The following is a 275545-nucleotide window of genomic DNA, read 5'->3' on the forward strand; positions in this document are numbered from 1 at the left end:
ATCCCTATTCCCTGAGCGACATGCGGGATATGTGAAAAGATTTCAGCCAACTTCCAGGCGAGCACATTGTCACCTGGCCGCTCCAGTGCTGAGATAACGGGGCCAGCAGGCTGGAATTAGAGGGTAGGGAAGCCAGGCAGCTGGGATCCCTGTCTAGGGAAGGAGGCATTGACAAAGTGATTGGGAAAAAGACAGAAGCCCTCAGCTTCTGGAGGCGACTCCTGTTACACGTGAGGGAAAGGTACCCCTTCAGTGAGGATGTTGTATGTCACCCAAGCAAGTGGACCACCACGGAAACAGGTATCCAGTACCTGAGAGAATGAGCCATGTGGGAGATGATTTATTATGACTTGGACAATGCAGACTTACCCACAGACCCCGATGAGGTGCAATGCACAAGGCCCATGTGGTGGAAGTTTGTACGAAGCGCACCATCATCATATGCCAACTCACTGGCAGGAATAGAATGGAAAGGCAAAGAGGGACAAACAGTGGATGAGGTGTCTGGCCGGCTCTGGCAATATGAAGAAAGTCTCTCTTCCCCCCTTGTCTCAGCTGTGGAGAAACTGTCCCAGAAGGTCCAGCAACTTGAAGAGCATGTGTCCTACTCCCCACCTGTATGGGCCAGCATCTCAGCTATTACAGCAGGTGTTTCCCCACTCAAGAGAGAGACTACAGAGGGTACACACCACAAAGCACCCTGGGTTCTACCTGCGTGACCACAGAGAGGACATGAGGGAGTGGGATGGACATCCTGCTTCGATCCTGCAGGCACAGGTACAGCAGCTGCAAAGGAGAACAACAACAAAAGGGGATCCCTCCAGGAAAAGTGCCACCACAGTTTCCAGCGGGCAGTTCCCCCAGCAGAGTAGAAGGCCTGATCTTACTTCTGATCCTCTTGAAGGAACTTCCAAGTCATTTCTGCAAGAAGTGAGTAATGGATACTATGACCAGGATTAGAGGGGCCCTGCCTCTGGCCAGGTGGGGGAAAGGGACAACTTGGTTTATTGGACGGTGTGGATTCAATGGCCTGGCACATCAGATCCACAGGAGTATAAGGCTCTCGTGGACACAGGTGCACAGTGTACCCTAATACCATTAAGCTACAGAGGGGCAGAACCCATTTTTCTGGAGTGACAGGGTCATCCCAAGAGTTGACTGTACTGGAGGCGGAAGTGAACCTAACTGGGAATGAGTGGCAAAAGCATCCCATTGTGACTGGCCTAGAGGCTCCATGCATCCTTGGTATAGATTACCTCAGGAGAGGGTATTTTAAAGACCCAAAAGGGTACCAGTGGGCTTTTGGCATAGCTGCCTTGAAGATGGAGCAAGTTAAACAGTTGTCTACCTTGCCTGGTCTCTCAGAGGACCCTTCTGTTGTGGGGTTGTTGAGGGTCGAAGAACAACAGGTGCCGATTGCTACCTTGCTACCACAACGGTGCATCAGCAGCAATATCACACTAACTGAAACTCTGATTCCCATCCATAAACTGGTGCATTAACTAGAAGTTCAAGGAGTGATCAGCAAGACTCGCTCACCCTTTAACAGTCCTATACGGCCGGTGCAAAAATCTATTGGTGAGTGGAGGCTAACTGTAGACTATCATGGCCTGAATGAAGTCACGCCACCGCTGAGTGTTGCCATGCTGGACATGCTAGAACTCCAGTACGAACTGGAGTGAAAGGCAGCCAAGTAGTATGCCACAACTGATACAGCTAATGCATTCTTCTCAATCTCTTTGGTGGCAGAGTGCAGGCCACAGTTTGCTTTCACTTGGAAGGGTATCCAGTGCACCTGGCATTGAGCACCCCAGGGGTGGAAACACAGCCCCACCATTTGCCATGGACCAATCCAAGCTGCACTGGAAGAGGGTGAAGCTCCGGAACATCTGCTAAACATTGATGACATCATTCTGTGGGGCAACACAGCAGAAGAAGTTTTTGAGAAAGGGAATAAAATAGTTCAAATTCTTCTGAAAGCTGGCTTTGCCATAAAACAAAGTAAGGTCAAGGGACCTGCGCAGGAGATCCAGTTTTTAGGAATAAAATGTCAAGATGGATGCTGTCAGATCCCAATGATGTGATCAATAAAATAGCAGCTATGTTTCCACCAACCAGTAAAAAGGAAACACAAGCTTTCTTAGGCACTGTGGATTTTTGGAGGATGCATATCCCAGATTACAGTCTAATTGTAAGCCCTCTATATCAAGTGACCCAGAAGGAGAATGATTTTAAATGGGTTCCTGAGCAACGACAAACTTTTGAACAAATCAAACAAGAATAGTCCATGCAGTGGCCCTGGGGCCAGTCCGGGCAGGACAAGATGTTAAAAATGTGCTCTACACCACAGCTGGGGAGAACAGCCCTGCTTGGAGCCTCTGGCAGAAAGCACCAGGGGAGACTTGAGGTCAACCCCTAGGGTTTTGGAGTCGGGGATACAGAGGATCTGAAGCCCGCTACACTCCAACAGAAAAAGAGATATTGGCAGCATATGAAGGGGTTCGAGCTGCTTCGGAAGCGGTTGGTACAGAAGCACAGCTCCTCTTAGCACCTCGACTGCTGGTGCTGGGCTGGATGTTCAAAGACAGGGTCCCCACCACACATCATGCAACTGATGGTACACGGAGTAAGTGGATTGCACTGATCACACAGTGAACTCGAATGGGAAACCCCAGTCGCCCAGGAATTCTGGAATTGATCATGGACTAGCCAGAAGGCAAGGATTTCGGAATGTCACCAGAGGAGGAGGTGACGTGCACGGAAGAGGCCCCACCATATAATAAACTACCAGAGAAATGGGAACAAATATGCCCTGTTCACTGATGGGTCCTGCCGGATTGTAGGAAAGTTTTGAAAGTGGAAGGCTGTTGTGTGGAGTCCTACACGACAAGTTGCAGAAGCCAGTGAAGGACAAGGTGAATTAAGCCAGTTTGCAGAGGTGAAAGCCATTCAGCTGGCCTTGGACACTGCCGAGTGAGAAAAATGGACAGTACTTTATACTGATTTGTGGATGGTGGCAAATGCTCTGTTGGGGTGCTACAGCAGTGGAAGCAGGGCAACTGGCAGCGCAGAGGCAAACCCATCTATGGCAAAATATTGCTGCCCAGATAGAGAATCTGGTTGTGAAAGTACGTCACGTAGATGCCCAGGTACCTAAGAGTCGGGCCACTGAGGAACATCAGAACAACCGGCAGGTAGATCAGGCTGCTAAGACTGAAGTGACTCAGGTGGATCTGGACTGGCAACATAAGGGTGAACTATTCATAGCTCGACAGGCCCATGACACCTCAGGCCATCAAGGAAGAGATGTGACATATAGATGGGCTCGTGACCGAGGGGTGGACTTGACCACGGACACTATTGCGCAGGTCATCCATGAATGTGAGATATGTGCTGCAATCAAGCAAGCCAAGCGGTTAAAGCCTCTTTGGTATGGAGGGCGATGGCTGAAATATAAATATCAGGAGGCCTGGCAGATTGGTTATATCACACTGCCACAAACCTGTCAAGATGTGCTCACAATGGTGGAAGCAACCACCGGATGGCTGGAAACATACCCTGTGCCCCATGCTACTGCCCAGAACACTATCCTGGGCCTTGAAAAACAAGTCCTGTGGCAACATGGCACCCCAGAGAGAAATGAGTCAGACAACGGGACCCATTTCCTAAACAGCCTCATAGACACCTGGGCCAAAGAGCATGGTATCGAGTGGGTATATCACATCCCCTATCACGCACCAGCCTCTGGGAAGATAGAACGATACAATGGACTGTTAAAAACTACACTGAGAGCAATGGGTGGTGGGACTTTAAAACATTGGGATACACATTTATCAAAAGCTACCTGGCTAGTTAACACCAGGGGATCTATCAATCGAGCTGGCCCTGCCCAATCAAAACTTCCATTCCCATGTGTGGGGGAGCTCGAGAGAGCAGCCACGTGGTTCTTTGTTGCTGTCTGAGGCTAAACCACAACACCATGTTAACCAACAGATGAGTCCAAGATAACAAATCCAAAGTCTTAGCATGGCTTATTAGCTTGAGGGCAGTACAATGCTAAACCCAGCTTTGCAGCTCTTGTTTCAGAACTGGTTTGCATCCTACCAGAATGCAGGCGGTGTGAATTTGTGCCTGTCTACACAACTGTGTAGACCAACCCAAGCAGAAGAGACTATCCATGCATTTTATAAACTGAAAGAAATAACTGCAGTAGTAATAATACTAATGTGTAGGAAACAGGGAGAGAACATGACTGTAGTGAACAACTGGTAGTTTTGTTAGTTTCACAATTTGGATTTTAATAATGGTTAGAAGAGATGAGGGGTGGCAGGAATAGGAAACCAGTGCAAGTAAAAAGATAGAAAGGAAAGGGAAAAAGATATTCCAACTGACCATGAAGCTTCAAGGCAGAAGTGAATCATAATGTGGAATCTGAAGCAACATAAATTAGAAGCTGTATGTATGGTAGGAGATTGATTCTTCCCATTGAAATATGGCCAAATGGTAAAATCCCCATGTATGTTTCTGAAATAAGTTGACTAGTAGTCCATAAAAACTGAAAAACTGTTTGGTAACTGCCTGGGGTTGATTTGAAAATATAGAATCATAAAATCATAGAATGATTCAGGTTAGAAGGGACCTTAAAGATCATCTAGTTCGAATCCCCTGCCATGGGCAGGGACACCTCCCAGTAGACCAGGCTGCTCAAAGCCCCATCCAGCCTGGTCTTGAGCACCTCCAGGGATGGGGCATCCACAACTTCCCTGGGCCACCTGTTCCAGTGCCTCACCACCCTCACAGTAAAGAATTTCTTCTTGATATCCAATCTAAATCTACCCTCCTTCAGTTTGAAACCGTTACCCCTCGTCCTATCATTACACTCCCTGATAAAGAGTCCCTCCCCACCTCTCCTGTAGGCCCCCTTTAGGTACTGGAACGCTGCTATAAGGTCTCCCTGGAGTCTTCTCTTCTCCAGGCTGAACAGGCCCAACTCTCTCACTCTGTCCTCATAGCAGAGGTGCTCCAACCCTCACATCATCTTCATGGCCCTCCTCTGGACCCGTTCCAACAGGTCCATGTCCTTCTTGTGCTGAGGGCTCCAGAGCTGCATGCAGTACTCCAGGTGGGGTCTCACCAGAGCACAGTAGAGGAGTAGAATCACCTCCCTGGACCTGCTGGACATACTTCTTTTGATGCAGCCCAGGATCCGGTTGGCTTTCTGGGCTGCAAGCGCGCATTGCCGCTCATTTTGAGCTTCTCCTCAACCAACACCCCCAAGTCCTTCTCCTCAGGGCTGCTCTCAAGCCATTCTCCACCCAACCTGTATTTGTGCCCTGGATTGCCCCGACCCAGGTGCAGGACCTTGCACTTGGCCTGGTTGAACTTCATGAGGTTCACACGGGCCCACGTCTCTAGCTTGTCCAGGTCCCTCTGGATGGCATCCCTTCCCTCCAGTATGTTGACTGCACCACACAGCTCAGTGTCATCGGCAAACTTGCTGAGGGTGCACTCAGTCCCACTGTCCGTGTCTCCGACAAAGATGTTAAACAGCACTGAGGAACGCCTGAGGAACACCACTTGTCACTGGCCTCCACTTGGACATTGAGCCAATCAATCAAGTAATCAAATTATCTATATAGGATGAAAAGCAGTCATCATCCACCTGGCATAGGGTTGGAGAAAAACCCAATGGATGGGTTAGAAATTAGGATAGTAGGGTCAGGAGAAACCGCTAAAGGAGGACATTAGGGGATTCAGAGCTTGGGAAACCAAGATGTCATGAACCCTGTTCTATGTGCTGTTCTGAAACGGGCAGGGCTTCAGGGTAAGAGCAGAATCTTAATCTGAGGAAAGACTCATGAGACTGCCATAAAAAACCTCAGTCTTCCAAAAATCTCTCCGGTCCCCATGATCGCTTTGGTGATCAGGAAAATCTCAATCTCTTTAATAGCAGGTAAATAGTGACAATGGGGCATTATCCATGTCCAGTTGAGATAAGACATAACAGCTGTGTGGGTATGGGAGTACATCAACTACAATGAGAATCTTAGCTTAACTTCCAAAGTTTACAGTAAAGTCTTATTAAGCATATTAAAAATGCTTCATTTTTTTCAGAGGCTTACCAATTTGCCAAATTTTAAGAGGGACAGGAAAAGTAACACCCTTGACTTTGTGACAAATTCCACAAATATATGTACAAAGCTTCAAATCTCTGCTGCAAAGGCCCGAGGCACAAATGCTACAACTACACACCTGAAGGATCTTTCTCACTAGAGTAAACCAGTGCATTTTCAGTAATCTAATTTTCTGGCATTTTAACTGAATTGGTTTTAGATCAGATTTTCTAAACGCTCATGGCCGAGTCAGACACCTGCTGTGTAAAACATTGGTCAAAGGTATTTAGGTTTTAGGCTTGTCGTATATTATTAACAGAAGGGAAGTACGAGGTGACCATTCTCCATTTAGATACCTACACCTGCTGTTCAGAAAAGTAATGAGTTAGTACTTAAAGCAGAGCATATAAATCCAGCACGTTTTGAACACAAACACCAATTACTTTTACATGGTGCGTGAAGCCCAAATGTGAGGGCTGAAGAGAGAAAGTATTAGCTGCTAAGAAAAACACGGGGGAAAAAATGTTGTCTTAATGGAGTCTTAACATAAGGCCAGAAAATAAATTACAACTATGTCAAATTGACATTGGTTAAAAATGATGTGTACATGAATGAATGGACTAAAAAAGTAAATAAGATCTAGCCTTACCGTACAGATCGATCATCACTGCCTGTGACTGCTAAAGGCTTCTTTGGATGGACTGCCAGGGCCCAGAGTTCCCCTTCACAATGACCCTGCATAATCAGCATGGGTTTATCTCTCTCTCTTACTAGCACCTCAAATATTTCACTGTCCTGTGTCCCAGCTAAAAGTCTGTCTGCTTTCCAACAGACACTTCGGATGGATAAACCTGACAGGGGACAAAATAATCTTAGATTAATAGCAACGAAAAGATAAAGTGATAGTCAGTACAGTGAAGACCATTAAGACTTCAAGAGTTAATTTTTAACAACTTTTAAGCTTTGACAGTGAAGTTTAATAATACATCACAGCCGATTAAATCTCAAAACAGTTCTATTAAATTATCTCCATTTGTCAGAAAAACAGAAGGCTCAAGCCTGGGAAAATGCTGAGTATCTAACATTTTTGCTGCCAGTTTCTCAAGAGATCAAGCTCTTATTCTTTGAGTAGACCTTGGGAATTTACTTAGAAAAAAAACAATTCAATTTCACATGATTTGAAGATCTAAATTTTCAATTAGGCAAGGTTCCGGTGACTGAAGATGGTTTTATTCCTCTTTTCAGTACTTCACTTTTTTGCACATTTAAATAAAATGTTGAATGAAATTTTCATGGTTTGAGCCCATGTTATCACAATTCTCTACTTTTGTCCCAATTGGTAGATAAGAGAGATGGTAGAAATAATGGCATCAAGTTTGAATCACTCCGTAGCAGGTAGTCTAATGAGAATTCACCTTCAATAAGCCCTTCCTTGATTTAACTTCCACGCAGACCAAAATCTCTTCTTTGTCAGCCTGTAGAAGGATAGCTAGGTGCTTTCTACAAACAATGTGCTAGAAGAAGATACCCTGATGAATATTACAGCTCTGGAATGTAAGTTATAATTCTGAAGTAATAATTTTCCACAGCAGATAACTACAGTCAATTAAAAGTAACTGAAGTCAGAGAAAGTCTGTTTTGCATTGAGCGTGGACACATCCCAGGCAGCAATAAGAGCAAAATAATGGCTTCTATTCTGGTTTCACAAAATATGTGGGATAAAGCTCCCTCCCAGAATCACTTTCCAAAGAACCAAGGAGGTTGAAGATGCTTGTTTCATGTGTAAGTCCTGCTTTCTCTGTGCCGCCCTTCATAGATGTTATTCTGACTTTTATGAGGAATGGCCTGCCTGCAAGACTGGTATTAGCCAGACTGATCTGTCTAACCCACATGTACAGGCTTATTTCTCCACAATTTTTAGAAAGTCTTTCTAAATTGATCAGAACTGCTGTAAATGGTCATAAGGTCATTGTTTTCTAGAAATGAATGCTAAACATTATGATTCTGGCGGCAAAAACCTACATAAAGCCGGAACTACAGAGCAAAGGGACTACAGGTTGGGTGTATTTGACAACTTTTTTGAGGGCTAAATTCCATGAGCTGACACTACAGTAAGGCACACTGGTGGAGAGCAGTGTTCATCTAAGCCTGCTGGCAGCTTGCTTGTTGGATAAGCCTAGATACTGCAAACCTATGCATTTTACAAGTATTAGAACCATCAGCTGATCTGGTTTAATTAAGATGAAAAATAAACAGAACGAGCTTGTTACCAGAACACATGCCAAAATAACCATAATTGCGAAAGAAAATTTTATCCTTCTTAGGTGCCTCTTGACTATTCCAGTGGTAATTTTAATATGAAAACTAGGTCTAAAAACATAAGCTAAAAAGCAGGGGAAGTTAACACTAACCATTACAAAGTTGGCTGCCAGAAGGGTATAAAACCTACTTCAAACCAGCAAACGGACTGCACGTTTCTCTCAATTCAAAGGGATGCGTAGAATTCCCAGAAGACTAAGATCTTGATATATATATAGCATGCGTTATGATCTATGGAGATTATAAGCGCCCTGAGACTCTAATCATAAAATAAAGGGATGACGAAGCTCATAGGAAGCATGATTAGATTAAGCAAATATGATGGTCAAGAATTTGATAGCATTCTCTCTATTAAATATGCCAAGCGCTACCATTCCAAACGAACATAATGGAGTGCTCAGGTTCTCAGCATCTTTGAATATCAGGTTCCGGAAATCTCAATTAATTAAATGAATTGCAAGTAATTAATTAAGTTAAAGATTGGCTAACTTAATTCTCTTATTTTTTTTGTTTAATTAGTTTTTCCTTATTTTCTTGTATTTGCATGGTGGGGAGCAGAAACTATAAGCACTCCTCTGTTTATACTACGAAACATGGAAATCTCTTCAGGCTACATCATTGTCAGAGAAAAAAGGGAATACAGTCATTAAGAAAAAAAACAACAACGGTACATTTGTTGTTGTTAAACAGGAGAGACATTTATGCTTCAAATTAAATTGTGTCATAATGCATTATCTAGATGGATAATGTGAAAAAACATTAAAGTAATAGCTCATTACCTTTGTATCCTTGTTCAGTCTCCCTTAGGTCAATTTTAGTAATTGGTTTGAAATCAGTGTCCCATAACCGAATGCAACCATCTCTCCCTCCAGTGGCAAAACCTTCCTCACAAGCATACATACTAAAAATTCCAGCCTGTTAATCAATAGTATAACAAGTTTTAAAGTTCTTTACAATTGATTTAAACACACAAAGGAAATGGTTTTGAACAGACTCTTGTTAAAGGCTAGAAACTGCTAGGCAGTAAAACGTTGTCCATCCAGAAAGCAAACCAGCAAGCACAGGGGGATACTTTTATTTCAAGTGCTCCCACTTTAGTGATTTATGAAATTTTTGTACGAATAGCAGTGACACAGCCTATTTGCAGAACTTTAAATTTGGGTTAGTTAATATTATTATGAGGATTATTAAAAAAAATAATAGAACACTTAAAATAAATAGTTACCCAGAATAAACAAAAACAAGCAAACAAGCAATACAAATAATCTTACAGGTGTGGAGATGATTGAGACATTCTTTCATGAATTCAGTTCAGACATCATTTGGAATCTGACAGGAACTGAAAGAGTGTCAATTCATTCTCTTTGTTGAAAGACAAGTTTCTACTACAGTTTGAATTTCTTCTTCTATTTTTGAAAACGCCTCATTATTGACGACTGTGCTGTACTACCTTGGAACAGCTCATGGAATGCCTGCTGATTCAGTGTTTTATTAGGAGAACCTCTCAATTAAGAGACAAGTTGAACTGCATGGAAATCAATACAATGAAGAGAGGACCTCTTAAAAGTGGCCTTGTTCAATGTCTTAATAAATTAATATTTCTAATAATTAATTACATAAAGATTAGAAACTGGTCAAAAGAACACAGATTAGCCATGGCAAACCCCATAATTGATGAGGATGAAACAGAACACATTATATAGAAAGAGATTGTATTTAATCATTCTAATGAATCTAAATAAAACTCTGCAAACAAAACTCTGCAAATACACTACAGGGTTTTATTGTTTGCCAAAGATATTTCCATGTTATTGCAGCTGCATATAACCACAACCTGGCAATTACACGGTAGTTCTGCAGGGACGATGTCCCGCTGACTTCAGTCTGACTGTTTCATAAATTAGGGATTACTTCTATAAATAACGATTACTCTCTTGAACACTTAGATCTAATCTGAAAAGCTACTATGAATCTTGATGGACTAGCAACATAACTAACACTGTTAGGTTTGCATTGCTCTTTCTAGAAAGCTGCCAGAAGAAAACTATAGTGACGACTGTTAGATTTCATATCACTCTTCTAAGAAAAATACTTGTTTCCTTCTGTTCAAAAAACCCATGCTAGAATGCCATTAGCCACAATCATATTCAAAAGAGGGGCAGTTCTCAAATACATTAGAAACAAGACATGAAAATTCTACTGTGCCTTTACTGCAGGAACATGAGAGACATAAATTTATATTAGACTGGTTAGAAATCTAACATGATCCTATACATCGCCTTTCTCTCTGTAATTAGAAGTCCTCCAAAGTAGGGGGGTTGTTATGAAGCCAACTGGAGTAAACTGTCTTCGGAATATGGTCAGAGTGCAATTCACAGATTAAACAGCCTTACTGCACTTGGAAGCTTTGATGAAGAGTCGGTCTACAGTGCTGGGAATTATAGCAGTAAAACTCTATGTGAAACAAGATCATTTGGTTACGAACCATTTTTAGGTAAACTGATCATAACTGAAGCTACTCAATCTGTGAAACTTTAGATTTAGAAACTTCACTTTAGATTTATTCTTGGTTAAACCAATGCTATAAATATCAGTAGTTCTGTCAATATCAGTTCAGCAGCTACCATCTGCTGACAATTTATAAACAAAGTATAAGATTACATGTAAATTCTTAACTGATGAACAGTCTTAGACAATCTTCTAACCTGAAACAGAAGAAAATCTTCATATATAAGCCTTCAAGAAGTTTTTCAATTCAATGAACAACTCATTTCAGAAACCGACGTTAAAAACACAACTTACACTATGTGCTCCTTGAATTGTGCGGACTAAGTTTAGCCCTTTCCAAACATAGATGTCTCCATTTAAAGCACCAGAGTACGTGATATCTTCTTTTGCACATGCTAAACAAAGGATAGTTTGGAGATCTCCTGTTTTACCAAATATTCCTCTCTTTGCTGTCAGCGCGTTTCCACACAACGTCCAAAACTGTGAAATGTAAATGGCGTATTAGGAAAAATTTCTGCAGCATTTCTGTTTTTTTCATATTACTGTGCAGATCTCACAGATGTACATCCTTACAGAACACTGTCTGGACAGACACTTAAATGATTCCTGTTCTCCTATCAGAATGCCCATGACTCCAAAAACTGCCCACTTACCAAGGAAATCCCCAGGCAAATGCTGTTCAGTCTAAAAACAAAACAAAATGATCAAACTGTTTGAGAAAGTGAGGCACAATTCTGATTCACTATTGCTACACTACCCTTTCTCATTATTTCACTGTCTTTTATCATGTTGTGCTGGGTGACATCTGTCAATGTGAATGAACACTTTTTAAAGGCAGGAACGTCCCATTTTTTCTTGTCTGCAAAACTTAAAACACACCTGTGGTTCTGAAGTAATAAAATACCTGATCTTAAAGAAATTATGTGCCCGGAGTAGACATTTCTGCCCTTTTCCAGTGCACTGAAAGAGATATGCCCCTCAAATATAGATACATTTACTGAGAAACCATCTGCTGGACGGAGACTGCACATGCTTGTACATGAAACAACTCTCTGACTATGATAGTGGTAGGTTCTCTAAGCGTGGAACGGTGACTTTCTTGACTTCTACACAGACATAGTAACATTCTGCAAAAAACAACGCAAGACCGACTGGGGAAAAGAGTCAAGAGAACATGAAGTTTGTCTTAGAAGGGTGTCTTTAGTGGCTGGCTATAAATAACATATTCTTTCTTTTTGAATCAGAGTGCTTTTTTTTTTTTTTTTTCTAAATAAACAGAATTTTATCAAGCAGAGAGGATAGTCAGTGCATTCAGTTTCCCCTGAAGGATCAGACCTTCCAGGGTAGGCGGACTAAAGAGAATTTCAATTAGATGCGTAAGAGAAGTGTTGAAATATCCAGGCGTGCCAGCACTAGAAGTTCTGGACACGTGTGGAAACAGAACACTGAATCATAGTCCTGAATGGATTTGCCAACTCAGGTCTTTATTAGCTGAGGTGTCTACGTTCTGTGGTCCATTGCACACTGAAAAGAGACTTTCAGAGACTGGACAGGAACATTGAAGTGTTTGACATAGATGCATAATGTCTATCTCATTCCCACTTTACGTGCTTACATCTCTTCATGGCTCTAAGCTGAATTTTTAGGTCTTTCTCTTTGTACTCACTCCTATGAAATTCCTCTAAAGCTGAATTCCAGAGAATCCTTGGATCAAGGATTTTTATTGCAGATCCTTCTCTATTTCTAATTCGATTAAATTTTCCCATTGCCTCTTAACATGAGCCAATTTACAAGAAGGCAGCAGGAACACTTCCCCCAGGGCTTTGATGCTGTGAGTAAAACGTATACTCTCCTTACTTCTGGTTCACTGTAGAAAGGCAAGAAAACTGGTAGCAGTGTTAGGAAACGGGTGGAGGGAGGATCCTAAGCTCAGTGAGAGATTCCTTAGCACCTAGGCTTTACCGCCTCTTCTAATATCTGCTCAGCCAAATGAGCCAAATAGAACCGAAACACTAAAGGAAGAGATGGCACTATTCCCAAGCATTCGTCTCGATTCTCAAAGTGATACAATTACTTTAGAGCTGTTCTTTCCCTTTGTTTCAAGTTAAAGTAATTATCACATTCCCACAGCCTTATAATGAATGGCAAGTATACAGACTGCTGTTTGAGCATCACTGTATGGAAATATCTAACCATCACACACACTCCCCTTTTTTTTATGTGCCTGTATCGATATCTATTTACTTTGCCTGGTATTATGCATGTTCAGGGTAATTACAACCATTTTAAACAGAATACAGGTGCCAAACAAAGACAGGTTTTGGAAAACAGCTCACAGAATACAACAGATGGTACCACTTCTGCCAAAACCACCCACAGTTTGAAAGCAGTGGTGGTTTTAAGGGCACAAGCTTCTCAGTAACCAGAACTAGAGATATTAACTGGTTTCCTAAACTTCTAGTTAAAGCTCTTCCCACTCCAGTCATGTGAAATAATTGCCATCTGTTAGGAATGCTTTTGATAAGACAGGAGAAAAATAGAAACCCGCAGGGAATATTGGCAAGCAGGATTTCTTTCTAAGCTTTTTACAAGCACGAGAATGTTTTGTCCTAAACTTACAGTATGTATCTAGGTTCATATGTAAATCACCTCCAGAAAAGAGAGCAAATAGTGAGGCCCTAGAGTTTTCATCTGTTCATCTCTGCAGGTCTTGCAAACCTTCCCTGCAGTGTTCCTACCAATGCTGGTAGCGTGAAAGAACCTGGTCTCGTGGGAGGTGTCCCTGCCCACGGCAGGAGGGTTGGAACTAGATGATCTTTAGGGTCCCTTCCAACCCAAACCATTCCATGATAGGCCAAACAGCAGGTCATTCAATTCATGCTTTTAACTTAGTTCATCCTTAGTTCAGTGACCCTTTGTGATGCTTGATGAGAGAAATCACTAAAGGCTGAGACAATTTTCAAACAATTGGGGTGGAATGGAGAAGGCAGAGAACCCCAAAATTACAAGTGCATAATGATGAAAATTACACCAAATGATCTTCCCACTTTGTTTGTTAAGTGGGTCTGCCCCTCAGTCGCTGCTGAATGGCTAAATTGGCTTCAAACTAAAAGTTTTGCTAAAATGTTCACAGAGAAAAGAGAAAAATATAAACTGCCTTATATTTAAAGCTCTCATCACATAAGAGGAAAAATTTTTTTGTGACATTTATTTACTTTTTATCAAGTAAACAATAAAAGCTATTTACCTTTATGTGTTTTACTCCACAGCTGACGATTCTATTTGCTTGATACTGATCCCAGGAAATATCGAATATCTGTTAAGAAATACAGTAAGCTGATATTTAAAATTATACAGTAATCGCATTCAGGCTCAGTTTGCTTTTACTAATTTTTAGGCATCATTTCTATTGCAACACGCTATTAAAAATGAAAGAATGCTATTTAGGTAAATTTGGTCCTCTCTGTAAACAAAGATGAAGGCAAATAAGCAGGCTTCCTCATATAGTTCTGTCAACGCACCTCGTTCCTGCCTTCACACTATCAATCTGTTCTAGCTCCAAGATATTACTGAATAATCAATATTTACTGTTTCAAATAAAATGGGAATTATGGTGTAAGCTAATGTTCCTTAGTTTAGGAAAGAAAGAGCGGTACATTCCTCTTTATTCGTTATTTTAGGTAAAAGGTACAGTACCTAATTTAACCTGATTACCAAAAGACCTCGGTGACAAAATTGGCGAATATCATTCATCTGACCTAATCTACAAAGTTAAAATTGATTTTTTCATTTTGACCAAACTTACAGTGTATTCTATGACTACATGAATATGTCAAATGGAAAATATTGTATAAAGTTTGGAAGCAAAAAGCTTGTATTTTGGCCCAGATTTTCAACAATATGTTATTTTTAGATTTTTCACCTCTGGCATTCAGCTTTTCAGTGCCCAAGCTGAGAACCAACGAAGTTACCACAATCATCAGTTACTTCAGCAAACGTATGTCTGTAGACAAAGACAATGAGACTTTTTGCTGCTTTTAGATCTTTAGCTGTTAAGTATAAATCACAAGAGAATTTCAGTCAGTTTACAGGAACATATTATCTTAAGCCTACCCATAATTCATTTTATATGAAAGGAAGCACTGCCTTCCTACAAAATATTTATCTTCTTTATAAACACCAGGACTTACAGTAGTTCAAGTACTATTTTATTTAAGTGTTGCTAAAACGCACAAGATGTTTCACCTTCAGAAATGCTTTATGACTCCTGCACATTAAATCATCAGAATTTGCGGTCTAATTAGATATGCATTCTTTCCCACTCCCTCTTCAGTGCCAAATCTCCTTTTTCTGGTTGTGAAAGCCTACTTAGGCTAAGATTTTAGTACTTCCTGCTTGTCCTGGAGTCTTCTGCTAATTCAGAACCTGATCTTGTACCTACTGAGGTCAGTAGCAAAACATCCACTGACGTAACTGGAAAGTGAATCAGTTCTGAGAAAGAAATTCAAATAAGGACTAAGATTCTGTTGTGTTGGGAATATGGTAAGTAAAAATGAAGTACCAGATTTATTCAGATGACACACAATCTATCTATGCAGATAGACTGTATGTACACACAAACTGTAAAGAAGGGTTTAGTCTGCTGCTTTGCAGATATAAATACTCCATCATGTGTAGTAAAACATTATAATACCTCAAAATTATAACATTCTAACATGTTATAATATCATACTATGGATAAGAGAAAAGTTGTCAGAATGTGTCCATAATTTATTTTAATGTATGCATCCTTGTGCTTATATATCTTGGGGAGATATTTTGCTTATGCTAAATCTGCTTGAACATTTCCTATCCCGAATAATATTCTAAACTCAGACTTTTTCTTTTATATAGATATAAAAGGGATATTTATTCTAAGTATATTTCTCCTACAGGTAACTGTCTTAAGCAAAAATGAAAGGGAGATTATTAAACTTTCCTTCAGAATAAATTGTCTTTTCGACATGTTCAGACAGAACATTATCTTTGTCCACTGGGCTGGCTTTTCACATCTTATATAAAGAGCTATAAATCACCCCAATCAGTGCGTAATTAGAAAGTATTTTCTCCCTAGGCTTCCTAGACAGTCAGCTCAAGAATCCATCATGTGCCTCATTTATTAACACAGTGCTTTATGCTATGTCTGGCACAAAGATAAGAAATAAATACCTTGTTCAGTGTTTTAAAAGCCAGGCAGAATGAACAAAATTATCTTTGAATTAACCTAGCATAAACAAAAATTATTTTTAATAGACTTTTGTAACTCCCAGACAAAATTCAGTAAACCCTTCATATGATTACCCTGTCTGAATGTCCTGTAGCTGTTGCCAGTAGTTTTCCTCTCTTCCAGTCCCAAATACACACTGTATTTTTGGCATCCAGTCCCACTGAAGCTAAACGCTAAGGAAAAACAATAGTAATCCAGTTAACAGAAAATAAACTCAAAAATCAGTTTACTGTAGTTCAGATTATTGTGTGTACAAATGGATTTTCCCATATGTGACTTGTGTTTGAATTACGTTACTAAAGGTACCATCAAGATATTCACATATCATTTACTCACTGGAGAAAACACTGAAACGTCTCATCTTTTCCAAAAAGTCAGGTTATTAATTTCAGGTGACCAATGTCTCAAGAACAATTCTTATCATGAAAGATTTGAGGTGCTTGTTTCAGGTGCACACCATTCGATCATTTTGATCTATTAGCCTGATAATAAAAGCAAATGGGAAATAAAAGCTCTATTTCCAAATAAAATTTTGTTCATTATGTTCATTTTGTTGAGCTTTAGAATCAGAATTGGATATATTTTTAATAATTGCCTTTTACATAGCTTAGTATATCAAATAACCAATTACAACAACTAATAATTTTAATACATTTAAATCTCAATAATGCAAGAAAGAAAAAGAACAATGTAAAATGGAAGGGAAAAATCTTCCTGTCCATCTTGAATTTATTGATAGCAAAAAGTTCAGGTAGGCCTGAATCTCAGTTTCTTTGCACCCTGGTATTGACAATGACTATTTGAATAATTAGGGAAGCGGGGAGAGAAGGTGGATCACACACATCTGCAACATATCCAGAAGATCAGTGGTTCTTGTGGAGGTTGTAGGTTTTTTCCCTTCCAGTGATTTTGCTAATTATGTCCAACTTGATGTGAATGCCGTCAGAGTTTCTCTCAAGTGAATAATGCTCTATCTAGTGAATAACGCATAGCTCAACCAATATCCTACCAAGAAATGTACTAAGCGATATGGTATTGATGAATCACCACCACCACCCCAAAAAAACCCAAAACAACCCATCTAAAACCACCAAAAAACTATTTACAGACTTATACTACAAGTGCCTCTGAGCCCAGGCTACTTTTCTATTGTCTTTCAATTAAATAAAAATACCTGGGGTCTTGTTAATCAAACTGTGAAAGAACCTACTGCAGGAACTTGCAAGACACCAAGTAGTCAGAAGACTTGATTATGATATATTACGTGAAAATCTGTTTGAAAACTCTCCATATATGAGTCTTTGAAATGGCAGATAAAGGTAGGTTCAAAATTTGGGGTTCTGTTGCTAGATGTGATAGAAAAGATTTGGGGTTCAATCTCAGATGTGCACTGAATATCTGCATTTAACCTAGGACAACATGCTTGATTATTAGATATATGGTAATGAAGGAAAAAGAAAATCAAATATGGGAAAGAACAAACATGCTCCTGCCAGTTACCATCATAAAAATATTTATTTTGAGAAAGGACTATTATTGTAGCAAAAATAAGTTTTATTTGTCCTTGAGCAAACTACACCTACCCAGGGATTTGAATGTACTGGTCAAAACACAAGATATTTTTCATGGACCCTTCACTGATTTCCAACTTTTTCTCACCTCTTTTATAGTCTTCTCTTCACCATGGAAACCATGGCAGTACTTATGGTATCTTTTAGATTCATGATGTAAACAGCATCAGACCTGAACTGTAACTACCAGCCAGGAAATTACCATTAGTGGGGTAGATGGACAGTGAAAGTACTAGGGAAAATTAAGAAATATTTTATATTTTCTTTTGACATAGGTCTACTGAGGAAGGTCTCCTGCTGGCAGAAAAGTAAAGTGACAAATGCTGAATTTCCTTTTTAGTTGAAACACTAACACTTTTAGTCCTCCTCCTTCTGGAAGAGAATTTGATGGAATTCTGTTCAGAGAATGCACAGAACTACCAGAAGAAAATATCTGTCAAGGAGTTTATGCACATAATTAAACTATTTTTAAATCTACACAGATTTAGAAGATCTGGCTAAAGAAGCCTACTGCTACCGAATGCCAAATTTAGAAATGTATGTATGTATTATGGCAGTGCCCTCCCCACTCCATTAAAAAAAAATAATAATAATTTTTTAGAAAGCACACAAAAAGGGTTCATCTAAAATAACTCAGAACAGAAATTGAACTGTAGGGTATTGTTGAAATACTTCACTTCAGTATAAAAGACATCAGCTTGGTAGGTAATTCTATGGAGGGTAGATGTTAGTACTTTTAAGGAGAAACTGCAGTTAATTCCTTATTCAAGAAAAGACATTTTTAATTATAGGCAAAGTGACAGCTCTTCATTAAACATTTGAACAAAGTGCAGCTTCCCTCCCATCAAATGTCATCTCCTGGTCATACAGAAAAAGCCCAAACTAAAATATGTATTTTTAAATAGCAACAGTTCTGCAAGATACTCGGCTCCCATAAGTACTTTTAAAATACAGTATTAATTACGGATAATGTACAAAATAGGAAATTTACTCAAAATATATTTGTCTCCAAATTGAAAGCTATATTGAAGGTACATAAAATAAAGAAAGCATATAAGCTATCCTCTGATTTAAGTTGCATAATGATCTTCTCCGTATATTATGAAAGATAACAAATCCTGTTTATTCTCCATTACCGAGTTTGTGGTAAAGTATGAGAGGGAAGCACTGCAGAGACAACGGAGCTGTCTCCATGCAGTGTCAGCTGAAGTCCAGCAGGACGTAATGTTTCACAACTAGTTCATTTGAATGCCTGAGACAGACACCCCAGAGTTTCTGGTCCAAGAAGAGCTAATTAACTTGGCTAAAATATAGATACACGGCGTCAATATTTTGGGAGCGCAGTAAATCCACGTACTGGAGCTGTGCAGCTCTCAACACAGCGGCTATGCTTGGAACCAGCAGCTGTGCACAGCAGAGCGGGAGGAAGCCAAGCCGATTTTATGGGGATCCAGCTCAGGTAGAGAAGCAGAATTATCTGGGCTTTTCCCCAGTCTACTTTTATTTAGAAAGTGGACAGCTGACAGAGGTAGCAGAGAAAATAATACATTGCTTATTGCGTCTATACCTTATGCGACTCTGAATTTATTGGTGTTTTGGGGCTAAAATACAAATCTTTTTTGGATATTAATAGACATTCAATATAAAAGAATGAAAGGTATGCACTAGAAGGAAAGCTGCAAGCAATGTATGTGAAGTCTGTTTTGTCCCATCACAAGATGCCAGCTCCCTTGGGTGTGCTGACTAAATAACCTGGAACTGCTAGAAGCTCTGAATTCCAAATACTCAAAGTCTTTCTAACACGCCCTTTAGTTTTGGCTCACCACAGCAGCTTCTTCTGCAAAGGCAGAAAGAGCAGCAAAAAGCCAAGATACATTATCCATATTTATGTCTTCCAGCATTGGTCCTTCTCCAGACATAACAGCGTTCTGTGCGCATTTTTATTTCCAGAATAAACTGCAGCTTCTCCAGCACCTCCAGAAAAAGAACGTTACTGTTCTGCAAGGTCATCACAGCAGGAAATTCAGTTTTTAATTACAGGAAGACACCCAGCAGGATTTTCAGAGAAGCCTCCACCTTTAACTCATACTGACCGGGCTCTTTGGTGAGTCTTTATTCCCATCAGGTGCTTAAATAGATTTTTTTAAATGTTTATCCACCAGTCTTACGAGGTTAAAAATAAGAAAAAAATTAAGAAGAGGTATTTCTGAATTAACAATATCTTAAAAAATTTTATAGCATTAGAAGTTTTGTTCTGTTGACTTGAGGGTTTTCTCAAGTGATTTTTTTATTCCACAATTCCCATGAACACTTTTTTCTTCAATTAGAATTGGCACAGGAGATTTCAGAGAAAATGGCTTTACTTTAAGAAGACTGGAGGAAGATGGTTGAAAACTAGGCTTAAAATAGAAAGCTAGTTCCAAATTTTAAGGAGGAAATATAATCCATAGTGCTGTTTAGTAATTCAAGTTACTCAATGCTTTTTAGTTAGTGTTCTTCATTTCAGACTAACCTTTAAACTGAATATACACAAGATAATGCACAATAAAAACTACTTTTGCTTCATGTGAGAATACATCTTATGCATTGTATGGCCAGTGCTGAGTAATAAAAAGAGTAATAAAAGCACTGTGTGGACAGTGGCAGAGTAGCTAGGCATATGATGATAAAGCACTTCTCAACAGACAGCTAGCCATCTAGTACGTGATTTTAAGAAAATTATCTAAAGGCAGTTCTGCCCTATTAGTATGCAAGTCTGAGGTACAGAAGCAAATACAAAAACCAACTCGGATCTGTGCAAGAAGCCAGGTATCGGCTTATCTAAGCATTCCTAAAAATATTTTAGCAACCAACTATAAAGTATGACGACAGTCATACATATATTTTAACCAGAAAACTCACGTGGACATCAATAATGATAAAATTGCACAGATAGATATTTATAAAATTATGAATGTGAAATATTTATCAGGTTTACGCAAATCATAGATCTATTTTCATCCTACTTCATTCACAACCGAATGTTTTTAACAGTTCACCTCCAGGGGAAAAAAAAATAAATCAATGAGTTTAGCTGTGAATAGCCCACATTTACTTATAATTTAAATTTTGTCTCAAGATATCATATAATCATATAATCTAATAACATTGCACAAAGCCACACACTGTGTCCTAACCCCATTATTCAATTAAATTGACTGTGCACTGCAGCCAATAAGACTCTCCTAACAGTGACGTTACTGAAGTTCCTCTGACAAAAAAGCTGCAGGATTGTGAGGACTCTGCCAGGAACTGATCTCTTTGAACAGCAGGTGACAAGTATGCGGTGAAGCTATTACATCTGAGCCACAGAAGGCCATTTCTTCTACGGATATTTGTCCAACACGCAACGCCTCTGCTTAACTTGAATGCTAGGCTGTGATTTTCGTCTCAAAACCATCTTCTTTGAAAGACCTGTATTTGCAGTCCTTGCATTCAAAATTTAATTGCAATAAGAGTTTCAGTACTACAGCCGTATATCTAAAGATGTAAAATACTTTAACATGTATATCTTCCAGAATCAGAAATCAAACTAAATTCAAAACACAGAGAAAGAAGACATACAAACCTGGCCATCTGAATCAAAAGCTAAGCAGGCAACTCCATGTGTATGTGCATCCTTAAGAACAGACACAGTCTGTACACGGTAGGAATCCCAGATGCAGATGTAAGGGTCCTTCCCAACCTGCCCTGTAGCTACTAAAGTTTTATCCGGGTGAACTGCAAGGCTGAAATAGAACACAGTTTAAGTTACAATACACTTTTTGAATCAGTAAAATACTACTAAAAATGTTAAATATACTACTACTATAGTTAAAATACTACTAAAAATGTAAAATACTACTAAAATTCACTTTATGTTTTTTTTTTTTAGTTCTCAGAAACTTCAGCTCCTTTTGCTTTATTGGAAGGGTTATATCAAGTGTTTTCAAAACTCAGTCTATCCCATTATTTGCTGCTGTCTTAAAATAACATTTAACCGAGACTCACATGGATAATGCAGAATACAATTTATCATATTTTAACTGGAAAATTCAAGGAAAACATAACCAGAGAATTTTTGAATACTTTTGATTGATAAGCTGAATCCTCTCATCTTTACGTGTTTAAAGATGGCAGCCTCAGAACAGAGAAATCAATTGTTTCTCCTATATTTGCAGAACAATGATATATGTATTTTAAGATCTACTTTTAGTTACTGCTGCCTAAGGAGAGGTAAAATTTACTGTATTAATTTACCTCATTTTCTCTAACAGCCAATTAGAAATAGTACTTTGCACAAAAACTGACGCATCAAGCAGTATTTCTACTACTTAATTCCAAGAAAGGTGCCAACGTTCCGAAAACTCTTTCCTGGTTTTCAGTGATTAACTCCAGCGGTGTTCAGAAGACTTGCTTTGGCCAAGTCTTTCTTATATATTTATTAAACATAGACCACTCAACTTTTTTACCCGCTAGTATTTGTACAGAGGTATGTTATCACAACCTGCATTCTAATGCAGGCTCTGTTAGCAGAATCAAGCTATATTTCTGTTCACAGTCCTTCAGAGAGGAAGATCTCCACAGCATCCTTCTCTCTCACCCCTGCCCAAGTGTGAACATTAACATGTACTTTCATTTTGTCGTTTTGGGAGCACTTCTCTTAGATGTCAAACGTTTTCTGGACCCAAACAGTAGCATCATTAAAATAAAAGAAAAACATTCCTGATTGCACATAACAGATTTTCGTTGTAACACAAAAGACAAAAGGCTGCCATTTAGCAAACTTCATCCCACATTAACAAGAGGAATGCAGGCTATCAGTAGTGACACAGTACTAGAAGCTGCTCTTTGCCATCAATCTGAGCTATTGTCAAGCTATCGTTCAACCCTTGAGGTATTCTCTTTGACAAAACCCAGAGGACCTAGTTTTAAAACCTAGCTTGGGGATGTTAATAATAAAAAACCCTCCCTAAAGTAATATGACTACAAAGACAGTTTTACACTGTTATCCAGGAAACAAATTTGAACAATGACTGAGCACATAAGCTACAGACGGAATAAGGAAAAATATCCTATTAATAAACTGACATTCAAGAGATGGCTTAGGGCAGCTCAATGTTTCTTCTATCCCAGGAGTAGGTAATACTAATTTTTAAGAAGAATTCATCAAAAAACTTAAGGAAGTTTCAAAAACTGACGTATTCATTTTTTTTCACTTTAAAGAACAATTGACACAAAAAGAACAATTTTAGCACAATGCTCAGTAAAACTGTTTTATCTGCTCCTGCTTCTTCCTCCTTTCCTTCATAGACTTGGATTCTACATGATACTGTGTGTCACCTAGTTCACCTCAATATTAATCCTAGAAGGGGAATAAGGGATGACTCCACCATACTTAAGCTGTGATACCTATAATTAAGTTAGAATGCTATTTCTTCAATGATAAAAACCAGATGGAAAGGATGTAATTGGGCTAAATCTATCTCACTGCTAGAACAGAACTGCAGCTTGATTACATCTACCACTGTTTTGTACCGTTCGGTTTTCACATAGTAGAACTTCCTATTTACATTGTGTATTTTACATTTTGTACTTCTGGATATAAGGTTAAGAACAAGAACACATTTCCTACAACCTAAATATGTCTGTACTGAATGTATCGGTTATTTGTTTTATCCTTTTTGACGCATGAAGCCAACGAGTGAAGGAACTAAAATTAGGAACTAATATAATTTTTTGGCACCTAAATAAGTAGTCTGATTTTTGAGACCCGCTAAGGACATTCAACCCCCGTTAACAGCCTTTACAATGCACTATAGCTGCCTACGTTCAGTCTGGCTGTTAGATAACTATGTGTCTATTTTGGGCAGAGAGAACAGTGGGTTACAGAGTAAGGAAATGGAGTCCAATTTCAAGAACAAATCTTAGCAATGGATAACTGTATATATGATCTATATGTTTGTTGTGAATTAAAATATAAGAATTGTATGCGCAACTGTAAAATATATATGCAGTATGAATCTGTCATGGTTTTGGTTGGGATGGAGTTAACTTTCTTGCTAGCAGCTGGTGTAGCGCTACGTTTTGGATCTGGGATGAGAAATACTGTTGATAGCGCACTAATGTTTTTGGCTGTTGCTAACTACTCGAGGCCTTTTCCGCTCCTCACATCACCCCGCTGGCAAGTGGAGTGGGTGCGCACAAAAAAGGTGGGAGGCGACACATCTTGAACAGCTGACCCTGACTAAAGGGACGTCCATGCCATACGATGTCATGCTCAGTACAGAAGGCTGGGAAGGAAGAAGTACAGAAGGGCAGGGAAGTTCAGAGTTATGGCATTTGTCTTCCAAAATAACCATTATGTGTGATGGAGCCCTGCTTTCCTGGAGACGACCGAACACCTGCCTGCTGACTGGAAGCAGTGAATTAACTCCTTGTTTTGCTCTGCCTGCGTGTGCAGCTTTTGCTCTACCTATTAAACTGTCTTTAACTCAACCCAGGGGTTTCTTTCCTCACTTTTACTCTTCTGATTCTCTCCCCCGTTGCAACTGTGGCCAGTAAGTGCGAGTGGCTGTGTGGTCCTAGCTGACAGCCGGAGTTAAACCATGAAGGGTCACTCCCTGTCTTCAGATTGTAAGATTTCCTGGTGGCACGGGTTCTGTGTCCTTTCCCTGCCTTTTAAAATGAGCGTAAACTTCATTGCTTGTGTTTTGAACAATTAGGTGCATTTCTTCAACCTTTCTAAGCAAACACCCTAATCTGTATCTAAAGCACTTACAAAGATACCACATTACCGTTTGCACCACTGTGAAATACTGAAATACTGTGATAATCAGTGCAATATAAAAATATGATTAGAATAGATTAGGCATTCAAACAACAGCAATTTATGGTATAGAAAAATTACATTAGGGAACTACTTCCTATTCCTTCCAACAGGAAGAACATCTAGAAATACAAGTGTCTTTATTATGCAATCAGGCAATTTTCTGCAAGTCCCAGGCAACAGGTCCGCAGAGAGCTGTCTGAGATTCATTAGGGTATGTCAGAGATGTTCGACTAAAGCGAATGGTTGGATCACTGAAGATTTAACACCTCTAAGCAAGTCATGAATTTCTTCACTCCCGCACTTTCTGCCACATGACTTTACGTCCCTAAGCTTGTGCTCCCTTGCTCTGCTCATCCACCAGAGTTTGCACGCTCTTACCAGTGGACATCCATTTGCACACCTACTCTCAGGATTGAGACTACGTAACAGTTCCAGTACCTAATAACAAAAATAAATAAACTGTGAAAACAAAATCAAGATTTATCTCTTAAATTGATGAACATTTCTCTTAAATGCAATTCAGGTAATTCCCATGCTTTTCTCGTCAGCACGATGCGCAAATTATACTAGCAAAGGCTTTACCATCAATGATCAGTGAGAACGGGGTTCTTCCATGAGGAGGGATGATCAGGGAAGCAAGGGCAGCTGTGGCACGTGCAATGCTGACCAGGGTGTAGTTCCCACAAGATCTAAGCATCTGGGCAGAAGAAATTTCACAAGAAAATTTCTCCCTGCTTTCCAGGCTTGGGGGAAAAGGAACTGGACGCTCCCTTGCTAAAGAGTTGGGGTGGAAACGGAAAGGATAAAAGCAGCAGCAATTGCTGCTGGTACTGCTTGCTGGTAGTGGCAGTCACTTCCCCATATGCCTCGACCTTCTCTCTGTGGGAACAGTAACAGGAGCAGGTACACGTGTAGGGTAAGAGGCAGAGATCAACTGCTTTGGAAGTGCACATTCACTTCCTTCCAGGGAAGGCAAAGCAAGCAAGGGGATTCCTGTCAGTCTGCTCTTGTGAGCAGCTGAATGCTTTTGTGTATGAATAAAGCTGTGAATTCCAAAAGCACTCTGATGTGTTTGCAAAAAAAAAAATATCGTTAATGAAAGTGCCTTAACATTACACCTTATTAATAAAAAGGTCTATTAGGAAGAACAGATTTCAGGGAACATTTCCCTTTGCCTCCCTCCCAAGATCAACAATTCTGAATCTAGCATCCAAGGCTGGAACCCTGTTCATTTAGGATAATTAAAGATGCCAGTCATGTGTTCCCGCAGGGTCTGATGAAATGCTTTATAAAAGTCATTAGTGGATCCATCTGGTCTGGGGGCCTTGCCAGATGGTAAACTCTTACTACCTCTGCAATTTCTGTTGCAATAATATCCCACTCCAAGATTTTCTTTTTTCTTGTAGAACTACATCAGAATTTTAAGGGACTGAAAGTATTTGTTTCTTGTCTATATTGTATTTTTTTGGTTTTCTGTACTAGGTTCCATACACTTATATACACATAATACAGAACTCAAGTTTAAAACCAAGATGGAACTAAGTAGAAAAGTTTAGATATGGAATGCAAACTACTTCAAGTAATTGAATTGAATGTTAAATTGTTTAATTGAGTATTACATTGTAATTTATGGATTTAAATTGTCCCCAAACTGTGGATAAAACACTTTTTTCTTTGCAAAGGACGCAGTCAAGGAACTAGAGAATTACAGGTGGTAGAAAGAATGGATGACTGGGAAGAACAGAAAGGGGTGAGGAAATTGATGAAGGTTGAGGAAGAGAAGTTTCAAGGAGAGAAGAGACGGCTCAGGGTGGGTTTAATGACACATCCCGAACATCAAAAGCAGTTATAGAGAAGGTGGAAGTACTCTTTTCACAAGGATGTGCAGGGAGGGGACAAAAGCCAAGAGATACAAGCTGCTTCATGGGAAATTCTGTCTGGATACAAGAAAAACATTCTTCACCATAAGAAGAATTAAAGATTGGGATAAGTTGCCTAGAGAAGTGGTAGAATTGCCCTCGCTGGAAATGATTCAAGACTTACTTGGCTTGACAGGACCCTGGATAACCTAATCTAAGGCCATGCTCTCAAAAGAAAGTTGGACTCGATGATCTCTGGAGGGCCAAAACTGGACTTTTCTATTATTCCAAATACAGAAATACATCAAGAAAGCCTAAAGGAATCAAAGTAAAAATGCATTTTGGCTCACAGTGGTTCACTTGCATTAGATAATTGCTCCTTGATCCTGCAAAAAGAAAGCAACTCCTGTTATCTTTAATACATAACACACAGAATTGATAGGTTTGTTGAGATCTTGAAATTGGTGAATTAGATAAGAGATAGGAGATTAACACTCACTATTCTGGGTCTTTTGAATATATCACTACACTATCCTATTTATCAGGTAGTCAAAACACTTTCACTGCAGCAGCCAAAGGCTAAACATTTGCTTTTATAGTTTTGAGCATATAATTGTTCAAGGTATGTTTTCTATTTATGAATGCCATGTTAAATTGAATGTTTTTATAACCATCCTCTTAAATATTCTTTGATTAACATGAATCAAGCAAATACATTCTTCATACAAACTAAAACTAGTTTCCAGAACATCCCACCTGACAAACAAGAACTGATTTTTGAAAGAGGAAGTAAACATCTACAGTTCTGAATGAAGTCAATGCAGACTGTGATTGAAAATCACTGTGTTAGATGGACTTGTCATCCATCTCTTGACAAAACAATTCATTATCAGTGCTAGGGGCATTCTGCACCTTAAAGCAGCATTCAAATTTGATGCTACCCTAAAATAACTCTAGACAGTTAGACACTGATAAAATATTCCCTACTTCAAATCCATCCTGCTTTAAATTTGGAATAACTTCCATTTTTAGACAAACCTTTACAGAATTATGCAGTTGTATGTAACACAATGCTATACGAGGATTATGAAGGCTTGGGGAGAAACATGAGGTACATTTAAAATCAAATTCCATAGCAATGCAGATACTTTCTGTATATGTTTAATTCTTTTCAGAAATAAATGAAAGAATTTATGCTTTCTTGCTCAAAATCTGTGACAAACCCTACAGTTTAACAGCACAGAGAGCACAGCAGGTCTTTCCTCAGAATTTAGGTCAAACTTGTTGCCAAGTACTTAAGGCACTGATAAATAACACAGCTACTTTTTTTTTCTTAAGCCTTCTTCTCCGTAGCAAAAAATATCTCTGAAGAAAAAAAATATTTCCAAGAAGCTCCAAGCCTGCCCTGAAACATGCCATTACGTGCCAGTAGGTATTTTCTTCCCGATTGCCTCCTTCTGCTCTGCACTGTTAGTTAGTCCGGAAAGAAGGCACACTTTCAAGATCCCTACAGGCCAGCAGGCATGTCTGAAGACCAGGGATCTTTTTTCAGCTACATTTTACTACTCACACAGTGCTGAGGACAGAACTGTCCTCACATGTCAGTGAAAAATGCAAACGCTCTTTCAGGAATTCTTCATTTCACAGAACGAAAGGAGTTCCTATCCTCAGTTGTGGGGTCAAAAGTGAAAACTATAACTCACTATATAGACCAGAAAAATATGATTAGAAAAACAAGGCGAGATGCAGCCTGATCCTATTTCTGAATATAACACAAAACATAACCAAGCCTAATTAAAAGGAGCAATGGAAAAAAAGACCAGCAGTTAAGCGGAAGCAAATACAGGGACCTGCAGGAGGAAGGGAAAAACAGGAAGGAAAGTGGAGCTAGGAAAAAGGAAGGGGAAAAAGGAAAGACCAAAACAACATGCACAAAACCCACTAGATCATGCTGTAAAAATGGAGAGGAATTTTAGGAGCAATACTCCAGGAATATGACAGGCTAATTCTGTGTATAATCTCCTCCCAGATAACTTCTGAAACACAAACACCACAACTATCACTTGAGGAAAGTCAATCTCTTGATAACGAAGGAGATTACCATCTCCAATCAAAGAGATTGCCTCACTCAACTGAAGGAGGTTGGGATACACAGCTCCCAACCTTTTGCTCTGCCAGTGCACGCTTGTGACGCCCACAAGCAGGGAAGAACTGGCAGGCAGATCACTCACCGGGATGACCAATGTTGTTTGGCATGTACCACAGTGCGGGTGGCGGAGGCTATAGGAATGCACTGCAGGCATACGAAACAAGTCTCACGGGGAGAATCAAGCCAACAGCTCCGACGCTTGCAGACCCTCTGTGTGTGCACATACATACACATGTATAATACAATTAATGCACACATGCAGACAACTGAATTACTTTTTATACGTGAACATCTAGCTGTAATAATACTTTTAAATACACAAAATATTGCCACCCACTCGTTGCAAACAACTCGAGTACAGAGCGTATTTGCCCTGAAAAAATAAGAGTATAAATGGTGATGGAAACACCACTGGGTAAGGGCAACGACAAAATTTTAATTTACTGGCTTGCTTTTTATATGGTAATATCTTGCTTATTCATAGTACAGAACAGTACTGGTATATAGACCTTTTGACAATAAGGCATTTTTTATGTCTAAGTTCTAACTAACTATTCTACCGCTTGCTTTCCCCTTCCATATTCCATGTCTAGGAAGAAGAGCGATGCAGTTAGAGGTTCTAGCATGTATTCATCATTCTGCACTAGCTTCCTACCTAGAACAAGTCATTGCAGGCTAACTTTCTCAGCAGCAATTTCTGAATTTGGTGGCCTGTCTCAGACAGCTACCACCTGGTTGTCAGAGGAAGCAAACACCTACAGTTCTGAATGAAGTCATTGCAGACCGTGACTGAAAATCACTGTGTTTGGCTTGGCACTCATAACTGGTCCTGGCCGCAAACTGAGTCTAAGTTTAATCATTTATGAAGTGGATGTGCAGCTCAGCTGTGCTTAATAAAGGTCTTTGAAGCACACACATTAATAGCCGTTGTTACGCTAAACTATACTTAAAGTGTCCTGGGAACGTGAGGGGCATTTTGACAAGGATTTTATTTCTGACGATTTTCCAGAACTCATGTCAGGGTAGAATGGTGGCAGAAGCATGCTAAGTTATAACCATACCTGCCACTCTCAAATTACTTCTCTTCGTCCTTGAGAAATTACTGCTGACCTACTCCCTGTGCCAGTGTTTGTTATTCAAACCTATGGAGTTATTCCACCACATTTCAATAAAGCTTGTTCGGCTGCTCAGCGCTTATTACAAGTCTTGATAGATCAGGCCCACAAGGCTGTGTAAATAACATAGCAAAACATGGAATTTATGGTTGCACCACAGAGCTACAGAGGTTTCACGGAGCAAGGCCAGATGTAAAGACTGAATTGCATTTGATCAAGTGATTAAAATTTCCCCAATAACAGAAGGGAAAGAAGTAAGAGGAAAAAACCCTCTTGAAACATAATGTTTTGAGCAAAAATGTTCTGCACTCTAATTAAAGCCAGCTCTGATTTACGCTCGTATCTATTTGTACAGAGAAAAATTTGGCAGATTTAATAAAAAAAAAAAAATAAAGGCACTGCAGCACAGTCCTACAGCACCGTGGTTCCTTACCACACATGGCTGCAGAAATACAAATGTCACACAGCTCTCTAACGATGTATTTTTCTCATGCATATTTATTTCATATCTATCTCATGGATATTTTGCAACTCTGAGCTTCTGCCAGTGAAAAGAAGTCCTAGGAGATTTTATCCAAAGCCCATTGAATGACATTGAAAGATGACTATAAACAACTGTTGATGTCCTCATCATGTTTTTTGAGCAACAAGTGATCAAGGAAAAATATGCAGCATTTGTCATTAGCTTCACTACACTGAACAGACCCTACTGTGTAATTCTGAAATTAAACTACCATATACCAATTTTCCCCTTCAGCTTTCACGTGTACGCAGAGTTTCCACCTGAGTCTAATTATATTTGCATTCACGATGACGGTTGCAGTGTGCTGGAACATCTGAAAGTAACCCCCAAAATGACACAACTATGAAATTTTCAGGACTTTTCATATGTAGCATGATATGATGATTTTTTTCCAAGAAAGACCTAAAGATATATTGGAAAGAGAGGGCCTTGACCCATGCCAAGAGAAGTACAGAGATGCTGTTAATCAAACATGAGCTCAATAAAGTTGTGTTGATGTCTGAGGTTTAGACAAAACAGCTATAGTATTTTTTCTGGTCTGAAATAAAACTTACTTCTTTTTTTTTTTTTTTTTGAAACAGAGCGGCAAGCTACCAAAGGTATAAATTAGAAAAGAGAGGGAACAGGCCTTACAGATACCTGAAGGATTTCTGGATAACCTCTTGCTGCGTCGCTTCATTCTTTGCCCTGCTTGAAAATTATAGGTATGCAAGTCTGAAAATCATAGCAACCACTAAAAAAATGAGAGGTAATGAGACTGTAAAGATTTTGCCTAAAAGACCTGTAAATAAATACCCAGAACAGATACAGCTGGCACTGCTTGATTTAAGCATTGTGATTTGACAAAATCAGTAAGATGGAGCTGAATCAATCAGTTGTAAAGAAAAACGTAGAATTGGAGATTAAAAACAAAGGGTCAGGAAAAGCTATATTTAGTTCAGCATTATATTTGCCTCATAACCTATTCTATTCTATATTTATGATAGTTAAATGGACAGTGTAAAATGTTTTGAAGTAAAACACACGGTCAAGAAGGTACTTGGTCTATGATGTTGAGATAAAAACAGTAACATAAATAATATCAGGTTAACTCAATGATTTTTCAATACATGGAAAACTGATTATACACTGCTGTAAATTTAGCATTGCTCAACAGAAATTAGCAAAACTTTCATGTTCATCTGGTATAAAGAATAGTGTGGTTGAAAATACAATTTATGCATCAGATAAAAATCTGTAAGTTAAGAAATCATGCCCACTGTCACATGCTGTAGTCTCCTTTATTTCCTGTGTTCACCCTATTTCCATCTGACTCCGTTGAAATACCAGATTCAAAGTACAGTCAAAACAGATGACACCAACCGTGCAGTGCTGCTAGTAATCAAACTGTTTATTTTTCTGATTTCATCACGCTCTAGGGCTGAAGCAGCTAAAAATGGACTGGATGTAGCTGTGCCTTTTCTCCCAAAGCAGAGACGTGATCATAATTCAGGCAAAGATTAAGGCCAACGGTTCTAAAACTTCTGGTCACAACGAACAGCAAATATCTGTGCACTAATTAATTGCCTACAGCATGAAGATGTCGATCAAGTTGTACTAGTGTTGCTGCAGATGGGTCCTATGCTTGATAGCACTGCTGAAGGTATTCTTTCCCAAGGCTGATCCAGTAATTAACTGCTTTAGGATTTCCTGGATCTGCTCTACCTTTTGTATAGCTAACAGTCATCAGTGAATATAGCTATAACTACGCAGATAACTCAAAACACAACCCAAGTCAAAACATTTGCAGAAACACTTGAGAAAAAGGAGAGACGAAATGGGAGGAAAATCCGGGAAATGGGCCAGACAATATATATAGCAAAGAAAAAGAGGACTCAAGAGAGAGCTACAAAATGCATAAAGCGTAGAAGACATGATAAAAATAACCAAAAAGCCCAGAGAAGAACAGTCAAAGAGAAATGTGAAATACTGTAGAGAACAAGTTAAAAAACCCCAGCCACTGTCATAACTTTTCTGGATCACTCCCGCTTTAATTTTTAGTTTAAGAGATTTGATCTCATCCTGTTGAAAATCCCTGGGTATATTCACATGCAGGACAAGTTGTATGATCTGACAAAACTTCTTGTTAAAACATTCACACTGGGATAATAATACTGTTTGCATAGGTTCGCTTTCAACTGATTAGGGAAACAGTTCTTACTTCAAGTGCAATGAAATGCGTGGTGTTACAGCTGTGTCCTACTCAGGAGTTCTTCTCATGATAATCCTGTCACACAACATTTTGAGTTTAAGCACTTTAATGGAAAGAGGTAGGGAACAGCATGAGCTTGATTCAATAACGTATCAAATGAACGCATGCCAAGCTGCCCTTGATCAGTCAGAAGCCGACGATGACTCTTTTTACTCAGAAAGTCTACAGATGTCTACAGAAATGATAAATGTGGCAATACTAAATGGGGCTAGAGAAAAACATTAATTTTTAGATGCCCTAGACGATGGGGAGTTTTCAGTGCTACTAAGAATGCTTTTTGCTCCTTTGAACGCTGCCAGCTGACATTTCTCATTATGTCACAGAAATGCAAAGCCAAGACCAGCAATCCTGTTACTTTTCAAAAACATGGTATTGTACATCAGATGATCATGGGATCATCCTGAGGGAGATAAAAGAATTTTCCTGCGGTGAAGAAGGGATTAGATTTAAGTTTACTTTTGTACTTTCTGAATGACAACAGCCCATATTCTGTGGCCACTTATACCTACAGAAGCCAGCAGACTTCTAGGCATAGCGATGGGCAGAATCTTGCACAGTGCATAGGAACTGGAAGTATCTACATTAGCCAACTGCTGCAAAAAACAGTTAATCTTTGTTGGCCATGCTGTAGTAGAAGACACGTAACATAGTGAAGCATTGGCTACATATATGGGTATAGTCCAGTTTTAGAACTTCTACTAGGCAGCAATAAAATTTCATCAAACTTCTAAGTCGGTGTAGTTAAGTGCATGAGATCAGCTATGCTCTGTTGTAATTACAAGTTGTACTTCTACTTCGCCTAAACCGAGACACCTTGCTCTCTAAGAACTGCAAAGAAGACAGAGTTGTTAATGGCGTTTTGTAGCAGTCAGTGGAAAGCTCATGTTTGCTTTGGTTCTCAGCGAAACCATCTTTCCCTGTACTTTAGAGCTTGAAAAATAGCAGAAACACGAAAGCAACTCTTGTAGGACCGTATAGAAATCCTGCTCCCTGTTTGGCGTGCTGAAGTGAGTAACTACAAAGATTATATTGGAGCAGAAAACATTGCAGAGTACACGGAAACCATATTTAACATTAAAACAGGTCTATACTCTAAGTTTCTAGTTACAGTGCACCACTGGCAAGGTCACGAATATCAGTTTTATGAGGACTCTTGCCAGGCTTCTGAAATTCTGTTTCACCAGCTGTGTAGAATACAAATACAAACACTATTCCTAAAAATTCAACAATCACTTTTAATAAGTACATATTATAAATCCATTTTCCCTTTTTCTAGCAATTAAAAACCCCACAAGTTTCTATACAATAATCCATGAAATAATTTTATTTTTTCAGATGTGCACTTACAAAAATAAATATGACAGTTTTTAGTTTGCTTTGTATTCTCTGTCACAACCTGAAGATTATCTTTAAATTGGTCTCTAAATTGGAAAGGCATGGATTTGACAGATGGACCACTTGGTGGATAAGGAACTGGCTAGACGGCCGCACTCAAAGGGTTGGGGTCAATGGCTCAATGTCCAAGTGGAGACAAGTGACAAGTGCGTTCCTCAGGGGTCAGTACTGGGACAGTGCTGTTTAACATCTTTGTCGGAGACACGGACAGTGGGATTGAGCGCACCCTCAGCAAGTTTGCCGATGACACCAAGCTGTGTGGTGCGGTCGACACACTGGAGGGAAGGGATGCCATCCAGAGGAACCTGGACAGGCTGGAGAGGTGGGCCCATGTGAACCTCATGAAGTTCAACCAGGCCAAGTGCAAGGTCCTGCACCTGGGTTGGGGCAATCCCAGGCACAAATACAGGTTGGGCAGGGAATGGCTTGAGAGCAGCCCCGAGGAGAAGGACTTGGGGGTGTTGGTTGAGGAAAAGCTCAACATGAGCCGGCAATGCACACTTGCAGCCCAGAAGGCCAACCGCATCCTGGGCTGCATCACAAGAAGTATGGCCTGGCCAGCAGGTCCAGGGAGGTGATTCTGCCCCTCTACTCCACTCTGGTGAAACCCCCACCTGGAATACTGTGTCCAGTCCTGGAGCCCCCAACATAAGAAGGACATGGACATGTTGGAACAGGTCCAGCAGAGGGCCGTGAAGATGATCAGAGGGCTGAGAGAGTTGGGGTTGTTCAGCCTGGAGAAGAGAAGGTTTCGGGGAGACCTCATAGCACCCTCCCAGTACCTAAAGGGGGCCTACAGGAAAGATGGGGAGGGACTCTTTGTCAGGGAGTGGAGCGATAGGACAAGTGGTAACAATTTTAAACTGAAAGAGGGTCGATTTAGATTAGATATCAGGAAGAAATTTTTTACTGTGAGGGTGGTGAGACACTGGAACAGGTTGCCCAGAGAAGCTGTGGCTGCCCCATACCTGGAGGTGTTCAAGACCAGGCTGGATGGGGCTTTGAGCAGCCTGGTCTAGTGGGAGGTGTCCCTGCCCATGGCAGGGGGTTGGAACTAGATGATCTTTAAGGTCCCTTCTAACCTGAACCATTCTACGATTCTATGATAATAAGTATCCAGTGTCTCTTTTGTACGCAATAGATTATAGAAAGATTCTACATCTTGGTTTCCAATTACCATGATAAGATGCTGCTTACAGGACATCTAGCAGAGAACTCACATGCTAAACTTCTTACATAACCGAATTTATCTAGTTTCCCATAGCCTATTCTAGCTGCCATATACAAAAGGCATGTCACCCAGCTACAGCCTATTATTTAACAAAAAGCAGCTAAGTATAATTATTTTTTAAAAACAAAATCGAAAATAATTAAGGATTATTAGAAACCAAGAAAGCCTTGGTTTCAGCGTACTCTGCTATACTTGTCATGATGAAGTTATGCAGCATCATGATAAAACCAACAAATTGGTTCACCAATAACATGTCAATATTCTGCACATAAAATCCAGAAAGGTAAGCAGTAAAAACTCACTTAGAAATTAATGCTGATCGGAGTTTTCCACTACTTCACCTGCGGTAGAAAGGAGAAAAGGCTAAAAGGTTTCTCAGTCATCAGCTGATTTCAGCTACTGCTAATTTGAAACTTAGTAGAATGTTGCTTTTGACCACAAGTTAACCATGCTAAATTTGAACCACTAGGTAGGAAAATATTTTAATTTAAATGTAAAAAATACTAAAGGATTTGAGGAATTATTTTTCAATTTCTTCATCAAATGAAACTGGAAAATATTTTAAGGTTTAGGTTATTGTTTGGAAAAGCATAAATAAGTGCTTATCAAGTCTTCTGAGCAGCTTCTGTAAATCCAGTTAAACAACTGAATTCTGCATCTAACCCACAACTGTTTTCCCCTCCCTCTTCCAGCTGATCCACATTTGTTACAAATTGACAACTCTGGCAAGTCCAGGTGCAGATGTTTTAATTGTCCATTGCTATTTGCAACTTCTGACTTCTATTTTTTCCAAGTTCAGCAGATTAAGTAGAGGTGAAAAGCTCACCTGAGAAAAATGTGTGCTTAACTGGTGTTAGACCACAGAAAATCCTCACAGGACAGAGCTGGTTTTTGATCCGAAAAAGACAAAATTCAAGTCCACATAAATTTGATATCACAGAATTCATTCTAAGGTGTTTTTCCCAGTGGAATCTCTAGTGCCTAAACCACAGACATTACACTAAACATCTCACGTAGTTAAGGCGTTCAGTTTGCCAAGTGGAAGTTTTCCAATGTCTAGGAAAAGAAAGCTCATTTCGAAGACTATTACTGAAATAAAATCCTTGTTAAACAAAAGTAATCAAAGGACACAATTTTAATGGAAATACGGCTTATGACACTGCCTGTAGTTACTTAAAATATTTCCAAAACTCCATTGCTCAAGCTGAAGGACGGTTATGTATATTGCTCCACTTGTGAAAACGTGCCTAAATATGGCCAACACATGTGTCAGAGAAAATCAGCATTGAGACACACCTATTTGCTAGTGGAATCCTCTCAAGATCCTGAATGCAAGCATCAGGACTTCAGCTACAATTGCTCCACCTCCAACTGTTACACGGGGTGCAGGAACTGGGAACAGGGCCACTGGAAGTGAAAACGTCTAAAGACGTTAGAGTTCCTGAATCTAGCAGGAACAGAAATCTATGGGACTACCAAGATCCGTTTCTTCTCAGAAACTGGAAGTGAACTCATCTCCAGCTCCACATTACTGCTACAAACTAGATGGAAGCTTACTAGCAAAAGATTGGTCTCACCTCCTTCTAGCTGTTATTCACACAGAGGCACCGTGAAGGTTAAAGGGCTGTAAAAGCCTATGTAAAAGATAGCCAAAGTATGGTTAGCTTAGCACCTCCCTCTTCATCACGATAATAAAGGAAGCACCCTTTTTTCTTGAAGGCAGTACGTATAACTATATCCACTACAAACAAGGGTAGATACCAAATATATCTGGGAAAGGAAATCTAAAGATATTTCTTCACAAACTGTAGGTGACTACATCTAGGCTACATAACCTGTGGCCTTTGTCAATTTGAAAATCATTAACTCAAAGTATTTCAATAAACTGTCATTTTCCCAAATTTATTTAAGAGTAAAATTCTGCCAAGTTTTCTAACAGTTATATTTTAGGATACTGTCTAACATGAGACACCTACCTTTCCTATTAAAACTACTAACAATACTGTACGAACTAGATAAATGCATTAAAAGACCTTAAAAATGCTCCTTGGCTCAACACATACAAATATTGTTGAGTTTATCTATACAGAAATCAATAAAAGAGTATGAAAATATTACCCTTTACCATACACGCATAAAACCCCAAAACTATGTGAATTAAACAAGTTTCTCTCACCTATATCTGGTGAAAGAGAGAAATTAACTTTGGTCAGTTTTAGAACTTAACTGTGTATAGAAATCACAATCAGAAAAAGGTTTATTTTATTTTTTTTATATCTTTCCTGGTTCATTGATCATTTTTATGTGTTAGAATAATTCTATGATGCTTAATATTCAAATAAATTTTGTATAGTCACTCAAAAAGTGTTTTATTTTTTCCACTTTTAATTTCTTTTTAACCCTTGCTATTTCCCTGTGATATTGAATATTTCCTCTGTCACTTATGCCATGTTATGTATGTAATTTTTATGCTTTCCTTAAAAAAACAAAAAAAGAAAAACATGAAATTAGAAATCAAGGAGAAAAAAAAGTAAATGGCTTTATTGGTTCCTCAGTACATCAAGCTCACCCTAGTGCAGTGCTCCATACAAAAGCAAAGCAGACTGCCTGAGGAGTTACAAAGTCCATTAGAAAGTCGATTATATTATTCCATCGATGCACTGTCTAACCAAGTAAAACAAAGAAGCAGCTTCAAATGTAAACGTTAGTACTAATTACACAAGCCAAAGTACAATCTTTCCTTGCTTTTGCCTTTTCGAATCTCACAGAAGACTCTATAAGCTCTAAAAATGTATTTTTTCAGGCTAATGTGGGTATGAGCAGTGCTTTCAGATGAGAAACTGTAGTTCATCAGGACCAAAAAATCAAAATACCTCTTAGACTTCTATGATATAAAATCTTAATTCTTGAGAGAATAATTCCAAGAACCAGGAGTTAATACCAACCTAGTATTTTTATGATATTTAGGAAGAATACACAGACTTCCTTGAATCTTTGTGTAATTGTTTGAAAGCATATTAAGGCTATATATATGTGCAAAATAATGTATATACAACATAAAGAGTATGCACATTCAAGCCAGTAGAGAGTCTATATCTAAGAAAGCCCATGGTATGTATACAGGGTGCTGTATAAAACACAAGATGCAGGTGCGTCAGACACCCTGTGTCTCTGCCAGCAAGATTCACCCGCTCCTCTGCTGCCTGCGACAGCAGAATCTACTTCTCCCAAATGTCTCTCTCCTACAAAGGGAGGCATCGTAAATTAGTATTGCTCAATGCAACAGAAATGATAAGGTTCAGAGGCTCAAGTTGTCTACCTTAATTGCAGTTAACGTTCTGTAAATTCTTAGGTCATACTTTACCAGAACAAGTCAAACAGCAGCATGAGGGTGCCCAGTGCGTCTTCTCAATAAGCAAGCCAAACATATTATTTCCCGCTACATTCATAAATGTGAAATTCCATAATGGAGAAAGCCACACAACAAAGTTGTCTTACTTAATATGTTCCAAGTTTTGGCTGCAACGCTAGAAGAACTATATACAGATTTAATTCTTCATTAGTTTCAGAACAGAAGTGTATGACAGCAAATACAACCACTAGAAGTGAAATAAATCAAATGCTGGTTTCCCAATAATTATTTACACAATCACAATGTTTTAAGCACACATTAAAATGTAACTTAAGATCTGAATACAACAAAAACGCCTAATTCAAATCACAGCATCTACAGGGTCTATGGAACATACCATATATACAGCATACTCAGGGTATAGCTTTTAAAAATCTGTGTTGCAAAACAGCTTTAGAGCTCATTTGGGTATTCCTATCTTGTTTTGTGCTCTCAGTACAGGCAAATGGATAAAACGGGAAACAGACATATTTTAACTAAGAGAGCACTGGAGGAATTCCCAGATTTGCCACAGAAGGAATATTAAAGTAAGGATAATTTTGCCCTTTTTGAGTTCCATGCTAGCGTTACCTAAGCTAGCTGTTTTAAAATATCTCCAGGAACACCATAGTCTGCAGTACGAATAGAATTGCAGCTCAGACAACAATACAGCCGTTAATATTTTCTGATTACACTTGCATTTTTGAAAGCAAAAGATTAATACATCCAACTGATGCATGACACATTATCCACATTCTTCTTCTCTCTCTTGCAAAAATACCCGACTAGTTGAGAAACAACTAGAATTTTAATATATGTTAATTTGTGCAATGCATTTTGCATAAATTTGCTTTTATTGTTGTATTATAAAGGCAGCTGGAATAAGTAAAAAAAGATCTTTAATCATCTCAGAATTAAAAAAAATTGAAAGTGTTATTCCATAGTCATGATTTAAATATTAAAATAGTAAAATTATATATTTTGGCTTTTATGATCTTATAACAAAGTCATAAATTTAGAAAATTTAGAAAATTTAGAAATGTTTGTACTTTTACTTTGGAAGCAAGCTTCATAACCTGCCTGCAACACACCTTAAAAAAAACAAAACAAACTGTTTTATTTTCACATGGCATTAGATAATCATATCTTTTTTATTTAATTGGAAAATGACTGAAATGACTGCATTTGAATTTAATACTATTCATGTTATCTTAGCTGAAAATATGGCTTATGGACCTTTTTTTTTTAAAAAAAAATTTTTTTAAACTATATGTGATGGCCTATCAACATTAAAGCAAGTCGGTGCTCCACATTTAAGAAAGATTAGAAACTGAGATTAACGAAATGAAAAGCATGTAACAGACTAGTGGTAGCAATACGTATCAAATGCTAATACAGGTCATTCTGCCAAGAAGATCCCTGAAAAGGGCAAATTCTGCTCTCCTGAAATTAGGGTCTGTGATCTTGTTTAATTGACTTGCTGCCATCTCTCAGGATCCTGAATTCCACCACCTCACGGTTGCTGCAGCCAAGTCTGCTCCCAACCTTAACATCCCTGACCAGTACTTGTTTGTAAATACAAGGTCCAACAGGATGTCACCCCTTGTTGGTTTCTTGAACACAACAGAATAAATCACAGAATGGTTTAAATTCGAAGGGACTTTAAAGATTATCTAGTTCCAACCCCCCTGCCATGGGCGGGGACACCTCCCACTAGACCAGGCTGCTCAAAGCCCCATCCAGCCTGGTCTTGAACACCTCCAGGGATGGGGCATCCACAGCTTCTCTGGGCAACCTGTTCCAGTGTCTCACCACCCTCACAGTAAAAAATTTCTTCCTGATATCTAATCTAAATCGACCCTCTTTCAGTTTAAAATTGTTACCACTCGTCCTATCACTCCACTCCCTAATAAAGAGTCCCTCCCTGTCTCTCCTGTAGGGCCCCCTTTAGGTACTGGGAAGGTGCTATGAGGTCTCCCCAAAACCTTCTCTTCTCCAGGCTGAACAACCCCAACTCTCTCAGCCTGTCCTCAGCCCTCTGATCATCTTCACGGCCCTCCGCTGGACCTGTTCCAACATGTCCATGTCCTTCTTATGTTGGGGGCTCCAGGACTGGACACAGTATTGCAGGTGGGGTCTCACCAGAGCGCAGCAGAGGGGCAGAATCACCTCCCTGGACCTGCTGGCCATACTTCTTGTGATGCAGCCCAGGATGCGGTTGGCTTTCTGGGCTGCAAGCGCGCATTGCTGGCTCATGTTGAGCTTCTCATCCACCAACACCCCCAAGTCCTTCTCCTCAGGGCTGCTCTCAAGCCATTCCCTGCCCAACCTGTATTTGTGCCTGGGATTGCCCCAACCCAGGTGCAGGACCTTGCACTTGGCCTGGTTGAACTTCATGAGGTTCACATGGGCCCACCTCTCCAGCCTGTCCAGGTTCCTCTGGATGGCATCCCTTCCCTTCAGTGTGTCGACTGCACCACACAGCTTGGTGTCACCGGCAAACTTGCTGGGGGTGCGCTCAGTCTCACTGTCCATATTGTTGACAAAGACAAAAACGGTGCCAGTCCCAATACTGACCCCGGAGGAACGTCGCTTGTCACTGGTCTCCACTAGGACATTAAGCTGTCGACTGCAACTCCCTGAGTGTGACAATCCAGCCAATTCCTTTTCACTGAGTGGTCCCATCCATCAAATCCATGTCTCTCCAATTCAGAGATAAGGGTATCGTGCAAGACAGCGTCAAATGCTTTGCACAAGTTCAGGCAGACGATATCAGTTACTCTTCCCTTACCCACCAACACTGTAACCCCATCATAGAAGGCCATCAAATTTGTCAGACACGAATTGCCCTTAGAGAAGCCATACTGGCTGTAACTGATCACCTCCTTATTTACTATATATTTGCTATCTATATATTCAGCTATTTTATACACATTGGGAACAAACCTAAATACCCCTTCAGACACAGTTCAACAGTGTTAAACAAAAAAAGAAAAACTGAAGATTGCCATACATTTTTCCAGCGATTCCTCATTTTAAAACCACCATCATATCTATATGGTAAGACTTGGAAAAGGATCCTTTGTACCATTGCATTTAATCTCTTTACAGCTAATACGCACATTTGAGTCACAGTTCCTCCCAGCCAGATGGAAATAGCTTATTACTTAGGTTTCAGTTTAGTATTTTGGAAACAATTCCCCAAAAAAACAAAGTGCCTCCTTCAGGAGTGTTGTGGTTTAGCCTCAGAGGCAACCAAGAACCACGCGGCCGCTCTCTCAAACCACCCCAAACCCCCTAACCCCCCCCACCACAGCCGTGGGGGGAGAATCGGAAGAAAAAGGCAAAACCCATGGGTTGAGACAAAGGCAGTTTAACAGAACAGCGAAGGGAACACTAAGACAACAACACTGACACTGACAGAGGAAGGTACAAACACGATTATGGTACCACAGCTCACCGACCCCAAGCAGGGCCTTCCTGACCCCTCCCCCAGCAGCTCCCAGCTGCAGGCTGAGCGTGGCTCTCATGGGATGGAATACCTGCGTCCTTGCCAGAGCACGGGGAAAATCAACCCTATCCCTGCCAGAACCAGGACATGGAGAAACACTTCTATTGATGAACAAGGTAAACGTTTCACTAGCTTCTGATACACAACTGAATTTAAGCTACACTGAAACTGCAAAAGACTGTGGACACGTATAGAAAATAAAAATATTAACAAATGGAGAAGATGTTCCATTATTTCTTTGTGTTTTATACTAGTCTGGGCAGTTTGGACAAAACAGTTCAGCCACCAAAGTGTGGGAGTGATTAATGACAATAGTTGCTGCCATGCTTCAGGAAAGCCATCTTTCCTGGAAGTCTGCATAATAGTACTGCATGCAAACAACTTTCAAAGGAAATTATTTTCAGAGATACTTACATTAAGTTTGTATGAGAGCAGAGATGATGAGAAAGGGAAATTATTACATTCTGATGGGCTTTATTTTACGTACTTCTACAGATGTGAAGATATTGAGACGCATAGCACGATCCTAAGAGCTTCTACAGTGACAGAGTTCTGGAGTGGCTGATAGTCCTGTATCCGTCTCGGCTTGTCGCACCTCCAGGACCTCTAGTAGTGTGGCCTGACATGAATCTACCGTCACGCCAGCATTCCTTCAAGAGAAGGTCTGCAAATTCTCAGATACATTTGTTAGCAATTTCCTGATTGGCTTTTGTTACTTAGAGTTGGATATTTAATTGTCAAGCCCTCGGCACCAACTGTGCCAATAGATATGTCTATACTAGCAAATTAACCACTGCCAGAACATGGACTCAACACTGACCCACTATCATCTATGCTCTTTAAATAGTAGCAGTATTGGCCTGTGGTATTTATTCTCAGACAATGCCTGGACAAGGTTTGTAAGAAAAAAAAACCACGGCACGGACATTTCCTATGTCCTGGACACTGTCACCCTCTTTTGAGGAAGAAAACCAGACAAGCGTATGAATGCAAGTTGTACCATGCTATTTGTTCTCAAGGCTGGAGAACCAAATGCCTTCACTGTTTTATTTAGAAGTAAAGTAGTAATCAGTTGTCCCATAGCCCAATGTTACTCCTGGCGTTGAAAGGTTACAAACAACTGAACCTCAGTTTAGAGATATAAATACTCTTGGCTATGTAAATCAGCATCTAACTCTCACAGATTTGGTGAAACGATGTAGATTCATAACAAATTATTGTTTTACCTAAGGGGTATCATCTTGTGTTGACTGAAAGGAACTAAAACATAAATATCTAGATTAACACAGACGAGTGAAAATAGAACAAGCAAACAAAACGAAAGAAAAAAAAACAACAACAAAAAAGGATGCACACTGAACAAAATTAAGAGGAAATAAGACAGCAAGGAAACTTTCCACATATTAGTCAAAGAATGTCTCTGAGTTGGTTTAGAGAAGAGAGACCTTTAGCCAGACTTTAGGGAGGTGACTATTGGGTCATCAGTCAAAGCAGATTGTTGCAGCTGCGTGGGAGTTTGATTGATAACTATGAAGTCATCTCCCTGAAGACTAGCCAAAAGCACTCATTTTTATGCACTGTCTCAGCTGAGCTTTCTTTTTACAACAATGTAAGAGGTATACATTTGAGAAAAAAAAAATTTAATCAAGAAGTATACTTTAATATAAATGAAGATTCTCATTAAGAAAAATAAAGATTAAATGCCTTACAACAAAATGATGTTCAAAACTTAAGATATGCTGCCAACTTTTTCTATGAACTAAATACCTCAGGGTTTTTTTACTGTTTCCTGAAACAGCTGATCAAAGACATATGGTAAAATTTTCAAAATATAGTAGGTAAAATATGTTGGCAGACTGCATGAACAATTGAGTCTCAGAAGTCCCATATCAGTGAGCAATCCAAGAACAAAATAGGAGAGAGACAAATATACTTTAGTGTCAGTTCCATCAAAGCTATTCCATTTGGGGTGGTGGATGCCAAAGGTAACAGGAAACTAGTTCTAGCTAACCGACTCAAGGCAGCCCAAAGAAAAACAGAAATATAACATGTTAGAAAGAATATGCTAACATTCCCACAGGAATAACCAGCACAGAAGATAACTCGAAATGACATGTGATCTTCTTCAGAAAGAAATGAAGAGCTAAAAATCACCATGATCCTCTGAGCAGAATGTAAAGTCTTATGCTCATGCCTTAAATTTATGTTGAAATATAGCAAAGCTCTTCTGTTTTTGATTTAGAGAGGATGTATGCTATTGCCAATAAACTAAATTTGGACATGTTGTTACAAGCCAGTAGATCACACCACAAAGAACAAATCATGGTTGTGACTATCACTTTTTTTTTGGTGATTATAACTTTTTTCTCTTTTTTTTTTTTTTTTAATTTCTATCATATACCAGCACCAAAAAATACCCTCCTGTCACAATGCAAGAGCTTATTTTTTTTTTTTACTGGTAAGGTTTTCTAAGAGCCTAAAATTATGACACAATTCAGAAAAATCTGATTTGCCAATATTGAACTCCAGCTGCTTAGCAATTCCAGGTTTAAGTCCAGTACATTCGTAAACTGAATGAATGACAGCATCACTCTTCACTACTACCACAGTGACAGAAGGGAAAGTGTCCAGAAGTTAAAGGAGTAATCCAGGGGTGGCCACAATCAGTGTAAGTTCATTGTCAAGAGTTCTAATACTATTGAACTGAAATTATGGTGAAAAAGACTTTTTGGAAAGCTGAAGGGAGGCTCGTTTCCAAATTTGTTGCTGTACGAACACACATCTTTCTGGGAAAGACATATTCCTATGTATCTAGAGATAACTCACAATTGCATAGACTGTGGCTGTAATCAGCTCAATCATCCGTAAATTCAAAGCACGCAAGATGCTGTAACATGAAATAGAGGTGTGGGGCTTTTTTAATATTGAACATTTATGTTAAACATTTAGTCAACAATTCATTTGATGGCAAAATATATATCTTATTATATGTGTATATATTATATAATTATATAATAATTTTATATACCTACACACACATATATGTGTGTGTGTCTGTGTGTGTGTATAAAAAAAATACATTAAAAAAAATAACAACACTATCCTCACAAATCAATGAGATGGATCACTACACAGACACTACAGCTCAACTGGTAGTAACCTGTGACAGCTGCAGAAAATGCTCAATTTCGAGGGAGTTAGGCTGATTAAATAGTTAGATCCGATATGGAGGAAGAAAGCAGGAAAAAAAACAACCGTGCAGTGCACTTAACTGTCATCATGCATAAAGTAACTCATACCAAACTAAATGACAAGGTAAAAGAACATTTACCTCTGGGCAGTAGGGAGTTGCATAGATTCAAAATGAAAAATAACGGATACCTCAGGGAAAACGTGAAATGCAATACACTGGGTACAGAGCACATTCAGAATAATTCCATCAAATAACTATTTAATAGAGCAAGAAACGGTGCATTCTACAGAGCTGTCTTACCTAACAGCAGGGTATTCATACTTAATTTAATCTCTCCTCTGTTGAAAAACAAAACACTATGGTTATTCCGAATTTAAACTATTTTATGACCCATCACCAGGTCTAATAGTTAACTGAAATATAACTGTAAAACCATACTGATGTAGACACAAACTGCAAAACATTCCTTGCTCAGATAAACAGACACTGCTCTCTCAGCTCTCTTACAGAAAAATCATATTATATCTCACATTATGTCAACTCGCAGAGAAAAATACTATCTATTCTGGTTTAAAATAGCTTACACCCATCTTCTATGTAGATCTAAGATTTCTTCACACGATTAGTCACAATCCTGTATTCACCAGATTTTGGAAAGTGAATCTCTCCTAGCATGCTGATTTACAGAACTTGGAAGTCTGTTTCACTTGTTTTGAACTCGGTCTAACCAGCCCACTCTAAGAACAGCACAAGTCACACGCAAATAGAGTCGGTGCTATCATTGCTAGCAAACACATGAAGAGCTATATAACATAAAGATAGTTAGAACAGGAGTCTTTACGTATACCAGGATTCCTAGCATCTCTCACAATTGTTATGTTCATGACTGACACAGTCTAATTTGAATGACATTTCAGGATGAAGATTTAAAGGAGAGAAGCTTCGTCATCAATATTAAAATCATGCCAGTCAGAGCCAGGTTCAATGTCCACTGAATCACAGAAATCTGCACAAAAATTTCAGCAGTTACATTAGTAAACTGTAAAAATTTTGGGAAAGCGTAAAGATTTTAGATTTCTTGTGTTAGTATTTTACAGTTAAAAGATATACATCCTCGTTCCCATCATAGTATGCAAATAAGCCCTGGAAATTCAAGTATCTTCTAAAAATTTTAGACATCAAAGATTAATTTACTTCCAAACTTTTAAAATGGTCCATCTGTGTTAATAGAACAATTCATATGTTAGCACATAAGGTAATGCCCACAGAGCCATCATGATAGCTGAAAAGCAAATTAGGACTGTGGTAACTCTACAGAAAGATAAGAGAAATAGCAAAAAACGAAGACAGAGTTTGGAAATTTAGCATGTCCTTTGAATCAGACAACTTCTCTTGTGTGCTGGCTACAAAATGGATAGTTGGAAAAAACTTATGAAGGGAAATCATTCAGTATCTCTATTCAAGATTATTGTAGGCAAGAAACTTGGTAGAGGTTTGAATTGCCTGCCTGGGAACGGTTCTCCTTTGACAACCAAATAAACTTAGGCTCCTAACTTTAGTTTCTCAGGTAGCACTTAAGCTAGATAACTGAAAGAAACTACGTAAATAGTTGCCACAGTGTTCAAAGCCCACAGGCTAAATGCACAATCTGACAAGTTAAGTAATGTTGTCAGGATTGCTTTTCGGTTGCTTAAAAATTGTTATAAAATGTAAATGTAGTAATCTTCAAATAAAAAGTAAAGCCATGTAATTAAATTAATATTTTACATGAGCAACAGTAGATTAAATTTTCAGTATTAAATTTCTGAGGAACCAGAGTGTCATTGGAAGGGTTCCTTAATCTTCATATTCTAGGGAATGACTGATCGTGTATTTTGAAAAGATAGTAATAAACTGCTTCAGCTTATTTTTTTCTTCAGTAGAACTGGCTGCACTGGGCACCCTCCTAATACAGGACCCCCTCTATTATTCAAAACACATGTATCTCTTTATGCGATGCACAGTTATTAATTATCCACAGTTATTAATTTTACCTGTGTTTTAGCAGATGTGCAGCCAGTCACAGACACAAATAGGAAAGAGCAGGTGTTGTAAAGTTATCACATTATCAAAATCCATCAACTACTGTATTTGAGAGAGTTTACAGTTATCCAAAGAATGCCTTTTAAACTCTTTTTTTTATACCAATACCAGGAGTTACATAAACAAACACAGAATTATGACTTTTTATGTGAGCATTATGACTTGTTCTCTTGCCTATTACTATTTCTCTTTTTCTCTTGATTTCTTAGCAAACTATTCAAAGTGGAGATTCCGAACCTGGAGTTCTGTGAAATCTCAGACAGCAGGTCTCATTGGAGACCTTTTTGCTGTATTTTTGGTTCAGTCCTGCAATGGAGACTTCGGAGTTTTGATGCAATTACATAACGGCCCGGCAGCGTGTCGTTCAGCAGTTATAATCTGGTCTACTGCTTGTCATTTTCTAATACTCCGTTTTTTTCTAGCTTATGGATCCTTGATGTTATAGGGCTTTTGCCTTCTACATCACAGTAGGAGAGAAAGCAGGCTTCATACCACAACTGCCAGGTTCATCTGAAGAACGAAATACATCTTCCTCTTCATACCATCTTTCCACTTCTGCCTCAGTAGACAAAGCATTACGCTCCCCCCGTACACAGAGAACGTGGATTTTGCTAATAGCATAAACTCAATTTAAGATTAGGGGAGTACTGTTTCAATAAAATGAGCTAATCAACTGCATTCCGTTTGGTTTTGCGGACTTCCAGATTTAACCATATGATGTCAGACAGCCAGGAGCGTGAAACAGAATCACAGAATGGTTCGGGTTGGAAGGGACCTTAAAGATCATCTATTTCCAACCCCCCTGCCCTGGGCAGGGACACCTCCGACTAGACTAGGCTGCTGAAAACCTCCAGGGATGGGGCATCCACAGCCTCCCTGGGCAACCTGTTATAGTGTCTCATCACACTCACAGTAAAGAATTTCTTCCTAATATCTAATCTAAATCTATCCTCCTTCAGTTTGCAACTGTTACCCCTTGTCCTATCACAGGTTTCCTCAGCAAAACATCCTCTCTCCATGAAAGAATTTTGAGAATGAAACTGCATCCATGCTAGACATTTATTAAAAAAAAAAATGTACCATGCCTAATTCTTCAGTATAAACCTAAGCTAAAAAATACAATGGACAAGCTCTCCAAAAACATATCCCATTCCTGGCATTTATTGTTAATGCAAGCCATAGATTTTCTGTACAATGCATAATATTATTATTTATAATTTCTCTGGTAATTCATTAATCTATACTGCAATAAAAATTGTTAAAATGTACACTGACATTTACATTTATCCAGTTTGGCGCAAGAATCAAAAACTGTAGGCACTGGTATATGTGCTTTTGAAGATTTATTATTCTAGAATTCTTGTCTATATCTACAGAGCAGACAATAAAACAATAGCTCATATTCTGCTATGAGCCTCGAGAGAGTACCAGCATTTATCAACTTATGGATTTTCTTATACATGAAGAGAGGAATTATTTTCCCTACATTCTACTATAACAATATTGCTGGCTGCTTATAACGACTCTTTATTGCCTCCTTCCTAGCTTTGTAATACAGCAGCGATGCCTCGGAGGTGAGTAACCAAAAATCAGTATGAGACCTCCAGTAGCACAGTTAGTCGCAGGCGCTCCACTCGCTCTGCAAACAAAACTAAAACAATATGATATGCTTTCATACTGTATTTTATTTCTCTCTCCGACAAATTCATCTTAAAAGGAGAAAAACAACAAAATTTTCTAAATCTGAAAATGTGATAGAAACCCAGAGAAAAGTAAATATGAAAACGAAACAAACAAAAAATGCAACTGAATTTATGAAAGGTAATTTTTAAAAGGATATAAGGATAACTTAAAAGGATAAAGTAATAATTTTTAAAAGGCAGTAAGTCATTTTAGGCTGCCATACGGACTGGGACATTAATCATAAAATAAATATTTTAGTATCAAGTGATTTTGTTACCAGTTCATCTTCAGCTAAAATACCATTAATGGAAGCAGCGTTGTACAAGAGCAGCTAAGTAGCGTGCAATCTATAAGCAACAGGAATATCAGAATAGTCCAAAAACTGTATACCAGTGATATAAATTTGTGATATGAAGTGCATGGGGATATAAATTTGCTGCTCAATTAAACAGAATGCAACTGTGATAATTCAGTGCCTCTATACTCCTTCCAGTAATTAAAATGTACCTTGTAGTTGGCTACGTAAAATTGCAGATACAGGCCAATACATTTTGCTCACAGCAAAAAACGAAAGTTTTGATCCTATTCTATCTTGAAAAGCAAGTTTCATTAAAACGTCAGTATCTGGAGTTCATTATATCAAAAATCTTTAGCACCTCAGTTTTTCTTAAAACAATATTTACTCATTGTGTGTGTGTGCGTGCGCGTGCTTTATTACTGTCTTTTAATTTTGTCCTTTGCATTACAGGGATTTATGATGGAGGTCACTGAACATTTTCTTGTCTTAGTTCCATTTCTGAATTAATAATTTCACTCAAACAGAAATATTAGCATGTACGGCAATAAAAAAAACCACAAACCAAAACAAAAACATTTAGCTAAACAAATTTAGCATCACAATCCTTAGTTCGTAAAGGTGTATGTAAGTTTTAAAGACCTACTGAAATCTACTTTAGCAAGGAATAAAGTACCTCCGCCAATCCATTGTGTAAGTTTAAACTAGAGGCTATGGAGGATACTTGCATGGATTAATCTAGTTATCAAAATCCAATGGCTATAGTTATACAGTGTGGATTAAACTAGGCTACCTTTTTTCATCTGTTTCTCAAAATACATTTTATAACAGAAATGTAAAAGCCTTCACGCTTTTAGCTGGATTCCAAGTAATGATTTGCTACCGCCAATAATAAATGCACGCATCTGATACACGAGTCATCCTGCCTAGTCTCAAATTACAAAATAGTGTATTTTTAAATATGGCAATTACAGCTACCTCAGCTTTTCCAGACCTCTGTTGTCAAAAGAGGTGTACTCTTTAACATACTTTGCAACTACTGCCACTTTGTCAAAAACCAGCGTTCACTGTCAGTCTTGACTGCACCAACCTCACACCAAGTCAAAAAGAGACGTTAACGTTTAGAAGACCAAAATTGTAAATATCAAACCCATTTACACAGATCTATAGTATGACCTACCCGCTTGCTCTGAAGTTTCCAGCCTGAAATAAAGTATTTAGCACCTGCACAGCTGCTTCTTAGGAGAACTCTTCTGAACTGCTAACAATGCACCAGCAAAAATTTTGTTATTGAGTAGATTAAGTAGGTTTCACTTGGAACAAAGCGATAGCTGTTTAATATTCCTAAATTGAGAAAAAATCATGTGATCAGCGTGCTGTCCAGAAGGTAACAAAATACAGAAACTAATGGCTAACACGTAAGCCTTATTCCAAAATCACTTTGTTGTTCTTCACCTTAATCATCAAAACATTTTATGAATGCAGAAGGCTATCAGTGGCAAATTGGCTACTGGGCCAATTTAACAATATCCAGAGGTAAAGTTTACGCGTTGATGCATAGGAAATAGATACAAACTGCTTGATAGCCTCTTCATTACTGGTCTATCCGCTTAAGAATCTTAACTATCCTCGTCAGGGCTCCCAGCCCATTTTCCGTTTATCCCGAGGTCACTTATATAGTGGTCATATCTCAAACGATACATCATACAGGCTCCAGCAACGTTCACAAAGGCCAGCTTTAGTCTAGCAAGCTTCACCATCTCCCAGCTTCTCTCTGGCAGAGAGAAGGAAGCTCCTCTGAAGTGGGTGGAAGAGAGATGAGCCTAACACAGATGTGCACATTTCTGAAAAAGCTGTTTTCCCTCCACCTAATAGAAGGGAAATAAAGAGAATTAGCTCTCCTGATTGAAACTGATTCTTTGTTAAATTTTTCTGTCTCGATATGAAATGGCAAATTTTCATTTGAAATTAATTTGAAATCTTCATAGAATAAACAACTTTAAAAAAAAAAAGAGGGAAATATTACACTGTATCCTGAATTCTTCAGAAGTTCAGCTCATATTGCGTGAAACTGTTATAAACACCCTTATTTTGCAATTAATATTTGCAAGTAATAAGTTACTACTAAAGACAGCGTAAGAGTATATGACACTTGCAGTGTTTATCTCTGCATAGGGAAGACAATTTCTGAAGATGACAAAGCTGATAAATACATGCCCAATTTTGATGTGGATGCATCAATATTAGAATGACTATATATAAACTCTATTACTAGTCAGCAACTCTCATGTAGGATTATCCCTTAAACATTCAGGTCTGTTGAAAATAACAGTGTCACTCAAAATTCCCAATAAAAAAAATCAGTAAAACCTTTTGTAACAAGGAGTGTTAGGCAACCAAAATAAAAGGGTTGCTATCTCTCTCTCAGAGTATAGTTTATTCCGTATTCTATTTTTATTACCATAGTTTCAGTGTATTACAATCCATCTGTCACAAAAGAAAGAACGGACTTAACGCCAGCATCAACAGAAATTACATCAGTAAGATACAATGTACCAAAGTTCATTATACTGTTAGACTGTTTAAAGAAACTTGATGTATTTTATATTAAAACTGCATTAGTACTCGCAAAACACCTCAGCAGTAATTCTAAAATCCGAATGTGTACAGCGACGCAACACATTTATTGAAATTTGGAATCAACGAGTCCGCGTGTGACTGCTGAGCTGATTCACTATGCTGTTAGTCCTGTCTGGTAAGCGCAAAAAAACTCAAGCGGTTGCAAAAGCAAACGTACAACATCATCTCCACTATGCAAAGTCACACAAATAGCAATGCCCCTTTGTTTCGGTTGACTAATGCCTCGTTATTAAGCTGTTCTTAACAACTCTCACAATTTTGTTCAGAATGTAAGATGGAAACGATGTGAAAACTAAAGCAGTAACTTTTATTTCCAGTATATACGCATAACATATTACAGCCCTTTCCCTGCAATACCACTGCGATGTTCCTCCCTGGATGCATCCAATGCTACCGTCCCTGAAGATGCAGCAGGGTTGAATGAGATGTTTCCTTCAGAGATCTCCTGGGTTGGTTCATTGTGTCAGTCTTCAAGACAGACATAAACATATGGTCTATACTTGGCCTGAAGTTCAGGCTTACCTAAAGCTTTGGAGGTCTCATTCCAAGCCTTTTATAAATACTACCTCTAAAGAAGAATTTAAATTCAAAATGTCTGTTAGGCAGAAACTCCAGACATGTTTCTACCCCAAGAACATTTAGTTATCTCATGAAAAACAAGCTGCTATTCCAAAGAAGTCTTTAAGTGGGGAAAATATGCATTTTTGCTGTTCACCAAAGCTCCTTAAAAAACTGAGCAGTAGGCAAGCGAGCAGAATACTGTTTTAAAGACCTTAAAATCCCTCATACTTTTCCAGAGAAGCATTCAAATACTTGGAGACATAGAAAGCATATGGATAAACTAGATTTGAAGGGGGGTGGGGACGGTACTGGGCTTGCTGGTGAGGTGCCAGGCCGTAGTTGCTGAGCACTTGTGGGGGAGTGTGCCAGTATTTCTGAGAGCCAGAAGGCACACCACATCTCAAGGGTCAAAACTACACACACAACTCCCTCTCTGAAATGCTTATACACCAATGCACGCAGCATGTGGAATAAGCAGGAAGAGCTGGAGATCTGTGTGCGGTTGCAGGGCCACAATCTTATTGCAATGACTGAAACGTGGTGGGACAGCTCGCATGACTGCAATGCTGTCATGGATGGCTACGTCCTTTTCAGGAAAGACAGACCAGCGAGGTGAGGTGGTGGAATTGCACTCTATGTGAGAGAGCATTTGGAATGCATCGAGCTCTCACTGGGGGCGGATGAAGAGAGGGTCGAGAGCTTATGGGTAAGGATTAAGGGGCAGGCAAATATGAGGGACACTGTTGTGGGTGTTTACTACAGGCCACCTGATCAGGATGGGGAAGCTGATGAGGCTTTCTACAGACAGCTGAAGGTAGCCTCGCACTCGCAGGCCCTGGTTCTCATGGGGGACTTCAGTCACCCTGATATCTGCTGGGAAGACCACACAGCCAGGCACGCACAGTCCAGGAGGCTCCTCCAGTGCATTGATGATAACTTTTTGACACAGGTGGTGCAGGAGCCAACAAGGAGAGAAGCACTCCTGGACCTGGTACTGACAAACACAGAGGGACTGGTGGAGGACATTAAGGTTGGGGGCACCCTAGGTTGTAGTGATCATGAAATGATAGAGTTCAGGATCATGGGTACTACGCACAAAAACCCAAGAAGTAAAATTACAACCTTGGATTTCAGGAGGGCTAACTTCGACCTCTTCAAGAAACTGCTTGGAGAGATCCTGTGGGCTGGGGCTGTGGAAGGCAAAGGGGTTCAAGAAAGCTGGTTGGTATTCAAAGACCACTTCCTCCAAGCTCAGGATCGGTGCATCCCTAAGAGCAAGAAATCGGCTAAGGGACACAGGAGACCTGCATGGTTGAGCAGGGAGCTTCCGAAAAAGCTCAAGTGGAAGAAGGAAGTCTACAATAAGTGGAAGAAGGGACTGACCCCTTGGGAGGATTACAAGGATGCCTCCAGAGAGCGCACGGATGAAACAAGGAAAGCCAAGGCCGCCTTGGAATTAAACCTGGCTAGGGACGTCAAGCTCAACAGGAAGGGCTTCTACAAGTATACTGGAAGCAAAAGGAAGACGAGAGAAGTTGTGGGCCCACTGTTGAATGAAACAGGAGCCATGGTGACGGAGGATACAGAGAAGGTGGAGTTACTGAATGCCTTCTTTGCGTTGGCCTTTACTGCTCAGCCCAGCCCTCAGGAGTCCCAGGCATCGGTGGAAGTAACAGGGAAAGACGACCACTTCCCTTGGGTTGAGGAGGATTGAGTGAGGGATCAATTAAATATTCACAAGCCCATGGGGCCTGATGGGATGCATCTGAGAGTGCTGAGGGAGCTGGCAGAAGTCATTGCTGGGCCACTCTCCATCATCTTTGAAAGGTCCTGGAGAACAGGCGAGGTGCCTGAGGACTGGAGGAAAGCCAACGTCACTCCAGTCTTCAAAAAGGGCAAGAAGGAGGAGTCGGGGAACTACAGGCCAGTCAGCCTCACCTCCATCCCTGGAAAGATGATGGAACAGCTCATTCTGGGCGTCATCTCAAGGCATGTGGAGGAAAAGAAAGCTATCGGAAGTACTCAACATGGATTCACCAAGGGGAAATCATGCCTGACTAATCTGATAGCCTTCTATGATGGCATGACTGGATGGATAGATGAGGGGAGGGCAGTAGATGTGGTCTACCTTGACTTAAGCAAGGCATTCGACATGGTCTCCCACAGCATCCTCATAGGGAAGCTCAGGAAGAGTGGGCTTGATGAATGGACAGTAAGGTGGACAGATAACTGGTTGAAAGACAGAGCTCAGAGGGTCGTGATTAGGGGCACAGAGTCTAGTTGGAGGTCAGTGACGAGTGGTGTTCTCCAGGGGTCAGTACTGGGTCCAGTCCTCTTCAACATTCATCAATGACCTGGATGGGGGGATAGAGTGCACCCTCAGCAAGCTTGCCATTGTCACAAAGCTGGGGGGGAGGTGGCTGACACACCGGAAGGCTGTGCCGCCATACAGAGAGACCCGGACAGGCTGGAGATCTGGGCAGAGAGATTCTATATGAATGACTAAAGTCATTGAGAATATTTCCTAGAAGTATTTACAGTACCTGAAAACTGTTCCAGCAGTTTATCCTTCTACAGAGATATATCAGAAGTATTGCTACAAATATTGCTGCACAGAATCACAGAATGGTAGGGTTGGAAGGGACCTCTGGAGACCATCTAGTTCAACCCCCCTGCCATGGGCAGGGTCATGTTAGAGCAGGTTGCACAGGAACACGTCCAGGAGGGTTTTGAATGTCTCCAGAGTTGGAGACTCCACCACCTCTCTGGGCAGCCTGTGCCAGTGTTCTGACACCCTCAAAGTAAAGAAGTTCCTCCTCATGTTTAGGTGGAACTTCCTATGCTCAAGTTCGTGCCCATTATCTCTTGTCCTGTTCCCGGGCACCACTGAAAAGAGCCTGGCCCCATCCTCCTGACACCCACCCTTGAAGTATTTACAAGTGTTGATAAGGTCCCCCCTCAGCCGTCTTTTTTCCAGACTGGAGACCCAAATCCCTCAGCCTTTCTTCATAAGAGAGGTGTTCCAGTCCCCTCATCATCTTGGTAGCCCTTTGCTGCACCCTCTCCAGCAGTTCCCTGTCCTTCTTGAACCGGGGAGCCCAGAACTGGACACAGTACTCCAGGTGCGGCCTCACCAAGGCAGAGTAGAGGGGGAGGATGACCTCCCTCGACCTGCTGGCCACACTCTTCTTGATGCACCCCAGGATGCCACTGGCCTTCTTGGCCACGAGGGCACATTGCTGGCTCATGGTCATCCTGTTGTCTACCAGGACTCCCAGGTCTCTTTCCACCAAGCTGCTCTTCAGCAGGTCAGCCCCCAACCTGGACTGGTGCATGGGGTTATTCCTCCCCAGCTGCAGCACCCTACACTTGCCCTTGTTGAATTTCATAAGGTTTCTTCTCTCCGCCCAACTCTCCAGCCTGTCCAGGTCTCTCTGTATGGCGGCACGGCCTTCCAGTGTGTCAGCCACCACCCCCAGCTTTGTGTCATCAGCAAACTTCATCAGCTGTATCAGCAAACTATCATCAGCTGCAGTTCCTTCTCACCTAAGACTTTTTTTTTTTAAATAAATAGTAATCTCCATCAAACTGAAAACCCTATTTCTGCTATAGTATCTGTTTTGGAGTAGAGGAGCTTTCTTCTGCAATGCATTACAAAACCAGTAAACTCCCTTTTCCATTTTTACCAAAGGAAGTGCAGCCGTTGCATCCTTGAGGAAAAACCAAAGCACGGACTACAGCAACTTACACCTCCTCATCTGAAAAATCTCAGTTGCCAGTCTGCATGATGAAAATGCTGGAAGGACATTTGTAACCCCTACCAGACAAAGTTTTTTCTTGAGATACTCAGTTACAAACAAGTTAGCATGGGCAAAAGTATGAATTTTTAATACTAATTGCTGAAATAGATACTATTATTTTTCTATTAAGTGTTAAAGATGCAATTCTTTCAGCAAAAGCCTAATCAAGACTTAGAAGAAAGACAATAAGTAGCTGGAAATTGCCTAGATAAAACTATCTGGCATCCATTTAGTCAGTAAGAAATATAGTTATAATAGTTCACAGAGGTTGATCTCTTCTGTCCTACAAGATGCAGTTTATAAACTTCTGTAAAAATTAGAATTTGTTTACTTTTGCAGGAAGTTTTATAGTAGAAAATGGTAATACAAAACTGTCACATAAGTTTCCCCCCATTCTTCGAACTAAAAAGACAAACTGAAATTAAGGTTGTTCATATCAAAACATTTTCTATGAGTTTTCATCCTGTTAAACAGTGATTACGCACCACTAGCTGATGATTCCTAGTCATATTAAAATCAAACTGAAATAAAACAAAACAAGTAAAAGAGTTGCAGAGTTAATGCAGAGCAAATGCAAAAAAAAAAAGTTAAGCTTAGTTTATTTTTTTTAATATACTGTAAGCAGTGGGGAAAAAAGGTAAAATAACTCAACAGAGAAATCTCTAACTGCAAAATTCCAATATAGGACTAATGCATACCAAAAGCTTGATATTTAATACGCTGGATACTCAGTTCTCTGTGATGAGTTGCTTCACATAAATCCAATTAAAAATGTCATATATTACCTGATACAGACTTAAACATTTGACTTTTTTTCAGCTGTGAAAAGACAAAAACATAATAAAGATCCAGACATTTTCTACAGAGTGCTTCCCATTTTGTTGGACATGTTTTATTTCTTTTCCATTTTGACAATGAGTTAAATCAATCTGATGATTTAAACACTCAAAACTCCACTTGTGATTTTTAGTAATAAAAAAGTCTTTTCACTTGTCCAAATAAGCAAGCGCGCTGTGACTGGACAAGCAATAAATCTTACTTATTGTTCTGCTACCATACCTGACACATCACTGGGATTTATATGGACTGGTCTGTTTAAATACTGTAGTTAAATGATAGCAGTTCTCAGACATATTGCCACAAATGCCTATTGAGTTTCTCTGCATTTTAAACTGATCTGTGTATTTTTAAAATCACATTCAATAAGATACTGTAACTATATATTCCAACATGTCTGATGCATTAATATGGATATTTAAGAAACAAATATTAATAGCAGCTCATGCCCCAGTAAAGACTTAAAATCTCAATGCAGCACAGCAATCAAGCAGAGCAAAAAGAGTGGCCACCAGAACTTCATGAAATAAATGGCATTTCCCCCTGGGTTTTTTTGAGATTGAAAGCAAAAGAAACAATAAGCTGATTAGATGAGTTTTTATGGGGGATTAATTTCTTTAATATGAAACTTCTTTAAGAACCTGTAGTCTCAAAACAGATCCCAAGGCATACTAAGATACACAGATCTCAGATTCTGCTTCACCCTAGCTGTTCCAAAGTCATGTCTTTGAAGTTTTAATGGCTCTGCATAGGAACTTGCATAGCATTTGCATAAGAAACAGGTCTGTAATTTCTGTTGCTGAAAATTTCGGATGGTTTCATTGCTATTTTGCTGTCTTTTAGGTCACTACATTTCAGCCGTCCTGCATGTGCACCTTCTGTGACTAAAGTCAAGTTTACCACAAGCTACAGACAGTACAGTCTTCTATGCACTTATGATAAGAAATAACCACAATAACTTGAACATCATTCTATAGCAAATAGGTACTGTCACTTACCATCCAAATGGTGGCAACTAAACATAAAATTGAAGTATTTTATATGCCTTCAAATAAGCACCACCCTATACATTTAAATAAAAATATTAAAGTACAATGTAGATATTCTAAATCTGGGGTTTTGATTTGCATACCTTTGCCACCAATTTACTTATTCCAAAATTACATTTACTACAGTCAACAATATATGACGTTGCTTCAAGCATCATATTTCTTTTTTCCCAACTGCAGAAAGATGAGAAAATGTGCAGTCATGTTCCAATACGCATCCTGTCTCCTGAAATAATCACTTTAAAGAACAAACCAGGCCTCTAGTCACTCTCACAGCCTAGTAAATCTCACCACCACTGGCACATCCACATTTTTAATCTCAATCTGTCAGCACAGTGGAACACACACACCAGCATACTTACAGCAATATTCTGATAAATCCGACATTGCTATTGCATTGTAAGCAGCCTTACATAAACGACATGCTTTGGTATCTATAGATAATAGGCTGGCTTTCCAGGCAACATGCCCAGGCAGCAAATACCGCAGAGAGACCTGAGAAAGGGAGCAGTCTCTTGTGGCACTCTGCCTCACAAATGACATGCTTGAAGGCAGGTGGAATGCAAAATGTGCTTTTGTAAATGCATAATACTACAACATATCAGATACAACAGGAAACTAGGATATATAAAAAGTGGAGGTGAAGCCTTCAATATGCTGTCAAAGGTGTTCTCTCAGTTAATTTTGACATATTCAGGAAAACTTCAGTACTGCAGAAATTCTTTGAAATGCAAGAACAGGGAGACATAACAACTTTATTACTACACCATCAGAAAAATTTCTCAAAGTTAAAAACCTCTGCTTACAAATGAATTCCGTAAAAACAAACAAAATCAACTGTATTTTAAATTACAATGAGAAGTATCTCAACCGATTATATTTTTATTTTCGCTGTTTTCTGTGGCAAGCTTTTTTGGCTTTCACATGCATAAATTGCAGAAAAAAAATATAGGAAAGAACTGCCTCCAACATTCCATCAAGAAAAAAAAAAAAGAGTGATCTAATTGCTTGCTGTTATACAAGTAATGCACAATACAAAAGTAAGAAAACCTTCTGTTCTTTTGAAAGTGTTCAATTACTGTCAAAACTAATGATCCAGTCTTGCAAGTGGTTACACTAAACATAAATCCTACACTTGTATGAATTTCACTGAAGGCAGTGATGCTGCAAGATTCTCATTAATACATTAACTAGCAGCCATTACAATTAGCTACTGCAAAAACTCACTTTTAAATTACTCACGAAGGAAAACAATCCCCATATGTTAATATTACAGCTCCTGAAACCTAATCCTGCACAGTACAAATAACTGAATTCAGCGAAAATCAGTTATGTGTGTAATGATATATCTACACAACTCTTTCTACATTAAAATGTTGCAAAAGCTGCAACATTTTAATGTAGAAAGAGTTGCGGTAATAGCTATTACACGTTATCTGTGATGCTTCAGCTAGTTCACACTTCAAGAACAATCAAACGTAGAGCTACCATGCAAGACATTTCATGATCGCTTCATGGTGTGTAACACAGACCTTAGGGCAAACCACAGGGCTGACAGCTCAGAGAAAGGATGAGTATTCTGACCTTCACCACCCCTGAGCTGCTAGGCTGTATTCAATAATCGAAGGTTTCATTTTTTTTTAAAAAAGACAGGGGGAGAAGAATAGGGTCTATTTCATGCTCTTTGATTATAAAGTAAACTTCATAAATGACGTGTCTTTTTAGTCTCCAAACAAAACGCATCGGTAGTTTTCAGAGACCAGAACCAACGCTATTCATTTCAACCACGTGTTGATTCTCTTTTATAATGACAGTACTTGTTAATCCATAGTATTAACTGTTCCACAGCTAAAGAACACGGCAGAAGAACCGCATTGTACAACTGGTCGTAACAAAAGAATCACAGAATACTTCAGTTTAGGAGGAGAGCTCTGGAGGTCACCCCATTCAATCCCTCCACAAAGCGGGGCTCACTTCAAAATTACATCAGGTAGTTCAGGACCTCGTCTCATCGTGAATTTAAAAGGAGGAAGAGCTTGGAAGCACAGCACCTTGTAGCGGCTTTGCACAGCAAACAGAACACTTCAGAGCTCACTTGTTCATACTCTGAACATCTGCCTTATTAGCCAAGTGCAGTATGTTAAGTTTCTTACACAAACAGAACTTATTTTTCAAATATGAATCTTGGAAAAAATGGCGTATCTCCACTAATCCGATAGAGTCTGGTGTACTTTAGCTCAAACTAAATTCTGTCCAACTGCATTATCTTGATAGAAAACAAGAGGCAGAACTATTAAACTTACGAAAACACATTAAACATACACTTTTAAGCATCTAACCTTTTCACCAAGGACAAATACCCACTTTCATATACCTTTCACTTCAAGGTAATTTCAACCCTCTGAATCACGGGTTTATCAATATTTTTTTTCCACAAAATAGTATTCACTGAAACCTTCCAACACAGAAGGAGCTAACAGCAATCCTCAGAAGCTGATGATCTTCCCACTCCAAGGTCTTCCAGTCTTAGTGATTTTGCAGTATTTTCCAAAATCTGCAAGTTTTCTTTTTTTATTATTGTGTTTCCAATCTCTTCAGAAATTACAACCTGTTGGACTACAAATGTATGCCCTGCTGTTTAGAAGGTGATCTCAGGCAAGTAAACACTAACAAAACCAGAAAAACTGGGTAAGTACATTTATCCCATTCATCTCAATTGGATGACAGTTGTGAAGCCTAAAATGTGAGAATGTAAATTCCTGCATTTATTAGCCATATCAGTGACAACCACACAAGGAACCAAAAGCACTTACAGGGATGGGATATTACATCAATAAGGACTGCAAAGTGCCTCAAAAGCAAAGGAGGCAACTATTACTAGGTGCAACCAGAAGCATTTTGGAGATTCTCTGCTTATTTAAACCCCATGTGACAGCAACATTTCTCAGCCACTAGAAGCTGAAATTAACTGTTATTTGGATCCTGCTCATGCTTTCTGGACCCAAATGTTTCATCTTTTGTTCAGACTACATTTGTCCTACAGAATTCTGATTTTGTTGCAGATCAGAAACAAAACTCATCTTTCCAAAACTTTAGTCGGACATATAGTGAGTCCCTCAAAATACCTGCTAATTTGAACAGGTGGTCGCTAGTTTTCTTTAAAGAGCAGAACAGACATAGGCAGTGTCAAAATACCAATATCAGAGACTCAGAATCTTTCTATTCCCATTGTACATTCTAAATACGATGCTGACAAAAGCAGTCTCCTAACATGAGATGCCTTAAAACAAAGGGCACAGAAGCTGTGCAATACAGTTGGTTTTGGGAGGGAGGTTTTGTCAAGTATAATAAACAGGACAGTTTTTCCTCATCTGATGGAATATTAAGAAAAAAAAAGAGAACCAAAGCATCACTGTCCAACCAAATACCAGTGGATATATGTAGTTGTGTCTTGACAAATTATATTTCTAGTATTTAATGAGAATTCAAATATAAACTCAGAAATATAGAACTCTGTACATGGATTACACTTCATACTTCATAGAGTATCAAAATTTTTGTCCATACAATAAGGAAAACTTCAGTTTCATGACACTCCACATGCATCTAAAATACTCATTCTTTTCTGAAGGATCTGAGCAGCAAAACGTCTATTTAAACAGCCTTTTGGAACTGATAATACCTTTGAAACCAGGATAAACTTTTATGCAGACCCACTGTAATTCATGAAATGCTACTGCTTTAACACATTATAAAGGAGAGGAGAAGAACGCTTATAGGGTATACAGCAGCCAAAAGCTCTCACTGGGAAAAACGGATGGTTTTCTGTAAACAAGGCTCCAGAACGGTTACATGACAATTATGTGATTTTGCTACTGAGTGTCAAAACTCTAACTTCAGCAAATGTTTCCACAGTACTACCACACCACCAGTCCCCCTGGACTATTCTGATTTCACATCATCAAGAAAATGCTTCATTCATGCTGAATTAGGTGAAGGGGGAGGGCAGCAGTTAGCTGTGCTCAGAAGTATGTCATTACCATGCAACATCCTTTATAAGGATATTCTAGGTTCAGATTTTTGTCATGAAGTAGTAGAGACAACATTAATTTTCTGTTTTACTGATGTAAATTTCTGTATTTTTGACAGATTTTTTTTTAAAAGGCTACCTTGAACTCCATAACCACATTTTTATTCTGTTATTTTGTGAGGCACGGGAAAATTAATATTTCTGTAGGACAACATCATCAATTAAACCCACTTCTTAAGCAGTATTTGAAAGAAAGAGACAAAAATATTGGTCAGACAAGGCGCAAGACCTATGCTTCTGTAGCCATCTTGCACCAGCACACTTGGGATTTTTTTGGCTGCAGTACAAAATTTTGAGTGAAATTTTTCAGATGATATTAAAAAAAAAACCCAAAACCAAAAACAGTTTAACCTATACGCAAGAGTTATGGCACTCGTGTACTGGGATGTAGTGAATGTAAAGAAAGCTACACCTGCCTTCTAGAAGACATGAGAATTGGTGAGCGAGGGTCCCAGCTCTGGAAAGATCAAGGTGCTGGATCCACAATTTTGCAGCACTGTTGCACTAAAATATTCCCAGTGGGTTTCTGTACTGAAAGGAAGTGCTTTGCTTTTGCTGCAGTGCAATAGAAAACTTGCCTTCTCTCTTATTATTGCAACATTTTGAAGCTTTGCTACAAAAATAATAATAATCAACACTATGTAGAAACCCAGCCTTCACCCAGACTGCTGGTAACAAATCTGAGCTGCTTTAAAACGACAGGTACAAGCTGAGCTGTAAGAAGCAAGGAGGGGGGTATTCTGCCAGCCCTACATTCTCCTCCCTTCCCTCGAAACCCCACCCCACCCCACCACCAGAAAAGTCAGCTCCCTTACCTGATAATATCATCGTTGTGCCCGAGGAAGAATTTCTGGCTGTGCTCTCTGGTGTTATAAATCACGCCGACTCCAGCCACAAAGTAAACCACCTCTTTGCCTGCCGTGTAGTACAGGTTGTTGCGGCACTGGTGACCCCTGTACCCGTAAACCCACTCAAGACGGAGCTGGCATGCAGGAGCCGTCCGATCCGCCATGATAACCAATCCCCTCTCCCCACAAGCACACACAAAACCGAGCGCTGCCCCTCCTCCCCTTAACTCCTTCCCCTTGCAGGGTTTTCCCCTTTAAAACGTTAGTGATCCCTGCCCAGCTGCTGAAGCTTCAGGTGGCACTTTCAAGCGACGATCTTAAATGGAAAACGCATTCGCGGATCAGGTCTGCTGCCGCTCTTACCGCTGCGCTGCCACCATAATCTGCTGCTGTTGCTTCCCAGGACGAGCAGCTGCCGCTTCCCTACTGCTGCGTGACCCAGGCAACTTCTTGGGGGGTATCACCAAAAACACACCTACGTAAGCTGCAGAGAGGGCTTTTTCTTTCCGAAGGCAAAATAGCTCCCAAGCATCAACACCGCCACTTGCCAAGGGCTCCCTGCAGCATCTCCTGTATTGCACCTTCTTGGCTTCCTGCAGAATGCTTCCTGGGTGCTCTTCTTTTTAAGATATATATCTTTGGGTCAAAACTGAAGGAGAGAAAAAAATAAAAACCCTGGTTTTGAATTGCATGGGTATTTAAAATGCAAAGGGACTACTTTTCTTGGGGGGGAGCACTGTTTGGACCCATGCTGTGGCTGTTCTAAGTGGTCTAGGGTCTTCTAAGCCTTTTCAGCAGGATCCAATGCTCGGAGTCTTTATGCGAGATACTGTTGAAAGAGAGGACTTGTATACAACATCCAGCATAAATACGGTAATATTACCCCATCTTTCCTTATCCCCAGCAACCCCAAACTTCCTCCTTTTGGAGTCTACGGCAACTATGCAATTAAAACAATTTTACCACCCCAATTAGCCGGGGGGGGAGGGGAGCCTTGTGTTTTTGCTTTCTTTAATGTCATTCTTTAGAACGATATTCCCAAGGAACACACTTCCTTGCTTCTCTTCTGCTTTTTCTAAGGCAAGATTTGTATTGCCGTTTTCAGCCGAGCGTGGTTGCTGCATGTTGTTTGTGATAAGACATCCACCACTCTACAGGATCACTGAACAAGAGCCCAAACCCAGCCCCCCAGAAACTCGGCCACCACCGCAGCAAAGAGAACGCCGAAATCAGAGGAGCAAACCCAAAGACTCATTTAGTGGGCACAGTGCCAGATGGAAGGGAAGAATAAACTACCCGCTACCCTTTACCTTTCCCCACACAACACACCTTACATTCACTATCTGCCCAAACTGAAGAGCAGCGCGTTGACACCGGCTTACACAAACGGTTAAGCGCCGGTAGTGCTCCCCGGGACACAGGCAGTAGAACCCGCAAGCGATACGAACCGCCCTCAATGCATTGCGCTCCACGCTTGAAGCAAACCTTAGGGTAAAACCTGGCATCACACCCAAAGCAACAGCCTCCAGAGGGAGTATCGTCTCTCACGGCCCCCAGTCCCTATGGCGGTCTGCCTGGCGCTGCCCCGCAGGCGGGCTCGCCGGCGGCCGGAGCAACCTCCCCGCCGGGGCGGGTGGGGCGGGAGGCCTCCCGTGGAGGGCGGCCCTGCCTCCCCCGGGGCCGGGCACAGCCCTCTCTCCCCCCGGCACCCTGAGCGTGTGCGAGGGGCGGGGGCACGTCCCTCCCTCAGCGAGGTGGAGCCGGGGGCGGGGCGGGGGGCGCGTAGCGGAGGCTCGGCTGGAGCAGCGGCTCCCTTGGCACACAACAGCAGCCCCTTTCCCCGTCCGCACCGGAGGAGGGAGACAGCGAAAGGGACAGCACTCTCCCCGTACCTCTGAAGACCGGCCTCGGTTGGCGGTGGCTGCGCTCCGCCGTCCCGCCCCCGCCCCGACCCCCGCGGCGCCTCATGGGGACGCGAGTTCTAGCGGGCCGGCGCCCGCCGCGCGGTGAAGGCGGCAGCGGGCGGGAGGAGAACTACAATTCCCAGCGTGCCCTGCGGCGACGGGCCGACTCGCCGTGCGGTTGCCGTGGCGACGGCCCTGCGCCGGGGGGGGCGGGGCGCTGGTGCAACGGTCGCGGCGCGAGCGGGGCCGGCGGCCGCTCTTCCCGCCTTTCTGAGAGGGCTCTGAGGCGGCCCTCACGCGAGGGGCTGCCCGGCTTTCGAGGCGCAGCTCGCTGTGTGTCGTGAAGGGAGGTACCTCGGTTTCCATTTATGATCACAGTGTGGGTTACCTCATTCACGCATTTCCATCAGCGATCTGAAAAAAGAGCGTGAAACGTTGAATAAAAGTTCACCCAAGTCTTTCCCTGTAACGTCATGGCTTGCCACACAAGCCGTCTGGAAATTTACACAATAAAACCCATCTTTCTGCTTTTCTCATTCACAGCTGTATCCACAAGTCTCACGATAACTTAGAAAAACGAAGAAACAACAAAATTAGCCCACCGTTTCTTCACAGGTTTTTACTGCATTTGATTGTTGTTTTTTTTCCAGCAGTTAACCTGGCAAATCTTATTAGCAGTCACAGACCAAAATACACATCTCGTTTTGTCCAGACGTATACAGCCATTAAAGAGACTGTGTCCTTACCAAGCACAAAATCCATTACTACAAAAGCCCTTTTCAAAAGCAATGATAACTCAACGTAGAAAGCAGCAAATATATTTACACCTGTGCGTGGATCTCTGTGGTTTAAAATCTGCTGGGACGAGTCCTCTGCCTTGAATTAATTTCCCTTTGGTAACACATCAGGTCTACAGGACAGAATGCGCGGTACACCTGAGTAAAAATACCTTCTCTTCCAGTGGTCTTTGAGGAATGCAGTTGCAAAGACTTTCACCGCTGTTATTTACTCATGTTAAAGTCAGTTCTGCATGTAATTGGAATGCTTGTAAAAGCTATTTAAAATGTTCCAAATTCATAGATGGTGTAGCACTTTCATGAGTGCCTTTGTGACTATCTCCCACTCATTTAGATAAATAAACTTAGGGACTTGGAAATGTAATTGTTAAATCAACCCTCTCTCCTGACTCCTTTTAGGTAACTGTTTAGAAAATATGTTTAAAGTACTGAAAATATTTTTAACTTTTATCATAAAGAAGCTCTTAAGCGTTCCAAGATACTTAATTTTCTTATATTTTCTTATATTATGGTGTTACAAAATTTATTCTTGGAAGAACCTTGTGATGCCCCTGAATAAACAAGTTAATGTTTCTTTTCTTAGGAACAAATAGCTCTTTAATATTGAGCATAAGTTTCTCTTCAATAAGGCTTGGCTTGAAAGATTTCTGGGATCAACAGCATTAATAATAAGGTGATGTATTATCTTTGAATGTCAAACTGCTAAGCTACACTGTAATTAGGAAAAAATATTTGCAGTCTGAGCATTAATTCAAGAAAACGGAGTTGCGACATAAATACACTATTTTGTCACCCGTGGCATTGTCCACTACGTATGCTATGGTAGTGTTTTAGTTATCCAGCATATGGGTAATTATTGACACTATTCTCTTAGTGTTGCTTTCCTTCCAGCACCAAAAACCCGCTAATAAAATACAGCTAGCCTTTTGTTGACTTTTAATCTGCTCACCTCTCTCCCTTGGGTCACATAACGGACTTGGGTGGTCCCACTGATGATGCTGCCACAGTGATCTACACGTAGGCAGGAGCTTTTTCTCCTAGAAGAGAAACTTGATACAACCTCTCACGTTCTTGGATATTCATACTCTTCACATAGCCTCAAAAGGACAGGAGCAAGGATAGTTTTAAAGCAGCTGTGTGTTGCATTACCCTCTGCCACACAAATCCACTTGTGCTGGAAACCTGGGTGAAGTATCTTCATGTAGCTATGGAACAATTTCAACCTCATGATTTTATTTCTGTCTGCACTGAAATACCAGAATGCGGAAAATTGTTTTGTCAACTAGCGGATGTGGGTATCTAATAAGACTTCCAATGAATTACGAATTCTTCATCCTTTCTCATTTCAGTACTACCCAATGGATAAAATCCCACGCAATCTTATCTTTCTATGATTTTTTTTGTTACATTATATAATTCTCATAAAAAAATTAATACATTGGCTCTTCCCCTGCTCAGCAAGGACAAACACATAAACTAATTTCAAGTCTCTGCTTGTACAGCTGTCACCTTTCTGTGAGCAACAACAGCCTAGTTGAATTTTGTATTCCATCCTTCAGTAAAACCTTGGCATATTCTTTTTTATTTGTGATTTTTAGTATGGTCAAACTGTGAAGGTGTTAAACAATAATGCATTGTTGTACTACAAATATATCCTCAGTTTTAGAAAAAATGATTTGTTATAAATCATTATCGTTATTGTAGCAATGAAGTATACTTGCCATGAACCAACACCCCAAAAAACCTTAAAGGAAAACCTTAAAACTAAACATGTGGAACTACAAGTTCAGTTTCGCTTATTTTCCTATAATCTGTACTCTCAAGGATTTTGTGATTATTTTTTTTTTTGATTGAATTACCTTTCATGGTGAGTTTTTTACATATTTTTTTTCCAATTTAAAAAAAACCCAACCCAAAAGCATTATCGCTTTCGTATTAGGAGCTGTCACGTTGCTAAATCTGTTCCTCGATACTGCAACCTCCTGTTCATTGTCGGTACAACAGAAACATCAGTGATACTTTCACGTTTTCTTTTTAGTCTCGATACTGGGTATAAATCTAACAGAACGCAATTCTTGAGACAGAGGCCTAATAACATAAGCTTTACTTCAGATTAGCTGCTGTAAAAAGTACACAGGGAGCCCTGGAGACTTCAGTATCACGAATATGAGGAAGGCTGGGAGGCAGCAACACAAACCAAGACAGAGCACGAACCTCAGTAAAAAAGGGCATTTACGTTCAAAAGAGAGTAGTCCGAATGTATTTCAAATTTAACGTAGCTCTTGTAAAAATAAATACTTTAAAATATATTTAAGAACATAATGAAAAGATAACATAAAAATTTGCAATAGCACCGTCATTTTTCCTCCTCACTGTGGCAAGGAGCCTGTCAGCCCAGCCTAGAACACATATCCCGTGACATTTACTCCTTCCTTTATTTTAAACGTAAACCCAAACTAATATAGCACCTTGTATGAGTAGCACCTGAATGACAGTTATCACACTCTCTGCTGAAGGGACCCCAGACTGCTGCTAGGGTTTTTGAGGGGTTTGGATTTTTTTGTGTGTGTTTTGTTGTCATTGTTTTGTTTCCTCGTTTGTTTTAAAGCATGCCTTGTATAGAAGATGCCAAAAAGCACCACATCTCAAACTACCTCCAATCCTCTGTTATGTATCCTGCCCGCTCTATAGATATCTAAGAGCTGTGATTAACAACAAACACAGAGACTTCTCCCTCCCAGAAACATCCGTGTTATGTCCCAGATCTTTGCTACACAAAATACCATTTATAACTCGTATTTTTATGGATGAGAATGTATGGCAGATGCAATGAGATGTCATATTATTGAGATTTCAAAATAGGTACCTCTTATTTGAGCTGAAAATATTTTTAAAAACTATATAAAATCTGCAAGAACTTGGGGGGAGGGATCAGAAGCAGGACCTGTCATCTAGTTCTGTTTGTTTGTTGCCTGGCATTACATTAATCCAATCCTGATTGATGCCTCTCAGCGATTTTACAATTTAACTACAAAATAATAACAGGGGAATTGGCTCTAAGCTTTTATTCCTTGTGGGAGGAAATACTGATTTGCAGTGATGAAATGCTAGGACCTGGCCGGAAATAGCATTAGGAAAACAAGGGAAAAGAAAAAATAAGAGTCTTTTCCATCCTCAAATGCAAAGCAAGCCCATTTCTGAATGATCAGACATACCTTATCCTTTCAAGTCCTAGCCTGGAGAGAAAGTCCTTCTGACCAACCGTAATACATTTGTTTCGCTGAATGTCTAAGCACAGTCCAGGACTGCCATGGACAGCAGGAGATTGATAAAAACCATCTGTCTTAGTCCACTGTGCTCACTCCTGCTCAGAGCCCAGAGGTACAGAGTAAACAGCACGGTCCGCAGAGATCCAGCCTGGTTGAGCGCATGGTGCAGCTGTGGGACCTTGGCATTGCCAACACAGTGCAATTCACTGCTGCGCCTCCTGCCCGAAGGGTCTCCCAGACCTAACCTCTAACGGGTTACTGCCAGCCTTTACCCAGACATGCATGTGGGGCTGTCCTTCTGTATATCTTCCACGGGATCTCAGTGATCAATTTAAAATCATCGTCACCATTGCAGAGAACTTGATCTTCCCACAGAAACATCTCTCATTTTTTCTGCCACAGCAAGGATGGTGGCGTTCCTCGCCTTTCAGCTAAGTGTCTTGGCTGCCATACTTGACTCAGCTTCCTTCCTATGGTGATTCATCTGAGACACGTCTAAATCTTACCACGAGTTTACATATTCTTTTAAAATCTGACTTTTCCAAGTTAAGAGAACTTTCATCCAAGCTCTTAATTCCCGAGTGCACAAATAATACTTGATTGTTCCGTTGGTAGCGGATGTATTGTAGCTAAGCATCTCTCTGGACAGAGTGACCTCTCATGGATAATGCCGGTACTCTTGCGAAGGAGGGAAATTTTTTCTCAGCGAGGTGTGAGAGTAAAAGAATAGCAGTATTAATAAGAAACTAGTAACAATGTTAGGCCCAAATAATGTCTACCGTTATAACACAACGAACAACCACAGCACCTCCTTTAACAGTTGAAGATTATTATGTGAAACTCATTACTATGAAAAGTAAACAGTACTTCAAACATAGAACGACACGTGTAATTAAATTGCATTGTAGATCTGATGTTCACTGTCACCAGGCTAATCCGCACGCTGAGCTTAGGAAGCAAGGGAGGATTCATTGTGAAATATATACTTATGCACAAAATCCTTCATTTCATACTTTACAGAATAAATTGGCATGTTATTGCAAAGTAGACCATTTCAGGTCTCCTGATCCCCTGCTCTCGGACTCTCCTGCAGGTGTGACGACTAGGCTCTCCCCCTCGGCTGCTCTGTGCTCTGGTTGCGCGCTGCATATGCTGCATTATGACACAATGCAGATGTGACCACATGGGCTTGCTGAGCGACTCTGCTGCCTCGGCTACACGCAGTGACTCAGACGGCAGGTGATGGCACACGCAAGTCATCTAGATTTGCTTCAACAGCATCAGCACATGTTGTAAGACATCCCAGCCTGCTAGGCTGTCGCTAGAATGCAGAGCAACAAAGGCTACAAGCTGAATTAGAAGCCAAATCTTTAACTCGTGCTTTTTGCATTTAATCGCTGTAGGTTTTAATATATTTCTCTTTATTCTCACTATTCGCCCTGCCTACTGCAGTATTTACAGTACTGCATTGTGGGTTTGGTTTCTGCCTTACCTTAATCTTGTTTAAAATCCTCTGAAACAAAACCCAATAATCCACCAGAACCAGAATATTCATTGAATTGCTGTCACAAGTCTAGAGAAAAATGCTTGACAACAGGGGATAAATTACACTCATCATTAAGGAAGAAAACAGATTAAGGTCTCAAGCGCTGAATACTGACTCCTCAACTAGGTGGCCATGGGGACAACTCAAATCCTGATGCATCGAGAACACAGGGCATTATTACCCGAGTTTTGTTCTGCTTGACCTCAAAGCATACCTTCTTGAGACCGGGACACACAAAAGCAAGCTGAATCCTTCTTCCACTTTTGCTGGCTGACAGCTCCCATTCCTCCTGTTGTCAGGACGTAGCCTCGATTGTCCAGTACACAGGTAGAGCTGTAGTGTCAGAGAGCTGAATTTGGCTTTTTCCAGTAATTTAACTCTTAACGTTACGTCAGGCATTTAGTACAGCCTGATTTTCTAAGGTTGAGTTTTGTTTAGTGTTTGGGTTTTTTTCCAACTCGTTATGATTTAAGTTTCTATATTTATTCAGCCATGTGTGATTAGCCAAGGTAGAAAAAAACCCAAAATATCCACAAAAAAAAAAAAAGAAAGCAAAACTGTATTATACCTGCAAATTATTTATTACAAAAATATATTCTTAAAGACCCTCCACATTTAAAGTCCATTCTCTGTGAACTCTATAGAAGAGAGCATGGTGAAGTGAAAAACTCTCTAAAACAGTGTTTCACAGGAACAGAGATTAATCATACATTTCTTTTACTTCACCATTAATCTTCCTTGCACAGAGTACAACCCTACAATAGAACATATTCTCTATGCAGAACAGATGGGTTAACAGATAATTTGCATCCATCTAAAAGAAAACCCTCCCACCCAACACATGCTTCATTCCCGTAGCTAATGAGTTTTGGGTTTTTTTACCCTCGTTGTACTTAATTCTTCAGGATATGGAAAGGACCCTTCAGATGCAGCTCTCCGATACCTCCTCTCAGCTTAGTGTGCAATATGAGGCTCCCACCAAACAGAAAAAGGACGGCAGACTGACCTGACTAGAGGGCGATTTCTCTTCTTCATAACAACAATAGTAATGTACCTGAAAAGTGGTTGGCTTTAATTAATTTCCTTTGAAAATTTTAAGGTTCAAGTTCTGTATTACTTTTACAACATTATCTCCGGAAGAAACAAACTTAAATATGGATTAGCCTACAAAACCTGCTAACAAAGGAAACTGCAATACAGTGTTAAACTGCACTATAAATCCTCATTCTTCAGTGCGGTAACCAGAAGAAATATAATGTTCCGTCTATCGAGGGGTCTAACCGCGTTTAGTGGTGCAATTCGGAAAGTAACACAGCCATTTCTGCAACGGTTAACACCGGTGCCAGGGACAACCCGCTCCAATTTCAGTCCCATTTTCATCATCCGCACTCAGTCTTTTTTCTTCCTCTGATATTTTCCAGCAGTCTTCACATAACCCAAGAGAAATTCCCCCATTCTCTCTCCCTTCTGAAACTAGCACACCAACCTGACTTTTCTGACCTGGCTTTGTCCGAGGAGGCTCTTTCTGCCCCACTAATTCCCTCTGCGAGGAAACTGCACCCTTACAGTCCAAAGGGGAAAACAGGCAAGGCTTAGTATTAACTCTTGTTTCTCAGCAGCTTAAAACCAGTTCCTAAGCAGAAAGGATTTTTATTCAAGTAGTTTTCAGAAACAACTTGGAGTAAGAGGCAGGAGAAACCAAGAAAAACAATTCTGAAGGCACGTTCAACCAAGACACTACAGGGTTACACACAACCGGTAGTCACGATCAGTCTGTTAAATTACTCATCATGATAGCTTAACTCAAGTGATAAATACGGTAAGGCAGCAACATTTTTGTGTACTTTAATCAACTAAGACGAATGTTTCATATTCTCTTCTCATGGTACAACTCAGCTTTTTATATCGTATTGAATTTTACATTTACAAGACTAGTGGCGTTATCCTACATTTTACTAATAATTAGACTGGAACAATGTCATATTACAGGAGTAAAAACTCAGGTGCATGAATATTCAATTGTTTAATAACCCAAAACTTTAGAAACAAGAAAAACCCAGAAAACACTGTATACTCCATGATAGTAATTAAGACATTGTATTGGGCACATGTTCAGGAAATTGTGACTTGGAAATACATCCGTTTGCAGTTTATCTGCTTTCTAAAATTTTATTTCAGTGTACTTCAATAATCACAAAAAATTAAAAAACAGCTTCCCTACATTTTGTTGATTTTAAAATTTCTAATGCCTGTTAGGGTTTCTTGGAGCTACTCCTTTCACCTGGTTCCCTAGACGGCATCCAATTTAAAGAAAATTCTGCAAAGATGCTAAATCTTTGAAACGCTGACAAGGTCAAAGAAACAATGAGCTCTGGAATCACCTTAGTTGCATTAAATGTGTGTCCTCACAGAAGTGCAATGGTGGCTGTACTTAAGAGAGGTACGTTTCAAAAAATTGACACAAAAAACCCCAGTGAAATTAAACTGAGCAGGACAACAAGTCCTCGGTACGCTATAAAGTTCAATTATGGCCCAATTTACCAAGGACTTAAGCACTGAGCAAAGGGTAGGTAGAAAGTTGGAGAACTAGGATTACTTAAAACAATGTTCTTTTCCTGCAAGCCAGTACATGGGTATTTACCTCAATCAGACACGATGTTCAGGTACCTTGTTCAATTGCCCTAGCCGACGTCTATGCTTACTTCCATTGATTCTGCTGGATTTATTTCTCAACAAAAATTTCTATGCCAAAATATTTTAAAAAACGATGATTTCATTCCTTCCTTCATCTTTCTTGTTTTTTTCCTTTGGCACTTAATTTGAGGAGCAGGGCGAAAGGGAGGGGAGGTGGGAAGTGAAGGGAAAAGGAAGGTAAAGAGAGGTGGAAAGAGAGACAACGGCTATTTCAGTATGAACTTTCGCACAGAAAAACGGAATTACATTTTAAGGCATTAGTTTCAGTGCACAGGAGAGATGGCATTTTAAAATAACTTTATTTTTGATCCTCTTTCAAAATTATGATTTGACATTGTCAGAAATGAAATAAGAAACTTAATCAGCATGTTTAGTTTTAAAAGCATTTAATGACATAGCATATATTTAACAGATAGGGTAAAAGTCTAGAGGTACAGTTCAATACAACTGAAAGCCAGTTCCAGTACTACTCTTGACTACAGGCCCAGTTATTGAAAGTTCATTCCTATTAAATGTAATTTTTGATTGTGCAGTAAGATGAAATCTTTTCATTACAATAGTTACAGTGACAGAGAAATGCACACTATGTATCAAATAGCAAGGTAACGTAGCAAAATTATAACACACAGTGCTGCAGCTGACAAGCAAGTAACCATTTGAGTAACATTACTTTTCCAGTAAATGCTTCAGTTCCACTTTTACACTTATCGATGATTTTAAAGGGTTTATTATACATCTAGTCTTATTATACTTTGTACTAGAATTATCTGAAACATACAATATAATGTATTTCAGCAAAAAAAAAAAAATTGAAATTACAGATTATTTAAAACTGTTTCAGCCTGCTAATCCACCTTGTACACCAACATTCTTATCTGTCGTACTTGATGCAGAAAAGCTTCAGATTGTGTTAATAACCAATGCCAGGATATAAATGGTCTGTCTGTAAGTAATGCATACCTGCACTCTGTTACAGCAAAGATAATACACTATCATTTTAATAAATGTTAGAATTGTAATGGGAGGCTCCACTAGTCAAGACTCAGCATAACAACCTTAAATGGAAGTGAACGTTTCTGAAAATTTGTACATTGGTTTTTGATGTGCACAGTAGATTCGAAAGCACCGCTGCCTTGCATACCAATAGTACTAGGAGTGGGTTATTTTCCAAGACAGCCTCACAAAATTGAGGAACAGTTTAAATATTAAGATCTAATCTACATTAACTTCATTTAAAAAAAACCAAAAACAAACTCCCAAAACCTGGTCCTCCCTCTCCTACAGAAGCTGCTCAATGCACCTCATACATTTGTAACTTTAGGTTCTTTTTTTGTTGGCTTTTTATTTTAAAACGCTCTATAAATAAAAAATGTCAATCACATTGAGGAACATGAGGCACAGAGAGTAACGTATTGGTTCTGAGCTCGCATGCTGGAATTCCACTGGAACGGTCAGAGAAGTGCAGTATGTGGAGATGGAGTTCACTTCTTTTTACCAAAAAGGCTGAATCTTTTCTCTTTGTCTTTCTCTTTGTCTTTCTCCCGCTTGCCAGGGCTGGACTCACTGGTTATTGTGACGCTGGCAGGCAGGGTCTGGGCACGGCTGGAGGCTGGAGTGCTCTGGGTGGTCGGGGACACTTCGATTTTATCAGAAGAGATAGCTGACGTGATGGCCTGAATCCACGTGTTCATCTCCTCCTTCAAGAAGCCCCAAAGGCAGAAAGCTGTTACAATCCGCGTGTCACACGCCCTCTCTAATTCACTCAATATTGTGGAAGGGGAATGGGTAGAAGTGGGAAATGAAAGGAAACACGGTGCTAACTCATCAGCTGGCGCTCCTCTGGTTATGTACCTGCAGAAGATGTCCACTAGAAGCTGTATCTGAAAAGCCCTACTGCCCTGGTGGCGCCAGCGGGAGCTCCTGAATCTACACATCACGCACACATATGCACAAAACTGCAGACCAGGAAATTAAAAAGCATCCCTGAGCTCTTAGCAGCTATTTTTTTCCTGTTGTACAACAGCACAGATATCACATCAGTAATAAACGATAAGAAAAACAAACTTACATCGTCTTTGGCTTGGAAGAGGTATTCGTTGCCATCAGTCAATCTGTAAAGAAAACAACCATCACAAATTTAGCTTAGTAGTAGCCACACTGCTTCAACTCCTGCTTGTTTAGCGACAGTACGTAATCACACCGAGACATACATATGGGACTGTTTTGGTATCTCGTACTGTCACGCAGAGGCAGCCACACACACTGCACGTTCTGGTCTCTAGCCACGTTTACGATAGTGGACTTGTTCGAGTACGTCAGGACGCACTGCAGAGCTTGCCGTCTTCAGCAGCTGATGATGGCTGCTTCAGTATACTTGCTCTTTCAGGCAGGTCTTTTCTCTTTTGCAAAAGACAGTATAAAAGTTTACAATACTTTGAAAAGACAAAAGTCACAGGCAACACCCAGAGTTTTCATGGCTTTTGTAGACACCTAGCAAAATTCTGCAGCTGCTCCGCTGCCGTAACTACTGTGGAGTTGACTCAAGATACTGTACGGGGTATTATTTTTGAGTATTCTCATGAGTGTTATGAGCCTCTTCTCACACTGAAGGCCGGAGTCTCCCTCCTGTTTTATTTCTGTGCTGATTTTACTCAGGTGGTTTAACTGGGATACATTTAACAACCTCTGTGAAGATATATCTTAATTAAAAACAAGACTGAGTAACACCAGATCAGGCATCTGAACAAGTAGGAGGCAGGGTCAGTAGGGCTGCGTTGCACACTTCCTGATCTTTTCCCACAATAAGGAAACTTTTAAAAATCCCTTCATGAAGTGAAATTAAGTATTAAACAGTAAAATAACAGTGAAGACAGACAGACACTTGGAACAATGTAATTATGCCTTGCTTTCTTCTTTAAAGAACTAAGAAAAATAGTTCCAGTGTACTCTCCATAGATCACAACTAGACCTTTCTGCGAGAAATCCACCTGCATGTGACATCTGTAGAGACCGCAGCCTCTCAGACGTTCAACACCACACCCCTTCTCAGCTTGGAGAGACAGATTTGACATGAGCTGGTGAACTCTCTGGGGACTCTCCTCACGAGAATGAGCAAAGAAAATATGCTATATGCAATTACCCGAGAGCCCTGTGCAGGTGACAGGGTACTGTGAAAAAAAGGGCAAGAGCATTTTCTGCATAACTGTGTATTTGGAACAACATCTCCTTACATTATCAATTCAGAGACGTTTAAAATAGTACAAAGGATGAATCACAGAGCTGCAGGCCTGTCTTCAAGAAAGGTAAAATTCCCTAAACATTTGCTATGTATTTCCCTATATATTTGCTATAAAGTAAATTTCCCTGGGTATGGATTCTGTCATCTTTAGAGGATTCTTGGATCAATATAAAATTAAAAAAAAAAAAAAAAAGAAAAAAGTTCTATCTTGGAATATATGAACTGATCAGTTCATAATGTGAGTCTCCTTTGACAGAAGCACCTAACTGCTGTGTAATGTTAAAATATTTTTTCACTGTTGGCACTAAAAGATCGATCAGTAAAACAGAAACACAGTTTTGGAAGGAAAAGCCTCATTTTTTTTAACCTTTGAACAGCAAGTACTTCACATACTTCAAAATTAAATGGTCTGTAACTACCTGTTCTAGACCTGAAAATGTGATAAATGTCTTCAGTAATCTCCTAAATCCATGCTGAAAAAATGAAACAAGAGGCCCGATTTTGCAAAGAGCAGAACCATGAACATTCAGCTCTTTTCAATTAATTCCAGAGGGAGCAGCTGAAAAGACCAGTATTTTTAAATGCAGGCTCCTAACTTTAGTCAGACGCATCTAGTCTTGCCCAGGTGTAAATAAAGCGCACAGATTATTTTGATACCGTTTTGCACGTGCTACCTTTGATAAATACACCATGTTTCAGTGACAGGAAGAGCCTGTTCAGAAAAGTAGATGCTGCAGTTAAGAATTACGATTAGTTCCTAGGTTGGATCCTCCCACAAATTCACCCAGTGAAACATACCCAGCGCAACTGAAACTAATGGCAAGACGCTTCAACAGGTTTACCTTAGCTTGAACACATGCTTTTTCTTTTTATAATCGACCGCTATCTCACAGACTGCTTCTTTCAAGCTGACAGGAATCTCATTGTGGTAGGGGATGCCAGAAGCAGCAGCCTTCGAATCCTTGTAGAAGCCCATCTCTTGGTTGTTTATGACACAATACACGTTATGCCATGATCTTTAAGACATGGAAAACAACAAAAGTATTTATAAATCTAATGCTCTTACCTGCAGAACTGGAGAAACCAAACACAGTTATTTCTATAAGATAACAGAGACTAGTTCAGTCTGAGGATGCGAATACAGCATACGCTTGTCTTGTAAACTGCAGGCAGCAAATTCTCTTATAAAAGCATGGCTTCAAGACGGAAGTACTGACTTTGAGCCAAATGGAATACAGATTTCGAGAGCTCTCTTTGATAGCACGTAAGCATATACTAACAGTAGGAGGACTGTCTGGCAGACTAGGCAGTTTGCAGATTGTCTGGCAGACTTGGGAGAGAAAGTGACTGACCTTTTAATGACTATGCTTTATTGCGGAAGGAATTCTCATTGTGTTGCAAACTAACGAATGGATTGCATACGAAACCCTTGATTCTTACAATTACTCAGTGGCATCGCGCACCTCATTCTCTAATACAGCTATAAAAATCAATGATTACGAAAAGTACGAGTCCCTAATTAGTACTGGTGACTGTCACTGCCTCCAAGTAGCTCTTCAGTGCGAACAACTGTAGCTGAACAAAAATTATGGTAGTACTACACTCATTTGTGATGTGCACTCAGCTCTGCTGAGTACTTCAGCTCCTACCAGATCCCTCCAATGTTGGTGGAGCTCATCACTTGGCTAGTGGTGACTTGTCAGCCAAGTCATAAATCTGGTTTCAAGAGCTCTTTCAGGTCACGAAGGACCCCAGTCTGCTTTTCTAGTGCAGACAGAAATCTCAGAAGTTTTGCCTGTTTGCGAACTACAGGATCAGGACCTTAGGAATGGAATCAACTAAGGCACAAAAAATCATCTACACCCACTTTTCTCTTCTGAACAGATTACAGAGTAGGTGGAAAGTGCTAATGTGCAAACAGAAAATGTCAGAAGAATATGGACATTTCTATTCTCACACCTACGTGATTTTCTTTTCTTGTAGCAACATGCAATTGAGAGATCTGGAATCAAATCCCTCTACTGCCACAAATTCATCCTTTGAAGTGGGAAAGCCATGGTATCTTTATGCTTCAGTTTCCCACTTTCCAGATATGGCTAACGCTGCATTTTCTACCACCTTTAGGTTGCAACTTCCTCAAATATACTGCTCAACCATGCATACGGAGTTTCTACCACAACAGGGGCGTAAGCCTGAAAGGTCTTTAGGAGCCGTGAGAAGACAACAGCAGCAGCGATAACATGTACTGTCTAACGTCTTGGCGAGTTCAGATGCAATTAGCCGCATTGCGCATCGAGTACTTTACCTGCTCGAGGCTTTCTTGCTGTGTGTCTCCCATTCGTGTTTGCGATGTAAGAAGCCCTCCATCTGAGCTGAAGGAATCTCTTGTGTTTTGGCTGGTAGGGTAGCAGCAGTCTGTGCCTGAATGGCGGTCTTGGCTTTGCGGTCTGACGTTGGAGAAGGAACAGGACTAGACTCTTTTGAACTTGTCCTCTGTTCTGCAGCTCCATTGACCATTTCGTTTGTTTCTGCAGTTTCTGCCACCTAGGAACAGCGGAAAAGAAGTTCAGCTAGAAGCCTCACAACACCGCGGTATCTTGCAGTTAATCTGTTTCCCTGCACAACGTGGCTGTGTATAAACTTTGCCTGGGGAATGACACAGGCCAATAATATCTTTCTCACACTCCATGGAGACACAGAAGGCCAAGGAAATTAGAAGGTATGAATGGATTAGTACCCATTTTATAGGTAGAGAGACGGGAAAATAAGAGCAGCTAAACATCAGTGTGAATTTTACTGTGCTTTGCTCTGCTGGTCAATTCATATTCCTTTATATATTGTTATTCCTAAAATTAGAGCATTCAATTCTGTTGCTAAATACTCAAATGTTTGGAACAGTAACAATCACACTTTCTACACACCTAGAGGAACAGTAGAAGTTATACACATCAGCCACCTTAAATACATTTATGGGTATTTAAAGTCTATAAAATATATTAAAGTCTATAAAATATATTAACTATAAGTCAACAGAAAAATATGTCAAAATTGTCCAGGAGCATTTACAAAAATTTGCATCATTTATTTGTTTCTGTAAAAGCTCCTTTCCCGCTTTCCCCATTCCCCTAAGTGACACAACAAAATCAAAACATGCAGGAATTAGAAAGATTACACCATGCATTTCATCTCCACCATCCCAGTTAGGATATTGGATCTTAAAGACAAGGGAAATGAGGTCACGTGTCAATTTATCAAGGTCTTTTTCAGACTTGCGTTATTAGGTGGATTGGATTTTTGTTAAAGGAACTGAAAACCACCACAGTCACACAACATCACACAGCTATTTACCCCCAAAGAAAGACAGAACCAAGGCCTTGCCCATCACTTGCTTTGTTGATCGCGTTGCCTGTCGCACTGTGATCGAGATAGCCTAGAGAGCAGCCATGTTTCCAGCAGCTCTGACTGGTCAAGCTGTCGACGTCTTCAGGAGCCATTCATCCAAAAATCATTTAAATTGGAATCCTAATGGCTATACGCTTTTGAAATGCAGCTTGGTCCCAGTTTTTTTTTTTCTCGTACCATTACTTTGACATGTAGAGCCATTGGTAGCAGCTCAGGAGTTACACAACCAATGTGTATTATTATTATTATTAGCAAGCTACTGAAGCTTAGTGCTGCTAACGCTCTAGTAGATTACAAACATTCTGGACTGTTTTTATGCAGACAAGCAGGTATTTGTGAATGGCACAATAATTAGACATTCCCACTTCTGCACATGGCCCGGACAATTCAAAAGCAGCCGAATTATTATGCAACAAACTGAATTTTGCCACCATTTGCTAAAACTTCTTATACCTGCCAAGTACACGTTATTGTACCTCACACCTTTGTACCTCATATATTGACCTAGGAAGATCTAAGTGCCAACTCGCCATGAATATGGGAAGGATTGGTTAACTGCCTTTAAGCAATCTAAATCTCCAGAGTACAGACACTACATCACTGAAACAGGGAAAGAATCACAGCTCACATTCCACTTCAGTCATATCTATTTTACTCTGTCCCTAAAGACATGTAGCCTTACAGCCTAGTTTCCCAGAGGAAGCATCTACCCTGCACTGTTATCCAGTGGAACTAAAAATCAATGACACGGGTTCTTCACAATTAGGATAAGTCTGAGCCATCAAACCTCACTATTTGTATCCAAATCTCAAAATATAACAAAAATGTTGCATTGAAGGGGGGAGAGGGTAAGTAAATAGATGAGGCTGAAGATTACCCAAACGCAGCTTGAAGGTTACCCAAGCCAGCACAGCTACTATAACACAGGTGGTGAAAGGAGCAACCAGGGATTCACCAAGGAAAGCTCAATCCATCAGTTGTCACCTGCGCTGATCACAAATGCATTCAAGAAAAAGGACAGCCCTTTGCAAATGTTTTTGATCAGTGACAGTTACTGAACTTCAAACTCTCTGCTTTCCAACCGGCTGGATCCCTGGCCCAAGATACATGAAGCCTTTGTGACCAGCAATAACGAGTTACACAGACCACAGTAACTTATCTCAACAACTTACATAAACTACCCAAACCTACCTGTTACCTAAGCCGATGCTGAAAGTAGCATGTTTTCTGTAGCGATACCGGCAAGATGTGAAAGTATTACTGATTTTGGGGTACCTATTGCCACTAATCTGAAGTAAAACAGACCAGTTTCAAACCAGCAGCCACTGCACTGCTACTTAATGTATTTTTATGGGAAATAACATGTAACTCAGTGCTGCAATCTGCAACCCTGTGGTTTTAAGAGATAACTGCCAACTTTAGGCACACAATCAGACCTGTAACTTCTACTTAAAAGATCGTAAAAGGGCTATGAAATGCTTGTCTGATGCTCTTTCAGGTTTTATTTCCTTTTCACGTGTTATCTACAATTAACAGAAAACAAGCAAAATAAATCTGAATCATAAACAGCTAAGCGAAGAATGTGTCATGAAAATAGAGAAAAATCAGGAGCTAAACAAACTTTAACGGAAACATGCATCGGGCATGCAGAGACAATGCAACAGAGGACAAACATTAATAGCAAACTGTACTGTTACAACAAAACAGTTAGCACGTACATGAATACGGTTTTCTTAATCGTGACTGAGCGGTTAGTTGCAAGTGCTTTAGTGACTACAGGCTGCTCTTGAGGTATTGAAACCAAGACTGTAACATGCAACAAGACAGCTGGTGACAACAACTGGAGACGTCCCTTTCATTTTCATAGTGCTTGAAGCAACATTATATTCGGTTCATCAACTTAAGTCTCTGCACCACAGCTTAAATAATAGAGACGTATTTGCCTTCTTCAGATGCAAATAGATGACAGCCTATACATTGTTCTGGCATAAGTACCATTTTAATGTTTTAGGCCAGTACCATAGGCTATAATAAAGAGGTGAAATCTTACGCTTCTAGTGCCTAAAACGATGACCTTAATTGATGACTTAATTCTTTTTTTCTTCATCATAAAAGTCTGATTATCATATCTAAGTGTACTAATACAAGTAAAAAAGTGTATCTATATAAATTACTTTTACATACTACGTTTTAGCCGGAATACATATGAAGGCTTCCCAGATGCTGGAGTCTGACGCTACAGCTATACTGCTCTGAGAACCGCCATACTCTTACAGGCACAGAGAGCTGGTGTAGGTAGTCACCAGATCATTTGCCTAAGCTTATATGGAATTTTTAAAAGCAGTAAGAAATTATATGTTGTTATCCTGACAAAAGAAAAAAAAACATGCATCATGAAGTGGAAAGACAAGTTACAGCAAAAAGTACAATTACTGAAGCACATCCTTTCAATCACCTTTCTCACTTTACAAGCTCAGCCAATACAGAACAATTCAGCTGCACTGCTCAGCTAATTGTCAGAAGTCAAAATTCTGATCAACAGCCTCCAATCAGAAATAATACAGCTGTGTACATCTGACGTACTGCAACACAAGATTGAACGAAGCGAGCTAAAAAGCTCTCGTGAAAGACTGAAGTGCAGATGGCGAAGATTAACATGGAAATGCACTAAGTATCACAAAATAAAAAAAGAGAAGCAAACAGGTGATGTATAAGGTTGTGGTAACCAACAAGATGATGATGATGATCTGGGATGCGCTTGCAGGCCACCTCACATTCCTTGCCACAACTATATATAATTTCATAAACATTAGAACGTACAACAGACAGCTCACTTCATAGTTTCATATTAAAGACGAACCTAAAGGCTTTATTTAAATAAAGAAAAAGGTAGAACTGCTTAGTATTCTAGAGCATTGTCAGAGTCTGCGTGCAGACCCAAAAGTACCTGGGATGGGCTATTTGAAAGATAAACTTATGCTGAAAGGCATTTCCTCCCAGAGTCCTAGACCCGGACCAGCATTTCCTTTGCGGTACTGGTAAGAGCTCTAATATCCACTGATCTGAGCCAGGCGGGAGCTTTTCCTGCGCTTCATACAACCTCAGAGAGTGAGGTTCATAAACACAAAGGAAAGGAAGTGTCATTTTCCTCACCACTCAAAGCATTAATTGAAACAAACAGGCTTTGCAAGAAGGTAATGGAGAGGTAAGCCAGTTTTCAACTACTGTGCTGCGTTAACTATATATACATATTTACTAGTAATTTTTTTATGGCTGCACATTGGGATTATTGGCATGCATCCTGACTCCCTTGGGACATCCCCTAGCAAGAAGGAATGAATAAAACACGGACCGTTCAACCTGCATCTATATAAAATAAAGAGCTGGGATCTTAGACCAATGTATTTTATTTAGTCTTAAAGGAAAAGCATCACAACCTCTCCATAAGGGTCCGCACCCTACTCTCATTTATACCACCGTCTCTCAAGTGTCAGTAAATTGAATTGCTGTAGTGTAAATTGGACAGGACCAAGGCAAAATGAGGTCCCAAAATAGCTATTCAGCAAAATCACAACTCTTCATGAGGACTAAACACCAAGATAAATCTAGATACTAGTTCTTAATGGTTTATTTCATGTTTATTTTTATCTGCAGTCGATGAGTCCATTCTGCGTGGAATGTTGTACAACTAAGCTAAGGCTTTTATTTGTCGATAGTTACAACTCTTCCCTCCCTCCCAGCCTTTAATGCCAAGATCACTTGCATGTATTATCTTTGGCCTTATAAATAACTCACTTGCTAATGCAGCTGATTTAATAATGTTGCCGTGCTGAAACCTGTTAGTATAACTCGATGCGTCATACCTGTCAGATTCTAGTTCTCTTCTTCGTTATGATGTAATCTCATTAAATCTCAATTACTCATATAAAGGACGATTTAGCTGGAAAATCTTAATACTATTAGCGACATGAAAAACTCACAATAAATAGCATGAAATAAATGTGTCACCTTAAAACAACTGAGTGTCAGTGGGGATATTCAAATAAGCAAGACTTAAAGTGAAGCAAATATTTCTTCAAGGGGCTGCTAATTAAGTAAAAGTCAACTGATGGGAAGAAAGAGAAAAGCAGCAGGGAAATTGAAGCCAAAAGATTCAATCAGTACCAGTAACCCGTACTGAAAAAAGGTGTCTTTTGCTGCAAATGATTCTGTATGTCACAGTCCAGACCACGATCGGTCATTGGCTGTCCGTCTGCTAATAAAGTTTTTGTAGTTTTGGTAGGTTTGGGAGCGGTAACTAACCCGTGGAGATTCCTGGTCTGATGGCAAACCGTTTTGGGAAACCTGTTCTCCTTTTGTCCCATCCCTGTGGGGAGAGAGGAAAAGGAAAAGAAATTGTATTAATTTCTTGAAAGTCGCACGTCTTTTTCACCAAAATGAGATTTTCCTACTGAGTATTGCATACCTCAGATATTCAAGGAAATTCTTAAAATCCTCAGGCCCAAATGAATAAATCCAATGTTAAGAGAGATAAAACTAAGCTTTCCTGACAGACAGCTTACAGATAAGCCTACTCGTATCATAATTAATGATTTAATTAATTTTAATTCATTTTATAGATGTTAATGTTCCATGGACGTGGCTTGAAATCTACCTGCAGCTGATGCTCATCAAAGAAGAAAGCCAAGATTGTTCTGAAATTTTAATTCATAACACAGGGTGTGTAAAAACAGCATTTTGACTTTAGGGCCAGATACACCTCAGCAGCTGTAACACTGCGTCATGATGGAAAATTGGACCATTCAACTTAGCAGGGAATTCAGATGTCTGGGAAAGGTCCTGTCCCCATAAACTACATCCACCAAGTCTTCTAAAAGGGGTCACGTTACAAAACGGTAAAGACCTCCAGACTCTCCCTTTGTAATGCATCTTCAGCCCTATAACTCTGCCTGAAGAAACCGCGTGAAGTACGCAATTCAGCTTCCCACACCCTGGGCTTACCATTGCTGCTGGGAGTCGGCATCCTCTGCAACCTTTGGGCTTGGCTCTGGAGTGGGCGGCTGTCTCTTCCTCTCCTCTTCCTCTTGCTGTCGACGTACTTCCAGCAGTTCCAACTGAGAAATGAAACAGTTTTGTACTTTGCGCGTTTTTCAGGGGCATTTCTAGAAACTAAAAATAACGCTGTAGGTTTTTCCGAAACATTACTGAAATTAAAGTTTACTGGAATAAAATTTTAAGCACCTGTCTTTAGAAGTATTAATCATGCAAAGTTAGTGCACTGAATTTATCAGTAAAGTCATACGGTATCAGACCCTTTAGCATCAAGTGGACTGTCTGGGCAGCAGCTTGCCACTGTAAGTGTTTGGTTTTTTTCTAATTCGTTCTGTTAGAACAAAAACCAGACAAACAAGAAAGCAGTCCAAGCTATTAAAATATTGAAAAGTGACATCCTCTTGTCTGCTTGCCATACATGAAGTGTTGCACATCAAATACCTGAAATTAACCATCTAAATAAAACCAGCATGATTTCTGAAGATGCTGAGAAACCTCAATTCATTTTGTCTGCAGCTGCGACACTCAGTGCGTGTGAAAAATGAAGCCACTTCAATTTTAGTGGCTACAGTAAAATTATTCTCCGAAGATGGTAATGTGCTCTCCAAGCATTAATTACTGACATTGTCGCTGTGCTCCAAATGTGCTTTTTTCTCTTTTTTCTTTGCCTTACTATGTCTTTCTAGGGGACTGGAGCAATCAAAACAAAAGTTTTTGTCTTTAACCAAAAATAACGTTAGGTGTTCTGGGTTGTCTTCACTCAGAATCGCCCTTCCCTTTTAGCAGTACAATCTGTACGGCAGAGGGCTGGGGCAAACTGCTCAGCTCTTGAGTTTGCTTCTGGGTCTGAGACAACTCTTGCTGACTACCAAGATCATTTATCACTTAAGCTTTCCTTGCAAATTGTTGAGTTCAAATGAACCTGAGAGAGTTTTAGTATAGTTGGGAACCTGAGACTTCAGGCCCCGGGTGATTGGCCAAGGTTAATCAACAAATGGATCGACAAATGGAGAAGAGGTTGGTGATGCTGGGAGTTATTCCAAACAATCAGGTGGCACCAAAATGAAGGGGAATGGCCAAGAGAGGTTATTCTTGCCTATAGCACTCACCGTGGTCAGTCTCTCCAGTGCTGCAAATCTCTCATCCCAAGTAGCTGCGGATTTTTCAAATGCTTCATGCCGCTTAATTAATTTTTCCACTTCGTCAACACTTTGACCTATTTCACGACTGGACAGGTAGGGCTCCTGTCCCAGCAGCCAGGCCTCCGCGACACTTGCATCTCTTGAAAACTGGTGTACCTCCAAAACTGAGCAAAGAATGTACAGAGATCAGCACTGTTAAAAGAGCATCATGAAGTCATCGAGCATCTTCTGATACATACTTAAACACAGCTCAGGGAAAAAAGTAAATGTATTTGGCTAAGCATTTTCCTTAACTAAGCCCACTGAAATGGACTCATCTAAAAGACAGAAATTTATCCTCTTGGCTTTCCTTTGAGGAAAAATAAAAGTTAAGGCCTACTTTCACTTCCCCTACAGACTATTTCATTTTGCAATTTCAGTGCCTCCTTTTTGTTCTCATCTGCTGTAACCTACTAACTTCAGAGTAGGAAGTCTGCTACCTGCTGGTTCTCCTCCTCAGGCTGGCCTGTCTGCAGAGCAGCTAGACCGTAGGCTGTAGCTCCCTTCAGCAAGCAGTATGTCATGCCTCTCTACACTGCTACAGTTCCAGGTTTCCTTCCTTCTGACTTCACAGTTGAAAGAAAAGCCTTCACAGCCTTTGTGAATGGAATCCCGCAATTTTGATGATTAATGCAAACACCCAAACTGAGGGGCAATCACCCATGCTACCGTATTTCTGAAAGCTGCTAAGGCTCAGAAACAAGGACGGAAGTCTACACAGCAGCCCAGAACCCCACAAAATTACTACACCGCACTGTACGTTTTGAGATCCTGGACAGCTGTCTGCTGCAAAGGCTTCAGTCCGTCTATGAGTTATGGATCACCTCATTACAGTATCAGAACTGTTGCTGTTGTAGAACTTGCAAAATGCTGCAATGTTTAAAACTACACCTTTTGTCGGCAAACTGCTCGTCAACATGCTGGCCTCTCAGATAACGCAGGCACGTTACCTGTGTAAGGCAGCAGGGCTTTACGTCTCCCCATTTTTTAGTGGTGCATCCTTTGTAGAAACACAGTAGAAATGTGACACCCGCAAAATACGGTAGATCTGTTTCACCTAGCTCCAAGTTTCATCGTATAGATTAAGACCTTTGGCGCAGGTTTCTTGGTTTCAAATTTGCAGTTATTTTACAATCAACACACGTGAATCTTACAGATTTACAGTACAAACACGCTTTCAAGCACCGCTACTAAAAAAGTAAGGAGCTGCAGGTTTTTTTCAACTGCTCAGAAAGACTCAATGAAGAGAGAGTTAGATTTGGCCCTGCCCGAAAGAAATCCAAGGACGTCCTTACTCAGTCTCAGCCACTCCCATCTGTCTTCCCATTTGTCAATCATTTCTTTTCTCTTTTCTGTCAGCTGCAGCAGCTTCTCCTTGATCTGTATTGAAGAGGAGAAGGCAGGACTGTTACACAAGCACCAGGCAGGCAGCAGGCTCACCTCACCACACCACGTAAGCCATAACCACCAGCGAAAGGCACTGACGAAACACATTGTGCGAGATGGTTAGGAAGTGGCTTAAGCATGAAGAGGGACACAGCTGGATTTTGACATTTGCATTAAAATATCACATTTTCATAAGCGTACAGTATCTGTTGAAACTACAGCACCAAGATGACTTGATAAAAAGAGTGTAACAGACAAACAAATCTAGGAAGTGCAACCATGTATTTTATCTTCTGACCTTTTTCTAGCAAATAATGCAAAATGCGCTGCCCATGACTTATAAAAAGCCTGCAGCTACCTGCACTAACAACACTGACGTGCCAGTGTAAGCCCTGTGTTATTCTCGGGGTCAATAATGGCTAACAAAACCTCCCAGGGCCTGAGCAAATGTTTCTCTGAGGATACTCCACAGCACTCGTGTCACGCAGACACACAAACTATCACCTCCCTGAGTGGACAGTATCTTACATTTGGCCATCCTCTCTCCATCAAAGGGAGGCAGGAAGAAACACAGATTAAGCCTCTATCCTCTGCCCTAGACAATCAGAAAATAAATCAAGGCCTTAAGCAGTTGGATACATTTTTCTTTTCTCTCTCCCTGGATTTACTGCCTGTGAGACAAACTTTTTCCTGCTCCTTCCCTTAGCGGGCCTCCTCATAGCATTCCCTGTACAAAATTCTTGCTGTCTCATGGTTATCTCTGCTCTTGTCACCTTTCCCAACACAGCCATCCCAGAGTGCTCTCGCTGCAGAACTGAATGCAACAGCTTCTTTGCATTTTCTGGACCGAAAATGATCATTTAAATTTAGGTGCCATCTCCGCCACCCAACATAAATTCACCGAGTTAAATTATACACTGATTTCACAATAGCAAGTAAGCGGAACAGCCCCTGAAGTAATGCATGGCATTATATAAATATGCAGCTTATTGATCTGTCGACTACACGACGCAGGTTTCCCCAGCTTAAAGCAAAATCCATAGGCCAGCTGCACTATGGCAGTTACACGTTCAGCGAGCACAGTACCTCCTCTGATGCATAGTGTTTTCTTGCCAGAAGAGATTTGCCAAGCTCAATGCAGGTAGTAAAGCTGTCGTTTCGGGCATCGATTTCTGCTTTGATACCCTGGTGATTGTTCATTAGTAGTTCAACAGACGAAACATCCCTAAAATGATCGATCCATGCGTCAGAAACACGTATTCCAGATTTAACAGCTGTTACACTTTCCAACAAGTAAACTAACCCAGAACTGTACGATAAAAAAAATTCAATTCCTAGTTTGTCTTTGTAGCTTGGGAAGGAAGATGGCTAGCAGCATTTCCTTAGGAACAGCACCATTCTGGTCTGAATCAGAGATCAAATAAACAAGACTGTGAGACTTAATCTCTTTGAACACAATTTTACATTGCAATTACTTCAGTAGCCCCCAGCCTCTGCTGGGCAGCAAACACACACTACACCACCATCAGATTTTGACAGATTTTGAATTCTCTCTGAATTTCTGGCTCAGCAACACTGAATTTTTTCCTCAACTGACCTGCAGCCTTATCTTGTGATTGAGAAGAGATACTTCACATTACCTTGGCTTTTCTTGGGCTTCTATCTGTCGGATAACATCTTCCATCCAAAGCATGAGATCACGAACCATGCTGAAGAAACGGAATTTGTCTCCTGTATCCACCAGTCTCACCCTGCGTCCCTCGCAGGCATCCAACAGTGCCTTCCATGCTTCTAGGACCTCGTTTTCCCTTTTCTGGATGTCATCGGCTTTGTCTCCGGCATAGGCAGCCTGAAGGCGCGCGGCATCCTCCTGCAGCTGTCTCACCTGGTGTGTTTTTGTGAGAGAAACGCATCAGCGCTCGGATACTTCTGAGTCACAACTATGGGGAAATTTTAGCTCCTAATTCATCATTTGAATGGCTTTCTAAAGGCACCGCAAATGTATTTGGCCTGTCGATACTAAGAAAGTTTGTTCTGTTATTAAGACAGTATACCCCTCTGAGAATATTTCTTCGAGAAGACTGCCGGGTCAAGGGGCCCCCAAAATAACAAAGATTTGCTGCTGCCTAAACCTCCCATAAGACTACGTGCCAATACAAAGTGACTGTTAAACGTCATGGCAAATGGGGACCATTTTCATCAACAAATTTTCAATGCCACTCAGGAACTCCTGTAACAAAACCACTACTCTAAGAGTCTGTCAGACTATTAAAAAAATGTATTTTAATGACCGAAAGGTTTTTCCAAAAAGGTAGATAATGACTTCAAACAGAATAAAATTTGGAAACTCAAAGACCATTCTACTATTAGAAATCTCTTTTCCTTTCAAACACTGTTTTGGGACATCAAATGCTATTTCTTGACTGTTGCACATATTTTCAAGCCAGGAATCATTCTATTATCTCATTTCTAATAATTTTCTCTTTTCTAACAACAACAACAACAACGTTCGAACACCAAGTTAAACAGCATTCTAGCTACGTACACAGAGATCAGGCCACTGTCATAACGATCCACCTCGGCGCTCTAGCTGCTTCACCTGAAAACTATCCTAAGCACGTTCACCACAGCTCGGTGCTATGATTACATATTCCTTCATTTAGGCACTTGATTATAATTACCTTTTTGAGAGACTGTGATTGGTGTTTTGTGAATGTCTCCCATTTTATGCGTAAATCTACAGCTCCTGAACATAAAACACTTGGAAAATCAAATGGTTGCTATATCCCCTTTATTCTAGTGTAAACCACTATGTAAATTGCAACATAATCAAGAATTGGCAGGCAGCTTGGCCGTAAAAGCTATCTTTTCCGACCTACTGGGATAAATACAGTCAGTCATAATTCCTCCATTCCTTAAGCAACTTGTTCTCTTCCGAAATTCTCATTTTGGCAGCCGAACATTGTTTTTTGGTTTAGAATCCCCTGTGTGCTGTACGAACAGCTGCTGCCTTCTATTTAACATACCTTGGCTTCAAAAGGTTCAGAATTAGATCGAGTTTGGCTGCTTTTAAAAATGTTAGCCTGGATTATATACTTTACATCTCTTCAGACTGCTGTTTGGAAGCATCATAAAAAGCAATATTTAAGTCAGAATGCCCAGATTCATAAACAAGTCAGAAAGTCTCTAACGTAGGTCTACAGATCTCCTTTCAGAAAGGAAAATAAAAAGTGCCCAGCAGAAGAGGGTTTGGCTGGGGCTCTTTCGTGAACAAGCCACTGGGCTTACACATCCCTTCGTATTTGCCTCCGTCCTCCAAGTATCCTTTGGAATATCAATTCTTCAATGGGACGGGACAGCTGCGTCTTGCGTTCACTGAGGCGAACGTGGCATAAGGAGCAGGCAAATCTAAGGTGGCTTCCAGCACAATTAATATAACACCCAAGAGCAACGTTAAGGACAGAAAAATCTGAAACCTGTACTTTGTATTACCTCTGATACATTAAAAATTCTTTACAGATTTAGTATCTGTTTAATGTCTTTCAGAAACTGACTAAAGAGACACTATGTTAAGTCAAATTAATCTTTTTTTTCTTCAAATGTAAGCTATTTTCCAATCATATCAGCCATACAGCATACTGCTGGTGCTGCTCCTTGAGGCAATCAGAAAAAGGTCCTCTGAGGAGCTAAAGTGTGTTACCCTCACGCCTCTCCATCCGCTCTCTATTCCTACGGACACAGCAGGCTGAAACTGTCAGGAGCCACCATACTTTAAATCAATGTAGGCAGAAGTTCTCTGCCTTTATGATTTCTTCTTCAGCCAAGGACAGGAAATAGAATAATGTTAAACAATTACCTACATATTCAGAAATCTGTGTACTCAGGGATTTCTATTTTAGATAAACTAATTAACCTAATGCAATGACAGAGAAGCAGGAAGACAGATAAGAAAATGACGCAAGTGAAGTTCTTCCCATAGAAATACACTTGGAAAGCAGCTGGCAGCGCTGTGTCTCCCAGCCACAGAGGAGCCAAGAGCAGCAGCAGAACTCTGCAGCTCAGGTTCCTATACCCACAGACAGCACCTTTCGATTGCTACACACCTGGGTGCCAAGCGCCTGGATATCATGCTCAAACGTTGTGTGCATTCTCTGTAGTGTTTCCACTGTGTTTTGGTCTCTACCAAGCTCTTCAGGTAGTTTCTTATGTTTGTCTTGAATACGTCCCAAGATCTCCTTGGCATCGTGGTAAAATTTGTGCAGTTCATAAGAGGCTGCTAGAATTTGTGTTCTCGTGTCAATGAGCTCTAGGAGATCAGCCCAGGCCTCATTGAGTCCATCCTTCCACTCTGCAATTGTTGCAGCATCTGAATGTCCAGAGTTGATGAGTTCATCTGCCATGTGGTTAACAGTATCAACACGCTCCTGTCCGATGTTTCCAGTGTCTCGGGCAAATTCTCGGAATCGCTCCTGTAGCATCTGAAACACAGAGAAACAGACTCATGCAGCACTGTAGTTACAAACTGATCTGAGCAAACCATCAAGCCAGCCACCCGTTCATATTAACCATCTACTGTGGGCAGCATCCAGAAAAGGAAGGTCAACGTGCAGCCACGTCCACGGAACTTACTGTTACATGTTCGTAATCCTGTCCCAGCTCGTGGGATCCTGCCACCACCTCCCTTTCAGCAATCCATTGCTCCAGATCATCCACCTCGCGGTTAAGCTGGAACAGCCTGTGTCTCTCATCCAGCTTGCCCCGCCTCTCTTCAGCAAGATCCTTCAGGCCTGCATACAGCTTATCCACTTTGGACTGGCGCATGCTGATACGCTCGCTGGGACACAAAAAAAAAAAAGACAGCGTAGAGTCCACATCATCTTTTAAAAATAATAAAAGGTTAAGTGGGGAAAAAAGAAACACTACACGGAATAAAAAAATCGCTCTTGGAGTATTTAATCCACAGAACGCACATCCGCTGCATGCACGGATTTGACTCGGACACACTGGGCCAACCCTCTGCTGGCACAGTTGGCTGCACTAGCTGGACATATAACCCCCCTGGTTTTAGAGAGTTAAGCTGGGAACCAAGCTTCCCATTTGTTTGACCACAGATTAAATCAGAGTCTTCTCCCCAAATTACAGGCGGGATCTGAATTGTTGAGGCAAGTAGTATTTAATTTTCATTTAAATTCTGCTTCGAAGTTCAGAAGTACCCATGTGTTCCTTACTCCCTAAAACTCAGCATTTCCAAAAGTGATTAATATTCCTACTTGCCATATCTTCTGCCTATATTTTGTCTGACCTGTATAGCCCTGTCAAACTGCCTCCCCTCTGCCTTGCAAAGATGATTATGTCATTCCAGTATTCAGTCAGCTGAGTCAGGAAATCCACTCTCATCAGAAATTATCATGACCACGAGAGAGTGCTTTTGAGTTAAATAACAATCTTCCACCAGAGGCAGAGAGCGTCTTTCCTAAGACAGTCCTATCTTCCCATACATGAAGCGGAGCAGTTAAATACATCACCCTCATAGTCAAATCAGCCTTGCAGTCAAAGCCAATGGAGAATTCTGTTTGCTTAGCTGCAGCTCTTACAGCAAAACAGTTCTTAAGCTTCCCGAATTCTCCCATAGGGAAAGCCATTTATGAGATTTGAGATAAATTTACCAAAACCAAGATCTTAATGTGCCCATGTTTAGAGCATCAGATTTCAGCCTCTGATTCTACTGGAATCTCAAAGAGTGGACGCAGATCTTGGCGAGCACTGCCCTATAGGCAGAAGGATAAATGACTATGACCCCAGGGGCTGGACGTAAAAGTTGGCTGAGAGAGTCAGTTGTCCCTCAGGATTGCTGTACCTCTGTAAGGTTCAGCAGTGCTGGCGGACCCGATACCATTAGCCAGTATAAAGTAGGCAACAGATATTTACTGAAGGTGTCCAGTACTATCCAGAAATCAGCAGCTGCAAATATTGACCCTGACCTCTGGCCAAATCAGTGATCTAACGTGCACCTTTAACTGAATGAAGCTGAACTCCTCTTCTTCTGTACATTCTTCTGAGGTACTGACTCTTTGCTGTAGTCTTTTGTGTGTCAGAACAACTTAATGAAGTGACTGAACTACTAAAAGAACACATAATCCAATTAAAAATGGCAGTTAATACCTTTCTGGGTGATTATCTGCCACTAAAGTTCTGCTGGTCTTTGAAAGCTGATGCACAGTTTCAGCATAGTCTTCTACAGCTTGTTCCAAAATCTGGTGTTTCTTCAGCATGGACACTGCACTCTGTTCATCCTGTAACAGTGACAGAAAACGACAGTCAAGTCCCCCACTCCAGAGGAAGAAACCATACAGCAAGTTCAACTTGGTGTGCAAGCGCTATGTGGTAGCCAGAAGGAGATTTATAAAGGACTGCTCCCAAGTGCAGTTGTTCTGACAGTGGTATATTAATAGTTGAGTTCACAGCAAATGGTACCCACAGAAAGCAAAATAACAAGCGAAGAGTGAATGCAACAACCCCTCTGTGATGCAGAACACGATTACATCAGCTGTACATGAAGCATGTTGAATTTCCTCTTCTATGAAGCTCTTTGTGTGTTTACACAACACTGGTGATTGCGCAGGGCTCAGAAAAATGGAATAGTTTTCAGCATGTCACTTGTCAGGCTTTTCAATGATAGCCTGGGTAAAAGAAAAGAAATCCTTTGGAGCCCGTGCCAAAGGATTCTCCACCGAAGTGCCTGGAGAAATTCCAATCAAAACTTTCTATGCATTGTAATGATTAAGAAAAACAACTCCCAGCTCTCAGTGTTTACTGGTATTGTCAATAAGTCTTTTCATTAAAATATTTTTCATTATGTAATATTAATATATTACATGATTAATATTCGTTTTTATTTCCATTGCTTAGGTATAAAAAAGAAAACAAGTCCTTTTTAACTGAAGACTGAACACCCATGGAATGTGTTCTACTGATACAAAGCCGAGTTTTATTTTATCAGGGCAATGAACGCAGTATATTTATGTAAATAAGATACAGCACTCTAACACCTCCTCGAAAAATACAAGATCCCCTACTCTTTGGCATGGTCTGATGCTGTTCTGATTTCACTTCAGTGGGAGTAAAAGCTGACGACTACTGGCATCAACTGAACGACCATCAGGCCTGTTTCACAGAGAGGCGCATCATGCTGTTCCCAGTGATTTGAAACTAATAGAAAACTTGACCTAACTGGACTGTATTGGTAACTCTGATCTTACAGCAAAGGAGGGCACGCAGTTGCCATTCCCAGTCTGAGGATGCTTCAGACTCAGTACGGCAAGGCCTGTCCTCCACACTATCAAAGACGTGATAATAACTTGAGGTTTCATAGGGGAATTAAATTTGTTTATGTTACCATTACATTAGGGACATATTAAGTTATGTCACCCGCCCCCCTCTTGCTAAGCAATTAGAACCAAATTAGTGTCACTGTGTTGCTGCTCACCTTGGCTTTCTCTTCTGACATCATGTAGAGCTCTTGCTCGCTCATCCATGCCTCAGCCTCGGCAGCATCAAAGTAATACTGCTGTGCTCTGTGAGACTCCTCTAGGCGCTTGTGGCGTTTCTCTGTCTCCTCGATTAGGAGATTCCACAGCTGCTGCAAGTCTGCAAGTCTCTGCTGAATTGCTTCAGCATTAGGGCTACTCTCTGTGATAATGTTTTTGCTCCTCTCAAAAATGTCATCGATACGAGGCTGATGTCCCTGGATTTCTTTCTGAAGGGTCTAGACGGGAGAAAAGCAGACTGATGAGACACTGCACCAAACAAAAAAGAAATGCCAGTCAGAGGTCCTAACTCTAGAGGGGCAGCAAAACACATGCCATCAGCTCATGTGGACAAATTGACGCTGGGCCCCTCCCTGAGCATGCCACCACCCAGTGGTCACACCACCCCCCCGATAGCACATCGCCACCGAAACACCCATCATTTTACCCCACACCCTTCCTTCCTTAAATTAGTCAGCACCAAGGAGAAATAACAGGTACGGAGTTCTAACAGCACCTAGTTACCTGATTTTTCTTTATCAGTAGCTGCACAGTCTGGAGGTTGTGTCCATGATCAGTAGATGTAGCTATAGGCATCCTTTCTCCGACCCACAACTGAAAGGTAAGAGAAGAACACGTCTGATTCTGAGCAACCCCAGGTACAGCTAGGGCAGCTGGTGCACACAAGATGCAAAAAGCAGCATTACTCAAACATGCTACTGAGAGACACAAGCGAAAGGTTTCTTCCTGTGATAGCTCTGTAACAGGTGTGACATTTTCCTAGCGTCTGGGGAACAGGATTTGTTTTATACTCACAATTTCATCTTCCACATCCCGATTGAACTGGTGGATCTCTTTGGAGGCCAGCAGGTTCGCCTTTCTTTCATTCAAAGGTTCCAATAATTCCAAAAATTTCTTTTCTACAATAAGGCGTTTGCCATCTACTTCATCTGTACTCTTCCCTTCTTGACTTAAAGCCCTTGCCTGGCTTTGCAGCTCCTCTATCTCCTTCTTACGAACATCCATTTGATTCTCTAGCATCTAAACAGAAACATAGCAAAAAGCTCCTGAAAACTGGGGTAAAAGCAGTTGGTACGACTAGGGTATGTCAAAAGCTTCATAAGTAGGAAGAACAGATGCTGGTCAGTAAGGATTTACCAGATAAATAATTATTGTAGCATTCATATTGCAAGGAACAAGGCTTAAACACAGATTCACAACTGTGTCCACCTGCTGATATCCCTCAGTTACGCCTGCTCGTGCAAATGGTGAATTTGGCCAACGACACAGCTGAATCTCTTCTATCAGCCATTCACAAGTCGCCCTGAACAACTCTGGAGCACAGCTAATTGCACGCAAGAGCTTCATTGCTCTCTGCTGCCCTTGCTACTCCTTGCTGCCTTTCAGCAGGGAATCAGCGACCGACCAGCTTTGGACAAGTTTGAATCACAGGCAGGCAGCCACGTACAGAGAGGGAACGACGAGTGACTGGAGGACTACAGCAGGAGACAGAATAGAGACATTAATGTGGGGAAGGAAGGCAGTATAAGGTAGAGATTGCATCAAGAAATTTACAGCTGATTTGTTTCTGGGTGTATTTCTGCTTCTTCTTAAAGATACATGACACAACAGGAAGAAATAAGAGCAAATCAATTCTTTTCTAAACTGAAAGGATCCCCTGTCTGTTCCTTTGAGTGCAAATATCTGCTGTCTCCCCACCCTGCAACCTGCGCTCCGTTTACCTGCTGCTTCTTCAACAGGATGTTGACGCTGGTGAGATCTTTTCCGTAGTCATCCGACTGAATTTGACTCTCCAAACCATTCAGCCACTTATCCAAATCAGCACAGCTCTGGGTAAAAAGCTCCGCCTTGTTTGCATCAAAGAGACGCTGAGCTTTGGTCTGGGTAGTGGATTCAAGCTCTTCCCACATTTGATGGAGACCTGTCAGCTTTTCTTTCACTACACCTTCAGTCTCCGGTTTCTCTGCAATGAGCTGCATTCCCTCCTGCAAAGCAAAGTGCAACAGAGTGGTACCTCCTCAGGAGCACTCACAGACAGACCGTTAGTTAAATTATTCTGATTAGTAAGCACTCAGAATTCCTCATCTGCTGGCAGCATCAACCACTCATTTTCTATCTCCAATTATCCAGTGACTCCTTCCAGAACATCAGCTCCCAGGCCCTTCTGTTGCCAGGAAGAGGGTTTCTTGGCAAGGCAACGCCTCCTTTCTCTTCCCCCCTACACATGTTCCTTTGTGGGAGCTCCTGGGGACACTGCTCCAACAGGAGTGGAGCAGGCTGCCCCATGCCGCTTGAGTGACAGCGGAGGAGGGGGCTCCAGCTGAACAAGCTGCGCGTCCAGCTTCTGTGGGCCATTTCACCACGAGAGCAAAGAAGACCCAGTGTAATGCTGGGAGAGGGAGCTTATGGCACCAAAACTAAGCTGTGTGACTGAAGATGGAGATGTCAATGGGCCATAGCAATTACCACAGGTCTATGCTAGTCCCAGAGAGGAACAATCTTCCTTGGGAGGCAGGAACTCTGTACCCAGTACCAGCAGAGCACTTGGACTTAAGATATCTTTTTGCCTTTACAAAGATTGTATTAGTTTTGGAAATATTTTATTTACTTCTAATTATGCTTCTACTTCTGCACCTGGGTGGTGCTGACTATGGAAAAACCTTTTCAGATGTGAACTCTATTCACACCCCAGGACAATTTAATAGCTGTGACCACTGGAAACGTTAATATAGTGATTGTCAGCTGTGGCTCCATACACAACTTCGGTACTTTGCTGCAATCTGATTTTTCAGAGGCAAAGGGTGAGGATGTATTAGCATCACTAAAAAAGTACTTCCAGTACTAAGAGCAGCCTTCTAATTACCCCGTTAAACGGTACTGTTATTTGCAGACCACAGAAAAACCTCTAATGGGATACAGAGTGCCAAAGTGGGAGAGGAAATGAGCAATTAAGTTAACTTAGACTGAACAGAAACCCACTGTCAGAGCTAAAGACCACACCTCCTTAATGCTCCAGAGCTGCACACGAGAAACAGGAAAAAAAGTACAGCTCATCACAGCGTATTAAAGCCTCAAAGTAACTTGATACAGAGCTGTGAATCTTAATTAATGACAAAACTGGCTGTACTTTACCTCACGCACTAATTTTGCATGGAGAAAGACAGCCTGATTATAGTCCTGAATGAATGAAAACCAGTACGGCACCATGGGAATCTAAATTCTGTTATTCACCTACATTCAGTTATTTCCCACAAAGTACTTTTACTTATTAGCTCAAATCACAACATTTGTCCCTTTTACGCTTTGGGTATGAAAACTAGGTTATGCCTTCCTCCTGATAGATAAGAAAGACTAGACAAATTTAAACTGGCAACTTAACCAATGACTATTCTTGAGAATGTCTTGGATAAAAAACACCTAACATCAATGAGGAATAAAATGGGTTAGGCGGAGACACAATGTGACAGCCACTTATTCTACAGTAATGAAATTTCCTTTTGCCTTAGCTGGAGAGATGATTCAAGAACCAATTCTGCAGAGGAACAGATCCCATCTCTGTGCGTAACCATCTTCAACAAAGATAAGGGCATTTTTGGACGTTCTTTAGTTACCTTTTCAATCTTCTCTAGCCATTCTTTGTTGGATGCAAGTTCTGCCATAAATGCCTGATGCTTCAGCCACTTGCTATGCAGGTTCCTTGCCTCATCATAGGACATATCCTGGGCTGTGAGCATCTTTTCATTGATCCAGAGCGAGAGCTGAAAAGGAAAATACACACGTGTTTGTGAAAACATTTGTAGTGTGAAATAATGCAGAGTATCAAAATACCTCCAGATCAAGGATAAAGAGATGCCTCTACAGAAGAGTTGCGTGAGATTCAGAGACTGCTTTTACTCAGGGTTCAGACAAGGATCCACCTCTTCAAGAGTTAAATTTAAACATCCATCTCCATTATATAAATAACCCATGACTCAAGCAGAAAGGAATCAACTCCATGATGAGCAAAATCAAACACACAGGTCTCACCCAGTTCAACAGCAAGAGGAACAGGGACATTGTGGGGGATGTGAAGGTTGGAGGCTGTCTTGGGAACAGTGACCATGAAATGATAGAGTTTTCAATTCTGCGAGAAGCAAGGAGAGGGGTCAGCAGAACTGCTACCTTGGACTTCCGGAGGGCGGACTTTGGGCTTTTCAGGAGCCTGGTTGACAAAGTCCCCTGGGAGGCAGTCCTCCAGGGCAAAGGAGCCCAGGAAGCCTGGATGATTTTCAAGAAGGAAGTCTTAAAGGCGCAGGAGCAGGCTGTCCCCATGTGCCAGAAGACAAGCCGTCGGGGAAAAAGGCCGGCCTGGCTAAACAGGGAGCTAGTGTTGCAACTTAGGGAAAAAAAGAGGATCTATGGCCTCTGGAAGGAAGGGTAGGCCACTCAAGACGACTACAAAGAGGTAGTTAAGCTATGTAGGGAAAAAATCAGGAGGGCCAAAGCCCAGCTGGAGCTAAACCTGGCTTCTGTTGTCAAGGACAACAAAAAAAGCTTCTATAAATATATTAGCAATAGGAGGAGGACTAAGGATTATCTCTGTCCTCTAGTAGATGGGGCCGGCAACATAGTGACCAAGGATGAGGAAAAGGCTGAGGTACTCAATGAAGTCTTTGCCTCAGTCTTCAGCAGTAGGACCAGTTGTTCCCTGAGCACCCAGACCCCTGAACTAGAAGACAGGGATGGGGAGCAGAATGAAGCCCCTCTAATCCAAAGGGAAATGGTGAGGGACCTGCTTCAGCACCTGGAGGTGCACAAATCTATGGGGCCGGATGGGATCCACCCAAGGGTATTGAAAGAGCTGGCGGAGGTGCTCGCCAGGCCACTTGGTATCATTTATGAGCAGTCCTGGACAACCGGGGAGGTCCCAGCTGACTGGAGGTTAGCAAATGTGACACCCATCCACAAGAAGGGCCGGAAGGAGGATCCGGGGAACTACAGGCCAGTCAGTCTGACCTCGGTGCCTGGGAAGGTCATGGAACAGATCCTCCTCAGTGCCATTACACGGCACATGCAGGAGAACAGGGTGATCAGGCCCAGTCAGCATGGGTTTGTGAAGGGCAGGTCATGCCTATCAAACCTAATATCCTTCTATGATAAGGTGACCCACTTAGTGGATGAGGGAAAAGCTGTGGATGTTGTCTACTTGGATTTTTGCAAAGCTTTTGACACTGTTTCCCACAGTATTCTCCTGGAGAAACTGGCTGCTCATGGCCTGGACAGGTGTACTCTTCGCTGGGTAAAAAACTGGCTGGATGGCCGTGCCCAGAGAGTGGTGGTAAATGGAGTTAAATCCAGTTGGTGTCCAGTCACAAGTGGTGTCCCCCAGGGCTCGGTGCTGGGGCCGGTTCTCTTTAATATCTTTATCAATGATCTGGATGAAGGGATTGAATGCACCCTCAGTAAGTTCGCAGATGACACTAAGCTGGGCGGGCGTGTTGATCTGCTTGAGGGTAGGTTGGCTCTGCAGAGGGATCTGGACAGGCTGGACCGATGGGCTGAGACCAATGGTATGAGGTTCAACAAGGCCAAGTGCCGGGTCCTGCACTTGGGTCACAACAACCCCATGCAGTGCTACAGGATTGGGGCTGAGTGGCTGGAAAGCAGCTCGACAGAAAAGGACTTGGGAGTGTTGGTTGACAGCCGGCTGAATATGAGCCAGCAGTGTGCCCAGGTGGCCAAGAAGGCCAACAGCATCCTAGCCTGTATCAGGAATAGTGTGGTGAGCCGGACTAGGGAAGTGATCATCCCCCTGTACTCGGCACTGGTGAGGCCCCACCTCGAGTACTGCGTTCAGTTTTGGGCCCCTCGCTACAAGAGGGACATTGAGGTGTTGGAGCGTGTCCAGAGAAGGGCTACAAAGCTGGTGAGGGGCCTGGAGGACAAACCTTATGAAGAACGACTGAGGGAGCTGGGGTTGTTTAGCCTGGAGAAGAGGAGGCTGAGGGGAGACCTTATCACCCTCTACAACTACCTGAAAGGAGGTTGTAGAGAGATGGGGGCTGACCTCTTCTCCCTGGTGACAAGTGATAGGACGAGGGGAAACGGGTTCAAGTTACGTCAGGGGAGGTTTAGATTAGATATTAGGAGACATTTTTTCACTGAAAGGGTTATTAAACATTGGAATAGGCTGCCCAGGGAGGTGGTGGATTCACCATCCCTGGAGGTGTTTAAAAAAACGGTAGATGGGGCACTGAGGGACATGGTTTAGAAGTGGCTCTTGTCAGGGTAGGCTAAAGGTTGGACTTGATGATCTTAAAGGTCCCTTCCAACCTCAACGATTCTATGATTCTATGATTCTATGTGTCCTACTTAATGGTCACAGTGGGTTTTCGTAATGCTTTTCCCTTGCAACATTACTCAACGTGCTGCTCAGGACCAGGACTTGAATGTCATCACCCTGTGGAGCCTTACTGACTTCCTGAGGACACTGCAGAAGTACACCCCAGTGAAATGGCATGCAAAAGGCAGTCTCCAGAATGAAACAGAGCCCCAAGGTAAATTTTTCAGGGAAACTCCGCATCAGAAATTCTGTATTTCTACTCATATCAAAAGTCTTAAGAACAGAGATGGTACCTTTCCCCCATCGTTTTTTCTCTATATAGTTTTACATAGCTAAATTTATTTGTCCAATCTCCAGTAGTGTTTTGGGACTCAAGACTTTCCTTTTCCCATTATATAAAATCCAAGACTGATTTAATTTCGATTTTCTGCAAATACAAAGACATTGAGAACAATTTCCAGACCAACACTAGAGAAAAATCAATCCTTCAGAAGACAGCTTATTTGCCAAGGGCAAACAGAATATGAAAATGATCATAGCAGCAAACTTCACATTTCCTCTTAGGGTGACTCTGACTGCTTTATCTGTCCCTCAGGTGTGGATAAAAAACACATTCACAGGAATGTTAATAGATCTGGAAAAAGATCCATTTTCTGTATATTTAGAGTCGCCTACCCAAGTGGAAAACGTCAAGACAAATCTAAGTGTTGTTTCTAGAATGCCACTTCAGCGACACATGCTGTCCTGCTGAGGAAGCACCCTGACAAGAAGAGTAACAGATCATGGGTGAGACTTGCCAATTCTCCGCTACGTACTTGGAATACAGGACAGCAGATGCATTTAGCATTCTCAAGCCTTTTTTAAATTCTCCCTTAAAGGCACTGTTAAGCTCCACAAAAAGGGAAAACTTATCACGGCAATCAAAGAAACTCCTCAACTGATCTTGCTATTAAGCCTAAACGGAAAAATGCTCATGTTCATGAAGATCTCTGTAGGCAGCGAAGTTTACAGTTGTAACAGGCTACTGTGCTACTTAACAACCAAAGGCTACATTAAGGACTACTATATAACCCAATATTCACAGCGGTTTTATTCCTGCCTTTCTGGGTAGGAGACGGCTGCTATACTCTGCAAATTGCACTGCTTGTCTTTCATTGTTTGCTTTTACTCAGCCACAACATTAAGTCTTCTGAGAATTTAAAAGTGCCTCCCAAGGAAAGGTAGCATCGTCTGTATTAACAGATGGGGTGAAGCGAGACACAGACAACATGAGGTACACAGGCAGCGGCTGTCAGGATAAAACCCCCATTCCCAACTCTCACAATGTTGTTACGTTCCTTCTGATAACACAGAAGTGCAAATAAAGAATTTAAGGGGCGACTATTAAAACTGGTTTTTGCAACCACTATAGTCACTAGAACCTTCAGTATCTTCAGTGCAAAAGCAGATCTAAAAAATAATACAATAATTCCCTAAAACAGTGCCTCAGATTGACACTGGCTAACATTTATTTCTCCGCAAAACCTTAAGTCAGTGCAGAGCTAGCTATTAGGCTTCCTCCCATCCTTTGCCCATATACCACAAAATTTTGTTTCTGCTCTCAGCTCCTGGAGGGCTGTAACACTCCGCAATGAAAACCACGCATGAACTAAGAGAAATGCAGAGACAAAACCCCTTAAATCTGGCAGAGCATCAAGGGAAGCTGAAAGAGCACCGGGGGCTGCTGCACTTCCCAGACGCCGCAAACACCCGAGCTGACACAGCCTGTCTTGCCGTGTAATGTCTGCACCGCATGACAAAACCTGCCGGCACGCTCCGTGAACAGGTAGAAAACTTCCGATGTGCAGAGTCTTGCCAAATGCTTTCACTCTGGCGTCCCTAGAGAAATTAGCCCAGACAGTACTGGGACTTCTAAGCACTTCCAGGGAAGATCAGCTTTAATCTCGTTGAAGATGAGCTGTGAAAGAGCAGGAAGTCTGAGAAAACTAAATGGCAAAATTTATCACATCTCCTCTTCTCAGGATTTTCTGCCGTCACTCTTTATTTCATTCACTCAGCCAATTTAGTTAACACATTCATATTTATGAATGCAAGAAACAGATAAAAAAAGCAACCCCACCAGGATTAACCTGTGACAGCGCATCTGGCTACTAACAACAACAAAATCTGCTGCATTTTCCCTCACCTGTGACCGGGAAGAAAGGTTTATTACTGCTGAGCTGTTGTTAGAGCATTACCCTGCCACCTCCTCGAGCGCCGCTGACTCTGCTCACTGCCTCGCCTGTGAGTCAGAGGCAGGAAGGAGTGAGGGGCAAGAGGCCACATTTACAATAATGCTTCAGCGCGGAGCCACCAACGAGGAAAGTGGCGGCCCTGGGGAAGGAGCACACCGCGGAAAACACTCTTCCCTTCCTCAAGCTACAGACAGATGGGAAACCATCCCTAAGGAAAGCCAAAGGATCACAGCCGGGTGAAACAGAGACCGGTTCAAATCTGTTTCTAACTGTTGTCAGCTTCACGGTCAACACTCATGAAAAAGCAAAGGGTGAGGTATTCCCTTGGCTCCCTTCCACCCCGCAGGACAGCAGTGCTCCATCACACAATCCCTCCAGCCCAACGTAGGTATCAGTAGGCACTTCGTAATCACACTAATGCAAATTCTAAGTCTCATTACGGCTGTCTTCTCAGAACAACCATTCCATTACCGTCAAGGCTAATGTCATCTCAAAAAGGACTGAAGAAATTTGTAACATTTGGGTATTTTAAGTTCTGTCTTTGAACTGTACTGTCCAGACACCCATGCTTTAGTCGCTGGAGAGAAACAATTGAGAGGAAAGGCATGCAGGCAGCCAGACATTAGAGCTTTTATGTTTTCCTTTTTTTTTTTCCAATGATATATGGGGAAAAAACAGATCCTAGGGAACACAACCACATTGACGCAGAAGCCAGAAGAGTTCCAAGAGCTGAGGCGTTTTTTTGCCAGAGATGTTACAGAGGAAGGAAGAAGCTGCTGCTAATAACAGCAGAATTTTTGCTAATCTGTCATGTTTTTACTATCAAGGAAGGAACAATTTAAGCCGAGTTCATGGTTAGCTTACGCAATGCAGGAAAACAGACTGCATCTAGGCAACCAAGCAGTAAACATCATTTGCCCACTTTATGATCATCATTTTGTTTGTTTTGTACGAAATTTCAGCTGCAGGGCACTTCCATTCACACACTGAAGTGACTTCCAGTCGCTTGTAGCTGGCTAGGATGTGCAGCTAATGTACTGACTCTTGAATTTAAAAGCACAGCTTTGTCACAGTCAGGTCTCTTTGCAGGCTTCAGATAAGGACAGTTAGTTTTTAATGCACATCACAGGCAAGGTTCTTTAATATCTGTCAGTACTGCATGTAATAACCTGAAAATTACTTGATTAATTCCTCATGCTAGGAACACGATTATTCCTAACTTTAAAATGTTGCCTTCAGTGTAAACAAATCCACGTAAGTCACTAGAAAATCTGGAAGGGATTTCTTTTTTTCAATGGTATAGTACTTAACAATTTTAAACACGTGCAAGCCATCAGATAAATAACACATTAAAAATTATCCAGTTTAATCCTGCTCCCCTCTTATTCCTAACCTCCTATTCTTCTGACTAATGTTTTGCAGAAATCACTTGAAATCTCCTGCCCCCGGCCACACACGTATATACAGCTGCAGGCAAAATTCTTAATGCGTTCAGTGCTAATCCCACCAGATTCCACATGATTAATTTATACCCCAGCAGAAAATCTTCACTGCTTTTGGCAATCTTCCCTGTCTTCATCTGAGATGACAAAAGGAAATTCAGTTCATGAGAAAAAAAAAACAAACAGATTAACTTTTGCAGAGTTTTGGGCAGTGTTTTTTTGAATTGTTTACTCCACGCTAAACACTACTGGATGACTCGACTGCAAAACGCTGAGTATTACAGTCCTCATAAAATATGGGTTAAGAATGGTCTTCTGCGGGATGCAGCTTTTAGAGGTAATAGCAAAGGGATGTAAGTTACCTCTTGACAATCCTGAAGAAACTTTTGAAGATCCCGGTTATCTTTCAGTCTCATCAGAAGTTCACTGGCTGCTTCACGGTTCTTCCTATGTCTAGGAAGCAGAGAAAAAAAACAAACTTGAAATGGGCATTTCATGCAAAACTGTCATTTGTTTCTGCAACCTCTTCAGGATACACTTACTAAGTGTGTGGTGTGCGTCTTTTACTGCCTTTCAAATGAAGGACGTCTTTGAAGCTCAGATATGCATGTGTTATTTAACGGGCTTACTTAAGTTCAGCATCTATTTGTTTTTGTGACCAGTTAAATACGCAGGGAAATTCTGAAGTCAGCGGGATTTCACAAGTGTAATGTACAGAATTTGGCCCACTAATTTCAAGACCCCGGGAAAGTTCAGACTGCTTGCCAGAAAACATACGAAAACGACCTTCAAAATTGCAACGATAAGATTGCATGTTACACGGATCTTGAAAAGCGTGTACTCACTCTTTAAAATATACCTTTGCTATGGCTTAGCACCTCCTTTTCATGAACAAAGCTGGAGTGGTTTATGCAACCTTCCAAATGCTGTATCTAACAAACAATGCATGCAACACACCTATGTGTTTCTACAAATAGAAGCTTTATACACATTGGAACGTATTTTTCAGAGCATTTAAGAGCAGACAGAAGAAAAGGTTCTTCTAGAAGCCCTATTTTTAATCAATAACTGCTTGCCCCTTGAAGGATGAGTCACGCTAGCAGTCCCAAAGGTCTTGGCGGGTTCTTCAAATGGACACAGTGCCTGAAAAGCCGATTCCCAAGGTACCTCTGAACACGTTCTTAACTAATGCTTGATTTGGAGCAGTTACCACTGTCCTTTGGTACTTTCATTACTTATGAGGCAATTTAGACGGAGGAGACTAGATAAAGAAGACAATTTTTATTTATTGCTCATTGTGTTAGATTTGTCCATAATTCACTACACAGGGTCTTAAAGTGAAATATTGCTGCCCTTTGTAATAACCTAAGATAAACAGGGATAATGAGTTGGAAGTTATTTTAAAGGGTGGCAATTTGTATGATGATCTCAGCACATACTGACAACAGCTAAATAAATCCATGGTAGTGGAAATCTACGGAGACTCATAATAGTCTAGAAGACTAAATTACACGTTGATGACAACAATCAGATTAAGATACCACTTTTCCTGACCTACAGTAAGTTACCAGAGCAAGCTCTCTGGCATGAATTTAGTGACTTCAGAAACACAAGGAATACTTCTTTTTTACTATTATGTAAATTGCTTTACATAAAAGCAAAAGATCTGTAGGCAGAGGAACAGGAGAAAACCCTTTACAGGACTGCTGTAATTGCTTCTCTTTTGTCTCAACAGCTTCCTCTGAAAAACCAGGCAAGCAGCACCTATGTAGCTGTAGGTCAAGAAAACGGATTTACAGATCAGATGGCAAGGAAGACGTATGTAACCAACAAAGCAAGATACTGGAGTCCACGCTCAGGTAATCTTGAAGGTGTTATCTTTGAGGTGTTATCTGAGAGAGCACAAAGGAAAGGACACATAAATTGTGCCTTAGGAAAAATCTCAAAAACATAGCTAACGTCATTGGGTTTGATTCCACTCTTTCTCGTCTGCTTTTTATACGCCTGGGCAAACACAGTGCATTACTCAGGTTGCTAAAACGAAGCAAGGAATTTTTTGAGTGATTTTACCATGATAATTTCACAGATTTAAGGCTAGATTACATTATAGACTCATCTATTCTGGAGAGGACACAAGTTATGAAATTAAAAGGAGAATTTTCATGACGCTTCTTTGAATAGAGTTAAGACTAGGTAGAGAAGTTCTTATGTTGAGAAAACTTGAGTTTAAAAAACTAACTAAAATATCTTCCACAGAGTGTTGGAAATACTAATGTCAAGAACTTTGAAGGGAAACCATGCAGGGATGTCAAAAACAGGTGATGACATAGCTTTGTTTGGGTGGGGTGGGGTTGGTGTTTTGTTGCTGTTTTGGGGGTTTTGTGGTTTTTTTTTTTATTTCTTTGGTTGGTTGGGGTTTTTTTCTTTGTGTGGTTGGGGGGGGGTTGTTGGTTTGTTTGCTTTGGGTTTTTTTGTCCTCAGCATAATAAATATGATCCTTGGCCCTTAGAGCTATTTAACTGTAAAAGGTTGTTTGGTTGTCCAAAATGACCTGGAGTGAGACTGAAAGATGAGTATTCTCTAAAGAAGACAGGACTGAATTGTAATATGCTTTAAACTGGATACCTGGAGATGTGTTAGTAGTATTTTGAGGATGGACACTGCTGGAACAGGCAGGAATTCCTGTATTTTCATCATAAAATTGATGTTATTTTTTATGGGAATAAAGGGCCTTAAGAATTCATTTAGTCTGTTCTCCTGCCCCAGACTGGCTGTTATCTAAACATTATTAATCCCTTGTTCATGTTTCTCTAAATTCTTTAAAAGCTCCAATGACAGGGATTTTAGAGTTTTCTGTGCACAATTACCCCTACCACTAGAAAGCTTCTCCTACACTCTGCTACCAGTACATCAGAAGGGCTTTGGGTGGAATAAACGGGCACACAGACCGGAGAACAGAACCCTTCCAATTACAAATTTTTATCCAGATACTAGAAGAGCGTGGTGTTAAGGACGCTGGCTGGTCACCCTGCTTCCCTGGCTGCGTGTGCAGAGGCCCCAGCTGAGCCAGCTGGGCGCATCGGGGTGGTGGACAGGCCGGACTGCAGCTCTGCTGAAGACAACATACAAGCACTTGGCCATCACTGGAGGGCAGAGAAAAGCACAAAGCTTACTGTTCAAGTGTTGATTGAAGCCATCGCTATTAGAATCCTGCACTTCCGAGACGTGTGTGGCAGAGAAGGGCCAGAAACTCAAACCCTGCCACACCTACATTGTTAATGACTGCTTCTTGCTACTAACTTGCTGAAATAGTTTGTAGGCACAAAAAAGTTTGCTCTGCAGACGCTAATTATTTAGAACGACTTTGAATTCATCTGCTTGTTCACATAAATAATCACATGTATGACTTATAATACAGCCGTATCTACAGCTGCATTAAAAGCGGGCTTCCCTATGGATACACAGAAGAGGCAACCTCAGATCCAAATGTCCAAGCTAAGCCAGACCTACACGTCTGGTAGAGGGGATAGGGAATGTACTGTAGTCATTAAAACATGGGGACACCTTCCTTTCGTGGCAACATTATGAAGAATCTCAAACAGGAAAATGAGATCTGTTCACCCCAAGGAGGTTTCTGCCTCAAATTAATCCAAGAGCAGAGCACCAAAATTTGCCACAATGTTCCCATGCTATCTCCCCGGAGGCCCCTGAGAATGCTAACAATGCCGAAAACCGACAAAATCACTTGTGGTTTAACTGTAAGCCTGTGGGCTTCAAAGCCTGTGCAGGAATAATAAATCTTACATGTAGCGTGAAAGCAACTGCCTGCGAAGAATACTGAAATATATGCAAGCAGTTTTAGCTTCTTTAGTTCTGCCAGCAAACAAGAGGCACTCTCCTTTCTGAATGGGCAAGAACAAAACTTACTTCTGTTCTCTGCTCAGCAGAAAGCTGCACAAAGTTGATTAAAACCAAGACCAGATCACAATCTGAGTCAGATCTGCCACTGTCTTTAAACTACATCTCATTTGCAGAGTCGAGAGAGGCCATGAGTAGGCATGCAGACTAGGGCAGTCCCTTTACGCTCTTCCAACAGAAAATGGAGGAGAAAACGCTCTCCCTCCGGCTGGCAGAAACAGCAGCAGAAGTTACCAAAGCAGGGACAGCTGCGTTGGGAAGACCAGCTTCTTTCCTAGCTGGACACGCTAGCTAGTGATAGCTTTATTCAAATCCTCTTCTCCTTCCCTTACCTTTTCTCTGTGTCCTTATTTCCATTTATTCTTCCCTGTGAACTGCGTTAAAAGATTGTGCTGAAGTATTCATCTCCTATTGAACAGCTCTGCTCTGCTTCTGCTTTGTCCTCTCCTTCCTTAGTCTGATGCCTACCATGTCTATTTAGAAGGTAATCATTTTAGGGCAGGGTCTGTCTGCTGTACCAATGGACAGTGGGGTCTCCTCTGGAATAGGCTGAAAGCATGACTGTAAAAACACTATTAACAATACTAAAAACTACAAAGAGCACCATTTGGGAAGTATGGAGCCACAGCACATATTTGTACTTGTTTGTTTTGGTCCTTTGTTATACATCCAGGTGGAGCTTGGTTGGGAGAGGGATTTTTTGTAAAACTAAAGAGGTTTCCTTTGCTACCACTCCCACTACACCCAGCCCTAAGGCTTTGTTCTTGAGGCTTATCAGCCTTACAGACTCAGAGAGCAATCACACGGATTTCCTGAATAGCAGTGCACCGGATGGTTTTTGCAGTGCCCTGCATATATAGCTTTGGAATTGAGGAAATGCATTGGAAAAAAGTGGGCTTAAAAAATATGGTCTCTAGGACTTGCCTGCCATTCAGAGTAGGAATTCCAGAACAAGTCCCACAGCCAGGACAGCCCAGGTGGCCAGCTGCAGTGGCACAGGACAATAAGGACACAGAGGAGCAGCTGCACAGGGTGGGAGGGGAAACAGTCACCAGAGCACCACAGCTGGGGCAGCAGGAACCTCTCTCCAGCGCACATAGGGCAGAGGCTGAAGCTGTCTCCCACTCCAGCCACCTCAGAAAGGGCTGCCAGAAGCATCTGACCATTTGCTACTATATCCTTAGATGCTACCTTTTAATATTCCAAAAGTTGCAGAAAGACACCTGACCAGAAGGCCAGGATCAAGTCCTCCCGCTTTCATAAGTGGATGGGAAAACTTACAGCAGAGGACATTGCAAGTCAGAGAGGGTAAATGAGGAAAATTCATTTCCTAGCTTTCACCTTGATTGCTTTCGTATTTCCTCTTCCTGGCCTTTGCGGATTCTCGCTGGGATCTGAAGAGAGTCAAGCTAGTTAGAGAGAATGAGAACACGAGGTACCCCTGGGGTTAGGCTGTCAGAGGGCTCAGCGGCCCTCAGCAAGCTCTGCGAGAACAGGAACATCTGCCTTTCTTGAAGCCGCGAGCCACGGCTAAAGTCGGTGTATATGCAGTGGGCTATGTGTGCCAAAACAGGAAAGTCACAACATTGTCTGAACTACTTCAGTTCAGTTTCTGCTTGGAGAAGAAGAAACTGTGGGAGCATGCAAGTCTGGAAGAAGGGTTGTCAGTAACACTTGACATGAAATTTCTGTATGAGCTTATTGCTGTGTTCTGATACTCATGATTGAAAAGCGCCTTGAAAAACTCCACTATAGTGGAGTTTTCAAAAAGCAAAAGCAGAAAAAAATCAAATAAAAAAATCAAAAATTTCAAAAATCAAAAGCAGAAAGAACCATGAATCATAGTCATCAAAACTGAACATTTGGTTTTCAAAGAAAAAGAAACTCTTCATGTTCTATAGCATCCATGCCACAGCTAAACAGACAAAGCAAAAGACTTGTTCTAGGATGAAAGACTCGTTTGTACCAATGCTTCCTAATCTGATTTCAGAAGGGCCAGACAAGTCGGAAAAGGAGATCAAAACCGAGTGGGTGGGGTAGACATAATTCCAATTACACTCTTGAAGAGCCACATTCCTTCCTCAGAGGAAGGACAGGAATACGTTATTATTAAATCAGCAAGGAGGTAGCAGAGGAAACTAAGACTTGTGGAACCAGGTAGAGCTAACTACTACAGCTGCAACCATACTATACAGTCTGTGAATACTCCAAGAATTATACACCAACACTCATATAGCCAAATTCTGGGTTGTGAGCTCATTACCTAGTAAGTCTCTAGAAAATGGGAGAGGTCATATTTAATTAAGATTAGCCTGCTACATTTTTTAAACATTACAGTTTCTATTTTTCCACAGGACAAAGAAAACAGTCTGCAACAGGCATTTTCTAACATGTTACTTTGCCTTTGTATTCTGGTAGAAGGTCATCTCTCAGAGAACAGAATTAAAGTACGAACAGCTACATTCCACTATCATTCTGACCTTACCTGTCATCAATAGAGTCCACTTTCTCCTGGATTTTATCAGAGTTAATGTTCCCGTCGCTAACTAGCCTCCGGCCAGTCTCTACAACTGCATTGATCTTTTCTTCATTGGCATCCATTGTGGTCATGAAATCCTCCTGTTTTTTAATAGCGGCTTCTGCTCCTTCCAAGGTAGTGGGCATTTCTGTGTGTGCCAAAACATACTCCTGTGATGAAAACACAAATCAGAGAGATTAAAGTATTACACTCAGGCTATGCTGTCTGCTCCAACAACAGATTCACCAGATATGAAAAGAAATGTCTCCCAAGAACAGCTAGAAGTAAAATACCAAATCCAAATTATAGCTAAAAAAAGGGCATTTTATCTGTTTGTAGCTCTCCTGCCAAATGATCTTGTTTGTTAACTACTTGCAGTACATGATGTCAACCTGTAGAAATGAAATAAGGTGGATCTTGACCACTTGCCTGGTTATTAAGAAATGCTTCTGCTTGCTTGGTATCTCTGAGAAATAGCTGGTAGGCATGCGACTGGGAAAGGAGATTTTGCCTGTTCTCCCACATTTTGTGAAGCTCATTCCATCCAGTGTCCAAAGCCTGTAGGCGCTGGCGTAAGAACATGTACTGAGCGTCAGTTTGCCCTTGTGTCACCATCTCACCCATGTCCCTCATTTTCTGATAATCTTCCTCATAATTGTTGATTTCATTCTTAATACTCTCATGTTGAGTGAGCAGCTTCTCAGCCTCCGTCAGTGTGTTTGGCATATCTTCGGATGCAATTGCAGTCTGCGTTCTGGATAGCCAAGACTGGAAGTCATCCAGATCTCTCAGGAACTGCTGCAGTTTGCTTGCCTCTCCGAGGGACTCTTCCCGATTCTTGAGGGTGGTCTTCATTTCTTCCCATACATCGTTGATTTCTGCGAGCCGTGAAAGGATGGCTTGTGCCTGGTCAGGATGCTCTGATTCCAGCTTTTCTGCCTCTTTTTGCAGGTCGCTTAGCTTGGCTTCAATGGCTACCAGATCACGTTCCATGCCCGTCAGCTTCCTCTGCAGAGCCATCACTCCAGCTAGATCATTACCCAAATCTTGCGTGGATTCAATCACTTTGGTCTTTTCCCTGATCCAAGATTTGGTTTCATTACACTCAAGATGGTAGTTCTGGATACTCAGAGCAGAGAGCAGAGCATCCTTCTTCCTATCTACCAGTTCTCTGAACTGGCTCCATCTGAAATTTGTTGAGGAGAGAAAAGCAGAAAAATTGAGTTTTGTGTATAACAAGGGATAAGGATATGGCAACACTGCTGAGTGAGCAGCTGCTCACGTTCGCTTGGTAAGCCATGAAATAACCTAACTATTCATGGTTTTTTTCAGTCCTTCCCATATCATCAATAGTTTTAGCAAAACAACCATTAACCAAGCTAAGGGCTACAAAGATGATTAGGGGACTGGAACATTTCTCTTATGAAGAAAGGCTGAGGGATCTTCAGTCTGGAAATAAGACGGCTGAGGGGGGACCTTATCAACACTTGTAAATACTTCAAGGGTGGGTGTCAGGAGGATGGGGCCAGGCTCTTTTCAGTGGTGCCCGGGAACAGGACAAGAGGTAATGGGTGCAAACTTGAGCATAGGAAGTTCCACCTAAACATGAGGAGGAACTTCTTTACTTTGAGGGTGGCAGAGCCCTGGCACAGGCTGCCCAGAGAGGTGGTGGAGTCTCCTTCTCTGGAGATGTTCAAAACCCTCCTGGACGCGTTCCTGTGCAACCTGCTCTGGGTGACCCTGCTCTGGCAGGGGGGTTGGACTAGATGATCTCCAGAGGTTCCTTCCATCCCTATGGTTCTATGATTCTATGGTATGTATTGTAGAGTATGACAAATATTAGCAACACTGAGTCCTTAAATGTATAATTTTTCCTCAAGTAAAAAATTGCTAAGTACACCCAAATTTCACATTAAATGTACTCTCAGTTTATTTTGAAGCCAAAAAATAAGTGAGTTTACATGAAATTATATTGGTTTCTTTTTTATCATAATAGTTATTACAGTAAATTTCCAGCTCTCAAATCAATGTACTGATACACTCAAGACCTGACTAAAGTCAATACCAAAACTCCATCTGTTAATCAAATATTTGAAAGACACAGCTCTCTTTCCTTTTGAAGCTTTAAAGGCCTACACCTTGAAGATACTTCAGGTAATAGTATCAGAATATCTTAAAAAAGACATACAAGAAACATAAATAACCCCACTGTACTTGTTTCGGCCAGCGTCATGTTCATGACTATGAGGCCTTCACTTACCTTGTGTTGAGTTTATCTTGCTGTGCTTTTATCTCCTTCTCACTTGGATGGCCGCTGTGCATTAGCTGTCTAGCAATTTGGTTCACTACTGCAACACGGGATGCCTGATTGTTCATTTCTGGTTCTAAGCTTTCAAACCTGGAGGGGAGAGGGGGGGGACACAGGACGGGGAGGGGAATAAACAAAAAAAAGATCACACAGGCATTAGCAAATCTGAGCCCCAGGCAAGTTAAGAAAGGTAGCTGGTGTAAAAAACTTCCACTCAGTATTCCCCAGACTTCCCGGTAAAGACATTCTCACCTGTGCTGGATCACTTCCAGGTCCTCCAGCTTCTCTGGAATCTGCATATTATTCAGCCACTTCTCCTTTTCATCAATCCAAAGCTCACAAGCATCTGCCTCGCTGAACATCTTATAAAGAGCAAGGGTATCCTGCAAGGCCTGTTTACGCAGCCGAGTCAGCTCAGCAACCTCTTTGTATCTTTCCTCTATTCCGGACAATCTGCCTTGCACATCTGGAGATCCGGCGTGTTCCTGTGGTAGGGCCTTTGCTTGTTCATGAAGCGAGTCAATAGTTGGCCGGTAGCTTGCAATCTCTTCAGCCACGTCTTTGTGTTTCTTGACCAAGGATTGAGTGGAATATTCATCATGGCCAACATCATTGCTGGAGACAATTTTGAGGATGTCCAACATCCATGCATCAATGTCGTCAGCGTCAGCCTGGAACTGGTGAAGGAGAGAGGCTTCCTCCAGACGCTTCTTCCTAATGGCAGATAACTGTTCCAAGTTAGCCCACTGCTCCCGGATATCCTTAATTCTTTCTCTGATTTTCTCAGACCCAAAATGCTCTTCCGCAATCATGTCTTCACCTTCTTTTATTGCCTGCTGAAAGTGGCCACTACGACCACTCATTTCGTCTTCAAATGCCTTATGTTTACTCAAGAGACGTACGACACTGGTTAGGTCCTTCCCATAGTCATCAGATGACAGGATCTGTTCCTTCTCCCTGATCCAACCCTCTTCTTCAGCCATTTCCCAGAAGAATTTCCAGAGGCGCCGGGACTCCTCCAAGCGGGCCCGGCGCTCGGCTGCGAGCTGGCAGAGCTCTTGGTAACAGAACTCCATGTGAGCGACACGGTCCCTGATAACTTGCGGGTCACATGGTTTGTAACCTGTTCAGATAGAGAACATACATTACAACTTGGACTGATTAATTTTCATCTCTACAGCTGGGGCATATACAGAGTTCTTAACTCCTGTTTGTTCCATCTATGAAGTTTACATAAAAGAATTCATATTTAGTCTCCTGAAAGTGAGACACACAATGGGGAATTAACGGTGACTACAAAGTTACAGCAGCTGATGGTTAGGAGCATGACATCCCATGCAAAACACAATGCCACAATGAATTCTTGAGCAGGTACCTGGACTAATTAATCATTGACGCAGTGAGTAAAAAAGGAATGAATGAAGCTGGATTCTCTTATTCTGGTGCTGAATTTAACCTAACATGCCTTGCAAAACTAATGAGGCTTATAGATAACCTTATGCGCAATTAAGACAAAGAAGGATGTGCTGGCTGCTAATTACCTTCTCCATCGGTGGCAAACTTCTGAGCAGATGCATTGACTCCTCTCACTCTCTCAGCTTGAATAGCAATGTCAGCTTCCACCAGAGCATGTTTCTGCAACAGGTCTTCAACTCCTAACAAATGTTTGCCATAGTCTTGAGACAGCAGAAGCACCTGATCAAAAATGTAAAACATAAGTAAAATGGGCTGAAGGCCATAAACTGTTTATTTCTTAATGACTTGGGGCATTACGCTGTTCTCTGTTGTTACGCTGATTTAAGTCCAGAGGAACACCAGGCCCATGGGGAGACCTATTTCAAATGTATCGAGACATAGCTGATAAGAATTTGAGACAATATTTTTGAAATCACTGGCAACCATTAAGAACTTGACTGCTCTTTAATGCAGTTTTAAGTCTAGCATGACGAGAAGCTAAGTTAGCTCGGCACAAGCAATAAAAAGCACTCAGTCCAGGTTCTGTGAGCTGCCATTGAGCTACACACATCTTTCTTTCCTTCAACAGCTTCCAAGTTCTGCTGGCTGATGGGCAGGAATAAAGTCACGGTCCTTTACCTTCCCAGAACCCAGGAGAACAGACAGGAAGCAATTAATGCTTTTTCAAGCACAGAGGCGAAGACATGACTTGTTCCCCATGTAAATTGTGATGAAGAGAGATTATTTAATTCCCCTTCACCAAAATCGTCATCCTTACCCTAAGCACTGTGACCAAAGCCTTTGTCCGTTATGAGATGGGCATGAAGCTGAAAAGTAGCTTTTTATAGAAGTGAACTTGTTCTTTCTCCTTACTTGTTTTTAATCTTTATTTTTTAAAAATCATCATAAGGTATAAGGAATTTGTTCACTGCTCTTTACCATGGATCTTCTGCATTTGCCTATTAAACCAGAATCTTTAAAAATTTACAAAAAAAGGACATCTACACCTCTCCAGAATATTTGGCCTACGTTCTCAAATGGCTAACACCTACCTTCATCTCATCCATCCAGTCCATAATATACAGCATTTCCTGGAAAATCTTTTGCAGACCAAGATTCATCTCCAGCCGCTGTCTCCGTGCCCTGAGCAGCTCCAGGAGATACTCCCATAGGCGTATAACATTGTCCTTTCTTGCAGTAATGCGCTTGATATCATGGTAATTTTCAGTCTCAAGCTCCTTTGCAACCGCAACCACGGCCTGGACTCGTTCTTCATATGCTGCAATATCTGTTTCAATGGCCTCATGCTTCTTTGTTGCGGCCTCCACTGCTGGAAGGTCAAAGCCAAAATTATCCTGTAAAGACAGAGACACTTCTTCAGTAACAGTCGCTGAGCAGAAAAGCTCTACTGCTCAAATTCTAACATGATTTCTCCTTGTGCAGCATACACTTATTAGCAAATTTGGGATCTCAAAATGCTCTGAAAGGTCTTTTTTAATAACATCAGAGATACCCCTGATAACCAGAGAACCACTGACAAAATCAGAGATATAATTTACTACTTTTGGGAGAAGAATCATGGTGACCATTAGGATCAGGTTGGGGCCTTGGATTTTTTTAAAGTAATCTCTAATATTAAAAAATAAAATTAATTCCTGGGCTAATTCCACTGAATTGGCCAAAATATTCAGATAAAGAAAATCTTGACTGTGGGTAGATATTTCCACATCAGTACCTCCTGAGTACAGACTGACAGATTCAACGAAAGAATATCCCAAATGCATTAAAGACAGGACATGCAGTACATACACATACAAACCAAATATACATTTGCACACAAGTACAATAAATAGAAATATACATAGACTCCCTAAAATATGAGGCATAGGGGGGGAAAGATTCTCTTCGCAAGAACTGTATCCTATAATTACTCATGGAAATAATTTTAGTCACACAGACAATTTCTGAAAGCAGCACCTGAGAAACGAGACGTTGATTTTCACTCAGCCAAGTTTCTCTCATAGCTGCCTTGCGATCAAATCTGCGTGCAAGTTGTTCCAGTTTCTCTTGTCTGATGAGCTCATTTCGCAGTGCCAGTTCTCTTTCATGTTCAGCTTTTTCCAGTCTTTCCCAGGCCTGAGGACGTGGAGAAAAAACACGCATCTTCTAAACACACATTCTTCAGGATTATGAGAAATCACAACACCTTTGTATGGAATCAGGAGTGAAGTCACTACAGCGAAGTTTCACAAAACTGGCTTATTTATTTATATGCCAATAAATCTGGCTTGTATTGGCTGGCCTTACGCCTTGTCTGCTAATATAAGCGCACTAATATAAAATTAGTTCTCAGTTCATTCATAGATTTTCTGAGTAAGGGGTCTAAGACTTGTTTACCTCAGATGTATTTTCTCAAGTTCATTTGGTTTTTGCCTCCAATAAAGCCTAAGGACACAACCCGGTTCGAATGTGTAAGAGTGTATTTGTTTAATAAAAAAAAAAATAAAAAAAAAATCGTCTGAGTCCTACTCCCAAATAATTGGATTCTGTCTTTCTCCTTTAGGAAATGAGAACTAGAGGTTCATGCTGTCTCACATCCAAAATCAACATACAATTGCTGTTCTTTATTACATCCACTTCAGAAAAGAAAACAACTGCAGAATTCGGTTACTTTTGGTGCATACCAGTCCTTTTGTTCCCCAAAGCCAGAAGTAGTTCACATGCATGACATTACTATTGCAAAAAATAAAAAGTCTTAGAAGCATGTTGAAAGCCAGCTCATCACCTTTCAGATCTTCTTACAAACAACAAAAATACCCACAAGTAAACACAAACTACCCTAGATTCTTCTAAATCCTAACAGATGTGAAATTGCCTGAAACCCAAGTATTTTAGGCATTCAGAGGCACAAGGGCTTAATGCAAACAACTGTGCAGTTTACTGCTCTCTAGGATGCAGACCGAGGCCACAAACACCCACAACAGCTGCTCTGGGAATGCCAAGCATGATCAAACACAAACGAGGAAAGCTCACAGGTTTAAGTTGTTTGTTATCCTTGAGAGAGCTCGTCAGCTCCGCTGCTGCCAGCTGCACCAGCACAAAAAAACCACCTGCATAAACCCCGAGAGGGAACCCCAAGACTGGTCATGGCACTTCCTTCTCTGTCCCATGCTGCAGGCAGGGGCATTGAGATGCAAATGGGGAGGGCTACAATACCTAGATATTGTTGCTACTTTCTGTTGATTAAGTCTAATAGCCAGGACCATGGAGGAGCAAGGCAGGGCTACTAGATCCATAATGAGAATGACCAAGCATTTTTCCAGTGCAGAAGATCTTACAGATACTGAGGATACCCGGGGACTTGGTTCACATTAGAGAGTCCGACCTGTGAGAAAAGGTCACCCCATCTCTCCCCAGCCCTTATGGCTCCCCACATCAAGGCTGGAGATAGCAAAAGTGTTTCTTCCCAATATACTGACAGACTGAAAGAGAACAACAACTGAGTCACACAGGAGGAGCTTGCTCAGTTTACCTTGTTAATGTCAGAGATGAGTTTGCCCTCCCTTGGCATGTATACTTTCTGATTGTTGGCTCTCATTTTGCTTTGGATGGTAAAAAGCAGCACCTCTAGGTTTCCTTTTTCTGTAAATCTAAACAAAATTTTTCAAGAGAACTGAGTTACAATAAAGCTTTCATTGTTACTCAGGTATTATAAAGCACCTCCTTAAAATACTGACGTTATGAATGGACCATTCCGATAAACACCTTCATCTTGTGTGAAAGCTGGAAACAACTGAAATAGACCAACACATCCCCTGGAACCCACTGGTTCAAACAGCAAAAGAAACTTCACAGAAGTCAGCTGTCTGTGTGTTTAGATTTAAACCCCCTTGGGGGACAGAAGGCTGCTTCTTTTTTTTCCTTTTTTTATTCTGTTATGTGCATTGTCCTAGTTTACACTATCGACACAAGAAATGGAAGTTTTATTTAAAGTCCACTGCAGTCAATAAACTCTTCCCACTGTTTTCCTGAGTTGTACTCCTGGGAAATAAACAAACTCCGTAGGCACTAGGGACCAGTCTGCAATTTTAGAAGATGTCTGGATACTTTGTAATGTTTTGGATTGTGATTATTATCCATTAGAACTTATATTAGACAAAAATAATAAACAGATCTGATATCAGAATGCTAAAAGAAACTTTCCAGAAATAAGTTGCACAGTTTTGGTTATATCAGTTTTAGTAAGCCCAGCTATGTTTCACAAAGCCAGACACACTTCCTCTTGATTTTGGATAAGCAGTACGATTCTTTTAATAGCAGTGTATAGGTACTGTACGCTGCTAGCAAGCACGACTGTTGATATTACTACACTAAAATGGTATGCTATTACCACTCGTACTATAAGGCAAGCACCTCAGTGAAGTGACAGCTTCCAGGAACTCTGAGGTCCTGCAAGGCACAGGTCACTGAGACACACTTTTTATTATTATTGGGTTTGTTGTTGTTATTATGTGCGTATTGAATAGCACAAAGCAAACAGGCTCCGAGTAATAATGGTGAGAGCCAATTAGAAATACGGTATCTGGGTTTGTTCAGAAAAATAAATTCTTCAGCCAAGATTAAAATTACTCGGATGTGTTTGTTTTAAAAAAAAAAAAATAAATCAACGATTGACTACACAAAAACAAGACCAGTGTTTTTTTAAGCTAAGATTAAAATTACTTGGGTGGTTTCTCTACTGTGCGATAAGTGTTGAATGCCTGTAGCTGCTGTTGCACACCAACTAGCGAGTTGGCAAATTTGCGATTGTTAAGGATGATAATGGTTTGCTCGATCCACTCAAGAAGGTCAGAAGCCAGCGATTCGTATTTTTCAATCATCTTCTCCGTTTCAATGGCATTGTCAAGCACCTGCAACAAGCAGCACAACGTAACATGAGTAACAAGGGCAGCGCTCTTCAGTCATTTAAATACAAGCTAGATAAAAGAAACTGTTCAGAGATGAACAGTTATGAGTTACGAATCAGACCACTCAGCCCTGAGTGCCACAGGGGCTGGTATCTCTGAGGAATGAGGGCTTTGCATTTTCCAATGAATTCCCCCGATCCCACGGCAATAGAGGGAGAGAGGTGAGGCTTACAAAAGGATTCATGTTCAGTCTGTCAACTGTAAAGATTGGGGGCTACTTCGCCAAAGGGTGGAAAACAACTGCACATTTTTTTAAATGAGGGACTTTTCTGGGCTCCAGAAGAGACAGAGGACCCAGAGAGTGAGAAGCAGTTAATGAGAAAGGAAAAGCAGCAATGATGCAAAATTAATGAGTGAGAGTAAAACACCGACCAAATGTTTTCTAATAGGAGGCAGCTGGAAATTAACTACTCCTCACAGTCGTATGGGAATATTTAACATTTAAAACACATTCAAAAGCAAAACTAAAAACTACCATACAGTGCACTCCTAAAAAACTAATACCCAAGAGGAAAGAAAAAAAAATCAGAAAGATTTCAACTGCTTTATAACAATTTATAATGTGAACTTGCAAACCTTTCCAATACGTTTTCCTTCAACAGCTAAAGCTTTCATCTTGGAGAAGTAGTGGTAATATGTCACCACATAGGTGATGATTGACTTTTCATCAGGATGATCAACACTGATATCTGCAAACCAAACAAGAGTTGTCTTAGCAGATTGGGGGTGCATGGGTTAAAAAAACAAAGCTAACGATGCAACAAGGATGTGTTTAAGAGTCAGAGAGAGAGCTTCAGTGGCAGTTCAGCTCCTAAGATTTATGTCCTAATCAGAAATAAATTCAGCAGCGTTGGACTGGTTCTGAATTACTTGGTGTCATACAGTACTGAAGTCAGAAGTCACTGAGAAGTGCTCCTGTATCTCTTTGTCTATGTGTGGACTGTGGTTAAAGCACGGGTCTAGGGGCCTTTGGGCCTTAAGAGTCAGGTTCCAGACTTTGCCACAGCTTGTGCGCATCCGAATACCTCCTCTAGTGTCTGTGTGAGTTGACAGAACTGCTGTTAATTGACAACTTCGATGCTATATCTGCATTTGGAGAGAGGAATTCAAATGTAATAGTATGTCTGTCAAGGCAAATTTTCCCAGAGATACAGATGGAAAACAAATTATTTTCTTTCCTGCAGCAATTCTGAGGCACTGAAAAATAAGCAAGAAGGAACTCGTCCAAACACATAGTCTCTGTTTGCCCTGTGACAAGAAAGTTTCCTGTTCTAGCACTGTGAGCACACCTTCCAATATGCATGAGCATGAACACTCCCATGAAAGCACGGGCTAAAACTCAATGACAGTCTGCAAAAGCAGCTGCTCAATATTTGCTGAAAGCCACAGCATTCATCTTCCAGCTCACAGAAAGCATTCTCGGAGCAGATCAGATGGATGCCTCTAACTGGAATGATTTTATGTATACATGGCCAGTCCAGTGCTCTTGTCAGATAGGGGAAAATAAACACAGGATTAAGGCCTCTTATGGTACTGCTGCTCAGTCCTCTGCAGGAGACGTCTTGCATTCTCTCCTTCCCTCTCTGTCTGTATCAAGTGAGTCAGCAGCATCCTGCTTCTCTTTAACACAAAAAGCTATCACAAAGCTGTGCCCTTCCACAAGAAGGGGTGGGAGAAAAGAGCCGTGAAGTGCTGAAACTGCAAGGAATTCTTACCCTCAGGGTCCAGGAGCTTAGTGAGACCAAGGTGTTGCTCTGCAAGGTTAAAAGCATTCTGCAGATTGTAGTGTGCATTTGATTTCTTCAGCTTGTCAAAATCAATCAGGTCAGGCCTAGACAGGATGGAAAATTCTTTAGATTTCCCAAAGCACAGTGCAGCCACCCTCACATGAACAAATGAACTAAAATCTGCAATCCTCAGAAAACCTGGCCCCTCCTGCTGCCACGGTTTTGCTTGCCCGGTAGCCCTATGCATTTGAACGGCAATATTGAAGGAATGAAGTAATGCCTAGCACGTGCCATGGCAGAACCTCACCCATGGCAAAAAATGGACGATAGTTTACCAGAGATGAAGGTGACCTGGAAAAGAAAGGAACAAAGTTGTGGTCACGCAGTATCTCCTCATGCCCATGTAAGTATGCAAGCTGTCCTAGTAGCTCCACCTGAGCTTGCCAGTGAGCCGCATCCCCAGCCATGTCAAAGTCTAGCACCGGATTTTGCCATCTCTGTGCAGGGATTTCTTTCCCCCTCAGGGTGCTGTTGTGTGTTGCATCCCCCTTCTGCCCCTGAATTCTAGGCGATCAGACCCTATCATTGGTTACTCAATAAGGCACAAAACCTTTTCTTTCAACCTGGTCATCATGTGTATAACTTACTCTGTTGAAACCAAACACAACCTGTTTTGACTTGTGATGTGAGAAGCTGTTGCCCAGATGAGCTCACAGTGACCACAAGAGCTGTAAAGCTCTAAAGCAAAGCAAGTTGCTGTAAAACTCCCAGCAATTCTTCAACTTCCTCCACTCCACAGATCTTAAAATCAAGCTGCAAGGTTAACAACAAAGCCCAGTGCACACTGCAGCAGTCGAAGCTTTCAAAATCCATAAAGACATTTACCCATACGTACCTGTGCTTATGTATTAGTGCATTGAAAGCCATCCCGTCCCTCCAGCTTGTGGTAAAGTTGTGAATGTTGACATTGGGGTAACTGAAAGAACAAAAAAACCAAAGAGAGCACAATCAATATAGCACCCCTGCTGCAGCTCTCCACACTCTGTCACTGAAAGCTGGTTGCGGGAGCGACACATTTATTGTAAACCTAAAGGTGGGATATAACCACCCCACAATGGACAATCTATCACCATGACTGCGTTCTGATCAGAGACTGACACGAGAGGTAAGTGCGTCTCATTTACTCTTGTAAACCCTGCAGAATTGATACGCATTCCAGAGAAAGGCTCTGAATGAACTTCCAATTAATCACTTGAAGTTACTATTTTGTAACTTGCTGTCCAACCTGCAGCCTGTGAGGTTTCAAATCCCTGAAAGTCTAAGGCCTGCTCCTGATTTAGCTGCTGGCAAAGAATTACTACTCAAAATATAAAGTTCAAGAGAAGAGCAGGAACAGCTGGAGCAACAGAGAGGAGTAAAACCTCTTCTGACGGCTGCAAGTGCCATGGGAGCAGCAATACATTAAGTTTCCTTGAAATTGTCTGGTATCCCAGGGCATCTTCAAGGACTGACCTTAGTCACCGTCTCACTTTTAAACAAAGCACATACGACAGCCACCTTTGTGCCCCATGGGTACAGAGATGCAAAATTATTTTGTTCGGTGATCTGGGTATTTTGCAAGTCTCCAAAAATTTCAGTCTGCTAACAAACCACTTTCATAAAAGTTCTTGGAAGGGGAAGATGGAGTACCACTAGAATAATGCTGAAGTGCCCCAAGTCATCACAAGGACATCCACGTTTCGTGGGGGAAACATACTGAATCTCTACAAATGGATATTTAATTATGCAAGAAGGTTACTGTCAGAGAAAGACATTTTGGAAATATTCCCATATATATACAAAGAGGGAAACGTTGGTGGCAAACATCTGAAGCATCACTATGTCTTCACAAGAGGGTGGAAAAGAGTCAGCATATTACTGTATATTCATAGATTATCAGATTGGTGTGTTTACCACACAGCACTAATATAACAAGTTCAGAATTTTCTGACGTGTAAACATCAATTCACTTCTCTTGGTTGAATCCACTTAAGGAGAGATATGTGTTTGCCCATTTAAAATTATTTCAATGAAAACTCAAAATGCTGTAAGAGCTTTAGAGATAATCACTTAATCCACGCTCACCCAGCTGTCTTCATCTGGCACCACAAAAGCAAAGCATCTTTAGCAGACTTCTTCTCCTTGTTGTCCTCGGTTTCAACACTGATATCTTGGATCTGAAATTAACGCAGACGTTTTAAATATTTCTCTGAGAAAACACATTTTTTGCTTTTTTGAAAAGATGAAAGAAGTTATTTCAGAATAAAATTAACAAAGGAAATCTATGATGACAGGCAGAGTGCAAGTAGGTGAATGTTCTTCCTCATTTAAGAGCATTCATGTCAGAAGAAAGCTCCATCTGCCCTTATTTTACTGTAGGATTGCTCTTTGTTTAGTCCATTGACGAAGCAGTTTAAGCTTCACGAGAAGCTGTATGTCCAACTGTGGAGGCAAACCCTGCCCTCTACAGCATTATGGTGTCACCCTGCAAGGTGCCTCCCACAGGCTGCTGAGCACATCCAGGAGCCAAGGGGGTGCCGCAGGTAGAGGTCCTCACCAGGGGATCCACGGGCAAAAGCTAACCAGGAGCTTTACGGGACCAAACACACTGTGGGACCTCAACCTTGGAGAAAATAGCGTTTGCCTTTAGCATCATCACAACTATATGTTCCAGATTCTAGGCTGCAATTTAATTTTTAAAAAGAGGGGGGAAAAAAAAAAAAAAAAAGAAATCCAGTTTTTACTTCATATGGACAAATATATCTCATTCTATGGATATAGTTCACTACTTTTTAAAAAAGAGTATTGTAACATCAGTGAAGTTCCACTGCTGTCACTGAAAGTTAGGCAGACACTTTCCTATTCGGAAAACACTGAGCAACACCAAAATTAGGGGAATGTTAAAATTTATTAAATATTTATTCCCGTATTATTTATTATAAATTATATATTTATTAAATAAATTTATTCTCCTTTCTGCAAAAGAACTTTCCAGCCTTTTTTAACTGAGGACAAAGACCAACGCGCAACTTGCTGGAAAACAAGAAATCTCAGCCTTTAGCTGGGACACTAAAACAATTCCTGTGGACACCCTTAATCTACTTCAGTGCAAAATCAGCCAGGTTAATGATAATCACCACAGAGGTGAAAGCAGCTGAGGACAGCATTTCCTCCTACGTCTACAAGAGCGTACAGGTCTATGACTTGAGCGTCATATCTATTAGTAATTTAAAAATAAAACGGTATTACTCTCCACACAGGAGACTCCCATTAGCTGCCACTACAGATCAGCAGCAACACGAAGCACCATTTATCCTCTCCCCTTAGCTCTGGAGCACGTCCTGCCAGATGCTGAGCACTTTTCACTTCCATCATCTGGGAGGACCTGGGACCACTCCACTCGTAAAAAGCACAAAGTATATTTCAAAGAAGTATGGAAAACTCAGATGCGTGTATATCTGTGTATGTATACATCTTTACCTGGAATCTCAGGATAATAGTCCAAATAAGGCCAAGCGTCAGTCTGTGATTCCCATCCACAATATCATGAGATCCCATGTTTTCTAGATGCACTCTTTGCTCTTTCAGGAATTGGAGGGCTTTATCAACATTCTCCAGGCAATGGATGCGCATCCTTCCCTTAGTTGGTTTAGGCTAGAAGGTGAAAGGGAGAAGAAAAACATGCATTACTGTAGACAGAAGGAAAACAAAAAAAAAGTGCTTGCTAACTCTTCAGTCCAGGCAGGTGAGTCACCACATCGCCCACTCCTAGCCACCAATACTGTACGCATCTGTTCTTCAAATTCAATGGACAAAACCGCTCCTCGCATCTTACAGCACATTTACACAAGCATAATGCTAGCATGTGTCCAACCTGTGATGGACAACATCCTAGACCTGAGCCACACGCACTGAGACCCAGTTTCGTTTGCCCTTCAAGTATTTTGCCTGCTGACTTCCTTCATTTTTTCTGTCTACTATATTCATTCACCAGCTGGAAGATAAATTATTGTTCGGTTCACGCCACACCTGTTACATTTTCCCAAGATTATTTTTTTTCTCCAGTAGAAGTTCTTCCACACTTAAAAAGAAGATTCTGCAAAGATAAAGATACGAAACAAACCGATATCTGGCATACATATGCAATAGTGGGAGTTGGTAATAAATGCTCCAGAGAATATCTGTAAATAGACGCACACTCTCCAAAAAGGCGGCTCAGATTTGGATGGTAAATTACTCAATAAAATTCCTCCAGATAGAAATGTCATTGCTTTTTATCGGTCAGCTGAAGTAGGTTAAATAGGATGAAAATAACAGAAGAGATTTATTCCAAACAATTTATTCGTAGAAAAAGAAAGTAAAAACAATAATAAAGTCAGCCACACCAATGTAACACAATTGTATGAAGGCCCAGTGCAAACGAAAAAAGCCATGAATATATTAACAGCGTGTAGAAGTCTGCTGTGAAACTCAATAAAATTAAAGCAACTTTCTTCTACAGATAAGGATTACAGCCTAATAACCTGTTCACTGCTCACTGAGATGTCACCAAAGGTACTCAGCCAAACTACTAATTGACATAATTTTGTTGTCTTCTGCAGTGAATGTAATTAACTGACCATGGAAATAGCTCCGGCACAATCCTCACCTCGGACTGCATTCAAATGGAAGAGTTTCAGCCAGAGTCGTATTACAGTGCCTAGAAACAGCAGCCTGTATAACAGCGTGTCATAAAGATGAAACACTTGCTAGAAAGATGTCCTTCAGGGCACGTAAACCCCTGAAGTTATTGGTTTCACTTCAGCTTTCAGTCAGCACCACTGCTCTCCAGAGGCTGGGTAACCACCCAGAGAAAGCCAACCCACAACTCCCAGCAAGGCTGTAAATTTCCAAGAACCCGCCACTGCTTTTGGGTGTAAAAGTCCCTCCGAAGCGGCACAAATTGCATGTACACCCTGTGCACATACCATACACCCCAAATGCTGCCAGTATAGGGCGAGGAGCCATAGCATGAGTGGGAGCAAGACTGCTGTGACACACTTGGCTGAGACCAACCGGAGATCCCTCGCTATCAGCGGGGACAATCCGAGATCCATCCTTCTGCTGGTACCATCAGTCCCCCAGGAGTGTGGTAAACTGGACCACAGGCTTAATTTAATCTTGCGAAATACAGGCAGGAAGGCAGGAGAGGCAGCGCCTGGCTGCAGGGGAAGGCGGAGGCCAGGCTGCGCCCAGGAGCTGCCTGGCCCATGACTCGCTCCGTCCCACCGCCACACCTGAGAGCCAGAAAGCAGCTACACAAGGTGCGCTCGCTCTTATGATGATGTTCCCAAAATACGGGAATGACCGTGACTGTGGCCATTTCTAAGCAGCAGCGGCAGACCTGACTCCGTCCCCTCCGCCTCAACACAGCCCTTCTCACTTACCTAAGCAGTACCTGCACTGCCTCCAATGCCTCAAGTTGCTGAGCAGAATACGGTTTCAAAAGCACTTTTTCTGCCCTCAGAAGCTCCAGCACCAAGGTGACAGAATTAATACCATTCACGATAGATGTTTTATTTAGTTCCTGAGACCGCCTGCTCCCACACACACTCTCTGCGATGACATACTCTCCAATTAAGAATCCAGGAAACATAACCTTCAGGTTATTGGCATGAATTTCTCTCCCACAAACACAATGACTGTACACGAAGCAGCAGAGCACGCACAGTAAACCTGAAGAGGACACTGCTCCCTGCAGAGCAGGAGCAGGCTGACGCATTTTTCTAGTGCTCCAGCCCTAGGTGCATTTTCTAGCTTAGAAATTTCCTAATGGGGCCGTAACAGGTTATTAGCAGTGTCACCTAGGGCTGTTCTAACTATGATTTATTAACGGTCCAAGAAGGCACTTCAAATTTCTGCGAGGACGAGAATGACGGTGCCACCCAACCAAAAAAACGTCGGGCACTCCAAGAAGACAGAAGGTTTCATTCTTCTGTGCCTCCACACCAGCAGGCCACGCAGTTTAACCCGTTGTTCTGGCAACAAAAAGAGGAAGAGGCATCCGTGTCCGGTTTGTACAAGGTGTGGCTGTGCTTGCCACACTCTCTTGCACAGCCCCAAGATGAGACATAGTGAGATATAACTCACCTTTACTGGGCTAACACAGATCCAGATATTAACCAGAGGGAAAGAAAGCACACTGAACGCATCATTTATTGTATTTAACTAAACTCAGGAATCTTCACACGCACATTATCAGGAAAATCTGGTTTACATCAAAAATCGTCCCTTTTCCAACAGGAAACATGACAGAACTCACTACAGAGAATCTGCTTAAATGGTTTGACCTTTGAGCACCCAGGAATTGTAAGGAATTTACTAATCCATTATCTAGTTACGGAAGAAACTGAGCTAAATGCTGAATTTTATATTGAAAACAATTCTCAGCTTTATTTTTCTGTTGGGAGAAGCTGGTTAACAGTGTGTGCAAACAAAATTACAACTGTCTTTTCATACTGGCTGGATTCTTTTCCGCTTTGCTCAGTGAGACTGTTGCATGCTATCAATCTCTTTCCAAATACTGTGCTGTACAGTGGACCTTACATAGTAAGCTCCGGACTAAACACTAGGATGAGGAATCAAGCTGAGCAAAGACAGGGAGATGCAGATGTTGCCCTTATTGGATGCTCTTATTTTGAGTTTCTCCAACACACCTTCAAGGACTCTGGGTTTTCATCACCAAAAATCACAACAGCTTTTGAAAAATGCAGGGTTTGTGCAAAAAAGGCTGTAGGTCCTACACAGGGCAAAGAGCAGTCCCGCTTCCTTGATTAGTATCCTAAATCCCCAGCTCTGCTCCCCAGGCATATGGCTCCAGCTCCAGAATCTGAATCCCAGGTTCAAAAGTGAGAAAACAATTCCTGCTTGTTCCACTGCATCAGTAAACACACCATATTAAAATAATCATCTAGGCTAGTTTCTGCATTAGTTTATTGCTTTCTTACCAGTTGATGTTTCTTGTCTTGATTTTAAGCTTTCTGCATAAGGTACTGCCTTTAGATTTCTGCTTGGGTGACATGGAGAAGTCAGACTCTAACCAACACCAGCTAAACGGAATTCCAAAAGGCTGGAGAACATCAGGAAGCGGATGCTACGTGCCGATCCTCCTGGAATATTTTTGGTGTGTGTAATTGTCTCAAGGTTTAGTGCATTGTGTTATCTGTATTCTTGTTTGCAGAGGAAGGTGTGGTGGAATGTACTGTTCAAACAGAGACTGCTGTCCTCCATCCTGAGATAATGAAGCTACAAAAAGAATTTGTGGCGGTGCAGGCGGCTGCCAATGCAATACGCAAACAATGATGCAAGTGCAGATCCAGGAGCCTCATCGGGTGGCTCCTGCCCCCTCCCACTCAAACAGCCGCGTAAGCTCTGTTCGCACTTTTTAAGACCTGGAGTGAAAAATGTAAATGAATCACGCAAGAAGAGTCACATGACTGGTCGGAGATTCACCACTGCTATTTGATACAGAAAGCCAAATCTTGGCAGGCAGAAACGAAGATTTGAACAGAGGCGGCACAGTTGCTGTCTGAATCCTCAAATAATGGAGCACGTTGGTCTCAGTTATTCCTGCATGAATAACATCTGCTACCTGAGTGAACACGTCAAATCTAATACCTCACTGACGTTAAGTGATTTGGCATAGACAGAAACATGTTTTGAGCAAACCGTAGTTGACAAACATTGAGATTAGTTGTCTCCATCCACATCCTACTCGCGCTTACTCCTATGCATATCAGTTTCCTTACCCTCAGAGATGCATTTAAAAAGCTTCCTCTCTTGCTTCGCTGTACAGACACTACACTATGGGCCATATGTTCAATTCATTAACCAGAGTCTTAAGCCATGGAGCTTCCATTAATAGGAGTGCTTGATGACAAGCGATTACACAGTCGCATCCTCATGCAGCCTTAGGTCTTAGCTAAAGACCCGTATTTCTTTGAAAAGATTACTTTAAATTAGGTAATTAAGAGCATAGCCGTCCCTTAAGGAACTGAAGGAAAAACTGATACCCAGCCATTTCTTGACATCCAGTTTTCCTGGTAATCAGCAGCATTTTTCACTACAAGGATTTATTTTCTCACTCACCATTCCCTTGTGCTGGTATCAAGGGGGCATATCTCTCAGCATACCCGAAGAAAGAATTTGCCCCGTTAATTTAAATTAATTTTAGATATTCCCCTAACCAAGAAAATCCAAGCCTTATCTATCCTAGTAGAATCAAGCACACCCAGGAGCATTTGTGAGCAGTGGGATGCAACGAACACCGTGGCTAAAACTGCTGCAATGCTTCCCAGGACGGACTTGGCCCTCTCCAACCAGCTGTCCTCCACGACCCCCCCCAGCACACTCCAGGAAAGGGAGAAGGGAGGTTCCAGTCCTTGGACTGGCAGGCAGCCTGCACACAGCGACTGTGTTTACTAGCACAGAATCAGGCCAACTGGCCACAGTGCCCGGGAACGTTCCTCAGCACATCTAACTCACCATTACCAAGACAGTCTAAGGGGCTGGAGAACATTTAGTGCTCTGCGCCTCTCAGATTCAGGAGCAGGGCGTATGCAGCTGGAAGCACTCAGCATCTCACCAGCAAGGAACCTTTGAAGGAGAGTTTCTTTGATTCCCACTGAAACCGACAGGAAGATATTTTAATGGTGTCTGTATCCAGCTGAAGCAATGGACCTTTTTTTTTTCTTTAATACATAAAAAGACATTTGCTGAACCCTCAGTATTCAGTTTTGCCGTACTTCAATTGAGCCAAGGATTCACCAAAAAAAGACCCCAAACCAAAACAAAACCCCCACAACGAATATTAATGAACACTTACAAGTCTCTCTCCTGAAAGAACTTCCAGAAGTTTGATGAGCATCCTTCCATCGCGAAGGTCAGTGTACAGGTCTGTAATTCTGCATGATACGCGTGCCAAGTGGGAATTAACCCACTTTGTGAAAGTCTTCTTCTGAACTGCCTCGCGCTCATCTGTTAGGAAAATAACACAATGTTACTCAAAATAAATCACAGCTCATGTACCTACGTGAAAATGTGATATTGAAATATGTCTAATATTAAAGGTACAGCTCGTCTTCTTAGCAGAATCACTGAAGAAATTGGGACTTCCCACTGAAAATCCACCTTTCTTCCTATTTTATGACATTTTCTAATGTCAGTGGGAATTGTACTGAGTTACTATCTATGGAATAAATCTGAACTATATATTGCAGACTTACTTGCTGCTCAGATAAACAGCTTTCTCAAGGTGTAAAGAGGTCTGTTGTAGAGCTACAACGTAAAAGCCCCTTTAGACTAACCAAACTGCCCAGTAACTTGATCAAGAGTTATCTTCCACCGCTGGAAGAACAGGCCAACTTCTGCTCTCGAATGCACACACAAATCTACAACAGATCTCCTGAAATACCAGAAGTCCCTTTGGATTAAGACAGGTACAAAAGAGATCAGAGACCAAAGCTGCCCATTTACTTTTTTCCCTTCCTGTTACAGTATTTCTTTGTAGATTCAACATTTGTAACTGTATTTACACAATGTCAAGAGGAACTTTTCCATAACTACATGTCTGAGGTAGACTTGGATTTATTTAAAGCCATAGAGAAACAGGTTCTTTCCACCTGCCCTTCCCAGAATCTTTCACAAGCGTTTATACATGAGGACATTGGCTATGAGAGCTCTCTTAATGCACAGGCTCGCTACAGTCCACATTAATTCAGAAACTCCTACACAGCCATCTGCCAAGCCGAGAACTCTGAGACAGAAAATATTGTACATCTTTGTGGTCAAATTCTTTTGCCAAGGGCTTTGGATGAAGCCCTTTCTTGTTAGCAAAAAGTCATTTCACTGAACTGGGAACTACTACAGACCAATTTGTCAGAACACAGGTGCTCAAACTTGGACTCCGAAGTCCATAATTAGACGTACGAATGAAAGCAGTCTGCTTTCCCGAGCAGCTGAGCATCTAAACCTCCCCTTGGTCTCTTCAAGTTGTCGGCACATTCAGAAACAGGACATGAAGACTGGCAAATCCTAACCCAAAATGTAACACGCCCAGCTCTGAAAACTCCAAGTACGTTCGCTGAAACACAGAAAACATTAATGATGGTGCAGATCAACGCGGAGTTTATATCTGACTACCCAGGGTTTCAGTGGATGCTGTCCTTCAAAAGGAAGGACATGCCCCGCTCCTGGCAGCGCAGTCTGGTGGGGGCCTGACCCCCGAACAGTCATAACCAGTTACAGCCTCCACACCTGCAGGACCTTGGGACAGCAGCAAAAGCCTGATCTCAGTGACAAGGAATGACAAAGCAGCTGAGGCTACAGAGGCTACAAAGCTGGAAAACAAGTAAAAAAAAAAAGACAGTAAGAAAAATCATATAGTAGAACGGTGGTGAGGAGGAGGAATCTGATAAGAAGTGGGAGAGCGGACCAGCACTTCAGTGGCGGTTTGCCCAACTACATAAACCCCACCCTAAGATTTCGGTTCCTCCCATGTATTTATGAATTTATTGCTGCTACCCGATCACGTGGCAGGGCGTAACCAAAGCTAATGCACCGAAACCGTCCCATTTGTAACAGCTTTTACCCACCTATAAGGTGTGAAATTAAAAAATGGGGCTTGGAAAGATGTAAAAGGTGGGTTTTGTGATAAACCAGCGACATGCTTTCAAGGAACTGACAGTTTGCATTACTCTTGTTTGTCCTCACGCTGTACGAAGCAGAGGATCGCTAAAACAGAGGAAGCCACCAGGAAATTAGCGGTAACTGTGGCTTGCTTTCCCGCGCACCAAGAGGAGCCAACTGCAGCTTCTCTGGCGGGGCAGCACGTGCCCCCCCCGGCTGCCCCCCGCGCCCTTTACTGACAGAGCATCACAGTCTTCAGCTGCACGGGGCCGCTCTGCGCGTCACCAATATGCAAACGGGAGAACGGCCAGTTTGTTGGAAAGCCCAAACCCTGCACCCCAGCAAGGCAATACTAGAAAAATAAATACTTCCCTTGCAGCCAAAAGCTGCAGCGTCTCCTAACCACATTGCAATTCGTCCCAGTTACAAGCTGTGTAAAAAAAATTGTTCAATCCTGGACCAAAGGAGAAAAAAACCCAACGTTATCTGACTAGCGGAATTAGTTGTCTATCCAAGTAGTGATTTAAATCTAGCGTCTGCTAGCCTTAAATATATTTTATGAACTATTCATAGCAAGTTTCTGGGAATGCGGTATCTGCATATCTGCTTGTCTAGTAATCCATGCTTTTAATTGAACTATTATTTTGAAATGAGTCACAGAAGAAAAAACTTGCAATAGTTGGTGCTTTTTAAGGAAAATTCCAAGAGCAATTACCACATCTCCCTTCACCAGCTTGAACAAGCCCCAAAACAGCTCAGCAAGTTTGTTTATTTAATCACTGTAGTCCCTGTACAGAAGCACAACATTCAGAGATCCCTGTGGTTACATTCATTCTGAAGAGAAATACGGATGTGAAGGATCCTAAAAATAGAGCTGGATACAGAAAATATCACGTAAAACAAAAAAAAGCTATCAAACATCATCATGAAGCCACCCACTAAAAAAATCTTTGGTCAAAAGTTATGGTTATCAACAATCCTCCCAATTTGTGATAACAATAAAAATAACGGGGTAGGAAAAGAACATCCATGTGGTTTTACTAAAGAAGATGAAGAGTCAGAGGCTAATTCTGAACAGATTAAAGACATGATGTGGGAAATACAGTGACATGCCAAGTCAGGTTGTGAAAACTTTGGTGCTGTTGTATCAATTGACACCAGCTTAGGATCTTCTGTTGTTGAAAGCAAGTCAAAGGAAGTCAACAGATCAGCCAGCTCCAGGCAGCCCTTTCAGGACAGGGAAGAAGGGTCCCTCCTGCAGATGGCACCAACATGGCCCAGGGGTCACTCGCCCAGAAAGGCTTCCCACCCCAGTGTGATTTGTGGCTCTAAAACAGGACACGAAAGTGCATTCTTCAGGAAGTGGGGGATTCAGGGAAAAAAGTTCTGGTGACTCCTCTTCTGTGTTGCCTCAGCATCCTTAAGCACACCAAATTATCAGTTAGGGAGTCGACAGGCTCTCCCCGTCTAGCTGGAGGCCCTCTGTGCTTTGGGAGCTGATGCTTGGTGCTGTTATGCCTGTTTTCTTTAGTCTAGTTGAAACGCAGTTTCTGCCTCTCCCCCTCTGCCTTCCCATTTCCTCCACCTCACTCTCTGCGGTCCTCGCTTTCCTGTTTACGGTGAGAGACTGGAGGGCTCAGTTGGTTTTTCTGGCTTCTCACCTCCACACCCGCCCCGCGCTCGCTCTTGTCTTCGCTCCTCTCACCTGATCCCCACCCATCCTCTGTGGCACCGTCCTCCTCCCTGCTCACCCCCACCAGATAAAAATAGCGCGAAAATCTCTACTGAGACCACAGCTGCGATGGTTTCAGCGCTAACTCCACATGCCGAGCTTACTGTCAGCTCTTGACGTGCGCCTGAGTAACTTCATCGCTGTACACTCTAAACAGCTTTTCGTTTTCTTCTCGCCTCTCCTCCTTTCCTCTGATTCACAGCAAGAACAGCCAAAAGCAGCGAGATCCCTGTCTGCCTGCATGCAGCCTCCAGACCCGTGGGAAAACCCTGCAGCACCGCGCAAGAGCCAGGCCTCCACCTGCTCACTGCCAGCTTTTGGGGACAGCCGGCAACTTATCTCAGAAAAACGCCACCAGAGAGACACAGCAGCTCTTTCAGTCTCCTAATGGGCCGGTCACCCAGGAAGGCCACTCTTTATCATGCACTTGGCACAGGCGGAGCGCAGCTCTCTAACTCCCCGCTGACACCATTAGCGATTGAAACACCAGAAGGGAGCCGTTCTTAACATCACATCGCTTATCTCCTCTTGCGATCCCACAACGTGGGAAAGCAAAACAAGTCCGTTTTGTAAGTTGCGTGGCTGGGGTTGGTCATGTTAAAACCTCTCCTGATTATTTCTACATGGTGTTTCACAACGACTGCAGGTTTTTGCAACGCTTTTACCAGCACTTTCAAACTGATAAACTATTTTTCTGCTCTGGGGTTTCAGGTTAAAACATGCACAGAATTAAAACCAATGAATTTCAGTTATATATTTCGGAGAAAGAAACATACATACAGCTCTGACAATTTGGCTAAGCACAGAACTATGACTCTTTTAAGGTCTAGTGCTGTGTAAAAACCTACACACTAAGAGGCGAGGTGCATCCATGAGTGATGACACCAGGGATTTAACATCGGCAATGGCCCCTGAAGCCCTGTTTATGAATCTCATGTCATCGTTTTGACAAACGTCCTTCATGCTTTCAAAAACGCAGTTTTAGATTTTGAAGATTAACTAAAACTAGAGGATATGGGTGGAGCTCCAAGTGTCCTACAGCTTGTGAAAACATTTGTTTCCCAAGGGTAAAGAGAAATGCGCAACATGCAAACCATTCAAAGCAGGAAAACGGAAGCTGCTCTAGCAGCAGTATTGATAATAGAGAATCCAACTTATCTTGAAGCAACACTGGGAAGGAAATTTCCTTTATGCGGAAACCCTCACGCAATACTACTAGCATACAGCAGCTTGCAAACCCCAGCTCTGCGATCATGATAAATCAAGGACTGACTTTGTTTAGGAGTTTAGTAAATAAACTGGAGTACGTACACTGAAATTCGCATAAGCCAGGGCTGGACGCTCTTCCCTGCTTGAGGAGAGTCACTTCTTCCTCTACTAATTTGATGAGAAAAACTCCTGACAAAAATGCAGCCGACTCTCTGAAAGATCAGAGCGTCGGTCGCCGAACCTCCAGTGCGGGACGGCAGGAGGAGGGTCGCATACACCATCCTCCCCCTGTCACACGCTCAGCTCCACTGAGTGAACTCAATAGGGCTGTGCCAGGATAATGGAAAATTTGTCTTAATAAATGCCCTGGAAAATGCATGGCCGCAGGAGCCAGCTGAGAGAAACGTGGGCCCCCATGACCCTTTTGCTGCTCCCACACGCCAGAAAGCGTTATCAGCCCCAGTCCCCTCGCATGACCGCGGCACCTACTCCTCCCGTGGCAAAGGTTACCTGTGCGGCCGCCTGCTGTCTAAAAACAACTTGAAGACAACCTGCTCCCTTCCATACCGGTCAAACCACATTTTCAACAAACTGACCTTGAATGCATTTCAAACTGAATGGCAAATAACGTTTGGCGCACACGGCTGCCAGCCCAGCACAGGTAAAATGACTTTCAGCGCACGAGTGCTCCTGCCAGCCCCTGGACGGCAAAGGCCTCTGCACCCCATCAGATAAACAGTGAAGGGGGTACTCTCAAAGGAGCTGAAATGTTACTGAAGAAAACAAGAGAAATTGGAGCACAAAAGGGAAGCTGAAAGGAGCACCGAGTGTCTAGGGCCGCTGCCAGGCACTCGGTGTGTGTGCGGCCGCCCCGGGACAGCCCAGCCGTCAGAGGCAGCGAAATCCTCCCTGCCGAGCCCAGCCGGCAGGCAGCTTGCTCTTTGCATCATCAACGTTTGTGGATCCCTGTAATACCTCAAAAGCAAGGCAAATTAAGGATGTGTTTTAATCCTTAATTCTAAAAGCTCTGTCTCCTGCAGGTTTACAACTATTTTGATTTCCATACTGAAAGTCACTCTTTCAGCTTAAAATTATTATTTTTCATTATAGCAACAAACGCAGCCAGGGTGCAACCTACGCAAAGGATTGCTAAACACACTGACTCAGAGATCAGCTGAGTGTTGCTCCAGGCGTACTACTTTCACTGATATCCAATATCCACAGCCTCCCAGAATTCCCCAGATCATAACCTAGGTTAACCACGCACAAAGAAAACAGAGCTTCCCTTTCACAGGAGGACATTCCTGTTACTGTAGACTTTCAGGGCACAGGATATCACTGTATGTTTTCTCATAGATGCAGAGATACGGAGTTAAGCAGCCACTAATAATGACAGTTTCATAAATTCCAGCCGTGCTTGGAAAATTTTTAATTGAGAAAGATGCCCAAGAGAATGGCAGATCAGCAACTGGGACCAGAATGTGGTGATCAATCAAAATTTTATCAGGAAACAACATGAACACATGCACCGCGATAATCTTCACCATTTGTTATAGTAACAGAAGACTGATACAGAACATGAAATCATTCTGATACAGGTCTAAACTCTGTTGTTTTGGGCAGGCTGGAGCACAGGCTTGCACAAAGTAACTCCACCATACCTGTCCCTGAGGCCGGTATGCAGGCCTCAGTGGATCTGCCAGGACCAAGACAGAGCTCCTTCGCTCATCACCCCAGCGGCGTGTTGAGAAAAGAACAACACCGGTGGCTCCTGGTCCTTAAATTTCTTGTCCAAACCAAGGGCTGCATGCTCGGAGGAAGGGACTACCAGCAGCCCTGGCCTGTGATCCGTTCCAGGGAGGGAGGCTGAGGCTGGGTTTTGTGTGCTCCTGACAGCTGAGCAGGGCGAGACCCTCGGCTGGGACCCTCCGTGGGACAGACTGCCTGTGGGGCTGCGTGGCAACGCTCATCAGTCAACTGATGCTACACTAAAAATAACCCAGAAGGGAAAAAAGCACCTCTGTGTATCTGTACCGCATCAGCTGACGAGAGAAACATCTGCTTGGATAGACACTCACAAAACGATGGCTTTTTCACACAGTCCCAGTACACGCTATATTAGTATGTGTGGCAATAAGAAGCCCAGAGAGAACAATGCATAATCATGCAGTCAGGCACAGAGACTCTAAATTAGAATATAATGGAATTGACCAATAGGGAAGAAAATGATGGAAGGAGGAAGGATCACCCAGTCAGGAGGAGGACTATTAGGTGTCTGTAGAGAAAAAGAAATAAAATTAGTTTCTCTTAACATTCAAGTGTCCTACTATTATCTCCCTTTTAGTAGTAAGGCAATAAAACTGAACGGCGGATGCTGCTTTCCTCCAGCTGCAGATAATGGGTCAGGACTGAAAACAGGAGTTGATGAAAATGGGAAAAATTGAGTTTAATGCAGATGACGGAAGTGCAGAGGCAAGTAACAACCTTGAACGAAACCTGCAGGATGTCAAACTTACATCTGATACAGAGAAAATGACACATGTGGGTCCAATGCTTAGAAACATCTCCTTCATTTTTACTTCACTCTTGCGGAGAGTTTAAGATGGAGGAATGACTGCAGCTGATGGTTCTGATGTAAGCAGGATGTATTTGTTATGGTTATTTTATGGCACAAAGTAATCTGTGGAGTGACTTCCCTATCAAAAATGGTGAGATTACGCCAAAGCTTTTACATGCTCTAACACGACTTAGGCAAGAACAAATGCAAATGTGAAAGATGACAAAGCAACAAGGTGATTTTGTTCATGCTGGTGATTTTCATTAGCAGCAAAATCCTTGCTGCTTTCCCGACTCTGCTATGCAGAGACCATTGTTCAGAAGTCAGGGTTGTGTTCAGCAATCCATTCTCTTTTACTAGGAAGCACCAGCCGGCTTTTAAATCCTATTAAATATCTACTCTTCTCTACTAAACATTACAGCATGTGACTACTTTCACTGCTGAAAATGCTCTGAAAAGAAAAAAGGGAAAGCTACATAATGCAGCATGTGGAAAAAACAATTCTGCTGCTTTCTCTCTTTGATGTCACTAAACCTCATTCACACAATAAAATGATGCTCAGAACAATGTCCGGTAGCCAGCCAAGCATTACATGGTGTGGAAGGGCAGGTCCCTTCATTGTCTTTATTTTTATCCAGAGTTTATGGCATTCTGGTGTCAGCAATACCAAAATAAACCTCCTGAAAGCCAGCTTCAGATTTACGTAGAAGAATGATTATGTTCATCTGCAAAAAGTTGATGTAAAGTCTCCCGCAGGAAATAAATGAAACATAAAAGTCATCTGGGTTTAACAGATTAAATTGGTGGAAGAACTCAGCCTATTTTTTTTTAATTTTTTTTTTTTTTTTTTAAATTCAGAAAACAAAGATGACATATTTAATCAGATTTAGAGACAACATGTGCTTGGCTCTCCCAACATTGGTGCAGGCTATGTGAACTGCTTGTTTAACTTCAGGAAAACTGGAACACAAAATTCTGTAAATGTGTCCCGCATCATGACCAGCTCCCTGCAATAGAAAACGCTGTGCCACCGCCCATTTCATAAATATTAACCATTCAGCTTTTTTTTTTTCCTGGTACTCTAGGATACCAGCTGACTTCTTGTTTTTCTGTATGAAATGCAAAGCAGCTACAGAAATGCAACCTTGCTAGTGGATGATTAAAATGGTTTAACACTTCTGGGTGCTGCTCTTGTAAACACCTACACCCATCTTCAGCTTTAAACACCAAAGTCTGCCCTGGTTTAAATATAACTGCTCACATTCGTGAGTCCCTTACAAGAGAAGCGTTCAAGAGGACCCAGGTCTGGTCTCCCAAACTGTAGATGGAGGAAGAAGTTACAAAACCATTTTTACAGCAAAAGTACAGTTGAATAAAGGAATAACTTTATAGCCTAAGGACTGTGCAGCAGCACAGAGCTCAAATGGACCTCCTTTTAAAAACAGCATGAAAAATACCTCAGTGTTGTCAGCATTTAACATAAAAGGACACAAATCCCTTCTGGCTGATTTGATGTTAGTGGTTTACGCTTGTTGCCATTTTTTCCCTTTGCGTAACAGACAAATCACTTAATGAAAAGGAGCATGGAAAAAGCATCGGCCTGACCCAGGACACTGAAATTCCAACAGAAGAACAATGAAAACCTGAGGTCACTGCACTATTTCAAGTACACACAATCTCGTGGGGTCTTTGCAGTTTCCTTTAAAAAACATTAGCATAATGTAGGGAAGTGCCAGGGGTTTTTGGAGGGGGGGAGAGCGCTGTGATTTTCCATACTTGCCGAAACAACTGTCTGATTAGCAGTGTTAGCAAGGATGAGAGCAAGGCTTGGCACAGCCAGAGACCATGCCAGGTACTCCACTATATAAGATCCATCTTATTTCTTCCCATGTTCAGCAAACCCAGCAGAATGAGAAAGTTTTTACAGTGGATTTCCACTTGTCTATAGGAGGAAAAACAAGGGTAGGAAAGAATGAGGTTGTGTTTTATTTGGTTTGGTTTTTCTTTAATGATTTTTGTTGTTCTGTTTTCCTTTCAGCACTCCTCCCTTTTCTCAGCAGCTGCAGGTAATGCAACAGTCCTTGCACAAGTCTACTAGCAATCTGCTATTTCTACAACCCAACTATATGACCAGACTGGGATCCTCCTTATTTAGGTATTTGGAAATATGAAATCGTAACTGTTAAGCAGAGATGAGTCAGTAAGGGATAGGCATCAGGACTCAACATTCACTGTAAAGACAGAAAAATGGATGCTGAAACCTGTCGTCTACAGAGCAAACCCAGGCGCTGCAGAGAGAAGCTTGCAGCGGCATGCACCACCTCGGAGGAAGGAGAGCTGCTGGTGGTGCAAGGCTGGATGTATCCGTGCAAGGGAAATTCTGATGGGATATCAAGAAGAAAGCCCTCACCATGAGGGTGTTCAGACGCTAGATCCCCCAGATGCTGTGGGGATATTCAGATCCCACTGGCCAGGTCCCTAAGCAACCTGATCTAACATTGAAGTTGACCCTGCTCTGAGCAGGTGTGTTGGACCACATAAACTCCTGGTGTCTCTTCCAACCTAAAGTACTCTGTGATTCTATGAATTTTAGCTACCTTAAACAGAAATAGTCCAGAAAACCAAAACACTGGTATCCACTGAGGGATTTCGGAGAGATCTAGGTCTTTTCTTTCATCTAAGGCACAAGTTGAGACATTACACAGAGAGAAGAGTCAAAGCTGTGGTATGTTTTGAGCGTGCTTCTCTAAAAACTTACTCCAATCAGAAAGAACAGATGAAAGAAATGCCATACCTTTGTTGGTTTTGTGTTTAAATCTAATTTGCCTTTAATGACAAAAAAAAGCATTAACAGAAAATAAATAAATCTATGATGAATGCATTTAATCCTTTCAAAATATTAAATCTTGGTGCTAAGAGATATTATCATTATAACTAATTACAATTTTCATTATCACAGATATATTTTAAATGGAAGAAAATGTATTTAAACAACCACTGCACTGATCAGGGATTAATAACAGCTGATTTCATCGCCTTGCTGAACAATGTGCTTAGTTCATCCAGTTTCATGGTCATACAGTAATTTTCCCTTGTTAATTGCATGCTATATTGTATGGTCAGACACACTATGCGGTACTGACAAGTTGCCAAATAAAAGCAGTAACACCACAGGTAAGGCAGGCCATGGCTCGGCAAGCCCGAGATCTATGCTAAATCAAAGCTGAAACCTGAATGAGTAACAGCAATAAAAATACAATAAAATTTACAGTAAAATTTACAATAAAAATTATTTGCGAAACTGAAGGAACCGTGGTAATTGTAACATGCAGTTATTTCTAAGAAAGGACTTTTAAAAATGAATGAATTTTAATGAGATTTGAAACAAACTGCTAATAAGAAGTATTAGAGGAAAAATCCCTAATCTTCTCTGGCTCTAATCTGCAAACCCATCATGCAGAGCTCCAGCTGAAGTCCTGGAGTAGTCGTCTTTTGAGACTGGCAGAACTGATGCCTTCACCTGTTACTTGCTTATGAAAAGCTCCAGAAAACTGACCCACAATGTAAACTTTAACACATACATTCCAATCAGTCACTCTGCATATTATTAAAGTTCTTTTGTAAGAAATCCACGTGGTAATTAAAAAAAAAAAAAAAAAAAAAAATCTTTCTTTCCACGCCATACCTTATTTCTTGGGACTTTTCCTGCTGCTTTGTTTGATTCCAACCCAAAGGTCATTTACTGATCTGCTCTGTGGGACAATGTGGCATGCTTAAGCAAAATCATTTTAGCCTCTGGAATTATGCAAGAGTCGGGGGAAAAAGATACCTTTCCAGCACAGTACTTCCTGCCCACGTAATAACCTTCAAAGCAGTACCAGAAAAAAAAAGAACCTTTGTTTGAAACTCTCAAAGATCTCTCTGAGATTTAAAAGTGACGCAAATTTGAAGGAATTTGCTGGGTAAAATTATACTCTTAACACCTTAAATGTGTATCTTCATCCAGAAACATCACTTGTTTTTCTAGTCTTAAAAGCGGACTTGTGAGTCGTACGGATTGTGCAATGCATTGACTACACAAACTGAAAAGCTCTGCATGGGTACAAAGGTGCGGCTTCTGTCGAAGCTATCCATGAGAGCGCCCAGTAATTTACCTTCACTTACTTACTTTAATTTTTAGCACACTGAGAAAATTAAGTGCCAAACGTCATCAGCTCAGCATAATCAGTGTAAGAAGCACCTCCTGAGCAAAGTCATTTTACTGATGCCTCCTTAATCACATCGTACATGGGCTCTGTATTCTGGGCTTTCCCCTCCCTCAAAATGTGAAACAGTGGTGCTGTTTTGTTTTTTTAAAAAAAAGAATAGTCTATGAAATATAGCAAGTAATAAAGGAAACGCAGAGCACAAGAACTTCTGAAACCTAATTGTCTGATTAATGCTCCCAATTGTCTGTTAACGTAATATTAATGTCATTAAAAATAATTCAGGAATTGCACGTTTGCCTTATATATGTGAACAGGCTCTTTGAACTAAGATTATTTGCGTGCTTATACTCATCTTACACCCCTTCATAGCCAAATCACACAGACACACGTGTATACGGGCATGAAAATGCATTTATGGTATCTTACACTGGCTGTGTGTGCCTTATTTGTGTGTTCCCAAAGCCTGAGACATGACAACTCACTGATTTTCAGGTCTCCAAGCTTACGGTCACATTTCAGCCTAACTCAAATACACAACACATTTATGCATAAGAAAAAGCTCCATGAACACACTTCTGAATATGAAGACCACAGTGACCTGCAGCTAGTGCCAGGGAAATGCTTTTAAACTTGACAACCGGAGCTAAACCAGAAGGGAGGGCTGATTTATGTAACGCAGAAAACAAAAGGTGTCCTGGCATTGTGTAGTTCAAAAACTTACACTTGAAAACTGCAAGGAACTGGCTGGGGTCAACCATGCTCATGGAGACGGGAGGAGAGGGTAAAGGACAGCCCCATACCCAGCCCACTGAAGTGGGTACTGCGGAGATCACACCACCTTGTCCGGTCACTTTATTTATTAAGGAAAAAGAAGGGGGGGGAAACGTCCCTCCTCAGCTGCTGATTTATTCTGCCCTGCTGCAACTGGCAGGTGCTGGTCTCAGCCCTGCCGTACCCTGCCAAGAGACTGCAGCTCTCCTCGAGCCAGTGCAGAACTACGCTACATCTCTGCGGATGACACTGCTGCCAGGACATGCTGGACAGCTAAAGATTTTACATATTAGGTGTCCTTAAGTGTTGTCTGTTCTCCAGCACAACTTGCATCTGCTTTTATTTAGAAAAAAAAAGTATCTGCAGTGAGGAACTGGCTGGAACACGGCCGGCCCCAGGCGCAGAGGATACATAAGCATCTTTCAAGTGGCACAGAGCATCATTAGCATCAATGAGCTGGCAAACATCAGAGCAACTTGCCTGTTAAGAGCAAATGTTCCAGGAAATAAGGATTTCTGTAATGGGGATTTGATAATATACCCTATCAGGCATCGTTATTAAGATATTTATTTCAGGGGAGAGAGAGAGAAGGATTTAATAATATGTGAGCAGTGGCAGACGTATGGAAAAGACATGCCATAACTTCCATGTCTTGCTCTGTGAACTCCTTCCGTAATGACTTAGGCAACAGCTATGAACAATCATGTCCAGGTGCAGCCAGCACATAATCTGCTATTACAGGCTGCTGGATTAACAGTGCACCTGTAGAAGTGGCAGTGGCCAGGACATCACTTAGGGAACAGTCAGGCAATTGTCTAGGGGGCATCACCAATTTTCTAAAACGACTTCCTTGTCACATGAAACACACCTTCCTGTTACCAGGTGAGAGCATGAGGATGAAACGCAACTCGCAGCCTCCAGGGCGAACACAGCCTGTGAAGACAGAAGGAGGGGATGGGGTGCAATTCACCTCTGAGAAAGCACATACAGTTCTGCAGCCATAGTTGTACTAGTTCCCGATGCCCTTTCCTTCTCTTCTGGGCTCAAGATTAGAGCCTCGATCCAATTAGACTTCATCCACTTAAAGGAAGAACCAACACGTACCCCATGGCTTTTGTCAGCACCTCCAGCCCCCACGCGCAGGGGCACAGCACAGCCCCCTGGGCACAGCGGGTGAGAGCGGGTGCACCCACCTGCGCTGTGGGTGCAGGCACTGCCATGCCAAGGAATTATTTTTAGTTAAACCACTCAAAGCACTTAGCGTTTAAAGGCAGGGTTAACCCAAATTATTGAACTCCCCATGCATCAGAATAACAGAAAGGTCAGAAGTTCAGAATGCAACCAACATCTGATGCTTCTAGACACCTCCCCTATTTATTCAGAGCCTTACTTAATTGCCATTCCATAATCGGCTGTTACTCATGTTAAATTGCAATCAAAGTACAGTCACATCCGCAGTTTCAGAGCAGTCTCTTTCATTATATTGCCAGACAATTCGGAAAAGCTGAAAAGAGGAACACACCCTGAAAAAAATGGCCGTTGCACTACCAGAGCAAGTCTAGTTTCCCTGGAAATAACCATGGAAAGACACTAAACTAGATGCAGAATTAATTATTACCCAAAGCAAACCAAAGTTAGTTGACTATAGGTGAGACAGTCATGTTTTCACTTTCATTTTTCCTGGAACCAAATCATAATCAGATCATATTTTCAAACACTGGAAACACTGCCTGGACAAAATGAACACAAAGAACTGGACTTTGGGGTTTTCTGGAAGGGGAAGACTGAACCCAACATACAGCGTCAGTGTGGAGAAGCTGAAACCAAAGAGGAGTTGTTACTTGAGAAGAATGCAGGAGCAGGCCTGAATTTGAGAGACAAAATTCCACAAGCGAGTCCCTCAGCGCTGCACCACAGTGCAATTTCATTGCCTTTAACAGGGCTGCCTTGGTTTAGATTATCTGAGAAGAGGGCTCTGCTGATATTGGCTGATTTTCTGAAGAGTTTGCCAAGCCATTAAGTTAAATTTAGATATCTTTATTAAAGCCTAGAGGTTTTTTTCCAAGAAAAATCTGAGCAGCCAGCATTTATTTTGTTCAGATAAACTCTTAAATCTCCTTGTAACAACACGTTGTTTTGTTTAATCTTTGCAGGCATAAGGCCACTCCTTGCTTGTGCTTAGAGTGCTGTGGTAATACGGTTAATTTTTGTACCTTGCCACCATACTTTCTTCACTGCCTCTTTGGTATGCAATTCTCCAGCTCTTCTGCCTGAAAACTCAGTTCCGACAGAACTAAAACAGACAAGGAAACTTAAAGAAAGTAACCCCCAAACTAAAAACAATCCTCAGAAACACATGCCTGGCCATTTTCGCAATATCCACGGCAGATATATTTGCAGTTTCTGCAAGGGACAACAAATATGATTCCTGTGCAATGACATTTGAGGTGATACTTTTCCTGTTTGCTAACATAGGAAGTACTTGATAGCGGCAAATGAGAAAACGTATTTATGACCTCCTGCCTCCTCCAACAACCTTAATACAGTTTTACTAAAAACAGTGCAGGATTGCGCATTCTACCGATCACACAACAAACAGAAAACTGACCCCACCCCGTCCAGTGTGAGTTTGTCGTGTATGTGTAACTGGGCCTGTGTTTTCAAGAGTTCCAGCTCATTATTTTCATGAACAAACTAAACTTGACTGAACATGGAATTATCAGCATTTCCAGCTATCTCATGAAAAGGCCGCCTGGTAATGCCAGCTCTTTCACAAGACCTTTGAAAAGCCATGAGCGTGGCCCCTATACTATGCCACAGTGACTGCCTGCGTGCCTGCTGAACTGTACTATTCCCCTCAAAAACTGAAGGGCCTTTCTCTTTAAGCTTCTTTCTGAGTGAAACAGTGGGGCATTCAGCACGGCTACGAGACTGGTTAATATTAGTTTGGCTACAGTAGTTCTCTTTCAACAAAAGAGGCTCTCAGCCCGGGATACCCCGTTCCAGCAGCAAGTGTACAAGGTCTTTTGTGTCAACGTGGGCTCTCCCTGCCATCACGACCTTAAGACTCCACATCAAAAGTCACAAGCATGAGTGGTCACCATCCCCTTTGTTTTTTCTCCTCTGAAAGAAATGCAAGGATTCAGCTGTATGCGTTTTTAGGAGCAGCAAGCAATTTTAGGCTCACACGCCCTCCTTAATTACATGCAGGCTATCACAAAGGACAGTAAGGCCAGAATTACTTTGGGCGCTAACTATGTTCAGTATGTGAATGAAATTATGTGTTCAAAGCTGAGTTAAGAGCAAGGCCCTCCTCCCCAAAGCACCCCTGCTCCCAATGGGTAGGGAGCACAGAAGTAATTCTCTGCTCCTGCTTGCCAGGCCACCACCTTATTCTTATTGTACTGAATTTCAGAATTTCTGCTGGAATGCAGAATAATCCATGAGTTTCTCACTCCCTCCACGAATGACCTTTACTTTGAAAGGACTAATTTTGAGTTGGGAGAGAAGTTGTTTCCCTGATTACTTACTAAACAATTTTCATCTTTGGAGTCATTACGTCACTTCACTTGGACGATGACACCGGGGAAAGGAGCGTTACCTGCCAGCCCCAGATATAAATTTCCAAACGAAATTCCAGGTTTGATCTCTTGTGTGAAGAGCAAAGCAGATCCTAAACCACCTTATTTATTTTATTCTATCTCCTTCACCACAGCTTTTAAAGTTAACAGAGACTAATTCCTAATATTTGGCTGAACAGTTTTCACAAACCTGTCTATTCAATTAAGATAATTCATTTTCACATAAGGAAAAATTATATCATTGTCATACCCCGCTACTTAGTAGCTGATACTTAATACTTCACAATTCAACTTAAATAGGCACAAAAAGCCATCAGAGCTGTCAGTAATCAAATACTCTTTCAATGAATTCTTACATGAAATTCAGACTCTGAGCAGACGCGTTGCACCCACAAACCCCAAGTCCTGTGATGGGCTAGCACAGAAGAGTAGTTTAGTACAGGGGATAGGAAACGGGGATTTTGTGAATCACGTTGCACATCTGTAATCTGATTTTCTTCACCGTTTCTTCTTAGCTCAGGTAGCATTTCATCCACTTTAATAGTCAAAGCATGCACCCAACAGAAAGACAGAAAGAAACAAAGACGAAAAAGGAGGAAATCACAAAAGAGATCTGATAAAAAACTCAGGAATGAAAGCCTACCATTGTTCTGGTTTTTTATCACCACTTTCATCTCTGTCCGTAGTCTTTTTTTATTGCCCTACTTTCCACAGAAGTTAATGGCAAAACCCACAATCAATTTGAATAGGGCTCTTGGATAGGAAAAATATTTGGAATAGGAGCATGTACTCCTACGTGGTTACAACATGCCTACAAAACGTAAGGACAGTCTGTGACATTTAGCTTATTTGAGCCATCCAATGCAGAAACACAAAAAAGCCAGTTCCTGTGCTAGCACAAATGGCTGCATTTCCAGTTTTGCAGAGCTACAGGGATTTACACCAGTTAAGAACACCACACAAATCATTTTACTGTTCTAACTCTGGCAACAGATCACCCCCAGGGTATTCAAAATACCTTACTGTCCCATGTGAAAATATCTGCTTACAAGCTTTCTTTACTTCACAATTTCAGAGACACAAAAAGTACACCAGAATTGCCCTTTTTTTAAACAAAATTATGCTCCAGAGCCGAGAGTCTTCTGTTTTAAAATGAAGTTTCTTATGTACATAGCTAAAAAACAAATATTACAAACATAACCTAAACTGAAGAGAACAAGACTACAGAAAACCTGAGGCAACAGCTCCGAGTTGTGAATTTTCACAGTTATTTCAGTGAGTAGCCAAATCCAATTTAAACGTTTACTTTTTCTACTCTATCAACACTGACCGTATTAGCAGAAATACCTTACCCTGTGCTCTTTGAACTTGCTTACAGTATCTTCACAAATATCAGAACCCGTAACCAGAAACGGTAAAATTCTGGAAATTTTAAAGACACAAAAGAAATTTCAGAGCTTTTTCAAAGAGAAAGCAGGAATTTGAGACAAAATGTTGTTTTCAGTAGCTATGGGTTTCTCAAAATCTAGTTTATCTAGCAGTAACGATGGAATTGCCATACGGTCCTGAATAACCCTTCAAACAGCGAAACTACAAAATAATGTTAGACTTTATTTCTCACTGTTCATGCTGAAATAAAGCATTTCACAAGAATTTTCTGTTATGTTTTCCTCAAAAATCTCATATTTAGTTTTGTGGGGGGTTTAGTAATATCAGGATTGGGAGAGAATGGGAGCAAAGGGTTTGAATGCTTTTTTTAAGCTCCTGGGTGTTTTTGAAGATTATCCTTCACAGACAAAACTAATAGAGAACCTTCTGCAAAACCTTCTTCCATGGGTTTGCTATACATCATCTACACAAAAAATTTAGAAGTGTGGAGACCAAGTTAGGTAGTTTATGTGTAATAAAATTAACAGACAATATGTGTGGTCACCGAAACATGGCTTTCACTTCTGGCTGTGCTCACCTCATCAGTTCCTGTCCGAAGGAAGGGCATGAAACACAGGTTCCCTGTCCCCTGATGCAGTATTTAGGACTAGGAATAAATAACGGTGTCTGTGTGTCGTTCCACAGCTTCTACAATGTAGCTGTGGGCTTTTCCTTCTGTAAAGGGCAGAAATGATCCAGCAGCCCTAAGTAGCCCTGTGTCACTGTGAAATCTCTGCACCAGTTCTGTGCTACAAGGGGATGTGCAAAGAGTTTAAATTCGACCGGTTTGGTTTATGTGTAGGCAAATACAAGTCCTAGCAAGTGATTTACTAGAACTGTCCATTTTAATGAAGAACCTGGACATGGTAGTTCCAACACTTTCCCAGTCATTTCCTCCACGTTAAATCCCTAAATTATATACTCAATTAGGTGGCAAGATCACTTTCAAACCTGCACATTTGAAATACTTCTAGACAAGACAACACTCTCACCAATATTCAGCTACCATCTTTGTTTCAGATGGCTAAAACAGCCCTAAAACTGCGTCTAGGATTCAGGTATGTTTACAAGAATCTTTACACTGGAAAGAATAAGGGCCAGCTATCACAGAAATGCACGTTCAGAACACTGCATTTTCAGATCACTTAAAAACTCTGCAAATCTGACAGGGCTCCCAACCACGTAGCTTGTGCTCATCTGTTTCCCAAAACCAGAAGACTGAAGTATGCTGTGACACATGCAGGCCTTGGAACAGTTGCAGACAGCAGAAAATCAAGCAAAATTTGCCACCAAAGTATTTGCAACTTCAGCGGATCTGACAGGATGAAAAAGAAAAATCCATGTAAACCAGACACATTTCATCTGGGATGAAACTCAGCCTCCCCGCAGCATTTCACCTTTAACAGAAATTACCATGACAAGAAATGCCAGTGATCAATTTGGTAGACAAAGTAGGATGTCCTTCAGTTCGCTAATCACCGCCTGTAGCTATGCAGGTCCCTGCTCGCAAGAGACTGAAATCCTTTAAAAGGTAAATCTTACAACAAGGAAGACGGCTGTTGAAACTGGCTTTTCAAAGGGCGCCCACTAACTTCAGAGGATCCTGGGTGCAGCAGAAGATCTCATTGCCCTAGTGCAGGACAGTCCTTGAGCAACTCCTACAAACTTGTCAGTTTGCAGTGGGAGCTCCCTGCTTATCCTTGGGCATAGGCAGGGATTTGGGGATAAGATTTTCTTGCAGGAAAAGCTGTGGGGAAGCCCTGCTTCAGAATAGAAAAACAATCAGGAACATTTTCCCGCAGCCTGGATGGGAACCAATCTATGCATACGGATCCCTGTATTATCAAAGCCGATTATCATTGACTACTTAAAAATAGAAACTCTGCGTCTATCTTTTCATGCCAAACTGGAACCTAGACCAACCCTACTCAGGTCATTGCAGATCCAAGTATTACACAGCCAAGAAGTTCCCCTACCAAAGGGCACTGCTCTCAGAGCAAGGTTTTTGCCCCAGACACCCAAGATACTCATTCAGTCATGCAACTGCATTTTGTTTTCCGGTGCAGGTAGTATCAAGTAGCCATAGTTGGTCTTTCACCCCCATGAAACAGGGTTCAGAATTGATCTAAAGCTGGCTTAAAAACCTCTGATGGCAAAGACAGCTTACCTTTCCTACAGGGTTATTCCAGCGGTCACTACATTAGGTGTCCAGTTTTTCAAACCATACCATGGCTCAAAAGTAGTAATAAAATAAAGGCACTTCCACCCAGGCAGCCTGGTCACCAAAACACATTAGGTTCCCACTAAAACTGAAGTTTCCAATCTGACATGCAGCATTGAAAAAATAAAATCGAGATGTACCACACAGCAGGGTGGCATCACAGTGCTCCTTTGAAAGCTGGCTTTCCTCTGGGGATTTATCAGGAGCACAGATCTAGCTCGTCCCCATCCCCCAGGATTTCACATTTGTAATTACCACTGGCAATTTCACACCTAGGGCACCACCTTAGAGCTGAGACCCAACTTTCCAATTACACTGCAGGAGTCGACAAAGTCACCAAGCTACTAAATGCCAGAAACGTTAATAAATACCACGCTGTCCTGTTAACCAGGCGGGAAGGAGCCCAGGCGCAGTGATGATAGCTGCTTCTCTGGGCTGGTGGCAGCTTCCCTGTGGCACTGACACTCACGGCCTTCATGATACAGCCGCAGGGATCTCCTTCTGAATTCCTGACTTGCATTAACCTCTTCCTGCCAACTCCTACAACCGCACCGAGCCAATCCACAGGATCCTGCCACGTTAATGCAGCACGGATGACATATCTGGTTTGCTTTTCATTTAATTCCTCAACCGAGCAGGACGAATTTTCTCCACTGACGTACCCTGCACAAGCTACATGGCAATGCGTTTTCCACAAACAAGTTTTGGGGTCCTGCCTTTACTTGCAGATAGCTACTCCAGCTCTGCAACACGATCCCTTTCTACTTAACAAATGGCCATGAGAACCAAAACTCCACACCTAGGTTTAAGATGACAGCAACCACTGATACTATCTCTCACTTACCGTTTCAGGACTGGGTGAACGAACCTTAATAAGAACTTACTCAAACTTAAAAAAGGAAACAGAATTTGCTGAAGCATTTTTCTCCTAAAACCTGAGCTGACATTCTCACGAGCAAGCGCAAGGACTGAGGTATGCTAAACGTCTTGATTATCATGCACAAGACTTGAGGGTTTCTTTTGACAAAAAGACAGCCTTGATTCACTTGTACCAGTGTCTTCTGTCATGTCCTGCTTCACTCTGGCCCATCAAGGCAAACGAGAGCTGGGATTTCCTGCAAGGTGACCCTTCCCAGGTGCAGGAGGAGCCAGTCTGGTCCCTTTACTGTAGTCCCACGACTTGCACAGGCTTCACACCCTAGTGGGACAGGGCTGGAAAATCTGCTTTAAATGCTCCACAATCATCGTCAAGTTGAACAACAGAGTTTCCTTACAATCACCACTTCAAGGCATGTAAAAGAGGTGAAATGCAGGAGTGCCTAGGTATCACTTATGATGTGAACTTGCTTTGACCCCAGCAATTTGGGGCAGAATTAGGTTGGTTCCTCTTTTCTTCTCATGTGAAGCTACCAGTGCCCAAATTTAGTGTGTTGTCTATCTTAGGAAAGAGCAGATCAGAGAGTTGTCCTGTACCCATTGCTGATTCACACTTCTCCTTTGTCCAAGGCCTGAGTACCTGCTCTGTTATTTTAGTCAAACAATATTAAAACAATATTTAGTCGAAACAAAATATTATAGTAAACTCATCCTTGCTGGGTCTGTGTCTGGATGCACTGAGCAATTCCCAGTGCCACAGAACACCCAGGGTTTTCATCAGAGCCTTCTAGCAAGAGGACAAGAATCACCTCGAAATTTTATAACTACAAATTAACGACTTTTTAGATATTCTTCATACAAAGAGCCATTACTCCAAGGAAAGACACCTTCTGTGTCAGCAGAGTTAAGCCACTCCCTTTACAGCACATAATATTTTGTATGGTTATTTAGCATTTCATGGAGTATCTAGTATGTAATTTAAAACATTTCCTGTACTGAAGGTCCACCCTGAACAAGATCATCGGCAGCACTATTTTTCAAGCCTGTCCACCTTCTCTGCAATGCAAGTAAACAGCTATGGGATGGTTTACTGCGAAGTCCCTCCTTACCCCTGCAGAAGAATTCACTGCATTTTACCTCTTTTGTTAGAGGAAACTGCAGTACATTTAGGAAGAGCATTGCAATTATTTTTTTTTAAGTCAACAGAGTGCATTCCACTGAAGAGAAAACTCACTTTCTGTGCTTTCCTCTTTCACTGTGATGTAAACACACAGATAATGGATTCCTGAAGCAGTGACCCTGAAAATGATAAAATCTGCCTTCTTTAGACTGCTAACTCAACCAGCAAGGAAAGAGGCGTGAGCCCGTGTTTTTTTTCCAGTGCCACAAACTCACCTCGTTCTTTTTAAAGCCAGTACCGCAGTCTAAGATCTGACAGATGTCCAAGATAAAGCCTCTAACTTATTCCCCGGTGTGCAAGTTCGGAGCCTGGATTTTCCATGCCTTGCCTGAGGAATGTCTATGTTGCCAGTGTTTAACATGCTGTCCATGTCAGTTTACAAGATAAACAAAGTACTATGTATGAAAGATTTTTTTTTTTTCTCCCTCTTTATGCCAACAAATAGGAACGTTCTTTGCACTAACCAGGCTCTTCCTCCCTCTCTGACAGCAACCACAGGACCACACTTGTGGCACAGACCAGAGTAAAATAAGAAACATGCACAGAAGGGCTGAACTTCACTGTACTCAGGCTGCTTTGGGATTATTTATGGCGTCACGTGGATGTAGAGGAGGAGGAGGAGGTTTGGTTTTCGTTAAGAATTCTTTTTTATTTTGAAACTGTAATGTTATATTTCATTCATCCCTGGGACATGCCTTACACAGAGAAAGAGCAGAGCTTGTTTTACCCCGTCTGAGGCAGAAAGATGCTGGGCACAATCCTCCTCCGCTGCACTGCTAATAATCTGGGTTTCCAGCACAGGTCAGAGGCCTACCCTTTAGAGAGCACACAGCCATTCCCCAAAAGAAACGTCTGTTTTTCTCACACAGATAGAGAATTTAATGGGAAGACATCAAAGGACATTCTCCCCGTCTAAAACCGGAGTAATACAAAATGAAGAAAATTGGGAATGTTAAAGCGCGTGAATGCTTTCTCAGAGATCTGCTATGACATAAGCGAATTAATTCTTTTGGAAATTATGCATTTAAAGCAGTTAAGCCACCCACCTTTACAGGAAGTACACAGGGAGTTAGAAAGCGCTCTCACGCTGCAAACTGCTCCGAAACAAAGCTAGGATTTTATGCTTAATTTCCAGAGTTATGACTGTATTTTATTTAAGGATAGAATAAATAGAAAGACTACTTCCTCACTCTCCCCTTTATTATTCGAAGTGACTTTGTCTTGGTTAGTCCTCATGTGTAATGCTGAGTGGCTCAAGGGTTGGACACGCATCTTAACGCTGTGTAAGACTGAGGACTCCTTCAGAGAGATAAAAGGCACACAGTATCTCTTAAAAGAACACAAAGCTTTTTCCTATAGCACCACTTTTAGCCTCTCTCATTAACAGCTTGATGCAAGGAAAACAAGCCCAGACTAACGCGTTTACAGGGATCATACCATAGCAACACCTACAAAAAAAAAAAACCAGCGCAGGCTTACCTTGTAACTGCTTGAATCTTCCTTCTAACTGGTTATAGTTATACGGCACCTGAGCTGCATATCCTGGGGACAACGGCCCGGGCATACTGGTTGATTTTTGTAATTCCATTTACAGGTAACACAGGGGTACGATGAACTGCAGCATAAAGGAACCACAGGTTTTTCTACCATACATCCAAGTAAATCCCAGCTTTCCCGGTAGTTTGGCTTCAGTCCCTAGAGAAAATGCTCTCACTGAGCCCTAAGTAAACAGCAGTTTCGGTTCAAAATCCAGGAGTGTGGATTGGTGATAAGCTGTCTGTAACAGATTCAAACTTAAAGCACCATGAGGGTTGGGTTTTTTTCTCCCCTGCTCCACCACAGGCAACTCTCAACTGCTCGAATCCAGTTTCAAATACTTGCCCGACTCCGTCAAAACTGAATCAAACAAAAGCAAGGCTGCGATTCAGCCAAAAGTAAAAGCAGCATGGAGCCACGCGCTGCCGTCCTTGCCAGCACTTCCAGGAGCCTCGCACACCTCAGACCTTTCTGCTGGTTTGTAATATAATCAGCAGCCGCCGGGGTGTGGGCTGATGTCACTTGATTACCATACAGCATGGTGGAGGAAATGAAGGCTGTACCAAGGGCAAAGGGGCGGCGGAGCAGGGGAAGGAAGAGCGGGATGGCTCGTGTAAAGCTGCAGCAAGTTCTTCCGCTGGGTGCAGCCCACTCACCCCGAGCGGCAAGGTGGCAGCGGGCTCCTCAGCCCTCTGCTCCCCCCCAACGCTGCCGCGGCCACAGCAGACGGTGGTATCTTCCTGAGCAAAGCTGGTGGAATTACAATCTTTTGTTAAGAGCCTCATGTAACGGAAAAGTGTCAGATCACTATCACATGAAAAGGAGGGCGCTTTTTCTTTATTTATCTGCAAGGCTGTTCACTCGAAAAAGTAACGCGCGCGCACAGAAGCGCTCATGCAGTGTTTAGCAACAGGCGAGGAGGACGCAGAAGGATGTACGCTCCAGCACACCGGGAACAAATGAGAGCTTTGTGAAAAGGTTCTTTAAACGGCCAATTCCTGTCGCTTCCTTTTACGCTACTTGTCAGTATCGAGGATTTTGACATTTCCTATGTATGTGGCTCCTTGCCGCGTTATCAGCGTGCTGGGTATTACTGCAAGATTAATGGTTGTCCGGGCTATGCGCTGGAGGGGGAGGGCTGTAACGTAAATAAGGATGCCTCGCCTCTGACTGGCACCGTGACACCCTGCTGAAATATAAATGTGCACAACAGCGGGGCTAGGTACTAGAAGTCAGTCAGACAGAGGATGTCAGTTTTCCCTCAGAGGCCCAAGCTCCTAGCCCTGATGCATAAGTGAAATTAAAAGGTCAACTCCACATTCAAATTCTCAGGATGCAGCAATTGCCTGTTCATTTTTAAAACTGCTGATAACGTTCACACAAATGTTTTCTCTTTTTTTTTTTTTTTCTTTTCTTGCATTTCCAAATTCCTTTCCAATGGAATCCACGTTCTCTTCTCCTCCCACTCTGTCCCCTCATTAAACATTTCAAAATGTTGCCTTTGTTTTGATACTGATGACAAGGTTTTAGTCATATAGTAATTTATTTGAGGGCAATTTCTGCGGTAGAAGCTCAGCCCACTCCCACTGACTTCCTACAGCCCTAGCTCCTGCTAGGCATAAGGTGGAAATTCAGCGCACCATTACCAACACACCGGTGAACACACGTGCAAGAAGTCCAACCACGAACACTGCTAATTTAGGGAGAAGTGATGGAAGTCAACACTTCCCAAATGAAGCTGGGGTTTCCAAAAACATACGGACTGTTGAAAACGCCTGGCACGTTGCTCCTGTGGTCATAAATACACTTAAGAGATTTATGGCTTTCAACTATATTGTTTTACTTAAAACAACAACATAGCTCTAGTCCAGAGTTGCTTATATTGATACAGTAGGGCTTTTACTTGCGTATTTCAGTGAACCCCTTTACATCAATATAACTGTATTTACACAAGACTTCTGGTGCTACAGCAGACCTCAAGTAGAGCTTTTGAAAGCTGGCCTTCAATCTTTTCAGCACTACCTAACGCTTGTGCCACTAAAGATGATTCAAGCTAGATGTCACAGTGTCGGGGAAGAGAGCGATTGTCCACAGGGGCAGCCAGAACACTGCTGTGCAGGGGCCAAGGTCCTGCAGGCTTCTGCCTTAGAAGCGTGTTTGCAAGGCGAAAGGGGGGGATCTGAGGAAGCACCTGCACTTGCTGCTGCAGCAGGCAGGATGCTGCTCTCCAGACAACACAATGCGTTGATGTGGCACGGCCAGTCCCCCTTTCCTCCTAAACCTTTCCCCAATAATCTTTGTACAGCCGGGTGTCCCTCCAGCATGCAGGGACCCACATGCTGCCATTGCGGCCATAGGATTTCCTGGCTGGAGTGGGAGGGAAGAAGGGCAACACAAAAATTTACAGGAAAGGCTCCAAAATTTACAGGAACAGAGCTCGGTAAACTGAGCCGTTAATATAGAAATGCAAACTCCCCCAAAGCTCGAGGAGCGCGTTTTACCCAACACACAAGTACAGGCTTATTTCCGTCACAAAATTTCTCCCGGCAGCTTTCTGCCAACGGCAGCTTTTGCCTGCGATGCCTGACCTATGTTACAATTAAACAAAACCCTTCCCCTGGAGAGCAGGCAGGCAGCCGGCAGGCATATCAGCTCATTACTGTCCCACCTTGAGCAAACAGGTGTTGCTATGCGAACTGAGACGGTAAAACTAAAGTCCGAGTGTCTGACAGGAGAGCTGGAGCATTTTTAAGACCATGAAGGCCATAAATCAGGAGCCAGGAACTTTTCCCCAGCTGAAAGCTTTCCCAACACCTTTGGCTGCCGACACACTAATGCGCGTGGCCATTATTAAAAAATATTAAAAAGTAAAATATTACAAAAGCAAAACATTAAAAACTAAAAATAATCATTTGGGTTTGACCCATATAAAAGACAGACTGGCTTTCACCACCCAGTCATAAAACAACGCCACATACACGAGTTACCCTTCAGATTGTCCCCTGTGGGATGACTGAATCTGGTAAGCTTAGATCCCCAAGAAATACTGAACAAAAGTTGGGGTTTGAGGGTTTTTTTTGTTCGTGTCTCTGCTCTGTCCCTCCCAATTCCAGCCTGCCCAATAGCACTAAATGCTACCTTAAAAAGAGAAGGAATTGCAGCAGGTATGGAGCAGTGCAGGCTGCATGGCACATGGGGGAAAGCCAAAGGGAAAGAATCTGTGTTTGACCTTATTTTGTTCAAGGTTTGAAAAACAGAGACAGAAGACCTTAACACGTGGAGACCTCGGCAGCGCTCACTGTGAAATTCTGACCCCATTTTAGCTGCCATCCAGGTTTGGCATTTGGGCTGAACAACAGCTCCCCAGGCAACAGATGTGACAGACTGTTAATGATGGTATCAGCTCCTGGGGATGGCCCTGATCGCCAGGTGCTGCTGGCTCACCTGCCAAAGCATTACTGCTGCTTTGCTGGGCCCCGGCATACATTTTGAAGGCTCCGCTTCACAGGTTGGTGGTAATTCAGTAGAAAGAGCAAAGCAAAATGGGGATCTGTCTGTATTTGTGAAACTCTACACTGTACCTAGGAAGGCTTCTTAAAAACGGGTGTCCTGCCAGTTCCCAGTTTTATTTGAGTCACATCAGTCCTAATATATTATTTTTGCCTTTGACTCAATTTAGTAAACCCAAGACCTGTTTACTGCCGTTATGTAGCAACGCATCAAATTGATTACAAGGCACTCGTATGCAAAGCCCTTTTTTATACCTGGTTTCTACTCATTTTCCCTGTTTCTCTAATTGACTAAGCCCTTGACAATACGAATTAGATAATATGTTATAGAGGGGAATTAATGTTTTGAAGGCCATATGTAACTTTTTGCACTGGTCCAAGTGTAACTTATCAAATCAACACAGCTTGAAACTCTCTATGGTATAATTCACCACTGATTATAGTGTTGGAGAAAAATAAGGGCCAAATCATGTATTAAGTTTAGTATATCAGGGATGAAAGGTTTTGTTGGGTTTTTTTTCCCCTCTAAATTTTGTTCTTACTTTTCTCCCATAGCTGTGAAATAATTTTTGCTTGCATTCTTCTCCCATAGTACTTGACTGGTAACGATGGCTTGCATTATTTGTGTACTTCTTAAGAGTAAATAAAAACGCAAATGATTATCCACTTAACCATAATGCAAAGTGTGACTTAGTTGACATGATCAGAACTTTGCAAAGCCTCAAGGAGAACAAGAGGTTGATTACAGTAACATTATGAATGTGCAAATAACATCTGGAGGCAGGTGTTTACCCCAGAACAGAAAATGATCTGTCCTGGGATCTGTCTTTACTCAGTTCTGAAAACTGCTGCTGAAATGAATGGGTTCCTACCACAAAGCTTCTTCTAAGGAAGAAACTAGTGTTAGACCTAGCAAAAATCACCATCCAAATTCCTAACCATCAATGTTTCTAAGATTGAACAAAACCATCACTTTTCTCAACCAAAACAAATCACTTTAAAAAAAAAAATCCTCAAAAAAAGTACAGACAAAAAAACCCTCTAAGAAATTCCTGGCCAAGGATCCAGTTCATAACTTTTTTTTGCAGAAGATAACTGGTAAGTGTGCAGGGTTAGTATTACTCACACGGCCTCGCTAGAATTGGAATGGCTAGAAATTCCCTGACAACCTCATCCATCCATCAGTCTACACTATCTGCCACTAATAAAGCCAACCCATCTTGGCTGGCTTTACTGGGTCGACAATGAAGACAGTACGTGCAGTGGACTCAATGTCCAAATCATGCCCACCCTCAAAATACATTCAACTTAATGCATATGTAAAAAAACCAAGAAAGCAATGCACAAAATGTTCCCTGGGTACCATAAAACAAACGCATGCCTTGTACTCTTGTGTTCTGAAAGAAAGATGCGATTTTACAACTTCATGAAAGAACATGATCTTTCTAGTGGGAAGCAGAATGCACGCCAGAGCATACAATAATTATGAAACTAGTTAATCATCACCCTTGTCTCTCCCTCTTTACTCTTATTTGCTCTTGTAAATTTTCTAGTTGGTGACTAACTAGAAAAAAAATCACAAGATAAAAAGGATGATTTATTAATCTAAAATGCCACAGAAATCACATAACATTTGCTCTTCTCCTGAAAGAGGGTAAAGTTCTTACACATCCCATCAGTGTGCCAGCTAGGAGCTGAAAACTTGTAATCACGTTTGCCTTCTTGACCTCCCTGCTGATACCCCCCATCTACACAGTAAAAACACAGTCTCTCCCTGTATATGCAACAGAGTAAGGAAAGATGTTTTTTTGCTGTGGATTGTTCTACAGTGTAATAGAAAATAGGGGTTTTTAATCATATTTGACAATTTGCATAACATTAATCCTGAAAAAGTTAGCTCTTTTCCCTCTAGTTTATATCTAAGATGCTGGAACAGAGAGAAAAGCAGCCCACACACTAAGCAGAAATTAGCATGCCAACTTAATTACCTCTTCTGCAGGTATTAGCGGGAACAGAACCATTCATCTTATAAGCCCGCCATTTCCTGCAATACTTAAGACACTGTCTCAGAAGAAGGTGAAATAAATACAAACAAAACCAAGAGATCTGCTCTTAAGTAACATTTCTATTTTAGAAAGTATTTCAATTTTACTGTTTAAAGGGGATTTTAGGTCAGTAGCAAACACCAAGGCATTTGGTCCTCCAAGTCCCTTCCAGATATGTTCTCTGTGACTCATATGGGTTTGGGAGAGCCAATGCAATCAAAATGTAAGAGAAAGGGGCAGACTAAAAGGCAAGAGACAAGGATTTTTATTACACAAGGGTCTGTTCACATGCTTTCCTTTTGCCACGTCCAGGCTGGCCTTTCAGGAGCTCCACGTCGAGTCCCAGGCACAAACCAGCTTTGGACTCAAGATAAACCTGTAGGTTGTGATGTCCGAGACCAAAGCAGCACAAAACCTTTGGGAGTCTTTTCACAAATCAGGCCAGAATATCAATTTATTACTGAAACTGGGTCAATTCCACTTGGTTTCGGGTTTCAGGTTTCAGTTTATACAAGTCCCAGATTAACAGGAAAGTTGACATGACTTTTGTAACAGCGCGTCCTTGCTAACTGCAACAGTGGAATACTTGCCAGGAGAGCCCACAGGAGAGAGCTACATGAGCCACTTGTGTTTGGAACTAATCATGGTTTGTGGTGGTTTGTATTCCAGTCCAAATGGGTTCTTCCAAACTGCACTGCTTCCCATTCTCCATGAACTCAGCAAAGCAGGGAAGCCATCTCTGAAAAACCCTTAACAACGACATTCACAGGCCTTGTTTGTGGCCCGTGAAATGTCCTTGGTTTTCTCCCGGACTTGGATGAATAACCCTTAAAAAGTCTATTAAAATCAAGCATGGTGCACAGGTACGCACTTAACATACTAGCTTTCTGTGAAATTCTGGCATGAAAACACTTTCAATTTTCATCCAGAAAATTATTTTTTATGGGTTTTAATGTGCTTTTTTTTTTTAGAAGCTGGCATTATTTCCATTGCCTCTCCCTCTCTCCTCTCCTCCTCTATCTGAATTGCATCTATGGTTATACGTAGGAAAGAGAGCGAGAGATTCCCACCCCGGTTTTCATTTTCTTCCTTTTGCACCGTTTCTTTTTTTTCCAGTTTGACCATGAACACAGCAGATGCACTGTTGCTACACCGCAATCACTGAGGCATGAAAATTCAATCTCCTGAGCAAAATAGAAATTGGGTGAAAACAACAAGTAGAACACACTGATCTTTCACAAATCTCTGTAAGCCAGAGTATTTATTTCTACTATTTCCCTTCCTTCACATAGGCAGAACAGAAAAGCATATAAACTATATTAATGTTCGCAAACACGTCCCAGTTGTGACCAGCCACATTCACATGTGGTCAGTTTAGGGGAGAAGAATAAAAAAGTACCTGTTTTGCCAGTTCCATAACTGGAGGAGCTTGAGCCCCTAAATTGGAAAGCTCTGAAGTTAACTTAACTGGGCTCCCTACAGAATTTTAGATCCTCTTATACCTAAGCAACAAAGTTCTAGAAAAGCAGAGGCAGTACAGGCTTGTGCTGATCCTGTAGTTCATTCAAAATAAAAGACAAGAAAAGTATTAGAAAAAAAAATATGTTGGAAGGTTGGGTTTTTTTTTAAAAAAAAAAACAAAAAACAAAAAACAAAACCCAACATACTAGATGCAGAAACATGAGCTGAAGGTCTCATTTTCAAAGACAACATAAGAGAGACAGGTCTTTGTTTATTTCCAAAAACCTCCTTTCATCAAGCCTGACCCACAAAATCTCCCCATCTAGGAATTGCCTAGAAATCTCTGCAGAAAAGCTTAGTGGTCAATTGACAAGTACTAACAGTCTCAAACTCATGAATTTATTATTCCAGAGCAAACCACATTTCGTTTTTATAGAATGTACAGAATAAATAAAATATATTACACACTTATATGTACAAATACTGTCTACATTTGACACCCATCCACCTTAAAGGCTCAATAACATTTAAAGGAAGCAAAACTTAAAAAAAATCATCGTACAACAAACACATACAAAGCGGTTGGCAAAAGAATAGTATTGTATGCATTGCTCACTAGAAGAGTTCAAAACTATGACGGAGAATGCTAGAAACTAAAAAAGTGGAACTTGGAAGTGGATTTTCATCATCCTCTCTACTTGTCTGGCCCTCATCCGTGTTTCTGTTCTTTTTGCCTCTTCCCCCATCAAGGCAATTTGTCTCAAGGCAATCTGGGTTTATATCTCTCCAGGATATTACCTCAAGATAAGAATCAAAGCTCTGATCTGAAAGAATGATTTCATCACTAATCTTTCCCCATTAGAAGAGCTCCAAGGTTAACAGAAATCAGTAAACATTTTTTAATCCTGTATTGAATTTTGCTTTGCAGTACGCTCTGCTCGACATTATTTATACTTCAGGGAGTGCTTTCATGTAGTATCCAAGCAATAAATAGAAGGAAAAATGCAAGGCACATTGCGGATTTGGCTGAATAAATAAAATAAATACAGAAACATCGCTACCTAGATGTGCTAAAGACATGAGATGAGAACATTTTCTTCTGCATATGCATTTTTTGTGGAAAGACTTCTTTTAAATTATAGGCTCACAAATAGGTTTTGAAATGCATCTACAGCCAGCCTCATCCTTGATCAAATAATTTTTTTAAAGAAATTATTGCCATTATTAGCACATAGTTCCTGTAAACAAGTAATCCTTTCCATTAAGACGACTCAGAAAAATATCTAAAAACAATCTCACCATTTCAATGAAGGGTCATTGCTAGTTACCCCATGGTTTCTGTGTATTAAACATCCCCAAAACATTGATTCCAACAGCAAAGGACATTATAGTGTGTTCAGCCTTCAGGTTTCCCATGCTGGGCCGCTATGGGTCAGATTCCCAGCTGTAAATCAGCGTGGTCTCACAGAAACTGAGAGAGAATGCCAGTTAATACCAGCTGACAATCTGGCTGGTAGGTCTCCTCCTAAATCATCAGCTGCAGCATGATTTTATCTCAGCTGTACTGTTGCACCTGGCATAGCTCTCACTGACTACATGGAGGGTATCTCCCAGCAAGTATTTTTTCCCTTTCTTTCAGCAGCTGGTGCAGCCAGAGTGTTTTACTCCCCTTCACAAATCCTACCCCACCTCTCCCTGCTGGGCTGGCCTCTCCCTGCTTCAGCTGATGCAGAACGCGGCGTCTCACTCATCTGGCTTTGCAGGCAGCCAAAAGCACGTTCCCCTGGTGCTTCCACTCTTTGCTGATGCCGTGATGATGAACGGATGATGAAAACTAAAATAGACAGGGGAGAGCTGTGCTGTGCCAGTCTGGGAATTAAGGCATAGTTCTCACCTAAAATCAGTGCAAGTAAGCACGCTATGAAAGTTAGTGCAGTGCCAACGTGTCTAACACTCAGGTATGATAAAGGAGATTTCCCTGCTTTCAGGATTACCCTCATGGGTATTTCATTGGCAATATCCTAAAAGCAGATACGCATATGCACACACGCACACAGAGTCAGCATACACATATTAGTTTTCCATCTTCTTCCTCTAGGTACAGATGGCTTTTTATGTTTAATCACTGCTTAACTACAGGACAGAATTCTCTCCTACATTACGTTGTTAAATTACTGAATTGCTGTCTAAGCACAGTCCGCCCTTTGTGGATAAGGGCTGGCATATGTCTAGAGTTCTCCATAAGAAATTACAAGCAGCAGATACGCTACCTGTATTCCAGTCCAGGAGCTTAACGCACAGGAATTCAAAGATCTAAAGATTGATCAATACAGGCTCATTTGCTGACAAGATGCTGGGCTCTTCCATGGACAGGTCCAACTCAATATTGCTTAGTCTTGAAAGAATTTAATCAGAGATGTAAAATGACCGCAGCCGTCAGACTTTCCAGGGTGGGGCTGCCAGCAACTGCTCCCATCCTGCTCCCTCTCCAAAGAAGCAAAAAGCCTATTTTTCCAGCTCCACTTGTCCTGCCTGAGCACCGTGTGCCGGATTGCAGTTATTCACCAGGACGCAAATAACTTTCATGCATCGCTCTATTACTGAGTTATCGTAAATACTACCCGTGAAGCAAACAAGCATGTATGATTCCAGAAAATTCCTCACTTACATTCAGCGGTACTTTTTCTCAGAAGCCTGTCTCTGTACTCAGGAAGCTACATTGGACCACAGATCTGGTATCTAATCAGACTACAAAGAATCTGACTTACACCTCCATGTAGTTTGCACACTACTTGTTTGATTCTAAAGAGAGAGAGAGAGAGAGAGAGCAAACCCACAAACTATGCATAACTGGTACCAAAAACCATGTTACTATAGCAATGGGATACAAATGACCTCTGTACCAAATTACATTTTTTGATGGGACATCACTGAATCCAAGTTATTCATGTTTACTTGAAAGTCATTTTATGTACCACAGACATAGAGTGACACTTCTTTTGGGGTCAGTCCACTGACGATCTTTAAAATAAAAGTGCTAAGAGCAAAATATTATTTATTGTCTGGTTTTTGCTATTTGCTTTAAAAACAGTTCTCCACTAGGAACCATAAAAGTGAACACGTTAATCAGCAGTGGCAGATGGGCTACGCATTTTCTTGTTTTCTGGTAGGAGCACAGTGTTCATCAATAGCCACAGCCAGTACCGCAGGTGACATGCATTAAGTGTAGCAGCTTCTCCACTGCCACACGTTCTCCCTTGATGCCCGCATGACACAGAACACGCAAAATGATACTCCTGTTTTTAACACCAGTTTCCTACAGATTCTGTTTAAGTACTGCATCTTAGAAACGACCGCTGAGAAATTGTTCCCAGAAGTGAAATCCAGCAGGAATGCATTGGGTGAGGTCAACATTTGGAAAAGCTTTTGTTGAAATAATTCCATCAGCTTTTACCTGAGCAAAGTAAGATTTTTTTCAAAATAGGCCCTTTCATACTCACCTGTGTAAGTCTGCATTAGGCCTTTGGCTGCTGAACAAAAACATGGACTAGTAGCCAGCACTGCCGTACCAGTGCTGAGAAGATGCATCTGCAGTTTCACTGCTGTGAAGCTTTTGTTTCTGTTTAGTGTCGAGTGAATCCTTCAACGTACCCTTCAAACTTGATTTACGAGCACCAATATACTGCTGAGTTCTCTTTCCTTAACCATTTGCTGTTATTAAAATTAGTGCACTGAGTTTCAAGTCCCAGATAGCTCGGGACTGGATATTCATTAAAAGTACTGCAAGAAATTATTGTCAGTATGTTCTTTCAAGGCCGAGAATAAACAAAAGGTTTGTTCTCTTTAGCTCTAAATCATCGTATTTTGTCTTTTTTTATTGCCTTGAGACCTGAAACTTCATTCTGACCATGCAGATTTCTTCTCTCTTTAGTGTATGCAGCAGTAACTTTGCTAAGGGAGAGATCCTAGAGAGCAGGGACAAGCAGATGCGTGGTATCTGAAGAGTCCTACAAGTGGGATCTATCTTTTCACTTTTTTGGGAGGTTGTTCTGCTTACTTTCTGCAGTGGAGATATGGGGGGGAATGGCTCAATTATCAGGGCCAAAAGTGCTAACTAGCCCCACACGGTACCCAGCACTTTCCCATTGCAAGTTTTCTCTATCTATTTAATTTCAACGATTTCGTCCTTTGTTTCTGGGAGAATTTAAGTTACTGGCATGAATTAGAAGCCTTGTTTCTCTCTGCGCAATCGGGACAAATAAGGAAAGCTGCATGACAAATGCAGTCTCCTCACGTGTATTCCCCTGTAAGGTCCATGAATGCTGGGACACGCAACGCTAGCAAGTGTCCTGACCTATGCGCAGTCACTCAGGTGGAGCTGCAAAAGGAATGCGCAGCTCCATCTGCCCTTCGCTAAGATATGCCTCTGTTCTTTCATAAACTTTGAAACTATCTTTAATTCTTACGCCAGACAGCTGAGTCACAGGCCTTCTGGTCACTCAGGTGAACCCAGAGGACAAAAGGGCAAAATACAAATGAGCAGAAAAGCAAGCAACTTTAGCTGAGCATTTTTTTAATATTGATTTAGCTACCTGAAGAAATGGAAAGTTTTGGCGGTGACCATTCTCATACTACCTGAAAACAGCATCCAAGACAAGAAGCATGGTACATCTGAATGTCACAGTCCCCGACTGAGTGTGAAAAATTCTGCTGAACCACCAAACTGTTTCTTAAGGCTTTCATAAGAGCTCTACGCACCAAGGCACCGCACAGCAAATCTTGTTAGCTAATGGTCCTTGGTAGACGAAATCTAACACCTGAGGATTTGTGAATGAAGAATTTTGCACAAACATGATACCTTTTTGGCTTCTACAGAGCAGGCAGAATTACCTAGTCTTCCAGCAAGACCTTCCAAAGAACCACAGAGAACAAGGACAGGTGAAAGATGATTTCCTACAGTGGGATATCTTACTTTACGAAGTAGATATCGGTTACCTTCTTCTCATATCAGTTGCAGAGTGAGTTAATTCAACATGAGTGGCAACCAATCTGGTTGCATATCCCTTCAAATCTGAATTCTGATTGAAAGCTGAGTTCCCAGATGATTTATTTGTTTTAAACTGAAACAGTCCTTCACTTTCTGGTTTTCACAGTACGCAAACCACTTTAATAATACCGGTTATCAGCTGCTACGATGACTACAGTACTTTTCTACTATTATTATATCATACCTGCTTTAACAGAGGTTTTCTCCAATACTCTGTCTTTTCTGATCACAGATTATTCTGTCCACCATCTCCTGCTTTGCTCTTTAAATACTTCCTCATCCTGTTGGAACGCGGGGCCATTACGATTCTTTCTAGAACAGAGTGGCTACAGAAGTCACTTCTTGCCTACCCATTCCCTACCTTTACCTTAAAGGAAGTAAAATTACAGTAAACTAGACTCAGTACAAGATGAAAGCTCCACAGAAGAGGCACTTCACAACTCGTTGACGAATGTGGACAGAAGATCCTTGCACCAACAGAAAGATTCATATTGAGCATACAGCTATTAGTTAGGCAGTATAAAATGCCTACGGCTATTCTACTTTTGAATGCAACAGCTTGCAATCCTGTAGGTGGGGAATAAAGAACCAGTGCCTGGCCTGTTGATTTTGAAACCTTTCATACTAGGACAAGGAGATAATGATACACACGCATTTCATAAACTGCAAGATGTTGACAATCTTTTGATTTATCTTGTGACTTAAATGAAAGGCAGACACACCGGAAGAGCTGGACATCCACAGGCAGTCTTTAGATACAACTAATCCAGGACCTCTGGGAAGAAAAACACTGTTGTCAGAAGATGGCCAGTCGTGGAGGTGTGGGAAGATGTTTGTGTCCGCAAAGAGCCAGTGCCCATCTAAGTCAGACTGGAGTGTTACTCGGTGAGCCTGGGCCCTGCAGGTGGTGCACAACTACTTCTGCTTCAGAGAGCAGCGAAATTCACCCAGAGGAAAGTGATGGTGCAATAGGCAGTCAAATTTATGGGTTTTAGAGACCAGAAGAGCCTCCTGATATCCAGCATGGCTTTGTGTGCACTACCAGCCACGGGCTTTCACAGTGATTATCGTGTCTGATCCTGTGACAAGCAGCTGAATCAGAGTACACCTTTCCAGAAAAAGCCTGTCTCAATTTAAAGACTACAATGACAGAGACAATTGCTATCCCAGTTCCAGGCTGCAAGGTGATTTCCCTAGCTGTTAAAAGACCTGGAAATGCCTGCCTTTCTAGGGAGATCCAAGGAAAGATTACTCACCAGGCAGCATATCGGAAAATACACGTTGAACGGTGCCAGGAGCACCACGGCTCAGCCTTTAACTATAACCTTCGATTTGCAACACAAACCTCTCTTCATTCCTCTCTCCCTGCATCATGATTAGACTTTCAAGCAGTGCTGCAGCAGTGCAGTACGCTAAGCCAAGTTTTGGCAGCACACAGCATTCTCAACACTAACAGTAGAGAATTACAGGTATGAAACATATCAAATTAAAATAACTATGATTAATGCTCATTACGAAAAAAATTAATACATCATTCTCTGGGAAAGTGTTTCAGTATGCCTCTGAATTGAATCTTCAGCACAATTATTTGCTTTACATCGGTATTTGTTTTAGGCTATCTAAATAATTCAAGTACTTTCCTTACATTACTTCTCCTTGAAATACGAGTTTCATGTTTATTATTCATTACTCAGATGGGGAGCTCTGCTTGCCATAAAAGTAAGTGGAACAACGAACTGCAGCAAAGGCTAGATCTGGAATCCAAATGCGGCTAATGAGCTTTGTACCAAAAGCACTTCCCACCCAGGGAATATAATATAACCTACAACCAGTAATGTGGCAGGAGTAAAATACAGTTTCTTCCTCAATCAAGATCAAACTATTGAAAAAAAAAAAACAAACCCCAACAAGTCAAGATTCTTCTCGTCTACCACTAATCTACCGCCATAGGCATCAGTCAGGCTGCTTCTGAGGTCAGGCCTTTTCACCTGTAATTTCAAATGCACTCCATCATGAGAACTGCTGTAATTAAAAGTCTTCTAAAGATAGCAAAATTCAGTGCACATCCTTTCTGCGAGCAGTTCCATTAAGTTGATACGATTACTATCCTCAGTGAGAGTTACATGATCTGCTCTCTGCCCACCTGCGTGAACCACTTCATTTCCCAGTTGCTCAGCTCCAAACCTGATCCTGCCCTGTGCCTGGCACGGAAAGGTGTTCTGCATCTAATGCACTCCCACAGCTGGCAGCAAGAGGAGAAAGGGCACACCGTGCTGCGGAGTCAGTCTCATCGGAATCACAAATGAAACAGATGATACCTTTGTCTCAGTACAGTTAATTTAATAAACCTGTTTCAACACATTATAAAGTGTTGGGTTTAAAATGGCCCTTGCAACTAAAATTTCACCAGCAGAAAGCTCAGCATATTTGGAGCTGTTTTCCATGCTTACGGTATGTCCCACGCTACTGAGGCATTTTGTTCAGAGGTCAAGAATGTGGGCATGCTACCATAAGAGTCAGGAAATCATTTACAGACATATAAAAATTGCTTTGCAGGGCAGTGCCTCAGAGCTGAGAGGACATGACATAATCTCCTTGCTGTATAAACAGATTTGGTTAATATACAGCCTCTAATACGCAATAATCAAATCTTTTAAACAACAAAAAAAAAGGAACCAATCAAATTTCATTTCTCTGCTGGTAAGAGTGTCATTCGGTAGAAGACATCATGTATTTCAGAAGCTCTGCTTCTTCAGAAAACTTTGTAGTTTCAGCATTATTTACTAAACGACAGCTGTCTCCATCTACCACATTCCTCCATTTCAGGACAGATGAGATGTTTTGAACACTTGCAAATGAAGATATTTTGACACAGAATTTTGTTATCTTCCTGATTTTTTCCGAATTTGGAAACCGGCATCATTGCCAATCACAGAAACCCAATCAAACCAATTTGAATACACAGCCAAAAATGGTTAATATCTGATGAGACTGATGAGGTGGAAAAGAGTCAATACAACCGTCTAATAAAAATAATAATAATAAAAACCAAAACACACACGGATGGAATTTCTGCTCTCCTGTGCTTACACCAAAGAAGTCTCCATAATAAATCTGAACAGCCAAGTGTTTGCAAAATACCAGATATGAGCACATCCTGCAAAGCAATGTGATACCATCATGTCCCACTAACGTCAACAGACAAAGCAATCTCAAAAATTGTTTGGTCAAACTGCATTTGACCTCAGGAAAATTTCAGCTCTAGTTTACCGACAAGGTGCAGGCACTGAAGACAGACAGTATCTTGTACTATCTCGTACATACAGCATCAGAGCTTTGCTCATGTGATCAGCGCTTACCAGCTAGGGCCTTGATGCGGGATCGTTCAAACAGACGAGCAGAACTATTTTCGTTGTCCCAGTCATCAACATCCCAGCGGTTGTTGACATCACTGTACTGCTGTTGGATTTCAATATTGTCATAATCTGTCGCTACTGTTGTCGTCATCTTGAGTCTTCTTAACCTATTCTCACCATCAGATTCTTCTTAAAAACCTCTGCAAAAGAAAAAAACGTAATAATAATTTAGACAATATACATATATTGGAAGAAAGTAGTAAAATTTAAGCTCAAGACTTCTGGTTTCAAAAACCAATTACTTTCACTCAAAGCCTGGGCACAAGCTCAAGAACAGGTTAGATACCAAACCAGTCCTTCAGAAAGCAAATGAATGCTCCAAGTCTTCATAAAAAAAAAAACCAAAGTACTTCACAAAAGCAAGAATTCAAGCCAGTAGCTTTGCTGCATACACATATCCATAACTGTTATGTTCAACTCCACACAAAATGGAACATGTATGAAACGGTGCAGTAAGATACTTTCGCAATTGTTATTTTCAAAAGCAGCCCGTCGGTTTTATAAATCTGTGATTGTTGGCTAAAGCATATGGAGCTGTGGATAACTCTGCTAAGAAAAACCTGAAGTGCAAAGAAGACCTCAACACCTTTACAAAATGGTGCAAATTCTGATGAAAAAAATGCAAATGCTTAAGAAGTCACATAAGCATTTGACCAGTAGAGGCCTTTTAACTTAGATCTGAAAAAAACATTTCTTCCTGCACATGAAACTGCTGACTTTGTGACCAGTCATAGGAATTTATTTATGAACTAATCCAGATAAATACAACTAACTTTGCTTTGAACTCTCCCTAGCAACAAAATGGTAGCCCACTAACGCAACTCTGTACATGAGGTTCTCCTCTTTCAGGCAGTCAGATGCTGTTGGCATATTCATACTGTTTTCCAATCGGAATTTGCATGTACTTATCAGCACTAAATATAAAAGATCCTAACACCTCCTCTAGGGGAAGAGGAGGGAGGTTATAAACGGCTGCTAAACTCGGGGCTGTGAACCCTGCAGAAACAGCCGTTGGGCTGGGAGCACGGATCCCGAGCTCTCCCCATCACTGGGGCTGAAGTAGCGGCTGTGTTGCATCCTCCATAACCCAATCCCTCCAAAATCAGCGCTCCGAGAGACCCGAAAGGCTGGCCCTGAAGAGCAAACACACAATTCACCTTTGTAAAAATGTAACAGTTATAAAAAACACAGTTAAATATTTAGGAAAGGGGACGTGACCAGGTTTTAACAGAAACGGTCATATTACAGGAAGACTCAGTACCTGAGAAAAATCTCTAATTTTGTGGATCAGCTGGCGGAGAGGCGACAAGCCTCCCTCCCCGCTGGCCCGGCCATCTGGTGCCACCTACTGACACAGGGGAGCAGGGCATGGCACCGCATCTCCTCCCACATCCCTGTCCGGCCGCATCCCTGCCAGCATGGCTTTAACAGTTCGCATTCAATCCAAAGAGCGTGCGGATTCCGCAGCTGACATAAATCCAGCTCACACGGGAAAAACAACATATTTACTATCACTGCTTGAGCACTCAGGACGCATTAATTTTCCAGACGTCCTAGGATGAAAAGGCCGGTTTGATTTTTCTCCTGTTCTCCACCACAGAAGAGAAGGATCCTCATAAATTTACTTGCAAAATACTCTCTTCATTTTGCACAGAAAGGTGATACGAGCCACGCTTGGGGCTGTTACCTAAGAAGCTGTTACCGAAGGCTGTTTGTGAGAGATTCCACCTTGACAAGAGGTGGGAAGAAACCGCTTTAGTTACGGTAAACTGCCAACAGACCGAAAGAATATGGAAAAAACCTTGCGCTGGGAAAGATCTTTAAAATGACACTCCTTCGTTGCACATGCCTAGGCTAACATTTTCCAGCAGGGAGCTCAGGGGATGGATGGGTCCTTCCTCAGCTGGACAGACTCTGCCGCTAGGAGGGATGGAGCAGAATGGAGCAAAGACAGGGGAAAGGATTAGGTCCCACACGAAACATTTCTGCACAGCATTCACCACCTGATCCTCATCTGCTATCAAGCTTGGACAAAAGTCTCCCATTGATTCCTGTACACAGGTAGAAATCAGGGTTAATTCCAATAAAGTCCATGGAGTAATCATAGTATAAAAGACGAGTGGAATCAGACTGTTCTACAGCCCCAGTTTCAATCTTTTCAGCTTTCTATATTCATCATTGCCCAATGAAGAGGAGGAGATACACCACTGGAAAAGCAGCAGCTCAAATATAAAAATAAAAGCAGTGACCCTAAAAACGGGATGCAGCAACATGCTAATTCAGTATAGATGCTACAAGCCATCAGATTTCATTTATTTCTGTATCATCTGTGTTTACACGTACACATAACTGGATCCAGAATAAATTCAACTATAACTTGTGCTTTATCACTTCTCTTACCCTTCCTGAGCAGCACACAGGCAAAATCTATCCCAGATAAAGCTAAATGGAGCATGAAATGGGTCTCTTATCCAACACCTATAGGGCTGGAATACTTGCAACCTTGTTCTGATTCTGTAAAGATGGTAAAAATAAAAGCAGTGCCTCTTTTGCCGGCTGACATCAAGCTGCCTTTTCTGAGGTAGCTTTTCTGAGGCAGAGACGGGCAGCAGACACACACTGCAGTGACAAAAACAAGTACCTCGCAGCAAAGCACTTCTGTGGTGAAGTGAGGATAATACAATTCAATCCTAACTGAAATAAGCTGCCCTGCCTTCTTCCAAAGAAAGACTCAGCTACTTAAGCCCACGCTGAAAAACAATTTTTCTTAAGGCTCCTGTTGCAGCTCTGGTCCGGCACAACCCCCTGGTGCCTCTGGGAACGGGGAGGGAAGATAAACACCATCTCCAGCAGAAAGCTCCAGGTTTCTTACTACAGAAATGGAGGTCCTGCGGATGGGCTGAGCTACAACAGCAAATCTTGTTGCTAAGTTATGGATGTCTCTATTTGACAAAAGGAAACACAAACACTGTCTGCAGCTGCCCAGAGAGTAAAGAGTGAGAACGTTTCGGGAGCTCTTAATGTAGGTGAGTTCACTATTAATGACCTCAAGTGACATCTGTCAGACATAAACTTAGCCCTGCAGTTGAAAGACATAATCTGAAAAAAAATGTGTGTGTATACAATATACACATACATGTAACATATGTTTACATATTTATTTTAAGCCCAATATGTTACTTGCACTAACTGCCGCTCAATACCATAATTTCATTGGGTCAGACCTCCCCTGCTCGATGATTTGACCAGGTACTTTGTGAGTACAGATTTGTGTTATTGAGTACATTATTGCTTTATTGTGTAGTCAGCACAAAGCAGGAAACAGTTGCATTGTGTACCATTTGCTTACTGCAGCACTCTCCACTCATGCGCAAAGCACCCACCAACACCCTTGCAAGAAAACACTATAGAATCCGTAGCACAGGCAGAAAGCACGGGGACAGAAGAAAGCCTGTGCTCCAGCAGGAACAATCTTTGTAATTTAAACATCCTGGCACGGCTTTAAGCTGAAATACCAATCTAATAAAGGAACAATGTTTTCTGTGGAGAGCCAAATGTAACGTGAATTTCAGCTGTCAACATCCTGAGCAGTCTTAATACAGAGGAGTCCAAGCCAACCCATTCTCACAATACAATAGTCTCGAGCCTACTTATAACAAGACATTTTAGAAATGGCAGGTCCCAACTTCATTACCATTCACAATTCAGACACAGACTCTAAGTGGCCTTTATAAGGGGCTTAAAAACAGAGAAAACAGGGATTGGGATTTCTCAGCTAGTCCATGTCCTGAACTTCCGTGCCAGTGCTGCGCGCACCTGGACCTTGGGAGACATCAGCAGGCAAATAGAGGGATAAGCACGCACACGGGTGAACTAATAAATCGCACACAACTGTTCCAGTCCAAAATACTCAGCACAGACCCACCACGATGGGCTAAGAAAGGTTTTGTAAGTTTGAAAACTTCTGTCTTCATTGATAAAATATAACAGTGTATTGCCTTCTGTAGTTGATACAATACTGGAAGACCTCATGAGACTAAAGAGATCAAACCGTTTCATTTCAAAGCATTCTTTAAAACATACTGCATAATTTGAGGGTGGGGGGGGTTGGCATTATCTTCAAAAAGAAGAAATGGCTCGAAGAAAGAATCAGCTACCAGGAAGAACATTTTCTCAGACAATTATCAAAGGCAATATCCAGGGGTCAGACCTTTTGTATTTACTTTCAAAAATAAACCAGATACTGCTCTGTTTGTTTCTCAGATAATAGAAAACAAACAGTTTTATTCAGACCATCTGAAGAATGAATTCATTTTAAAAAAATTCATTGGCTACTTTTAAATGCAATAATGTAATTCACTAAGCAGGCTAAGACTATAATCACTAAAATTCTGCCATAACCACACATCTGGAATTGCTTCCTAATAGTTAACGTTTATCTTTAAAGTAAACATTAGTTTTTCGAGAGTTACTATTCTTCCATGAAGCGTTCTAAGCTATAGTTAGCTTCATGTTACTCTTACTACGTAAGAATTGTCAAGAGGTTTTTATGGTGTTATGATTGAAGAAAATATATTTTGAACAGCAATCCCCAAATGTTCTCATTACTTATGTAGATAGACTATTCCCTGGCTAATGCACGGTCCAACCTATTGCAGTTTTTCTGACAGTTAAGATAAATTGTGTATGACTGAATGGCTGAGAGGACTGAAAATGGGATATGGACACTTCCATCTCTAGGTTACTAGACCACATGGTCCAGAAACAAGTATGAGCACCAACCACTGTAATAAAAGGAATCGTTTCTCTCTATTTCCTACGATTCACTCATGTACATCAAAGAAACCAAAAATTACAAACCGCCTCCTTTCTGGTAGCCCTCTCTGAAACCAAGGCTGGACAAGCACAGAAATCAATTCAATTACCCTTTTTGCAGGACTTCCACCTCCGGAGGCTTTCACTCCCAGTCTGTACTGCTTTTCTCCTACTGATGACTTGGACCAGGGTAATTAGTAAATTCACTTTAGAATTATTATTATTATCAAAAGGTAGAAAATCTAGTTAAGATGTAACTGAACTTTGCGTTTATTCTGAGCAATAATAAACTGCCCCCTCCTAACAGCAGCACAACAGATATTTAATATATTTTAAAATGTCACTTTAAATCCGTATTTAAGCTGAAGAATGGAAATTCTTCTGAGCTCCCAGCATCCAGCCACATCTTGTCTCCCCATCAGGGTGAGATTCTTACCGTAACTTCCACAGAAAGGAAACTGGACTGATTACAGGTCAATTAGGACACTTTTGGAGAAGCTCAAGGCTGCACGCAAAAAGATATCCATATTCAGACACCCCTACAAGCCAAATTCTGCAAGTATTTAAAAAGTACTAGTTAGAAACTCAGAGCTCTACAGAGCAGCTGAACTGGAAAAGTGAAGTCCTGTGAGTAAAGCTTAAAAAGACTGGAAAATGCATGTCTCACTTCTACCCACTTCTTAACCTGAAGTTTAAGGAGCTGGTTTCCAGCGTGTCTCTACGCTCAGCCCAGAGACCACCACTTTGTATTATAGGAACCGTAACACGGTCTTTACAGAAAGAAGCTTCCCCTGCTCTGACAGGGCAGCACGGCCAACACAATTGCTTACATTTTGGTTTGTTGTTTCAGCTGCTGAACCAATTATAAAATAATAAAAGTACTAATATGGCAAGGCTTTAACTGCCTTGACCTCCAATATCCTCTCTCTCTCGTGTGCAGAGCCTACCGCCCAATACCATCTTTCCTTCGACAAACAGAACCACACTGTTTCTGTGTTTTCCAAACCAAGACTGCTCTACTGCTTTCCTGCTTGCTGCCCCAGTCAACCCACCTTCTGGTGCTGACTCTGGCTGGGGTTGTTCAGCCTGGAGCAGAGAAGGCTCTGGGGAGACCTTATAGCAGCCTTCCAGCACCTGAAGGGTGCTTACAGGAGAGATGGGGAGGGACTCTTTATCAGGAAGGATAATGATAGGACAAGGGGTAATGGTTTCAAACTGAAAGAGGGGAGATTTAGATTAGATATTAGGAAGAAATTCTTTACTGTGAGGGTGCTGAGCCACTGGAACAGGTTGCCCAGGGAAGCTGTGGCTGCCCCATCCCTGGAAGTGTTCAAGGCCAGGCTGGATGGGGCTTTGAGCAGCCTGGTCTAGTGGGAGGTGTCCCTGCCCAGAGCAGGGGGGTAGAAGCTAGGTGATCTTTAAGGTCCCTTCCAACCCAAACCATTCTGTGATTCTATGACTCCTCTGGCTGTCCCTGCTGTGGGATGTGGAGGCCAAGAGCTGGAAGCACCCTGAAAGGTCATAGGAAAGGGGCAGGCAGGCTGTGCTACAGAGGAGTCAAATGCCACAGTCAGTGTGTAGGGCACAGACACTTCAGGAATGCACAAACAAAGCAAGACTGAAGCCTCTTTATTCCCAATACAGGCTGGAAAAGCATACAAAGGTCATCAGAATCATACAGCCCGTCCTTCAGGAGTGAGGTCTACTTCCCACATCTCAGATAACCAATCATTTGAAAACCATAAACCAGGGGTTAAGAATGGCTGAGTGGTTTACAGGCTCTTCTTCTTCTTCTGAGGTCCCCGGGATATCACACTCTAGCTGGGAGTCTGGTATGTATTACCTAAGCATTGACACAACTTCAAAAAGTGTTTGCGCTGTTCACTGTAAACAAAAATACAGCTCACTGTACTGGAAATCCAAGTGTTTTCAGCAGGAGTGACTGTCACACACCCGCGACCAACATGTGCGACACATGGGACAAAGATTCAAACTGGTTCAGCAAATACAGTGCTTACAACTAAGCACCCAGCATCCCAGCCAAGAGCACAGAGGAAATAATAACCGAGAAAAAGTTCATTAGTAAACATGAACCAAATCTTTATTTCCAACCGTTCAGTTCCAACAAGGATCATTTAAAGCTTATAGTCTGATTCTCTCCACATTTAAAGCTACAAAATTTCACCCAGTTTCTCATCCGTTACCCAGCAAATCTGGATTTCAACAGTTTTTTTGTTAAAACTATAGAATAAATTAATTGATATGCAGGGTCCAAATTTGTCCTCTGCAATCTGAGGTAGCTCCACCCAGCCAAGCATGCAACCCATAATATGTGAACATTATTTGAAGGGCCTCCTAAAAACAAAAAGGGTGGGAGGGGAAGGCTTCGTATTGGTCTCATCTGAGACCAGAGACATAATAGGAGTTGTGGGGTGAGACTCTCCAGGTTCCTACATGTCTCTATGGAGCATCCCAGTTTACATATTGCCTCTGAATCATAGAGCCATAGGGTTGGAAGGGACCTCTGGAGATCATCTAGTCCAACCCCCCTGCCAGAGCAGCATCACCTAGAGCAAGTTACACAGGAATGTGTCCAGGCAGGTTTTGAATGTCTCCAGAGCTGGAGACTCCACCACCTCTCTGGGCAGCCTGTGCCAGGGCTCTGCCACCCTCCAAGTAAAGAAGTTACTCCTCATGTTTAGGTGGAACTTCCTATGCTCAAGTTTGTGCCCATTACCTCTTGTCCTGTCACTGGGCACCACTGAAAAGGGCCTGGCCCCATCCTCCTGACACCCACCCTTTAAGTATTTACAGGTGTTGATAAGGTCCCCCCTCAGCTGTGTTTTTTCCAGACTGAAGAGACCCAAATCCCTCAGCCTTTCTTCATAAGAGAGGTGTTAACCTCTAACCAACCTCCAGAGAAGCCCACGCCCCTCCATCAACTATGTACAAGCCATGAAAAGACTAAACCAGAAAAAAAAAAAACCTGAGGTAGAAAGTGGCAGGTTTCTGCAAGAAGTTAACAAAGAGGAGTACAAAAATCAAGCAGAACAGAACATTACCACATGTAAAAGTTAAGGGTGGAATAAGCACCAAATCCCTTCTGGGACTGCCCTTCCTTTTCCCCTCATCACTTGAAGAACGTAAAAGAAACACATTTTGTCAAGCTGCTGAGGGGAGTGAGGACTCTGGTAATCAGCTGTTTGCACAATTCTAGCGAGCGATATTCTTCTGCCTCTACTGAAATGGAAAGTCTACAGGGATCCAGACAGAGACTGGATGGTGGCACAGTGTGCACCAAGTTACACACAGAGGCACAGAACACGCGTGGAGGATTCTGTTAGTAAAACTCCCCATACTGTGAGTGCTAGTCCCAGGCTTAAAGAATACGACCTTCTTATTCAGTTTTTAAGCAAAACAGAGAGTACTTGACCATTTTCCTCACATATTTATAGTATTCCTTCAACGATCACTGCTTGGCAAGGTTTACACAAGCTGAGTCAGGGCTAAGTGCAATTTAGTAGCTTTGTAAGAGTGAGGTTCAGCTCATGTAAGTACAAGCTAGCCCATGGCTGCTCAAGTGAGGTCCATGGATTAAATATGGCTTCACTCAATCTCATAAGCCACATTTATATCCAAAAAGAGATGTAACTCAGCTTCTAAAAACTCTTGTCTTGTGAAACATCAACTAGGCATTTTCTAAAACCTGTCATCCTATTTTCTGATTCTAATTAAGTGAATAAAGAATTTCCCATAGATTTCAACTTGTGCAGCTCTTAGTCAATTGCTTTTAAAAGACACTTTCATCACCTTCAGAGAGTCTTTCCTAAATCAGTTAAAGCCAGCCTGTTGAATTATCAGGATATCTGGGAGTGTACTGCTATGCAAATGGCTTAGCTGAAAAAAACCTGGGGGACCAGCTCATCAGCTCTGTGTAACAGTTTCTCTCCCCGCCTCCATTCCTGCATCTATCTGTCTATCTATCTTTTACAAAGCCTAGGCCCAATAAAATATTCCCGTGAAGTAAAATTCAAGTGCCAGTTCTTCAGTTTTAAATAAATCTGCCAAATCTGCTATTTAAACTCTGCGGGCTTGTTCTGGTGCTTGACCGTACAAAACCAAATGCAGCTGGTCTCCTTAAAACTGAAAAGTGAAAAATGAGCAGCAAAATCAGGGCCTACATTCTGGACAGTGACTGGAATAGCATCCTGAATATTGTTAGGGCTTTACAAGACAAGTAATACATGTTTGCACACCTGTGGGGTCATCTGTAACACTGCACTGTGGGGTCATCTGTAACAAACAGTTGGCATGCCAATACTTTTTCTGAGGAATATGATTGTCAGCAGGCCAAGAGCCCTTCAATTTCTACAGCCCATGTACTTATTTTACCATAAAACACAGAGAAAATTTTGACCATGGAACTGCATGAACTTTTTGATAAAAAAAATAATATAATAGCAAAAACCTTCTGATGTTAATATGAAGTCACTAAAAACACGAGAGCAGGCTGAATTAACTGTATGTCTGACATCTGTACCACAAAGGGTGCTCGCAGTTGTAAGCAGAATGAAATCAACAGGAGGAAATCAACTGCAGTTGAAATCAAACCGGCTCCAGGTCATCTCAGTGCCTTCCAGAATTATGGCAAGGACCTTTCTTACATAGGCTCCCACTGTCAAGGTAATTTTTATTCTGATACACACTTTAGCACAATTCAGATGGTTTACTGTTACAACAGAAGAGACAAGGAAGTGAAAATATGTCTGTCTCTGTATTTATGAATGGACACCTACACGGCAGGTTTTGAGACACACCACGGAGACGGCACCTTGTTTCAAAGGAGCATTCAGCTTTCAAACAACCTCGTGATTTTGTTAAAAGCCTTTGCATTTGACCCTTCTCAATCCTGATCATGGAGCAAGGCAAAGGTGCACTTTGGAAACACCTCTAAAGAATACAGCTGAATGTACTCATGGATGAATATGCTGGGTCTTTAAGCTGGTGAAGGGCACCCGGAACATCTTGCCTTACAGTCTGGCAGGAAGGAAAGCTGACATATTTCAATAGTTATCAACAGGCTTCCAAAGAAACTACCAAAAAAATTCCTTCCACAGTCACTGAGAATTTAAAGGACAATATTTAGTATTACCATGTTCTAGAAGCTATCTGTGGGTTGGCCTTCACCAAAAGAATGTGAAAATATAGGGCAATTGTCTAGAGTGGTATTTACCTTTTTCTTCAGTGGAAGAAAACAAAAAGGATTTTTTAGTATTTTTCAAGTGCTTATGCAGAGCGGAGTTACAATGAAAACCAGTTACCCTCGGAAAGGAGTTTCCCATTTTTTGGTCTCTACTGTCTCATGACCCAGCTTATGAGAAACAGAGCACTGATGTTTGGAAACCAGCTGCGTGTCAGTAAAGGACTGAAAACCGAGACACTCCCCCTGCCTGAAGTCTGTCAGGCATCACTGTCTGTGCTCAGAGTACAGCAAAAAACCTTAAGACCTCGACCCTAGCCATGGGCCTAACTTGGCAGGAAGTCCCAGACAACCTGAAAGCCCTTGGTGACATCACTGTTTATTTTGATCGTGCTCCAGAACTAACGCTGCAGCAAACTGGCAGTGCCAGGTGATACCCAGCCCGCCGCAGGCCACTGAGAAGCATTATGGAAATGTCACCGGCTGAAGCATCTAGCTAGCTGGTAACCTAAAATGAAATATTGCTTAGGAAAAAAATGTAAAACTCCGAAGTCACTTGATCATTCAATAATTACTGTGATCGCCTACGTGTGACCATGTAATTTATAGATACACGTTTACGTGTATTAATTTGAATTAAGAGAGCTACAGCCAAGTTTCCCATCTCCCAAGGGACGGGAGAGAGACTAGAGATGCTGTGCAACATGTGTTCATCGATCATAAAGCCAGAATGGGAGGTTTCTGCCTCACTTTAACTCCTACCGCGTGGGTCTTACACAGAAGAAATAACCCTGAATTACATTTCCAATGAGAGAACGTTTGCAATGAGGGCAACTGAGCCTGTCTTTGCAATGTCTGAATGCAAAAGCTAACTCAAAGCTGGCTACAGTAGATTGACACACTTACATCCGCGAGCATATTCCTCCTCCTGCAGTTTCTCTCCGGGAATCTGAGATACGATAGCTCTGGCCTCCTTACAGGAGGAGGGCTGCCAAGTCAACAGGCCTGAGGATTCAGCCAGCCAACTGCTGTCTCTCTTGCACTTCTATTTTCCCTCTCCATTTCCACACCCCACCCTTCCTAGCCTTGTTATTAATACATCTTCCAATTTCTTTGACAGTTAATAAATGTGCATAGTTGACTTTGCGACTGGAGCCATCAGAGGTCAAGAGCACGGACCAAAGGTACAGTCTGTACGGAGAATACAAAACACTATTTCCCAGTGCTGTTGTGCAGCTACTTTTTGTCGAGCCACTATAAAGCTAACAGGCATAGGAGAAAAAAAAAAAAAAAGGGGGGGGGTGCAAAGAATTACTTCTTGACCAAAGTAACACTTCAAGCACTGAGATGTTTGATGAACTGGAACAAAACGAATATAGAACAGGGTATAACAGCTACTTCAAGCTAGGGAAAGAAAGAATTCTGTAGGACCTGGATACCATGCGCTAAGAGATTTAGATGAATGTCCCAGCTTACTTGCCGGGGGGGACACAGGGCAACACAGAGGTACAGCCCAATCAATATACATTCCGCCTGTAGTGAGTAGAAGTGAACCAGAGCCTCTGCCCAGGCTCTGTGACATTTTCCCTCCCCTGGATCCCCATGAGCCCCCGGTTTCCTTCCCCCAGGGAGGAGGATGCCACGCCCACCTGGGTCACGCCGCAGTGCTGAGCTGAGGCACAGCCAGAACAAGATGCAGCCGTGGGAGGCTTGGAATCCAGGTATGCCTATGAGGGAGAAGACACAAAACAGGGAGTAATCTCAAGCTATACTGCTTTACACCTAGACAAACCTCCTCTATGTCAGAGCTTTTTATTTTAGGGCAGGGAAAGGCTCCATCACCCTCAGCGAAGGAGGAGAAATTCAGGACAGACAGACTGTGCTCCTTGGAGGTGCGGGTTGGGGGAGGCTGCCTGATGACAACTTCCAGGGCAGGAAGAATGAGACTGAGCTGTTCTGGCTCTGCCTCCACACTGCAGAGCAGTGGTGGGAAACCGCACCCAGGGAGATGCCTAGGGAGAAAAGGATGTTTTGTTGTGTAGGCTTTTTGTTCTGGGCTTTGTTTATTAGTGATATTTCACAGCCAGGCAGGCAGAGCATGGAAGCAATTTAAAGGGCCAGCCTGGAAGAAATAACCTGCTACGCAGTCAGCAGGTTTTGAATTAGCAAACAAACAAACAACAGAAACCAGATTCTGGGGGTGGGAATGGGGAGAGAATTGCTAACACACTTCATAAGGCAACAGAACAGGCAACACAGTTGAGGCAACAGCTGGTTTCAGCAGCACACTAAGCTCCAGCACCAACCCATGAAGGAGCAACCCCAAGTCCAAATACCCAGAGACTCTCATTAAGAAGAGACATAAGACAGTACTAGTTACTCCATGGCAATGCTGAGATGATCTATCTGCTGTCATACCGCACTTGGTCCGGATACCAGAAATTCCCAAGACCTCTCTAGCGGAGCTACCTCTGCTTTAACCAGATATGCTTAATCAGCTCAGTGAGGTCTGGCCAAAGAACTGGCCTAGTAAAGAATTCATTTTGGACAGCGTGGTGCTCCCAGAGGGGCTCATCAAAGACAGCTCCAGAATGAGCATTTCCTTCAGAAGTTGAAACCCAAGTCACAGCCAAGATCATCCAAAGCCTTGCCTCTCAATGGCCAAACCAAATGCAGCACTGGAGTAAGTTATAGGTATCATATAGATTCTAGCTGTTACTTCTTTCTTTTATTCTTTTGAAAATAAAACCAGAATTACTAACAGAATGGGACAATTTTGCTTTGGTGAGATTATGTGAAGACAGTACTTAACTGTCGGTTAGGGAATGCCAGCATTTCTTTGAATTCAGAATTGGTTGGAAAGTGAGGTGAGAAATACAGCAGAGCAGTTTGATATTAAATCCCCCACTTAAAAACACACATGTTAAAAATTGTTCTGCAAATTAGCACAAACCGCAACAGCTTCAATGCAAGGTGGCCAATGCACCCACCGCTGATAAGCTGAGAAGGAACGGCACTGCCCCAGCGCAACTGCGTGTGAAGCCTCTGAAGGGACTGCATCCTCTGCCCCTCTTCAGTGGGGAAGTATGAGTACTGTATAATCTTTAAACGATTTCTCTCCGAGTCCGTGATTTTTCCTTCTCTCTTTACAAAGAGCCTACATTTTTTTATACCGAGATACTGGGATGACAGGTGCCCCCAGCAAGGCCGTGCACATGGAGGGAGCGTGCTGACAACACACACGTCCCTGCTTTAGCAGCATCACATATTCACTGGCATAAACCTCACAGGCGCAAGCACCGATGTGTACACACAAAGCCCAGCCAGCACAAACCCGACGCCTGCAGCTGTTGCAGCACTGAGCACAGGACTCCATTTCAGAACTCCGCAGTCATTTCGCCCCCAAGAGACAGGGTCCTCTTTGTGCACGTGCACATTTTTGACTACGTAAAACCAGAAACATGGCTGAAAGCTATTTGAAAAGTGATCCTTCCCCAGCAAGAGAGGAAAATGTCAACAGTTATACGAGTAAAGCACAAAGTTAGATGGCGTACAGCATAATTCTACCAGGCCAAAGAGATTTCTGGTTCAAGTAACCAAACACAGCTTGAGCCGCTGGTTCTCAAAGAGGAGGAAGTGTGTCTCATCCTCCCCAGAGGAAACAAAACACACATCATCCACTCATTCGCCTCTTGGCAGAAGAATCAGGAGCACCACATCCAAACTGGTTCCTCACTTCTAAACTAGCCTTTAGTGGGTTGGTGGGTACTAACCAGAGGAAGAAGACAGGTAAAACTAAGCATACTGCCTGCATCTGCCCACAGTGAAGTTTTAAATGGACACCAGCTGTTAATTCCTTTCTACATTCTTCACATTTTTTTGGCCAACTCCCGACAAGACTAACAGAAACCTTTCCCCTTAAAACTTTCATCTGATGCATAGATAAAATAGTCAGGGGTTTTCAGGCAAGGAAAAGAAATATATATCATTATTGCCTTAATTTAAATGCATGCCTGTAGGTCTTCAGTGCATCCCTGCCCTTTGAAAAGGGTTAAAGAGCCTTAATACCATCTAAATTAAGTCAATTTGTTATTCAGGGCATTTGTCACCAAACAATTTGAGATGCATCCTTGAAGGAAAAAGCATGAAGGCCAGAATTTAAAACCCTGGGAAATAAGATGACAGATGTGGAGCAAAAGCCCAGAAAAGCTATATCTTAAATAACTTGGGTCATTATCTTGGTTCTTTGATGTTTCAACTATGACTAAATTTATTTTTTTCTATTTTTTTAAAGAGATATTTATCATTTTATGTATGATATAGTGATGACTTTTTCCAGGTTTCTCGTGTCAGCTTGCTAATAGAGTGCCTACTTGTATGCTTCTGCACTTTCTGTGACAAAGGCCGGCACTTCTGCAATTAACTAAGGTGCCTCGGCTGCTTTAAAAGGACCACCACAATATTCTTCCCCAAAACTTCGTGGCAGCACTTTATTTATGAACAGCATGAGAAAAGCCTAACAAATAACTCTGTAAAAATCAGTGGCATCACAACGGATCAAAACAAAAGAGTTTTACTTGAAACATCTCATCCATCTCCGACACTACAATCCATCTTTGCCCATACGAGGTTGATGGACTCTGCAAGGCCCTGGCTTAGCATAAGCCACACACAAGGTTCTACTGCCAGGTGAGTACAGCTCCTCCAGCCAAGGAAGCTTCACCCAGGGCAGCCAAGCTGCAGCTGCAGCGACACAACTCCCAGCCAGCCCTGCCCCAGCTGACCTCGGCGAGCCTAGACCTTGGCTACACAACAGTGAAGGATGTTTTCCAGGCACCAGGGCCAGAAGTGCTCCCCAGCACCAGGCACGCTGGTGCACTCTAAGCACCCAGGGCAAAAGGTACTTTCCTCTGACGCGTGTTATTCACAGTTCTAAATGCTCTAAGTAAAACAGGCAAATAAACAAACCAATGACATTGTGCTCTTTCAAATTATCTAACTATTGTTATTGGCACTTCGTTATAAACAGCTTCTAGTATGTATGTAAATATGGCTTCATTTGCATACAGCAGCTTTGCTAGCCTTGTACACCCAAGGAATGGAAACGGCTTTGTGGCAACAGAAAAAAAATAACAATAGTTTGGTCCAAGAGCTTTAGGGGTCTTTGCACTGACCCCACCGGGAAACAGCACTATTGTACAAAGCCCTTTCACACTAAGGTCTCAAACCTCATCTTGTGAAGCACTCAGGAAAAAAAAATCACAAGGAAATAACATTGTAGCTCGTCTGTGATCACTCAGCATCAACTGGTTACCAGGTGCAAAGCCCAAAACCTGCCTACAAATCCCAGAAAGTCACAACAAGCAGCAGCAAAAGTTGAAGAAAAACCAGCATAAAGCAATATGTAAAATATCCGATTATTATTTCATTCTGATTTGAGTTTTTTTGCCTGGGAAATAGATCCTCAGTTGGCATGTACTCAACTCAACAGCTGCATTGCTTTTCTACTTCCACAAACACTCTAAAACTTAGCCAAAACCCTGTTTGTGCTGGCAAACACCCAAGATTTTATTATTATGTACTATTAGTTCATAGTGAGAGATGTGCACTATGGGGAAAAAAAAAATCCAGAGAAGCTAAATAATTGGGTACAGATGTTGAAGATTTATGAAGCTCTATCCACTGGACAGTATCTAACATATTGCTTCTATCACCTGTTTGCTTTCTGAGTTTTTAATAAGATAACTATGCGTGCTATCCTTGAAGAACATTCTAGAGTTCCTCCTTCAAAAACCAGTAACTTCTGATCTCCACTTGTCTTCTCCTCTCAATAACAATCTCCCTTCATAGTTCCACAAATGCCACTTGATATTCATTTCATATTTAAATAAGATCTTGGCTGTTGTTTTCATTATCTGGCAACTGTTGAATGCAATCAGATTATTTCATTCTTACTTCATGTCCCAAAAACTAAACCTGACACATCATGCCAAATCCACAGCATTTAGAACTCATGATAAAATATCTCATCATCCCAAAGACAGAGTTCTAAATACCTAATCATTTTCACCTCCTCCCCTGCCCCCCTCCCCCCGTCATTTACTGGCAAACAACATCTGCTACATGTCTCAGGGGACTGTTGCTTGTCCAGTATTATACAGATGCCCAAAGCCCACTGAGGCCACTATCAAGTTAAGCTGCCTACAAAAGTAACCCAGTCCCAGCCAGATTTCTGAACCTTGGTTCACTCAATTTATTCTACAAAATATTTGGAACGTGCAAAGGACTGCAGCTGGCAACAAATACTATGAAAGTAAAAACACAAGAAAAATCACTGGCATTTTTCATAACTGACATGTAATGGTTTTCCCATTTCAATTTACATCATGAGCGCTTTCTTTCCATCAGCGTAAAATGGCAAAACAAGCTGCGTTCACTTGGTTGTTTTTCCAAGAATTTACAAAAGAGGATAAATCACTGAAAAAGGCTGCATTTCTGCAAAAAATACATGTGACCATTGACATTTCTGCTCCAGCACCGACTAGTAAGACACATCCAGGCTCCCCTCCCTTCCTTGCCCAAAGCACACGGTGACTTGGTTGGATAACCTGACATTTCCCTTCACCTTTCCCAGAGGCCACAGCCACTGATAAACTCTTCCTGAAAAATGATTTCATCCTTTCCGATGATGTGGCTTACACAACATAGACTGTATGAAGGTCGTGACCTCGTTACAGATTTAGATACTCATCTCCCATCTGAAAAAAAGTAGATGTGGTAAATTTGGAGGGTTGGAAAAAGGTCTGTGGAGGTTACATTTTTCCTACAGCTCTGAAATAGACTTTCACAGAACCATAGAATGTGTTGGGTTGGAAGGGACCTTTGAAGGTCATCTAGTCCAACCCCCCAGCAGTAAGCAGGGACATCTTCAACTAGATCAGGTTGCTCAGAGCCTCATCAAGCCTGGCCTTGAATGTCTCCAGGGATGGGGCCTCCACCACCTCTCTGGGCAACCTGTTCCAGTGCCTCACCACCCTCACTGTAAAGAACTTCTTCCGAATGTCTAATCTAAACCCGCCCTGCTCTAGTTTAAAGCCATTGCCCCTCGTCCTATCGCTACGTGCCCTTGCAAACAGCCCCTCCCCATCTCTCCTGTAGGCCCCCTCCAGATACTGGAAGGCTGCTATAAGGTCTCCCCGGAGCCTTCTCTTCTCCAGGCTGAAAAAACCCCAACTCTCTCAGCCTGTCCTCACAGCAGAGGTGCTCCAGCCCTCGCATCATCCTCTGGACCCACTCCAACAGGTCCATGTCCTTCTTGTGCTGAGGGCTCCAGGGCTGGACACAGGACTCCAGGTGGGGTCTCACAAGAGCAGAGCAGAGGGGGAGAATCACCTCCCCGGACCTGCTGGCCACGCTTCTTTTGATGCGGCCCAGGATGCAATTGGCCTTCTGGGCTGCAAGCACACATTGTTGGCTCATGTCCAGCCTTTCACGCACCAGTACCCCCAAGTCCTTTTCTGCAGGGCTGCTCTCTATCACATCATCCCCCAGCCTGTATTGATAACAAGGGTTGTCCTGACCCAAGTGTAGGACCTTGCACTTGGCCTGGTTGAACTTCATGAGGTCTGCTCGCGCCCACCTCTCCATCTCGTCCAGGTCCCTCTGGATGACATCCCGTCCCTCTGGCACATCGACTGCACCACTCGGCTTAGTGTTGTTGGCAAACTTGCTGAGGGTGCACTTGATCCCACTGTCTATGTCACTGATGAAGATATTAAACAGCACCGGTCCCAGTACGGATCCCTGAGGGACACCACTTGTCACCCCTCTCCATCTGGACATCGAGCCATTGACCACTACCCTCTGGATGCGACCATCCAGCCACTTCCTTATCCACCCGAAGAGTCCACCCACCAAATCTGTATCTCTCCAACTTAGAGAGAAGGATGTTGTGGGGGACCGTGTCAAAGGCCTTGCAGAAGTCCAGACAGATGATGTCCATTGCTCTTCCCTTGTCCACTGATGCAGTCACTCCATGACTTTGTCAGTCACAATTGTACTTTTGGTTGAAAAAAGTAAAAAAAAATAATAAAAAAATCCCTATTTACACAATAAATGTGTGAACGACTACAGGGGTTTCCCTCTGTTCACCAGCTGGCTGGTGTGACAGATGCCTTGAAGCCACGTACAGCCACCCCGCCTCTACACTAAACATGGGTAAGGAGACACTGAAAAGAGCAGGCTTGTGGGGTCTGTCCCACTTCCCTTTCTACCCCAGAAAATTCAAACAGCAAAAAGAAACGTTAAGAAATTACAAGTACAGAAAGGTTTCATTTTACATCATGAAACGTTCTTCCGTGGATGGCAAGCCAACGTTTGATCCGTCAGAAAATGACTACCCATTCTCTCCACTGCGGATAGATGAAGTGAGGAAACACTTCCACTACAAACCAACTCCATTCCTTGAACAGTTTTTGAGCTGCATTCTCCTGTTTCCAACAGATGGACTGATGGCCTGAAATCCTCATCCAGTTAAATGTTATTTGTTTCTTTGAAGCGTGTAAGAAGTTTGGTGTTTTGCTGCATTACTACATGGCTCAGAAACTGTGGAGAAATTGTGCTGTTTCCCCTCAGTATCTGCACAGACCACACAAATTTGCTCTAAATTCCAACCCAAAGTGCCAAAGTAGAATTACATTAATTTATCCAGGATGTGGATGTTTGGTTGGTTGGTTTTGGTTTTGCTTTTATTATCAGATTTGAATCTGATCAACTGCCTCCAAGGACAAAAATGTTGCTGGCTAGTAGTATTCAGCTTTACTGTACCTCTGGTATCTTGATTCATGCTCCCTGCATTCAGGGCTTGCTGTGGAAAACCTCCACCGTTTCCCCAAAATTCAGAAGACTTTAGCACCTTTAATTGTCTTGGGTTATGGAAATACATGAAGCAATTTCCATAGAGGAAGAAAGAAACTGAAAGAGACATCCTTCACTTGCCATTGATACTGAACAGATCGGTCGTTATGTCAATATTATTGTATTTCATGTACCTGCAATAAGATTAAAAAAATCATATAAGAAGAATAATGTACAGCCAGTTTGTGGGCCGTACAGAGTGCTCAACCACAGTAAACTAGTTTCTATTCTTTAACTGCCTCGAGATCAACATGATCAACTGAAGAAAGAAGGAAACCCGGACTATTTCTTGTTGCCTGGGGCAACAGCTTAGGGTTTATCCAGAACAACACAACCATCATACCATTTTCTTAAATTAATGGTGAGAAACAAAAAATATCAACATGGATACTAAATGTTAACCCCAAGGAAAGGTTATATCCCAAAGATACCAGCAGGGAGATGCAGAATCTGGCTAGTTACAAGGCAGAAATAAGAGTCCAATGAGTGGAAAGCAAATGCTTCCAGAGTAAAGCTCACTGTACGCAAGCTGAGCAACCACATCCATGTTTAAAATAGCTATAACTACCTGAGATAACCCAGGTACTAACTCACACAAGACACCTGAATATAGAATCTGACATTGCAAATGCAATGTTATGAATTATCCTGTAAAATTGCAGTAATGCCTCTCACACAACAAAAAATAAAAATAAAAATCCAGAACCAGGTTCTGAAAATGTTTAGAAAATAACAAGGTGTTTTCATTTTTTTCTGCCTCTTAAGTATGTCAAGGTGATACATTCATGAAGGAATGCTTGCAGACAAACGGTAGAACCTTATTTATATTTTGAAGGTAGAAGTTAAGAATTGTCACACATTTAAGGTTTACACCTGGAGATTTACAGTAAAAAAAAAAAAAAACAAAAACCAAAAAACATACAGCCCTAAAGTAATTTAGAAAGTGCTAATCCTGATCATTTTCCACCTAATGACTGTTTACTACACAGTCCTTTTAAATACTTGGAGGCTTTCCAGATCTTCTTGCTTTTTTTTTCTCCTACACATCACTCTAGACAGACATCTTGGGTGAAGAAAAACTTCCAGAGGAGAATGCTCTCTGCCATCTTTTCAGGCTCTAAAAGCTTTGCTTCCTGAGGGAAATCCTGAGCATTGTTTCACTTTCAAGGCAAAAATAAAACCTTACAGCTTTAAAAGCATTATCAAATAAGAGTACAGGGAAAGGGGGGACAGGGGAAACAACAAAAAACACCAGAAAAGTTCTTTTTTGAAGGATTTAGAAAACTGCCATTTGTCTTACAGTTTTAAAGGCAGTGGGACTAGTTCTATTACTCCTACTAGGAATAGATTTTAACATATTGTACAGATCCACCCCGTCACTTGCTTCAAATGACATTCCCTGTCTTTTTTTTTTTTTTTTAAATTGAATTAATTATTTCTGATCTTACTCTCCCTCCTAGCCAACCAGTTGTGCTTTCATGTTGCTGTTGTAGCTTGTATGCATCTGGAGAAAGCCCAGCTCCCCTCATCACCAAAAATGCAGCATAACAATTCATTAGTGAAAGTGAAGCACTACTGTAGGCTTCCAGAGACCTCACAAGTTGAGGTAGCATTGCTGCTTGTAGTGTTCCCAGATGCCTCCTGGAGCCCTGATTACTGTTTTCTCAATGGCCCTCCACCCACGAAGCAGCACCCAAGCATCCACTACCTACAGCAAAAGCAAGAAACAACACATAACAGTGCAAGGAGCACATTAACTGAAAAGACCAGGTCGGTCCTGTGTCCCTTTGTGACGGGAAGGATAGGAAGGGGCGTAAGAGAAGCAGACAGACTGAGTACCAGTTGTTCAGGGGCACCTGCAACTCCTCGAGAAAATCTCAAATACAGAATGACTTTCATATGGCTGGCCTGAAAGTGTAGTGCACATAAAGTCTTAGACAATCTACGCATTTTGTTACCAATTTGGAATTTTAAACCGTATTAAAAAGCCATGCAATTTATCCTTCCCTGGCACAACCAAAATGTCTGCATGCAGTAAATACAGAAACACAGGGCAATGCAGCAACAGGGCCAACTGTTACTCACGTGAGGTGCAGTGTGCTCAGTACGCTGCAATCCCACACACAACAGAGCGCCCAGCTCACTGACAGCACGTCACCTAAACCGTCAATATGGGAATGAACAGGACGCACGCGGAGACCCTAAAGCGTGCAAAGTCCCTCTTCCCAACACATGTGTTAAAGCTCTCCTTCTCCGGGCATCACGAAAAAAGTGAGATATAAACTCACAGATTTGAGCAAGGATGGTAGCTGCTAGAGAAATAAACCAAAAACATGACCAATCCAATACACTGCAATCAATATTCTAAATGAAATCAGTCAAGCCCATATTCAAATCAGGTCAACAGTAATTAAAGCGTCCTTATTTGGAATGGTAAAACCAGAAAATGTCTGGATCAGTACATTTCTCCATGTGACTATCTTAATGGGAATGTTTTGAAATGCACGATGCACTAGTAAGAGGCTTTAATATAAACCTCAGGATTACACTATGCTAGCTTTTCGATTATTATACTCTCCATTAAAAACCATGTACTGTGAAGACAGCAAGAGGTTAAAACAGACCTACGATCACTGCTTAGCCTCTTTCCTAAGGATCCTGCTGTTCATTTCTATTTGTGCAACACTTGGTATTACAGCTGGACAGAACGAAGCACTGAAGGTGGAATTTCATATAAAACATTTATATTAGTGATGGCATTAATGTCAACACAACATACAAAAAGACGACTGATAATTTCAACTGTGACAGCAAAAGCGCCCCCTCGTTTCTAGAATGTTCTGCTTGGTTGACTCCATCTTAACGCACTGTCTCACCCCACAATGATTCAGCCATTTTAATTCCTAAGTGACTAGACTTTGCGTTTCCTTTGGCATGGCACCGCACATCAGGTTCAGCTGTCTTGAGAGCAGGAATCTCTCTGCATAAAGCACATGCAAGTGAAGGTAAAAAAAATTTTTAACAGAGGACAGGGGAAGGTGGTGAGAGGTAGAGCATAGTAATACAACTGAATACATAAAAATGCAGAATTTTTAGATTGTCCCTGGCTTCTTTTTCCAAACAGGCATCTCAGGAAAAACTCTGCAATCTGGTTCTCTTGATAGGATAATGATGAACACAAGCTGTATCTGTGCCGCCTTTAATAATAGCCCTGGAGAGAAAACTCAAGTTCCCAAGCTGTAGGAGTGAGCTGGCACACACTAAAACAAAGGGTGGGTGCGCAGACACTTGTAGGCCATGCAGACGCGGCGCAGGAGTGGCAGAGCTGGGGTGCAAAGCTGCTGGTTTGTCAACACAACCTGTAAGTCACACAGATGCATGAGTCAAGCTCCCACCCTGAGCTCTCGAGCATCCCTCCTGCGGGCTTAGGGCAAGGGCTGCAACCCACTGTGGTGACAGGAGCAGCCTGCCAGCATGGGAAGGTCTGGTTCTCTCCTAAAGAGCCCTCATCAGGCACAGGATTTCTGAATCCTGACAATTTCACTATTCTCTGCCTAAAAGTCAGTCACATCTACGTGCAGAACAGGGAGGTAGAATGCAAATCATCAGACAATGCCACAGCGTGGTATTTATGCAATCGCACGCTAATGCCCACAGCACACAGAGACAGCATTACACGAACTGGAGCTTCCTTCGCTCAAACAGGAGCTGCGACTAAAGCAACAGTCGCATTAGCATCCTTTGTAATCCACAAGGACATATGTCACTACATCAGTTTGGTTTTGGAAAGATGTCAAAAGAAAAGGTTACCTGCAAAATTCAGGGTTTATTTTTGTTATACTGCAATACTATTACTTTCACTCCTCCAGCATTTAGAAGGGACAGGTGACGGCTCACACAGACTGCCAAAATGAAATAGAAGTGAAACAGTAAGTTCTTTCAAATATTCATTTCTGACATTCCAGAAAACTAATGCAAGTTCCAGGCAAACAGAATGGAGCCCTTACAGGGTAGCAGTGGATCAACAGAAAACAAGCTCTAGGCAATAGATGAATCTGTGCTATCCATTTTGGTGCTTGTTACCCTGCAAGTGTCTGTATTACAACCCCTTCATTCAGACATTTCACATTAAAATACTCTACTTAGTAACTGCTGAAAAGGTGTTTTAGCTGTAAAAACACTTTGGCCAATCACGACAAAAATGTATTTGTGCTGACTACCACATTCTTGTTTACCAAATACGTTGTAAAACTAGCATGAAAACATATTTATTACCTGAGTTACAAACATCAAGAGAAAAATATTAATTGACCAGAAATTTCAATTTAATCTATTTAGAACAGACTGTAGAAGGACAGACCCAAACAAGCCATATTTGACACAGCTAGATTAGACAGATGGTACAGGGGATTTGTTCTTGCTTGACTTTGACATGGCTGAATTACTTATTAATTGCAGACACAGAAGACTTACGCTGGATATTTTACAAAGATTTAATGCCTATTAAAACTTCATACCATTCGAAATGATCATATGTTCTGTACAACAAAACAGGGATTGTTTCACAACTTAATTTTGTTGCACACTTTTCAGAGCCTATCATGATGTATTTCAATATTAAATGGATATAAACAGCACAAACACTAGTGCCATACTGTTCCAGAATCTTTTTGTAACCTGTGAATTTATGCCAGAACAGGGAAATTAACTGAAAGATGAACAGAAATCCTGATTTAAAATAAAATCTCTGAATTCCTGAAGGCTGCTGAAAGCCTCCAACTTCAAAACGAAGGCACTCGGCACAAGAGCCGTCTGTATTCATCTGCTCACTTCACCAGTGGCTACTATTCTCTCAGTACCCTGGCAAAGCGTGAGAATAAAAGATGTTACTACAGGGAATGCAGGAGGGGGTGAAACTCAAAAATCACTACCACATTTCTGGGGACTGTCCAATCCCAAGTTAACACTGGGAGCCCATACAGAAACACTGAACACAGACGCTGATTTAAAACAGGCCATTTCTCCTGAAGCTACCTGAAAATACCTGAAAATAAACATTTTTGGCACCTACTGTAAACATCACAGGCCACATTCAGCACTGGTGCACCTCTGTGGCCTTAAGCACACTCATACCTGGATGGATTTGTTGTATTGAGAGCAGTAGTGTCAAATGATAGCACTAGAAACAGCAAAACAAGGCATTTCTCCAAACTGACCAAAATCAGAACAAACAAGCGCACAGGTGTGGGTTACAGAGCAGGAGGGGAATCTGGAGAGCAGGAAATTACAGATCGCCTCAGATGCTCTCTACAAACCAATGATTGCCAGCTATCGCCTTACCTCTGAGACATACCCAACTAGATACCAGGACTGCCATTTCATGGGACAAAAATGACTCTTTACTCACAGTCTCCTCCCAACACCGAAGAAGGAAACAATGATATCATCTCGCACTTCAGCTAGCATAAGGGATGGGTCTAAGCACTTACATACAGGTGTCAGTCAGGAGTAACCCAACCACAGAAAAGTTATTAGCTAAAAAAGAATAATCATCATTATTTGTTCAAAATTAGAGTCAATTGTTTATAGGAACAAATAAACAAACAAGGTAACAGACTATGGATTTGTGGAAACGGATACTCATGTTTTCATTTTACCTCTCTGTAAAGTCTCTCTACTGACTTTTGAAACTGAGTGCTAGAAAAGCTCTATGTCCATTTTGTTCTTGTTAACAGAAGGCACAAATGCTGGATACTGAGGGCCTCCTTCGACGCACACACACAGACCGGCAAGAGTACGCAGAACAGCATCTGGGGAGAGACAGCAGTAACTCACAGAGCACAAACAACAAATTAACGACTTCAACCGATGAGTTAGAAATTAGCCTCATCATCATCCCTTTCCCAACAGAACTAGCAGAAAACATCAAACGTAACGCTTTTACCCCCCCAAAGTAACAATTTCTGTAGTCCTCTGTGCACCTCCCTTGAGACAAAACAGACAGAGATTCAAACCAGACCAAGATTCAAAACCAGAGTAACTTTCCTACCTGCAGCATAATGCTAGAAGCTTCACTTTTATAGGTGTTAGACACCAACAACTCCCATCAACGGGAACTGGGTGTCAGATGCTCCAAGCCTTAGGCAAAACTGTTACCTCTCTTCTTTCATTAACCTGAAAAGTACAGTTTACAGCAGCTGTGTCTCTAGCACAAGGTTTTCAGGACTCCTCACTGTGCTGAGGCTTTCTGAAGGCTCACAAGGTTGGAGCAGGCAGAAGGGGCTTGTTATCTTCTCTGCAAGTCCAGGTAATACCCACAAAGATTTTAACCAATAAAAAAAATTACACCCATCAGTATTTTTCATTTCCCCCCTTCTGCAAGTCAGACAGGAAAGCAGACACACTTGAAGGCAGGCCACAAAACATCCCCGGGAGAAGAGGAGCCATAAGAGTGGCCTATCAGGTGGTCACAGGCTATGCAGGAATTCTCTAGCCCCATGAATGCTGCTAGAGCTTATTTTGCCGTTGTTTTTGTTCATTTTTTTCCCCAATTTAGGGCTTTTCCCCCAGATCACGTGGCACCTGAGTGCACGTGAGCTGCACAATGCAGACAGCGCCCCAAAGTTACAAGGCAAGCGCAGGGCAGCACTGCCCTGGGCAGAGCTCAAGGGCTGGCTGCTGCACCGCTCACCGCTCCACTGGGACCTGGATTTCCTACCATAACCCTAACTTCTTCACTCTGATTGATCAATGAAGACACAGAAAAATTTGCCTTCAGATGCAAAGATTAGGAGAAAAGAGGTTCTGAATCAGTGAAAACTAGGGACATTTTAGAAGCGCTGTAGGAATTACAGCTTGAGATTGCCTGCTCTTCAGGCAGATTTTCTTTCATGAGGACCAGCACGGCTCCCTCTCCTTCCTCCCACTTGAATCTGACATCAGTTTAATCAGAGGTGGTTTATGAGCAAGTTGAGGACAAGGGATCTGCAATTTAACCCTACTGAGAAAGTCAGCCATAATCCTAAACAACGTTCTTTCCTCCCCTCCAGAAAAAGTATCACCATTCTTACTCACATAATTTTCAATTTTGCTCACCTTTACAAAGCTGGTCTTGATTTTGAGTTATCTGAAAAAGTCAAACTTGTTGCAGTCATAAAAATTAAGTTATTTAGTGTAAAGGCCATTGTTTCCACCCAAACCACAACAGAAGTACATCTGTTAGTATCAGCCTGCCTTAGTGTTTAGGCTGCACCAAGTTGGTATTTTACCAATACCTGTAATTTTAGAGAATAAGCGAGACTATTTCAGAATGGCCAGATGCCCTAGCAAAATGACCTTCACAAGAGCATTTCAAGGCAATCACGTAGATTGCAGTAAGAAAAAACGGGGAGACAGAAAAATAGCTTAGAAGCCAGGACACAGTCAAACAGGGCAGAAGTGCAAGCTGTGCAGGAGCCCAGGCAGAGGCCTTGTTTCAAACGCAGCAGTATTCCTAAAACGGATAATGGACCTGTTCATAAGTCTTTGCAGAGCAAGTCTAAGATTTACGAGGAGTCCTTCGGTAGCAGAGTACACACGCCTGCCCAATCGTTTACTGAGACTGCTTTTCTCACTATGATTGAATTACTGCTCAGGAAAGAAGGAACGGGAACTCATTCTAAAAAAAGCCTCCCAAGATCTGATACATGTTGCTAAATAATTAGTGTTTGTCAATGAAAAATGAGCAGTGAAGCCAAGGTCCCTGCAGTTATCTCAGATACTTTTGTATACACTAGAAGTCATTTAAAAATTCGAGACGCTGCTGCAGCATCTTAGGCAAATACTAGCAGGTTCATGAGGACCACTAATTGCTTGTAGAGATTATGTGCCACCACACGCTTTTTCAAACAACATTTAGGAATGGAACTGTAACTGAATAAAACTGAATTAGACAAAAGATGCTGGGGATGTCAAATAGAGAATGGTGAAACTGGTACACGACAGGAGGCATTAGGACCTACCACGGACAGTATGGGGAAGTGCCATCACTTATTCATGGAAATGCATAACCTGCAAACATGTACTATCCAGAGCTGACACTGTTCAGCCATCATCTTTTTCTGTGATAACTAAAATGTAACACAGAGGAGAATAAAAAAAATAACTTATTCAGGAGGCCAGCCCTGTGGTTACAGCCTATGGGTGTGTTTTGCCCAGATAACAACGCCGGCGTCCAGAATTTAATCTCTTCAGTATGTTACTGAATTAAAATAATGCACTTAACTGCTTGCCCAAGTAAGCACTAACCTGACATTAAAAGTACATCAATATCTTTCTATTTAAAGTGGTTAATAGGTCTCAAGTAGAGACATGATGAGGAGATACCAATGGTCTGCAGGTCGGTTCTTTGCACAACATACTGCATACAAACCACTGACACATTTCACACACGTTAGCCTTACCTTCCCAAGACAAGGTACTAAATTCTACCTCGATCACTAAAGGAAGGGTAACTAATAACAAATTCATTTCAGTATGTATTCAGGCCAAGAAAGCACCCTTTAGCATGAATATAGGCACAAGTATTGGATCTGAGGGATCTGATACAGACAGACATGCTTATATAATAACGCATCCACTTATATCAACAGGTAATCTCGTCAAGAGATAAATCACTGGCTAATTTAGAGACCCATTGTGTGGGGGACCAAATTGTGTGGGCTAGGTGTATGACCAGCCGTGACATCCCCTCCCCTCTTAATAGCATGGTTTTTTCCTGGAGTTTCATCTGTGACTGAAATTCAGCTTGACTGTGCCCCTTTGGGTTGACATGCTTTGGATTTTTATTTTGGTTAGAGAGCAAGTTTGGTAGATCTGTGACCAGAGAAGTACGGTGCGGACATGCGGAAGAACACAGACGGACCTTCCCTTTTTTGGAGCACATCCTAAAGGTGGGAACTCCAAAGCCAGCTGCTGGGGCATGGAAGGAGAGCATTAGCACTGCTGAAGTAGCGTGACTCTCCTGCAATGCAGCCAGACAGCCTGACAACACAGAGATTTATAGTGCATCTTCACTTACCACCAGCGTTCAATCTGACAGCACATGTCACCCAATCCAAAATGGTATTTCTGCTGAGGTAAATCCAAGACAAGCCCATTATGCCACATATAATAGTGTCAGAGACCAAAATCATTCTAGTTTTGCCTTGCTGGGATCTACCCTGTCTGAGTGCGAGCAGCCTCCAGCCAGAGAGCACCCACTTGCACACCCCAGTAGAACAAAGCGGCAGGGCAGGGGTGTTCTGCATTCACTGGGGAGCTGGGCCAAGCTACGGGGTCCAGGCGTGGAGCTGGAACAAGCCCTGACACTCTGGTGCCTGATGCCCAGCCTTGCTGCAACCAGCTGGCCCCTCTCTGCCTCAGTTTCCCTGTTCCAGAAAAGGTCAGTAATGCCTGGCATGCTGGCAAAGCCCTTTGTGAAACACAGCTGGGAAACGCTCAGCAAATGCTCCAGCCAGCCATCACACAGTTGGGGACTGTGAGGAAACATCCTGCTCTGGTCTTCTTTTCTAAGAGGACTGCAGCTTACAATGGCTGACCATCGGTTTGGTTTCCAGCAAAATGCAACTAGTTCAGACAAAAGTTAAGTTGATAAATGAAATATTACTCCTGGTCTCCTCCCTACCCATAGAAGCCAAGCTAGAGAACTGAACAGAAAAAAGGATCTTTTTTCACTTTGAACTTCAAAGGCAATTAGAAGAACAGTACTCCCATCACTCACCTGGACCAACAGGATTATATGGACAAATTAGGTTTTCTTTTACAGCAGACAACAATTCAACCCCTCATCTTGGCTAAACAGCGTTTGTTGAAAGTCTTTCTGGACTTCACTTCCATGATAAAAGGTATGCATTGTTTGGCTCCCTTCCTTGCCTCATAATATCATTAAGATGACATTCAAGTGACATGACATTTTTTCTCCATTAAATATGCAATGGTCATTTCTGTTTGTTTGTCCTCTATTTCACCCCAGAGGAAAATTCTCTTTTCCAATACATCTTCTGTTGATGGCAAGTTTAAGGAAACGATTTTGTTGAAATAGTATTTTGTTATTAAATTTTACATTAGTTAATGTACAACAACATGGGGGGGGGGGTGCGGAAATAAACACCTGCCTTTCATTCGTACATTCTTATAGCATGTAGGCTGAGGATATCAGCACTCAGTGCACACATTTGAACTTGCCAAGTCCTCGATCTTCCTACCAAGCTCAATCATGCAGATTACACCCACCTTGGTAAGTGGCCTCCCAAAAGTCAATTAGTGGCTCGTTACAATTTTCAGTCCTCCTGCCATAACCATACAGGGTTGAACCCTCAGCCTCCAGAGAGGAGACAGGTCTTACACCCCCTGCCAAATGAACTGGGTGCTGCCTGCTACCCAAGTCACTGCATGCATTTGCATCAACGCCAGGATCAGAGCCTTGTTCTGACAAAATTCTGTGAATGCAGTTTTCTGTTTTAAATTCATGTTTTTACTTTTGCATTCCCTCTGGTCCTTTATTTTCTCCACTGTATTTTAGATACTCTTCACTTTCTTTTGATCCACTTCCTGCTTCTTACTTTCTCCCACCCACTTGTACTCTTTGTTCAACAATAACAGATTAGAGCTGAAGAAACAGGGGTGAAGACGCCTCGGCTCAACGCATACAGAGCTCCAGCCTTGGGATCGAACCTTTGACACACTGAATATTTAACTTCCCTGGTAAGATTAATGAAAGAATTTCTCTATTCACAGCTATCTGAACGCTGTAGAGAAGGCTTAATATTTGAATATTGGAATTATAATAGCAATTGCAAAAGGAACTGCCTATTTTAAGCAATGCACTCACTCTATGGATGACTCACTGTAATGCAGTGAGAGGCAATCAAAGAGACTGTGACACCGGTAATTCTGCGCACAAGGCTGGCACTTCCCATGCATTTTGGATTCTGCACGGAGAGGGAGTCGGGGAGATTTGTCGTAGTCTCTAACAGAAACCTCCCTGCAGCAAAAGCATAAAATTAGTAATTATGACAGCTTCTCATGACATCTAGCTGCTAAAGCCAACCAAGTGTTACCTCAGGCTACAACTAAAAACAGGGCTAGGAGGTAGGCATACACTGCAGTGTGACTAACTGGGACAATAGCTCCTTTCTTCCTCATCCCTCCACAGTCCTTGAAATTCAAAATAATTTAAAAACAAACAAACAAAAAAAAACAACAAGAAAACCCCCACAACACAACCAACCCAAATTCCACAGCAGTTCTTCTGGTTTTTGTTGGGTTTCTTTTTGCTATGATACTCAAATTACAAAGTCTCCTCCCCCTTTTTGTTGACACTACAGATAGCCTGTAGCCTTCATTCTGAAACCAGTAACTCAGGAAGACATCCAGAAAGTTTTGTTTGGTTTGTTCTTCCCTCCAGAAAATACAACTTTTAAACAATATACTGTCAAACACCATGCTAATACTAACTATGCTATTGACCACACAAATCAACCCCATTGTATTTCCTGGAGGTTTCCATGAGGGTATCAGACTGACAACATCAGGAACCCTTGTTCAGGCCAGAGTGAAATACCTCAGTACCCGACAGACCAAGGATAATTCTCCATTGTCAACAAGACCTGCGTCCACTAGCAGTAAATCACCATAAAAGCATGCCAAGTGCTAGTCATCCAAATACAAAGACCACATCATTTCCACAAACATGTCACTTTTTATGCAAATTGGCTCATCAATCCTTGTACAAGAAACCCAAACTCCAGGCAAGACTGACTTGGTCATTCTACTGATACAATATCAGCACCACAGAAGCAGGAACAGGATGTTAACACAATTATTTCACAGCATTATTATCAAGAAGAAAATAGGCTGCAACAAGTTTGGACACTAGGCCATTAGGCGTTAACCTGTAAGATCACATCTTTTGAAAGCAGCACTAGAAGCAGAGCATTTTTCAGACAGAAAAATTAACAGTAGTTATCTTGAACAGAACCCTGGCAAGCAGAGGTTCAGACACTTTCTTCTGCTGTCACCCTACATTTGTGTGGCTCCACAAGCCTGAAAACACAACTGTGACCCTACTCAACAGCATTTGAGTCTCCCAAAACCCCTGATTTGCCTTCTCTGGCAAATCACATCATGTCTCCAAGACAGCTCACTGACTTCTCAGAGGAGTAGAATAGGGTTTTCTAAGTGATTCTGGAGAACAAATTCCTAAGGTGCAATATTCAAGGACCATGTATCAGCATGAAAAACACCATCATTTAGAAGAAAAAAAAAAAAAACAGTAGCTGTCTAGCCTCTGATTTTTGATACACTCTAAAATCTTGACTAAAAATTGTATTCTGCACAGAGAACTAACGTGAATACTGCAAATTTTTCCTGGCACTTATGTCTGAAAGCCAGCAGATCTGGAAGTGCTAAATCCATGGTCATCGCAGTTTCAGCACACACTAATCTTTCACTTGGCATTACCCAAAGGTGAACTGTGCTCTTCAGGTTGACTGCAGAAGAGAGTTCCAGCACTCTGAAGAGAAATATGTGCATTTTCCAGGCAGTATCTAATGAAAGTCAAAAACAGGAGGGACAGATTTTTAAAGGAACAAGAGCTTATTGCTCCTGATGACAACAAAAATGGGAAGCTTTCATTAATTTTAACAACATAACCAAGGAAGGAAACTATGTACAAAACATTCCAGTCTGCTACTATACACTGACGCCAATTCAGAGAAAAAGAAACTAAGTGGTATATTTCACCACTGTTAATTTTTTTTCACTATGAAGTTAACTTCAGTACCTCCTGTTTTCTGGAAAAAAAGACTATCATTTAGAGCACTGGATCAAAACAAATGAGCTTGCCGTTTCAAAAAGCAATTCAACCAAGTTCTTTAGGAATACTCAACAGGACCTCGTTCCATAATCCAAAAAACATGTGACTAGAGAGTTGCAAAGATCCCAGCCTCAGCCCACTGCAGTGCCACTGTTAGCACCTTGACACAAGCATCTCATCGCCTGAGAAAGCAGCTCACCCAGAATTAGAAAGGTTGGGATCTCAGCACAGCAACATGAAGCACAGACAAAACACACCATAAGGTTAAATGTGCGGGCCTACTTTTTGCATGGTCAAGAGGTCCAAGACCCTAGTCTTATATGACGAAGAGTATGTTCACAGTGGGACCGTGTTCTCCACCTCACTTGCCAGGCCCTGAGCCCCTTTGCCAAACCAGGCCCATGGACATAAGGTTCAGACTGAAACATAACAAGAACTACAATCTAATACTATACGTTCCCTCAAGACCTATCAAATTTATACTGCTAGTACTTCTGACCAGCATGTGAACCACTTGAACAAATTCAAAATATGGTTTGTTATTACATTAATATGCACATAATAGTTATTTATATGTCTTATAAGCACAAGCACAGTTTCAGGACAGTTAGCCCAAGGTGAATCACCCATCTCTAATCCTTTAATAACATGCTTGGAATGCAATTTGGAAATTCCCCTCTGACAAAGTAGTCATGCTGCCTGCAGAGTGACCATTTCTCAACATTCATTACCATCAAGCATTTTAGTTTTTTAAAATGGCGACATTTTGATCAATCCACAAAGCAGAATATTAAAAATACATACAAAGTTATTTTTGTCCTTGTTTTATATATTTGCACGGCCTCCTATCTCTCTTTAGATATCACTCTCTTCCAGTGATAGTATAGCCACACTACTAAATACAGAAAGGAGAGGCATTTATATCAAAACACGCATAAAACTTTTAATGGTAAAACTGCTACAGGCACCAATCTAATAGAATTTGCCGAAAATTAATTTCGGGCCCAAAGCTCTTCCATAGCTCCTTGGCATCCTGCCACAGCTTATGACAACCAGAAGTTAAAAATGAAAACAGCTGTACTACTGTCAAAGGCATCCTGGAACAACGTGAACGCGCTGCTCTGCAATTTGCCCTTAAGGTGACATCTAGGTTCATCGTCCCATGCCAGGAATCTGAGGAACTCTGTGCCTCTTTGAACTCTCACAGCAAGTTGAGCCGCTGCAACCCCAAGTGATTCACGTTATTTTCTGCTAGTCGGCAACAGCTGTAGAAACATCTCCAAAATCGTTGGCATGCCCTCCACCAACTCAGTGCTCCACCTATCACTGGTATGTCCATGTGGTCCTCACCTGTCAGCTCTGCTGCAGCAAACAGACCATTAGGTCTTCACCGTGTTTCTTTTCCGCTTGTTTAGAAGAGGCTCCTAGTTAAAGCAATCAAACTTCTGGTTTACCTCAGCCTATCAGCAATAAATACCTAAACAAGCATCTCTAAATCCTGCTATACCCCTACAGCATATCTAAACACTGATCTTTGTTACAGAGGCTCCAGTAGCATAATCTCACTCAGGATTTACTACCTGACTGGATTACTTAGAGTAAAAACACAGATAAGATAAGAGCGATGTGCTCCCTATCATTCACACCTGCCCACAAAGTGGGTATCATCATCCTTGACTCCTATTTACCAACATTTTGGTATCTTTTCTCTCTCTTTTTTTTTTTTTTTTTTTTTTTTTTTTACAATCCTTCTGTTTCTAACGCCATTCACAAATGTAACTGAGCAATATAAAATTATCTTAGATACGTTCTCCTCCATATTTTTGTAAGAAGATGATTTAAAACCTCAAGCCACAGACCGATGATGTAAATCAGCATGGCTTCACACACTGGGATGCAGCTATATAACTTGGCACAACTGGGGATTCAGATCCTTCATTCTTAAGCATAGCAGAGAAAGAAGAATCACAATATTGCAATGAGAATAAGCATAGAAGGTCCCTCTTTTCTTACCAAAGTGAAGAATGCAGGTCAGTGTTTCATTAGTAACCTGGCAGATAGTATAGATCATTACTACGCTATGGTTACTTCAATACTTGTCTGGGAAAAATATCTTTAATTCTTTGTAGTATATGTTTAACTCGAAGTCATCTTATTCTTGTTTGTCTAGCATGCAATGGGAACAGATCTCTAAAAATAACCTACTTACTCCATCTTTCAGCTCCTCAGGGCTGTTTATCATATTATTAGCCATTATTCACATCTCTTAGAAAAACCGTGCAATTTCTGGAAATTTTTATGCCTCCTAACACATAATCTGAAGGTGTGCAAGGCTGAAAAAGACAAAGCTCAGTGAAACTCAATTGGACTGCATTTTTTTGACTTTACCTCTATTTACCTTTTACCTGAGTTTTATGCAAGCGTCACTCCTTGGAGCCAGATCCTGAACAGCAATAAAGCTACTTTACACACTCCAGTGATGGAAAGCTGCAAAGCTGGCTTAATGGGCCAGCCCGGGTCAGGGAATCCCCTTGTGGTGCAGAGCTGGTGTATCTGGTGTGTCACATCCTCTCCCAAAACAAACTTTGGAGCATAACCACCGTGCCTGACTTCATCCTGAGCCAGTGCAACAGCCTGCCTTCCTGTCCCAACACATTGTAAAACAGCGTAACGTAAAGCAGCCTTGCTGCTGCTGTACAACAGCCTAAATGAGTCTCCTCCCCACAAAGAAGCTCACGGACTGCGGCACAGGGGACATAAAACTTCTCTGAGCACAGGCCATGTGGACCTCATACTTGGGGCCAGAGATTTCAGTTCTGGTACAGGCACAATGAGAGTTACTTCTTGTGGTCCTCAAGAGCTAAACTGATCCCAGGCTTGCAGTGCAGACCAGAAGCTGACAGGTATTTTTCCACAAATGAAGTAATCCATTTGCGTTTTAAAAAGTGCAGCTCGTGACTTGTCCTGAAATCTGCATGCACTAAAAGGTCATGACTTACAGTAGTCCAGACTTTTTGTTCTGAATCTCATTATTCCATAACATTTCCACTTTTATTTTTCCTTTCACCGCGTTTCTTGTCCAGGTCCCTGCAGCAATGCAAACACACATCCAGGGAGCAGTTATTTCAATCCATACTTTCCCTACAGCAGATTCGCACCAGGGCTAACCACAACCACCTGCTGACTCAGTGTATTACAACCTTGCTCCAAACCTCGGCCCCAGCACTTTCCTCACACTATCCCATTTAGAAGCTAACTCATCCTCTTTCCGTAAGAAACTAATTTAGGCATCACAGGTTTTAAGTTTAAATGGCTTATGCCAACGACTAAAGCTGCACAATCAGATTCTTCTGTTGACAAACTTGACACAGGGCCAAAACTGAAATTTGTTTATTTTTTACCCTTAAACAAAACCATATACGGTCTGCAGTGGTAAAACGCTGTTCATTTTAATATCCAAATACCTATCGCTTGCACCCAATGTCTTGTGCCAAAATCCCGTCACCAACAACCAGTTCAGGCATGTCTGAGGTTGCGGAACTGATTTATCTCTGCCTTGATACTTCCAGACAGTTCAAGACGAATTTGAAGGCACTACTATTAACCCACACTAAAATAAAAATCCATCTCGTTTCTCATTCAGATAACAGTGAGAATTATATAAACAGCTTTCCCTAAACTGGGACTGCGGGGTTTGCGCTTCACTTGCATGGCTTTAATACAGCTTTTCATTCTGACATGCAGTCCTGTCCTGCCTTCAGCTAAAGGCTTGAGAGGGACCTAAACGTTCTTCAGATGCAAACAGAATATATTACCAAAAAAAAAATAATAAACCCCTGAACTCCCAGTCAAGAATCCATTTTTAGGAAAGAATTTGTGCTAAAGTGAGGTAAGTGATAACTTTCCAGATCTCCTGTTATCCAGAGTACTATTTTAGGGAGAGTGTGACTGCATTCACGCTTGTCGCATAGTCCTGCTTCCAATCTCCTGGCAGACCCCCAGTGCATTCCAGTATTTAATGCACAACACTTGTTGGGATGCAGTCCCACTTATCTCCCAGACACACTGACTAAGACTTTCCCACATAAACTGACCCACCCTTTAGCAGCAAGAGGTCACTCAGTACAATCAGCCTTCAAATGAGAAAAACAATCAGGAAAAGCTCCTCTGTTGCCAAAAACACAAAGAGAATAAAATACAACAGGCTCCAGTGTTTGTTTTATCAAAACTTAAAGACTGCGAGACAGATTTTCAACTGGTGTACACCAGTGTAGCTCCACCAAAGTCAACCAGATTTTTTTTCAGGCTTAGGATCTGGCCCCCTAAAAGCATTTAAAATTACAGTAAGAATTTGTTACTCTAAAGAAAAGGTTAAAAATAAAAGTTTAGCAATTAATCCATTCACCTTTGACTATCATGAAACTGTAGAGAATTATTTGTAGTACTGTGTGCAGAAAAAGGCCACAATATTTTAAGTTACTAAAATAAAGCAAATGTTAAACTAACTAGGCTATCTTCACCACATATGGACCCTACATGACAAGGATTACCTGTTAACTTAAGGTGAACTGCAGCATGGTAATTTAAAGACCATTTTTTTCCCCAAGGCTTCATCTCTGAGTCAGACTGACTAAAGGACCATTCAAATTCCAAGAGATGCAGATCCCAAACTTTTTGAAAGTTCAGGCACCCAAAACCATTATATGCTGCTCAACTCCCTTGCTTTCATATTTCATATAGCATAAGTGGCAGAGCAGGAAATAAGATCACTAGGTTTCCTGACTTCTTCACCAGTGCCCGCATGATACAGCATCTAAACAAAGGGTGCTCTACTTGCAGACCCTCCTATATCAAAATGCCCACTGACTTCTGTAGGCAGATTTAGGCCCAAAGTACCCTTTCAAAAGCACAGAGGCCAGTAATTTGCTAGTAAGAGGCAAAAACTTCTTTCTCCAAGCGTGAACTAGAATGATTAGCTTCATGCTGCATTCCAGCGTTGCTATAAATGTATACGCCACTAGCATACTAGAGCCACAAGCTACCCACCGGTGCAAAGCTTTCCATCGGCAGAGACTGGCTATAGATCACCCTTAAGCACTTTAATTAAATATTTGTTTAATAAGAGAAAAGTCCGTGAAAGCCCTCGGGAAGAAAAACCTCATAATTACTTTAGCTACAGACAAAAGCCAATGCTTTCAAACTCAGATGCCCAAACTAAAACCTGTGGGTGTTAAGATAAATTTATCTACATTAAGTTTAATTTCGATACAGCAGGCAGCACCTTTTCCCTTCTAAGCCAAAAAAACAGAGGAGCCACTTGCTATAATTAGCTGGAGTATTTGTGGTGTCTAAGCACTAAGCAAAATTGTTTTCATGAGTGGAAAAAATAAGCGTTTGGTTATACTGCATAAAATCATATTTTCTACTCTGCATTACAGACTGCAGTAACCACGAATCAACCCCACTGTAAACCAGGCTCTAGACCTGACCAGTCAGCCAGCACTCACCGTGCCATAAGAAACAATATATATTGACAGCTTTCTTGCCCTTACAAACACAAGGCTCTCTATTATCATGTAAAAGTAAGAATCAAAAGCTGATACTCCATGCCATTCTCTAATAAATCAATCAATAGAACGATACGATTAATTCAGAATCAAATGGCAGTAACTTACAAAAACAAAAAATGCAGATCCGGATTACTGCTTGATGGTAAGGAGTCCCCACAACGTCTTGTACAAGACCACCTCCACGTACTTGGGACTGTAACACTACTGGGGGCTGAATCCCACAGCAAAGATTAAAGAGCTCCCAAAGATGTCTGTTGGTCTGGCTTGGGAGAAATTTCTGCCTGGTATCAAATTCAGCAGTCAGTATAACCTTAAAACATCAGAGGCAGGCTTCCGAGAGAAGCCCTTACATCACCTTGGAGCACCTCCCACCCAGCTCACTGCCTCACCCCAGCCAGCCCCCAGCCACTAATGCCTCTAAGAAAGGGGAAAAATAGAAAATAAAACTCCACAGAATTCGGGGGTGATCCTTCCTGACCACTACAGCACTCAACTGAAGCCCTGAATTGTGAGATTTTAGCACAGTCATTATCTTAATGTAATGCTGTGTTTCAAGAAACCTCAAGGCAAACTTAAAAAAAAAAAAAAAAAAAAAAAAAGAGAGAGAGAGACAGAACTAAAAGTCTGTAGGCTCGTATGGACTAAGGCCAGAAAGGATCACAACAACCATTCAACCACTCTCTATTGTGGTACTGAACAGGTGAAGCATAAATGCTTTATTCATTAAGGTGGCTCCTTCAAATACATTAACCTATGTGCCATTCAATCATGTGGGCAATAAAGCAGCACATAAAAGCTTGTTTTATTTGCTTTAGGTCTGCATATTTTCATCTCTGATTACACATTCCACCAGATAAACAAAATCTTTTAAACTATGTATACAACTACGTATCTTCACAGAACCAATATATTCCATATACCCTCCTATAGATCCAGTTACACAGAGGACTAGCAACTGCCCACCCCTGACTGAAGCACATTTCAAGGATCATTCCACATTCTCGAAACTGTGTTCCGTCATGATTAACAAAACCAGTCACTCCAGTAAAAGTGACCTGTCAGTCAATCCCTCTTCCTTTCTTAAAAATAAACAAACAAAGAAAACTAAAAACCTTTGCTACTTCTTTACAAGTCTTTTTCAATGGCAAGTCCACAGTTTCTCCAATTAATTGCAGCAGCATTCTTGTTTCATATTCTTAGAACTATACTCACCCCAAGCAGTATGACACTAACAGAGACGGAGAAATGGTTTCCTCTTGCGTACAGCTGTGGATATGTGAACAAAAACAGCAGACTAAATCCAAGAACATCATTCCTGAATGTGTTTCACAGATCATAGGGACATTGCTCAGCAGGTGCAACTTCAGGATTTGGCCACTCCTTTCAAAAACAGAACAGCCTATGTTTGGAACACCAGTAAACAGAACAGCTACTTAATTTGGAACATTTACCTGTGAACAGTTTCATAGCAGTATATTTTTAGATCTATGAACAGACTATTAAACCAACATGCCATTTCTTTTTAAAGTTCTTATGTTTAGCACGTTCAAAAGCTTGTGAAATAAAAATGACTGCACAACAGCCTAACGTATTTCTCTGGTGGTAGCGGTCACACGCCAAAGAGATTCCTGGTGTGCTAAAAAACATGCAGCTTGAAAAAAAATGTAAATCTGTGCAATATATAAAGAGAATAGCAGAAGAAAAGTGAAAAGACATGAAAAAGTAAGAACATCCTGAAATTTTCACCATTCAACAAGGAAACAGAAGCAGCTGAGAAAAATGTTAATGGTGCTGAAAAACAATAGCTCAAGATACTCCTCAACCTTAACCTGTCCTTGGCCATAGGAAGATGTGTACAATCCCTGAGCACAAAGGTTATAGATTGGTGTATATCTTTTCCCAATCACTCACATTTTGCTGCAAGTAGAAATAACACTTTCAGACGCAACCCCACCCTCCCTAACCATCTTTCTTAAACAACTATAAAACCTGTTATGAACTCAACCATCAGCTAACAATACATAAAAAAGCTTCTTCCATGCAAAACGGTGCTTTTAAGGAGGAATGGACAGTAAAAAATGTGTCTGGGATTAACAATACGTGAAAAAGAAATAAAGCAGGACAAAACAGAAAAAAAGCTGCCTGCTTAAATATATAGAATTGATCTATATCACTCTGTTAAAGCTGTTAAGTAAGTTGAGATCTACTAGGCATACAAAAAAATTCCTTACATGTAGTACCTCTGTAACCCCTTTTTCATTACAGGAAAGCAAAGCCTGGAAGGGCCCAGCTGTAACTGCTGCAACATTGTACTCATGTTCATTAGAAAAAACAAATTCACAACAGATCATTTTAAGAGTAATAATAAAAATCTGACAAATGAAAACCATATGTGAAAAAAAAATAACACTGGGGAAAGCAATCTTCAATGCAGTCTCTCTGCAGAACACTGATTATACCTCAGTGCCATTTGACAGTACACACATTTCACCTCCAACACTTGCTTCACCAGACAAGTGTTATTTGGTGATAACAATTAAACAAACCATGATTTCTAAGGTGTAAATACACTAGAAAGCAAGAGAAGACAACTAGATTTTCACATTTAATATTCCTAGGCCAGATTCCTACTGGTTTAACTTGGGAAATTTGCCACAAGCTTAGGCAGAGGTAAGGGTCCAACATTCTGGCAAACTCCCCAGCCACATCAGTTGGGAACAGGAGCAAGGCCAGGGCGCAAGCTTGTATGACAGAAAAGCCCTATATGGCTCTACCCAGTTTATATCATGGAGCACTGGCCTGATCTCATCAGAAGTTTCCACTGCATGGTATGCATCGCACACCACAGAAAACAGCCTGCACTGCTCTCCTTCACGACCCTCTTGTTCAACTGAGGGTCTAAAAGATCCAAGTGGTTGCTGATGGCTCCTCGCTCTGACGTAAAGCCATCCAGTTCCCATAGCCTGAGCACTGCAGTTTGCAAAAGCTTTCCTAGAACCGTGAAATGGCGAGCAGGAGGCCCGTGGTCAGAGACACCAGCCCGGACCGGATTTAGGAGCTGACTCATGGGTAATGGACAATGATAAACTATTGTACTGGTTTTTAACTTGTGCCCACATCAGATGACTAAGGAATAGAGGTGCCTATAGAGATTAATTGTCTAAATAACTTTTGCAGACTGAGCCTTAAACATCTGCATAAACAGACCTTCTCATCTGTGTTCCACAAAATATGTCCATATACTCCTCGCTAATGAAATATAATGCTTATTTTACAAGTAATCCATCTACAAATATTAAACCCTGTAACTGATCCACATTAAAAAATAAATCCTTAGTCAGGCAACGTAATATAAATGAGTGTTACAAGCCCATCCAACAAAGGGGTTTTAACTGATTGAATTTTATATTTGTTGAAGGAAAAACAAACCATCTTTCATTAAATGGTTATTACGCCTACTTAAAAGGAGCTGTCTGGGAGACACGCAGCAGCGTTCTGGCCTCCATACATGTAGCATGAACACTTTGCCCCCTCCCTGTTCCACTTCTGTGTGCAGGCAGAGTTCAGTAACGCACAGTAATTCAAAAAGCTGCACGATTCATGCCACCATAGAGATGAAACAGCATCTGTAACGCTTCTTGCCACATAACTGCTGCAAGCTCCTATCTCATCCAAAAATGCTGCACCCTGCTTCAGTGAATATCACTTACTGCACTTAACCTGCATTGGAGAAACATGCAAAATGAGCTACTGTTCCATATCCTGACCTCTTTTTTAAGTTTATGCTGCTGCATGAACGAGCAAAATATTCCCTACCTATTTTATTTATTGCCTACCTAGCGCTGGTTGTAGCACATTAGCGAGCCTGCTAGTCCATCCCCATAGCCCTACAACCACTGCTAAGTCATGTAGGCATCACGACAGCCATTGCTATTTTACCGAGAAACAGCGAGAAAAGAGAATGACAATGGGTAACAACAATTCTTTAGAAATCTCACCTAGTTGCCATCACCAACCCCTCCTGGATCTTTATCCCATACCATTTTCATCTCCTGCCTCTCCCTCAGGAGAATTCTAAGTATATGGAAGTCCTTTTTGCAGTGGAGATTTTCTGCAATGGCCTGAGGAGTCACAGTCTCCCTTGACATTTTCACATGGCTCATATCTCTTTGAATAAATTACTCTACATGATCTGCCTCTACGACCCTTAGACTGGGGAGCATTGTTCCCCAAGATGTCTTTCAGCACAATACATTCACAGGGCTGCATGAATAACTATTTTTTTCTGAATTGGCTAGACAGTTCAATAAGCAGGTTTCGTAATACTTCTATCCTGTCAATAGAGGTCAGAGGCTGTACTGAATGCTCCAGATCTTGATAGTTTATGTTTATTCCCTCTTACAGTAATCCTGCTTCTGATTTTGAGCATTTATGCCCAGGGACAACGTTGAGTAAGTACAATCTAGAAATACAGCTCACTACTCACCTTCTTCGAACAAGAATGCAATTTTACTCACAATTAAGGTACCAAAATTACAAACTCAATCACTCCGTTTTGTATTATCAGTCCAAAAGCAAAAGCATCAGCCTTAAAAGAGGGCTACCTAAATAAAACGTCAGACCTCAGTGCCATGAACAAGGATTTTTCAGATCTGCTGCAGTCTTACACTATCTAGAAGTCTGCCATATTTTTTTTGTTAAATCAGGCCTATATCCATCTAACTGCAAGAGCTATTTAAATACGTAATTGAATCAAGTCCGTGCAATTATGCCTTTTAACTGTGCATTCACTGAAGGAATACAATGATCTACAAAAGCGGCGGATGGAAGCAATCGAAGCAACGCATCTCATTATCGCGACAGGCCAACGCCGCTCCGTACCGGCGTTATTCCCAAGTCCAGCGTTCCCACAGCACAAAGCCCCGCCGCGGTACCGACCTGACAGTCGGTCGGACCCCTGATGAGACACCCACCCCGCCCGCGATCGCCGACTGGGCGCCCCTCCGCCGCCGCGGAGCTCCCCCGCGCCCCGCCCCACACACCGGCCGCGCCGCCGCCCGCTCCCGCAGCGGCCCCCGCCTCCGCTCCGCCGGAGAAAAAAGAAAAAAATTGAAAAAAAAAAAAAAAATTTAAAAATAAAATAAATAAGAGTGCTAGCGGTGCCGAGGCGCAGGGCGGCTCTCCGCACTGCACCGGGTAGGGCGGGCAGGGGCGGCGGCCGCGGCCCCCTGGGAGAGGTCGGGCCGGGCCGGAGCCGCCGCAGGGCGGGGCGGCTCCGCGCCCTTACAGCCCGCCGGGGGGGCAAGCTGGGGACGGAGTGGGGAAGGCCGCACCCGAGCCACGGTGCTCCGAGGCCGCTGCTCGCCCGGCGGAGGAGCAGGGGGGCGGGGGGGAGGAGGGGGGGGAGGGAAGCTGCGGCGGGGCTGCGGGAGCCGCCGCACGGTCACCGCCTCGCCTGGCCCGCCGCACCCCGGGAACGGTAGGGCCGCCCCCGGCTGCCCGCCCGGCCTCCCCTACCTCTGTGCTGCCCGGGCGGCGGCTTTCCCTGCTCGGCGGCTGCTGCTGCGGCGGCGGCGGGGAGTGACCGTCGGCTCCCGCAGCCCCCGCGGCGCTGCGCTGCGCTCCGCCCGCCCGGCCGCGGCGGCTGTGAGGGGCGAGGGGCGGGGACAGCGCGGAGGGGCGGGGGCGAGGCGCAGCCCCGCGCCCCTTCCTTCCCTGAGGAGAAGGCGGTGACGAGCGGCCGCCCTGCGGCGCGGGGGGAGGGCCCCGGCCCCGGCCCCGGCCCCGGCCCCGGCCCCGGCAGGTGTCCCCGCAACCGGGCCGCCCACCCCGCTTCCCTCGGTGAGGGCGGGCGGTGTCCGGGGGGAGCGCGGCGGAGCCCCGGGGGGCCGCGCCTGGTCCCCGCCTCACCTGGCGCTGCTGGTGGGGCCTCGCACTGCAGTCACCCCCAGATCTTCCCCCTCCGTGCGGCGGCCTCCCCAGCCAGCCCTCAGCGTTATCCACCGCTCCCAGCTCTCCCCTTCCCTTTTCTTACGTGTATTTGGTTATTGGTCTCGCTAGACTGCATGCTCCTCCTCCTCTGACACCCTCTCCTATCGCAAAGACAATGTTGGCTCACCCCCAGCATCCTTTTCCTCTAGTGCTCCTCTCCCACTGCCCTGTCATTCCTAGTGGAAATCCCATCCTGGGTTTGACTTCCTCCACTGCAGAGTCATCCTCTCAGGCATCAATCCTGCCACCTTCCCACATAAACAGTCCCCTCTGCCAGTGTCACCCAATCCCCCGAAACTCAACCCCAGCTGCCCTTCTGCGGCACTTCCCCTCCTCCTCCCTCTCTAGGCAGGATTTCGCCTATGCCTTTCTAGAGAAAATAGCTAACACACAGCCAGCGTGCCTTTCCTCCTTCCCCCACGCCCCTCTTCACCACCCAGTCCAGAGGCAGACATTTCTGTTTCAGGTTTCCTTTGCTAATCCTGGCCCCTTTGCTTGCATCTGTGTCCTCACCCTCTTCATGCCCATTCTCGTTCCTTCCCGTCTGCTATCCCCAACCTCTCACTTGCAATACAGATATGGACTATTGTTGTCCATCGTTTTTGGAAAAAAAAATAATAAAAAAACATACAACCAAAGAAACAAATAACAAACCACTACTGGTTTCATTTGCCTCATTTGCTTTCATTCCCTTCTCTTGTGCTTTTCATCCCCACGCTCACTCCTAACGCAGTGTGTGGAATTCTCCTCTGTGCCTATCTTAAACTTCCTCTTATCTGGCTCCTGCCCCTTCACACTCATCTGCTTTGCCAAAGTTTCTAACATCCGCTTCCTGGCATAATCTCTGGAATATTCTTTCATTTCCATCCTGACAAAATTACGAGCCTGCCTCTTTCTGATATTTTGTTCTACTTCGGTTTCCAAGGCTGCCTCCCCCGGAGTCGCCTCCTTACCGCTCCTTCAGTGCATCCTCCTCATACTCCCAATTTCCAGTGGCACACTTAATCTGTCATTCCCTCTATCCTTATTGTTAGGTGAACTCGCCCCATGAAACACAAACATGTAACATACACATTCAGTGATCTACTCTCTGTGATCTACCTCTCTAATTCGGGTAAGAAGCCTGGAAATAATCTCATTCTGATCTTTTGGCACCTGCAGGATGGCAAGCCACTGGTTCAACAGGTACAAAAGAGAGCTCCTAAATCGCAACCAAATAGCCCAGTAACTTATCTGCTGCCTTCTGTCTTGATCACAGCAGACAGTATCACCATCCGACCCACCACCCCCTGGTCTGGACACCATCCTCAGCTGGAGGTGGCTCCCTTTTTTCACCCAGGCCAGGCCTAGAACACCACCCTGCCCTATCCAGCCAAGTGGCCAATGCTCTCACGCAGATTCTCATCACCTCACTTTTCAGTTTCGGCTGCATCCCTTTCTGTATCCTTTAGAGACGCACCCTCACCTATCTGAACTCAATCCAAATGCTGATGCACTTTTCTTTTCCTCATCTGCCATTTGGAACAAGCCATCCTTTCCTCCACATCTCTCCAGTGGTCTCACTTCTCAGATCAGGCATAAACTGATAATTGGCAATTTCAGCTCTCCCTGTACCAGCCCACATTCAGCATCAGGACCCACTTTTGACTTGTCCAGGGTATGAGACAAGTAACCTCCTGTTTTCTCTCATTCCTGAGTTCCTCAAACTTGTGAAAAGTTCCTCAGGCATTCAGAAAGCCTCTTTAAAATGTTATGTCACCATCTACAAGTATCTTGACAAGAGTTAAGTGTGTGCTTCCAAGTTTGTCAACTGTGGTGGTTCATATCCAGTTCTTGGGATGCAGTAAAAATAAAACGGCTAAAGGGCCACGCTGTCCCCCTTCCCATTTTTTTGCTCCTCTCTTGCAGTTGTTCTTGCACTGATCCCTCCCCACCTTGGTAAAACCGAATTCATCAACAGAAAGAGAATTGTCTGCTGGCTCAGTGAGCTGAGTTGGCTTTCAGCAGCAGATCAGCTCAATCACCTTACCTAACTGCACTCTTAGATGCCAAAATATCAAAAATGGGCCATCTTTGCTTTATTTATTTATGCAGCGCCTTGTACAATAAAAGCCCAGAATTAAGGTTTCCAGATAGGTATCAGCAAGAAGTTACTTGCTTCTATGTAATATAAATGGTGGTAGTGAAGAGGTTAAAAAGAGCCTTTTTTTTCTTTAATTTAACAACAATAATAATACCAAGCAAAACCCTTCTTAATCATTACTGTAACAAAGGGCAAGTCAATCACTTCAACCACTTAAAAAAGTTACATACAGAGAGAAAAGCAGAATAAATGAAAACAACTCTTCCAGCCTTCCTGAACTCCCCCAGACAGTGCTACTAAATATCTGCAGTATTAAGACGAAGTTCCTGATCAGTAGGTTCACTAAATCTGGCCCAAATAACATGAAAAGTTCTACGCATAATAAAGAAACTAAAAAGTTTGTTTATTGTGTGGCCTATGTGTTAAAATATTTTACAAAACAATTTCTGTTAACCCAAGTAGAGTTTCCCTCCTAGAAAAAGCTGAAAAATATAGCTGTGAATAAAAAAAAAAAAACTAGCAAGTGCCTAAGTACATGTACTCTCTCACATTTCAGGCTCTGAAGGATAAATCTTCTCAGATTTTTGATAACAGCATAAATATTGCTTTTACTTTAGCCATCAGTAATAGGAATTCAGAGAACTTAATGATGTATGTGTCTATATATATATATATATACACACGCATAAAAAAATTTAAAAACATTCAAACTCTAGGATGTTTAAGAAACATCAGGGGAAAAAAAATCACCCTTCACTATTAATATCTCTCAAACAAGCAGGCAGGAAAAAAAGATTGTAATATATGGCAATGAGCAAGAGCATCCAGTGTATTTTAAGATTCTGTCTGTCTTAACTCACATAGCTCAAAGATGGGTGGGCCGTTGATTATCATGGAAATAACTGGGTAGGAATGAATGCCTGAAGAAGCAAGAACCAGAATAGCAGGGGTATTGTGGGCTCCAACCAGTTATCCCAGTTACTGACAGCCATTTTCTTCTTTCAAAAAGCCCGCATTTGGTAAAGAATGCGGCAGATACAAATGTTTTGTCACTGGTGGTTGAAACCAGCATCTTCTCCAGGTTCGACAGAGAGGATGCCATTTTCATTTTAAAAATGACTGCAAATATTAGTTAACGTTCACAGCATGAACCTTCGGCTTGCAGGGTTAGAAAGCCAAATCCTCTAACTTTGTGACAATTACGGTGGGAAGGCTTAAAACACCATCACTTCCTAACACCAGCAAGTAAACCCAGTTAGACAAACCAGTCGTTTACACTGGTGGCCACCTTCCCACTCCTTTAATCAAATGGAAAGGAGGAGAACGAATGGTCGTATTAGAAACTGTTGTTAAATAAGTGGAACGGGTCAGCAAAGCAATGCTGGGGGAACTCACTCCCCTTCTGCCTGTTACTTTGTAGTTAGCTTTGGCTTGGGAGCCTGAGTTAGTTGATTTCTTTTTCTCTCATACATTTTGTCCATGCAGCCATGGGTTTCTTACAATTGAAGAAATTTATTATTTTTTTTTTCCTTTTGAAAATCTACTAAGCTGCTGGGCTCAATAATATTGCCTGGTCCTCATCCTGCAGAAAAATACCCATATGCATATTAACACCTTCACCAAGAGGAAAACACTAGGTAGGTGTGTAAAGGTAAACATGTTACAAAATCTCTGAAAGGTCATTTTAAAATGAATTATAGTTTAAATAACCTAATGCATTCTTCAAAACAAAATGAAAGAATTTAGTGTAGACTTTTACCCTTTCAGGATCTAGGGCATTTCAGTTGTCTTTGTGCAAACTGAAATTGCAAGAAGGTATTTCCAAACAGAAACAAAAGCTGTAGGCCTAGATTAGACATTAAGAGTCACAATTGTTAAGGCAATACTAAAACTAGAAACATTCTATTTAAGGATGGTGACAATTTCCAAAAAGACAGAAGAAATGCACACAAAGAGATTAGCACTGCAATAAAAAAGTTCCTAGCTATACCATTAAACTGAAAAAGCATTATGTCGTCAGAAAGTTCCAGTTACACAGGTTCACAGGAAGACTGAGGTGGAAGACATGTTCCTCCCACCACACACACACACCTTTCCTCCACCCATAACGCCTAGTTTTAAACAGACAGTGAGGCTCAAAGGCACAAATCTAGACTAGCGCTTTGTCTCACAGCAGACTTGGACAAGATCTTGAGAGGAAAATCAAAGATGGACAATAATCTGCCTGAAGGAAAAATTCTTAGCTTCCTCACTACGTGCATAGCTTGTCTGGAAGCACAACAGCTTCTCTATCACAAACAATTCTTCTTCACATAACTCTTGTTTCTTCTCATCTTAGGAACACCCAGCTGCTACACCCTTACCTTCAATAACACCTTGTAGCAATGCATTCCCTGTGATCTATGTGCAAGAGTATTTCTGTTTCCCAACAGTCATTGCAAACAGAAACCTGCTAGATCCTCACTCCCTGCTTCCCCTTCCATCTACAAACAGCCCATGAAGCTGCCAAGCCCAGAATTCTGCATCACGAAACAAATACGCTTCCAGGGTATCTCCACGCACAGTACTTCCAAGCAACCTAACTGCAGGGTAAGAAAGGCATGCGCGACACAGGCAGGGTCTCTACTGGTACAGACAGAAACAGGCAACAGGAACATGGACACCCTCGGCAGCTCTACTCTCAGGTGGCATATCAGAGGTCAGGGAATACTCTCTTGCTGAAAAAGTCCTATTTCTTTCTATTCACCTAAGTGCTCCTCAAACACCTCTGCTACTTTCTGCCTACCCCATCCCCACAGTATTTGTTCTTAGCCATTTTCTCTGCCGTCGGCTCCCATGAGCTTCTCTATCTGCCCAACATACCAAACCCTGGAAAATGACTAAAGCACAGGGCACTTACAAAAGCCCTTCCCTTGGCCTTAGCCAGTTGCTGTCTCCTTCCCACGCCGCCAGAGTCAGCAGTGGAAATGCTGACAGTGTGAAGAAAAGATAGCCTTCCCGCTCTCCGTGCCAACATCACGGCAATCTTCAGCGTCCGGGAGGAGTCCTGGCAGGAGTCCTGGTGCTGGGCCTGCAGCACTGTGGGGGGACAGGAAGCATCAGTGAGAACTGGTACAGGCACAGGGCCAGCGCACCACAACATCTCTTGCAGACATTTCCATTGCGTTCCAGTCAGCACATTAAAAAATAAAATAAGTGTCTTGGGACCGACTTGTATGTCCTGCAGGCTCCATATGGAAGAAACCCTACCACGGAGAATGTCTACAACTGCAGTCAAAGGTATGCCTTAAGCTGTTCAGACAGACACAAAGTAGGTTTATCCCACCTAGCTCATACACCAATAAATAGCTCAGCTGCAGCAGCAGAAGCCCAAGGGCAGCTGCACAAAACCGCCCTGGAAAGTAGGGTAGCGCTCACATCACATGCTGAGCAGCGCACTCCCAAGGCTACCGTGCTGCCAGGGTTCTCCCCGTCGCAGGGTTGCACGTACAAGTTGGAGGTGCGCATGTGACTGCTGACTGAATGTCCCCTGAAGGTCAGTAAGGAACACTTGACAGGCAGGTGGAAGTTTCTTGCCCCTTCAAAACATCCTTTGTGGTGCAGCAGTTTGAGGATCAGTCCCGTGCATTAGAGGTGTTAGTGCAGCAAGGTTTCCTCACACGTACCAAAAGAGAAATGGGGAGGGTAAGCTGACCAAAAGCCTCAGCATTTATCTGCCCTAGGAAAATATGCACGATTCTCTTTAAAAAGCTCATGTTGCCAAATGTTATTCTCTATTCTCTTTCCTCTTTTCTGGTGTTCAACCATAATTTTACTCCTATGTTTCCTCTAGATGCATTAGACAAATACACGTTAGCCAGTCTGTGTTAATTTGACAAAACACAAAATTGTAATGTGTATTTGGGTAGGTTATACTGGAACAGCTAGTCCATTAACTACTTGGTGGGATAACAAAGTCTCTATTTTTAACATGCAAATTCAGATTTTGTAATTTAAAGAAAAAAAACAACCCACAAGTAACAAGCAGAAATACAGACATGGAAAGGTAAAAATGGCCGAAGAAACCAACAGCAAAGCAGCCTCTTTTACTAATGCGTCAGAAAATACAGATCTCTAGGGCAGATACAGGAGAGAGACTGAAGAGAACTTCAGTGTACCTAATTTAGTCATCTTTGCCAAGTGAAGTACAAAAAGGAAAAAAAAAAAGTCAAATTCTTAGCTCCTCTCCCAGGTTTTGTTCACTTTTCTGACAATATGCTTGCTTTTCCTATAGAAACTGAAGCTGGGTAAAGATCAGGTTAAGACATCAGCACGTACTCCAAAAACCCACCAGCATAAACAAGTTGTTAGAAAGTCTAAAGCATTTTTAAATGCTTTCAGTGGTGATTACCTTGCTAAGACATGTTCAGTTTTAATTGTTGAGTCTGTGATTCCTTGCTCAGTTCCATGCAGGCAGACCATGTTTGCCTGTACAGGGACATGTCTGACATCCGTGAAACCTCATCCCGGTGCAGTCACCTGCACTTGCTGACAATGCTAGTACCATATAGATGGATGAAGTTATTCTTACAGCGGCGCGCTAACAAGAATTATTTACCAGAAGAAATAGGCTGCTCTAATGTTCAAAGCTTCAGCTTGAAGCTGCTACCTCCTACACACATCACTTCCATGTCACATCCTGCACACACATCACACCCGGGCTGCTACTCAGGTGCAGGTTTGCAAGTGTAAGCTGTGAACCTTTAATTCTGTGGGAAGCTTCAAGCCTTCAGCAGAGATCCTCATCTCTCACCTGGTTCCATGAAAGGCTGCTTATTCTAAAAATGCCCTGGCCTACAACATTTGCCTTCTTAATTATGAACTCTCAGCAATGAAGACCAAGAATAATGAGTTTAAGTGTAACTCTATCAGTCTCCGGTGGGCGTGCGGCTGCTCCAACAGCAAAGAACTTCTAGTGATGTGATTCTGTCTTAGAAAGGATCTGGCAAAAAGAAAGTCAAAAGCAGACAAGCACAGCAGATTTTAAGGACTTATGGCATGGACTGCAGGATTTCTTCAAATTTCCACACAATAAGCCATCCTTTCATAAAATCTGACTTTCAAACTGCACTCAAAAGTTCTTGAGTGTCTTAGATGCCCCGTCTCATTTTCAAAAGTGTCATCAGCATTTTGTTTGTGTGCAGACAAACAGAATCCACGTTCCCTCATCACTCTCAAAATGGGATAGGATACACTATACATGCAGCACTTACTAACTAGAAAGGTGAATCTATTGCTGAATACAATTTTATCAACCCCCCACCGATGCCTAGCCCGATGTTCACAAACCACCATCACTGTTCATCAGAACAACAAGGGAAGCATGAAACTGCAGTTTGGAAAATTCTGGCATAGAAGGGAAATGTATGCTCATCTATTTATAAACGAAGTCTGAAGCTAGCTTTGCTGATCGTCCTATAAATAGTGACTTGCATGAAATCCAAAGTAGCGGAACTGCTTTTTCACACGTTCTTACTCCCTATTCTAGAGCAGCAGTTTTCTGCAAAACTTCATTTCCCCCCCCATCATTGTGGTACTTTTTAAAGCTTTTTGAAGCTTACTCCTATATCAGGGGAAAAAAAAAAAAGCCAAAAGTCCTATTTAGTCCTTTGCAGAAGGGATACGAAGGGAAATCTTCTTTCTCCAAGGCTGTACCTAGCAACATTTACTTAACCATTTTCATTACTTCGTTGAACTGTCACTTTTGCAGGAGAGTAAACACGTCAAACTGTTGCAAACCCTGCCTGTATTTTGAGGGAATATTGCTGCCTCATCAGCACGCTAGCTAAGAGAGGAAGGAGTTTTAAAAGTCTGCTAATATTCTGATATCAACAGTTCCTCCATGCCTATAGAATCCACGCCATCTGTGAGAAATTTCATCACAAAGTAGAATTAGTGGATGGCCGAGGGGAACGTTGAATTGCATAATTAAATCTTAATTGTGGGCTAGTTTCCTTGGCTCTTGCTCTCAACTTTTATCTTCATTGTAATTAGCCAGAGGTCACAATGCTTTATTCCTGTCTTCCAGGGCGTATGATATTATTAAAACTTCCAAAGCCTAGAACAAATTAGAAGGTATTATTTAATACCTTCATCCTCTAGAAACAAAAACAAAATCAGGAAGAAACAGCAAAACTTACACAGCAGGTGATGCTTCTTGCATACTTCCTCTCCAGGAATCCTGTCTCCTGGAAGGCAGCTTTATTTCCAGTTAACCGAGTATTCACCTCATCTTCAAAAGTTATGACTTTTTATCCAGATTATTGTTATAAGCTGTTGATATTAGTGGAAAAATGCTAATGTATATTTTACATAGCCAAGCAAATTGTGACAGGCAGTAGTAACACTGGCTGGTGGAAAATCCCCAGATTGAATCATCCGCATGTCAAAAGTTACGTGCCATTTTTTTGACCCTATGAGCAGTAGCTCCACAAGGATGGACTCAGCACACCTATTCTTACTTATCTAGAAAACACCATGTAGTGCTCTAGCCCTGGGTAAGCCAACAGTTCCCAAACCCACCTGGGAACCTTTGCAGCAAAACTGAGGTTTGGATTTCATGGAAAATTCCAGAGGATTCTGATTTTGCAGGCCATCCAGTTTCTTATAAAAGGCTTTTATTTTGGGGAAAAAACAAAATGGCTATTAGGAAAGTTTGAAAAGTGGGATAGCTGATGGGAAGGAGAGGCCCTATAAAATCAAAGACTGTTTTTCCCAATCCCCAAGTGCATTTAGAGCCTTTGTGTTACCCAGGGAAAATATCATCACAAAACCAGGTGACAATGTAGTGATTTTTTCAGTCACGAGATGGACTTTTTTTAAGCACCTGACAGACCAGAATTTGATTTTGCCTGCACTCGCACTCAAGATATCACAAAGCACTTTAGAAATCGATGCATTACAGTCGTTCAATCATCTCTAGCAAATGTAAGCCTAGAACAGAAAAATGGCCTTCAATGTATGACAAGAGCCTGATGCCAGAATTTCAAGATGAAATACATAGCGTGGTAAAGATTTGTGATTGCACCATTCCCCTCAAGTGCCTGTAACTCACTCAAAAATATATATGTTTATTCAAAATACATATTGCTATGACAATGGCCTACATTCACAATGTTTGGATCTAATCCAGGAGATTCTGAGGATGCAAGAATGGTTAGATCCAGAGTTGAGGTACAACGTTGAACAAAACCAAAGCCATGGGTTACCTAAAATAAGTTTCATGGTACGAGTTATGCAATTTACATAAGAAGAATGTCTGAAAAATATACTGAGCTGGATAGAAGTGTTTTTAAACGTGTGCATACACACATAAGAGTACAGCCTTCTCAGCAGAGCCCTATACAAGACCATGTACCTACCCCAGCCTTGCTCCCAGCACAGAGGCTGCTGGGAAGTATTTTCAGCACAGGCCCACTGGTGGGTATGAGGCAGCTCCACCGATTTAGTGGTATAACTGAGATCAGGATCTGACCAAAAGTTTTTAGAGAAAATAAATCGGGGGATTTTTTTGAAAAGCATACACTACACTGTATTATGGTTCTTTCCCAACCTCATAAACATAGCTAAACACTATAGAAACAAACAGTAGCTCTGTTTACACTGGAGGAAGTTGTAGCTTGTCAGGATACAGTTGTATAAATAATTTAAAAAATAACGCAGTGCACACTGCATGTCCTTTTAAAAAGGAAAATAATGGAATGGAAAATTCTATGTTCCCACCACGCACAGAAAGTCATTCTAGTGTCTGTGACACACAGGCCCACGCTAACGCCTGTTGACAGTTTCCTTCCTTGAGCTTTGGATCAGGCCCATGGTGAAAACAGGGAAAGCGATCTACACCTTTACAAGGTGGAAGAATTCAGTGTGCACTTTTCACTTCGAATACAAGTCTACATACTTAGCAGTTATGTTTTTATAATGTACAATACAAAAGGAAAATAAGGGTTAAATGTAATGACAAAGGAATACAACATGAAACTGCAGTCATTTTTTTGTGATCTTTACCTATTTTTTGTTTCATTTTAGAATGAGAGACTCACAGGGACCTAAAAGTAAAAAAAAAACCACCACCCCCCTCCTCCCCCAATGTTACTAGCCGTAAGTTCACGCACACTTGTATATCCTGCTTCTGCTTGAGTAGAAGCCTTACATTTTTTTTATTCTCATGAACACAGTGCAAGTCAACAATAAAAACATACATCGCAGAACTATTTGGTATCTGTGTTCTGTTTGAAAAGCCTTTCACCAGAAATCACATTGAGCTCTAAGCAACCAATAGGTTTGGGGATGGGAAATACATTTCGCAGCTTTTCACCCTTCAGATTCTAATCTAGCAGAGTCAGGAGAGAGGTATTACTTCTAAGCAGCACTTTTTATGGCCATAGAACACTCCCCACCAGCCAGATGCTCATAATACACTAATGATCCCTGACAGTAACTAATACACGTGTAAGTAGTCCCACAGGGAAGGCTGGGAAAGAACAAATTTCTTGTTTCAGCAGAGATACCATTAGAGTCATGTTAATAAAAGCATACAGGGAAAACAAAAAATAATAAAAATCTCTTACTCCCTGATGTCTCCCAAGCCCAGACACGCTCCACTATCATGGTCCTTCAGCTAATGAAACAATCTAACCCACAACACTCGATGTCTGCCCTGTACGAGCAGGGTGTGTTTTCAGTGAAGCTAAAAATACTAAAATACAATCTGTGATAGCTCTTCTAATTTTGGTGCTAGCCCTTTTAGGATGCACATCTTCCTGGACCTCTGGAGAAAAAAGGCGAAAAAAAAAAAAAGGGGGGCGGGCGAAGACAAGACTCAGGTAGTGGTTTTGCCTATTTGCCAAGGAAGATTTGTGTAATAGGTGGTCTGCACCCATCCAGGGCAAAACATTGTTACTTTAGGAATCAGACCTAAAGTAACCCTCCCAAGCCCGTTTTGCCTTGGTCATTGTCTGCTTTGCACCAGAGCGGCCTCACAAATCTACTTTATTTTCTGACGTGCTCCATACAACCCAGAAATGTGATGCAAATGAGTACGTGTTTGGTTTACAATCTGGGCCTCAGATCTCAAACCAAATTCAGTCCCATGGTAAAGGACAGCACAAACTGAGATAACACAGATTATTTAACTAACAGGGACTCTCTTTTGCCATCTTCTGTGGCTTGCAGTTCTCACCATTGCTAGGCCAAGCTGTCTGGAGGGTCTGACAACAGGAGCCATGGAAATAATTCATTTATTCCTCTTTCAGCACTCCAGTCTATCGTGGTCTGTTTGTCCTTAGAGTTCTGGTCTCATTTCACCCATTTTTCTTACATGTTTTGCCACTTCTACAGTAGCTGGTGTTTATTGACTTAAAACCTTTAACTGCCCGACACAGGAAAGCAGCCTGGACAGGACAGTGCCCTTCTCGGAACAGTTGTTCCTTAAGCGGCTAAGGTGGAAACAAGTTCCAGATTTCAGATGCATTCTTAAAAGGATAAAAATTTTTTTTCAATTTCTTTGTCCAGATGAATCCATAGGGGTACATTGCACTCTGCACAGAATTCCTTCGTAGCAACGAACACCCAGGGCTGCTTAGAGGGTGCCAAGGACAGTGCTGCAGCTGTGCAAGGGAAGGGTCATTTCATCAGCCAACGGCAAGAGCTGGAGGCTTAACGAAGCTGCAGACCCCGTGATTGCGCTACAGGTCGCCGAAAGCACTGCTGGCCCCTTCCGTCAGAATCAGCGCCGCGCGTGTTGCAAGGTCTTTGGGAGAAGCATTTCAGCACGTTTTCAAGAGACTCACTTAAAAATGGGGTGTCTCTTTCTGTGCTGGCTACAAGAAAGCAGCAGACAAAAGGAACATGCTGAGGACATTACATATTGCCTGGAACGGGGTGAACGCCTGGGGCCGCATTGCTGCCTAAAGGCAGTTGAATTTGTCATTCTTAAAAAGCTATCATTTGATTGCAGCGGCCATAGAGACAGACACATCACAGCAGCATAACTAAAACCTGTGTATTTGTGACCTGCCCAGGCATGGTAAAAGATTTCAACTGCAATTACACTTGCAATTAATTGTACCCAACATGTAAATTACAATTCCATCTTGTTTAAGGGTCTCCAGTAACATCCCCCCTCCCTGGCTGTATGAATCACGCCATGATTCTGCATGCAAAGGCTCACGCTCTCAGTGATCAGCTCTCGATGGAGGCTTTAAACCAGCGTCAATGGCTTGTAACAATGTGCTGATTTTGACAAAAAGTTTGGATTCTTTCAGAGGCATCTCATTTATGTGCATGGATCCCACCTGAAAATTCACTTTGCCTTTGGTCTTCATCCCCTTGAAGAATCTGGTTGGCACAAACTCCTCTTTTTTTTTTTTTTTTTTTTATTTCACAACTTTTTTTTTTTTAAATTTGCGGATTTTTTGATAGATTGTTCTGGGGTCGGAGGAGTAGAGGTGGATGCCTAAGCTTTTCATATTCCAAGAAGGAGCACACTGCAAATTGTGTGGAATTTGCTCCATCTTTGTATTCAGAAAGATTTTCTATGAATCATACTCATGCTCTTCTCTATCCTGAGACAGACCTAAAGACTTTATCACTGGAGGCCCAACTCACTACTAACATAAAGGTCACCGAAATCAATCCAGATGCACTGATCTATTCCATCACTGTTTTCCTTATAACTTTAGGTAGAAGAAATAAAAGTAATGTAAAATTTTACGTGTTCAAAAGTCTTCGTAACTGACTTTGACATTATGACAAGGGAAGAATCTTGATCAGCTCCCTCTCTACTGTCCTTTGTTTTCCAGGAGAAAGGTTGACATTACCTCTGTCATTACTGGGAATGCTGCTGGAATGCTACACCTGCTTTTGAGGGCAACTCTTGAGAAAAATAAAAAGTTGAATACGTGGAAATGATCAGAAAGAAATATAAAATTATTTTAGAATGAAAAAGCATGGCATTTATCAAAACAAGGTATTCATTCTAATTTATCAAGCAGAGGTCCAGATATTATCTCATCAGTTTTGTACCCACTGAATACAGAACACATTTCAGACTTGAATCCACCAGGGAAATACAAGATCCATCGCCCGAAGATAATGGTAGATAAATTCCCAACAAATAAAGTGAAAATTTTCCCACCCATGTGAGTAATTAATTATCATAACCATTCACTTTGAATGTACTAAAATGTCATGGACTCTCTATCAAATACCAGAATAAAACACATTTCTGAAAGTGATCCTGTGGCTTCAACAGTAACTTCTAGCCAGATGAAGAAATTACTCATTGAGCTTTGACGACCTATGCCATGGAAACCATACTAGATAATTATGGTGGTTCCTTCCAGCCTTAAAGAAAAAAAAGTACATACACTTAATTCACTTCACTTTTGACACCCACAAACTAAGGAGTCACCTGTTGATAAGTTAAACCAAATAACGAGTTACTTTCATCTCCAAGTAGAACAGATGAATTCTATGTCATTTATTCTTCCTAAATCGTTAACAAAAAAACCTTCAGAGAACCTATACAGGAGGAATGGGTGAAAGGATCAAAAGGTTTATTAAAGGCAAAAGTGCAAATGTTCAAATCCAACTCCACTCTCCCTGACCTCCTATTTTTAGGAAACTGGTTACAACTTAATTATTACTGAAAATTCTCCCTTTCAGTCAAATGTTGTTGACTTTGGCTAGCAGCTCCAAAAGATATTGGGGAAGAGGAAGACACAAATGTGTAATTCCATGTGAAACCAGACTAATAATCACTGTAAAATAGACCAGATTTGTTGTTGCTCTTATTCTCTCTGCTTCAATGGAGCTGAACTAAAAATTGAGTTATGGAAGGAAGCTGTAGAAGTCTGCTCTGACTCCATATACCCCTGGATAGTTGTCCACCTCCTTCAAAACATTGATGAAAAGGCCTCTTCACATCCCTTAGTCTAGAGACTTTAACGTCATAGCCTGCAGCTTTATTTTAATTCACAGCTGAAAGCTTGTGATAAGAAAAGACAGGAAACAACCTTACAAATGAATAAAGACATGTTCAGTGTGGATCTATGTTCACCTAAAAATTCAGACTTTCCATTATGGAATGTACCTACTAATAACCCATATCTGCTTTTCACTGTAAAGGCATATTCATCCAATGTATTTTTACACTCTAAATTTCAACAAAGCCTCCAATCAGATCCTTGCTACAGTTCAGAAAAGCCAGTGGCAAGAATGATAACTTCCGTTTCCATTCCGGGGCTATTGTTTGGAAATTTCTTACTCTCTATTAACTAAAATAAAAATATGACAAATATACTTCAGTTGTGCACATAATGACAACAGATAAGACCACCCTATTTAAAAGCCTCTGTGGTCCACCATGAGCCACATCTTTAAGGTATTTACATTTTTCAGTATCTATAACAGTTACAAAAAGGCTGTTTGTTTGCTACTTGCCATCAGATCTCAGAGACAATTCTTTTTTTAATTTGAAAATTAAAATTTAATTTTAAAATAAAAAAAAAAAATTTAAAAGGGTCAGTTTCTTTCTTCAATGTAGCACCTTTATCTATCTGTCAAGACTGGAAGGAATGGAGATAGTTTGCTTTAAAAGGTAGGCAGACAGTAATTGCTTGAAAACATAAATTTCCACTAAATATACTATGCTATAACTGTCTCACTGCAGGCCATGTCCCTGCTGGCCTCACTGGAATTTCCCAGTACAGACCAGTTGCTGTGTGGGTTTGATTTGCTCCTCGCACACAGGACTCCCCAGCAGAGCTGGGAGCCTGCAGAGTCAGAGCAAGCCAATTCAAAGCAATATTTAGAAACTTATTAGCCCAGTAGATTTTAATAGCTCCTCTTCTAACAAGGCAGAGACTGATGGGGGTTGAGGAAATCTGCCACTGTCTAAACACACACTTTCACAAGTCCTGCGATCCACGCAGCAAACACACGAAAATACGCTGGCTTCGGGGATGATTCCCTTCCTCTCTGCAACGAAAGAGGTTGCCGAGGCTCTGAAAGCCAGCGTTGCTCCAAACGAAGCGTTTTTGGAAATAACAGCATTTCTAAGAGACGCTCGCGTCACGCCACCCACGGACTCTAGCTGCAGAATCGGCAGCTGCACCTGCTTTACTCACCCACGGGCAGCCTGTTCCCAAGATACGCCACCAGGTGTTTACAGGAGACGAACAGGAGGCAACCAGTCTCTGCAAGGCCTGTTATGCTTTCCAACAAAATACCATTTCTTGAATATATTATCATAATTCAGCTTTCCAGTTGCCTAATTTTAAAGAGTTATAACACCATGCTTTGGGGCAAGAGCTGAGGGACTAGGGGCGAAGTTATGTTAATTAAAAAGAACAGCAGCGGCTCTCTCCTGGTGGGGACACTGATCCAGGAAGAAGCTGCTGTGCAGAAGTGAACTCTGGCTCGTGTTCCAGCCAATAAAGATTACAGGCATCGTATCACACAGCCATCTTTTCCTGACAGAGCTGATAGAGTAGCTGTGTCGCTAGCGCTTACGTTTTTATCCAGAACTGTAAGACATTTGACATTTTTTATGAAGACCCTGCTACTGGAGTCAAGTGATTGCGTAAGAACATCAGACCTCTTTACAGGTCATGCTTTTCTACCCATCGCAGAAAAAGTAAGTTTGTTTTCTTTTTTTAGCTGTTGAAAAACGCTTTAGAATGCATCCAAGACCTGTGAAAGCTGAAAATATGAAAGGCAAATATAAAAAGTTCACCTGCCTTTTTTCTTCAGTCTCATGAAATTCAAGTCTACCTCCTTTTCAGGAGGATCTAGTTTGGGGGATTTGGAACTTCAAGGCTAGCAACAGTAGCAGTGAAATGAATGGGTGGTCCAAGCGAAGAGGTGGATGTCCACCTCAAGTAAAGCTCTCTTCTCCTCTGATTAGAAACACAAATCAGTGGAACTTCAGGGAGCCAGGGAGAAATCCACTAGTCTACATTGCAAAACGCCTAGTGTTACCTGGCTACTTAGGCTTTTGGAAATGAGGTCTTCACACAGACATCCAAAGTGGAAAACAAAACAGACTCTGCCACAGATGAAATTCCTGTTAGGAGAGTGGACATGGAAATCCAATTAGCTCTTTGCCTCTCAGATGAACCCTTCAGGTCACAGTTGAAGCACAGTAACATATGAGGGTGGAGAAGCCTGCAGAGCCAGTCCTAGGACTGCATCTGCACTATGCATAAACGGAGAGCTTTGGTTCCTGGTTCTGTACTTAGGATTTTCCATAAGGCATGGATTTAATTTTAAAATATGACTTTTATGTAATTAGTACATTTTGTGCAAAACTGGTTAACTCCACGCCCTCAAAATATCATGCGCTTCCCAGCGTATAAATCCCAGACCTTGACATCTAAAGAATGCTTGGCAGATGCAACAAGAAATACAGCCAAGCTAGATGTCAAAGGTATTTGTTGAGTTTCCAGACAGCCAAGGATATTAACACCTTGCACATACTTAGAAGGGATAAGATTTTTGTGGTGCTGGAGACAGTGCGCAAAGAAATGATTATTATAAGAGAGTTTTTATGTGTTCTGCAAAAGGTTTGTGTGTTTGGTTGGCTTTGAATGCATGTGTCATGAAGAGAACCCTCCAAGATCTGCAAATATGAATTCAGAGTGCTGGCTGGACTTGGTAACCTCATCCAGTTTATTAGGACAGAAACTTTTTCATGTGTGCACATAGATGGAATTATCTGGAATTCAAAATAGCTGAAAGGGAGGGAGATTCTCTCAAGTGACAGCCTGCCATTTCTCAGCTGCTTGTCGCTGTATATCTCTTCAGAAAACTGCCATTGAAAAGAAACAAAAGAGAATCTGATTTTCCAGTGCCTTGAACTCAGGGAAAAATAGGAGTGGAAGGGATCCCAGAGGACTGCTTCGCCTATCTCCCAGCCCTAGGGCACACCCAGACCAGTGTTTGAGATTCCTATTTTGACAGGCCTTCAGTCACAGCTCCACACTGCTCCCTTCCTTCTCCGTGCACCTCTTCACCTATTCTAATCCTACAAGTTTGCCCTAAAATCCAGCCCAAATGATGGCACGTCCTAAAGCAGGACGGTGTGATTTTCATACTGTATTGACATCCCTCAGATTTTTATTGGTGTGACTTCATGACAGACAACGGAGCAGTTTTGTGCCAGCTAAGGGCCCTGCCAATCCCTGATGAAGTCAGTGAACAAGCCGCAGGCAAGCAGGCCTGTGCGGAATATCCACCCAGCTTTTGCAGAAATCAGGACATCTTTTCGCGGAAGTTCAGTGGAGATCTCTTAAAATACAAACTCGATTTTACTGGATTTGGCACAAAACCACTCCTGTTTACCATGGCTGCGGCAAGGGAGCGGCATACGGTGGCTGCAAGAGCTGGGAGGAGCGGAGCGAGCCCTCCATGTCAGAAGAGAGCAGAGGCCACAAAATCTGGCCTCAACCCGTTGGCCTGTTTCCCACCCCTCAGGGTCTCCACCCAAGACACAGCCCGTGGGCTTCCCACTCCTATCCAAAATGCTAGCGGGCTCTGATTTTTGTACTGAAGCCCCAGACGAGACTGTAGCCTGCAAGGCACGCACCTTCTCTCATCCGCGCTCCCTCTTCCCTGCTCCTCCAGCCACAGCAGGAGGGAAGAAGGCAGAGGCCAGCAGGGAGCTGGCCTTCAGGCACCAGGTCACCTGCCCGCACCCTGGCCCTCTGGCTCCTGGCAGCCCCAGGGCAGGAACTACCTGATCCCCCCGGGCACATCTGCTGGGGATGGGGAGGGGTTGTCCCCTCCTGGGGGCAGCTTGCTCCCAAGCAGGATGGGTGGGAGGGAGGGGGAAAGAGGATTGGATGGAGTAGGAGGAAAGAGAGGAGAAAGGAAGAGAGGACATCCTGCTGCCAAATGCATTTGCGGTTTTTATAAATAACAGAAATCTTCCTCCCACCATTGACTCAGTTAGAAATCCACACCAGGGCAGGGATGATCCACTTGGCGCGAGATCACAGTGATAAGAAGCTCGATCTTCAAGGTAGTTTAGTTCAGCATTGACAGGGCATCATAGGCCAGATTCTGTTCTTATTTTCCGTATCTTTAACTACGCCATGACAGCCGCCAACAGCAGAACGCTGCCACCCAGACACAGAAAGGCTTGCAACTACCTCGAGGAGCGCTCATCTCTCAGCAGCTAGCGATGTAAACGGTAGGGGCTCAGGTGGCAATTGGCACACTCCGCCGGCAAGCTCTGCAGCTGCCCCCCAACCTGCGCACGAGCCCTGTGTTTGCCGGCACAAAAAGATCTGTGTAGAGGCACTGCACAGTGTGGCAAAAGACTTGTAAATGCCTGGTGTGACGCCACCGCTCGGAGCCCAGGGTCCAGCCACTTCCTCTGCAGGAGATTTTCCAGTGGTTTCCCAAATTATTTTTAAATTATTTAATTGATTCAGGCACGTCTCAAGGCTCCAACGCAATGCTCATTGTTTGGAAGAAAAAAAATGAGATTTCCTTCTATTCCACCAGCCCTTCCAACTCTGCTCCCTGTTCCTTTGTCACATCATTTCTGCCTATGTCTGAGCTGCAGGAGAACTTCCTTGTCACGAGGGACGAGCATACGCCCGAAGGTCAGGTTCAGCTTCCTCTTAGCAGCCACAGGGAAGGCTGGAAACGGGACCAAGCCGGCACAGAGCCAAAAGCATCTTCTAGCATAATCTGGTCCCTGTTGATCTTGGAACTCCAGGAGAGATTTGAGCCCTACCCAAATGACCCTTCCTCTGGCTTTTCCTCCGACGCTCATGCGGCCAAGGCCACGCCTGTGCAACAGATATGAGCCAATACAACTAATTCAGCTGCCACCAACTCAAGTAAAACCTTTTCTGCTCCTTTCTGCAGCTCCACATGCACATGCAAACCTGACTGGAAAAGGAACAGCATTAAAGTTGTGGTCAAGCACACCGCACGTAGAAATGCCAAAACTTAAGGATCAGGGACTTCACCTCCAGGAATAATTGCATGGATGCCCCTCTTACATAGGCCACAATGTCCCTCATAATCATTTCCCGCACCAGCAACCAATTCTGCGTAAACTGGATTACGTCTTGGTTAGGTTTGTCTTCCTAGCAGACTTGGAGGTTCAAAGGGGAAGATAATTCATTAGTCATTCATTATGTACCCTATTACATTGTTGCAGTAATCACTTAACATTTCTCGTTGAAAACAAAAAGAACCCTCAGAACGAACAAAAAATACCAAGCCACTCCTCTGACTTTAATTTCACTTTTCAGCATCCTCTCCCACCTCCGCAGATGAAGAACTGCTTGCACAATTTCAGTTCAGCCTTCTTTGTATTATGAACTATTACACACTATTTTTTCCGTTGGGCCCCAGCCTTCTTTCTGTCTCCAGGAAAAGCGGTCCCCAATAGCAACGAGGAGATACTCTGTTTTCTCCTCATTTTCCTACGTGTTACTTACTGCCTGCTTTTCTGCTCTTGATGCTGCATTTCTCATTTCTTTGCTGTTTTGTTTTTTGGTTGGTTTTTTTTTTTCCTGGTGCTCATAACTAAGATACCCTGCTGCTTGCTGGCCCTCACAGTCAATCTCCAATTTTTAGCTTCCACTCTCTACCTGTTTATCTAGTCAGACTCAGGCTCCATGAAACTTCTCAGTTTCATTCATGCTGATCTTCTAGGTCTGTCTCCTCCCTCCTCTATTAGAGTCAGACTGCCTCGCCTTCCTGACCACCTTGCCTAGCTGCTTGCTGCCTTTCATGAACATCAGATACCCGAGAGCAGCCTGTGCGGCAGCAGCCAGTTAGGAAATGTCTGTGCAGCCCCAGCTTGGCTCCAAAGCTGCCTGTCATCGCCGGATCAGGCCATTCCCCGCTCAGCGCTCAAGCAGTCTTGCAGTTTTCACTCAGTGAGTCATCCAAGCCCTGTTTCATCACACACGGTCTAAACCTTGAACTGTATCCAGGACAACACATATCCAAGTACCTCCCCAGCGTCAGTGAATTGAGGCAGTTGTGAGTACTCACGGGCGCAATGCTCATTGGTTTCCCAGAAAAAGCTTTCAGTAGCAGCAACTGCGGCACTGGAAGACTGCTATGCATTGCCTTGTGGCAGAGCCTTCAGCAGGAGGGGGAGTTACCCACCCGTGTGGCCTTCACAAGTCCTCCCTGACGGCACAGCAGCACCAAGACTGAGGAACACACAGTTCTGCGGGGAGAGCATTTTAATGGTTGTTTAGATGCTCCTTCCCTTGGTTCTCCTCCACCTAATTCCTCTCCCGCCTTTCTCTGTCCCAATCCCAGATTTTACCCTTCCCGGAAAACCAGTACTGGTCCTAAATCCCAGTTCTGCACCCATCTTTGGGTGCCACATCCTTACCTACTTCTCTGATTAAGTATCTCCTTCCCTCCTCATTTCCACCTCCCAATTAAGATCAGTCTGCTTTCTCTTTTAACTTCCTGCAGCCAGTGTAGCAGACAGGGAATCAGCGAGAGGACAGGAAACGGTGTTCCCTTGCACTTTATAACTCACCGCTTTTGCCCATCAGTAGGAGGAAGGATTGCCGCGATGGTCTGCTCAGAGGTGGGCCCGTGCCAGACCATGCTCAGTGCTGACATACGCTTTCCTGACTTTAGCTGACAAACTCTAACACGTCTCTCCTTGGTAGATGGTGTTACAGGTTTTCTGAGGTTTTATGACTAAATTCAGGCTATTTTCACGGAACTGGCAAGCCACACATCTGTAGTAACCACCTTCCTAAACAGCAAGTCAATAAAGCTTAACCAATCTATAAAAAAATCATGTAACACAGGACACACTTTGTTGGGAGAAAGACCTGAAGAGCTCTAGTTGAAAGCTAAAAAAAAACACAGCAAAACCAAGTTCAACTTGAGCCTGACACAGAGGGCAAGATACTTTTGTACAAAGAGTTCAAATTTGACATTTACAAGCTACTAAAAAAGGGGAATTGGAAGTCTCAGACAATGTATCTGTGTCATTATTGGCACAGCCACCTGAACTTTGTATAATATTTTTTCTTAGCAGCTGAAGGCTTTTTGGAGGCATCAATGTCTTAAGATAGCCTCCGCATGTGGCTTTTTATTTTTTGAGGTTTTTTGAGGTGCTTTCACAGAATCACGGAATTTTTCAGAGTTGGAAGGGACCTCTAGAGATCATCTAGTCCAACTCCCCTGCTAAAGCAGGATTGCCCAGAGCACATTACTCGGGACTGCATCCAGGCGGGTCTTGAAAGTCTCCAGAGAAGGGGACTCCACCACCTCCCTGGGCAGCCTGTTCCAGTGCTCTGTCACCCTCACCGTAAAGAAGTTTTTTCTGATATTTGATTGGAACTTCCTGTGTTCCAGCTTGTGCCTGTTACCCTCGTCCTGTTACTGGGAACCACTGAAAAGAGTCTGGCTCCATCCTCCTTTAGATACTTGTAAACATTAATAAGGTCCCCCCTCAGCCTTCTCTTCTCCAGGCTAAAGAGTCCCAGCTCTCTCAGCCTTTCCTCATGAGGGAGATGCTCCAATCCCTCAATCATCTTTGTTGCCCTACGCTGGACTCTCTCCAGTAGTCCCCTGTCTCTCTTGAACTCTGGAGCCCAGAACTGGACGCAGTATTCCAGTTGTGGCCTCACCAGTGCAGAGTAGAGGGGGAGGATGACCTCCCTCGACCTGCTGGCCGCAGTCTTCCCTATGCAGCCCAGAATTCCATTGGCCTTCTTGGCAACAAGGGCACATTGCTGGCTCACGGATAATTTACTGTCTACCGAGACCCCCAGATCCTTTTCTTCAGAGCTGCTTTCCAGCAGGTCCACCCCTAACCTCTACTGGTGCCTGACATTCTTCCTGAGGTCCAGCCAAAGCTCTCTATTTAGCCAGGCTGGTCTTCTTCCCTGTCTGCTCGTTTTTTGGGACTTGGGGATGGCCTTCTCCTGAGCTTTCAAGAGTTCCTCCTTGAAGTAAGACCAGCCTTCCTGGGCACCTTTGCCCTTCAGGACTGGCCTCCAGGGGACACTCTCAACCGTGCTCCTAAGCAGACCAAAGTTCACCCTTTGGAAATCTAAGGTGGCAGTTCTGCTGGCTCCCTGCCCTGCTTCACCAAGAATCGAAAATTCTATCATTTCATGGTCACTCTGCCCAAGACAACCTCCAATCTTTACATCCCCTACAAGACCTTCTCTGTTAACAAACAGTAGGTCCAGTAGGGCACTTTGCCTAGTTGGCTCCTTCACCAGCTGTGTTAGGAAGTTGTCTTCCACACACTCCAGAAACCTCTGGGACTGTTCCCTCTCTGCTGTGTTATATTTCCAGCAGACATTTGGGAAGTTGAAGTCCCCCACAAGAACAAGGCCGAGCGATCATGAGACCTCTGCCAGCTGCTTATAGAATATTTCATCAGCCTCTACATCCTGGTTGGGGGGGTCTATAACAAACTCCCACCACAATGTCCAGCTTATTGGCCTTCCCCTTGATTCTTATCACACAACAACTAAACACTCAACAATGTTGTCATGCACATTGTTAAGTTCTTGGCATTCAAAACTGCCCCTGACATAGTGGGGCCACCCCACCACCTCTCCTTCCTTGCTTATCCCTTCTGAAGAGTTGGTAGCCATCAATCACCTCACTCCAGTTGTGTGTGTCTTCCCACCACGTTTCTGTGATGGCAACTATGTCATCGTTTCCCTGCTGTACAATGGCCTCCAACTCTTCCTGTTCGTTGTCGATGCTGCGTGCATTCGTGTAGATGCGCTTCAGCTGGGCTAATTGCCTTGTCACTTTACTGGGGGGACAAGCCGTTATTCCCACCTGTCCACGCTCAGACGTTTCTGTAGTTGCCAACCCACCACTACTCCTCATGTCTTTGCTAGCACATGGGTCATCTTCTCCCACCTCCACTGCAACAACAGGCTGCAAGACCTTGCTAGCGCTTTTACCCACCAGCACTGGCATGCTGCTCCCAGGCACCTCTTTAGTCACTCTGGTTACATCCCCGTCCCCCTTCAAATCTAGTTTAAAGCCCTTTCAATGAGTCCTGCTAAATCCTGTCCCAGAATCCTTCTTCCCCTTTTGGTTAGGCTTTCCCCACCTGTTGCCAGCATGCCTGGTGTCCTGTATATCAATCCATGGTCAAAGTAATCGAAGTTCTGCCGGTTGCACCAGTCTCTGAGCCAGGAGTTAATCTCCTGACTCTTCCTGTTTATCCCCTCATCAATCCCTGCAACTGGTGGGATAGAGGAGAATGCTACTTGTGCTCCCGATCCCTTAACCAGCTGTCCCAGGGCTCTGAATTCTCTCTTCATTGCCCTTAGACTTCTGGTAGCTATCTCTTCATTACCTACTTGAAATATCAGTAGCGGATAATAATCTGAGGGCCGAACCAGGGTAGGGAGTTTCCTCCATATGTCCTTGATCCTGGCCCCAGGGAGGCAGCAGACTACTCTGTGGGATGGTTCCGGTCGACAGATAGGGCCCTCTGTTCCCCTCAGAAGGGAGTCACCTACTACAATTACCTTCCTTTTTTTCTTGGTTGAGGAGGTTGTGAGTTGTGGGGGTGAGTGATTAGCCCTGTGTGACTCACTAGATGGACAATCCTCCCCATCCTCATTTGCCTGGCCCTCAGATTACAACGCCCCAGTGACTACAACCCCTCTTTTCTTTCTTGTGGCTTTACCAGTTACGTTTTTTGTTGAAAAAAACAAAACCTGTTCCCACCTTTCTGATCTCTGCTCTGCTACAGCCATTCACACTCAGCCATCACCTCAAAAAAATTACAGGCAACTGATTCCATCAGACGCTATCCTCTCTCGCAGCTCTGTTTAGGAAACGCTCAGCCATGTCAAGCTCATTTTGATATTTTTCAAAGACAGGCCCTGCAGCTCTCACATCAAACCGCTCTTTTGCCCACCTCCAGTGATGCTAGAAAGGATTTTCCTTGACCAAAACCAAATGCCCTGCCTTCCTTCCTCTGAAAAGAACCGATGTAAATTGGTTGCTAAGCCTGAAAGTCTGTCACTGACATTTCCTAGGACGAGAACATTTATTTATCTTCTCCTGAGATACGCAGCTCAGCTGTGCAAACAATGAACACTGAGAGAGATAATAAACCTGCAATTAATATCCAAGAATTGTCTAATGGAGAAGATTGAGTTATTCTTACAGTCATAGGAGAAAGAAATGAGCATAAATGATATTTAAGCCATGGGCAGCCAGCTGAGCAAAAAAACTATGGCTACTCTAAGAAACAGCAAAGTTGGTGGAAAAATGGCCTAGCAATTTAAAGCAGGCCTTTTTTTTCAAAATTTGAAGGTGGAACAATGTGTGAGCTCAAGCAAGGTGAATGTCTTCTGTCGATCTGGATCTACCTGTGGCTCTCTCTAGCCCCACATGTTGCTGTCCTGGAATCTAAGGCTCTGAGATCCTATACCCTCCACTTAGATTTAGGCACAATAAATCACGCTGTCATGGTCATGCACCAAACACTGAGGCAAGGGTTAACAGATCTCCCCACCCTATTCTCTCCATCCCTTTCCAGGCTGCTTGGAGCCTCCCAAATCCCTCTTGGTCCCTCCAAAGTAATTGCAATAAGATGTCCTGTCGTCACATGGAAATCGTGCATTTGCAGGTTGTGCTTCTGCAGCGCTTCTGCACGAACTTCTGGAGGGAGTACCACAGCAGTGCACAGCTGCTTGCAGGCCCTGAAGCATTTCTCAGTGATGAAGTGACCCCTTGCTCATTAGAACTAGTAACACCAATCTATAGGCTTTGAAGTTTACAGATGTTGGTATGAAACGCAGCTTCCTCTGAGACTGGTAAAGGGCTAGAAAAACATTGAAAATTAATTAACCTGAAGCTAGCTTTAAGCCCTAGTAATCAACCCATCATCTCAAGTTCATAAAGTTTTGCCAATTTTAACATTCCCACTCCTTGCATGGGAATCTCTAGTCATTACTAACAAAGACTGATATTCAGCACGGACCTGCCATTTAAAAACCGAGACTACTCATACTACAGTCAAGACAGACGTTCCTTTTGTGTGGCACCAGAGGCTGTACCACTGACACCACTGCACACATGTATTTTACTATACTCGCTTCGAGACGGCGAAAGGGATAAAATACGTGGAGACTGCAGAACGGGGCAAAGCAGCAAGGTTGTCAGTGCTCAGGGTCTCTGAAGCTTCCCCGTTCTGAAGATAAGGTTTTCAAGGATCCCATGTAATTCAGCGCCGTGATTAATCGCCGCAGAAAGAGCTTAGCACACATACTTTAGGTCTGTCACTTTGTTCCTAGTGCCCAGGTATCATCAACATGAAGGAGCTGTGAACTGGAAGAGCAATGCGGACACTGAAATGTCACTGAGTATACAATCATTTCCCTTGGCTCCAGGATCTATTACTTACCCCTGCTGACTTTTGAACTAGTAGAGGGCTTAACAAAGCAGGGCACAAGCACTCAATTATTACGGACATGTGTTTACCCTGCAGATGTATCTGGACGGCCTGGCAACTTGTGTTGTAGGAAGGATATAGGATGATTTATGATTACAAAGTCAAGTACGCGTTATTCCTCTAAACTCTGCCTATTGGCCTCAGAGCCTTATCTCCCTGACACTCAAGACCAGTGCCTTACAGATGCTGAATTGCCTTGAACTCAGCTGGCACTGTGGGAAATCTTAAGAATTGGAACAAGAGGCTTCTCGTAATGAAAAATACTCCTTGAGCAAGTAGAGATGCTCTCACCCATGGCCTGGAAAATAATTCATGCTAAACTGGACCAACCTCTGCACAAGTCTGAACAGCTTCAGCTCCCACTGAAGAACACGTGAGTCACTCCCACTTATTTCAGGTTTGAGTTTGTCTCAGTGTCTTTGCTACAATGCTTCCAGGCACGTGCTGTCCTTTTCTGCATGTTTTACTCTCTCTGCTTGCCTTGATTAGTTTCAATTCTGATGAAAGTTTCTGATTCACCGCTGCCTGTAGTCACTCGCGTTCCCACAACTTTCACTTCCATGTCCTGCTTCCCCGCTGCACTGTACCAGAAACATTTTGTGGTCCTCCTGTCTGGCTAAGACGGTGACATACATCTTGTGGACACAACCTCACCCCAATTCAGCATCACTTAGTGCTGATGGAAAGACTCTCAATGAGTCTTGACAGTCATTTTCTTTAAGGTCTAAGAAAGCTACCCCCCATTTCACTGATGTAAGTCTGTATCACATTTTTTACCCTTTGTTGAATTCAAACCAGAAGTGCACTCTGACCAATGGTTCATTCCCAGACCTATTCCTCTTTGTCTTTATTGATAAGGCTTCACATCATTCTAATCCATATGAAGCTGCTCAAGACATGGATCCATTCCATGTAGGCTTTTCTTTTAATTTACCCAGGTGCCCTTTGATCTTGTGAATCTCTATATTTAATTACATAAGTTGAATGGGCTTCATATCATATCTCCTGCTGCACTTTGCTCAGGTTTTTCTTTTCGTTTTGGTTTGAGAAAGGAGAGTGCAATTCTTGGAAGCACAGCTCTTTAATTTTAATATGCTACAAGTGCAAGAGTAAACTCACCTTCAATTGCTCCTCATTGTTGACGCATGAATAAACAACTGCCAGGGGAAGGAGAACACCACAAACAGGTGCTTCTAGATGAATAGGTTTGCCAACCATAAAGGGCCCCAGTGATTTCCTGGGGCACAAAGGCCTTAGTGGTATTTCTCTGCCACTTGCAATCAGCATAAATGTTGTACTTTACAATTCTCCTTGACTGCTGAAAAATAATACAAGAAATAAAAACAAGGCAGAATTACGAGAAACAAAGAAAAGTCTGTGCTGCACCCCAAACTAGCAATTCAGAGCATGGAAGGAGAATCGTAGTTTTGCAGCGAGCAAAACAAGTAAAGTGTGAAACAACAGAAAATGAATCTGGGAAAAAATCCTCTTATTGCATTTCTGTCTGGCTGACGACTGAGAGTTTGACCTCTTATATTTGTACCCTAGAACATTCTGGGATGCACTGACACTAATGTGACCACAGCAGACTTAAATTATCATGCAGGCTGCTAAGTGCTCGGATCACTGGTCTTCAGTGAAATGGAATTTCTCCTTGAGACCCTTAGGCCAGAACATTAAGAGCAGCTGACTTGAGGACTTGGCCGAATAGACTGGATTCCTAGCTACAGAAGCACCCCGTTTCAATACAGCAGCCGTACTGTGGAGTTCACCTTTGTGTAGGCTCCTTAGAACCCAACCCTCAGCAGGTCGGGCCAGGCACCCACAGCCGGGCTAGAACGACCTATCTAGATACTGGATACTGTTATAAATGCAACAGCATGGCTCTCCAGCTCAACTTCACTACCCCGCTCCTTTGCTTATCAGCTGAACTAGTACCACTTTCAGATTATTTATTTTTAATCCCTGCCTGCAGGGAACTGAGCCTTTAAGAGGCTCTGGAACGGGCCAACTGGAACAGACTGTTACATTATGTATGGAGCACCTCATACTTGACTATATCTATCGTCTGGGATTCAGGCATCAGGAAGACCACCTTTACCTGCACCTGAGTCTTTGAGCCACCACTGAACAGCACGCCTCTTGTGTCATCCTAACTCACAGCAGCGATTTACATGGATCTCTAACGCATAAAAGCAAAATCTGTATCTAAAATTAAGTCTCTACATTACCTATGCGTGGTATAGCTCATTAAAAATGGATAGTCCTTTCAAGCTCTGACACATAAGTAGGGAAATATATTGCTCAATATGCACAAAGTACTGAAATAAAATATCCATTATCTGCACGCCCCTGTTTCAGCAGAGTACTATGGAATGTGACGGTGATTAAACCAGCAAGATTTCACTGTCCTGTCACAGACTGTCCTCATTGTTGGGTTATGCTTATAAAGCCATTAGGAAGGCGGAGGAAGGGAGGCCAGTGAAGTGGCTGACCATCCTGAGGCACACGGGCTCTCACGCCACAGGAACGGGCTTTGTACAATGGAACAATCTAACTCTGACTGTTTCTCCTTTGAAGGTCATACCGGACACAAGTGCAGGAGTACTGGAAAGCAGCCAACGCCAGAGCTCCCACAGCAAGCATGAAACAGTCATGGGTACTAAAGAGAGTTTTACCGTGGACTCCCTGGAATGACGAACTCACAAACTTGCTTCTCCACAGGCAACGAGCCGTACTGCAAGGACACAACCCTAAAGGCAGAGGGCTTGTCACACCAAGAATTCTCCCCATACTCAAACATTTATTGGAAGGTCAGCTTTATTAATGAGCCAAATCTGACCTTTACATGTTTCCTTCCTGATGGAACAAGGGGGGCTGCTGTTTTCTCTCTGGATGCATTGTCCAGAAAAGAAATGCGTTGTTTTGTTGGTACACGCATCTTCTAGTCCCGATCTTTGCTACAGGTTATGTGCATAAGGCAAAACTCATACCCAAACATTTCAGCAAACTATCCCCTTCTGTGCTAAGGTTTGTAAAAGTGGTAATAAAACACGGCACAGATGAAGTGAATTGGAAGTTCCAATGATAGGGACTGCAAAACATAATACTCATTTATCTCTTGTGGGTCCACACTTTTTTTAGATCAAACTGCTTACAAACGTGTTTCTTAACATCTGTGAATAGTGCATGAACCAGCACTACTGAAAGAAAAACAAAAAAGACGATGCCTTATGTGCTGTAATAGGATTAAACTGTTTTTCAAGCTCAATTAGCTGACTCACTATTTTAACTTGCTACAAAGAAAGCATCAAAGCAATTCGTGGGATATATGGCAAATACCTACTCTACTCAAAGGATGAATTCTGCAGCAAGTAAAGGTGCAGGCATGTGCACGTGAGGTGTGCAAAAAACAAGCAAATTTGCCTTCTCCAAAAGATTTGTTTTGCGCCAACGATTTGGTCACAGAAAAGACATGATTTACCAAATACGGCTTTTATAGTAATCCTGCAGCCTGAGTCTCCTCCTCAGAGTAACTTGCTAGACAACGGATCTGTGTGAACAAACATAGGAATCGTTATTAGATCTTTATTAAATCCTCTGTGTACATGCCCAGCTGTCCGTTCTCACTGAATTCTTTACAAAATCTCTTAAACTGTAATTGCTGTACTCTAGCCTCACCCGTGTCATCCTTGGTCCTGCAGACTCATTGACTAATTAGTGACATAAGCTCCTGTAACCTAGGAGATCAGGAGGCAGTATTTCAGATGAGCGTTAGAATACTCAGAGACGTTTCCCGAGATGTGGATTTTGTCTCTGCTTAACATCTTACCACATCAGCAGATTCACAATACGGCTAATTAAAGTTAGGCACGGCTGGCACAGTCGATGTAGTAACATCGCCACCGTTGTCATAGTGCCTTGGTACTTTAAATTCATTATAAGCTTTCAAGATGCCTGCAAAGCAGGTAAGCATCATCCTTCCAGAGTAAGTCCTGATGCTCATAAAAATTGAGTGGCTCATAGTCATTATGTGGACGAAGGAGCTCAGAGCCAGGACTCAAACACAGAACTCCTGAGTCCTAGCTGAATGCGTAAAGCCGGTTGCCCATCAATCTGTTCTAGCAAATTCCTTCTGCTATTTCTGTTAGGGAGAACCAAAGCTTCCAAAAGCATTTGTTTCCAATGGTCTGAGAAATCACTCAGCCTAGAGATACAGATCATGATGATATCGCGAAGATAACCATCTTGCCTTTGCAATGTTAATATGTAAGGTTAATATAAATAATGTAAAGACACGGTGTATTGACCCATTTCAATGACAGGAATAGCAATTGCTAGATGAAAATGGTTTATAGCTCTGTAAAGCATCCCAAATTTGCAAAAAGAATTATAAAATCATTCACTATTAATTATTTAAACAAAATTCTTTTTCCGTAAATTTGTATGGCTGGAACTATTCTGACGCTTAGGCTAAAAATTGAACGAGTCTATAAGTTCACAATAAAACAGTCCAGACATATTCTGGGTGGGTTTTTTTGTTTGTTTGTTTGTTTTAATTGAACAAAGCTTATACCCCCATACTACATTACTGTAAACCACGCTTGTCAGCATGCGTTGTACCAGCATGTAGCAATGTCACAGGAAGGGGGCCTTAATTTTTGTCGATTAGATTTCATTCCATGTGGTAGAAATCATAGCGGTAATGCAAGAAACCCAGGCAACGAACAAATGAACATCTGAAGGTAATTTAGCTGTCCGTGTGATAAAGACTCCTGAACGTGATGAAAAACAATGTCAAGCAAAGCCACTCCACCAGCAGCAGTTCTGTTACCTCAGCCCAATGCCCAGGCTGGGCTAAGCCATACCTCTCAAGACAAATGTCTTCCGTTCAAATTAATAATCGCTGTCTATCCTGGAGAGCAGCTTTGATTCTGAGAGACATTTTCTGGGTGTTCGTGTGCACTGTGATCACTTTGCAGAGGGCTGAAGGGAGTTGGCTGGAATTTTGGCAGATTCGAAAATGAACGGAAGGTAAGGAGAGACTTTTCTTATCACGCAGCTATTTGGACACTCAGCAGTGGGATGAACGCTGCTTGAACTGCCCACGTTCTGCCTTGCTGTTTTATTAATGTCTTAACTGACATTTACAGTGAATAAATATTTTACTGTTTTCTCTCCATTATTCTCTGCACAAGAATAAGCACAGAGCACCAGTGTCTATATTGCACACACTACCTTCAGAGACATTCCGCTGTCTACAGCTGTTTCCAGGCAGTCTAATCAAGGGAAGAAGGAACAGTGAAAGATTAACGAGAACATGAATGAGAAGATCAGTGCCAAGCCCGTGTGCAACACCCACCTTCCCTGAGCACCAGGCAACTTCTTAACGGCCTCTTGGCATCTGTAAACTGCATGTTCTTCTGAGTCATTAAAAATTAAACAAATAAAGGTTGGTATTTTTTAATGATCCCGTTGCTCTCACATCTCTCAAATACTGACAAATAGGCTTCGCATTGAAAAACGTCCTTCTTGCAGGACAAGTGGAGGGGGACCAGAGGCAGAGCGAAGACCGCAGGCACAATTGCACTGAGCTATGCTAGGAAGGGGTTCCAGACTACCCCTAGAGCTCCCAGTAAACCTCTCTCTTTAGGAACTGTTGAATTTAAATAAAATCAGTGCACCGGCACTTGCTAACAGGATGATTTCCTGGACTAAACTTCACACATTTTGGCCCTGTTATGTTCATTAGCCATTACGTTTGGTGTTTACTCACTTCATATCAGATATTCCCCACTTTCACCCCTGGTTAGAACCGCAGTGTTTCACAGACGCTCTGCGGTTGCACAAACCACTTCCCCTCCCATGTGCAGTGACAGCAGTTGTATTCATAGAAGAGTTCTAGCAGGAACTTCCATGGGTCACAGCTTAATCCCCGTTGATTTGTGCCAAAGAAATGGAACGACAGGGCTGTGTCCTTTTTCAAAGATTGCAGTTTTGTCCTGCTCCCATCACTTACTACAAATGGGAAATGCGTATTAAATTGAGGCTCCATTCCTTTTGTTAGCCTGGAACCACTGACTTTGCAATTCCATTAACTTGTGACTAGATGAAAGCCACAGTCCTCTGAGACAAACAGAACGTAAAGTGCCATTATAGGGCTGGATCCAGTTACCATTAAAGCCTATGGCAGCATTTCCATTGACTTCAACCCCACCCTATAACTAAAGATCAACTGAAAAAGACTTAATAGTACCTTACAAGTTGTTTTGGTTCTAAAGTGTATTCTGTTCCTACTGGTAGCTGCTGCTTTATTAAACATGCTGACCATCCACTGCCACAATGCACAGAGATAATGCCGCATGTCACAGAAATACGAGGGTATTACAGGTTAAGCTGGTGTGTAAAGTGACAGCATGATGTAATGCTTGAATACTGCCATCTGGGGCTGCTCCACCGCTCTTCAGAAGTAGCCACACATAGAAGAGAGGTGAAGCTCTACCATTAGATGCAAGTAGCAGCCAGCCCGCCTTGTAAACGTAGCTTCAGTGCTGCAGCTTTGTGAATCAAAGCCTAGGGCAGGATACCGTTCCCAAAACACGACTGGCTGTAGAGTCTGGTAATAAGCCGTAACGTCATGTATTTCAGCTATTTTGGCATTCACATTACGGAAGGATAGAATTGATTGGACTTTTGGACTAGAAGCAGATACAGCCTCATGAAGCACCAGTCAGCTGAGTGCAACACCTTTGAGGGTGAGCAGTGACAGACTAATCTATTGCAATTACAATTGTTGATTAATTGTAAGATGTTTCAGAAATTCACTAGCCCAATCATGTAGATTAAATCTCGCAATTTCTGTTAAATCAGTGCTATAGAGACAACGATATCATTCACTGCCTTCATTCCACAATGCAAATGCAAAAGTCTTGAATAATGCCACCTTCAACTTCTCTCGAATGGCGTTTCCTGTACACCTGTGGTATCTTCTCCCATGTTTCCTTTCAAGATTTTCTGACTCCGTACATCCAGGCGTCCAAACAGACTGGCAACTCACATCACAAAGTAACAGAGCAATGACCCAAACACAGAGCAGCATAGCTTCTAAAGGAATTTCTTGTGACTGAGCTCCCGACAACATGCACGCGTACCTACCTACCTACCTCATTCCTACCCACCATCCTGAACTGTATCTCTAGGGACAGAAAAAAATCCATCCTCCTGAAGCTCCTCTTATATTCATATATTCAAAAGCACTGTGGAGAAAAACATTGACACCTTGTTAAGAAGAACTTCTCACTGCCTGGGAAGGAAGAGCGTGTTCAGAGCAAACACCAGGGCAGGAACTGCAAGGAGCCTCAGCCATAACCTTTGTTGTTTTATGCTGGACTGTACCAATCATAGGCTGAGTTCACCGCAAGATTCTGCTGCTTTCCATCACCTGAACCAGGACAGAGGTCTTCCTAGTCCAGTGCAAGAATACAGCAGGATTACGGAGGCTGCTAGTGCATCCCTTAGAGTGAAAAATTCTCTCAGGGGCTGAGAGAGGAGGCACTACACATTCTGTACAGTTACTCTGCTAAGAGGATCCACGTCACCACCAAAAGACAGCACTGTTTGTCTAGTTTGTAAAGGTTGAACATTTCAGATCGTAGCTGGGCCAACTGGATTTTAGGCTTCTCTCCACACTGAGTTTCACTGCAGAAGATGGTCAGGAAGAGAGGAGGGTGGAAGCATCAAGTGTAGCCACCAATTCTCCTTTATCCCATCATTTTTTTAACACTGCTTAACACTTACGCCTGATTTAGAGAGCTCCAGTCCTCCAGACCTAAGCAGACACACAAACATTCAGACACGTAGGTAACATTAAAGACCTATTTAATTTAACATTAAAGACCTATTCATTTAACATTAAATGAAAGACTAGGCAGCGCAGCAGAGCAAAAACCGAATGCCAGGCCAACACTTGCTCACTTCTTCCTTTGTTTTGTCTCATGAAAGCAGTACAAGACAAGCCCAGACTCCACTACCACCCCAGGGAGAAGAGCAGTGGGGACACTGTCTGACCTCTCCTATGAATGAATTCTCTCACCCCATAGCCAAAGCCTTCTTTTTTGGTACAGGGCAATAATCTGCATCTCCTCATCATGCCAGCATGGGTGATTGTAGGTTGAGTTGGTGACCTGTGAGAACATAACTGCTTTTATCTTCTCATTGTTGCCTTGAAGGATTTTTTAGCTCACAGATCAATGACCCAGACACACTGGGTAGCAGAGCTCCTAAAGAAATTCCTCATGACCAAGCTCCTAACAATACATCCAAATGTCACAAAAAGTCAGTAAACACTCCGAAGACTCATGTGCATATTCTGGACAGCAATACTAGGAACTTCTGGTTTTAGTATCCACTACAAAAAGTCCTAAAATGACAGCATGTTTCAAAGATTTTACCATATTTTTCAGTCTCCGGTTCTCAAAAATCTCTGATTTAAAAAAAAAAAAAAAGAGAGAGAGAGAGAGATAAAACAAGACTCATCTCTTCCACATTGCATTTATTTCCTAATAATAGCCCACACTCATGCCAAATTCTGTGACAGAAGGCTTAGAAGCCTTCTGCTAGAGCTCTCTTACAAAATCCCTCCCTTGCAGCTTCCCTCTGGACTGAAATTTGCCACCTAGTTACAGCTGTTATGGTTTGAGAAAACCCATAACAATTTATTGTCATTTAGACAATCATTCTATCACCCAATTACCCCTCCCCACCCGGAAAGGGGAATCAAGGAAAACAAGGAAACACGAGGGTTGAAATATAAATAGATTTAATATGATAAGACTAAATAATTAACAATAATACTAAAGAACCAGAATTGATCCCAGTAGTAATGTAAGATATACGAGGATTATACTCAGGCCATCTCTCAGCAGGAAGCCGTGCACTCCCAGCAGCGGACAGCAAATGTCGGACACTGCGACCACAACGGCTTCGGGAGGCAGGGAAGGGCTCAGGGGTCTGGCACCGGGGCAAGAAGTTCTCTGGACCACTGCCATCAAGGGAGAGAGCAACTATGCAGCAAACTTTCTAATTTATATAGAATGTTACACTCCTGGTATGAAACGATCCTGTTGGCCAGCCTGGGTCAAGTGCCCGGGTCTCGCTCCTCCTCATTGCTGCACCCGGCAAGGCTCAAAAACACTGAGACCTTGAATCCCACATAGCCTAGCTGGCTATAAAGTAAATATTTTCCCGAATTCAGACACTAGAGTCTTCTAAAAGTGCGATTTTCCCCAGCATTAGAAGAGAAATTAGTCCTGCGTTGCTCAACCCAGGACAACCCATGAAGACTGCTTTTGAGGCCTGAGGAACAGAACAGCTCACTGGGGATAAGCAAGGAGCAAATACCTTGGTTTACGGCCAACTTCTATATAGCCTTCTGTCAAACCCAGCCGCGTGAACGCCTTACAGCAGTAAATTCCTCTGTTCTACCATACAGCGCTTGGCTCAATGGAGCCCCATAGGATGACTAGAGAATAGACCACAGAATACAGGGGCTCAGCCGAGGTTGTATATATCTGAAGAGACAGATGGAACGAGAAAGGATGAGGTAGATTTATCTCCGACTCTTTTTCTTTCAATGAGAGGGAGGTTGTGTGTTATATTGTTGGATGATGTCACAGATAGAAGAGAAATCTACCTTCAGAATATAGAAATCTATTTTGTAACAAGTTCAAATCAAGTGGATCTGTGATTTCTCCATACGCACAATGACTAATGAAATGCTTTCACTAATGCTCCATGAAAATGAAAAGTGTCACCAATGAAACAACAAATCTGTTAAAGTAACAAGCTTAGAAAGCAGAGAAGATAAACACACTCGGGTAATAGATCTTCTAGAGCGCACAGTGGAGGGACACAATCAAGCACACAGTACAGTTACTACGGTTTCACCACAGAACCTCAGAACAAATTAAGTATCTTTAAAAAGTAGATCTGATAGAGAGGAGAAGTCATCAAAAAGATTAAAGTACAGGTATACTGGCGTAGTGCAGGGTAGTATAAGCTGGACTGTGACACACAGGACTGTGTATTTATAGTCTGATTAACGTATGACTTAAATCATTGTGTATGAAATAAACTACACAACATGTAATGCTATTAGAGAATAGGAACCAGAGCCTGGAAACACTTAACTCATGTAAGCCATGAATAGAAACCAGTCACACTAGTAAGGATTTAGGCAGTCTGACCATTTCTATTAGAATATAGGCAGCAATAACAGCGATCATCTATTTTAAAATTATTCTCATTGTAATGTAAGAAGCTTAAATCTGAGCTGGTCCATGGCACCTGCTTATTCTTTAGATCATTTTTAAATTCAAGAAGGCAAGTTCCCTCGGACTCCTCCTTTGATGACATGGGTTAATAGACCAACTTCTTTTTCAAGTGGCACTGACTTTCCTTTGACTTTCATGAGCATCATTATAGTGCCTTAGTCCAAGTGAACTATATACACATGTAATGGTTGTCCTGTGGCAATAAATTTTATGGTTTAATTTGTCATGTACATGCCCTCTTATCCTGTAATAGACGTTCCTTCATTATCTAAAACAATAATGCCTATGCTTCTAATGGTATTTGCTCTACTTCAAGAATACAGAATTAATTTATTCAGGAAGGTGAGCTGGCACGGACAGAGGCTCCAAGAAACTCCACATGGGAGAGAAAAATATTCATATAGTATTTGGAAAGCACAGTTGATGTGCATTACATGCTACTTGCACAGGACTGCAAATAAGACAGTTTAGGATTGAGGTTCTGAAGTGCTTCTGAAGTGATAAGTGAAGACGCTCTGGGCATTCACGAGACTGAAAAGCCTTTAGATGCAATGGAAACATTCTCTCTATCGTGTTCACTTGTTCCCCTACTGAGTTTAATTTTGGCATTTTGTTCTTTTAAAGCATCCTGTCTAAAATTGTACTTTGCAAGACTTAACAGTGGATTAACACAGTTTTGGGATCTGCGTGCATGCTATATAAATATCCAATTAAATATACTGCTGGGCCTCTGCTACTTCATGTGAAAAAAATCCATCCAGAGAAAGTATACAAAAGTTCCGGGGATGTAGCTCTGTTTTGCCCTTCTTTAGCTATTAAGTTGTTTGACTAGGTGGCTGGAATATCCTAACTGCATTCTCTGTAACTGCAGGAAGAACTGAATTTACAGAGATTATCTGATAGCTTTACCGAGGTATTCATATTTTGCTGTGCTGACCTCTGAGGTCTGATATTGTAGGCTTTATTTAGAATGTACCAGATGTCCCCAAAAGCTCTAACTCATTCCAGTATTGGCTCCTTATGCCTAATATCTGGTGTTTGCACAGATTCCTTTGTTCTTATTGATTTTACCCTCTCTTCTATTCCCACTCCCACGCATTTTTTTCTTTACTTTACTTTAAAAAACTACAACTCATTATGAGAAATTAAAAGTTGTAACGCACAGGATCAGGAAAACCCCCACTACATGACAATAGATACAGATCTGGCCATTTTGTTAAGACCTATATCTACAAGTGCCCATTTATTATTAATATGGCAACGATGGTAGAAACTGAACAGGTGCAGCCAGTAAACTCGTGCAGTTTTCATTGATACCAATGGGAGCCAAGTTTGCACGACAAAAGACTAAATTAGAGCAGTTTCATACGTTCTTCCATTAACTGACGAAAATGGAAGAATTATCACAGCACGTTGTATAGGGGTATGTTTTCATTTTGGTTAGAACACGGGATCTAAAGCACTAAGTAAACACTATCTCAAATAATTTTCCCCCAAATGTTGATGGAATATTTTCCCATTTTGCTACCAGTCTTGTGAGAGAAAAACTTATAAAACATGTAAGCCTAGCAGGATTATATATAGTTAGGACAATTATGTCTTTCTTGAAGTAGGAAGTTGACAGTTGATTTTTCATTACTCTCACTGCAGTGAAGTGCAGATGTGAACTCCTCCAGCACGTAAGAGGGGCCAGTCTGAGTACTGCAGGTAATAACTTACTCTTCTCTGTTTTAAGAAAGGCTGCAAGTTAAATTTTTGAGTTAAAGTGCTGAGTTTCTCTGACACAAGAATACAGGGGTAAATCTGTTGGGAATACCAGGGAAAAGTACAGGGAAAATACTGGAGAAACATTTTTACCAAAGCTTGTCCTTCAGTCTCTTGGAGAATTGTTTTCTTTTAGTATGGAGGGAAAAGCTAGGCTAAATTAGCTGTTTTCTTTTTTACTGTGGTCCAATATGAAAAAAAATTGTGGACTTAAATCTTATGGAAAAGCATTTTCTTCTCCCTCCAAAGGGCTTGCCCCAAGGGTTTGTCTTCATTAGTTGTAGAGAGCAGTGACATACTATTTTTGCATTCCTGTGGACTGGAGCAAATTGTCCCTCTTGGCTGTCATTGTTTCCTACAGAAGCAACAATGGCTTCCATTTATCACAAGCTGACACCACATGGCATGCAAAATTACATTTCACGCTGCAGCATCCAAAGAGATGGTGTAAATAAAACCCACTTATGTAAAACACCTAGAAACCAGCAAAAAATAAAGGGAAAAGTATAACTGGTTTGAAAAATGAAGAACCTTTTCATGAATCACAGTGGCTTCTAACCAGCAGCTCTGAAAGCGTTAACTAACTTAAAAGTCATCTTACAGAATATATAGAAAAAAATCAATGCTAACGCTTCAGAGAAGGCAAAGAAATTTCCTCATTAAAAAAAAAAAAAAATTCTGATAAACATATAGTTTTCCAGAGACATCAAAGCATGGTGCAGCTGTTAGTACGTCAAAGAAGTATTGTGTTCCCTCCAGCAATTCACTGGTGTCAGCTTGTGTTTGGTGTTATTGATACTAGAATAAGCAAATGCACCAGCCTAACAGTGACTCTAGGCTCTTTTTGTTTCAATTGCTGATGATAGTATCAGCGCCTGCATGTTTTTACGTACCGTAGGTAACCCCCCCACTCATCCGTTGAAGGCGATTTCATTGTAGGATGTAAAGGGCTCCTTCCCAGCAGGGCAGACAACACCCACTTCAGTTGTCTGACAAATGCCTGAACTTTTGTGTCCTCTCACAAGAATTCTGGGGTATGCCTTGGCTATTTCTCTGACGTCTGGTTTTGATAAGTGATTTTCAGAGCCTACTGTCTCCTAGGAATTCTGCAGGAAGAGACTTGGTGAGGTCATTCGTCTTTTCACTGAGTTTCCTTTCTCTGTTTTTGGCCGTTCTAGTGAACATGACCCTCTAGCACTCAGGAATATTTCTGTTCCCTTAGGAACTATTGACCACTTGCTGGTTTTATCTCTGCGCACACAAAAGCTCCATGTCGCTGGAAGGGGAAACAAGGTTGACATTAACCAGGGGAACATAAGCAGCTCGTAGATGCAGCTGTGAGCTGAGTTCATTTATTAGCTCAAGTGCTGGCAAAGCTTACGCTTGTTTCTTGGCCCCTCTACTGGCCATTGGCCTAGGTCCGAATAGCTGAAGGCAATGGAATAATAGCTGGTTTGTCAGCCCATTTTATTCATGAAATGGGGCACGGCAGGAATACTTGGAAAGACGCAACAAGTAAAAGAAAATGCGGCTTATTTTCTCTGGTTCACAACCACTCTGCCTCAGAGAGTGTGTGACTTGCATACGGCTCTTCTGTACGAGACTATTCATATCAGATTTCATTTCTCGCTACATGGGTTGCTATGGATACAATTCTGAACTGCTGCTTTTGTAGGCCAGGAGATTTATGACTGCATCCCGAATGATTTTGCTCATCGGAGTCACACAAGATTTTTTCTTATTTTTTTTTTTTTAAATAAACAGAAGTGGAAACAAACTTTGCCTGCATTTCTCAAAATATTTTTCACAACCGAATCCTGTATTTTGGATCTTCTTGGAGTCTGACATAGTCTGTGTATCAGTCCCCTATTTATACCAAGTTATTGTTTTATAAGAAATCCATAACCATACATGCACACCCCTAAGAGCCAAGGCCTGGCAGACAGCAAGGGTCTGTGTCAAACCAGACCCTTATGGATTAGCCCTTGTTCTAATCTTACTCACTCCAGCTTTTTCACATGCAAAGACAGCCGGGTTCAGTGAAGTCACAGCATAAACAGACTCTTTAGAAAGCCAACCCATGTGATTTACGATTAGGTTATTGTTTATCAAAACTACAGGAAGCCTGGGTCCTACAATACACACAAATACAAAACGGAGAATGTACAAGTAATACAAAAGAGCATGTAATTAACATTAGCTGCTAGCAATTCTAAAGCATCTGACAACTAATCTTCATATTAAACAGTCAGTCGGAAGTTCTGGGATAAACATACTCCTCCACCTTCCTGGATGTTATTAATCATACAGGATGCACTTTATCTTACCTCTCCTCAGATGGGTTCATTAGCAGAGTCTCTGGCATTGTACCGATGGCTAAAGGAGGTCTGTTCCTCTAAAACCTCTGGAAGACCTTTGGATGCTCCAGGACTTGCAAATAGAACTGAAAAATATAATATTGTTAAGGAGCATTTGTACTACGCGATCCGAGGCAGCCCACGCAAACACGCTACATGCTGCACCGAAAATAAGCAATAGCTGCTTTTCTTGAAGCGGTGAAGTTACCCTGCCGGACAAGTGAAACCACAACGTTTACCACAAGAGGAAATGGGCACAAGGAGTCGGATACTTTGCTTGCACGTGTCATAGCAATGCCAGGTTTCGTTGAGGGACAGCATTGCTCAGGTGGCTTCAGAGCAGTGGTTTTACCGGGGTCAGGATGAAGGCCAGACTGGCAGATTTTTGGATAAGCTTTTCACTGTGATCACTTTCAAAATGTAGACGAGAAAAGGCCTGCTAGATCCCTTGGCCAGGTGCATGAATATTTCTTACAGTATGTTTCTCCTTGTTCTGCCACGGACCTCTTACCTCTTCACGTTACCTGCCCCCGCTGCAGGACAGTTTAGAAACTGCACCGTCAACGATTTAGTACCAGTTGCCACTAGCCTTTATCATCAGTCTTTAAGGCAATTTCACACCCATTAACACAACAGCATTGCCCTCTAAATGAACAGGAATAATTTTCACTGTTAATATTTAACGAAACGCAGCCTGACCCGGTACGCTGAACCACGGCACATTCAGGCACAAGAGGAAGAAAACATACGCTGAGCACAATTTAAAGACTCGTTATCAAATTCTCCAAAATGACCGGCAATTTTGAATTTTCAGCTTGAGACGCGGCATAAGACCAGATCCGCTGGTGGAGAAGTGCCCAAAGCTTTCTGGAAAGCGGTGTTGCTTAAAGCGGTTCAAACGTGTCAGGCTGTCTCACAAACCACTGTTGAAATGTAGGCCACTGCGCTTCCGTTTGCACAGTGGTAGCACGGCTAAGTTGTTGGAGTCACTGGGACACAGAACCCTCAAATAAACCCTGAATATGGCAGCAGAGCTGGAACAGAGCAAATTTACCGTTGGCATCCCCATGATACAACCAGTAGCACATGAACAGATGCTGACTTATTGATATGTCGTTGCTGGACCAAGGCCTGTATCCGCCAAAGATCCCATTCTTGTTGAAAAACATATATGACAATAATGATATTCCATTAACGTGTTGAGAAGTATCTATTGTTTACTAGGTAACTGGATAATTATTAACTTCAAAACAGCAATTTTCTCAAGAAACACATAAAGGAATCATAATTGTTCCACATCAAGCTCTCTTCTGCTACAGCCAGACTGCTTCTAGTAACTGAACTGGCTCATTTATGGACAGTTATTTTGGGAACTTGCCTCATCATACAGAAATAGTGGTCCACAGGCCCCACATAGCAGCAAAGGCCAGATCAGGTACATAAATCTTTAAGTCTGATAACCTAAAGTCCTTTGTTACAGTAATAGCAGAGGAAACAAGATACACTACTGAGAAGACAGGGAAAAAGAGGTCAACAATACAAGTTCCTCGAGGTCAACATAACCGACAGCCTACACTTAAGTGCCTGGCTGCCAGGCACAGTGGGCTAAGAGGAAATGAATCTCCCAGTCTTTTCACAGACCGGTCGCCTCAGTGAGGTTGTAATTAACATGAAACAGCTTGCTAGATTAGCACACAGCTCGCATTGAGAAATAAACCAAAGACAGTTAATATGCTGGAAGTGGTTAATTAGTATTAACATGATTCTGAAGATAAAGCATATCTACACTCAAGTATAGTGCTAGCAGTTTTGGGCCCATCATCTTCTATTCAGCAATTCTAGAGCAATCCTGGGCAATGATACGTAAAAGCTAACACCTTGGTTCCACTAGCTACAGAGGGGCAATAGTAATACTTACAGTTTGGAAGTGCAAACATAACTGTTGGATTTCCTACAAAAGTGCACGTACGTGTAGGTGCGTAGCTGTTCGCGGAGCCCTACAAGCTTGAGGCGTGCCTGGAGCTAGCTGCAACTTTCTGTGCAGGACCGATACATGTTTGGAATTAGCAGGCATTTATTTGTAGAGAGAAGGAAGCGTTTATTTTGGTAGAACTAGAAATTGCCTCTCTGATTCCTGGGGACAGCGTTGAACAACCGATTCTAGATATGCAACTGAGGAAGACCTATCAGTGAAAAAATAAAATCAGACGGAAATTCCAGATCCCAGTTTTCATATTGGGATATGGAGGTAAGAAGTATGTTTGTATCGACCGCGGTAGTAGCTGCACGCACGACACTGCTATTAGACTTTGCTTTCGCCGCACGGTAGAATCTGAATTGCTCAAGAGCACATGTGAATAATGCCGTTGTTGAAACTTTGAGGGCGCGTGTGGTTCACAAAAAAGTAGTGAGGATTTTTTCCTCGGTATCTGAACACCTGCACAGAAGATCAAAACTATTTTCTTAATAAATTACTCAAAGTAATTTTTGTTAGCTTTTTAATACGTTATCTATCCTAACACATTTCCGCACATTAGTTTTGCAAATTCCTCTTCTATAAAAAGACTTTAGTTCATTTCTCTGAGTGGAATCTAGGCATCAGAAATCTATTCAAAAGATATGTCAATACTCAAGTAGACAGTCTTAATAAGCTAATATTTCCAATAAATAACTAAAAAACCCATGCACATGACTGAAAAGAAGGAAAACAAATTTGGCACTCTGCTTTCCTTTCACAACACTGCAAGTCATTTTAGGAAGAAACATGCACCCTTGTCTTTCAGCTTTCTGACATTTCACTCCATACATGTACGAGTCTTGCATTACGAGGATCGTAAGGACGGTCAGTACACGTCACCAAGACATTCCAACGATATCACCGCAAACGTTTCTAGAGTTAAAACGCTAATCTAGCCATATCCCTAAATTTAATGTGTGTGTTGGAGAGTGATTTGATATGTTTATTATTCTCAGCTAGAGGAATTAGCATTGCTGCCATGATTTCACTGAGCCTGTCCACTGTGTCTCGCAGTTACAAAGGTTTTTTGGCTGCAGAATTAAAAGCCTGACAGTTGCTCACAAATTAGGGAGTGGAAGAATGCATTTTTTAGAACTCCATACTGAGGTTTATACAAAAGGACTAGCCTGTCTGTGACACAGAAAGAAGCCTGTGTCTCTCTGACAACCTGTCTGTGTGTTTTTCAGATGGGCCCACACAATAGATCCGTGACATCCACTGCAGGTTTTGTATTGCTGGTGCGGACACTTCAGGAGGGACACGGTGATCCTTCATTGGATGGATCATAATCAGGCAGCTTTTCTTCGCTGTTGATGGTTCAGGGAACTGTATAGAGACGGGGAACCTGCAAAATATTTTAAAGTGGTGGCTTCTTCAGATGTTAAAAATAACCTCTTCCAGCAGCCTTCACCTCCCTGGAGTATGTACCTGTGCTTGATGCAGCAGAAGTCAGTAGAGCCTTAGCATGGAGGAATATCATCACTGAAGTGTCAAAATTATATTAATGTATTTGTGCAGCAATATGCAGCTAGTTTAAGCTTCAAAAAACAAAACAAAACAAAACAAAACAAAAACAAAACAAAACAAAAAAAAATCCCCCAAACCCAAGCCAAACCCCGATGTTCTTGGTAGGTACAGGACGCCTCTAAAAATCTCTTCAAAGACTCTGCATTCCAGCTGAGCAACTTAACAAAATTAGATCTAGCTGTTAAAATACCTCTAAGAAGTTTGGTTAAAAAGAGGAGGAATCCGTAGAAGCCTCAGCAGGCAACAGCCCATGCAGCTAAGTTAGCACATAAATCAGCACCAGCTATTGTTTTATTGGATTCCTTTGGGGGGGGAGGTGCTGAGCAGGAAGGAATTTTTATGCATATATGCATACACAAAAGGGCTATTTTTTCATCTATGTAAAGTCAAAACATACTGGGACCATAAATTACATCCTGGATAAGTGTTCAGAGTTTATATCCTTTTAAGGGATACAGCTTAAAGTTAGCGCCCCACTTCCAAGGTATAATCTTCCATCACTGTTAGATGCTGCTGCCTGATTGCAGCCAGACAACTGGCTCAACACCAAGATCACAAGTGTGCCAACATATGGAAACAATTGCTTTCCTTTTGATTGGAAATGACATTCTGGGTGCGTGCACAACATCCTCCATCCATCACACAAAACCAGTTCATTATTTGGACCTCAACTTTTTATCCAATAGAAGATCCCTAGAGCCTTATGGGAAGGGTAGGAAAGATATTTACACACCCCAGAAAGCAAAAGAGCCTCTGCAACAGTGATAGCTTGTCTGAGCCACACTGCATCCTGACTGAGCTCGATTCCTTCTCTGTACAAGGCTGCGTTTCACGCGCCACCATCAACGCTGCTCAGTTTAATGCAAAAGCAGCTAAATCTTAAAATTATACCTGCATGGTAAGGCTATGCCAGCTGCTAATCATCCCTGGGACTCCAGAAAAATCTCCACAGATTGGCAGTCTCGGCAAGAGAAGCGAGGGAAAAGGTTTAATAGTGAATATTTGACAATAGATTACATGCTTTGACACCAATAACAGCCCACCTGCCTCAATGACGTTGTAATGTCAGAAGGCCTGCAGCAGAAGTAAAAAATCAAGAGGATTTTTGCTGATGGCTGATCAGAAGATAGAGAGATGGGGAAGGCAAATTCCTGCTGAGAATGCAAGGAAAATCTTGTTCAAACAGTTCTCTGGGCTCATACAGCAAAGAATAGTGAAGGGAAACAAAGGTAAATAACTTCCTAAAGAACTGTCAGTATAAGTGAAAAGACGCAAGAGGTCTGTTTTTTAAATCAGTAAATACTAGTGTCGGTGGTACTTCTGGATGTATTTTTGGAGTTACTCTGGGCAGAGGCCTTACGCATCCCTGGAACAGGCCCAGAAACTGAAACTGAAATTGTAGCACAATGGAGGTGAATGTATATTTTTCCATTGCTCTCAATAAAGCCAGGGGTTCATATGAACGTTTGAAGTCTGCTGGTGACAGGACTGACTATTTCATGTTAATGTAAATTCTGAAATTAGTTCTTCTATGGATTAGAGAAAGACAGAGGCTTTCACATGGAGGAGAAGCAGGCAGAAGCACATCCAGACGTAACACAGAGAGGACAGAAACCATCAATGGGTCTTTTTGGCAAGAGCCAAATGATTATAATGATTAAGGTCTTATATAGACAATCAAGAGAAATAGACTCGATTCCCACCTCTGTGTGGCCTTCCTGCAAGAACAAACACAAGTCTCCCAAAGGCAGACTTCTCAAATGTATTTAGGCATTTGAAGGTGCAGACAAGCACCACATCGGATTTACAAATGCACCTATGCGGGCTAGATGCTTATCAGCACCTCTTTGCGTCCTTTGGGTCCCCTATCTGCAACAAGATTACAGATGTCTTCTATTCAGATCACAGCCAAATCCTACCTTCAGCCGTACACCCAACATTTCCATGTAAGCGAAAGAGAGGAGTGAGCTCATATCTAAGGATGGGACTTATCCATCCCCAAGTAGAATAGGAAAAAGGATTTGCTGCATGACAAAAATAGGCAGAGTGCCTTGTCACATCTGACAAATTCCTCAGATGGCATAGCACGGATTTGTGGTGGTGCTATTAAAATAGATTCTATTTCCACTGAATGAACTGATTTCTTGTCACAGGTAGATTGGTAGCGCCTTTCTCACCAGCAGTGAAAACGGGTCTCAACGTCAGTGGGTACCAGGGAGCTAACCCTTACACTGTTTCGAGAATTCATTCCTAACGCATCCCCTTCGCTGCCATGTGTTGACGAGCTCTTCCAGGCTGGATTCTGCAGGCCATAGAGCTCCTCATCTACACTTACTCACAAGAGCTGCTCAAATGAAAGGAGGGGAAAAAAAATAAAATTCCAGTTATTTAGAGCAGAGTTTGCCAAATCAGGCCCTTTCTTGCTAAAAGCAGGGTGTGATGATTTGCCTGTGTTTGGATGTTTTCAATCACATAAAATAAAATTAGGTCCGACCCTCACCTAATATACGTTCCTAAAGTCAATGGCCCCTGCTTGCAGACGAGGATCTAGGTAGTAGCTCTGATCCACTGCTGCTGCCTGCTCACCAGTAGTTAATTTGTTTTCCTCTACAGTCTTTCTACATTTATATTTTGTAAATAGAAAGGCCATACGAACAAAACACTTGAGGAACCGTGTTTTAGGTGTGAACATAAACCGTGATGAGTCACACCTTAGAACCCACAAGACAGCCGATGAGAAACCAGCTTGCTTTTCCTGTAACAAAAGCTGGCTGCCCAGATGAAAAGACCACGGCCTCTAAATCATTTTGGTTTGAAAAACCAGAAGTCGGCAATTACATTTTCCAGCAGATACTGCTCTGGTGCAGGAGAAATATTTGTTGATCTGACTCTGGCTGGCAGACAGGCAGTTGTTGGGTGTGTACCACACAAAGAAGACTTAAATTTTTTGGCATGGTGTAGCATTGCTGAAATACCAAAGACCATGGCTAATTAAGTGGAGTGATGGAACAGAATGATTTGATGATAAGATTTAATTGGTATGAACATTCCCATAGACTAGTTATTGTATCTGTCTGGGAGGGCCAGACGTTCAGCTGTGTTAAGCACTGCTCAACCGCAGCTGAGGGGGTAAAGGCCACAAGGGTGCCCTTTACTCGCTCCCGGTCCTGGGACTGCTCAGCAGTTGGGTCTCGTGGTGCAATTGAGAGTAGATCGTACCAGTCTTCTGTGGCCTCAGCCTGCTGTCACAGTAGCTGAAAACCACCAGGATCAGTCACAACCCCTTGCCCCTGCCGTGCTCCCACAATGACTGTTGGGGAATGGAGTTACATGGGAGCTGCACCACAGCGAACCTGCACTGCCCAGAGACCGTGCCATGGAGAGCAGGATTGTCCGAGCTGCTTCACACCAACAGACAGAGCACAGGCCAGGATCCAACCGTTAACTGTGTAAATGCTGTTGCTTTTGGTTGATTATTTTGATTCTTTCATAATAAAGCCGATTATCTTAACTTTCTCAATGGGGACCAGTGCTTGGATAAGCCACTTGGAACTTAATAGAATGATCCTTGTTCTGCAGTTTGGCTGACACCAATGAAACAGGTTTCCCCCAGTATCCTCTACCTGTACTTCATGGAAGCTTTCCACAAGTTTCCCAGTTGGGGCTCCAGACTGTACTAAACCGGTAGTGCTACAGTCTCCAGGGATACAAACAACATCTCCCACAAGGCAAAAAAATCACTGATCAAAGCCATGGGGCGATGACCAGGGTCATATTAGGACCAGTGAACTGGTATCGCTGAGGGGAAGGGCTTGCATTTCAGAGCATTCTCCTTCCTTGGACATAGATGGATTGCAGCTTTCTGTTATAGGTTACTTCCATCTGCTTTGACACATGGCCAACATCAAACAGGCAAGAGAGCCAAGATCCTTCCTAGAAGAGCCTGAAAGATTTCTGCCACAAGGATACGTGTTATTTGTGTTCAGCACATGTTTAGGTCACCAAGTCGGGCAACATGACACACAGGATAGTGCCCCAGGCTTCAGGATCCTTCAGATAAAGGCAGGCACAACCACCACGCTCAAAAGTCATACTAGATTTCACCAGTCACCTCTGCACCAGCTATAACTTTTGCTGCGGAAAGAACGAGGAAACTGAAAGTAATTCCCTAATTGTCTCTTTCACCCTTCTCCGCAGTGTTTAGCAAAAGCTGTCGTGGTTCTAAAGGCGGCTTTTTATTTTCCACCATAGAAGCTTAAAACATAGTTTCATAACTTGCTCACATTTGGCTATGGATTCAATGCGAAATAGCCTACACAATTAAAACCTTGCAGCAGTTACGTTATAACAACGGCCATTCGATCTCTTAACACCAATTGATACCGTATATACCAAAAACTATACGTATGACTTTACTAACTATTGTCTCTGGCTTTCACTCCTATCTGCTAACATTTGGACGGAGACCCCCTGAAGAGTCAAGAGTACCAATTTGCTGGAAGATTTGTGCCTGTCTGTATTATGGTGTTCTTTTTCTGTATTCTTCTCCTCCCCTAGCAGAGAAAAAGACCCAACAACTGCCAGTCTTTTTCCCCTCCCACCTTGGAGGAAAGAAAGCCAGGACATGCTAGTTCTTGCTGTAACATAAAAAAAAAAAACAAATTTCTTCGAATGCCATTGTCCTCCCTTTGCTGCCAGAGACCTTGGGAGCTCAAAAATCTGCCCAGTCAGCATCACCTTTGCTTCTAGCTTTGTGGCGTTCTGCAGAATAAATCCGCTTCACCAATTACTAAAGAGAAAGAGCCCTGAGCAGGCAGCCCTTTCTGCTTAAACTGGGGCAAACGAGAAACGGTCCTTCTGTTCAAGGAAACATTTCCCCATCTTTCTCTCTCTTTCAATTCCTATAATTGTAAAGGTTTTTTGGAAGGATTTTATCACTGCATAACAGCTCTGCCCTATTCCCTTCACATCTCAGATTGCTCGGAAATTGCTAACTAGGGAGCCCCTCTCTCCAGAATTGAGAATTTGAGCTTCCTTTTAGCCCACCGAAGCCGAGCATCTGAGAGTATCAGAGTAGTATTATACTGATTTAAACTGTATCAGGCTCTGATAGCCGAGCAAATACGTAGGGTTCTTCATCAGGGTATAACCCATCATGTTTCAAACTGTTTTCTGGCATTGAAACGGTAATTCATGTGACAATTTTGACAATTTTCATGTTACAATTTTTGTGACAAAAAAATGAGGGTGCTGGCTCATCAACAAGTTGCTCAGAATAAACATGCGTGGAATCAAGAAACGCAGGATTGCAGCTCCTCTCCAGCAAATTCTTCTTACAAAAATAAGTGATGAAAAACACAGCAGCAGCAGTTTGAGCCGACTTTCTGATAATACAGTACTACCGGGCACATGAAGGGACACATTTAACCAGACGGTCAGCTCACCTGTTACGGACGTGCTTTTGGATGAGTCTTTCCCCGTGATGTAAGTCTGATTTTATGGAAGACTTAGATCCCCAAAAGCTCTACTTGCAGAGAATAAAACGTCAGTCGTTACGCTGACGAACACCGGCAAGAGGGAGAGAGCCTGTCTGAGCAGTTTTTTGAAAAATTGGTCTAGACTTGCTCTCATTAATTTGCTTTAGGGGTAGCTGGGAAAAAAAGACAAGAGAATGTGTCCTGCCTGCCTTGAGCCCTAGCGAGACAGCCCTTCACGAGCACTCTTAGCCTGTGCTGCAAAGCGTAGGGCAGCAGCTGGAAGCAAGCACTCGGGTAGGAGGGCGTTCAGTCAGCTAAAGCAGACACTGCAAACGATCGTCCTCCGACAGCAGAATTCAGTCAAGTCCTATGAAAAATAGTTTCCAGTCTCTATACATTCATTTTTTTAAATACAAGTATCTCCTCATGCGGTAACTCAAAAAGGTTTGTTTTTCACATGCCAGAGGAACAGTTGTTACTAACACAGACTTACTTAACAGGTGACCTCTGCTAGCAGAGGCATTCTGTTGTTATAGCTATTTATTCAGGATGGCGGATAGTCAGAAGGAAACACCGAATTATGTCCATAGGGTAACTCTTAACACATACTGTTATAAGGAGACGAAAATCATGTATGCAGACAGGTGCTCCCCACAAAGTGCCGTTTGGAAAGATGTATGTTATTTGTCATCTCTGAATATAGACAAAACCAAACAACACAACTTATAAACCTGTTGGCGGACAGCAACTCTTTGACAGTGTACACAGTGCGATCCAGTCAGGTAACGTTATCTAATATTAGCGAAAAACTTTGAGGATTCTCACCTATTCCACGTGAAGGCCGTTGCTGATTAAACTCAGCTGGCAAAACCAACTCGACTGGTTTCTGAAGATCAGTTTCTTTGGGTGCTCTGGAATTCAGTGGAGTATAACGATACAGGCGGAACTCCTCAGCCGGCCACCAACGATGCTTAAAATCGGAAGATGAAATTCCATATACATAGCTAAACACAAAGCTGTTATTATTACAGTATTTCTAAAGCGTCCCCTCAGCATCCTCAGAACACTGCTGAGCCCATTCTGACACCTAATGCTAGCCTTCTAAGGAAATAAATTCTGTGGCTACATGAAGTCTCAAACTCATTTTAAACCTTAATTATGGGTTGCTCTAAGGACGAGAGTTTCATTCATATGTTTAGAACTTTTTTAGTACAGGTATTTCATGCCATGTACATGTCTACTACAATACTGAAAGAGGAAGCACAAAAAGAGAGCCAGGGAGAATCTCCATCCTTCACTGGATGCCAGGGGGGAAAGTTGCAACCAATGACGAGGAGAACGCTGAGATACTTAATGCCTACTCTGCCTCCGTCTTCAATAGTCAGACCAGCTGTCCCCAGAGTGTTCAGCCTCCTGAGCTGGAAGATAAGGATGGAGAGCAGAACAACCCACCCATAATCCAGGAGGAAGTAGTCAATGATCTGCTTGTGCACCTACACGCACATAAGTCTATGGGGCCAGATGGGATTCACCCAAGAGTACTCAGGGAGCTGGTGGGAGAGCTCACCAAGCCTCTCTCCATCATTTATCAACAGTCTTGGTCAACAGGGGAGGTACCCGATGACTGGAGGGTGGCTAATGTGTGTGACCCACAAGAAGGGTCGGAAGGAGGATCCGGAGAACTACAGGCCTGTCAGCCTGACCACGGTACCAGGAAAGATCACGGAGAGGATCACCTTGAGTGAGCTCTCACAGCAAGTGCAGGGCAGCCAAGGGATCAGGGCCAGCCAGCACGGGTTTAGGAAAGGCAGGTCCTGCTTAACCAACCTGATCTCTTTCTGTGACCATGTGACGCATCTTCTGGACGCAGGGAAGGCTGTGGACGTTGTCTATCTGGACTTTGGTAAGGCCTTTGGCACCGTCCCCCACAGCATTCTCCTGGAGAAGCTGGCGAATCATGGCATAGACAAGTGTACTCTTTGCTGCGTAAAAAAACTGGCTGGATGGCCATGCCCAGAGAGTTGTGATTAATGGGGTGAAATCCTCTTGGCGGCCGGTCACCAGTGATGTCCCTCAGGGCTCAGTTTTGGGGACAGTTTTGTTTGATATCTTTATCAATGATCTCGATGAGGGGATTGAGTGCACCCTCAGTAAGTTTGCAGATGACACCAAACCAGGTGGGAGAGTTGATCTGCTTGAGGGTAGGAAGGCTCTACAGAGGGACCTGGCCAGGCTGGATCAATGGGCCAAGGCCAACTGTATGAGGTTTAATAAGGCCAAGTGCCAGGTCCTGCATTTCGGTCACAACAACCCCAAGCAATGCTACAGGCTTGGGGAAGAGCAGCCTGAAAGCTGCCCAGCAGAAAAGGACCTGGGGGTGCTGGTGGACGGCCAGCTTAACATGAGCCAGCAGCGTGCCCAGGTGGCCAAGAAGGCCACCAGCATTCTGGCTTGTGTCAGGAATAGCGTGGCCAGCAGGAGCAGGGAAGTGATGGTGCCTCTGTACTTGGCACTGGTGAGGCCCCACCTCGAGTACTGTGTTCAGTTCTGGGCCCCTCTGTACAAGAGGGACATTGAAGTGCTGGAGTGTGTCCAGAGGAGAGCTGCCAGGCTGGTGAGGGGTCTGGAGAGCAGGTCATATGAGGAGAGGCTGAGGGAGCTGGGCATGTTTAGCTTGGAGAAGAGGAGGCTGCGGGGAGACCTCATTGCCCTCTACAACTCCCTGAAAGGAGGGTGTAGAGAGGTGGGTGTTGGCCTCTTCTCCCAGGTGAATAATGACAGGACCAGAGGAAATGGTCTGAAGTTGTGGCAGGGGAGGTTTAGATTAGATATTAGGAAGAATTACTTTACTGAAAGAGTGGCCAGGCACTGGAACAGCCTGCCCAGGGAGGTGGTGGAGTCACCATCCCTAGAAGTATTTAAGAAACGTCTAGATTTGGCACTTCAGGGCATGCTCTGAAGGGCAGAGATTGTAGGTTGTTGGGGGGTTTTTTTGTGTTTTTTTTGGTTTTTGTGTGTGTGTATGGTTGGATCATCGGATCTCAAAGGTCCTTGCCAACCATGAAGATTCGGAGGTTGTAGAGAGATGGGGGCTGACCTCTTCTCCCTGGTGACAAGTGATAGGACGAGGGGAAACGGGTTCAAGTTACGTCAGGGGAGGTTTAGTTTAGATATTAGGAAACATTTTTTCACTGAAAGGGTTATTAAACATTGGAATAGGCTGCCCAGGGAGGTGGTGGATTCACCATCCCTGGAGGTGTTTAAAAAAACGGTAGATGGGGCACTTAGGGACATGGTTTAGAAGTGGCTTTTGTCAGGGTAGGTTAAAGGTTGGACTTGATGATCTTAAAGGTCCCTTCCAACCTCAACAATTCTATGATTCTATGATTCTACTGCACCAATGGTGAACGTGAGCAGTGTATACTTCGGAGAGATATCAAGTCTCTGTTGACAATTCTTGTGCATAATTCTGGCACATCAGTATTAAATATTCCATAAGCATTTGGTCTGAAAGACAAAAAGCAGACAATGAAGAAATTTTTACACCAATACACGCACTCTACTCATTGATAATGTTTACACCAAGCAAACAAAAAACCGTATCAGTTAAGAAGTCAGTAGGCCCTAGACGATATTATTCACTGCTCTGAAACCAGAACAAGGTTCCAGTGCAGTTTCTCTGGTATAATCTGGGTTTAAGTCTCAGCAAATGCCAAAAACTAGATTCTGTTCTCATTCATATTAATTTTGTTTCAGTTAATCCCGAGTCTTACTAGAGAAATGAAGGTCAGGTCATGCAAATAGTTGCAGTGAAAGTGTTCATGTCTTGGTTCTTCTAAATTAAGAATATGACTCATTCACATCTACTGTTTGATCCTGGAGGCACAAAACCGATGCAAATTCCTGGACTGGATTGCCTATTTTTGACATTTTTAAACATTGTTTGGTGTTTTATTCCTGATTTAATTCTGGGTTGGTTTGTTGGTTGTTTTGTGGGGGGGCAGGGGCAGGGTGGGTTGTTTTTGTTTTGGTTGGTTTTGTTCGTGGGGTTTTTTTTCTCCAATCTGGCCATTGTGCCAGCTTTCTGAAGTGAAAATGACTTGCTAAGAGACATTTTCAAAGGTTTTGCCTATTCTTATCAGCTGCTTTAGACACTGATTAGCTGAGGTGTCTATGCTTCATCAAATACTGTTTTTCTGACTCTGCTTGCCAATGATTTCTTTGAACTTATCTTAGTAATCTTTCCCAGAATCCCTCAATCACCACTCTGTGACTCTTCCCAGATATTATCTTCTTAGTCTCCTACTCCTTTTTCTTTGCACCATCCAGTAATGACATCTCTGATCATACTATTGATGCATTAATAACATGCGGTCACCGTTGTCTTTTCCATCCTTTCCTCCGCAGTCTGTAATTTTGACCCGACCTTCCTTTGCGATAGAAACCAATTAGAAGCAATTAAGTGCTTAAGTTTACAAAAGGAAATAGTTCTCTATTTCAAAACATTCACTCAGCTAGTTCAGTCATTTCAAGGAAATAGTGAACTGTACTTTTATTACAGTGATAAACAGAATAGAACTGATACTGAAATATACAGTTAATGTTCAAAAAAAAAAAAAAAGGGCTCTCCAAGACCAAACACAGTTTCTTGTCTCAGAATGTTTAACCGATAAAGAGCCAGCAGAAATTCATGTTGTTAAGTTTCCAACAGCACACTTTCGTACTGAAACACCAAAGTAATTGTTAGCCATATTGCTGGAGAATTGTCATATAAACTGGGCCCTACGTCACCCAGTATGCAAACATGCAGTGGAAAGCCAGTCTTTCACCTAAAAATCTCATCTAGCTCTCAAAAAAGTCATTTCTTCCATTGTCTCCAATGGAAGAGGGGGATCAGCTCTCTGAAAATTTCCAGTCTAGTTTTACTCTATATACCAATTCCACTTACAAATAAACATCTTTCATTAACAGATTTTATTGGACTCGGCAAAGATCACAGCTTTTCCTTTAGTGACTTTCTGACGTGCAACTACAGCAGTGTGTGTCAATTCAGGATTGCTTAGCAGGCAGTTTTGTTTGTAAGTTAGCTGCGTTGGTAACTATTTATATTTATATATGCTATATACATAAATTCTTTCAGGGCCTCAGGAACATGGTGTTGATCATCGAATGGTTTGGGTTGGAAGGGACCTTAAAGATCATCTAGTTCCAACCCCCCTGCCCTGGGCAGGGACACCTCCCACTAGACCAGGCTGCTCAAAGCCCCATCCAGCCTGGCCTTGAACACTTCCAGGGATGGGGCAGCCACAGCTTCCCTGGGCAACCTGTTCCAGTGGCTCAGCACCCTCACAGTAAAGAATTTCTTCCTAATATCTAATCTAAATCTCCCCTCTTTCAGTTTGAAACCATTACCCCTTGTCCTATCATTATCCTTCCTGATAAAGAGTCCCTCCCCATCTCTCCTGTAAGCACCCTTCAGGTGCTGGAAGGCTGCTATAAGGTCTCCCCAGAGCCTTCTCTGCTCCAGGCTGAACAACCCCAGCCAGAGTCAGCACCAGAAGGTGGGTTGACTGGGGCAGCAAGCAGGAAAGCTTGCTGATATCTAATCTAAATCGACCCCCTTTCAGTTTAACACCATTATGCCTCATCTTATCACTACACTCTGTGATAAAGAGTCCTCCATCTTTCCCGTAGGCCCCCTTTAGGTACTGGAAGGTTGCTATAAGGTCTCCCCAGAGCCTTCTCTCTCTCAGCCTGTCTTCGTAGGAGAGGTGTTCCAGCCCTCTGATCACCTTTATGGCCCTCCTCCAGACTCATTCCAACAGGTCTCTGTCCTTCTTACACTGGACAGAGATGGATGCAATACTCCAGGTGGGGTCTCACGAAAGCAGAGTAGAGGGGGAGAATCACCTCCCTCAACCTGCTGGCCACAAGGAGATCCTGACAAATCAAAGGACATCCTGACAGACCACTCCACTATTGCAGGCAACTCTGCCACATGATCCCTTTTATGTATGCACTAACGCTATCTTCATGATAGTTCACGTTTTGCCCATTACTTCTACTCTCGTCATGCCAGAGCCTCACTGCTCAGAAAGTCAAAAGCCACCTCATTTTCAGACTGATAGACTTCTCGTGCCAATAAACCCCCACTCATTCTTATCCAAGGATTATCCTTTAGATAAAATTGGTTATTCTTTGTGCTGTAACCCTGAGTCACAAGCAGAAAAACCAACGACATTCTCTAATGCTTTTGTTTCTTTTTGAATGGGTTTTAAAACAACGACAGGTTTTCTGGTCTCCCAAATCTGGTTCTTCCATGCTATGATTATTGTACTCACCCCTACTGAACCCGCTCCAGCTCAATTTCTTGAACATCTCGTACGCTCTCAAATGTCACACTGCACATTGTACAATAGTATTAACACTTCTCTATCTCTGGAAGACCTCGTACGGCGCTCCATAGGAGTGGATATTTCTGTTACTATGGTCTTTCAGGTCATTCACCTCTCTCTGTTCATCATCCTGACACTCTCTCCAAATTATATCTCTTAAATAAGCACATTTTCGCTTCTTCCCAGTGTTAATACTGAACAGACAGACACACGTATATGCATGTGCATGAGTCCAGTAAGACTGAATTTGATGAACTTTCCCATCACTCGCCATACAACCCGCTTTCCAATTTTTGAACGAGGGCTCGTCTTTTTCAGTTTTACTTGTATGTTCTCATGTTACCCAGGAATTACTGCATCAGTCTAAACCAATGTTTACAATGTTTTTCCTGTTTAGAAAACCAGACGTATTAACAAAATTGTTAGAAAGTCCAGGTTAACTGTTCTTCTATTTTCTATTTGTTCTAGACTCCTAAATAACCTAATAATGAAATCTTGTCACCGGGTGAAATTACCCGATGAAGTGTGAAACCTGTAAGAACATTAGACACTGATCCGTATTTTTTCAGTTACAGACTACAAGAGCTTTTTAGCAGAATTCAGACATTTTCATATCAGGAATTTTACACTTCCATTTGAGGCAGGAAGATTTTTTTCATGTGCATGTTTTGTCACTGCTGAGGGTAAGCCCTTGGAACCTAAACACTCAGCATTCATCAACAATTTCTACACCATCCATATTTCTCAGGCTGCTAAATATTACATATTCCAACTTCTATACATCATGCACGTATCTATCTGATTTGATAAAAATAGTATTCACACTCTTGTCACCTTGCTCGTGGGAGTATTTTTAGCTTTTCCATTTTTTTGTTCACTTACAGTTTAACTGGAGACTGGATGAGGCAAAGCAGGAAGTTTGGAATGGTATTAGGTTAATTATTATAGAAGAATCTGAATGTAACATAGGCATTATTTCTATTACCTTCACAGGGAAGGAAAGGGGGCCTAGAAGAGGCTGATCTGTCTTTTGGTTTATAGTTAGTTGTTGTCCATTGTTCTGCCTTTCCCCCGAGAATTCTGGACACACACAGAAGTCTCCACAGAAGTCTGCAGCAAGAGAAAACATTACCATAGTGGTGGCCACGCACTTTCACCAAATAGAAGCTTTTCCCTGCATGCAATTACCAGATGCATGGTTGAACCCTGAGGTCCAGCTCACGGGCTTGAGAATTCAGTCCTACTTTGTTGACTCCGTTTTGCTCCACAGTAAATCACTGGGATTGCAGTGATGACTTCTGTGGAAAGCAGAGATAATGAAATGGAAGAAGCCTGACCAATAATCTGCTCATTAATCTTCCAGACGATGTTTTTGGTTTTCGACCTGATGCTCATCTCCTTGCCTGTCTGCTAAAGAAGAGTTTTATTATGAAGCAATCTCATTCTATAGTTGTACATGAACACAAAAGAGGGCAAAAGAGATGAACGCCTTTATGCCGACTTTGAGCCGTCAGAGTCAGGACAGTCTATTAACATCCTCCCTCTTCAGGATCCTCCACTGGCCCCATACTGGAAAGTCCTGATACAAGAGCATCTCCAGAGGATCTGGGGTTCACCTACTTGCCAGATTTGTGGATTTAACAGGCCCAAGTTTCCATTACAAAGTTAAAACCCCTCTCAAAATACCAGTATTAGAAGTGGTAGGGAAGACCTCAGAAGGCCAAAATAGGGTTGAGGAGGATCGAGTAAGGGATCAACTAGATCAATTAAATATTCACAAGCCCATGGGGCCTGATGGGATGCAACCGAGAGTGCTGAGGGAGCTGGCAGAATTCATTACTGGGCCACTCTCCATCATCTTTGAAATGTCCTGGAGAACAGGCGAGGTGCCTGAGGACTGGAGGAAAGCCAACGTCACTCCAGTCTTCAAAAAGGGCAAGAAGGAGGAGTCGGGGAACTACAGGCCAGTCAGCCTCACCTCCATCCCTGGAAAGATGATGGAACAGCTCATTCTGGGCGTCATCTCAAGGCATGTGGAGGAAAAGAAAGCTATCGGAAGCACTCAACATGGATTCACCCAGGGGAAATCATGCCTGACTAATCTGATAGCCTTCTATGATGGCATGACTGGACGGACAGATGAGGGGAGAGCAGTAGATGTGGTCTACCTTGACTTAAGCAAGGCATTCGACATGGTCTCCCACAGCATCCTCATAGGGAAGTTCAGGAAGAGTGGGCTTGATGAATGGACAGTAAGGTGGATAGATTACCTGTTGAAAGACAGAGCTCAGAGGGTCGTGATTAGGGGCACAGAGTCTACTTGGAGGTCAGTGACGAGTGGTGTTCCCCAGGGGTCAGTACCGGGTCCAGTCCAGCTCCCCAGTTCAAGAAGGACAGGGAACTGCTGAAGAGGGTACAGCAAAGGGCTACCAAGATGATTAGGGGACTGGAACACCTCTCTTATGAAGAAAGGCTGAGGGATTTGGGTCTCTTCAGTCTGGAAAACAGACGGCTGAGGGGAACCTTATCAACACCTGTAAATACTTAAAGGGTGGGTGTCAGGAGGATGGGGCCAGGCTCTTTTCGGTGGTGCCTGGGGACAGGACAAGAGGTAATGGGCACGAACTTGAGCATAGGAAGTTCCACCTAAACATGGGGAGGAACTTCTTTACTTTGAGGGCAGCAGAGCATTGGAACAGGCTGCCCAGAGTGGTGGTGGAGTCTCCAATGAGAATCATCTCCCTGTGATTCTATGATTCTATGATTCAGCAAGATCTAGACTGACTTGAAATTCATCTACTATACGGCCCTGAATATTTTCAACTACACTTAGTATATCATAGTAAAAAAATAAAAAAGGAGGATTTCCTATGCATTCTAAAGAAAGATTTTCCTAGCCAGAGTTCTCAAATGTAGTTGATAAGTGTGAAGTAATTAGTGTTATTAACATTTATATTTCTGCCAGAAGAGGTAAGACCTTGGTACTTAGAAAAAACACATAAAAGTTCTTATGAAAACCTAATTTGTGGAAGAAATGAGGGAGGAAGGAGCTTAGCTTTTAATCCTCTAATGAGGGACTCGCTAATGAAAAAGAAATTCCTTTAGAAGGCTTTCCCAGGAAATGCCTTGCTTCACAAGATTAATTTGTATAATATCCCCATCTTTTAGATTTTTGAAAGCTCTTCGAAACTCTATGTACCCAGTGTGTTAGTGGATAAATAAAAAAAAAAAAAAAAAAAGAGAGAGAAAAAGAGAGAAGAAAAACGGTAACAAATAGCTAGTTTGAGAGAGGAAGTCCCTTTGATAAAGACATCTATAGAAAAAAAATAAAGACATCTCAGTTACAGGCCCCAAAACAACACTCTTGAATTTTAACTTCAGCTCCTAGTTGAACAATAAGGTTTATGGAACAAATGTTTTCTTTTCTGCTTCTTTTTCTGTTTCTGTTCAGGTTTTTTGTTTATAAACTGCCTAGCCTACCATTGCCCAGTTCCACGCCTGGGCCTACAAATTCTTCCAGTTCACATAAGAAAAGCTATTGTAAGTGACAGATACTTTCCCGTACCCTGACGCTTCTCCAAGACCATCACTGCTTCTCAGAGACCTGCTGTAATACCCACAGCCCAAGGAGCAGAACATCCAGGTGAAGGCAGGCTATGACTCTGTGTCCCACACACAGCCAGCCAAGCTCGAGTTCCAGAAGCGTCGCAGTGCCAATAGCCTGGACAGTTTTCCCTGTTTCTCAAGCAGGCTAAATATTCAGCTAGGGAGACATCACTTTGCAGGACTGCTTTGCGCGCACACAACCCCCGTGTACCCTGAAGACTAAAGCCTAATCCTGCACATCCCCACGTGTCTTCTATCCCAAGCTCCTGACTCTGCCAGCCCTCAGTTAGGGCTGAATCGCTCTCTGCATTGCAAGCCACCTCTCCGAGAACTAAGAACCAGTAATGGTGGGGAGCCCTGAACTGGGAAATGCTCAGGCTCTGGAAGAACTCTACCCCATAACGGCATTATACTGCTTCACTTTAGACCCAGGTCTGGTGGATGGGAAATCTCAGCAGTCCACTTTGCTCCTGAGGGCCTATGGCTAGGACCGTGCACTGGCAAGGGCACTTAAAGCAGCCGGGGAGGTGCCGTTCTCTTGTGAGGCATGCAGATCTCCCGGGTATGGGGCATGGCGCCTGGAAAGACCCAGAGAGGGTTTGCAAGCAGAATGCGACGGGCGACAAGTGCTCTGAAAACAGCGAGTGCTCTGTCTATCCTCCCCAGCCTGGCTGTCAGTGCACAGTTGCTAGGAGATCCTGTCCGGGAAGCCTGAGGCAGCGAGACACAAATAGGAGCAAGCCCCAGGGAGAAGAGGAGATCTCTGCCAGCACAGGCTTCAGCCCAGTCCGCTCCCTAGGGCACCTTTTCCTTCCTTTTCCTCTCACTCGTATATGCAGTTAGTTCATATTTCCATTTCTTACCCTTGCCTGAAACACATCAGCCATTAGTACAGAACCAGAGAGCAGCTCAATAGGGAGCACCAAGCACAGGCTCCTATTTGGCTGTGAGGAAACATTTGCTGAATGGGGACTGCTCAGGCAGAATGCAATTACGGAGAGCGAAGGAACATATATTGAGTGAGATAAGTGGCCTTGATAGATGTCTCTCCCCCTTCAGCAGTTAGGGATGGAATCTAGGATAATATGCATGTTTCTTGATCCACCATATGCTGAGTTTTCATTTTCAGTTTCTCATTCTGGTTAGCTGCAATACTAGTTGGTAAGGAAGTCAGCGAGGTTACCTTCCTGCACTCTGCTCAGCATCACCGCCTAGTCAATTGGATGCTTCTCAAGCAGTATATGGGTGCTCACAGCCTTGGAAAAGCAACCTATACAGATTGCTTGCAATCTATACAGGAATCTATAGTTCCTGTTTACATCAGAAGACGCCTTGCTACTGTTTCAGCTCCAAGCAGAAACGAGTTTAAAAGGAAGAAAATGACCTCCGGTGCAAGGTTTCTACAGCCAGATCCAACTTCCAATTCCTTATCAGACGTTCACTGTGGCCTGAACCACGACACACACCCACCCCCAGTTTACATTACCCTTTTGGAGGCTGCTCCTCCTGTGACCAGACAACCATAGTCAGTACTTCCTTCAGAACCCTCATTTAGAGAAATAACTTATCGGAAAAGTAGGGGGCAATAAGTTTAAGTTCAAGAGAAAAAGAGAACAATCAATGTCATTAACAGCCCGCCTGCCTACAGAAAAAAAGAAACCCCTGGTAAATTTCCTCAGTAGAGACAACAGCCACAAGTTCAACTTTTCCTGTCCTTTTCTTCCCACAAACACATTTTAAAGAATATACAAGCGTAACCTAAGGGGTATGTGAAGGTTTGGGTTTTTAAACTTACAGCCAGTATCTGAAGAAAATGGCCCGTAACGTATCGCTGGAGTCACTCACCTGACCACAGGTGGATTTAAGTTCTCTCTACGACAGAGCTGTTCCCCTAACGTTTACAGAAACGTAAGCGGGTACACTGCAGAAATCAGCACCGTGTATGAAGGCACGGAGAAAATTGTGTGCTGTATCTATACCAAGAGTGAAAAATAAAATAACTTTCTCAGCTTGGTATCTTGTTGAAGGACGTAGCGACTCCGGTTTCCTGAAGAGAAGGCAGAATACCAATGAGATGGCACACCGGGCTTCCACTCGTTTGTTGGTGAGCCAATTGCCTCTGAAAGGATCGTAGGATGTGTTCACAGAGGGATTTAGTAGGGGCTTCACGGAAGGAGCTAGAGGTGGTTAGGGAGGCATAAGTAAGTTTCAGGACCATAGTAACACTATTTACTGTAAAAGTGGGTTGAGGAAGAAATAAGACTGGTTCGTGCAATTTTGTTTCCTTGGATTGAACTTACTTAACTCTGACCTTAAACTGATTGGTCAGCTCTGAGACTCAATTTCCCTTTTAACATTTTTTAACATTACAGTTTTCTTCATATGAAAGAGAAGAGCAATTTGAACAGACGAAAGCCCGCTAGATGCCTACAGAAAGAAAAAAAAAAAAGTCACAAGCTTTATGGAAAAGCTTTCGGATTCAAGGAAGCTGGTTCTAATCAGTAAGTGACAGTTTCACTACTTTTGACTGGCTGAAGATCCTGCTTTCTTCATTTGTAGCAACGCAAAATACACTTATTCAAGTCACTCCTCGAAGAGTAGGCCAGTCCAGAGCTACCTTTTCCCTCCCAGAGTCGTGGCATGTGTTTGGCCACGGTGATACCCACGCCAGCGTTTTCCTTATGAACTGGATATTTAAACCATTTGCAATTTGCCATTACCATTTGCCCCTCTTTGGAGTGTATTCTCCAAAGCCTTCCCCTGCAAGAAATGCAGCACACGTTGTGCCTTGAATAAGAGGGATCAGATATGCTGATCAAAGCAAAGCTCCTTTACGCTAGCATTTTCTTTCTTCAAGAAGAATAATGCAAAGACAGAGACTATATTAAATATACCTATGTAGGGAAGAATTTTTGAGGCAGAAGAGTATACTGGGATTGACAAGTGCAGCCCTAGCTCTACCCCTGGCTTGTATTTTTTAACTTGTGTGTTTATTTTATTAGGCTAGACAGGCACTTTCTCTTTTCTGCATGCCTGGGTAATGCAATTCCCAGTGGTGTTACGCTGTCAGGAACTATCACCCCCAAGTATCCAACGGAGTGTGGCTGTTGAGGCAGAACTTCTGAGACACGCTGTAACTACAGCACAAGCAGGAGCCTAAGCCATTAGCGATCGCTGTCAGCTAAAATGGAACAGCTAGAGGAAAGGAATGGGGCGGGGGGAGGGGGGAAATATAAGGCCGTTCCTGGATTAGCATTATACAGGGAGCTGTATCAATGGCGAAAGCCTGAAATAAAATGGAAATCCCAGAGAGACAGAGGAGAGCTACAAAGGTTTCTGGGAGTTAGTAGAGTAAAAACTGTAGCTGACCTCACTCTCGAGGGAACTAAAAAAAAAAAAAAAAAAAATTCTGTCAAGAAGGGAGTGTCTTAGAAATAGCTACAAAGGATGTGACAACTCTAACATGGGGCAACCAGGGATGGAAAAGAATGGAAGCAGCTCGGTGTGGAAAATCCTTGCACTTCACGCTGCAGCTACTGTCGAGAGGCGGTTCAGCAACGTACTTCAGAGGACTTCTAGTCTTTTAAGTTGCTCCACTTGAAACTAAGGTTGTCAATATCATACACCCAAA

General features: G+C 42.2%; 2 protein-coding genes across 12 annotated transcripts in view; both read right to left on the reverse strand.

Moving 5' to 3' along the window:
* EML6 (EMAP like 6) overlaps positions 1 to 64862 on the reverse strand; it is a 136682-nt gene extending 71820 nt beyond the window's left edge. For 3 of the 4 annotated variants that reach the window (XM_074578610.1, XM_074578609.1, XM_074578608.1), the window contains exons 1-8: positions 64460 to 64860; positions 63098 to 63779; positions 21385 to 21544; positions 16281 to 16379; positions 14188 to 14256; positions 11235 to 11420; positions 9212 to 9347; positions 6763 to 6964 (exon numbers count right to left, since the gene is read on the reverse strand). In XM_074578610.1, the coding sequence (XP_074434711.1) occupies positions 6763 to 6964; positions 9212 to 9347; positions 11235 to 11420; positions 14188 to 14256; positions 16281 to 16379; positions 21385 to 21544; positions 63098 to 63294 (1049 nt within the window). In that variant the 5' untranslated portion in view covers positions 63295 to 63779; positions 64460 to 64860. Of the gene's footprint in view, positions 1 to 6762; positions 6965 to 9211; positions 9348 to 11234; positions 11421 to 14187; positions 14257 to 16280; positions 16380 to 21384; positions 21545 to 63097; positions 63780 to 64459 lie in introns of all 4 variants that reach the window. The other variant, XR_012585935.1, reaches the window with a different exon arrangement.
* An 8758-nt stretch (positions 64863 to 73620) lies between these two features.
* Positions 73621 to 213205, reverse strand: SPTBN1 (spectrin beta, non-erythrocytic 1). Of its 8 annotated transcripts, none has more exons than XM_074578622.1 (37): positions 212393 to 212514; positions 181183 to 181260; positions 169462 to 169658; positions 130940 to 131091; positions 125557 to 125730; positions 124162 to 124253; positions 122933 to 123013; positions 122026 to 122141; positions 120887 to 120999; positions 120066 to 120253; positions 118876 to 118993; positions 117321 to 117479; positions 116396 to 116698; positions 115430 to 115583; positions 114141 to 115011; positions 113841 to 113978; positions 112010 to 112766; positions 111548 to 111750; positions 105507 to 105597; positions 98758 to 98904; positions 96868 to 97131; positions 95942 to 96166; positions 95651 to 95740; positions 95086 to 95364; positions 93762 to 93892; positions 92229 to 92433; positions 91703 to 92077; positions 89240 to 89484; positions 88686 to 88824; positions 87509 to 87593; positions 86142 to 86338; positions 84982 to 85094; positions 84283 to 84346; positions 78884 to 79122; positions 77421 to 77594; positions 75409 to 75451; positions 73621 to 75037 (listed from the first exon to the last, which is right to left on the reverse strand). In XM_074578622.1, the coding sequence occupies exons 3-37, from the start codon at positions 169607 to 169609 to the stop codon at positions 74822 to 74824; spliced, it is 7089 nt and encodes a 2362-aa protein (XP_074434723.1). In that variant the 5' UTR covers positions 169610 to 169658; positions 181183 to 181260; positions 212393 to 212514; the 3' UTR covers positions 73621 to 74821. The 8 variants fall into 8 exon arrangements, with proteins under 8 accessions (XP_074434723.1, XP_074434724.1, XP_074434725.1 ...); XM_074578623.1 differs by lacking the exon at positions 212393 to 212514 and adding an exon at positions 206981 to 207164; XM_074578624.1 differs by lacking the exons at positions 181183 to 181260; positions 212393 to 212514 and adding an exon at positions 212910 to 213205.
* Positions 213206 to 275545: the final 62340 nt, after the last annotated feature.

Source organism: Larus michahellis, chromosome 3 (genome assembly GCF_964199755.1).
Source record: "Larus michahellis chromosome 3, bLarMic1.1, whole genome shotgun sequence".
NCBI lineage: Eukaryota > Metazoa > Chordata > Aves > Charadriiformes > Laridae > Larus > Larus michahellis.

What these genes read in the sequence shown, in the direction of transcription:
- SPTBN1 (XM_074578624.1), bottom strand. Translation starts at nt 169,609, where the DNA reads ATGACGACAACAGTAGCGACAGATTATGACAATATTGAAATCCAACAG. An exon ending in CTATTATCCTGAGATTCCAG is followed by an intron (nt 124,254 to 125,556) that starts GTAAAGATGTAT and finishes CGTTAATTTCAG; the next exon opens with ATCCAAGATATCAGTGTTGA. An exon ending in GTTTGCCACCGATGGAGAAG is followed by an intron (nt 115,012 to 115,429) that starts GTAATTAGCAGC and finishes CTATCTGAACAG; the next exon opens with GTTACAAACCATGTGACCCG.